This window comes from Dreissena polymorpha, chromosome 4 (genome assembly GCF_020536995.1).
Source record: "Dreissena polymorpha isolate Duluth1 chromosome 4, UMN_Dpol_1.0, whole genome shotgun sequence".
Classification (NCBI taxonomy): domain Eukaryota; kingdom Metazoa; phylum Mollusca; class Bivalvia; order Myida; family Dreissenidae; genus Dreissena; species Dreissena polymorpha.
In genome coordinates, this window is record NC_068358.1 from 128,386,765 (window position 1) to 128,674,756 (window position 287,992).

Sequence of the window (287,992 nt, forward strand, 5' to 3'; positions counted from 1 at the left end):
TTAAATAAAGTAAAGAAGTAGTCTTATTTAAGATATGATAGCGTAAGTGAGTCGTATATTTTAGTTTATACCTTTGTTGTTGGCTTTTGACATCTTGGAAAAAGGTTATTGTCACTTAAGTAACGAGCAAAGTATAACGACTGAGCCAAGTAACGACTGACTTAATCACAACAAACAGCTCTTTTTATAGGCTGTTGCTGAGGCTGGGCTTTGCTGGCAACCAATCAGAACCAGACTTTCATGAAAGTATTTAACTGCGTAAAAGGGTTTTACCATCATAAACAACATTTGCTAAAACAGCATTGAAAGTCATACAAGAAAGCATCACATCAATTAAAAGCTCAGAAAATATTATGCATCACTAAACAATGCTTTCACAATATTTCTCAAGCATATTGACAATATTTCGTCTTACACACAGTGAAAGCAATGCGAAAGCATTGCGCGAAAGTACTATAAATAGTTCCCTACCAGCATTAATATCTGAAAGGACTACTAGCTGTATAAGTAACATTGTAACAATAAAACAGTTAACAAGTCATAATACTATGCATAACCATCGAGAAAGCAAATTTCCTCGAAAAGATATAAATTATCCGAGTAGAATTAAATTACTACAGCATGACCTTCGTCATTGCAAATGGCTGACCTATTGGAACATTCAACCCGCGTTCAATTTCAAAGCTGGCGATTCAAATTACAAGTAATGGTGATTTAATTATGGAGAAAGCATTAACTGGATTTAACAAACCTTCTTATGTGTACATATTTCAGACATATATGATACTCGGATAACAGTAATACTGGGTATTACAGTACTGTATTAGACGATCGCCTTGATAACATAAAATTTCAACATTTATATACATGCTTCAATTTCATTCAAATCAGGTAGCTGTTTATCGAAAAAAACATAGCACCAAGTACATATACCAGAACGGTTACTCGCGCTTCTATCCAGGTATTCTGATCCATTCTGTACCCTGATCGTTTAAAGTTGGCTCGGAGGAAAATGCATATGTCAGCTGATCATCATAGAGAGGATTTATTAGGTTACAACTTGAAGGATTATTTCGAAAGTGACAGCATCCAAGACACATATTAGATTTGTTAATACATATCATTTACAACAAGACTATTGCCAAGCAATACATGTCCCCTACCGGCTCCACCATTGTCAGATTTTTTTTTAATTTGGTTGCCATAGCAACCAGAATTTTTGACGTAGGAACAAAATGAAATGACGTGCATAATGTCTATATTGCCATCTATCCATGTTTCAAGTTCCATGAAAAAATATTAAGAACTTTTAAAGTTATCGCAGGATCCAGAAAACCACCATTTTCAGCAGTATTTCTAGTCTAATTATTGTCATAGCAACCAGAATTTTTGACGTAGGAACAACATGAAATAACATGCATAATTTCCATGTTGCCATCTATCCATATTTCAAGTTTGATAAAAAATATTAAGAACTTTAAAAGTTATCGTAGGATTCAGATCCAAGTGTGACAGACGCACGGACTGAAGGACTGACGAGCACACAGAGCGCAAACCATAAGTCCCCTCCGGTAAAACAGGTAGGGGACAAAAATTAGGCATGGTGTAAAGTTAAACAGACTACTGATCTACATTAACTTTTCAGCCGGCATTATCAGGGTACATGAAGTTAGATAATATGACATATGTAATTGTACCTTAAGATAAATGAAAACAAACAATATATACATCTAGGGGCCAGTCCATTATATCCAACCATGCAACATCATCCGTTATATGACGTTGTAGCGATTGGCATGCCGATGTAAAACAGTATAACGCAGGAGGACTTCAAAATACTAAATGGGGTATTCTTTGAGGCTAACGCACATCTTTGCCAATACTCAAACAAAAAAACAGATTTTTTGGTTGAAATGGACCGTCGCCTTAAAAGAACGTAGTTTTCGTTTTTATAGAAAGCTTCGTTCCCTTTTCTAACAGAAAACTGGCTATATTTCTTGTATCTCCTACTTGTCAAATAGACAATACACTTTTCGTTCACAATTCAATAAAATAAACGTTTTATCATTTATACGAAATATCTGCACTTAAAATAACGAAGACACGAGCAATATTATCAACAGTGAAGTAGTTTAAAAATGGCGGCGAAAAAATTAATAAGGGTGTTATGCTGACGATACCACTTTGACCAGAAACGACAGAGTACCAGACATTCTCCTAGCAGAGTTGTCGTTCGTGCCTCAATATACATGTAATGAGCCGCAGTGCAAGAGAGTGGGTACCAGACAGAAGCCGAGTTGTTCTTAGGGCAAACAGGTGTAATTGTTCTTAGGGCGAACAAAGTGTATGCTGTCAATTAGAATAAAAATTATTCTTTGCACGGTGTAGATGCATATCGGTGGCCTTTCTGTCAAAATGCAGAAAGCGAAAGTAGGCATTTTGAAGTAAAATTTATGAAAATTACTACATAGCCTACGTTGAACGTAAGGATTTGATCATTAAGATGATATAATAACACTAGATATTTGACATATTAGGGAAAAGCTATGTTAAAAAGTCATCAAAGTGGCATGTATGTACGATTGTTCCACCAACCTCGTCTTCATTCCATCTTCGATAGAGTTTGTGATAAGTGTTTGGACCTGCGGAATACTGTGAACCTAGCTGTAGCTGGATATATGCTTCAACTCATGGACCACCTCTTTTTAGGCGCAAATGTGTTAACGGGTTTTTATTTTAGATTTTCTTACCTGTTTTGTGAATGTCGATCATCCATTTTCTTGTTTATGACAGAGAGGCAGCCAAGAATGAACAGAGAGGCTGCCTTTTGACAGAAATGCCACCGATATGCATCTTCACCGTGCTTTGGTTGCTTATGAAAATAAATTGATAAGTGTCTATGAAAAAATAACGGTTTCGTTCATTAGTGTCAATTCATAAATCAATTATGTTATGTTGTAACGTAATTTATAACGAAATTTGCAAACACGTTGTAGGCATATCCGCGACAGAATATTTTAGGGCAAAGAGTGGGAAAATCGTCCTCACCTTCACCTGCAATGACTGCCACAACCGCCCTACGACGCCTGACATCAGCCTAAACTTAAATAATGTCGCGCAGCCGATTATGCTTGAGGTACTCGTTACTTCTCCGATATAAGCATTATATATATATATATATATATATATATATATATATATATATATATATATATATATATATATATATATATATATATATATATATTAACTATATTCAGGTTTTTACTGTTTTTAACGCAATTATTTCACAAGCATACAAAAGTTTAAAAATTGTTTTCATTGGTATTATTAATCATTTTGCTACCTCGATGTTTTGATACAGAAAATGAAACGTAATATAAATTATTTTTATATTGATATAAAAAGTTATTTAATCATATCTTGTGTAGTTGTATATATAATATATACAATGTTATGAGAAAATAGAGAACATATGTATGTTGTAATCTTGTTCAGTTGAAGACAGATGCAGTGGCTGATGTTTTCGCGGCCTCCCGTAGATTGGTTGATGACCATATTAAAGTTTTCAACGCCATTGATTTCAACCTGCCCAAGCCGCAGACGTTTACAAGGATCCTCAACCATGCCCGAGAAAAGCATCGGCCAACAGGCCCAACATCCCTTGACTTTGAGGTGAATTTATGATATGAATTGCAAGTTCTCATTATACGTATAATATACAAACATTGTACTTATTTCTAATCTCTAATATAAAAAAATAAATGGTTATCACATGCATATTCTCATTATTATAACAACAGATGGACACAGACTTCATTGGTCATTGTTTTCTTCGCGGTGATACGGGGAAGGACCCCTTATATTCGCCAGCGACGATCAACTAAGCAAACTCAAGCAGTCCAATCGCTAGCTCGTCGACGGCACGTCCCACGTCGTCCGAAAGCCTTTTTATCAACTGCTATCCGTGCACGCATTCCTACTACACGAGGATTGTCTGAAGCAGGTGCATTTACTTTTCGTTCTGATGTCACGAAGAAGGAAGGTAGACTACCTCGCGGTATTTCGGCACATTTTGGGTTTGTGGTGGAAAGAACCACTAGTCCAAGGATTCGTCATGGACTTTGAGATTTACCTTTTTCAATCGTCATCTAGCGGTTGTATATTTTTTGTATTTTTTTCCATTTGCGTTATATAATGTTTTTCAATGTGTTCTTGTGCACAAGATACATGTCAACTCGTTATGCAAGTTTTACATGTACTATTTCAGCCCTATGGCAGGCGCTACGCGGATTCTCCCCCGCAGCCCAGATGAAAGGCTGCCTATTTCACTGGACCCAAGCTATGCCCCGGCGCATCAATGAAGTGGGCCTGAAGACTACGTATGAGAGACGGGAGGCCGTCCATGCACTGATGAGAAAGTTGATGGCCGTTCCTTTTCTGCCTGGAGTTCATATTCCGCGTGCATTCAGCACATACAAATAATGTTTCCAACATGAATACATGTTCTAGTATATATAATAATTGAACAGTCACCTGCAATTGTGGAAAGGTGTGTAAAAACCAACGCGGTCTACGCATCCACCAAGGAAAGTCCGGTTGCCAAAATGTGAGGTCACAACGACAGCGCTTAGCTGGTGCGGCTAGTGAGACGCAGGAGTACCCCAATCTGAATTCAACCCACAGTACTGGGGAACTCTCCGTCAATGAGATAGCACATGATGTATTCCGGGAACCAGAAGTGGAAGACGATCCGCTCCTTGAGCTACTTCAGACACAAGGGACCCAAGATGCAGACCAGGCGACTGTTCCGGATAGACCAATGCAAGATGCTGCCACTAGAACCAGGAAAAAAAGGATCATGTGGCCCAATGCGTCCGACAAGAAATCATGGAAACAACTCGACGAGAATCTCGACATCATCCTCGAAACAACCTTGCAAGGACCAGTGGATCAGAAACTCACCACCCTCACCACCGTTATCTACACGGTAGGGAAGGAGAGGTTTGGACTTGAAGAGGGAGTTGCACGAAAAGAACCTCCAAAACCCTACGGTCAGAGCTGATGTCACTACGGAAAGCCGAAAACAAAAGAAGGAAAGCCAGGAAAGGGAAAAGAAAAAAGCAGCATTTACAGCCAAGCGTTATAAGTTTGCAAGATCCTTACTCGACAAAGAACAGTCAGGGAAGTTAGAAGCACCACTTGAAGAGGTTGAAAGATATCCCCATTCTACACACCCTGACCCCAATAGAGAGGAACCGTTAAGGGACTGTGAACGAATAGACCCAGCTGAGGAACCAGAGAAGCCGTTAGATGTCTCGGAACAAACGCTAGAGGAAGTAAAGGATACCATCAGGAAAGCAAGAAGCGCTTCAGCGCCCGGACCCAACGTCATCCCGTATAAAGTATACAAGATGTGCCCATTACTTTTAAAGCAGTTGTGGAGGCTTCTTAGGGTTGTATGGAGGAAGGGGAGATTCCAGACGCATGGAAGGAAGCAGAGGGAGTATTTACTCCAAAGGAGAAGAACTCCAAAACAGTCAACCAGTTCCAATCGATCTCGTTGCTCGACGTCGAGGGAAAAATATTCTTCGCTTTTCTTGCAAGGCGTCTGACATCTTCTTGACTTGAAACAAGTACACTGACACTTCAGTTCAGCAAGGGGGAGTTCCTGGTTTCTCCGGCTGTGTGGAGGATACCAGCGCAATCACACAGCTCATCCGTGAGGCGAAGGAAGGCAGGAAGGACCTTACCATTGTCTGCCTTGACTTAGCCAACGCGTATGGATCCATTCCACACCAGCTGATCTACACAGCCCTCCAGCACTACCATGTAGATGGCCACGTACAGAAGATCATCACCAGCTACATGGATGGCATCCGGCTACGGTTTGCTGTAGGTGACCAGCTAACTAGATGGCAGAAGCTGGAAAAAGGAATCGTGACAGGATGCACTGTTTCCGTGAGACGAGAGGTCCAAAGACGGAATCGGGAAGCTATCTCCCATCTAACAGAGGTTTTATGGACTACCTCACATTGTCGACTACAACGCATGTCAAAGCTAGGTGGATGCTGACGGCCCTGACAGACGTCGCTTCATGGAGAAGAATTTAGTTCAATGTAGTCAAATCCAGAGCCCTCGTCATTAAGAAGGGACAGACAACAGAAAGATTCAAACTTCACGTACAGAATGAGGAGATCCCGTCCATAGTGAAAAGCCCAATAAAGTGCCTTGGGAAATGGTTTGACGCAAGTCTACGAGATCGAGACAATGCCAATAAGCTCAAGCAACAGGTAGAAGATGGCCTCAAGAAGATTGATCGCTGTGGACTACCAGGGAAGTTCAAAGCCTGGTTGTACCAGCATGCATTGCTCCCAAGACTCCAAGACTAATCTGGCCACTGATGCTGTACGAGGTTGCTATTACGACAGTCGAAGCCCTCGAGAGGACTACCAGCAGGCACCTCAGAAAGTGGCTCGGAGTACCGCCAAGTTACACAAAAATTGGACTCAACGGGAAGACCAACAAGCTGCAACTCCCATCATCTTCACTGGTAGAAGAGTTCAAAATCGCAAAGACAAGAGTTGTGCTGACTCTGAGGGATTTTCCGGATGAGTATATTCGGGGAGCAGGGATTTAAACCCGTACTAGCAAAAAGTGGTCAGCGACAGAGTCTGTGAGCCAGGCAGAGAGCAACCACAAGCACAAAGACATTGTCAGAGTGACTGCCGTTGGACGTCAGGTGATCGGCGCAACCAAGACCGTATTGTGGAGCAGATCAGACCAGAAGGAGAGACGAGCAATGATACAGTCAGAGGTCAGAAGAGAGGACGAGAGCGCAAGACAGGCTAGGGCAGTTGAGATGGGAGCGCAGGGAACATGAACCAAGTGGAACACCACAGACAGGAAGTTGACCTGGGGAGAAATCTGGAAATACGAGCCACTGAGATTTTCGTTCATCCTCAGGTCTGTCTATGACCTTCAACCATCTCCAACCAACCAATGCCGATGGGGACTCACAACGGATCCCAAATGCAGTCTGTGCGACAGAATCGGCACACTAGAACATGTGCTGTAATCCTGCTCTACAGCTCTGACACAGGGAAGATACCGATGAAGGCACGACTCAGTACTCAGAGAGCTGGCTGACTGGCTGGAAAGAGAGCGGAAGAATGAACGAGGGAACCACCCTTCTCATAAGCTCATATCCTTCGTGAAGACTGGTGAGACCAGTTAAACGCAAAGGACACACAGGTCGTCAATCTTAGATGGCACAACTGGCTGGAACATGGAGGTGGATTTGGGTAAGACACTTGTATTCCCGGACGTGGTCCAGGCGACCCTACGACCAGATGTCGTACTGTGGTCAGAGTCAGGGAAGAAGCTCATCTTCATCGAGCTGACAGTACCATGGGAGACAAGGTGTAAAGAGGCTTACGAAAGGAAGAAAGCAAAGTACTCAAAACTCTTAGATCTCTGTAAGCGACGAGGCTGGCTTACTTGGCTGTTCCAACCGACACACAGTGATTGATCATCACTGTGGGCTACCGCCACCAGAGTGTTCATGGAATAAAGGGCCGAAACACTCCATGACGGCGGAATCCATGCTGATGATGTTGGTTGAGAGCATTCCATTATCGACCCATTATAATGTTATATATACTTCAAGGACAATAAATAATCTTTTCATTTTCAAATAATTGCAGTAACACATGCTTTTATTAATCCATGTTGGCTGAACGAGCGACGTCGATGGAGATGGAAGCGGTGTTCGACTACATTAAGTCAACCAATCTCTTGCACGACGGTCACATTACATTCACCTCTGTGTTGGGCTCAGAACGGACTATTGTTATGAAAGCGTCTCATTCATGTCATGATCATTCCAAGCGTTCATCAGTGAGGTTACAGTATACTAAACAATCTCTTGAACGACGGTTACACGGCATTAACTGCATTAAAGAAAACCATCTCACACCATGATATCTTATATCAGTCTTAATTAATTATTATAAAATTGATATGTTTTTTTTATGTTAAGAAACAGACATACATAAATACGTCGAAGCAATGCCTAACGTCACTCAATAAAAAATATGTACAATTGTTTTCATTTGTGAAGTGCGTGGAATGAATACATCTGTGTAAATGGGCAATAAAATAGTTCCAAAGAGTTGCATTAAAACTCACAAGTTTTTGCACGATTTATCGTACATTTGAAAGTCATATTTCTTAATTAAATGCATGCGATCTTAAATATCCACTCAAATATAGATTGTATGCGTTTGTTCGGTTTTAGCTATTTGGTAGACAAAATGGCGTGCTGAGCCTTATGCAGAGTTGTATGTGAGAGCAAGGAACGACAACTCTGCGTGGAGATTGCAAGTCAACCTGGCTGGAGAGTACAGTCTAAGCACCGGAAGAGTGTTCCGTGTACCGGCAGACTGTCAGGACGAACAACGACACAGAAGGTTTCTGATGCATTCAGTTACGTGTATATTGTATGTTCACTAAATATTTTTTTGTAAGTAACTTTTGTAAGTTATTTTATTTTCATTGTGTTACTAAAGCGAATTACAAATTACATTGCATTGTCTTATTAGTGTTTTGTTTTGAAGGGTGGCACCGTCGGTTGAGTTTGAAGGCAGCCGACCACAAGTGCTCCGTCTATGTGTTGGTACCTCTCCTGCGGCGCGAGGCCGAGTAACTGCAGATGCAGGGCCAGCTGGTGCGAGAGGGAACCGGGCGGGTGCGACGCAACACCTATGTTAATCTTAACCAGCAGCTTGGCCAGCTCTGGGATGAATACGACCAGAGGGAATTGACCACCGAGAATTCCTCGGAAAGATCGGGAAGACGTATGCCTTCTGAATCGTCGCCTTTTGATGATTATGATGATAATGCTGATGATTATGATGTTACGTTGATGATAATTATGATGAATATTATTATGATGATGATGAATATGATGTAATAATGATGCTTATTATGATGATTAATGAATTTGATGTTATGCTGATGCTGATTATGCTGTTATTATGATGATGATGAATATTTTTATTATGATGATTATTTTGATGCTGAAGATTATTATGATGCTGCAGATTATGGTGTAATAATGCTGATAATTATAATGATGATGATTTAAATTCTGACGTTTATTATGATGATTATTATGATGATGATAACTATGATGATGATGATTATTATGATGATGATTATTATGATGATGTAATTGAATTATTAATAAAATGAACAACTTGTGTGCAGTAAATTATGTTTTATGAAATTATAGTTAATTAATGTTTTGTGTTGTTAAGACGTATTCCTTATTGTTATAACTTAAAAATTATCCAAATATATGTAATAGAAATAAATTTATAGTTTGTTTTATTTTCAAAGCCGTCTAAGACTCTTGTATCTATTCTTAAATAATTAACGCCTCATTTCGACGACGATATACCTGAAGCAAAAGACAATAGAATCTTTTTTCAAATGGATTAATCCTCAATAAAGATAATATATTACTGTAACAAACAATATTTCATAGTTTAAAAGAGTTTCGACCAACATGTTTTCAACGATTTATTCAAATAAAAATAGGGCCGAAAAAGCGTGGTACTTGGGCCGAATGAGCCTGAAATTGCGGCCGAATATTCCTAAAAAAAATGGGGTCGAAAGAGCTTGGGGCCGATAGCGCCGACAACCGATTCGTCTACGCAAAGGGAGGTAACGTTGTTCCAGGAAGGACTGTTCGAGGAAATTATCTAGATAGTTATAGTAGATACAATATACAGGAAAATCCCTGCGAGTTTTCAAGTGGAATTGACGACAAGCATGTACGAAATAGTATAAGAAATGATAATGTTAAGTTTCGTAATCGTGGAATTCCAAATTTTCATGGCTTTTTTCTGAGCTACAAGGTCCAGACGGTTTCACTTTAAGGACGTTTCGTACCACCAAAGACCTATATATAACACAGATTGGAAACTTCGCGCCTTATCGGGCTATCTCTCGGCGGGGTCACGTGGTCGAGAAACTGATAAGAACACTTGGGATCAGCAGACGATTTATTCCATGAATCAATCGGAGTAGTCCGGAGATAGCCGGTGTATCACGATTGCGATAAGATAGCGACGCGTCAGTAGCAACGGCTACGATTATCGAGAAAAGTTATGCGAAAATGTAGAAAGGCGGCTGTAACTTGGTAAATAATGATCCGATTTTCATAAAATTAAGTTTCCTAGAAACATGAGTAATTATGTTTTTATAAAATCTCGATTTTATTTACCTACAATAAGAATTCATAATGCTACGATCATTGAAGCAATTGCGCTAAGAACTTCCAAATCGCGGCGAGAATGCTGTTGAATAGTTTATTTGAAAGGCTTTTGCTGATAAAATATTCTTGTATAATTTGGTATTTCAGACAGTTAAAACCTTATAAAATATTATTATTTCAAAAAGGATAGATATATTTGGACACATAGATCTAGGTCTCTGATTAAAACAACATTACAGTATAATAAATGCTATGATCGTTCGATCCAAAAACGGTTTTAGTTCGACTTATTTCAATATTGATTGTGTAGATTTTTTTCAATTGTTTAATTCTCTTTTTTATTGAGATTTAATTCATGAGTTATAGGTTATTAAAGTTTTGTTTGTAATCCAGTTTTTTTCTTTTGGTAATTAAATTAAGCTTTCAGTATCGTGGGCTAGGATTTCGCGAAAAGAAAAAAAAAACAACATTTCACGCGCGTGTTAATCGTCGGATCAATTAGCGAACTGAAGATGCATTGTGTGTTTTTTTTTCTTTACTCTTGAGAATTAATTAAAGGAAGGGATTCTTACTTCAATTATCAGTTTGCGTTGTTGATTGATTTTAATTGTGTGATCAGTGGCCGCGGCCGGCGAATTCATTCTTTATATGTCATTGTGATGTCCAATTAAGGTAAGTCTTTGTTGTGAATGTGTTAGATTTTAATATACTTGTTTATAATAGTACGTTATAAACACAGTGAAATGCTGTATAAAACTGTTTAAAAAAAGGCTATTCTCGATTGTGTATCTTATAAGTTGGACATACTAGTACATATTTTGGATTTTACATTTTTAAATTCTGTATCATTTGTGTAATCATGTCGCGTAACAGAGACCCTGATTTTTTCGCTTGGAGTGATAGTGATTTAGACCTTGATGAGCTTTTTGAAGGGGACTATACTGACAATGACTCTGTTTGTACTGATAAACATAGTGTTAGTGTTGATAAGAAAGATATATATGTGTGTCCAATTTGTTCATGCGAATACAAGACTATATATTTCTTACTGTAAGAGGTTTTGCAATTACAAAACTAATAAATAAGAAAACTGAGAAAAGTGCAAAAAATGAAAAGAAAACATCCGCCAGCCTGAGAGATGCTTTAAAGTCACTGAATACCGGTAATTTGAAATAACCTGGGACTATAGGTCTGTACCAGAAGTTTAACATCAGGACTATCAGTATGGGAATATTGAAACTAATAACGTGTGCTCTGCTATTGCTTACGCTTTTAACAATGACAATTTGTGGTTTTTATAGTCATCTCACAGCATTGTACTTTCATCTAGTTCTTTTATTCATACCAAGATAAACATATTACCCAGAATAAAAATCTTATTTCTTCAATTTGAGGTGAATAATGACAAAGTTTTTCACAATGAACCAAAGCACGTTTGACAACATGTGTGTATAATAGGGTAAAAGAGCTTAAAATTGTACCATCTTTGTACAAGGCCAAAATCCTTTAAAATGAACATTATCCTCCAGTTTAATTAATTCATACCAAGATTAACATATCACCAAGCATAAAAATCTGACTTAATCTATTTGGGATGAAAAAATTTATCAAAAAGAACAAAAACACGTTTGACAGCTATCTTGTACAACAGAAGAAAAGAGCTTAAAATTGTACCAACATTGTATAAGGCCAAATCCTTTAAATTGAATATTTTCTTGTAGTTTGTTTAAATCTATACTTAGATAAACATATTGCCTAGCATAAAAATCTTACTTCAACGATATGGGATGAGAAATGGAAAAGTTTTCACAAAGAAACAAACCACTTTGGCGACAGGTGTGAAAAATTATTGAATGAAATAACAGTATAAAATTGTACAAAATGTACAAAGGCAAAATCCTTTAAAATGACTTATTTTCGTCTACTTTTTATTAATCATACCTAGAATTACATATCACCAAGCATAACAATCTGACTTAATCGATTTGGGATGAAAAATGAAAAAGTTTATCAATAAGAACAAAAACACGTTTGACAGCAATATTGTACAACAGAAGAAAAGAGCTTAAAATTGTACCAACATTGTATAAGGCCAAATCCTTTAAATTGAATATTTTCTTGTAGTTTGTTTAAATCTATACTTAGATTAACATCTTGCCTAGCATAAAAATCTTACTTCAAATATATGGGATGAGAAATAAAATAGAAAAGTGTTTCAACAAAATACAAACCACTTTATTGAATGAAATAACAGTATAAATAGTACAAATTGTACAAAGGCAAAATCCTTTAAAATACCTCATTTTCGTCTACTTTTTATAAATCATACATAGATTAACATCTCACCTAGCATAAAAATCTTACGTTATCAATACGTGATGCTTAATGAAGAAGTTTATAGAAAAATGCTTCGGGCCTTTCAATTTTTCAAAAATTATCGAAAATGAACGAATCCAGTGTTCTCTTTCAAATTCCGATAAATTAATAATTAATTAGAATAATAACTACCAAAACCTAAAAAATTATCAAGGCAGAAAATAAATACTTATTTCTAATCACACACAAAATATTCAATATGTCTTTTTTCGGAGACCGACTTTGCTCACTACGTAAAGTTCGTAACGTTGCGCTTTCAGGCATTCATTGCTCTGCAAACTGACAACCGAGCGCTAAAAACACTAATTAACACATTAATATTGTTAATAACAATATCAAAATAATATAAACTAACCAGATCATGCTCAGAATACCCTACGACATCAAATATTAACGACTAATTACGAAGAATAATTGTTTGCTTTATAAGAAAATGGCCGACAGCAGCTGGAACAGGGAATAATCTACAGGTACACCGGCATCTCCAAAATCAATGTCACGTGACCCGCGTCCGCCGATAGATATTATCGCATATCGCTATAGCGGAGACGAGAGATTCCAATCTGTGTTATCTAGGTCTTTGGTACCACTGCCAGTTCGTGCCACTGATATTTGTGTTGAAAAGGGGTAGCCGTTTTGTCTCACTGATAATATATAGGCGTAGAGGTGTGAATGATATTAGGCAATCTCCACGCAGAATTGTTGTTCCTTGCTCTCACATACAACTCTGCGAAATGCTCAGCTTGCCATTTTGTCTATAAAATAGGTAAAACCAAACAAACGTATTCAATGTATATTTGATTGGATATTTAAGATCGCATGCATTAAATTAAGAAATATGACTTTTAAATGTACGATAAATCGTGCAAAAACTTGCGAGTTTTGATGCAACTCTTTGGAACTAATTTATTGCCCATTTACACAGATGTATTCATTCCACGCACTTCACAAATGTAAACAATGGAACATATTTTTTTTTAGTGACGTTAGGAATTGCTTCGACGTGTGTATGTATGTTGGTTTCTTAACATAAAAAAAACATATCAATTTTATAATAATGAATTAAGACTGATATAAGTTATCATCATACATGCCATAATTTTTTAGGTCCAAAGCGGGACATTCCATAAAAATTGTCGGGACATTTGACCAAAAAGCGGGACACCTAAAACGATCTATCATTCCACCTTTACTGTAGTCAGTATAGTATAGTACTAACAAATACTCTTGATACTTTTATTCAAGACACAAAACATCTGATATGAAGAATGGAATCTAAAACATAACAATAACAGTTTTATAAAGTAATACAATAGCAAACAACGAGGATAATATTCATCTTTTATAGTACAAAATCTGGAACATTACGACAACAATACTCATTATATTAATTTCAATGGCAAACATTAACGCGAGGGAGGCTATCCAGTACACTGAAATTACGGGTTACAGTAAACTATCTACCGAACAGTTACATCAGTTACACACGGAATGCGCGGCCGTACACATTTCCGAGGTAGGTTTTTGGTGCAAACCGTCTTTGTGTTCATTTTAACTCTCAACAACGCCTCAACCGTTTTTACACCAACAAAAACAAAAGGACAAAAGAAGTCTATGGATGCTTTACTCGAATTATTTTTCTCTAATGTTAATAATCATATTTTGTTTTCTTCTTATATATACAGATTAAACTGAATTGTGAATTGTCAGGCGCTGTATTGGGGTAGTGTCAAACTGTCATGAATAACAACACGTTGTTTTTATTACAATAACACAAGACAAGATGGGTACCACTTTTACTGTTTGTTGCGATGTTTTTTAAGCATGTATCCATGCGCAGTTTGTTACTTGTCAATTGTAGCGGCTTAATTGGAGTAGGGTCAAACTGTCATGCATAGCACCTCGTTGTTTTTAGCTTAATTGGAGTAGGGTCAAACTGTCATGCATAGCACCTCGTTGTTTTTATTACAATTACACCCAATTACACTAGACAGGATGGGTATCACTTATTGGACTGTTTGTTGCGATTTTGGTATATTGCACATTCGGATTATCCCGCCATTTATGAACTAAACATTGAATGTTAAAGACTCATTAATGACGCAGCGTTAATTTTACAAAACAATTGTTTTGTAAACCGTTTCCAACAAATACAAAAATAAACACAATTTCAACATTTATTTCATTATAATACAACTATCGATAGCAATAAGCGACCACTATCTTGAAGACCACCATGGTGTGAATGCCTGATGAAATCAATAATTAGCCGATAAATCGCAGATAAGGTGTCATAAACAACACTGGTACACACGATAAGTAGAATCGGATAGTTAATTGGGGGCAATAAAGGGATAAGCGGGGGTAAGTGTTAGCGAAACAGAGCTTGAATAGCGAATTTTATTGGGAACCTATAGACCTTACATCGTTTTTTACGAATGTCGGGACAAATCGTCTCATATCGGGACGGCGGGACAAAGGGCCCAAAAGCGGGACTGTCCCGCCGAGATCGGGACGTATGGCATGTATGGTTATCATGGTATGAGATGGTTTTCTTTAATGCAGTGAATGCAATATACCTGTAACCGTCGTGCAAGAGATTGTTTAGTATTCTGTAACCTCAATGATGAACGCTTGGAAATGGAATGATCATGACATAAATGAGACACTTTCATAACAATAGTCCGTTTTGAGCCCAACACGTATGGGGCCGTACGACTTGCCACTGACTATTTTTTATGCTTTCTGTGTACATGTATGTATATATAATATACATAAATAATAATATAACATGAATGAACATCAATACAATTTATTCAATAAAGAACTAATAAAATGAAGTTGGTCTTTAACTTTTCCGAACAGCTTATGCTTTACTATCGACTCACAAACTATCAATTAGGTCGTTGAATTCACAAAACCAATAATGGCTTGCAAATATCCTTGTGTGTACTGTGCACAGAATGTTAGTGAAGAAGATAAAGCCATCTCATGTTATGTATGTGAACGATGGCAATATCTGTCGTGTGAGACTGGTGTCAGTCTCCGACAGTATCGAAAAATGATAAAGGGGATGTCGTCGTTATGTGAAAATCTTGCGAATGTAGCTGACTAGTGGAAGTTCCGCCAGAGGTACCGGAGATATTGGATATCCCTATAGATGTTATGCCAGAGGTACAGGAGATAGTGGAGATCCCTATGGATGTTATGCCAGAAGTACCGGAGATAGTGGAGATCCCTATGGATTTTACGCCAGAGGTGCCAGAAATTCCAGAGGCTACAAAAGACATTTCTATATTGTCAGAACTATCAATGGACTCTCGTTCAGATGTAGTAGAAGACAGTGTTCTCCGGAAGCACCGGCGGCCGGCGATTTCGCCGGTTACTAATTATCTAGGCGCCGGCTACTTTTCCCAAAAGTATACAATCGAAACGCCACAAAAACGCCTGTGTTTATACGAATTTTGACGCGATATTTTCGCTTTTGTGTTTAAACAAACTAGCTCGAAGTTAATATTCTAATGCGCATAATTTTCGCGCAGAGACAAGCACGGATTAACTATCGATAGTTCGTATCTTTAGGTAACAGTTTTTTGGCGCTTTATTGCACGCACGTTTATGACGGAGATTTACGAACACAGAGGTATGTTTAGCTAACTATGGTAAGTTTACGGCTGGCTAATTTAATTTCGACCGGTCATTTTCCAATTAACACGCTGTATTTTCAAGCGTTTGTTTGAAATAGTTGTTAAGAGGTAGACGTCAAGATTTACGAACACAGAGGTATTTTTAGCTAACTATGGTAAGTTTACGGCTGGCTAATTTAATTTTGACCGGTCATTTTCCAATCAACGCGCTGTATTTGAAGCGTTTGTTTGAAATAGTTGTTAAGAAGTAGACGTCACGATGCCTTCACCTAAAAAAAAGACTTACACAGTGCCAAGTAGACACAAGCCAAAGAACCCTCGCCGATTTTTGTAGGCGAATTCAAGGTAGAATGAACAATCCATAAATAGACCCATTATATACGATCAAAACTTATTAGTTCTTGTGAGAAATCATTTATAACTCAGCAGAAATCATTTATAACTCAGCACCTTGCATGTAACCGGTAGACTTTGTAGATGTTCTTCTGCATTTATTAACGGCTGCTACGTGAAGTTGCTTTGTTTATACCAGTACAAAATCTGTCATATTTATAAAGATGTTTCTATGAGATACGTGTGTCGGACACGTTTGATATATAACAAGTTTGTTTTTTCAAATTAATACTGTGTATTAGCAATGGATAATTTTACACGCCTTTGTATAAAGAATAGTTATGTATTTTAATATAAGCGTGCGCACCAAGCCCTTGAAATAGCGCATGACTCTGACTCTAACTCTGATTCAGATTGTTGAAATAAAAAAGTTGCAATTTAAATGCATTTTTTAAATTTTAGAGATTTCAAATAAATATTTCATTTTCTATGACAAATGCTTTATTACTATAATAAAAAAAAACACACTAAAGTGCTCCAGATCACCATTTCGCTCCTTTAATTCAATTTTTTTCCCATGCCCCCCTGGACGGAGGGGATACCCCTCCCGAACCTACCACGCTCGCCGCTTCGCGGCTTGTGAACACGGCATGCAGTGTGCGTTATCGCCGGCTACTCTGTTACTATCGCTGGCTACTCCGTTTTTTACGGAGAACACTGAGAAGATAGGACCTTCAATGTAACCCATCGGGAGATCAATCAGCTGAATGTCCCGCTCGACGTTTAAGTAAAGGAATGTCCCCTGAATACGGTAATACCAGAGGACGGACCCTCACCATGGCATATGCGGCAAAGAGCGACAATTTTCTCTTCTTGAGGAAACTGATGTCCTTGTTGTTTTAACATTGAACAGATGTAACAATCAAAGGTGCGAAAGTATTCCGTTATGATTCACGCCTATACGGTAAATTATTCACACCTATCCGCCTATATATTATCAGTGGGACGAAACGTCCAATGCCCTCCTACACAAATATAAGTGGCACGAACTGGTAGTGGCACGAAAAGTCCATCACCCGGTCCGGACCATGGGCGTTGCATATTTATGTATAGCTGTTTATGCTTAATCAAATTCCTTCAGGGTCCCTTTATAAAAGACATAAAAAAAATGTAAAATATTTCTTGCCATATACAATTTTTCTTGCCTTTTACGTTGTTAGAATTATGATTTAAAAAAACTTGAGTATGGTAAAATGATTATTTTGAAAATGATTATGGTACTGTGAGGTTCTAGTCCATATAAACTACTCCCAGAGCCTTTGATATTTTTTGCTCTGGCGGCTCTGGGAGTACATATGCACCCCTTCATAAACACAATTGCAGTTTTGTGCACAGATTTTGTACACATCTCAAAACAGACGTTGTTCGTAACCAATTAATGCCTCAGTCACAAATAATCCGGTCGCCGGCCAATGTGTCTGATCTCCAGGCATCGGGAAGACTGGACACGTTGGAGCGGTCTGCCGTCCGATGAGTGACAAAGTTAAAAATCTCAGCCGCAAATAGACACTAATCACCGTCCGATTAGCGGCCGACGTTTTTTCCCGCTCATCGGGCTGGCTCCGGCCGATGATCGCACGCACATCGGGTCATTTTTTAGGAATTGGCGGCGTCCGAATTAATTTTTTATATCACAGTTTGTTTTACCCGACATCGGGCCAGGAAAGGAATCGAGTTGAGATATAAAAAAAGATCGGACGTTCAACGAACGGTTATCGCCCGGCGTGCGCCCGACATAGGATTCATCGTACGTGTATCATAAAGAGCATCGTCCGGTGTCCGTCGGGCATTGTGCGGAGGCCCTCGGGCAATCAGACGGTCGCCGGCCGATTTATATGCCTCTGGGAAATACCTTAACTTTTACCGATACACGTTCAATAAATTCGATGTCGGGCGATCGCCGGGCGATACCCATGCGTTGATCGTCTGATCTTGTTTCGATCTCATCTCGATTCCTTCCCGGGCCCGACGTCGGGTAAAATTTTAAGTGAGACTTAAAATTAATCCGGACGCCGCCCGATGCTACAAATTGGCCCAGTTTCCGTGCGATCATCGGCCGGTCGCCAGCCCGATGAGCGGAAAAATACATCGGCCGCTGATCGGACGGTGATCGGTGTCTATTTGTGACTGAGGTAAAGAAAAGCAATGAATAAACTTCAAAAACACAAATACATTTACCTGAATGGCAGCCTACAGACTTGAGCCTTTGCATGCAACCTAAAAAACACAACCATGTTTCATCACACTATTCTTGCTGACATTTTTATTATGTCCCCCACTATAGTAGTGGGGGACATATTGTTTTTGCCCTGTCTGTTGGTCTGTTGGTTGGTCTGTTGGTTGGTCTGTTGGTTGGTTTGCGCCAACTTTAACATTTGCAATAACTTTTGCAATATTGAAGATAGCAACTTGATATTTGGCATGCATATGTATACATGGAGCTGCACATTTTGAGTGGTGAAAGGTCAAGGTCATCCTTCAAGGTCAAAGGTCAAATATATGGGTCAAAATCGCACATTTAATGTACACTTTTGCAATATTTCAATATTCAAGGTAGCAACTTGATATTTGGCATGCTCATGGAGCTGCACATTTTGAGTGCTGAAAGGTCAAGGTCATCCTTCAAGGTCAAAGGTCAAATATATGTGGTCAAAATCGCTCATTTAATGTACACTTTTGCAATATTTCAATATTCAAGATAGCAACTTCCTATTTGGTATGCATGTGTATCTGATGGAGCTGCACATTTTGAGTGGTGAAAGGTCAAGGTCATCCTTCAAGGTCAGAGGTCAAATATATGTGGCCAAAATCGCTCATTTGATGAGTACTTTTGCAATATTGAAGATAGCAACTTGATATTTGGCATGCATGTGTATCTCATAGAGCTGCACATTTTGAGTGGTGAAAGGTCAAGGTCATCCTTCAAGGTCAAATATATGGGTCAAAATTAACCGACTGCATCACTTTTTGTCTGCATCATTATGACAGTTTTACAATATTATGGATTACAAAATGATAACAAAGTAAATTAAAAGCCATGATTTCTTGTTTTAATGGTACCATTTGCATGAGTTTGTACTTTTGGTAGGTAAACATTGATAAGTTTTTGCAGAATCAGTGTTTCTTAGCATTTTCAGTGTTGATCAAATTGTGCACCTTTCATCAAAAGACAGCTCATTGGAACTCTCAGCAACCCCTTTGGTTAGAACGCTGAGAGTTGAATTATTGCAATTAGGTAGGTTCTTGTTGAGTCGTGGGTTCTTTTTGAGTGGTGGTTATAGAGATAGCATAATATCACGTGATATAATGTTCCAAAATGATCCAGTTGTTACGGAAAAAAGTTTTGACCAGGTCACCATCGTTTTGCTGATCAAAAATGCGACAAAAACAGGTCAATATTGTAATTCATCAGAACTCTTTATCAAATGTTTTCTCTTATAAATTATTCATTTAGTGTTCCTAAGTAAGACAACATCATTTATTTATTAGTTATAATTTTCCATACAACATCGTCTGTTGAAATTTTTTACAAGATATTAACCTCCTCTGCAATGTCAGTTTTGAGGCTATTTATAGTATGCAAATCTTTAAATTGTAATACCCAATCGGAATACACATTTCAACAAAAACCTAATTCAAGATGGTGGTTTGACACTAAATGGAATCGATTAGTTATTATGCCCCCCTTCGAAGAAGAGGGGGTATATTGTTTTGCACATGTCGGTCCGTCCGTCCGTATGTCCGTCCGTATGTCCGTCCGTATGTCCGTCCGTTCCCCAGATGGTTTCCTGATGATAACTCAAAAACGCTTAGGCCTAGGATCATGAAACTTCATAGGTACATTGATGATGACTGGCAGATGACCCCTAATGATTTTGAGGTCACTAGGTCAAAGGTCAAGGTCATGGTGACCGGAAATAGTAAAATGGTTTCCGGATGATAACTCAAGAACACTTATGCCTAGGATCATGAAACTTCATAGGTACATTGATCATGACTCGCAGATAACCCCTATTAATTTTCAGGTCACTAGTTCAAAGGTCACGGTCACGGTGACTCAACTTAGAAAAATGGTTTCCGGATGATAACTCAAGAACGCTTACGCCTAGGATCATGAAACTTCATAGGTACATTGATCATGACTCGCAGATGACCCCTATTGACTTTCAGGTCACTAGGTCAAAGGTCACGGTGACTTGACACAATAAAATGGTTTCCGGATGATAACTCAAAAAAGCTTACGCCTAGGATCATGGAACTTCATAGGTACATTGATCATGACTCGCAGATGACCCCTATTGATTTTGAGGTCACTAGCTCAAAGGTCAAGGTCACAGTGCCAAAAAAGTATTCACACGATGGCTACCACTACAACTGACAGCCCATATGGGGGGGGGGCATGCATGTTTTACAAACAGCTTTTCGAAAAAAAAGCAATATATATAAAGACCAAAGGTTAATAATTATGTTTATAATGATTCATAGTCATATACATGTATTTAAAAAAAAAATTGTGATTCAACAACTTCATGAAAATTAGCCACAACTCAAAAGCAAGCATTATGGCATACAGTAAATATATGTAAAGTACCAGGCCATTTTATTCTGTACCCCAATTTTATTCCTGCCCTAAATCCTATGTCAAATGCGTTACAGAATACAAAACAAAATTTTCTTTGAACAAAGCCTGCCTCAATTTTTTTTATGCCACCCTTCGAAGAAGAGGGGGTATATTGTTTCGCACATGTCTGTCGGTCCGTCCACCAAATGGTTTTTGGATGAGAACTCAAGAATGCTTAGGCCAAGGATCCTGAAACTTCATAGGTACATTGATCATGACTGGCAGATGACCCCTATTGATTTTCAGGTCATTAGGTCAAAGGTCAAGGTCACAGTGACTCGAAACAGTAAAATTGTTTCCGGATGATAACTCAAGAACGCTTAGGCCAAGGATTATGAAACTTCATAGGTACATTGATCATGACTGGCAGATGACCCCTATTGATTTTCAGGTCACTAGGTCTAAGGTCAAGGTCACAGTGACTTGAAACAGTAAAATGGTTTCCAGATGCTAACTCAAGAACGCTTTGGCCTATGATCATGAAACTTCATAGGTACATTGATCATGACTTGCAGATGATCCCTATTTATTTTCAGGTCACTAGGTCAAAGGTCAAGGTCACAGTTACTCAAAACAGTAAAATTGTTTCCGGATGATAACTCAAGAACGCTTATGCCTAACATCATGAAACTTTATATGTACATTGATCATGACTTGCAGATGACCCCTATTGATTTTCAGATCACTAGGTCCAAGGTCAAGGTCTCGGTGACTTGACACAGTAAAATGGTTTCCAGATGATAACTCAAGAACTCTTAGGCCTAGGATCATGAAACTTCAGTTACATTGATCATGACTGGCAGATGACCTCTATTGATTTTCAGGTCACTAGGTCAAAGGTCAAGGTCACAGTGACTCGAAACAGTAAAATGGTTTCCGGATAATAACTCAAGAACGCTTAGGCCTAGGATTATAAAACTTCATAGGTACATTTATCATGACTGGCAGATGACCCCTATTGATTTTCAGGTCACTAGGTCAAAGGTCAAGGTCACAGTGACTCGAAACAGTTTAAATGTTTCCGGATGATAACTCAAGAACGCTTAGGCCTAGGCTTATGAAACTTCATAGGTACATTTATCATGACTGGCAGATGACCCCTAATGATTTTCAGGTCACTAGGTCGGAGGTCAAGGTCACAGTGACTCGAAACAGTAAAATTGTTTCCGTAGGATAACTCTAGAACGCTTAGGCCTTGGATCATGAAACTTCATAGGTACATTGATCATGACTTGCAGATGATCCCTATTTATTTTCAGGTCACTAGGTAAGGTCAAGGTCACAGTGACTCAAAACAGTAAAATGGTTTCCGGATGATAACTCGAGAACGCTTAGGCCTAGGATCATGAAACTTCAGTTACATTGATCATGACTGGCAGATTTTCAGGTCACTAGGTTAAAGGTACAGGTCACAGTGACTCGAAACAGTAAAATGGTTTCCGGATGATAACTCAAGAACGCTTTGGCCTAGGACCATGAAACTTTATAGGTAAATTGAAAATGACTGGCAGATGACCCCTATTGATTTTGAGGTCACTAGTTCAAAGGTCAAGGTCACAGTGACTCGAAACAGTAAAATGGTTTCCAGATGGTATCTCAATAATGCTTAGACCTTGGACCATGGAACTTAATAGGTACATTGATCGTGACTGGCAGATGACCCGTTTTGATTTTCTGGTCACTAGGTCAAAGGTCAAGGTCACAGTGACCTGAAGCAGTAATATGGTTTCTAACGTATTCACACAATGGCTGCCACTACAACTGACAGCCCATTTGGGAGGCATGCGTGTTTCACAAACAGCCCTTGTTTAATATGAGTTTCGATAATATAGAGGTCATTTTACAAAATAGTGACTTAACTATGAACATAATAAATTAAAAATAATAGCAGACAACGAAAAATCTAGTGTTAGAATTCCCGTGTATGTTTAAGTATGTTTTTTGTAACTTGCCTTATAGTCCGCAATGAAATGTACCAAAATGTTGCAGACACATATAGGATACAGCAAATAATCCCAAAAGGCATGGGTGCAATCTCTTAATAGCTTTTTAACATGAAGAACAAAGTAAATAGTTGATTATGTTGAATGTAACCTACTGAATTGCAGAAAGGGCCCTTTTGTCATAAACCATAGAGACCTAAATAAATCAAGACTTGTATTTAACTGGTTTTATAAAATTGTTGTTTTAACTAGTTTTACTGTTGTTTGAATTGGAAATTAATTGCAAGATAATTATAATGTTTTAACACGGATTTTAATCAGAAATGGAAGAGTGGAGAAAAAACAGGATCCAAGCATCCCCCCCCCTCCCGGTTATAAGAGAGTGAGTTATAATGAAGTTACAGTGTAACAAGCAATTCACATCACTTACAGCATTCAAGTGGGTTATGAATATAGTAGAGTTTATATGGATGTTTTTGCAAATGACAACACATGGAAATAAGAGTGTTAAACTGACTTTTTTTAAATGTGGTTCAACGCAGGTTTGTTGTTTTGTTCCATAAGAGTTGTATTGGAGTTACAATAATGTAAATTTATTAAATTCAATCATGACCAGAGATTAAAATTGGACATTCAAGTAAGGACTAGTCTAATATTGGTTTTTAATAATGAAGCCAACAATTACATTAAGTATTATTTTATAATCATTATTTATTAAAATTGATTTTTTTGCTGAAATTTTGAAGATGTGTACAATATTCAATGGGACTCCCACGTTTTCCTTTTGGACTCCTTCTTTTTCCAAGTAAGGAGTCCTAGGAATCCTGTTTTAAAAATGAAGTGAGACCCCTAGCTGTACCCTGCGCTAGTGAGACCCCTAGCTGTACCCTGCGGTGAGACCCCTAGCTGTACCCTGCGCTAGTGAGACCCCTAGCTGTACCCTGCGGTGAGACCCCTAGCTGTACCCTGCGGTGAGACCCCTAGCTGTACCCTGCGGTGAGACCCCTAGCTGTACCCTGCGGTGAGACCCCTAGCTGTACCCTGCGGTGAGACCCCTAGCTGTACCCTGCGGTGAGACCCCTAGCTGTACCCTGCGCTAGTGAGACCCCTAGCTGTACCCTGCGGTGAGACCCCTAGCTGTACCCTGCGCTATTGAGACCCCTAGCTGTACCCTGCGGTGAGACCCCTAGCTGTACCCTGCGGTGAGACCCCTAGCTGTACCCTGCGCTAGTGAGACCCCTAGCTGTAACCTGCGGTGAGACCCCTAGCTGTACCATGCGCTTTAATTTGGGTCTTAGTTTTCTTGCCCAATCAAGCCCCAAACCATAACCATGGTGTCCAAGGGTCCTCATGTTTATAATTATATTTCAACAAACAACAACATGAGTGGGAGTTAGCAATAGGTTGCATTCAACACTAATCTGTAATCTGTATAATTGTTTCTTATCGCAAAAAAAGTAAACATTACGATTGTGATTTATGCGGAAACTCCCAACACCCACATATACAAGTGTTCATAAGTAGTTTGGAATGATGGGTTTACTTGAATTAAGTAGTTATCATAAAATGTATGAACAAGATCCCCTGACATGCTTTCAAGTTTTCCTGGAAGTCAGGTGTGTTTAAATAATGTCAATTTGGTTTAAAATTAATCTGTTTAAATGTTACAATATTGAACAATGGGTTATAATCTTAGCACAGTCGTGTTCATTGTATGTTTTAATGTAAACGTTGAAGCTTATTTATAAGAAAATACAATTATGTTTTCTTTATATAATTATTACCATGTTCTATTATTGGATGAAATCTTATATTGCTCTGCAATAAATTTTTTATGATTTATGAAGCCACTTATATAACTTTTGTAGCATCTATAACTTGGAATCAATTATTTTACAGTTATTCATTGATTATTTTGAAGATACCGTAAATACGCGAATATAATACGCTCTCGTTTATAATACGCACCCCCTAGTTTGGTCCAAATTTATCGGTAAAAATTGAAAATTTGAGTGAAATATGCACTAAAAAAATCAGTGTCCGAAATTGGCCATGGCGCTGTCATTTACGAAAAAAATGTGTCAATATTTTTGTGTGTGGTGAAAATAGCAAATTAATTTGGTGTTTCACAGTAATCACAGTAACCCCGGTATATTGATCGCAATGTGTTATCGGGCCGTTTTCATGACAGTTGCATAATAAATATCTCTGTCTACTTTTATGCCCCCGGTAGGGTGGCATATAGCAGTTGAACTGTCCGTTAGTCGGTATATCAGTCTGTCCGTCCGAAAACTTTTGTGGTCATAACTTTTAATGCCCCCGGTAGGGTGGCATATATTAGTTGAACTGTCCGTCAGTCAGTGTGTCCGTCCATCCGAAAACTTTCATGACCATAACTTTTTCAATATTGAACATACATGTAGCAAATTGATATTTGGCATGCATGTGCTGCACATTTTGAGTGGTGAAAGGTGAAGGTGAAGGTCATCCTTCAAGGTCAAATGTCAAATATATGGCGTCTGTCCGTCTGTCCGAAAACTTTAAATTGGCCATAACTTTTTCAATATTGAATTTAGCAACTTGATATTTGGCATGCATGTGTTTCTCATCAAGCTGCACAGTTTGAGTGATGAAAGGTGAAGGTCAAGGTTATCCTTCAAGGTCAAATGTCAAATATATGGCGTCTGTTCGTCCGTCCGACAACTTTAACATTGGCCATAACTTTTTCAATATTGAAGATAGCAACTTGATATTTGTCATGCATGTGTATCTCATGGAGCTGCACATTTTGAAAGGTGAAAGGTCAAGGTCATCCTTCAAGGTCAAAAGTCTAATATATGGCATCTATCCTTCCGTCCGAAAACTTTAACATTCGCCATAATTTTTTAATGCCCCTGGAGGGTGGCATATAGTTTTTGAACTGTCCGTCAGTCCGTCCGTCTATCCGTCGGTCAGTCCGTCTGTCCGTCAGTCAATCTGTCCGTCTTTCCGTCTGAAAACTTTAACATTGCCCATAACTTTTGCAATAGTGAAGATAGCAACTTGATATTTGGCATGCATGTGTATCTCATGGAGCTGCACATTTGAGTGGTGAAAGGTAAGGTCAAGGTCGTCCTTCAAGGTCTAAGGTCAAATATATGGCTTCAAAAGGGCGCAGAAGGGGGCATTGTGTTTCTGACAAACACATCTCTTGTTCAATATTTAACATAGCAACTTGATATTTGGCATTAAGCACAAGAAGATTAAGTGGAATTAATTATAAATGATAGTTTTACATTCTGGAAGATACATGTAGCAAACTTTTGAATATGTTTTTTAATGTTTGATGATTCTGTACAATATGGCATTCTTTTGTCAAACATATAAAGCAAGACTATACGATTTTTATATATGTTGAATGATAATATATTGATAAATACAGGGCCCTCAATCTATCAAATTTGCCGCCGAATTTCGGCGGCAGTCCCCCACCTGAAAAGTATACTTTTTTCCCCTTTTGGGGGGAAAAATTCCCCCTAAAAAAAAAAAATTTTTTTTTTTTTTTTTTTTTTAATAGAAAGATGTGTCTCATGATTATTATATCTCAATTCTTTTTCAATTAAATCTTTTCAAACATACTAAATTATGAAAAATGCAATGAATATAGTGCAAACATGTACAAATGAAATAATGAGAGAGTAAGTAAGAAATTCCCCAAAAAGGGAAACGCCGCGAAAATTCCCCCTCCTAAGGGCTGCTGACCCCTTCCCCCAAAGTAGTGTGAGGGCCCTGAAATACATGTTACAATAACACAAAATAGGCAAGACATTGAAGATGAATGACATAAAATGCAGCAAAGACAAATTAGCGACCCGAGCTGATGGTGACGAAGATATTTCGTACATATTTTCCTACAATAACCGAAGAATTCGTCTTTTTATTAGGATCGGAGTTAGTGTTCGTGTGTCAAATGAATAGACATCGCTGCAGAAATTTAAAAACAACCATTAAACTAAATTAAGATTCACATCGTACATGCATGATATACATTCTGGCGAATTCGACTGTACAGACATTTTTTATTTCAGAATTAAATATCTCGCTTATTTCGCATTTTTCGACACATGTTCGTCTGAAGTTTTATTTTAAATTATATTGAAATGTATGACCTTGTAAACACTCTAGAGGTCACATTATTTCCGATCATCATGAAACTTGGTCTGAAGATTTGTCCCAATGATATCTTGGAACATGGCTGCTAGGAGGGGGGAAGTTTTCTCATTATGCCCCCCCCCCCCCCCCCGCCCCGCCCCCCCTTCGAAGAAGAGGGGTTATATTGTTTTGCTCATGTCGGTCCGTCTCCACCAGATGGTTTCCGATGACCCGAAATAGTAAAATGGTTTCCCGATGAAAACTTAAGAACACTTAGGCCTAGGATCATGAAACTTCATAGGTACATTGCTCATGACTCGCAGATGACCCGTATTGATTTTCCGGTCACAAGGTCAAAGGTCAAGGTCACGGTGACCCGAAATAGTAATATGGTTTCCAGATGATAACTCAAGAAGCTAATGCCTAGGGTCATGAAACTTCATAGGTCCATTGATAATGATTTGAAGATGACCCCTATTGATTTTCAGGTCACTAGGTCTAAGGTCAAGGTCACGGTGACCTGAAATAGTAAAATGGTTTCTGGATGATAACTCAAGAACGCTTATGCCTAGGATCATGAAACTTCATAGGTACAATGATCATTACTCGCAGATGACCCCTATTGATTTTCAGGTCACTAGGTCAAAGGTCAAGGTCACGGTGACCTGAAATAGTAAAATGGTTTCTGGATGATAACTCAAGAAGGCTTATGCCAAGGTTCATGAAACTTCATAGGTTTATTGATCATGACTCGCAGATGACCCTTATTGATTATCAGGTCACTAGGTCAAAGGTCAAGGTCAAAGTGCCAAAAAACATATTCACACAATGGCTGTCAAGGTCACAGTGACTCAACTTAGAAAAATGGTTTCCAGATGATAACTAAAGAATGCTTACGCCTAGGATCATGAAACTTCATAGGTATATTGATCATGACTGGAAGATGACCCCTTGATTTTCAGGTCACTAGGTCAAAGGTCACGGTGACCTGAAATAGTAAAATGGTTTCTGGATGATAACTCAAGAATGCTTATGCCTAGGATCATGAAACTTCATAGGTACAATGATCATGACTCGCAGATGACCCCTATTGATTTTCAGGTCACTAGGTCAAAGGTCAAGGTCACGGTGACCTGAAATAGTAAAATGGTTTCCAGATGATAACTCAAGAAGGCTTATCCCTAGGTTCATGAAACTTCATAGGTATATTGATGATGACTCGCAGATGACCCCTATTGATTATCAGGTCACTAGGTCAAAGGTCAAGGTCACAGTGCCAAAAAACGTATTCACACAATGGCTGTCAAGGTTATGGTGACTCAACTTAGAAAAATGGTTTCCGGATGATAACTCAACAATGCTTACGCCTAGGATCATGAAACTTCATAGGTACATTGATCATGACTCGCAGATGAAATAATGATGAAACTTGACCAGGATATTTGTCTGGACAATATCTAGGTCAAGTTTGACATTTGGTAAAGATTGAATGAACCGACTCCTCTCAGGTGAGCGAACTAGGGCCATCTTGGCCCTCTTGTTTATATTATTTAGCATGTATAGTAATATACGGTGTAGCCATAACAATTGCTGTAAGCACAGTTGCCCCCCTTTGATGTAATGGTGTAATTCAAAATGGCTGACACGCAGCAAATAATAACGATGAAGTTGAAAACTTTCACAGGAAAAATTGTGTTCTGCTCTACATTCATATAAAATACACACACCCTACTTGAAGAAAAAATTCGGCAGGTAAAAAAGTGTTTTTATTATATTCCTTTATTTACCATAATTGTTGATGCTTAGAGAAAAACTAAGAAAAATCTGAAATTACTAGAAAATCATAATTTGCATATAATTTACATAAGATGTAACTAATAGATAATTTATTTAGATCTTATGTCTTTGAATAAATGTTCATCTCAGTAATTAAATGAAAATGTAGCATGTTTCGTGGTCTAATTTTTTAACCTCAAAGAAAGTTCTTATAAGATTAAAGTGAAAATGTTAAGGGTTAATTCAGATCACTATGGTTTTCAGGTAAGAAGCAAGGGAGTTAATGGTTGACAAGGGAAGGCATCCCTTGAAATCGACTGGGTTTATACCCTATTGATTTTACTGGCAACTCACAAACAGGGATGCTGTGGGTGATGTTGAGCTTACAACGTTGTGTATTGATTCCCTCCATCTCCATTGTTGTGTATGGTTGACATTCTCCATCAATATTGTTGTGTGTGGATCATACCTTTTCTGAGGTTGGTTGTTTTCAGATTCAGAATTATTTTTTGTTTCTGTCATAACATTGTGTGAACTATCAGTTTATATGGATCAAACAATGACAATGAATTAATTTACTGGTAATGTTGATAGATTTTGTGATTCATCAATAACCCATCCTTATACCCATGGTATGTTTAAGTCTCTGTGCTTTTTGCATAATTAATGGAGTTTGGTTGGTTTTGAATTTGGTAGATGTAATGAAATTAAAGCAGCAATTTACCAGACAACCATTCTGCACACATATAGACAATTGGTAGAAATACTTATTTATTCACTAGTCTTGTACTGTTGAAAAAGGACTACACTTGTCATGGTGTGAAAAAGATGTGTTCATTAATAGGATGTCAAATAATATTGTTTCCAATAAAAATGTGGTTTTGTCACAACACACTCATGTATTCCTCTGTGGTTTGTTTTGGAAACAAAAATAACTACACAATGACTTTGTGTTAAAACTTAGCATGTGTGATTTAATTACTTTGTGTCAAACATTTTTAGACTTCAGTCCTTCAGAACATATGACCATAAAGAATTGCTTTATAGTCATTGATACAAAAATCACCATTTCTTATATATCTCTGCATTTAAATGGCTTATTTGTTTGCAGACATTCAAAATAAATGTTTTTACATATGGTACTGGCCGTTCTAAATCTTAGGACGGTAGAATAAAAGTCAGTTAAATTTGGCATTACATGTTTGATATGAGACTGAGTGACAGGGTCCAGGTCTGTGGGGGCATTCAAGTCCATGTATTCTGAGAATCAATTTGTAGAATAGTTTGCAACCATATTAAAGTGTTAAAATTAGGCTTATATGGCAAACATGCTAATTTCGGTCACAACTTTTTTATTGTGGTGAATGTCACATTTTTATGCTGTTGATATAGTGTTAGATGACTAGACATGTCACCGTCTACATGATATTTTTTTAACATAGAATCATACACTTTCAGTAATCAACTGGCCCCATTTTCTCTTCTAAACTCTGGCATTTTAAATAATGCCGTTATGAATATTTGATTGCTCAAAATCTGCAGTCTCAAAGGCGGCACTTTACTGTATTGCAGCTATTAATGCTTATAAAATAAATGCCAATAATATGTTGCGTTTTAGGCATGGAATGTTTGTTATTCCCTGAATATCAAGTGCACAAATACTTCTTTATATGTTACTGGATCACTGTATCTATATGTGCATATTTGTTTTTAGTTTAAACGTATTTATTGCATCAAATATGCATGGGATTGGATTACAAGTTTTTGCAACATTATCTGGATCCTCTCCCAGATAATTATATAACATAATTTACTAAAATACATTATTAATAGTTCAACAACATAATCATATTTGTTTGTGACAGGGCTCAACATTAACGGTTGTCCTATTGCCCCTGGCAAGTAAAAGTTGGGTCCGGGCAAGTTATTTTCTTATCTAGTTGTCCGCCAGGGCAAGTGCAAAAAAGAACAAAGAGCATTTAATTTAGACTTCAATTGCTGTAATAATTTTGTTATATGTGCAAAAATAAAAAAGGTTTTGTGGTGTATCATTTTGATCTATATTCAAAAACGTGAGGTTTTACAGTTAATGTGATATTTCATTTTTGGGCAAGTGACTTTACGTTCAGGGCTAGTAGATATTCTATGTACTTGCCCGGCAGGGCAAGTTGGTTTTTAGGTTAATGTTGAGCCCTGTGTGATTGAAGCTAGACCAGCAAGTGCATGATGTATCCACAACCAAATAAAGTCTTATAGATCATAATGTTGTAGTTTGCTTGCTAATGTGTGGAGACTTTTAAGAATCTATGTAAATGATGCTCTAAAATTATACAAGGTTGCATGTATTTTAATAAAATGTAATCTTTATTAAAACTCAGTGGTATAAAATAAACCTAAACTCACAATATTACTGGAAAAATATTTATATGGAGTGACAAATGTACCTGAAAAGTAGAAATGAGTCTCAATGAAAATTTCAGCAATTGTATTAAATAATGTATATAATCTATGCTCAAATATATTGATAGATATTTTCAAGACATTCTTCATGTAACATTTTTGAGGGTGTAATATTATGATAATAATGTTCACATTCGCATCGCATATAGTTTTCATAAAACCCTTCACTGAGGTTTCCGTCACATGCACAAACGTGCGTCAGATTCCTGGAATGTGTTTATGCATGTGCAGGAGTGAGGAATAGTGATACATCCTTCTTACCATCAGGTTTTTGAATTCCATGTGTAGTTTGCCATTACTATCTTCTCATTGACTGAAACCATACATTTATATTGTTTTCAGCATACTGCTGTTTTTCAACCCTCTCAAGAGGAATATGGAATTTGTTCATATTTCTTTGAGCAATTTCATAGGAATTTTGAATTGTAATACTGAATATTCACTTATTTTATTTTCTATGAGATAAAATATTGGAATTCATAAAATCGGGCCTGTTTGTTTGATCATAAATTTCATAGATTTTTTTAAATGTCAGACATAAATAAGATTTGGACTTGAACTTCATTATATGGTAATAGTGAAACATTACCAGCTCAGACCTTGCTTTGAGTTTAAGGTGAGTGCCTTTAAGACTTTGCCTTTCATTTTCACTTAATTGTAACATTTTGTCAGAATATTTATGTTACCAATATCTAGGCCAAGTTTGAATCTTGGTAAGTGCAGGCCTAATTTTTCTGACCATTTTGGGGAAAAAGTATCTTGGTAAATTAAATAAGGGAAATATGCCACAAAATTTGGCAAAATTATTATCTCAAAATCAGTAGTAAATAATGGAGTTTAGAACTTGAGTAAAATAATTGCAAGTATCAGAAAAAAATGATTTTAATATAATTACTCTCCAAATTGTGATAAATACACAACTAAGGTATGCAACCCTCACTTTGCAATCCATCACATTTTTATTATGTTAATGTCCTTATGGAAATCTTATCTCAAGTATGCCATATATTTTTTGTTATAATTGTTTGATTTGATATGTAACAAAAAGTATTTTTCTTATGTGATCATGGCCATCATGTTATATTAGCCCTTGGGATGAAAAAATGTGTTTTAATTTAACCTACATTACACTGAAAATCCATCATCAAGCATTCATAATGGTATTTATAATTGAGAAGTGAAGTGCCTAGGGGTTAGTGCAAATTTAATAACTTTGATCAGAGATCTGTGTATATGTGCTACTCTAAAGTATACAGCTCTTCTCTGAGGCTGCTTCTCTTACATGTATCATTATTCTCCAAGAAAAAATGTTACATTGATCCAGAAGCATCACAAGCCATAAACAATTCATTTATATGAAGGCTGAGTTGTTTCAGGTAGTCAGTAGTTGTTTATAGTGGATCCATGAAAAAGTGCTGTAGGTTCATTTCAAGCATTCCAGATACATTGCTTAACTTTTAGGCATTAATCTTGTCCTGCGTATAATGTATAGTATAATGTATCGTTTGTCATCAACTTTTGTCTTGTAACCACTATTGAGGCCACATTTGTCAAATAATCTTGATGAAACTTGGTCAGAATGTTCATCTTTACAATACCTAACAAAGTGGGAATCTGGTTTACACTCATAAAAAACAACATCACAAGTCAAAAATTAGAAAACCTTGTTACCACTCAAGAAGCCACATTTATGACCACAATCTTAACCCTTTCAGTGCTGGAACCAAATTTTGAAGGCCTTTGCAAACAGTTTGGATCCAGATGAGAACGTGGCGTCTCATCAGGATCCAAACTGTTTGCTATTCTGATAGTATTCTTGGAAAAAAATCAAAGAAAATGCTAATTTTAGTCATTCAGCAGACGACGTTTTTGCAGAGGACAAATTTCCCAGCATGCAAAGGGTTAAAGAAACATGAGAATGATTATCTTGATAATATCTGGGAGAGGTTTGATTCAAGGTCATGTGTGTCCAACAAACTTTATGAATTAATCTTGTTGAAACTTTGTGAGAATGTTTATCTCATTATCAATGCCACATTTCTACCTGGGTCAGATGGGGTCAGTAACTAGATCACCAGGTCAATTTTCAACACTTTTTGTACCATAATCAGATGAGCTGCTTGAAGCCAATCTTATGTTTGCTTGTAAATGTTTGGATGTTGTGGAAAATTCAAAAGGAATATATTGTGACACACACAAAAAAGGGTATTTTGTATGTCGTTAAATCTATGTTAACATACCACATCTAGCGTTGAAATTTTGGCTATTGCCATAAGGGACGCTGATTTTTGATAGGTTAACTTGATTTTACGAAATATTTTACGACATTCATTGATTTTTTGTCTTTATGTGGCTTATAACAAATCTATATTATTTTATTTCAGACTCGCAAAGCATCATCCTGAGAGTGAATTAGAGAGGATAACGATTTGATTTTCATTGGAAACTTTATTTGGTAAGTTGCATATGTAAATAAGGAAAACAAAACAACATCTAAACATATTCATTATACTTATTTTTAATATCATATTTTGTAGAATACTTCTACTTAGCGAGATAAAAAGAACATACTATGAATAATGCAGTGACCCATCAGTTTGTTGCCCCGCATTGATCTTCTATCCATTATAGCCGCTATGATTTTGGCTGTGCCATGCTAAGTTTGTTTACTGTCTGGTTGTTGATAGGATGTTTGTTTAGACACTGATATAATGACTTTGACAGACTGGCAGCACAGTAATAAGCTGATGATGTTTTTTAGACAGCCTTTTGTGAAGTGTCTTGTGGATTAGCCTGGTCCGTCCAGAGAATTTACAAGAACCAGGGAAATTGTACTTGAAATTTCAATTAAAAAACATAAATGGAAAAGGAAATTTTAGTTGTTAAATGATCAGCTTGCAAATTATGACTTAAATTCAGATCGTTGTAGATGTGATTACTGTACTTATATTTGCGCCTAGTTCTGGAAAAACTGGTCTTAATGTGCTTTAAGTTTCATCCCAGATTACCCAGCTTTGCAGTCAGCATAGGTAAATCAGGGATGACAGTTTCTGCTTTTGAATGTTTTATTTTAAAGGATTTCTCTTCTACATGAAACTTAAATCCAGTGTAGGCAGAAAGCGTTGTCCCTGATTAGCTTGTGTGGACTGCACAGTCCCTGATTAGCTTGTGTGGACTGCACAGGCTAATTTAGGAAGTCCAGTTTTCCCAGAGCTTGGCTCTTTTTACCCTTACCACTTAGATACGTATTTGACGCCTTTTTTGTCCCTCAGAAAATAAAATTTAATTAAAGACCTTTCTTACTAGATTTAAATTTTAAAAGCCTTATTTTAAACCCTTGGATAATAATAAGCAGCAAACAGCATAAAACCTGAACAGACTCAAGTAACTACTAACTAGCTTTGGTTTTATGCTTTTTGCACATAGCCATTTTCACTTTGCTTCTTAGTGGGAAAGGGTTCAAGCTCCTTGATGAGCCAGTGAAAAATTCCGATTGCTGAGTTGTTTCTCATACCATCTGACAATCAGAAGGGCAAATCGTCTGCCTACATGGTAACTTTCTTCTGTAAATCATGTCATGACTTTATTTGTGTGTCATTTGTTATAAATACTGTGTCTGCAGACTGACAAGGACCATTAACATTGTAAATGATTAATTGACGGATGGTTGGTTGGGTCCAAATAGTGGGAATAATGCCCTCAAAAAATACTTTTGTTGTCACATTTTTCTTTTCTAGTAAACCTTTTGATATACATTTTGCTATTAATTATTTTATTAATGTATACACATAAACTGGCCTATTGTATATTCAGTATTTTTTCATAAACATTTGATATTATTGTATTCTTTTGTTAGGGTTACCTTATAAAGCTAATAAATATTTGTAACATTATGTGTTGTTTCAACTTCCATCTGAATAGGTCAATACAAGGCTCATTGTGATGGGACACAAGGCCAAAGTGTGATGGTGGAAGGTCACATGACCTTAATTGGTAATGTCAAACACTGAATGGTGTAATTAGCTAGGCCCTCGGCACAATAACTGTCTATTTACTTTTCATTTGAAAAATTGTGTGCCATTGACAAATTTCACGAGTTTGATGCAATCACTTTATTAAATTTAAGTATCATGTCCACATTTATTTTTGATATAAACATTGATCTAACCTGATGAACTCTCTTGTGGCTATTTCAAACAAAATATCTATTGTACAGCAAGTTTTGAAGTACAGAAATCCATCAAAGGAGTAAAGGTCAGTGGAATTAACTAAACAACTAAATACAAAATCGTATGACATGCTCAGCATGTAAGCACCATGTTACCAAACACCCATTTTGGTATGCAGAGATCACAATGTGACAACATTTATGCTACTTATTTAAAGAAAAAGATCAGCTCTGAAGTGCCATTTGCACACTTTAAGAGGCCAATTTGGGAGGTTTAGACAGATGTGAAACTAAGTGTTCAAGTGGGGTTAAGGGACCGCCCATTGTAAAGATTATACTAGTGACACTAAACAGGGGCTGATACTTTACAAATAATTGTCAAGTGGTATTAGGCATTGTCAGACACACCTTAATTTGTTTGATAGGTGAAGCCTGACTTGTGTCAAATGTTTGTTAACAGCTCTTCATAGTTCCAGCATTATTGTGTATAGTAGAATATATTTCTTAACTAATGTAGCAGAGCTGGTAAATGTGGCAAATGTTTATACTGCGTGTGGAACTGTAAAACATTTGAAGAGCATGTATGCACTTTTACTTGATTGATAACTACATTTATACAGATTGAATAACCAAAGATTTGTAAATAAAGGTATTACCATGAATGAAAACATTTCTCACAGCTTTTTATGACTGTTTTTTTAAATGTTTATTATTTTAAATAATCATTAAATAATTCAATGAAAAGCATAACATGGAAAAGGCAACAACATATACAATTCTTCATATATGCTTATTTTAATATCTATGATGCCTTATCTTTATTAAACAGTCCAATAAATATCATAGAATTAGGCTCCAATCTTAAACAAATAATGAGTACCGGTATATGTAATTCATCAATTAAATAATAGGCTAATTTTACATTGGCATAGTGGAAATGGTGACCGCCTAGCAATGGGAAGGTGATGGGTTAAATCTCCGCTGTGGGATCATTCTTTAGATTTCCCACATTGACACAGAGTACTGGACAGGTTCTATCCAGGAACCAGACTCAAGAGCATTTTAATAAGCCTTATGGTTTACCGTAATTACGCTATGTTTTCGGACACTTAAAAATAATTAATTTTTTTCGTGTCCGAAAACTTAGATACGCAAAATATTCACAAAATACAGGTGTCCGAAAACTTAGAGTCGAAAATTGAAGTGTCCGAAAATAGCTTCAATTGTATCAACGACTACCGGTAATAGCACGCGCTTGTAAAATACCATGCTGTAAAGTATAAATTACAGTTATACATGTTTGCTTTGCATTTTAAATAATTTTAAATGCTTAATTTATTTGACAGAAAGTTACTACAAGGTTGTACTTTGACCAACGAGTTCAAAGATAAGCATGTGATGTACCGATATACTCGCTAGTATGAACCTGTAATTAACCCAATAAAAAATTCAAACTATGAATTCTTTGCTTGTTCCTTTCCGACAGTTGTTATTTAACACCTTCCATTGTTCGTAAAACTTGCAAAAGGGTGCATCACACTTTGAAGCGTTTAGTATTTGTCACAGTTATTTTACTGAGAAGTGGTAGTACCATTGCGGTAGATAATTTAACTGTTAATTGGCGCTACCCCTGGCAATTGTCATAACGCTTATGCTATCGGGCGAAACCATTGTTTAATACCGGTTTACAAGGTTATTTACCCAATTACGCAAATGTAATGGTCCGTTGCATTCAGGCATGCACCTGCCATGTTTTATGATGTTAATCTGGTTGTAAAACCCCATGATCCAAGAATTATGAGATATCAAAAACAGGATAGAAATTGTGTAAAATAGCGCTGTGAAATATACTGTCCGAAAACTTAGAGACATTAATTATGGACGAAAACTCGTGTGTCCGAAAATTAAGTCACGAAAAATAATTATTTTTGCTAAAAAAAGGAGTGTCCGAAAACTTAGAGTGTCCGAAAACATAGAGTAATTACGGTAGATGCAGTCAAACTAAAATAAATTGTTTTAAGCTAAAACTATCGAGGCTTAACTTGTAAGGTAAAAGTTATGCACGCAATAATGTTTGTTAGATCACGATCAAATAAAAAAGAGCTGGTCCCTGGGAAAACCAGACTAAATGCATTTTTTAAGTGTCGTCTCAGGCAAATCAGGGATGGCACTAAAATTCTTCCTTGACTGATTTTTTGTTTTAAGAGACGACAAAAACTGCATAAAAGCAGAAAGTGTTGTTCCTTATAAGCCTGTGTAAACTTCTCAGGCTAATATGTGGCAATACTTTACACTCATGCATTTAGCTCCCCATTTCCAGAGCAAGACTGAAATTATTATTTCATGATTGTTGTTTATTGAGCAATAAACAACGATTTTGTTCTAATAAGCTATTTCAAACAGCTTTTTGGTTTAATTTCTTACCCATTAAAAATGTTTATAAAAATGTCAATTAAATATGATAAATCTTTAATTATATCCCAAATAAAAGTACATTTGACGATTTTTTAACCAGGTTTTCCAAAGGAAAAAACTGGTTATTAGATTGGCGATGTCGGCGGGCAGGCTGGCGGGCGGCACAAGCTTGTCCGGGCCATAACTTTGTCGTTCATTGTCAGATTTTAAAATCATATGGCACATTTGTTTACCATGATTAGATGGTGTGTCGCTCGAAAGAATTACGTCAATATCTTCAAGGTCAAGGTCACAATTTGAGTTTGAAGGTCAAAAATGGCCATAAATGAGCTTGTCCGGGCCATAACTTTGTCGTTCATTGTCAGATTTTAAAAGCATTTGGCAAATTTGTTCACCATTATTGGACGGTGTGTCGCGCAAAAGAATTGCGTCGATATCTCCAAGGTCAAGGTCACAATTTGAGTTTGAAGGTCAAAAATGGCCTTAAATGAGCTTGTCCGGGCCATTACTTTTTTATTCATTGTGATATTTTAAAATCATTTGGGACATTTGTTCACCATCATTAGACGGTGTGTCACGCGAAAGAATCACATCAATATCTCCAAGTTCAAGGTCACAATTTGCATTTGAAGGTCAAAATGGCAATTAATGAGCTTGTCTGAGCCATTACTTTGTCATTCATTGTGACATTTTAAAATCATTTGGCACATTTGTTCACCATTATTGGACGGTGTGTCGCGCGAAAGAATTACGTCAATATCTCTAAGGTCAAGGCTGCCACAACTAAATTGATTTTGAAACAACTATGTAACTATGAACAATCAGTAACAATGCACATTTTGATTTTGAGTTATCTCTCTTTATCAGACTTTTTTTTCTTATTGAAATCAAGGTCAATTTTTCACATTGGGGTTAACAATACACATTTTGAATTGTCTCCCTTTATCAGACTTTTTTCAACTGAAAACCTGGTTTTGTGACAATTTTGTCCCTTGTTTCATGTTTACATCTATATAAATGCACCTTTAAAACATGTTTGGGTGTTTTAAAAGAGTATTGATAGACCTTTGGGATTTTTATACGCCCGTATAAAATACGGGACGTATTATGTGAAACCCCTTGGCGGGCGGGCGGGCGGCGGGCGGGCGGCGGGCGGAAGGCATCACTTTGTCCGGACTCTAATTCAAATTGTATTCATCCGATCTTCACCAAACTTGGTCAGCAGTTGCATCTAGTTGATATCTAGGCCAAGTTCGAATATGGGTCATGCCGGGTCAAAAACTAGGTCATAGGGTCAATAAGTGCATTTTCAAAGGGGCCACTTTGTCCGGACTCTATTTCAAATTGTATTCATCCGATCTTCACCAAACTTGGTCAGCAGTTGCATCTAGTTGATATATAGGCCAAGTTTGAATATGGGTCATGCCGGGTCAAAAACTAGGTCATAGGGTCAATTAGTGCATTTTCAACGGCGCCACTTTGTCCGGACTCTAATTCAAATTGTATTCATCCGATCTTCACCAAACTTGGTCAGTAGTTGCATCTAGTTGATATCTAGGTCAAGTCCGAATATGGGTCATGCTGGGTCAAAAACTAGGTCAAAGGGTCAATTAGTGCATTTTACTTTGTCCGGACTCTAATTCAAATTGTATAAATCTTATCTTCACCAAACTTGGTCAGTAGTTGCATCTAGTTGATATCTAGGCCAAGTTCGAATATGGGTCATGCCAGGTAAAAAACTAGGTCATAGGGTCAATTAGTCCATTTTCAACAGCGCCACTTTGTCCGGACTCTTATTCAAATTGTATTCATCCGATCTTTACCAAACTTGGTCAGTAGTTGCATCTAGTTGATATCTAGGTCAAGTTCGAATATGGGTCATGTCGGGTCAAGAACTAGGTCATAGGGTCAATTAGTGCATTTTCAACGGCGCCACTTTGTCCGGACTCTAATTCAAATTGTATTCATCCGAAACTTTTAAACAACTTTTTATCCTGCGTCAAAGTGGTATGGGGGTATAAGTCACATTCAGTGACAAAGCTCTAGTTTTTTATGTCAGAGATCTAAGCATTGTAAGAACTTTATATATCTGATTAAGGTTTCTTCCTTGCAATAATAATTATGATGAATTCAATGTTTGACACAAAAACTGCATTGGTCTGTTTTCCTTTGAACAAAAAGCAATCACTTTCTTTTTATACGCCCGTTTTAAAAAAACAGGACTTACTTTAGTTTCACCTTGGCGGCGGGCAGTCTGGTTGACAGGCTGGTGGGTGGTTGGGTGGGCGGGCGGAGTTATCAAGTTGTCCAAAGCCTTAAAACGGGCGTATCTTGTGACAGTTAGGCACTCTTGTTTAAGAAATGTTGTTCGCTAATTATTCCGTGCCTTGAGGGAGTTTATGCAGCAACTTGTGCAGATTATAAGTTAAGAGGTGGGAGGGAGAGGGCATTAGTCATGTGGCTTTACTTGTGCAGCTATTTGAGGGGCTAGTTGTTAGCGATGTTAGCAAGTGGTAAACTTGTCAAGTAGAAGTATGCTGATCTGTTAGAAATGATTGTGGAATATAATAGTATTTAAACAAATCAACATGGATTTTTATCATACAAAGGTTTGATAAAATTCTTTGGTTCTATCGTGCCAAGTGCCAAAAACTACTGCTATTTAAATACAGGACAGGTTCTTTAAATTTGTATTTGATTGCTTAAATTTCTCTGCATTTCATGTCATTCTGTTGTTAAATGCACATCCATGTGATCTTTGACATACAATAAGGTCTGTGTTCCTTAAATAATTATAGAAAACAGAGAAACAAAAGACTTTCATCAGGAGTAAACATTTGTAATAAAGTAATGGAAATGACGTCACAATCACATGACGACAATTGCAACAACGTCAAAATGTTACATTCTATTTTGCGTTAAAATTAACTTGTAACCAAAATAACATATAACATTCTAACACTACACGCGACTTGTTTTCTATATACAAAGAAGGAAATCAAGTGTGGGTTATTCTGCAATAATATATGGGCGGAGCTTAATGTTTCGAAAATAGTTCTGAATAAATAAAGAAAATATTGCAGTTAAATGCACGTGCTAAAACCCGCTCTAAAAGAAATGTAATAAATGTAGCATGTATATAAATGTAATGAAACAACAAATTGTATTTTTTGGTGATAAGTGGCATAACCACGCCTACAAAGAGTGCTTTTTGTTAGGAAACGTAATTAAGACAACATATATAGCATGTAAGCTTTTCAGTAGCATTGATAAACGTGACGTCATTAAGTTTCTATGATTTTTGTTCTCAATGAAATAGAGGATATTTGTTCATGTCAGTGTCTAAGATCGTTTGTTATTTCACGACTGATCATAGAAAATATAATTTCACGAGTGACACAACCAAGAGTGAAAATATTATTTTTCTATGATCCAAGTGAAATAACAAACAATCTTACTCTGACATGAACAAATTTTCTGTTTCTTTTATGCCCCTTTTTCAAGAAAGTAAGTAACAGCTGTTTCCCCTTTGCTGAAAAGTTACCCTTTCTCGGAGTTTCTCCCGTGGCGTGCCTCAAAACATTTCAAAACACAAAATGACGTCATTAGTGTGACGAAATGACGTCATTATACCAGCGAAATTCTTCAGTTAAACTCTTTTACAATGTAAAAAGGAGAAAAAGCATAAAATAAATAAAGAATGTGTTGGATTCGGTGCAATGTCGATTTTAATTCACTCGTGATCGTAGAAAATAAATATAAAATTATTTATGATAATCTAAAAATAGAAAAAGGAGTTCCAAAAATTTGTTCTTTTCATCGGTGAAAATAACAATCTGTTCTTTTCACTGCTGTTATTTCACTGCAGAAATGTCATATTTTATCATTAGGTATAAAAGAAAGTGACATCATTTGCAAAATATTTATGAATGAAAATGACGTCATATGTTTGTACTATTCAATGACTTCACTAAATAGTGAACTTTGTACTAAGAAGGGCGAAGTATTGAAAAATATAGTTCACGTCCAAAAGCTTAAAATATAATTGAACCAAATCAATCAGAATCGTGTTAGAATCGAAATAATATTTTTCTTTCAGGGTTTGTTGTTGAATTACCCACAGTAAGGAGTATAGATGCGTGTTATCAAATTACCCGTGCTTCGCACTCGTGATTTAATTCCTACGCATCTATAAACCTTACTGTGGGTTATTTGACAACAACCATGATAGAAAAATATTATTTCTTAATCATTATAAAAAGCATATAGTTGATATATGTATATGTTATCTCATTAACTAGATTACTAAATTAGGATCAGGTATGATACAAAATTACTGGAAAAATGCAGTTTGAATGCGAATATGTTAAATGAACCAGTAAAAACTACCTTAAAAACTAGAAAATTAGAATAGAACTTTAAAATTCATACTTAGGTGAGCTATAGTTCTTAAGTAATGCATACAAGAACTTTCTTTTAAAAGGCATTTCCAGTTATTTTGTATTTTTTCAATAGGAACAAAAAGAAAAATCGTCAATGTTATGTCCAGCAGAATTGAAATATTCTGAGACATTCGTAAAACAGTCTTGACAATGTCAAAGTTATGGCTATTCATTTTTCTACTACATTTTTGATTAGTTTGACCAACATACTGTTTTAGATATTTTTTTCATGTTATTAAGAAAGTAATACTAGATGATGCACAATTTAAGTTATTCTTAATAGCAAATTGTTTACCAAATGTAGAGCTGGTAAAACCAATTGTTTCTGTAATATAATTATACCCCCATTACTGGTAATGGGGGCTATATAGGAGTCACTTTGTCGGTCTGTCTGTCGCTCTTTCTGTCTGTCGGTCTGTCCACAAAATTTCATTCGATCTTCACCAAACTTGGTCACAAGTTGTATCTAGATGATGTATAGGTCAAGTTTTAATATGGGTCATGACCTGTCAAAAACTAGGTCATGGGGTCACTTAGTGTGTTTTAAACTGAAAGTTTGTCCGGACCATAACTATGTCATTTATTGTTATGCCCCCATTCGAAGAAGAGGGGGTATATTGCTTTGCTCATGTTGGTCGGTCGGTCGGTCCGTCCACCGGGTGGTTTCCGGATGATAACTCAAGAACGCATACACCTAGGATCATGAAACTTCATAGGTAGATTGATCATGACTCGCAGATGACCCCTAATGATTTTGAGGTCACTAGGTCAAAGGTCAAGGTCACGGTGACCCAAAATAGTAAAATGGTTTCCGGATGATAACTCAAGAACGCATACGCCTAGGATCATGAAACTTTGTGGGTAGATTGATCATGACTTGCAGATGACCCCTATTGATTTTGAGGTCACTAGGTCAAAGGTAAAGGTCACAGTGACCCGAAATAGTAAAATGGTTTCCGGATGATAACTCAAGAATGCATACGCCTAGGATCATGAAACTTCATGGGTAGATTGATCATGACTCGCAGATGACCCCTATTGATTTTGAGGTCACTAGGTCAAAGGTCAAGGTCACGGTGACCCGAAATAGTAAAATGGTTTCCGGATGATAACTCAAGAATGCATACGCCTAGGATCATGAAACTTCATGGGTAGATTGATCAAGACTCGCAGATGACCCCTATTGATTTTGAGGTCACTAGGTCAAAGGTCAAGGTCACGTTGACCCGAAATAGTAGAATTGTTTTCGGATGATAACTCAAGAACGCATATGCCTAGGATCATGAAACTTCATAGGTAGATTGATCATGACTCGCAGATGACCCCTATTGATTTTGAGGTCACAAGGTCAAAGGTCAAGGACACGGTGACCCGAAATAGTAAAATGATTTTCGGATGATAACTCAAGAACGCTTTTGCCTAGGATCATGACACTTCATAGGTACATTGATCGTGACTCGCAGATGACCCCTATTGAATTTCAGGTCACTAGGTCAAAGGTCAAGGTCACAGTGACAAAAAACGTATTCACACAATGGCTGCCACTACAACGGACAGCCCATATGGGGGGCATGCATGTTTTACAAACAGCCCTTGTTAGATTTTAAAATAACTTGGTACATTTGTTCACCATCATGGGAGGTGTGTCGTGTGAAAGAAGTACGTCAATATCTCAAAGGTCAAGATCACACTTGGGAGTTCAAAGGTCAAATGCATGTCCAGGCCATAACTTTATCATTTATTGTGAGATTTAAAAATTATTTGGCAAATTTGTTCACCATCATTGGACAGTGTGTCGCACGAAAGAATTTCGTCGATATCTCCAAGGTCAAGGTCACACTCTTGAGTTCAAAGAAAGGTCAAATGCATGTCCGGGCCATAACTTTATCATTTATTGTGAGATTTTAACATCATTTGGCAAATTTGTTCTCCATTATTGGACGGTATGTCATGCGAAAGAATTACGTCGATATCTCCAAGGTCAAGGTCACACTTTGAGTTCAAAGATAAAAAATGGCCATAAATGAGCTTGTCCTGGCATTAACTATGTCATTCATTGTGAGATTTTAAAATCATTTGGCACATTTACTCACCATCATTGGGCAGTGTGTCGCACGAAAGAATTGCGTTGATATCTCCAAGGTCAAGGTCACACTTTAAGTTCAAAAGTCAAAAATGGCCATAAATGAGCTTGTCCGAGCCATAACTATGTTGTTCATTGTAAAATTTTAAAATAATTTGGCAAATTTGTTCACCATCATTGGCTGGTGTGTCGCGCGAAAGAGTTTCGTCGATATCCAGGGTTTTTTTTTGCCTGATTTTATAGCCGAAATTCGGCTATGTTCCCAATCCCAAAAAGTATACTTTTTTCCCAAAATGTGGCAAAAAATTCCCAATTGCCAAAAAAAAAAAAAATTTTTTTATTTTTTTTTTTTTTGAAAGAAGTCTTATGTGTATTTTATCTCAATTTTAATTCAATTACATCTAACAAAGTATTATATGATTTTTTTTTCTTTTAATTTGAATGAATTTATTTTCCCAATTTCATGAAAATGCCGATAAAATTCCCAATTCCAAAGCCATGGGCTATCTTCCCAAAAAGTGGAAAAAAAACCCTGATATCTCCAAGGTCAAGGTCAAACTTTGAGTTCAAAGGTCAAAAATGGCCATAAATGAGCTTGTCCGGGCCATAACTATGTCATTCATTGTGAGATTTTAAAAGCATTTGGCACATTTGTTCACTATTATTGGATGGTGTGTCGCGCGAAAGAATTACGTCGACATCTCCAAGGTCAAGGTCACTCTGTGAGTTCAAAGGTCAAAAATGGCCGTAAATGATCTTGTCCTGGCCATAACTATGTCATTCATTGTGAGATTTTCAAATTACTTGGTACATTTGTTCACAATCATAGGACAATTTGTCTTGCAAAAGAATTACATTGATATCTTCAAGGTAAAGGTCGCACTTGGAGTTCAAAAGTGAAAAAAGGCCATAAATGAGCTTGTCCGGGCCATAACTATGTCATTCATTGTGAGATTTTAAAATGACTCTGTACATGAATTTTTGTTCACAGTCATTGGACAGCGTGTCATGCTAAAGAATTAAAAAGAGTTCAAAATGGCCATAAATAATAATGGCATAATAATTCTTAAAAATCACCATTTGTGAAGACAGCATGCAAAATAGTCTGTGTCACTGCGGCATGTGGGGGTTTACGTCATGTCTGTGACAAAGCTCTAGTAACAATGTGTGAATGGTTTTCTGTTTCACTTCATAACTGAATGGATTTTTCTATTTTTATTAAGATTTGTATGTACTAAGATATCCTGTAAGTGTCTGGGTCTTTTGAAAGCCACTAATGGCTTATAATTGTCCCTTACCGGTGAAACCGGAGGGGACTTATGGTTTGCACTCCGTCTGTCTGTCTGTCAGTCTGTCAGTCAGTCAGTCAGTCAGTCAGTCAGTCAGTCAGTCCGTCACACTTTTCTGGATCCTGCGATAACTTAAAAAGTTCTTAATATTTTTTCATGAAACTTTAAACATGGATAGATGGCAATATGGAGATTATGCATGTCATTTCATTTTGTGCCTACGTAAAAAATTCTGGTTGCTATGGCAACAACAACAAAAAAATATAAAAAAGTTGTTTAATCACAATGATGGAGTTTCACCGGTAGGGGACCATATTGCTTGGCAATCTCTTGTTATACTTGTTTCACTGTGACTCTTATTAAGGGAAGACTTAAGCAGATGCCAGTAATTGTTAAGAATTTTCCCAATGTTGGGCAGTGAACGGTTGTTAGTACATACAAATGGGATATTTTTAATATTAGCTGACTCTTTAACACTAACTTCTTGTGCACTCTTGCATAGAAAGCATAGGCACTTTTTTGAGCGCTTTGTCTATTACCTCTTTTGGGTAATTACGTGCAAGAAAAATTTCCTTGAGATAAGCCTTTTCTTGTGTATAGGTACACTGTAACTCCAATATAGTGCTGTCCATTATAACACTGTGTCCAATAAAACGCCAGGGGTGCTTGGATCCCGTTTTTAGCTCACCTGAGCACAACGTGCTCATGGTGAGCTTTTGTGATCGCCTTTTGTCCGTTGTGCGTCGTGCAGCATCAACATTTGACTTGTTAACTCTCTAGAGGCCGCATTTATCGTCCAATATTCATGAAATTTGGTAAGAAGATTGGACTCAATGATATCTTGGATGAGTTCGAAAATGGTTACGTTTGCTTGAAAAACATGGCTGCCAAGGGGCGGGGCATTTTTCCTTATATGGTTATATATGGCTATAGTAAGATTTTGTTAACACTGTAGAGGCAACATTTATTGTCTGATCTTCATAAAACTTGGTCAGAAGATTTATCCCAATAATATCTTGGACGAGTTCGAAAATGATGCCGGTTGGTTGAAAAACATGGCCGCCAGGGGGCGGGGCATTTTTCCTTATATGGCTATAGTAAAACCTTGTTAACACTGTAGAGGTCACGTTAATTTTCCGATCTTCATGAAACTTGCTCAGAAGATTTGTCCCAATGATATCTAGGATGAGTTCAAAAATGATAACCTTTGCTTGAAAAATATGGCTGCCAAGGAGCGGGGCTTTTTTCCTTATATGGCTATAGTAAAATCTTGTTAATTCTCTAGAGGCCACATTTATTGTCTAATCTTTATGAAACTTGGTCAGAAGATTGATCCCATAAATATCTTGGACGAGTTCGAAAATGATGCAGGTTGGTTGAAAAACATGGCTGCCAGGGGACGGGGCATTTTTCCTTATATGGCTATAGTAAAACCTTGTTAACACTGTAGAGGCCACATTTATTGCCCAATCTTCATGAAATATGGTAAAAAGATTTGTCTTATTGATCTTTTGGATGAGTTTGAAAATGGTTACGTTTGATTGAAAAACATGGCTGCCAAGTGGCGGGGCATTTTTTCTTATATGGCTATATATGGCTATAGTAAAGTCTTGTTAACACTCTAGAGGCCACATTTATAGTCCGATCTTTATGAAACTCGGTCACAAGATTCATCTCAATAATATCCTGGAAGACTTCAAAAATTATGCCGGTTGGTTGAAAAACATGGCCACCACGGGGGCGGGGCATTTTTCCTTATATGGCTATAGTGAAACCTTGTTAACACTCTAGAGGTCACTTTTATTGTCCGATCATCATGAAACTTGGTCAGAAGATTTGTCCCAATGATATATTGGATGAGTTCAAAAATGGTTTTGGTTGCTTTAAAAACATGAATACCAGGGGGCGGGGCATTTTTCCTTATATGGCTATAGTAAAACCTTGTTAACACTCTAGAGGCCACATTTATTGTCCAGTCTTCATGAAATTTGGTCAGAAGATTGGTCTCAATGATATCTTGGATTAGTGTGAAAATAATTATGTTTGCTTGAAAAACATGGCTTCCAAGGGGCGGGGCAATTTTCCTTATATGGCTATTGTAAAATCTTGTTAAAGCTCTAGAGGCCACATTTACTGTCCGATCTTCATGAAACTTGGTCAGAAGATTCATCTTGATAATATCTTGGATGAGTTCAAAAATGATGCCGGTTGGTTGAAAAACATGGCTGCCAGGGGGCGGGGCATTTTTCCTTATATGGCTATAGTAAAACCTTGTTTACACTCTAGAGGCCACATTTATTTTCCGATCTTCATGAAACTTGGTCAGAAGATTTTTCCCAATAATATCTTGTTATCTCAGGTGAGCGACTTTGGGCCTTTCAGGCCCTCTTGTTTCTTTAACCTTCCATTTCTGATTCAAATCCATGTTATGCAACTTCATGTATTTTCAGAAAATTCAAAGTTGGCGGAGATCTCAGGTTGATTTCTTTATCCGCCCGTTTATCTGATTTTAATCGATTAGAGGTTAAACAACACTTCACAGCTAATTGGTGTTAATCTGTTGTATAGTGTCAATAAAGGTGTGAAAAACTCACGAGTCAGTGTTTCAATAATTACATGTATTCCCTATCAGAGCGGTTTATTGTATAAACTATGGCTGTGTTATCGTTTATTATATGCTCTACATGCTTGATAAATAAAAAGATCTTTGTTTAGCCGTTTACCACTTAGATACGTATTTTCACGCATTTGAAGTCCCCTTAGAAAGTTAAATTTAATTAAAGGCCTTTCTGACTAGACCCAAGGTATAAAGGTTTCAGTTCCAACCCTTTGATACTGATGAGCAGCAAACATCATATACCCTGAACAAACTGCGAGTTGTACACGCAGGCTGTTCTGGTTTTATGTTGTTTGCACATGGCCATTTTTACTTAGCTTTTAAGTGGGAAAGGGTTAAAATTTCATGTGTTATGCAGGGGTTTCACTGGCCCAAAAAAAGTTGTTGCCACTTTTTCGCGGCGTGAAAACTGTCGGTTATTCCAACCTTATTAATAAGAACAGTCATTTAAAGAAACCTTACTACATTAATGTCATTGACTATATTATCACTTTAAAAAGTATGTTATTACATAAAAAAACAATAAGTACCTTTGTAAGTCATACCTTCAAAAGTCTTAATAAGCTTTATTTGTATATAAATAATATTTTTTTAACTTGATAACAACACAGATAACCAAAATAATATAATAATGTTAACATCAATGCTTTAAACATTATGCTGCATAAATGTTTCAAAATTAATTATTTAAACATAGAAAAATGTACATCATTTGAAAGGGAAAAAGAAAAAGAAAACATCAGAAAATAAATCATCTCACTTCAAATTGTTTAAACAGTTATATTTGGTCATTTGGACATAATATACATCTGCTTCTGTTGTTAAAACGTTTTCTGTTAGTGGTGGATGATTTCCAGGTTCAATTAAATGAATGTTTTTCACGCCTTTTTCCTGACAGAATGGCCCAGATAATTGCCACCATCCATTCTAGTTGCCTGAAATAACATAAAAAAATATTTTTACAAACTATCAACAACAAACCAACACATACATGTCCCTATCTTTAAATGTCCGAATTTTAACATATCCGAAATATAGTACATCGAGTGAACGATATACTTTTTATTTCAGAAATTGTTGGTATCTTAATCAAATTATATCCTTCCCAGAACAGTAAAATAATGAAACTATTAAACAGAAATGCTCTCAAATACCTGTTGGAACAATTTTTTTATATTTTTTTTGAGAAATTAAATGCTTTAAATTGCCAGCCCCATGCCATGGTTTTGCTTAAAGAAGTAGCGGCCCTAATAATCATTATTGATCGTCGTGACAGTTTGTCCCCATGTTACTTAATTTATTGCTCAATATCATAAAGTTACCGTTAATCCGATAATAACCCCCATAAGACTTGACAATAGAGGTAAAAACACCGTTTGTAATACTTACACGCTTCAGTGATTTCAATATATACTCTGCACTGTAGGTCGCTTACATCGTCGTAAATCAATATTTACAAATGACAGACGCTGGCCGCTAATGCTCGGTCGCGTGCTTTCGATTCACAGTATACATTTTCAGATAGGATTTTACCGAATTTTTTTTAATTCGCCACTTAAAAAATTGGAGCCACTTTTAAAAATTTAGAACCATTTGGCGCCAATGGCGATCGACAACGAAACCCCTGGTTATGGCATCTAAGTAAAAGTCTAATACTGTATCTCGCCCCGCCCCGCAGGTGGAATAAATGTGGAGTTTCCTTTTGTTTGGTATTTGCAGTTGGTCTTCAGATGTTTATTCATCTATTATAGTGGTGTCTTCACAGCTTCCGAAATATTCCTTAAGGCTTAATTTTCTAGTTAATTCAAACACATCATGTTTAAGCTGAACTGTATCAATAGTTTTAGGTGTGGGACAGAACTTCATACCTTTCCCCAATAGTCTTTATTCTGTATTGTTGATAACTTTGTTGGAAAGATTTAAAACTGTGTTCTTACCCCTTTCCACTTCTTTTTATGCCCCCGGATCAAATCGGGGGTATATTGTTTTGGGCCTGTCTGTCATTGTATGTGTGTCCCAAACTTTAACAAAAACTTTAACCTTGGCCATAACTTTTGCAATATTCAAGATAGCACCTTTTTTTTTTTTTATTCAATATAAAACATACATATAATACAACAGTAATTATGTCAAACACATATTATACATGATATGCTAGGATATACTGTTTTGTTTTTTTTGCTTTGGTTGCATGTGGTGTATGCTGTTATTTTTAAATGTAATAATCAATCCTATAGATGAGTTGCGTAGAGTTAAGAAGAAGACAACTGGATTGGGTTATGAAAGTTTATGCGTTTCCATTTTTGTTCAAAAATATGAAGTTTACTATTATTGAGGGCTATTTCTTTTTCAATTTGGATCTTTAGTTTTAAATAGTTTATAAAACAGTTGAAAGTAGGTATTTGTTTTTTGTATTTGAAGCTAAATATAAAATATTTCATTAAAATGATAATGTGGTTCACAGTGTTGTTAATTTCTGGTATTTTAAAATTATTCACACCGAAACTGATATTTAAGAGAGACAGTTTTAATTTTAATTGTTGGTTCTCTAGAAATGTTGTTAACTGGTTCCATAGAATTTGAATATGTTTGCACTCCCAGAAAAGGTGTTCTATTGTTTCAATGTGCTCGCTGCATATATCACATAAATTTGTGTTGGATACGTTGCATTTAATAAGGTATTTATTTGTAGCTATTATTCTATGAACATATTTATATTGAAAATTTCTCAGTGTGCTATCAATAGTTGTTTTATATGGCATGATAAATATTTGTTTCCAATTAAATTCTTGTTCTCGAAGAAGGCTTTGCCATTTATTTTGAATCTTGGAGTTTTCTGCAGGGTGTTTAATTTGTAGTTTGTAAAATATTTTGTTTGTTTTGTTTTGTTTTGCAAGTATGTTTTCTGTGAATTTCCATTTACTTGTATTGGTACAGTACAGCCAAAGCGGAACAAACGTATTTCGCAATCCGCGGCGGCAAGGCGAAACGAGTCGATGCCGCGTCAGTCGTTGAAGCCGCGTCAGTATGCGGCGGCAAGTCGCATTTCGCCGCGAAACTTCGCATCTGTCCGCCGAGGCATGCCGCGGTCCGCGACATGATGCCGAGTCGATGCGATCATGAAATATTTTATTTTTTTTAATTATTAGTTACATGTAGTTAACAAATTTTGAAAGAACAATTATAATAATAATTAAAATCATAATAAATATATTGTGCTCGGATTGTATTAGCATATACATGTAAGCATAGTTAATGTGTCTGGCCAATTATTAAGTTTGTTTCCCGCCCGAAGCGTATGTATTTCACACATAAACAAGGTCACGTAATTATGTTTTCGCACATACAAGTGGTCAAGGCTCCAGCATATGGTGGATTTATAAATTAATTGCATGTTGATTCCGCTATTATATTTTAGCTGAGAAAATTAGCAGTTTGAAGCCACATCAATAATCAAGACGGTGACGACGTATTTGTAGTTTTGTTAATTATCAGCTTATTATAACTATTGTTTGAATATGCATATATAAACACGTTTTATTTTGTTCATATTATCGATTAATATCGCTACTAATTACCCGATAATCCCGTATATTCCAGTTTTAAAGCAAATGCTGGTAAATATTTACGATACACAAACATTCTCGATATTTCCTTAAGTATCAAATGCATTTGGGCATTTGTTACTATTTATAGAGATGATGAAATAACGTCTAATCGGGGCGTTTTTTTCTCCACTGAACACGCGATTTAATACGCCTGACGTGATGTTCATGTATTTAAACAACACAAAATACACCCAAACTTTCCAAACGACGTTCTACATGTCTGCATAATTTTCGCGCGCTTTTTATGAAACAAAGGATATTTTAGCACTTTTTATTTTTACGCTAGAATTTGCCAAAGGACGCGTTAGCATTAAAATTCGGAAGTGTGTTTCGGATTACAAATATAATAATGATAATCGAACGAAACATAAACAGTTGCGCGTAATTAATTCTACGCTACACATACATGTATGTACATGTAGGTGGATATCTTTTCACTCGATCCGCCGCGTACGTTTGCGGCGGATTTACTCCGCGAAAGTACGCGAGGTTAATACAGACTCGGCGTCGTTGCGCGGATCGATGCCGAGTGCCACGGCGATACGCCGCGTGAACACACGATTCGGCCGCCGCGGACTAATAATCTGGCCGTGGCGTAGCCGCGGATTATGTTTGTGCCGCTTTGGCTGTACTGTATTATCTAGATATCTTTTAACCCAGCTGCATTTGATTGCATTCAAGAATGAGTCGATGTCCGTTAATTGGATTCCTCCATTTTCTACAGATTGAATTAACTGAGTTCGCTTAATTTTATCAGGTTTACCGTCCCATATGAAATTAAATATTTCTGATTGTATATCTTTTATAATATCATTTGGTGGGTTTGGGAGAACTGTTAGTGTATAAATTAATTTAGGGAGTGCAAATGTTTTCAACACCGTGTTTTTTCCGATTAGTGTAAGTTTACGATGCTGCCATGATTTTAAACAATTTTTGTAATTTAGGCAGTATGTTTTTTAGAACTGTTTCATTTTCATTGTTTGTAAAGGTTATTTCTAACGTTGTTGCTTCATCTGATGTCCAGTGGAATTTCATTTCTTTTTTAAGTTGAATACTACTTTGTTTAATTTTACCTACTCGTAGCACAGTGCATTTACTTTTGTTAAGTTTAAGACCCGATGCCATTCCAAAAAGGGTAAGCGATTCTATAAGATTATTGAATGAGTCAATATTGTCATTTAAAAAATAAGTTGCGTCGTCAGCAAATAGGGACTGTTTAATTTCTTCGTCGGGTTCTAGCGATAAACATTTATATGTTTATTTGATTGGATATAGTGTGATAGATACTCGATGCATATAATAAATAGTGAGGATGAGAGTGGACATCCTTGTCGTACCCCTCGTTCGATGTTAAAACTGTTTGAGAAGAAGCCATTGTTAATGATTAAACTGTTAATATCGGTATAAAATAGTTTTACCCATTTAATTAGACTTTCACCGAAATTCATATTTTCTAAGCAAGAGAACATAAATGAATGGTCTAGTGAATCGAAAGCCTTTTCAAAGTCTGCAAAGAAAATGAGGACAGAATTGTTTGGTTGGTTGAAATAATTTATGCATTCTTGTATAAGACGTACATTTTCACCAATGTATCGTCCTTTAATAAAACCATATTGAGATCTTGAAATGACTGATGGTAATACTTTTTTTATTCTGTTTGATATACTTTTAGTTGCAATTTTATAATCATTGTTAAGTAGACTAATCGGGCGCCAGTTTGATAAGGATTCTAGGTTTTTTCCAGGTTTTGGAATGAGTGATATTATACCTTGTTTTTGTAGCGTAGTTAGGTTTTTGTTGTTAAATGAATAGTTAAGTGAATTAATTAAATGTGTTTTAATATCGTTCCAGAATATTTTATAAAATTCGACTGTGATGCCATCAGATCCTGGACTTTTGTTATTTTGCATTTCTTTAAGTGCTATAGCAACTTGATATTTGGCATGCATGTGTATCTCATGGAGCTGCACATTTTGAGTGGTGAAAGGTCAAGGTCATCCTTCAAGGTCAAAGGTCAAAAAACAAATTCAAAAACTTTAACCAAAACTTTAACCTTCTTTATAACTTTTGCAATATTCAAGATAGCAACTTGATATTTGGCATGCATGTGTATCTCATGGAGCTGCAAATATTTAGTGGTAAAAGATCAAGGTCAAAGGTCAAATTTATGGCTTCAAAGCAGCGCAATAGGGGGGGCATTGTGTTTTTGACAAACACATCTCTTGTTTAATTTTCTTTTGTTTGCGTCATTGGTGTCTATTTGTGATACCTATAAACCGTCTTTTCCTTTTAGTGCTTGCAAAGTTTTGATCAACTGGTTGATGGCCTGGTTTAAAATTGGTGGTTGTTGATTCGAGATGTTTGTCTGGTTTACTTTTTTGCCCCCACCTTCACGGCCTCGGCATAGCTCATCTCTTGGCAGCCTTTGGCATTCAAGTTTTTATGCTCCCGGTAGGGTGGCATATAGCAGTTGAACTGTTTGTCTGTCTGTCTGTCTGTCTGTCTGTCTGTCTGTCTGTCTGTCTGTCTGTCTGTCTGTCTGTCTGTCTGTCTGTCTGTCTGTCTGTCTGTCTGTCTGTCTGTCTGTCTGTCTGTCTGTCTGTCTGTCTGTCTGTCTGTCTGTCTGTCTGTCTGTCTGTCTGTCTGTCTGTCTGTCTGTCTGTCTGTCTGTCTGTCTGTCTGTCTGTCTGTCTGTCTGTCTTCCTGCCTGCCTGCCTGCCTGCCTGCCTGCCTGTTTGCCTGCCCGCCTGCCTGCCTGAAAACTTTAACATTGGCCATAACTTTTGCAATATTGAAGATAGCAACTTGACATGCATGTGTATCTCATGAAGCAGTACATTTAGAGTGGTGAAAGGTCAAGGTCATCCTTCAAGGTCAGAAGTCAAAAAATACAATCCAAGGAAAGCATTAAGCTTTGAAATGGAGATTATTTTCAAACCTGCCAAATGATATATTGAAAAAAAATTTCAAAGCGGCACATTAGTGGGCATTGTGTTTCTGACAAACACATCTCTTGTTTTGTTGATCTCTTTGCAAATTTGTTTTGGCATCGGTGAAAGACAAGATAAACTGTTGTAATGGATGTTTTTTTTTTTTTATAGACATAATCAAGTTAAATTTATGACGATGTTATTGTTGTGGGGAAAAACAGCAAAGGAAACAACTCTTTGAAGTAATTGTCCAATATCCTGCCCTTGTGTTTTTGTTTATGTGCATGATGTTGCCATTCTGTGCAAAAGGGCTGTATTTGTCTGGAGGTTTGTTATGTGTAAAATGCATATTGCACATACAATTTTGAATTGCGTTCTTTGCCCAGTCATGTGAAATTTCTTGAGCGTTATTATTATTTTTAGTTTTATTATTCTGTACATAATTGATTTTGAAGATGCATGTCCTGAATATTGTTTTTGACAAATATCAGTCAAATGATCCAGCATTTTGGAGGTATATCTTAGTTCAACGTTTTAAAATTATCATTTTGATCATTTAAATCCAGATCTTAGAAGTATTCTTGTACGCTTGTGAAGTATCCTTCATATTATATGCAACATAAAGTGTTCTGTACACTCGACTGAAAGCTGTCTGTTTTCACTTGATAGAAAAACAGGAACGAAAATCGATGGATTTTTCAGATGAATGCATATTAGTTATACATTAACAATTGATGATTAATACTCATGTGTACATTATATTGAAGATTAATAATTTAAGATAACTGCTTGAAAAGAGATATTTCCTAAGGAATTGATTGATTATTTTGAAATAGTGTTGTATAGTAGATGTGAGTTATGCAGTAGGAAAACCAGACTTAATGCATGTGCATAAAGTGTTGTCCTGTGAAGTCCGCTAAGATTAATAAGAGATTGCATTGTCCGCCTAAACTGGATTTTTGTTTAGAAGAGACTTTCTTTAAACTTTAAATTCTATAACAGCAAAAAGTGGTGTCCCTGATTAGCCAGGACTGCACAGCAGTGCTCACGCTGCTGCCAGACATTATCGCCAATGGCGATTATTTTATCCAACTGGCTATTATTTCTTAAAATTGTCTAGAAAAAATGGCGATTATTTTATCCTCCTACATCAAAAAACAAATTGCCTCTTAATGTTGTCCGGCGAATGCGAAACGCCTGCAAATCGGTCCATCAAGCAGGAAAATCGATAAACGAGATTACCTGTGTACACACACACTCGACCCTGTGTATTGTCATACACGCGTCAATAACTTTTGCGACATTGTGGCCTGGAGCGTTTTTCTCAATCAGTGTCCGACAGCAGTGATATATTTCGGAAAAAACGTTTTTAATCTCCCCTTGCTTTACCAATTATCGGTAACTGTTAGATCTTTGATAAATATTCGCCAATTATTATTTAATCGTCATGAAATCGCCGCTTATATTGTCGGCTGGTTTAGTTTTTCACGCCGTTTTTTCTGCAATTAGATTACGCTGAACATTGCTTGATGAAATAATTATTTAATCGCCATCAACTAATTATCCCCGTAATTACCGCTGTTGTCGTCTGCTTTAACATAATGATTTCAATTTTTAACCAGGTAACCTGGTTTTTCCAATTCAAAGGGACCCGGCATATTCCATGGCCAGCAAACACGTGTTTGGAATTACACTGAGGTGGTGTATTTTAACTCACGCGCTGTGACGTTAATTGATGGAATAAATCATTTACAATTGATATTGGCCTCTGCCTACAATATTGCGGCCGATGGCAAACGTCGTATAAAGAGATAAAGTAGTCGAACGATATGCACATTTTAGATTATGCATATTAATATTTTATATTATGCATATTTCATGTGCAAAACGCGTACAATTTTTCGGATTACCGTTTTCGGATTCTGTATTTTTTCGTCGATTATGATTTATTTTCGAAGTTCATAATAGCAAAAATAGAATGACGAATACACATGCGGTGATACGGAAGGTGTGGTTGATAATATTTCGAGTTGTATTCACCAAAAATTGCAATTGGAAAAACTATAAAAAATAGTATAGCCCAGGGCTCTGGGTGGGTTGGGGCCTCTGCCCTTAATTCTTATGTGTATGTAACTGGAGCTTAGATCTGGTTTGTTAAGTCACACCCACAACATTGAATGTATTCTTTATTGTAAAGCCATGATAATATTTTATAAGAAAATGACACACTGATATTATGCTTGTTTTTAAGTATATATTTAAATTATAACTTAAAACCAATAGATATACATTTCATAAAACATAGATAAAATGAGATTCATTGTTTTTCTTTTTTTTTTTTGCCTTCAGTACCGTTTTGCGGAAAAGTCCGCATATGTTTTGGCTATTATTTTTTTAAGGAAAAAAATTATGGCTATTATTTTCTGAAGGCCAGAGTGAGCACTGGCACAGGTTAATCTGGGATGACACTGTACACATGTGCATTAAGCCCAGTTTTTTACCTAGAGAGAGGCTGCTCATACAGAAAACTATTGTAAGAAGGTGCTCACAGCAGCATGTGTACTTGGATTCCCACAGTTTCACATGCACAGAGGGGTTTAACATAATCTGGTCAATCAGCTTGTTGATCATTACTGATAAAACTGTCAACTGAGATGCTTACAGTGGGTGTAACAAAAGGGTTTCTTGGGCGTTCACACTTTTGATCTCTCCTCATTGAGTCCCACTTTGGGACAACTTGGAATAATGCTTAATGCAGATAGCACATGCTAATCTGGGATGATACTGTAAGCACATGCATTAAGCCCGGTTTTCCTACAGAAGAGCTCGTTTATAAGCCCTGCCATCATGGTAGGCCTGTGTATTTCCTGTGTCACAATCTTTAATATTAATACAATCTCAAGAAATTTCAAGAAATATGATGGTATATAAAAGAAATCTGATAGATAAAGTAATAAATATTGTTTTATCAAAAATCAAATTCTGCATGCATATTTTGGCGTTTAAATAAAGTCTCCTGCTAAGACAGATTTAATGAATGTAGGTTTATTTTGAAAAGATGAAGATCTCATAGTTTTACAAGCAGGGCATGTGTAACTGAAATAATCTGCTGATGTAGCTGGAATCATACTCAACCAAAATAAACATTTGACACATAGTGAAATTTAATGATATTCTCAGGGCTTAACACTAACTTTTTTTCAACTAGCCCATTTGGGCTAGTAAATGCAGAGCCTACTAGCCCCATGGTTTTTTTTTCAGTTTTGGGGGAAATGGTTCGGGTCCCCTGAGGGGGGGGTGCGGGGGGAATTCATGCGTGAAAGGGGAAAAGGGAGAAATTTCAATGCTTAGCAAGTAACAGTACAAAATCAAGTTTTAACACTATAATTCACCATACATAGAGAGAAAAACATTATTCCAAAATATATAGGGCAAAACAACATGTTTTTTTAATCCAGATATCGTACATACTTTTACTCTATATATATATTTAAATGTTCCTTGAGGTTTTCATTATTCCCATTTAACGTAAGTGGTAACGGGATCTTCATTTACGTACGATAATTTATTTAGTTCTTAATAATTAATTATTCTGTCCATTGCGGTCTTAGTGAATGTTATTTCTATCGTATTTCATTTTCAGTTAGCATTAAATGCTACCATTCTTCGACCTATGCGAATTAGCGTTAAGCGCTAATATTCTTTGATCCATAATAGATGTAAATAATTAAAGAAGTCGATTATATAAACAGCCCATTTTATTCTCTGTAATATATCCAAAAACATTGTGTTAATTTATTAAAACAAGATAAATATTCACATGCATAAATATCATTTATAATATATACGTACATATGCAACGATATTGATTCTTATTATATATTAATAAATCACACAGAATATTATTCAATTTCACTAACAGTTTTCAAGCGTTAACATTGTTTTATCAAATCCTAAAATAAAGAAATTATTTATTTATGAGAAAACAGTACTATTTGTTTTACTAATATGATACTTATAAAATAGCAATTATCATAAATACACAATATATATTTATTTGGATATTATGCAGTCAAACAACTTTCCTAAATACTCTACATTGAATGTAGCTGAAACAAATTAAAGTAGTAAACAATAATTTAAGTATGAATATATTTATTTGCAGCAAACAATAATTTAGGTTTGAAAATAAATAAGTAGCAACAGCTCACCTGTAATATATCCAAAAACATTGTGCTCAAGTCGCGCAAAGCGTTTTCTTAAATATTCTTACGGTGGCTACTTTCTGAAATTTGATCAGACTTTTCCAAATACGTTTCTCACCTGGTCTCACGTGGTACGCTGATTCACCTACTTTTTAACCAGGTTTTCCGAAGGAAAAAACTGGTTATTAGATTGGCGAATGCGGGCGGGCTGGCTGGCTGGCTGGCTGGCTGGCGGGCGGGCGGAACAAGCTTGTCCGGGCCATAACTATGTCGTTCATTGTCAGATTTTAAAATCATTTGGCACATTTGTTCACCATCATTGGACGGTGTGTCGCGCGAAATAATTACGTCGATATCTCCAAGGTCAAGGTCACACTTTGAGTTCAAAGGTAAAAAATGGCCATAAATGAGCTTGTCCTGGCCATAACTATGTCATTCATTGTGAGATTTTAAAATCATTTGGCACATTTGTTCACCATCATGGGACGGTGTGTCGCACGAAAGAATCACGTCAATATCTCCAATGTCAAGGTCGCCACGACTAAAAATAGATTTTTTTTAAAAACAAACTTACAAAGGGGGTTTATTTTGTTTGTTCATTTCAAAAGTTCAGTTTGAGTTTTCTCCCTTTATCAGATTTTTTTTTCACAATGAAAACCTGGTTTTGTGACAATTTTGTCCCTTGTTTATATTTGTTCGGGTCAAAGCTGTTAACCCTTAGTCATGGAACTTTCTGGAAGTTTCCACTGCTTACGTTTGCGTTCTTGATTTGGTTAACAATTAAGATTGGAATGTGCTACTCTTTCTCTTAGCTAAGCTGTTTTCTTATAGTACATCAAGGTAGTTTTTATACGCCCGTCTATGACGGGACGTATTATGGTATACCCCGCGTCTGTCCGTCCGTCCGTCCGTCTGTCCGTCCGTCCGTCTGTCCGTCCGTCTGTTAATGTCGTACGCTACGTCAAATATCCTTTGACAGATTTTCTTCAAATTTTAACACAATCTTAATATTGATAAACCCTGATCCCCTTTCGTTTTTGACGGAATTCTGAATTGTCGTTCCAGAGTTATGGGACTTTGTTCGTCAAAATTTCGTGATTTCATTGAATGTCCTACTGTAGCTCAAATATCCTTCGATGGATTTTTTTCAAATTTCAACACAATCTTAATATTGATAAACCCTGATCCCCTTTCGTTTTTGACGGAATTCTGAATTGTCGTTCCAGAGTTATGGGACTTTGTTCGTCAAAATTTCGTGATTTCATTGAATGTCCTACCGTAGCCGTCCGTCCGTCCGTCTGTTAATGTCGTACGCTACGTCAAATATCCTTTGACAGATTTTCTTCAAATTTTAACACAATCTTAATATTGATAAACCCTGATCCCCTTTCGTTTTGACGGAATTCTGAATTGTCGTTCCAGAGTTATGGGACTTTGTTCGTCAAAATTTCGTGATTTCATTGAATGTCCTACTGTAGCTCAAATATCCTTCGATGGATTTTTTTTTTTTTTTTTTTAGTATCCCTGAAAAATTGAACAAGGTGAGCTTTTTTCTATTCCGATTGTACACTACCACTTACCCATCTACATTTCTCTTTTATTATTGGTCAAAATATCTATAACAGGTTTACTTCAACTCCATATCCTCTAAAGAAATGCATACATATACTCAAAAAAAGATATGGTATGAATGTCAAGGAGACGGCGCTCCATGCTCATGTACTTATAAAATAAACCATGTATTCAAATACAAATAAACTGAAGTAAAAAAATGATTCAAAGGGTTATTTATTACCTTACTACTTCATTGGCGAACGACGGGCGTATCATGCGCTCATGGCGCAGCTCCTCAGTTCAATATGATAGAGTTTGTAGCTCACCTGGCACAAAAAGTGTACCGATACGGTTTTGTAAAAACTGGGCTTAATGAGTTTCTTAATTCTTTAAGTATTTCTAACAATATATTAAAGTTATTCTAAAAAATATGCAATAGTTATTTTAAACAATATGCAATAGTTATTTTAAACAATATGCACTAGTTATTTTAAACAATATGCAATAGTTATTTTAAACAATATGCACTAGTTATTTTAAACAATATGCAATAGTAATTATAAAATTTTGTTAATTGAAATTAATTAAAACTTTATTAATCATGATTAATTCAAATTATTAAATAAGTTAAAATGAAAATTTAAATATTACAAATATTTCATAAGAATGTGATTTTAATTGGATTACACAATATCCAATATACACATTCTTACGTTTCAATCTCGTATGCTATTGTGTGTAAATGCTCTTGCAACAATTGGCCATTGATAATACTATAGCATATAATACACCGATCAAGTTTGTATGCCTTTTCAACAATGTTGAAGTTCGTACAGGCAATATAATTCTACCAAAATCATCCTCAATCTGTCCCTTGTGTAAACCATTTCTGAGAACACCTTAAATGCGTGATTTAAAAGAGTTCTGTGTTTCACCTACCATAAAGTTAAAACAGATTTTTTGTCAATTTTTAGCTCCACTGGCCAGAGGCCAGCCCTTATGTCATGGTCCTGTGTCCGTCGTGCGTGCGTCCGTGCGTTTATTTTTTCTTTAAACATTTTCTTCTCCTAAAGTACTGGTCCAATTCTGATGAAATTTCTCAGGAATGTTCCTTGGATGAAACTCTTTCAAATTTGTTCAAATTATGCCCCTGGGGTTAAATTTGACCCCGTTCTTGGGGTCACAAAATTGAAAATTTCCTTATATAAGGCCTATTTTGTGAAAACTTTCAAAATCTTTTCGTCCGTAACCATTGGGCCTAGGGTTATCAAATAGGGTATGTAGAGACATCTAATAGTCCTCTACCAGATTTCTTCAAATTATGCCCCTGGGGTTAAATTTGACCCTGCCCCGGGTGTCACAAAATTGAACAAATGCTTATATAAAGCCTATTTTAAAACTTTAAAAATCTTTTTTTCCATAACCGTAGGGCCTAGGGCTACCAAATTCGGTATGTAGTGACATCTAATAGTTTTCTACTTAGTTTGTTCAAATTATGCCCCTGGGGTCAAATTTGACCCTGCCCCGGGGGTCACAAAAATGAACACATGCTTAATATATCTGCGGCCCGCGAAATCTCCCCTTCATTTTACACTGGTAGATTCTGCCTAAGCATTTTTAAAACGAGGGATATAATTGGCTGTCGTTTCCCAATCTTCCAATTAAAATCGGTTTCATAAAATGTGTTTGGTATTTCGTATGCAAATGGCGCTGTTGAGAAGCGAAAATTATGATTATTGAAATGACAAATATCAATTGAATTAACAACTGACATCATATAGTTTGATAGGCATAATGAAATGTGTTTGTCAACGAAAAAGACTACATTTTAGATACAAGAAACACATATTTTGTTTAAAAATGTGCACAGTGAATTTGTGTCACGGAAACCAGTGTTTCTGTTTGCAAATAGGGAGTTCAGTCTTCTTGCGAAGTAAAACAATTTAGAAGAGGATCTTTCCAACATGGAAATAGACAAACATGATTTGATTTATATGAAAGTGGATCTGTGTATAATCAGATTCATATGCATATTCTGCTTTATTATGTTTGTCAAGCTGTTCAGTTAATTGAAATAGCATTGAACTAAAGATGTAAAATGCAAGATATTGAAAGGTAAACAAATTTTATATATTAGGCCTAAATTAAAATTGAGTTTGTTTGCCCTTTACCGACCGACCCACTTTTTACCCCCCCGACCCAAAAAAATTTATTGCGATTTCTGAAAACGTATTTTTTTTATTTTCGTTTTTTTCGACGATGATAAAAGAGCCGAAAGCAATATTTATTCATGCGCGTATTTATATCCCTGGCTATTATTATCGCCCCTGACCGATCTAGGTCGCTCCGATGGTTGGAATTTCATACGCCCCAGAATAGACAGTAATGCAAGCGTCTATAACCAGCATCGCGATCGGCGGTGTTCCGTGAAAATGGCCGAACGACATCATACTTAACCATTGGTTCGCGAAAGTAGTCGGACATATACGACTTTACGTTCGTTGTACACATGTTGTTAACGTGATCCAAGATGGCGGACAATTAAAAGAAATAACGATGCTCAGCGAGAACAAATAACTATCGAATTTACGACGGACATCATATAATTAGTATCGATTAATGAAAAGAGCGTGTCATTCTACGATGGAGCATAGGTTTTAGATACAAATAAAACTCTCTTTTTTTTGCAAATTTATGAACTGAATGTCACAGAACAAGTGATGAAGTGTTTGAAAATTGGAATGCAGTCTACTCGCAAAGAAAAATACATCTAACAGTTACAGGATTTTTTTTGTCGAAAATGCAAAATAAAAGACAAACATGATTTGATTTATATGCAAGTGGATCTGTGTTTAATCAGATTCATGTGCATATTCTGCTTTATTATGTTTGCCACACTGAACAGTTTACTGTAATGGTGTCCAGTCATTACACCCCCTGGACGTTACACCCCTGGTCTTTACACCCTCTAAGCCTGGACATTACACCCACCAAGATATTGATTAGATTAGAAAGGTGTAATCAACTTATGAACCACTAATTGGATTTGTCATGTAAGATGACACTGATGAGATTAATGGTTGCTCAAATTATTTAATTGAGCAGCCATCATTTAAAACATTAATTTTTATTTCACCAGAATGACTGTAACAATATGCATCTAAATAATAAATACTTTTTTTCAAGAATATACAGACAGAAAAAACTTGAAGAAATAAAAATAAAGATAAATAAAATAAATAATTATGGAAACGGCCTCAAATACATAAGGACTAAGGCAATATCTTTATCTCAGTGTATCACATCTGTTACTTAAGTTTTATTTCTATTGTAGTAACCATAGTATTTCACTTATCTATAGATATATCTATTTGATTAGCAGTGCATAAGATGCATGCAGTGTTATGTCTCTGATGGTATCCGGAGAAGTGCCCCCCCCGGAGAACTGCCCCCCGGAGAACTGCCCCCTTATTTTAAAGGTGGCGGAGAGGTGCCCCCCCATCAAATCGGTAGGGGCGGAGAACTGCCCCCCTGTCAGAATTTAGTAGGCGGATATCTGCCCCCCCATCAAATCTGTAGGGGCGGAGAACTGCCCCCCGGTGTCATATTAGTTATTAGTTACGTAGTGAAAACAATACTTACGGGTAATTTTACGTTATCGCCGTACACATTTTATCCGGTAACAATTTAATTTCAGTACAAGTATATTACCATTTATCGAACTGAATAACACAAATTGTCTAGAGGTATGTGATAATACTGTTTAAGGCCCTTGGTACGCATCTGCACCACTCACTATACATGAATGCCTTGTAAAAGTCGTCTTTTAATAAGAGCGCGAAACAGAGTCGAGATCCACACAGGAAACGCGTGCGTGTTAATACTGGCAATGTGTTGCAACTAAATATAGACGTGCAACTCGGTACTTATGGAGGAAAAGTTACATCGGAATTAATTTACATTATAAAGATAGTATTGACCCATGGAAAAAAAGTTAAATGACATAAAAAAGTAAATTGATAGGCAAGGCAAAGGCAATAATTTAGCTGACTTGAAGAAAAAAATGAAGTGAAGTTGAATTTATAAGCAATTTATTTATGTTGTTTAGTTAATTCATGTCTTCTAGCACCTTATCCGTCGGTAGCATCGCCAGACCGTCGAGTCGTCCGCAGTTTGCATTTTGAGCAGATCATGTCGACATGCCAAACAAACAAAATCGGTAACAGTTGCTTTAATTAGCAGCTAATAAGGCAGGCAGAGAACTTGTTACCGTTAACGATAAGTACCGCGATCTTTTAATCTTTTAATTGGTAGACCGGACCGACCTTAATTGTTAAGAACTTGTTAGCTTTAAATAAAGCCGCATACGGGTTTATTATATTGAACCGTCCAAATCCGTAATTGGCGAAAACAAACAAATAAATTATTGTTTTCAGCTGGCATAAGGATGGATTAAATTGCATGCTAATTGTTTGTTTTTATTACGGGGAAAATATCAAATAATTCAGCCGCGAAAACTTTTTATTAGCAAAAAGTTATTTGTTTTTCTTTGTTCACATTGACGAAAATCACGTGATTATAAAGTTGGCGACGTGACGACGTCCATGCCGAGGTAGGTATTTTATGCCGTTTTAAAACTTTTATTACTTGTACAACTTTATATTACTTTTGAAATTTCACTCAATTTCCATACATAATATCAAACATAATAGCAAGAAAGTTACTGGCGTTATTGTCATTATAATACTCGCTTTATATATCACCGCTATTTCTTTAATTAGGGGGCACTTCTCCGGGTCATCAATTCTGACAGGGGGGCAGTTCTCCGCCCCTTATTAATCAGCAGGGGGGCAGTTCTCCGCCCTATACAAAAACAGTGAGGGGGCAGTTCTCCGCCCAGTGAAAAATCTTTGGGGGGCAGTTCTCCAGGGGGGCACTTCTCCTAGAGCCGTCTCTGATATTGACAATGAAGCAAATCTGCCCTTAGGCTATTTCATATCACTCAAACAAAAGGAGGTAACTTGCTATTAATTTAAAGCAAGTATTAATAAAGTAAAAATATCCTATATATGTTGGTTTCAGTGAGTTTGTTAGATATTGAAATAGAAGTAACATATTGTCACTGTATGATATATAAAATTTTACTGCAGACTTCAAAGTTCATTAATTACAATATCATTAAACTTTAAAGTCAGAATTGATAATGAAAGATCATTGAAGAAATACTTTTTTATAATGAAACACAAGTAACAGGAATCTGTCACTTACTGTAGCAATCAAAACATGTTTTCACAGTTTATGGGAGGGCCCTAATTGGCACTAGTCTGTGTATCTTTTATGGCCCCTAATAAACAGTTAGAGGGTCTTTGTATGGCCCTAATGTGGCCCAAATAGGTCCAATCTTTATCTAAGTGGCCCAGTGTAACTGTTAGTTTTACAAACTGTGTTTCATAAATGATGACACAAAACTGTGTCAATGATTTAAAACACTAAATTGGGGCATGAGTCTTAATGCAACATAAGATCAACTTAATTATTTGAATGATAACAAAAATATATATTACATGTATAATCCCCCATGTCTCTACCCATTTCCCTTTTCCTGCATAAATACCATTCTGTTACATATCATATCATATTTTTAGAAAAATTATATTTTTGTTAATAAAATGTAAATCATAAGACCATTAAATTGAATTTCATTTATGTAAAAATAAGAAAGTATTATTAGTATTCCAAACTTTCCACATGATGTAGTTGGTTAATATGTAACAAATAGTTTCTAATTATTAATAATTAATGGTATGTTTTTATAGAGACTAATAATTATATAAGTTATATAAACAGATAAAACACAGATACCAAGTTATACCCAGTATTGTCCATAAGACCATTAAATTGAATTTCATTTATGTAAAAATAAGAAAGTATTATTAGGATTCCAAACTTTCCACATGATGTAGTTGATTAAAATGTAACGAATAGTTTCTAATTATTAATAACTAATGGATATGTTTTTATAGAGACTAATAAATATATACGTTATATAAACAGATAAAACACAGATACCAAGTTATACCCAGTATTGTCCATAAGACCATTAAATTGAATTTCATTTATGTAAAAATAAGAAAGTATTATTAGGATTCCAAACTTTCCACATGATGTAGTTGATTAAAATGTAACAAATAGTTTCTAATTATTAATAATTAATGGATATGTTTTTATAGAGACTAATAACTATTATATAAGTTATATAAACAGATAAAACACAGATACCAAGTTATACCCAGTATTGTCCATAAGACCATTAAATTGAATTTCATTTATGTAAAAATAAGAAAGTATTATTAGGATTCCAAACTTTCCACATGATGTAGTTGTTTAATATGTAACAAATAGTTTCTAATTATTAATAATTAATGGATATGTTTTTATAGAGACTAATAATTATATAAGTTATATAATTGTGTAGGTTAAAGTTTATAAATGAGTATTTACAAAAATAAATTGGTCAAGAATGGCGCAGCTAATAAGCTTAAACCAAGTTGGTGTTTTAAATTATTTATCAGTTACAAGACCATTTGATAACAACGGAAAATGCCCTAAGGTCAAAAATCGCATGATGTCATGGAGCTCAAATTATATAGATCTACAATGTTTATAATAGGAAGAAGAAAATCTAATATGCTGCCATAATCCACAGTTATCACATGAAACAGCAAAATCAGAACTATTAACACGCTTTTTTTTACAATTTGAATCAATACACCAAAATATTTGTTTTGGGGGCATTTCGACAGAGAAACAATGTATACCTATAGTATGATATTCTCTAAAATTGTTCTGGTATATATGGGGACAATGAGTAAAAACAATTTGCATTGAGTATTTGTCTTATTAACTTTGTTACCTTTGATGTTTTGATATTCTTTTGCCACGACATAAAGATGCAATATTCTTTAGAATTCATAAAATCAAACAACATCTTCAAATGAATTTTAATAATAATGGTGTGAACAAACTCCTTTAATTTTAGGTGTTATTATTACACTTTGATAATTAACAAATTATTTGAAAAGATCAAAGAACAATGTTTTTCACACCAAAAAATTGTTATTTCCTTATTAACACTGCACATCAATAAGACAGACAAACAAACAATAAGATACACTTGGACAGACCCCCATTAGACACACATTAAAGCAGAAACATCATTAATCAAGTGAAGTGTGCCCCATGGTAGGTGTGATCACACCTTAGTAACCTAATCAATTATGTTTACATCTTGGTGGGTGTAATGTCCAGGCTTAGAGGGTGTAATGACTAGGGGTGTAACGTCCAGGGGGTGTAACGACTGGAAATCACTGTAATGGCATGTTAGTGAAATGGATATGTAAAGGTAAACTTATTTAATTTATTAATGTCTCTTAGCTAAATACATCGACAACACTCAAGTATATATGTTTAAAGCGTTAGTATATCCACAAACTGAAACTAACACCCTTAATTTATTTCCCCAAATCAAGTTTTCATGCTTATGTTAGTTGCAATAATACAACTCCCAGCTATTGACCCTCTGAGCTGTACGTATGTACTCAAAAAAGCTCAGAGCATTCAAGAAGAAATAATGCTTTATAATAATGTTCAGTTTGCCCTTTTATGAATTTACTTTTCCATGCTGAGACTATGCACTAACCGGTCAAACACTTAAAATTGAGGCCTGTAAAAACTTCAACAGGCCTGTGAATTGTTTCTCCTGGTAGGCAAGTCTGGCCTGTAAAATGTGATGGTCTTTCGCCACGTCTGAATTTTTCCATTAAAGGCTTTAAGCTGTCTTTCTACACTCCTTCAATGCTTGTTGCATGCTAATTAAGCCCAATTTAAGGGAAAGGTTTAAGTTAAAAATAAAAGCTGTCTGGCTGTTAAATAATTACAAATGCATTTGAGCAATTAAAATCATATAATGAACAAATATTTGATGTAATAACACACAAGCATGCATTTGATATTAATATATGCAAGAAACAGCAAACAAGATAATGTTAAGCTACATAGGGCTTCGTACACTGCAACAGTTCTTTAATAAAAGTGTTTTAAATATTCATAGACTATTAGTGTATTAAAAATATAATTTCTCAAATAAAATAAAATAATTTTCCTACCTACCTACCCACCTGTAAAATTTAGGGTCGGTAAAGGGCAAACCAACAATATTTTAATTGTGGCCTTAATTTAACTCAGTTTAAAGGGATCTTTTCACGCTTTGGTAAATTGACAAAATTGAAAAAAGTTGTTTCAGATTCGCAAATTTTCGTTTTTGTTATGATATTTGCGAGGAAACAGTAATACTGAACATTTACCATGGTCTAATATAGCCATTATATGCATCTTTTGACGATTTTGAAACCTAAAAATTATAAAGCGTTGCAACGCGAAACGATTGAATAATTTGGAGAGTTCTGTTTTTGTCGTTAAATTTTGTGAAACTACGAAGATTGCTTATATAAGGTATAAAATACGTCACATTGTGTACTCGGCGGAATAGCTCAGTAGGCTAAAGCGTTTTTACTTCAGGACTCTGGCAGGACTCCAGGGGTCACTGGTTCGAAACCTGGTCCGGGCAATGTTCTTTTCCTTTTTTAAATTTTATTCTTGATTTTTTACTGGAGCTTTTACGATCCAATTTTTACATTTATCGACATAAAGCATTTAATGAATAAGTTAAAAAAATGCCAAAATCTGTGAAAAGGCCCCTTTAATACATCATTAACACAAGAAGAACACTCAAGTGTGTTTGTTTATATTGAGTCCATTAACCTTGATTGTATTTAACATTTTATACAAAAATTTGTATTGTTTTGTTTGTTTTCACCAAATGGTTAGTATTGTTCTTTTATGATAACATTCTCAAAATTCTTGTTTTATTATAGGCCCTATTTATCAACAAAAAAATTTGAATGACATAATTTTATGATTTATAAACAGATAGCAAAAAATATTTGTTCAAGATAAACTTAACAACAAATTGTTACATTGAAATTAAGTGATTTTAATATTCAGTAGCAAAAAAGTAAGGAGAATCCAACTTAAAAAAGATGTATCAATTGAAAGTTTATTCTACCAATGCTGTCAACAATCCCCTTGTTTATAACATGGCTGCCGCTAAGTCTATTACTAGCAACCTATCAGAGAATAGGTCAGGTACCTTATTTCAATATATGGCAATCCTAGTATTTTTCAAAAACAAACACGACAGGTAACCAATGTCAGATGGAAAAAGTAAAGGAAAGTTAGGACAAGCTCATTGTGTGTCATGATATCTCTTTAAACCTCATGCCATATGCAAGTAGTGTTGCCATGATCGCAACATCTTGATGAATTATAATTCAATTTTTTGTCTCATAAACATTTACTTTGTTTAACAAACAACCTCTACAAAGTTATCATTCCTTCTGCCTTTCGACACCTCATGAACCTGAAAAACTCGTAACTTTATGTTTCCTCAGGCAAATATCTTCTTTGTACAATAAACAATTTCTTCACCATGTTAACAATCCTGCTACACTCACTAATGCCTCAAGAATGAAGTTAAGTTCAGGTGATCTATGTCATTAGGTATTTTGCATTTGTCATGAACTATATAAGTAACAGAAACTTTGAAACCTACAAACACTTTGGAATTTTGGAAAAAGATTCATGATTGAATGAAGGAACTTTCATTAATCTTGTAGAACATGCGTAGATTTGACCTTCAGCATCTTAAAATATGTGAAATAGAAAGAAGGACAATATCTTTTGAAGAGATAAATGTACCTACGTTATAAGCAAAGGACCTGTGCGACAATACCCAGACTTTTGTGTCTGTTTAGTTAACACCGTAGTAACGTTTTCCATACATAAAAAATGCTCACCCTTTCAATTTTAAGCGCCCAGTGGGACGAGGGATAGAAAGAGAAAGTCACATGCTTGAGTACATTTCAATCCATGCGCATTGCACGCTTTTTTCACATAAAAGAACAGTGGAGCGATACAGGGCCACCATGGCCCTCTTGTTTCCGATAGCTTTTGCTGTTGTGCGACATGGTGGAATACGTACTGTTTGCGGTAGATGTCGTAAAGTGAAAGTCGTGATAGTGAACTACGTACGGTTTGTGGTGAAGGAGTAAAGGCAAAAAGAAAGTAAACAAGCGGATGCGGCAGTTCAGGAAAATTGTAGTAAATAAATTCGTAACGAAAGACATATTTAAATGAGGTATTGATTAAAATTGAATAACACTTCCAAGAGGGAAATTTTTCAAATATTTGGGGGAAAAATATATACTCTAGAGATGGGGGAAGGGGGCCGAATAACGCAGAATATTTCATCCAAAAAAAACATTGAGCCCTGACCAATCTTTCATGTGCCCTGACCCAAGTATTATCTTTTAGAAAGGTAGTTGGCGTAAATGCCGACTTTGAAATAAAGTTTGCAATTTACGTTTCTTAATAATTAAATTGAAAACAAAAGTTTAACTATTGTGGGTTTTCTCACTTGTAAGATGCATATTCACCGCATGAAATTTGTGTTATCATTGTCAAACCACATATCAGTGTTAGTAGATAAAAATTATACTACGGGAGTGCACAACATTATGTGTCCTTTCATGCCTTATTATGAGTATATTTCTTCAATGTCAAAATATATGGTATGTTAATATTTGATTTACACACAGTTTTCATTCTACACATTAAAGTCTCACTTTCACAGGCATGTTATGCGAAAATGGGTCTTATGCATTTTGGCCAGCGTATCTTGAACCCAACATGTGCATTTACGCAGTCTGGTCAGAGGCGATGTTGTTCGCTTTAAAGTCACTCAATGTGTTATGGTCTCATTATGTATCTTTTGACCATGAAAAATGAGTTGTGTCTTAAATTATGCAATAGCGAACAACTTCAGTGCCTTCAGCGCTTTGATTCCCCTATGTTAAATGCACATTTGGTGAGTAGGTGTTGCTATCATGACTGAATTTTATCTGCCTAAAATATTGTAAAACCATATCTAATAAAATATGAAGCTGTGTGTGTGTTTTGTGATTTTGATAAAGGATTGATGCTGTGCTTATATGTTTTGCTATCATGTAAGTGTTATTGCTTCAGTGGTTGAAAATAGATTCTGTAACGGAATTTGTCTGTACTAGATAGTATTTTCCAAAGTATATGGCTGCTATCATTACTGTTATGCTGATGTTGCATAGGGATAAATGTTAACAGGTTGTTTGGATGGATTTGCTGTATCAGGCTTGGCGAAATTGCCGGTCCGCCGGTCCTGACCGGCAGATTTTCATTTGGTCCGGCAGGATTAACAAGAATGCCGGTCCTGGCGACCGGCAAAATGTGAAATGACTACAAACAAATCTTTTTTTTTCAAAGTTGAAAATTCGAAGAGCAAACCCCTTACTACATCATGAAAATGAAATCGCTCATTGTTTTGATGTTTGCAAAAGGTTTGTTACGTACAATTAGCAAATCCAATTGGTTACACAACACCTACTTCAAACTCAGTCGAAAAATCGGCAACTGCCTTCTAACAAAAAAGATCTTGATAGCTTTGACATATTTTTCGAGTAGATAAGGACATTTAAATATCATAAAATATATAAATTCTTTATGAAGCATGGCTTTTAAAAAGGTTGTTTATTAAGTATAAACAATGTTCTAGTGATAACACAACCATTTGCGAACGCCATTTTTCAGAAGTGTAAAGAGAACAGTGCATTATGAGGCAGAGCTTTCATTGGACGAGCGAATTTAAATTTAGATTGAATGCAATACGTTACATGTACAAAGAACTGTTATATTGCATCATACACAGTGTCATGTAAAAATCGTGCTTCCCGGGGACTTTCTGATACCAGGCAAAAATGAAAATGAATCTCTGTTAACAATTACACTGCGTTAGCATGTAAATGAATCATCTTGATTATTTAATTAATTTCTCGTACACGTTCTGAAAAAGTAATGCCTTTATACTAAAATGATAATTAAATGTCAGGAAACTTGTTTTATACTGTGCGCAGTATATTTAACAGCCGGTCTGCTTCAAACTGCAATTTCATCAAAGTACATGCAATAATGTTTTAATCGTTTTGAATAATTATAATTTGATAATTATTCGGCTTGCACTTACGTTATTGAAATTAGCGCACCGAACCACTGATAGGGAATACATTGTGCATGTAATAAACACTGACACGCGAATTTTTCGCACCTTTATTGACATTACACAACATATTAACACCAATTAGCTGCCGGTGTCGTTTAACCTCTAAGCGATTAAAATCGGTTTAAGGGACGGTTGAATAAAACGATCAAGATGTGATCGCTGCCATCTTTGAATTTTCTAGTTGTTTTTTTTCGATCCGGCTCAATTTTGTCCGGACCGGCACATTTTCTGAAATGCCTGTCCGGATGACCGGCAGCTTTTTTCCACTTTCGCCAAGCCTGCTGTATAGGCTTTATTTTGGCCAGGAACAGTTCAAGATCATTAACTATATGATCTTTTTCTTGCCAAAATGGGCCTTAGGACATTATCTAACAGCCAAGCTCCAGATATACCCTGATGAGTAGTCTTGATGACTGCCAATAAGACCACTAAACTATGGGTGACTTCAAAACAGCAGGCAGTGGTTTTTGCACCATTTTTTGGAACGGGGCTTGGTTGCTTTGGATTGGGAAAATTCAGGGCGTTCTGAATAAAAATAAGTAATTAGTGTTGTTGTTGTTGTTTTGCTAAAAAATGCTTCAAAATTTAGATTTTTTTTTCGGTATTATATTTACTAAAGTTCAACGATTAACACAATGTTGTGATAAAAAATTATTATCTGGAAACCTTCAACTGGGAATTTTAAGGTCCTATTTGGAAAAAATATATACTGTTTCCATCGGGAATGGGACTGAATACCGGACCGAGTTTTGAAGGAAAAAAGCACTGGCAGGGTAGCTCTTGACCAGTACAGGCTGGTCTGAAAATACAAAGGTTGCAAATGGCATAAAACCTATTTTTGCATGAGCAGCTAATATGATTTCTGGTCCCATTTATTGACACTCAGTTACATATTTTGACTGGAGCCTAAAAGACAAATGTTAACTCAGAATATTTATTTTGATGTGCTTAAAATGTTTTAGAAAACTTATAGAAAGTCGTACAAATGTAAATGAAAGTTTTTTCATTTGGTCTATGTACTAAATGCCATTTTCAGTGTTGGAAAGTGGTAATCTTGCCGCAAAGTCCAAATTTTAAATTTGACATTTCCTTGTTTTAATCCTTTCTCATAAAGCAGCATTAACTGATTAAGATTGACTTACTTGATAAGAATTATGTCAAAGTGTTTTGCATATGCATATTTTGAAGTTTGGCATATCCTTACTTTAATCTATTCTTATGAAGCAGCATGATTACTTGTTCTTTATGAAAAGCAGCATTAATTGATATAGATTCACTTACCTGATAAGAATTATTGTAAAAATTGTTTTGTCTCTTAAGTTAAACATTTTTTACAGACTTTATAAGGACTTTATAATGCAATGCATACAACATGGTTTCACATTATCATTGCAGTGGACTTGATGTTACAAGGAGCAGCTAGAAATTGTGATTTGCTTTGCCAGCACAGACAAATATAGGTAAGTTTACAAATGAGACTCACTCTTGGATAACAGGGTTTAATGCATATGCATAAGAATTCATACCAGATCAGGGCCAAGCTTACATGGTCAAGCATCAACCTCACTATGGGCAACATTTTTTAAAGCTTGATGAAACTTGGTTAGTTTGTTTATCTTGACAATATCTAGCTTATAATCTGGATTGGCTTGACAATATCTAGCTTATAATCTGGATTGGCTTGACAATATCTAGCTTATAATCTGGATTGGGTGCGTCTTTAAACTAGCTTACCTGGTCATATCTTAAAAATAGCTTGTTACAACTTTAGAGGCAACATTTATTACTCATTCTTGAATGCATGTTTATCTTGCAAATATGAAAGCCATGTTAAAATCTAGGTCAAGTTGGGTCAAACACTTGTTGAACAAGTCAAGTCTCAAGGCCTAAATTAAAATTGAGTTTGTTTGCCCTTTACCGACCGACCCACTTTGTACCCCCCGACCCAAAAAAATTTATTGCGATTTCTGAAAACATATTTTTTTTATTTTCGTTTTTTTCGACGATGATAAAAGAGCCGAAAGCAATATTTATTCATGCGCCTATTTATATCCCTGTCTATTATTATCGCCCCTGACCGATCTAGGTCGCTCCGATGGTTGGAATTTCATACGCCCCAGAATAGACAGTAATGCAAGCGTCTATAACCAGCATCGCGATCGGCGGTGTTCCGTGAAAATGGCCGAACGACATCATACTTAACCATTGGTTCGCGAAAGTAGTCGGACATATACGACTTTACGTTCGTTGTACACATGTTGTTAACGTGATCCAAGATGGCGGACAATTAAAAGAAATAACGATGCTCAGCGAGAACAAATAACTATCGAATTTACGACGGACATCATATAATTAGTATCGATTAATGAAAAGAGCGTGTCATTCTACGATGGAGCATAGGTTTTAGATACAAATAAAACTCTCTTTTTTTTGCAAATGTATGAACTAATTGTCACAGAACAAGTGATGAAGTGTTTGAAAATTGGAATGCAGTCTACTCGCAAAGAAAAATACATCTAACAGTTACAGGATTTTTTTTGTCGAAAATGCAAAATAAAAGACAAACATGATTTGATTTATATGCAAGTGGATCTGTGTTTAATCAGATTCATGTGCATATTCTGCTTTATTATGTTTGCCACACTGAACAGTTTACTGTAATGGCATCTATGTTAGCGTTTCCGATCGCCAAAATCGCCAAAGGCGATTGAATCTTTCAGCTGGCGATTAAAGTTTAAAATATGAATGAAAATGGCGATTGCAAAAAACCCTGATATTTCTCTATAAGTATATAATATTCCCTACTTTTAAAGAGAACTCGGTACCGATTTCCACATGTAATCGCAATAAAAGCTCCAGGTGGTAATAGATAGTCCACTGATAAGAGATAACCGGATGCCCTTATCGTATATTCAAGCCACATAACACAGTCATGTATGCTGACAGATGCATCACGGGAAATTTTCGGGTAACTTTCCAGACGTCAAACTGTGATATTTAACGTCCAATCGGTTACGAGAATGTTTATGGAGGCGGAGTTATATAGCGATTATTATTTTTGATTGACGTCGGTCACAGAGTAAACGTTTATCGCAGCTTTATTAACAATGAATCACAATTGTAGCATTAATACGTGATATAAAACCGGTAAAGAAAGCAGTACATTAAAGGCGGTTTCGGGCATCATCATCACACCTATTTACCGTACTGTAAACAATCATTAATTATGAGAAGTTAATTGCAATTGGTGAGCAGTGTAAATTTACTTACGGCGAGTAAGTTGTGAAAAACAAAACCCGTTAATGATTTGATGCGGTAACAAATTAAATCCAGTGCATGTATATTTTATCATGTCTATTTGTAGAACTGATTTACACCGTTTTTCTACAGCGACGTGATAATAACTATTCACTATGCATTAATTCCGGTATGCCATGTAGAACCCGTGTTATAAGAAAGAGCGCGAAATTATTGCTGTCGTCTGCATTGCCAAGTTCTACGCATGCAAAGCATGCTTTTTTAAAAACAGACGATGTGTAACTAAATATAGCCTAGCCGCTCAGTACATGCAGTATTTAAGACTTACACATTTACCGGTTCGTTTGAATAAATTATATATTGCAACTATGGAAAAATATGTCAATTCAAGAATACATTGCAGTAAATGTATTTTTCAAGAATCAAGAAGCACCAGACTACGGCAAAAATTATTGGGAGAAGGGGGGGGGGGGGGGCGAATAGGAGTTACGCAAGACCCACCCAATCAAAGACCGGGGCATATCTCAAAGTTCTAACATTGTATACCTTTTATGCCAGTGCATGAAAATAAATATAAATGAAAATTTTTAAAAAAAATGAAATTATTTGATTTCACGGAACAAATAATTTATTTAAATGTGACTTCATTTAAAATTTAATACAGTCATTATTGATACCTATAGATCCATGATAATGATTATGTCATTCATTGAGCAATTAAGGTTATAATGTGGGTCGTCATCGTAGTGCTGAAATTTGGCTACTAATTGTTTTTCCTTAGCGCCAACCTAGGGCATGTTAGTGAAATGGATATGTAAAGGTAAACTTATTTAATTTATTAATGTCTCTTAGCTAAATACATCGACAACACTCAAGTATTTATGTTTAAAGCGTTAGTATATCCACAAACTGAAACTAACACCCTTAATTTATTTCCCAAAATCAAGTTTTCATGCTTATGTTAGTTGCAATAATACAACTCCCAGCTATTGACCCTCTGAGCTGTACGTATGTACTCATAAAAGCTCAGAGCATTCAAGAAGAAATAATGCTTTATAATAATGTTCAGTTTGCCCTTTTATGAATTTACTTTTCCATGCTGAGACTATGCACTAACCGGTCAAACACTTAAAATTGAGGCCTGTAAAAACTTCAACAGGCCTGTGAATTGTTTCTCCTGGTAGGCAAGTCTGGCCTGTAAAATGTGATGGTCTTTCGCCACGTCTGAATTTTTCCATTAAAGGCTTTGGGCTGTCTTTCTACACTCCTTCAATGCTTGTTGCATGCTAATTAAGCCCAATTTAAGGGAAAGGTTTAAGTTAAAAATCAGGGTTTTTTTCCCACTTTTTGGGAAGATAGCCCATGGCTTTGGAATTGGGAATTTTATCGGCATTTTCATGAAATTGGAAAAATGAATTAATTAGCCTTTTTTTCCACACGAAAAGTCCACTGATTATGGAAATGCTAAATTTGATTTAACTCTTTATAATCATTCAAATTAAAAGAAAATCATATAATACTTTGTAGATGTAATTGAATTAAAATTGAGATAAAATACAGATAAGACTTCTTTCTAAAAAAAAAAAAAAAAAAAAAAAAAAATTTTGAGGAATTTTTTGCCACATTTTGGGAAAAAAGTATACTTTTTGGGATTGGGAACATAGCCGAATTTTGGCTATAAAATCGGGCCAAAAAAAACCCTGAAAATAAAAGCTGTCTGGCTGTTAAATAATTACAAATGCATTTGAGCAATTAAAATCATATAATGAACAAATATTTGATGTAATAACACACAAGCATGCATTTGATATTAATATATGCAAGAAACAGCAAACAAGATAATGTTAAGCTACATAGGGCTTCGTACACTGCAACAGTTCTTTAATAAAAGTGTTTTAAATATTCATAGACTATTAGTGTATTAAAAATATAATTTCTCAAATAAAATAAAATAATTTTCCTACCTACCTACCCACCTGTAAAATTTAGGGTCGGTAAAGGGCAAACCAACAATATTTTAATTGTGGCCTGAACATTTGGTTTCTGTGAACACTCATTTGAGCATTTTAGGGCCATTTTGGCCCTCTTGTTTTATTCATTGTTCATGTACCACTTTGTTCATGAAATGGATTTCTCGAATAACATGTGACATTGATGTACCACCACTAACCTAACCCCAACACAAGTGAAATATCTAACAGTCAGGGCATGTAATGTGGGCGTCAGCATTTCTTGGATGGATATCAAAAACTGTGTTTGACATTTAACTGCCATTGTGTTTAATGTCAAAAAAAGCTTGCCTGCACACAATCAACCTTTTTTGCATGGTTTTGGAAAGGTTTCGGTAATTAATTGCTTGTTACATAAGCAATCAATTCTTGTTACTTAGGGAACAATCGCAACAATACAGCATTTTGATTAAAACTCAGACTCTGCTGGTTATCTTTCCATAACTATATGATCAATTAGGCTTTTAAAGTGCACCTACACAGCTCATAGCAGTTTTTTGTGGGAGGATTTGTTTATCGTCTCCTACCGGTTTCAAGGGAGGGAACTTATGGTTTGCACTCCGTCTGTCCTTCACACTTTTCTGGATCCTGCGATAACTTAAAAAGTTCTTCATATTTTTTCATGAAACTTGAAACATGGATAGATGGCAATATGGACATTATGCATGTCATTTCATTTTGTTCCTACATCAAAAATTCTGGTTGCTATGGCAACAAATAGACTAGAAATACTGCTGAAAATGGTGGTTTTCTGGATCCTGCAATAACTTGTAAGAGTTCTTAATTTTTTTTCAGGAAACTTGCAACATGGATAGAAGGCAATATGGACATTATGCACATCATTTTATTTTGTTCCTAGGTAAAAAATTGTGGTTCCTATGGCAACCAAAAAAAATTAAACAATTCTGAAAATTGTGGAATTTCTGTCAATGGTGGAGCCGGTAGGGGACCATATTGCTTGACAATAGCCTTGGTTTGGATGTAAGCTGGAGCATGATTTACATGGGCTTTAGGAGCATTTTAATGATAATATGACCCTCCTTCTGAAAAAACTTGGCTCAATGCATGTGCCTAATGTGTCATCCCAGATGAGCCTGTGCAGCTGTGCAGGCTTATAACAGATGACACTGTCCGCTTTCATGCAATTTTTGGTGTAAAGGAAGTCTATTCTAAACGTTAAGCCATTCAAGGCAGAAAGTGTTGTCCCTGATTACTCTCATTAAGGTTGTGAGAATAACTGTTCTGCAATGAATGCCTACACAAATAAATAATTTAATTTGTTAAAGTGTTTATGAAAAATGTGATGCCACAAATTGTATAGGAGACACTGACTTCCATGATTATTTCAGTTTTCTATGGTGAACGCTGTTGACCTCTTTGTAGACCTTCTTTATTTAGCTTTCATCTAAATTTCGGTAAGTCTGATCTTCAAGCATTTGTGGGTCAAATGCCATAATCACCAATATATCCAAGGGTATAAGTCTGTTCTTATTTATTTCAACCTACATAACCACATTTTGCTGTTGAGAGGCTGGTACTATGGCTTTGATAATGTTACTTGTAAAACATCATCAAGTTCAGAAGTCAGCATTATCTGTCATCAACTCAGTGTTTTTTGGAGGCTTCAGTAAGCTTACATTAACAGTTTACTTTGCTTTGGCTGCAGCACAGATTGCTGTTATTGTAACTGAAACCATTGCCAAGGGCGGAGTAATAACATTTATATCATGTAAAACTATTAAGTCTGTCTTTCCCTGTCAGTTGACCTGTGAATTTTACTGCTGGAAAGTGGACACCAACATCATTAGTGTTGTAATTCTTGCCATTCTAACAATTAACCTGACACATGAACTGTGTCTAACAATGGTCATTGGACGCTTTATTGACAATACAATGGTCATATGATGCTTTATTTACTCTATATACTATAAATGTAATGTGTTGTAAACTAAGTTAAGTTTAGGGTAAGAATTTCAGTTTGCTAATAGGGAAATGTCAATATTTCATGAATTATTTTGGCTTCGCTAGTTATTATAAAATTTGATGGTAATTTGCGTAGGCGTTAACCCTCAGTGTCAGAGGTTGCCTAAAGGCTGTACCACAATTCCATATAATTATGTTGTGTGTAGGATTATGTTCTTTATAAGTGTTGAGATAAAGAAAATTATAGAACTTTTTAATATGAATTGTAAAATTTCTTACTGTTGACCATTATCACCTAGTAAATAGCCAGCTGCAATAGCAATTTTATTTATCTTCATGTGAATATTGTTGTGAGTAGTGTTATAATTCACAAACATTTACATCAGTATTATTGCAAAAACATCAACATAGAAAATTAATCTTCATGGTTGTACTGTAAGTAATCCTGAAAAACATCATCTTGAGGTTTAAGTGAAATAGGATGTTGTGAGGATTGTGTGCTATATTTATCTGTGTTTTCTTTTTTGTAAATACGTAGGTATATACATTACAAATAGTAAATGCTTATAAAACATATAAAGTGTGTGTGTATCTATTTGTTTCCTTTTATTTCAGACAGAATTGTAATACATTGCGTACCGTCACACATGCAATACGGAACAAGGATGTTAAAAAGAGACTGTGATTATTACTATTACAAATAATAAGTGAAGTGGGAAAGCAGGAATAAACTGCATACAAAACAAATATAAAATAGTTAGAAAAATAGAAATTTGAAAGTGGATACTTGTGCATCATCCCACAATAATAATTGGGCAATAGGCAATAATAATTATTATATGTGTCAAATATGTGTCAAAAGATAAATTTAGTGAATACAAGACAGTTGTTTAGATGACAATCACTTGATGTTAAGCAGTGTATCAACAAACTAGTGAAGAAAATCTAATCCCAGCTATTTTAATGATAAACACATTAAGACTTTGCAAGATGACAATATTGAATCCTTCTGTAAGTGGATGCTGTCTGTTAGCAGTCAGTGTGTTGACAGTACTTGCGGGTCCAGTAACATACCTAGACCAGGAAGGTTAGTATTATGTCATATTATAATACTTATATATTTAGTGGCATGCCTAGGCTTATGCACTTACGCATACAGCTGATATATAATATTGAAAATTTTAAACCACCAAAAAACGATATTCGAACTATTCCCTTACCCAGTTTGGCATACTATTGCCATCATATTGAGACACAACGGAAGTTGTTAAGACGAAATGACCTAGACATTATGAAAACTGACTATATGACCTGCCTCATGCAAAAATGTCTCTTATACCCTAAAAGGCTAGTGTAGCCTCAGCCTTGCCTGCACAATCATTCAATCAAATGAATTTGAGTAATGTTTTGGGGAAACCAGGCTTAATGCATGTGCATAAAGTGTTTCCCCAGATAAGCCTGTGTGGACACTTTTAGTTTTCAATTTATCCCTTGGCAGTCTCTAGGAAAAACAACAAAATGCATCAGCTGTGTCTTTCCAGCAACCAATATGATAATTACAATTGTGATAACAGAAAAAAACAACTGAACAGGTGGTGAAAGAAATACTATCCAAAAGATGGCTTGTTAACTATCAGTGTTTTTCCCAGACCAATTAATTAATTTGTTCACCAGATAAAACAAGATTATTTGGCTGCATCAGCTCTTTTGATTGGCCAATCTTTTCCAATATAGTTTGACATTGACACATGTTGCAAGTTAATTAACACAGTCTTTTTGAGGCCTTTGATCTTCGGTTATTTTAAGGTGTTACATTACAAATGTTAATGATTGCTAACAAACCATGGTCTATTTCAGTCTGTGCAATCAGTACCATTCTAAAATAAGTTAAAATAACCCATATTCATTACAAAGGTCAGGCCAGCCCAGTTTGAAATTAACTGGATACATTTGTAATTGAAATTAGTTTGATTTAAATTTGAATGTATCCCTAGCGGTATTATGAGTACCCTGGTGTATAATTATGGATGGGAATGAAAAGGGACCTTATTTAGGGGTCTGCTCAAATCCCTCTAATGAATGGTTCAATTCATAAACTTTATAAATGCAAGCTCAGGGACCCATTTAGAATTGTCACAGTTTAAATTCCTATGAAATAGACATTTTCTTCAAGACTTTCATTTCTACCTGTTGATTTCCTCTTAGGTCAGTAGTTGACTTTCAGTCTACAGTTTTGTATGACAGTCTATTATGCAAAGTTCTGCTGTGACAAATAAGGCAATTAAGTTTAATTGTGATATTGTGACAGCTGTTGATAATGAGTAGGATTGCACATGAGTTGATCAGTTGCACATTACCAGAATAGAATTATTGCAAGGTTTTGCTCACTCCCAATCAGCTTTAAAATATTAACATTTTTATTTTTATGCCCCCCTTCGAAGAAGAGGGGGTATATTGCTTTGCTCATGTCGGTCGGTCGATCTGTCGGTCGGTCCGTCCACCAGGTGGTTGTCAGACAATAACTCAAGAATGCTTGGGCCTAGGATCATGAAACTTTATAGGTACATTGATCAAAACTCGCAGATGACCCCTATTGATTTTGAGGTCACTAGGTCGGGGGTCAAGGTCACAGTGACCCGATATAGTAAAATGGTTTCCGGATGATTACTCAAGAATGCTTAGGCCTAGGATCATGAAACTTGATAGGTAGATTGATCATGACTCGCAGATGACCCCTATTGATTTTCAGGTCACTAGGTCAAAGGTCAAGGTCACGATGACCCGAAATAGTAAAATGGTTTCCGGATGATAACTGAAGAACGCTTATTCCTAGGATCATGAAACTTGATAGGTAGATTGATCATGACTCGCAGATGACCCCTATTGATTTTCAGGTCACTAGGTCAAAGGTTAAGGTCACGGTGACCCGAAATAGTAAAATGGTGTCCAGATGATAACTCAAGAATGCTTATGGCTAGGATCATGAAACTTCATAGGTACATTGATCATGACTGGCAGATGACCCCTATTGATTTTCAGGTCACTAGGTCAAAGGTCAAGATCACAGTGACAAAAAACATATTCACACAATGGCTCTCACTACAACAGAGAGCCCATATGGGGGGCATGCATGTTTTACAAACAGCCTTTGTTTAACCAGGTTTTCCGAAGGAAAAAACAGGTTATTAGATTGGCAAATGTCGGTGGGCAGGCTGGTGGACGGGCGGAACAAGCTTGTCCGGGCCATAACTTTGTTGTTCATTGTGAGATATTAAAATGATTCGGCACATTTGTTCACCATCATAAGACGGTGTGTCGCGCAAAAGAAATACGTCGTTGTCTCCAAGGTCAAGGTCACACTTTGAGTTCAAAGGTCAAAAATGGTCATAAATGAGCTTGTCCGGGCCATTTTTATGTCATTCATTGAGAAATTTTAAAATCGTTTGGCACATTTGTTCACCATAATTGGAAGATGTGTCGCGCGAAAGAATTACGTCGATATCTGCCAGGTCAAGGTCGCCACAACTAAAAATAGATTGATTTTTAAACAATGGGGGTAACTTTGAACAATCAGTAACTAGAAATGGCGCGGCAGAGGCAGACGCGTATCCCCAGGCCGCATGTTTGACCCAGGGGCGCCCCATGGTTGGTAATGGGTCCATGCATAGTTAAGATTGACCGTATGTCATAAGAAAAGTTCAGTATCAATTAGAAGTGAATCAGTGTAGAAAGAAATTACAGTCCACTCTTGTTACCTCGACATCGAATATCTCGATATTCTCGATATGTCGAAGTAAGCTCAATGTCCCATTTTTTTTCCTTCTTTATCTTTATAAATAAACATCGCTTATCTCGATTTTCGTTATGTCGAATAATTCGATGTCGATATAAAATTTGGTCCCGAGTCCCGATTACACATGTATTTACTGTGGTTTATCTTGAAGTGGGAATAACTTTTCCAGTGTCGGCAAAAGGTGAGAAACTTTTTCTTTGATACTTCACCGTCCCGCTTCGCCCAGCTGCTCCCGATACTGTGCGGTAGGAAATTGATCCGTTAATTGCATCAATTATCATACGTTGTAATGTCGTTAGCCATCAACACTTGATTAAGGCCTGTCACTTTAAGTGTCACTTTAACATCAATTAACTGCAATTAATTCACAGCCTGTCGAAAGGCCGAAAGACTAATTGTTTTTACAAACAACATTCCAAAATGCATTGAGTTATATTTTTGCTTATATACACCGTCGTTTACTCAACAGTTTAGAAAAATTTCATGCAATTCTGTAATACTTAAAACGTCATTTTTTAGCATTTAAATAGCAAAATTTATCGTGCCTCATAAAATGCGTATATATCAGGAAGAGAGTATTATGCCACACGGTGACGGCTTTAGTTAGATCACTTAGCAGGTATTAAGATGTTAAAAACAAGGTAAATTTTCGTCTCATTTTTTCTTTGATTTTGATTTTATTTTTTCCTAATCGGTTATCTCGAACTCTCGTTATGTCGATATTTTTTCTTGGTCCTGCCGACTTCGAGATAACGAGAGTGGACTGTATAGTAAAAGACAATTTTGGGTGGGTGTGGCCTATTATGGGCGGGCGCCCCAGGGTTGGTAATGGGGCCATACATAGTTGAGATTGACTGTATTGTCATAGGAGAAGTTCAGTATCAATTAGAAGTGAATCGGTGTAGAAATGAAGAAATTATAGTAAAAGACAATTTTGGGTGGGTGTGGCCTATTAGGGCGGGGCGCCCCAGGGTTGGTAATGGGGCCTTACATAGTTGAGATTGACTGTTTTGTCATAAGAGATGTTCAGTATCAATTTGAAGTAAATCGGTGTAGAAATGAAGAAATGAAGAAATTATAGTAAAAGGCAATTTTGGGTGGGCCTGGCCTATGTGGGCGGGGCGCCCCAGGGTTGGTAATGATGCCATGCATACAGGACCCTCAATCTGTCAAATCCACGGCTGAAAATCGGCCGCATTCCCCCCCTGAAAAGTATACTTTTTTCCCCTTTTTGGTGGAAATATTCCCCCTAAAAAAAATTAAATTTTTTTTTTTTTTTTTAGATAGATGTCTCATGATTATTATAGCTCAATTCTATTTTAATTAAATCTTGATAAACATACTAAATTATGAAATAAGCAATGAATATAGTGCAAACAATGACAAATGTAATAATTAGATAGTAAGTAAAAAATCCCCTCAAAAAGGGAAACGCCGAGAAAATTCCCCCTGCTATGGGTAGCGACCCGCTTCCCCTAAAATGGATTGAGGGTCCTGGCATAGTTGAGATTGACCGTATTGTCATAAAAGAGGTTCAGTATCAATTTGAAGTGAATCGGTGTAGAAATGAACGTTTTATAGTAAAAGGCAATTTTTGGTGGGCATGGCCTATGTGGGCGGGGCGCCCCAGGGTTGTTAATGGGGCCATGCATAGTGGAGATTAACTGTATTGTCATAAGAGAGGTTCAGTATGAATTTGAAGTGAATCGGTGTAGAAATGAAGAAATTATAGTAAAAGGAAATTTTGGGTGGGCGTGGCCTATGTGGGCGGGGTGCCCTAGGGTTGGTTATGGGGCCATGCATAGCTGAGATTGACCGTATTGTCATAAGAGAGGTTCAGTATCAATTTGAAGTGAATCAGTGTAGAAATGAAGAAATTATAGTAAATGGCAATTTTGGGTGGGCATGGCCTATGTGGACGGGATGCCCTAGGGTTGGTAATGGGGCCATGCATAGCTGAGATTGACCGTATTGTCACAAGAGAGGTTCAGTATCAATTTGAAGTGAATCGGTGTAGAGATGAAGAACTTTTACCTTCATTAAAGTTTGGTCATAACTTTTGGAATATTGAAGATAGCAACTTGATATTTGGCATGCATGTGTATCTCATGAAGCTGCACATTTTAAGTGGTTTAAGGTCAAGGTCAATGTCATTCTTCAAGGTCAAAAGTCAAAATATACAATCCAAGGGAAGTAATAAGCTTTAAAAGGGAGATAATTTCTTAACCTGCCAAATGATATATTGAAATTTTATTTCAAAGCGGCGTAATAGGGGGCATTGTGTTTTTTACAAACACATCTCTTGTTTCAAATTCAAATCAAGGTTGCCACGAGTAAAAATAGATTGAATCTTACACAATGGGGGGGGGGTAACAATGCACATTTTGAATTGTCTCCCTTATCAGACTTTTTTTTTCAAATCGAAAACCTGGATTTGTGACAATTTTGTCCGTTGTAATTTATGTAAATTGAAATGATGATTGGACACAAAAGGACAGACAATCAGGACAAAAACAGTACTATAATTAATATGTTTATATTAATAGATGTAAATGTGCCTAGTTATCCCCCGCCAGAGGCGAAGGGATATTGTTTTGGCGTTGTCCGTCCATCCGTCTGTCCGTCCAGCCGGCCGGCTGTCCTTGCGTCCGTCCGGCACTTTTGTGTCCCGAGCCATATCTTGGAAGTGCTTTGGCGGATTTCATTGAAACTTGGTATGAGTATATATATGCATAAGAGGATGATGCACGCCAAATGGCATTGTACACCATCTGTTAAAAACAGAGTTATGGCCCTTTGTATCTTGAAAAAATGCTTTTTACTATAGGCACTTTTGTGTCCGGAGCCATATCTTGGAAGTGCTTTAGCGGATTTCATTGAAACTTGGTATGAGTATATATATGCATAAGAGGATGATGCACGCCAAATGGCATTGTACACCATCTGTTAAAAACAGAGTTATGGCCCTTTCAGAGGCGAAGGGATATTGTTTTGGCGTTGTCCGTCCGTCCGTCCGGCCGGCTGTCCTTCCGTCCGTCCGGCACTTTTGTGTCCCGAGCCATATCTTGGAAGTGCTTTGGCGGATATCATTGAAACTTGGTATGAGTATATATATGCATAAGAGGATGATGCACGCCAAATGGCATTGTACACCATCTGTTAAAAACAGAGTTATGGCCCTTTGTATCTTGATAAAATGCTTTTTACTATAGGCACTTTTGTGTCCGGAGCCATATCTTGGAAGTGCTTTGGCGGATTTCATTGAAACTTGGTATGAGTATATATATGCATAAGAGGATGATGCACGCCAAATGGCATTGTACACCATCTGTTAAAAACAGAGTTATGGCCCTTTGTATCTTGAAAAAATGCTTTTTACTATAGGCACTTTTGTGTCCGGAGCCATATCTTGGAAGTGCTTTGGCGGATTTCATTGAAACTTGGTATGAGTATATATATGCATAAGAGGATGATGCACGCCAAATGGCATTGTATACCATCTGTTAAAAACAGAGTTATGGCCCTTTGTATCTTGAAAAAATGCTTTTTACTATAGGCATTTTTGTGTCCGGAGCCATATCTTGGAAGTGCTTTTGCGGATTTCATTGAAACTTGGTATGAGTATATATATGGATAATAGGAAGATGCACGCCAAATGGCATTGTACTCCATCTGGTAATAACAGAGTTATGGCCCTTTGTATCTTCAAAATAATGCTATTTTAGTGTCAAATATAACACTTTTGTGTCCAGTATATAGGCGGGGGATATCAATTCAACAAATTTGCTTGTTTGTCTAAGGTTTACAATAAATGGAATGTGTGGTGACATAGAGGAAATAGTTTCATGTAGTGATCAGAAGGTCTCAATGTGGGTCAGTTTTCTCATGATCATCAACTCTGCTACTAAAACACCAAGTACTTCTGAACAAAAGACTCAGGATCCCTTTAATAGGTTCAAAGAGTTTGATGAAATTAAGCAAAAATAAATGGGGTTTAACTAATTTGAAAAGTTGTATGTAAATAATTCAATAAAATAGCAGCACTTGCACAACCTTAACACACTGATTTTGCCTTTAGTGTATACATCAGGGGTGGCGAAATCAAATGTCCGAGTTGCCCGAGTCGTATATTTGCTTGTCTGGGCAACTGATTTTTTTCAATTAAGTTGTCCGTGGACAACAAGTTTGTTAAAAGTCGGGTCCAGGTATACAAAAAAATACATTGTATTAAAGCTGTAATTAAGTTTTACAAAACCGGATGTTGACATGCGATTACATTGTCAGTGCTATTTGCGGAGCAATCAAGCTAAAATACGGGCACTCTCCTGCGCAGTGATCTCCCTTATTCTATAAGAGACCAGGAGCATGCCGCATTTTAAACATTCGGCCCAACCGTTAGACAGTGTACAGACTGGTTTCTTTATTTTCACAATCAGACGGAAATAAAAAGTATCAAAGTAAGATAATCAAAACACGGTCTACCTTGTTATTTAAGACGACTTTAATGGTAAAAATGGAACATTTAGTTTTTTTAAATCTTCAACAACGGAGCAGAAACCCGAAGCTTTGAGCAGTCCACCTCCCCAAAAAACTAAGAAAGATTATGATAAAAAATATTATCTAAGTATACGCACCAGAACTTTTCAAGAAACTTGGCTCACAGATTTTCAATAGTTACCAGTTGATGATAATCATATTGCTACCAGTAGCGGCGCAGAGCCTCAGTCTGATGAGGTTGACATATTGGATTAGTTTAATTTGTTAAGATTACGATGTACTTATGTTCAACACATGTTTTAACACTAGCTTTTCAAGATTAAAAGTTTTAGAAAGTCTTTATATTGTTTATTATATACTGCTATAATGAATGTACTATTGAAATACAACAATAAACAAAACTAGCAAATCATACTCATTTTGGTATATTCCACATTGTTTTACATTTATCAATAAATGCGTTTATAATTTATATAAACATTAACGGACAAGTGTAGTTCAGCAACGGACAAGTTAAATTTCCTAAATGGTTGTCCGTGGACTAGTATAGTTTTTTGAGATTTCGCCACCCCTGTACATATTCATCATCCTGTCATAACTAAAGAGTGAGACAGTTTGTCAAAGGAACTCTTGGCAGCCCACATCTGTTAATCATGTTAATCAGTTGTGCATAAATGAGCAGGTAAGCACCCGCTGAAAGCTGAAAGGCCCTATAGAACATGAACAAACAAGACTCCAGATATGCCCATCTGGCTATCCCTTTCTCCATTAGAAGGGAAGTGAAAATGGCTATGTGCAAACAATATAAAACATGAACAGCTTGCGAGTAACTTGCAGTCTGTTCAGGTTTTATGCTGTTTGCTGCTCATCATTATCTAAGGGTAGGAAATGAAGCCTTTCAATCTTAAATATATTAAGAAAGGACTTCAATTTAATTTGATTTTCTAAAGGACTTCAAATGCATTCAAGTGGATCATAAGGGTAAAGGGCTCTACAGCAATCCTACAAATGTCTGCTGTATAATTCACCTGGTTACATTACGTTCTTATGAGCTGCTGCTTGCATGTTAACAGATTTGGAATTGAAAAGTAGTTAATTGCCGATGGACATTTTCCATTCCTTAGCCAGGGATCAAATGTCCAATTATGCAAATGGATCTAAGATTGTAAGGATACATGTACAAACTTTTCCTGTCACATGGTTCATTACTGTTTCACGGCAAATGCTTATTTAATGATACTGTAAATCATATCAAACCTTATGGCTCTTTTCACTGGTATAAAAGGACACTGAAATGAAGAACCATTTACCACCTTCACTGACAGGTATATATACCCTATCCTTTTGAGGTCAACTGGTTAATGGGTGTGAACAATGGTCCAGGATTTTATATCCTGTTTGAAGTATGTAGTAAAAAGGAGAGGTGTTAATTTTACTTCTTCATAAATTCCTTATTTTAATGCCACCCAAAATTAAATGGCAAAAAGGTCACAAGTGCTCTGATGGAAAGATTATTTTTATTATGTGACTGAAACATTTTACCTAACCTTTGTTTACTGATTTTTGAACTTGTTGTCCCCTACTGGTTTCACCGGAGGGGAATTATGGTTTGCGCTCTGTGAGTGTCTGTAAGTCTGTCAGTCTGTTTGTCACACTTTTCTGGATCCTGTGATAACTTTAAAAGTTCTTCATATTTTTTCATGAAACTTTAAACATGGACTTTCAGTTAAATACAAATAGCAGGATTTTTGGGAATTTCGTGTCGTGAAAAATCCCATTTTGGGAAAAAAAATAATCGCAAAACTGGCTCAATTGTGTAAAATAATCGCATGTAAATAGTGTTTCTTTTATTTCAAAGAGGCCATTAACTGGTAAATTACGACTATTTTGATAACATATTATTAAAATTTTACAAAATATTATGAACATTTGTGATAAGTGCAGGTTTTTTTAATCTGATTTTGGGGAAAGGGCCTGGCCATTTTTTAGGGGGGGAAAATTGCGCGAAACGCCATTTATTAGGGAAAATAAGGAAAGTTTTAAATAATCAATTTAACATATTTTACTTTTTTAAAACAAATTCAAGGCAACAGATAATTTAAATATGCAATATGTTTATATTTTCTACACTGGATCAGGTAAACTTGTATATTTAAATGTTTAAAAAAAAAAAAAATCAATTGGGATTTTTTTTTCAATTGGGAAAAAAACAACTAGATTTGCATTGGGAATGGGGCTGATATTCGGACCCATGGCATAGGGCAGTGATGACGTTGCCGCACTCCAACGCTGATTTGGAGCATTGTTTCAGTGTTTTAAAGAAAATACAACGGGATGACAGAGAGAACTTAGCCATGACAACAATCAAAGTTCTTTTGAGTTTAAAGTTTAATGAAAAAACAGCGTGCTTCAACACCAAGATTGTTAGCGAAATGTGTGTTGCCGCGAAACACATTTGCAACTGATGTAGCATCCGGATTCCATTCTATACATACATGGTGACGTCATTACACGTGCTATTGTCAGTAAAACCGGTGTGTACTCAATGGTCCGGATTTGATTGTACGATCTACTGTTTTTTTTAGCCCACCTAGCTGATTGCTCAGGTGAGCTTTTGTGACCGGTCTTTGTCCATCGTATGTCAGTCCGTTTGTCTGTCCGTAAACATTTGCTCGTAAACACTCTAGAGGCCACATTTCTTGTCGCATCTTCATGGAACTTGGTCAGAAGCATTGTCTCAATGAAATCTCGGCCAAGTTCGAAACTGGGTTGTGCCTGGTCAAAAACTAGGTCACTAGGTCCAAAAAAAGAAAAACCTTATAAACACTGTAGAAGTCACATTTCATGCCCAATCTTCATGTTACTTTGTCAAAATGTTTGTCTTAATGATATCTTAGATGAGTTCAAAAGTGGTTCCGATCTGTTGAAAAACATGGCTGCCAGTGGACGGGGCAGTTTTCCTTATTTGGCTATAGAGAAACCTTGTAAACCCTCTAGAAGTCACAATTTTTGCCCAATCATCATGAAAGTTGGTCAAAACATTGGTTTAATTGCTGTCTCGGACATGTTCGAAAATGGTCGAGATCAGTGGAAAAAACATGGACGCCAGTGGGCGGGGCATTTTTCTCTATATGTATATATAAGTGGCAGTTTTCCCTATTTGGCTATAGAGAAACCTTGTGAACACTCTAGAAGTCACAATTTTTGCCCAATCATCATGAAAGTTGGTCAAAACATTGGTTTTATTGATATCCCGGACGAGATTGAAAATGGTCAGGATCGGTGAAAAAACATGGCCGCCAGTGGGTGGGGCATTTTTCTCTATATGTATATAGTGAAAACATGTTAACACAGTAGGAGTCACATTTTTGGCCCAATTTTCATGAAATTTGCTCAGAACATTTGTTTCCTTGATACGAGAGTTGAGTTCAAAGTTGGTTCCGGTCAGTTGAATAACATGGCTGCTGGGAGGGGGACAGTTTTCTCATAATGCCCCCCCCCCCCCTTTCGAAGAAGAGGGGGTATATTGTTTTACTCATGTTGATCCGTCCGTCCACCAGATGGTTTGCGGATGATAACTCAAGAGCGCTTATGTCAAGGATTATGAAACTTCATAGGTACATTGATCATGACTCGCAGATGACCCCTATTGATTTTCAGGTCACTAGGTCAAAGGTCAAGGTCACGATGACCCGAAATAGTAAAATGGTTTCCAGATTATAACTCAAGAATGCTTATGCCTAGGATCATGAAACATCATAGATACATTGATCGTGACTCTCAGATGACCCCTATTGATTTTCAGGTCAATAGGTCAAAGGTCAAGGTCACAGTGACCCAATGCAGTAAAATGGTTTCCGGATGATAACTCAAGAATGCTTATGCTAGGATCATGAAACTTCATAGATACATTGATCATGACTCGCAGATAACCCCTATTGATTTTCAGGTCACTAGGTCAAAGGTCAAGGTCACGATGACCCAAAATACTAAAATGGTTTCCGGATGATAACTCAAGAACGCTTAGGCCTAGGATCATGAAACTTCATAGATACATTGATCATGACTCGCAGATGACCTCTATTGATTGTCAGGTCACTAGGTCAAAGGTCAAGGTCACAGTAACCCAAAGCAGTAAAATGGTTTCCAGATGATAACTCAAGAACGCTTATGCCGAGGATCATGAAACTTCATAGATACATTTATCATGACTCGCAGATTACCCCTATTGATTTTCAGGTAACTAGGTCAAAGGTCAAGGTCACAATGACCCGAAATAGTAAAATGGTTTCCGGATGATAACTCAAGAACGCTTAGGCCTAGGATAATGAAACTTCATAGGTACATTGATCATGAATCGCAGATGACCCCTATTGATTTTCAGGTCAAAGGTCAAGGTCACGGTGACCCGAAATGTAAAATAGTTTCCAGATGCTAACTCAAGAACGCTTATGCCTAGGATCATGAATCTTCATAGGTACATTAATCATGTCTCAAAGATGACCCCTATTGATTTTCAGGTCACTAGGTCAAAGGTCAAGGTTACAGTGACCTGAAATAGTAAAATGGTTTCTGGATGATAACTCAAGAACGCTTATGCCTAGGATCATGAAACTTCATGGGTACAATAATCATGACTCGCAGATGACCCCTATTGATTTTCAGGTCACTAGGTCAAAGGTCATGGTCACAGTGACCTGAAATAGTAAAATGGTTTCTGGATGATAACTCAAGAACACTTATGCCTAGGATCATGAAACTTCATAGGTGCAATGATCATGACTTGCAGATGACCCCTATTGATTTTTAGGTCACTAGGTCAAAGGTCAAGGTCACGGTGACCTGAAATAGTAGAATGGTTTCTGGATGATGACTCAAGAATGCTTATGCCTAGGTTCATGAAACTTCATAGGTATATTGATCATGATTTGCAGATGACTCCTAAAGATTATCAGGTCACTAGGTCAAAGGTCAAGGTCACAGTGCCAAAAAACGTATTTACACAATGGCAGTCAAGGTCACGGTGACTCAACTTAGAAAAATGGTTTCTGGATGATAACTCAAGAATGCTTACGCCTAGGATCATGAAACTTCATAGGTACATTGATTATGACTCACAGATGAAATAACGATGAAACTTGACCAGGATGTTTGTCTGGACAATATCATGGTCAAGTTTGACATTTGGTAAAGATTGAATGAACCGACTCCTTTCAGGTGAGCGAACTAGGGCCATCTTGGCCTTCTTGTTTATTTATTGTGATTGTGTTAATAAATGACTTCCGTGTACGTATGTATGTATTTTTATATGAATGTATTTATTCGTCCCCTACTGGTTTCACCAGAGGGGACTTATGGTTTGCGCTCCGTCTGTCAGTCTGTCAGTCAGTCCGTCCGTCCGTCACACTTTTCTGGATCCTGCGATAACTTTAAAAGTTCTTAATATTTTTTCATGAAACTTGGAACATGGATAGATGGCAATATGGACATTATGCACGTCATTTCATTTTGTTCCTATGTCAAAAATTCTGGTTGCTTTGGCAACAAATAAAAAAATATTCTGACAATGGTGGAATTTCTGATAATGGTGGAGCCGGTAGGGGACTTTTATTGCTTGGCAATAGTCTTGTTATTAATATTATAAATGAATAAAGAAGTATCAGTGTATTTCGGATAGGCTTTCGAACTAAGAAATTTACGATGTGAAAACAAATGCGAACCAAAAATGCATAAATGTCTATAAAAAGATTATATATCGCTATATGTATACATGTCCTGGAAAATCAGTTAAAGTCCCGGAAAATTTTGCTCAATGTCCCGGAAATGGTCTGAAAATTTATGGCATGTATGTTTATAGCAAGCCTTTTAGTTTCGTATCAGCAGCTTTAGAAATGTGAAGTTTGTGTTTGTTGTTTTAGTGATCATTGTGACACATATTTATTACTGTACTTCCTTCAACACATTTTACACTTGCAGTGAATACTATTCTTAAATAAAGATATTGTTATTTTTCAGTTTCTTCCTTAAACATATGCAATGAATACTTACATGTATCATACAACAAAGAAATTGGAAAAAATCTGCTTTTGTCTGCTGAGTTCAAGGGCTTTACTGGAATGCAGATTGATATTACTTTTTTGCTTTCATTTTATCTCAAGGCAGAATCCAGGAAAAGAAAAAACAGGCATCATCTTTATTAACCAGGTTTTCCGAAGGAAAAAACTGGTTATTAGTTTGGCGAATGCGGGCGGGCTGGCTGGCGGGCGGGCGGAACAAGCTTGTCCGGGCCATAACTATGTCGTTCATTGTCAGATTTTAAAATCATTTGGCACATTTGTTTACCATCATTGGACAGTGTGTCGCGCGAAATAATTACGTCGATATCTCCAAGGTCAAGGTCACACTTTGAGTTCAAAGGTCAAAAATGGCCATAAATTAGCTTGTCCTGGCCATAACTATGTCATTCATTGTGAGATTTTAAAATCATTTGGCACATTTGTTCACCATCATGGAACGGTGTGTCGCACGAAAGAATCACGTCAATATCTCCAATGTCAAGGTCGCCACAACTATAAATAGATTTTTTTTAAAAAACAAACTTACAAAGGGGGTTAATTTTGTTTGTTCATTTCAAAAGTTCAGTTTGAGTTTTCTCCCTTTATCAGATTTTTTTTTCACAATTTTGTCCCTAATGTTTTATTTGTAAGCCACCAATGTGATAATTAAAATTGTGATGAGAGAAAATAAGCTGAATAGGTGGTGAATGAAATTCTGTTAATAGTCAGTGTTATGCTAAATTTAAGAATGTTTGTGTTGCAATTTAATAATTTCTTCACTTGATACAATCAAGAACATGTTGGCTGTATCAGCTCTGGTAGGTCAATCTTTTCCAACATTGTTTGCCATTAGACATACGGTGCAAGTTAAGTTACTTTATAAATGCAAGCTCATAGACTTGGCATTCAAAATTGTCATAGTTTGATTTTCTATAGAAATGACATTTTCTTCAAGAGTTTTATTTCTGCCTGTTGATTTCCTCTTCGGTCTGTAGTTTGGTTATCGGAAGTTGACTTTCAGTCTGCAGTTTTGTTTGACAGTCTGAATATGCAAAATTCTGCTGTAAAAATTTAGGCAATTAAGTGCAATTGTGATATTGTGACAGCTGTTGATAATGAGTAGGATTGCTAATGAGTTGATCAGTTGCAAATTGCCTGAAGATAATTATTGCAATATTTGCTCACTCGTAACAAGCTTAAAATATGCAATTTATGATTTTAATTAATTATGCCCCCCTTTAAAGAAGAGGGGGGTATATTGTTTTGCTGGATGTCGGTCGGTCTTTCGGTAGACAATATCGTTTCCGATCAAAACTCAACTAATCGACTTGATACTTCACATGTGAATTGGCTTTGGACAGTAGATGGCACCTATTGAAATTGGGGTCACTAGGTCAAAGGTCAAGGTTACTGTCATAAGTGTTAAATCGTTTCCGATCAATAACACGTCAACAAATTGACTGATTGGCTTAATACATGCATTGGCCTTGGACAGTAGATGACCCTATTGAAATTGGGGTCACTCGGTCAAAGGTCATGGTCACTGTCACAATAAGTGGGAAAATAGTTTCTGATCAATAATACTTCTCATGAGCATCGGCCATGGACAGTAGATGACCCCTATTAAAATTGGGGTCAAAGGTCTAGGTCACTGTCACAATAAGTGTGAGAATTGTTTCCGATCAATAACTTGTCAACAAATTGAACAATTGACTTGATACTTCACATGTGCATTGGCCTTGGACAGTAGATGACCGGTATTGAAATTGGGGTCACTAGTTCAAAGCCCTGTGTGGGGGGCATTTGTCTCCTTCCGCGAAACTCTTGTTTAAATTGATTTGAAAATTGAACCCAAAAGGACAGGCAAACAGGACATAATTATAATATGTTTATATTAATAGATGTAAAAGTGCATAGCCCTTCTAAGGGTCCAGAGTTTAAATAGTTCCGCGTAGTGATGAGAAGGTCACAGATTAACATCCCATCACTGTTCTCAAGACCTGCTATGAGACAACAAGTACTGGTTCTACACAGAAATAAGACTCAATAGTGCAGGGTTCGCCAAAATTTGAAAAATCTGTCAGTCATTTGGACTGACAGACTTGAAATTTTTGTCAGTCCGAATCAGTTTCTGTCAGTCCCACTGTCCGACTAAACCATAACAGCAAAACACAACAAAAGTGAGTGCCTTTTAGGTGTTAATTGGTTTTGATCAAATTAAAATACAATAAAAACATGTCCAAAGTCGATATAATGAAACAATTATTATATTAATAATAAACCACATATAAACCAAAGGCATGTCAAACTGTTTTTAGCCCACACAGCTCTACAAATCCGTGTTCTTGAAAAGTTAGGGTGACATCCAATCAAGTTTGACTTAATTGCACACACCCATTCACACTACTTTGGATGACTTCAATTTCTGTTTATTAGCCAATTTCCCAAGTTCTAAAACAACACCTATTGTTAAAATATTTTCCCTTAAATGAGGTGGTTGATTTCAAGGTTCAATTAAATTAATGTCCTTCACACCTATTACTTGATAGAAAGGCCCATGATAATTACCACCATCCATTCTTGTTGTCTGAAATAACACAAAACATAATGCTACAATCTATCAATAACAAATCAACACATGTCCGAATTTTAAATTATACAAAATATAGTACATTGGGTGGAAGAACTTCGTTTGATTTCAGAAATTGCTGGTATGTCAATTAAAATATATCCTTCCCAGAACAATATAATAATGAAACTATTTAACAGAAATGCTCACAAATGCATGTTGAAACAAGTTTTCATGCAATTTTTGTTGTGGAGAAATTAAATGCAACAAACAAAATGGCGGACGCACCCGGTTGCTTTTTAAACAAAGACCGTTGATTTTGAACTCGCATGTGATAGTCAATTCTAATCCAACTTTAAACATCAAAACATCAAAATGAAGGTAACAAAAAAAGGATTTTGACAGAAGTTGAAAAAAACGCATTAACCTTCTATTAATCCAATAGCACATTATACACTTTGAGTGATCTTTTTGAAACCATTTTTCATCCGATTGTGTCGGTCAGTTGGACCGATTATCTAAAATCACTTGTCAGTCCTGAGAAAAATTTGCCCGTCAGGACTGGCGGACCGACGGTTTTGGCGAACCCTGATAGTGTTTCAATAGACTGCCTGGGCTTTTGATGCAATAAAGCAAAAAATAAATGGGTTTAATGAGCAAATGTGAAAAGCTTTTATTTAAATGCTTCACTAAAATAGTAACACTTGCGGAATAACTTTAACACACTGATTTCGCCTTTAGTGTAAATATTCATCATCTTGTTATCATAACTACAGACAGTTTGTCAAAAGAACTCTTGGCAACCCATCTCTCATAGTCATGTTAATCATAGAAACTAGCAGACAAGTGACCACTGAAAGCTAGAATGCCCTCACAGCATATTCTCAAAGACTGATGTGCCCATCTGACTTTCAAGAAATGGTAAGGACATGTATCATGCGCATGTTACTGTATATTAGCTAGTAATTTATCTGGTAACCCTTTGTCCTCAATTGTCTACTGTGTGTATTTCATCAGATTTAAAATATGATTAGCAATCAAACATTGACATTTTCAATTCTCCAGCCAGGGTTTATATGACCAATAATGCAAATGGTGCTAATATACATTGGATACAAACTTGTCCTGTCATATTGGGGGATAAATGTTTATTTAATTACACTGTTAATCATATCAATCTTTTTGGCTTGTTTCACTTGTATAATGGAAGGCTGAAATGGAGAACCATTTACAACTGTCGCTGACAGGTATCTACCTACCCTTTTTAGGTCAACTGGTTAATGAGTGTGAAAAATGGTCCAGAATTTTATATCACATTTTATGGGTTAACCCTGTTTGATGTAGTCTAAAAAGGAGAGGTGTTAATTTTACCTCTTCATAAATTCCTTTTATTTTTATGTCATCCAAAATTAAATAGCAAAAAGATCAGATGAAAGTTGTGCTCTTATGTAATGTTAATTTTATTATGTGACTTAACATTGAGACCTTCGTTACTTTTGAGATGTGAAGATGGCAAGAGAAGAACCATTTTGCTGTAGGTTAAGTGTTCTGAATCATGATCCAGCCTTTTATTTGAGTCTCAATCTGGGAAAATGGGACTTAAATACGTATGTTAAGTGACACAGCAGGATCCTGGTTGTGACAGCCCATGCTCATTGCTTTTTTAGCTCACCTGATTGCTCAGGTGAGCTTTTGTGACTGGTCTTTGTCCGTCTTCCGTCCGTCCGTGGTCCACATTTGGTTTGTTAACACTCTAGAGGCCACATTTCATGTTCGATCCTCATGAAACTTGGTCAGAAGATTTGTCCCAATGATATCTCAATCAAATTCGAAACTGGGTCATGCTGGGTCAAAAACTAGGTCACTAGGTCAAAAAAAGAAAAACCTTGTAAACACTGTAGAAGTCACATTTCATGCCCAATCTTCATGTAACCTTGTCAAAATGTTTGCCTTACTGATATGTTTATCGAGTTCAAAAGTGGTTCCGGTCCGTTGAAAAACATGGCCGCCAGTGGGCGGGGCAGTTTTCCTTATTTGGCTATAGAGAAACCTTGTAAACACTCTAAAAGTCACAATTATTGCCCAATCACCATGAAAGTTGGTCAAAACATTGGTTTTATTGATATATCGGACAAGTTCGAAAATGGTCCAGATCGGTGAAAAAAACATGGCCGCCAGTGGGCGGGGCATTTTTCTCTATATGTATACTAGGTTGGCGCTAGGGAAAAAAAATTAGTAGCCAAATTTCAGCACTACGATAAAGACCCACATTATAACCTTATTTGCTCAATGAACGAAATAATCATTATCATAAATCTATAGGTATCAACAATGACTGTATTAAATTATTATTGAAGTCACATTTAAATAAATTATTTGTTACCTGAAATCAAATAATTTTATGTTGTTTTTTTTATTTTTCATTTATATTTATTTTCATGCACTGGCATAAACAGTATACAATGTTAGAACTTTCAGATATGCACCGGTCTTTGATTGGGTGGGTCTTGCGTAACTCTTATTCGCCACCCCTCTTTTCCCAATAATTTTTGCCGTAGTCTGGTGCTTCTTGATTTTTGAAAAACACATTTACTGCAATGTATTCTTGAATTGACATATTTTTCCATAGTTGCAATATATAATTTATTGAAACGTACCGGTAAATTTGTAAGTCTTAAATACTGCATGTACTGAGTGGCTAGGCTATATTTAGTTACACATCGTCTGATTTTTAAAAAGCATGCTTTGCATGCGTAGAACTTGGCATTGCAGACGGCAGCAATAATTTCGCGCTCTTTCTTATAACACGGGTTTTACATGGCATACCGGTATTAATGCATGGTGAATAGTTCTTATCACGTGGCTATAGAAAAACGGTGTAAATCAGTTCTACAAATAGACATGATAAAATATACATGCACTGGATTTAATTTGTTACCGCATCAAATTATTAACGGGTTTTGTTTTTCACAACTTACTCGCCGTAAGTAATTTTACACTGCTCACCAATTGCAATTATTTTCTCATAATTAATGATTGTTTACAGTACGGTAAATAGGTGTGATGATGATGCCCGAAACCGCCTTTAATGTACTGCTTTATTTACCGGTTTTATATCACGTATTAATGCTACTACTGTGATTCATTGTTAATGAACCTGCGATAAACACTTACTCTGTGACCGACGTCAATCAAAAATAATAATCGCTATATAACTCCGCCTCCATAAACATTCTCGTAACCGATTGGACGTTAAATGTCACAGTTTGGCGACTGGAAAGTTACCCGAAAATTTCCCGTGATGCATCTGTCAGCATACATGACTGTGTTATGTGGCTTGAATATACGATACGGGCATCCGGTTATCTCTTATCAATGGACTATCTGTTACCACCAGGAGCTTTTATGGCGATTACATGTGGAAATCGGTACAGAGTTCTCTTTAAAAGTAGGGAATATTATATACTTATAGAGAAATATCAGGGTTTTTTTGCAATCGCCATTTTCATTCACATTTTAAACTTTAATCGCCAGCTGAAAGATTCAATCGCCTATGGCGATTTTGGCGATCGGAAACGCTAACATAGTGTATATAGTGAAAACATGTGAACACTCTAGAAGTCACATTTTTGGCCCCTTTATATTCATGAAATTTGTTCAGGACATTTGTTTCCTTGATATGAGAGTTGAGTTCGAAAATGGTTCCGGTCAGTTGAATAACATGGCTGCCGGGGGGGGGGGGGCAGTTTTCTTATATTAATATAGTAAAAAAAGCTTGTGAACACTCTACAACTGGTACAAAGATTGGTTTTATATATATCACATAATTAATGCCATAATTATTGCCCTTAGATTGTCCAAATTTTCATAATATTATACAAAATCCTTGTAAACTCTCTAGAGGTCACAATTTTGTTTCAGATTTTATGAATCTTGGTCATAATATTTATTTTTGTAAGCAAAGTTTGATGTTTGGTAAGGGGGGGTCAACTCAAAATATAGGTCACCAGGTCAAATCTTATAAAAACAAAAACACTCCATATGCCAGAGTTTTGGTTCAATTATGATAAAACTTGACCAGGTTGTTTGTCTGGAAATATCTAGGTCAAGTTTGACGTTTTGTAAAGATTGAATGAACAGACTCCTCTCAGGTGAGCAAACTAGGGCCATCTTGGCCCTCTTGTTTAATGCAATATTTGCAGCTCAGACACCGCCTTTGTTCTTGGGACTCAGCATAAATTATCTGTGCAAACATGTTTGTGTGGTGGTTTATCAACATGGTGTTACTCAATATAGTGATGCACTTTTAAGGTTGAATCATAGTGACAACTAGAAATGGCGCGGCAGAGGCCGACGCGTATCCCCACGCCGCAGGTTAGACCCAGGGGCGCCCCATGGCTGGTAATGGGTCCATGCATAGTTGAGATTGACCATATTGTCATAAGAGAAGTTCAGTATCAATTAGAAGTGAATCAGTGTAGAAATGAAGAAATTATAGTAAAAGACAATTTTGGGTGGGTGTGGCCTATGTGGACGGGGTGCCCTAGGGTTGGTAATGGGGCCATGCATAGCTGAGATTGACCGTATTGTCATAAGAGAGGTTCAGTATCAATTTGAAGTGAATCGGTGTAGAAATGAAGAAATTATAGTAAAAGGCAATTTTGGGTGGGCGTGGCCTATGTGGGTGTGGCCTATTATGGGTGGGGCGCCCCAGGGTTGGTAATGGGGCCATACATAGTTGAGATTGACCGTATTGTCATAAGAGAGGTTCAGTATCAATTTGAAGTGAATCGGTGTAGAAATGAAGAAATTATAGTAAAAGGCAATTTTGGGTGGGCGTGGCCTATGTGGACGGGGAGCCCTAGGGTTGGTAATGGTGCCATGCATAGCTGAGATTGACCGTATTGTCATAAGAGAGGTTCAGTATCAATTTGAAGTGAATCGATGTAGAAATGAAGAAATAATAGGAAAAGGCAATTTTGGGTGGGCGTGGCCTATGTGTCCGGGGCACCCCAGGGTTGGTGATGGGGTCATGCATAGTTGAGATTGACCTTAGTGTCATAAGAGAGGCTCAGTATCGATTTGAAGTAAATCGGTGAAGTTAATGTAAATTAACATAAAATATGAGTGAAAATCTCTGACCCGGCCCCGCCCCAACCCCCATAACTTTTGACCCAGGGGTCAGATCATAATTCCGTCACTGTCACCGTCGCACATATGCTCATAGCTACCATGTATGTAAGTTTCAAGGTTCTAGTGCTAATAATGTAGGAGGAGCAGGTGGCCAGGACGGACGGACAGACGCACATCCATACAATATCCCCACGTTTTTCGGAGATAATTATATTAATCACATGGCCTTTTGAATTTTCACTGATATCATCCTATTTTGTATGTTTTGTTTAAATTTGAAATATGCCAATTACTTTACTGATAAATCAATCTCAACAAGGAAACAAAATTTAAAAAACATTAACACAATTATGCTTTCATGTATTTTATCTTATAATGTTAAACAGTGTTATTTAAAGATTGTCAGATCGCCAGCTGCAGTATTAAGACAATCTCAGACAAAGATCAAATCTGATTAAATATTTCAATTTAATTCATGTAACCTAGTATGCTTGAAGCTGGTGGTTTCACCCGAGATAAAATCTTTTTAAATGAAATAAGTAGAGCAATTAAGTTGTAAGGTTTTTATTGCAATTACATGTTGAAACTTAATTGACCATGTGCATTCTTGTAAGTTACAGTTGATTGAATGATAAGATATTCATTTAGTTGAATTTTCAATCCCCCTCCCCCCAGTCACTGCACTATCTAAGGTGCAAACTACTTTTTATCCCCGCCAAAAAAAAAAGACGGAGGGGATATAGTAATTGGTCCTGTCCGGTCCGTCCAGCTGAAACTTTGTCCGGAGCATAACTTCAAATCTAGTCAATGAATTTACTTTAAACTTAGAATAAAAACAGATGGCAACTAGGAGAAGTGCAGTGACCAAGAACCATAAATCTATCTACCTTAGGTTTTGAATTATCTCCCCTTTTATATAACTTTAAAGTAAATTTTTGTCCAGAGCATAACTCTAAATATACTGAAGGGATTTACTTGAAACTTGAAATATAAACAGATGGCAACTAGGAGATGTGCAGTGACCAAGAACCACTACTCTATCTACCTTAGTTTTTGAATTATCTCTCCTTTTATATAATTTTTAGGGTAAATTTTTGTCCGGAGCATAACTCTAAATCTACTGAAGGGATTAACTTGAAACTTGAAATATAAACAGATGGCAACTAGGAGAAGTGCAGTGACCAAGAACCACAACTCTATCTACCTTAGTTTTTGAATTATCTCCCCTTTTATATAATTTTTAAGTAAATTTTTGTCTGGAGCATAACTCTAAATCTACTGAAGGGATTTACTTGAAACTTGAAATATAAACTGATGGCAAGTAGGAAAAGTGCAGTGACTAAGAACCATAACTCTATCTACCTTAGTTTTTTAATTATCTCCCCTTTTATATAACTTTAAAGTAAATTTTGTCCGGAGCATAACTCCAAATCTATTGAATGGATTTACTTTAAACTTAGAATATAAACAGATGGCAACTAGGAGAAGTGCAGTGACCAAGAGCCTTAACTCTATCTACCTTAGTTTTTGAATTATTTCCCCTTTTATATAACTTTAAGGTAAATTTTTGTCTGGAGAATAACTCTAAATCAACTGAAGGGATTTACTTGAAACTTGAAACTTAAACAGATGGCAAGAAGGAGATGTGCAGTGACTAAGAACCATAACTCTATCTACCTTAGTGTTTGAATTATATCCCTTTATTTAATTTCAAAGTAAATTTTTGTCCAGAGCATAATGAATTATCTCCCTTTATTTGTTTTTACAAATATTATTCTACTCTCTAAAACAAATGTTGTCATACAAGCAAACACATTTTGGCGGGGTTTGGCACTACTGTGACAAGCTGTTGTTACCATTTTACATGTGCTTGTATCTCATGAATACAAGAAAAACTCAACAAAAGATTACAGGTCACTTATTTGAATTACAATATTAACCTCTTGGATTTAGGTAATTTTCATTTGTACCTCACTGGAGATCCGATTACCAACTATTATTTATAATAATTGAGTATTGTAATACTAAATAGTAAATATTAGAATGTTACCAAATACCAACTGTTATTTATAATAATTAGCTTTTAAATTCACTATTCAAATATCACTAAATTCCAACTTTTATTGATAATAATTAGCTATTATGAAATTATTAACAATTCAAATATCACATAAAACTGATCAGGTTTGTAAACAAATTGCAGTATAATCTCTTGTGTTATAAATAACTTGAATGACACACAAATCTTTATCCTTAATATTGTATTTCAGGTTTAACTTGGAGCTTTAGAAGAATTAATGACATGAATTGAATAAATTTTAATATAAAAAATTGCTTGTTTGGCAAGTTTATCTTTGTAAATGATAAAAGTAGAGCTATTTGTTTACTTTTGTTTACAAATTACATGCTAAAACTTATTGGTATATTCTTGTAGTTGAATGTTAATCCCTCCTCAGTTCTTAGGTAAAAAAGTTTATACTTACATATAGTACTGTGTTACATACACTGGTGAATACAGATGAGTTTGTTTAGCTAAGGCTTAGAAAATTAGATACACCAGCCATGGAGCCTTGGTAAGTGGTTCAAGTTTTTGACCCAAGCAAATAAACTTATCTGTATTTGACACTTACCAGGCTTATCCATTCCCACCATCGTTTTTCAAAAGTAATAGCCTCCCTATGTTAAAAACATGCAAAAGAAAATTGCTGAAGTATCCAGAAAAGCTCAGTAAAGATGAATGAAGTATGTTAATGAAAAAGTTACATAATTTTTAGCTCAGCTGATTTCGGAGAAACCCCAAGGTATTGTCATAGCCAGCTCGTCGTCGTTCATACAACAGTTGTTAGTTTAACTAACAACTGTTGTATGAACGACGACGAGAGAATAGTTATGACTATTCCCTATCCACCCGTATCACACTGTCTCATGCACTTTCACCTTGACCTTGTTTGGATCTTGAGTAAGTCAAATTGTCTATGTTTGAGCCTCGCTCTGGGAAAACTTGGTTTAACGCAAGTGCGTTAAGTGTCATCCCAAACTAGCCTGTGCAGTTGCAAAGGCTAATCAGGGACAACACTTTCCGCTTGTATTGTATCTTTAGTTTGAAGACAGTCTCTTAGGGAAAATCCAGTTGTTTGCGAAAAGTGTAGTTCCTGATTAGCCTGTGCAGACTGCACAGGCTAATGTGGGACAACACTTTACGAACATTAAACCCCGTTTTCCAAACGCAGGGCTTGTATCTTAATTTTGCTGTTAGTCTAACACTATAACACATAAAGAGAGTGCTGACACGCTCCTAGTTGAAGCCACAAATGTGACTGCTTTGGCTCAGTGGACTTTTTTTAACTTAAGCATATAGCTTTTCTTTCTTTTTACTACCTTATTAAGTCATGGAGTACTGTGTGTATAAGAGTAACCCAATTTAGTGCAAACATTAAACAATGGAACAGCGCCACTAATTAGTTAATTTGTTTTAAGGAGACCTATTGTAATTGTTTGATCCACAAGTGGTATAAGAAGTGGCTATTGTTAAATTTTGGGGAATATGGGTACTTACAAAAAATATGTAATGCAGTTGTTAAGGATGAAAAAAAAGTTGTTAAGTATGGCATATGGGATAGGAGTTGAATTTGTTACTTATATAGTCATCCAGGATGAAGTTGTGCATGTTTGTATAGATATATGATTGAAGTTTATAATAAATGCATATATAGATATCCTGATGCCAAATATGGCTCACAACCGGAATTTGTGAATTATTGGTTTTGAAACAAGGAAATGAAATCATTATATTTAATCTGATTTGAGCTGCATTCTGGGATAGCAGGGTTTGATATATCTGCTGTACGCGTCGTCCTAGATAATGGATGACACTTTCGCCTTTTATGGAATTTTTCGTTTAAATGAAGTCTCTTCATAGCAAAAAATTCAGATTAGGCAGAAAGTGTGGTCCCTATTTAGCTTGTGTTTGTCAGTTTATACATGTATGTTAGTGCTTTCTTCTGTTCACTTCTCCATCTGCACTGTTTGTAAGAGAATCTTCACAGGAATGAACCTTGGGTGACCCTCTCTCATTGTTGTTCCAAACGTTCCGGTCCATTAAATTTGAAGGTTATTTGCGTGAAGAACCAAGTCACCACGGGGTGCAAGTTTTCTTATATGGCACCATTCTGTCTGAATCCTTTTGAAAACTCATTTTTATCTCAATTTCATGAAATATGCTCAGACCATTTGTTCTAAAGATACCTCGGCCAATTTTTACAATGGTTTTCAAAATATCACTTAAGTTGTTATTAATAGTTCAGTTCCCAGAAATATCACATGCATGACCTAGGGCCTTTGACCTTTTTGTTTGTGTAACTATTGATGGACATTCAAAATGTTTCTGAAGGATATTGTTAAATTATGAGAGGTACTTAATTTCTTATGCTTATGCTTGTTTTAAATAGTTCATGGTCGTCTTAACTGTTAGTTAACTGTTAAACTGATAGTTTATAACTGATAATTTATAACTAATGTGACAACAATGTAAAAGCATTTAAGAATAACTCTTCAGATTTGAGCTTATTTGAAACAACATTTGTCTCCCTTTAAACTGTTTAGGGCCTGTTGAAGTGTTTTTCTGTTTGTGAAAATAATTAGGTGCATTGAAAAAATTCATTTGTTGGCAAATTATATAAAACAAATTATTAAAAAAATATTTGATTTTGTTTTTGGAATGTAAGTGTAAAACAGTGTAAAATATGAAATCCACTGCTGGGATCTAACACAACAATTTGAAAAAAAAACAATAATAAGTGTACACGCCGCACAATTCCATTCAAATATGAGTTTGCAGATATCTTGTGCTGATTTTTAATATAAATGTACAACATACATGATATGAGACCATTATTGACAGTAATTGAAGCTGCAATATTTGAAAATGTTTAAGCGCAACGGTCTTGAAAATTATTTGATTTATGATTTTGAGGTATGAGTTATGCTCTGAGAAAACGGGATTGAATGCTTGTGCGTTAAGTGTCATCACAGATTAGCCTGTGCAGTCAGTTCAGGTTTTTTTGGGACAATACTTTCCGCCTTAACTATACATGCCATAAATTTTCAGACCGATTCCGGGACATTGTGCTAAATTTTCCGGGACATTTGCCGATTTTCCGGGACATGTATACAAAAAGCGTTATATGAAGTCATACATGTATTTTTGGTACGCATTTTTTCGCGATATCCAATTAGTTAATTTACTTATGTAACTTACCTGGAATAAACAAATTTAACATCCATTTAAGATCAATGCACAAAAAAACGTTATTTAAACAAGAAGAATAAGTTATAATTAACATCGTAAATTGCTTAAACAATTGACAAATTAAACATTTCTACATCCGTTACTAGATACAAGCCACGTGTTTTGCGTGTTTGAAAAGAGCACATGTATATAAACATGAAATAGTTCAGTGCTGATTTAATTTTCAGTCACTGTCAGGGTTTTTTTGGGGTTGTGGGGGAAGGGGCCTTTAGCCCTTATGTGGGGGAAATTTTACGCGGGATTTTCCACTTTGAGGAAAAATTGTGCGCGTGGAATTTTTGCGGCGTTTTCCTTTTTGGGGGATTTGTTTACTTACTCTCTCATTATTACAATACATTTGTAAATGTTTGCACTATATTCATTGTTTTTTTCATATTTTTTTACGTTTGGCAAGATTAAATTGTAATTGAATTGAGATATTATAATCACGAGACACATCTTCCTATTAAAAAAAAAAAATTAATTTTTTTTTTTTTTTTTAGGGGGAATTTTTGGTTCTGAAAGGGGAAAAAACCAGCCTTGTTTGGTGGGGGAAGACGCCGAATATCGGGTAAAAAAACCCTGACTGTATACACTTAAAACGTTGACTGCGTGTAACACGGGTGATGAATTCAGACGTTGTCATGTGTGGCGCGCGCGGTGTAAGCTGTGACGTCAAACTGTTACAACTTACATTGTATGCGCTGAGCGTAAAGGCGTGTTGTTTGTCGCAATATGAGTGTGAATGAATCTGACACCGCGAAAATCCGGGTGAAACTGGATTTATTAATGAATGTGCATCGCGTAATCCGTTTAAACTTCACAGCCATCAAATTTGAGCAAGCCAATTCACAACGAATTAACCCATTTTGTTTGACTGTGATTACGAGACAATCGACAAGATAATAGGACCCCCCGTTAATTGATCGATTTTGACACGTAGCGTTTTTGCCTAATCGGACAGGCATTGCTTTGGAGATGACGCAATATCAGTGGCAAGTACAGATTTGCATGCTAAGATAAGGAACATACAGGTTTTACTGAATACCGGGACATTTGACAAATTTCCAGGACTGCGGGACAGGGTATGCATTTCTGGGACTGTCCCGGACGATCCGGGACATATGGCATGTATGCCTTAACTAAAGATTTTTGCTGAGAAGAAACTTCATTTTTAGATACAAGAAAAGCTGAAAGTGTCATCTTGGATTAGCTTGTGGGGACAAGCACAGGCTAATCTGGGACAACACTTATGACACAAGCATTTTGCCTTGTTAATCTGGGACAACACTTATGACACAAGCATTTTGCCTTGTTAATCTGGGACAACACTTATGACACAAGCATTTTGCCTTGTTAATCTGGGACAACTCTTATGACACAAGCATTTTGCCTTGTTAATCTGGGACAGCACTTATGACACAAGCAATTTGCTTTGTTAATCTGGGACAACACTTATGACACAAGCATTTTGCCTTGTTTATCTGGGACAACTTTTATGACACAAGCATTTTGCCTTGTTAATCTGGGACAACACTTATGACACAAGCATTTTGCCTTGTTAATCTGGGACAACACTCATGACACAAGCATTTTGCCTTGTTAATCTGGGACAACACTTATGACACAAGCATTTTGCCTTGTTAATCTTGGACAACACTTATGACACAAGCATTTTGCCTTGTTAATCTGGGACAACACTTATGACACAAGCATTTTGCCTTGTTAATCTTGGACAACACTTATGACACAAGCATTTTGCCTTGTTAATCTTGGACAACACTTATGACACAAGCATTTTGCTTTGTTAATCTGGGACAACACTTATGACACAAGCATTTTGCCTTGTTAATCTGGGACAACACTTATGACACAAGCATTTTGCCTTGTTTATCTGGGACAACTTTTATGACACAAGCATTTTGCCTTGTTAATCTGGGACAACACTTATGACACAAGCATTTTGCCTTGTTAATCTTGGACAACACTTATGACACAAGCATTTTGCCTTGTTAATCTGGGACAACACTTATGACACAAGCATTTTGCCTTGTTTTCCAGAGAATGGCTCATATGTAATAATACTTCTTGTATTTCAGATCTGAGCGATAGCCATTTGGCACATTTCACATGCTGTAATGATAGTTGCCACGACAAAACAAATTTTGTGAATTACAACCGATACCTTGTAGTGGCGCCAGATGTCCTCTATGTTGGAGCAATGTAAGTATGTTGGTAGTGGTAGGTGGGTGGGTGGTTGTGGTGGTGGTTGTGTAGAAAGTGTAGTAACTAGTTGTGGTTTAAGTGTGAATGGTGGTATTGGTGGACGTTGTTGTGGGTAGTAGAAGTTCTTCAGGCAGCATGATCTAAGGAACGCACACCTGGACACCCGGAGTGAATATCAGGATTGTCATAATGAAAATCGTGACTTCCGGTACGTTCGTCGACACGTCAATCATGAAAACAGTCGACACTGCACGAACTGTGGACGTCAAAATCATGTTACACGTGACTGCAGACTACCCAAAAGACAATAGGTTACTGATGACAGACGTACTACATCGTTATATAGCACAAATAAATTTGACATTCTTTCGTCGGTATGTAACCAATGTGACTCGCACAAATGTAAGTGTAGTTTAATTATTGCTAATGATGATACAAATCAACATAAACCACATTGCTTAAGATTGAATAATGTTAAATGTAGCACAATAAATAACTTAGACACTGATATATCATCCCTGGATAGTAACGTTCTTATGGAATCTCACATACTTTAAAATGTAACATAAATAATGATTATTATATTCCATTTACATATAAAGGTTTGCATATTATGCATTTGAATATCCAACATTTATTGCCTAAATTGGATGAAATTCGTGTTTACTTACACGAAAATAGTTCTTTAGATATAGTAGGCTTTTGTGAAACATTTTTAAATGATAAAACGGAGATTAATACAATATCCATTTCCGGTTACAGCATTGTAAGACGTGATAGGGCTATTTCTGCTGGAGGCAGTATAATAGTTTATATAAAAGATAGCATCTCTTTTGTACGTAGACATGATTTAGAAAGTGATGATATTGAATCTATTTGGCTACAAATCAACATTGTAAAGTACAAACCATATCTAATTAACTTTGTTTATCGCCCACCAAATAGCCCTCAATCTTGGATTGACTCATTTGAATTACAGATAAATAAGGCAGACATGGAAGATTGTAATATGTATTCAACCGGGGATTTTAATTTTCACTGTTTAAGCCAAAACATATTTAACAATAAGAAATGGGAAAAACTTATCACTGATTTTAATTTAAAACAACACGTGTCTTTTCCAACAAGGGTTACGGAACGTTCATCATCAATATTAGACCATTTGTATTCAAAATATGACAACATTTCTGAGGTAATCATACCAAAAATAGGCATAAGTGACCATTACTCAGTAGTTTTTAGATGGTCGCTTTAGCGACCGTCTAATGTGCATGATGTAAAATTCAGGTCGATACGGCCTGGGTATGATTAGCCCAATTCCCGCTTACACTACGCTCGAAGAAAGAGTTGTATAATTTATGCAAGAGGTTTGAGTTCTCCAATGATGTTTATTCACAAATGGAAACATTATATTAATATCGTGTTAAATGCAATAGTTTCGAATGGTGTTTTATAGAAAAGAATTAAAAAAAACAATGATCGTATTGCACGTGTCGCGGAGGAGATTGTTTATGAATGATTAAAATAGTCCACTTTCTGCTGCGTCTGCGTGACGTAGTATTTTCGCTCATCTCATTCATAAATCTGAGGCTGGCGATAAACAAAGGGGAGTCCGGGTGAGTCCGCACTAGTATAAGGTTACGCTTGTTTATATTCACAGGTCTCAATTAATAACACGTTGACCACGAGTTCAACAATTATTACCGGGATACGATAGACAACATAAAAATGATTCATTATCGCTGAAACTGTTAAAAATCATTTAAATATAACAAGAATATTCTCTTAAAAATGTAGTCTCGCTGTTTTGAAATAAGGTTTGGAATTTTGGTTTCTAAATAACTTAATTAAAAACAAAAGTTTAATTATAGTGTTTTTAACTTTTAGTCGCATATTTACCGCATTATAATGTGTGTTATAATAGGCAAACCATACATTAGTAAAATTCAATCTGCCTTCGCACATAGAAGGAATGGGTCAATTAGGTGCTGCGTTTCCTTTGCTTACTTCAGTTAGAGGTCAATTCTTTACGTAAAAGCAATCACAAGGCCCCGGCTTCAGAGGAATTGCGGAGCGTTCTTACATAATTAAAGTCGTAGTCGCATGGTATTTGCGTTTAGCGTCCTATTTGGTCACGTGGTTCTTTTTCGCGGGTGTTTTGGCATTCATGATATGAGGCTATTATTAGATGCGCCTGTCGATAAACAAAGGAAAGTTTACGGGCGATAACAACGCAATAGGTTACGCTCTCACATACAACTCAATGACGTAGTACAGGTCGTAAATTGAGAGATTTGGGAAAAAGTTGACGCTTATTTATATTCTCAATTTATAAAACGTTGAACATAAGTTCAACAAAAACTTCAGCGATACGATAGACTAAAAAAAAACATAATCGCTAAACCCGAATATAACAAATAATTTATAATAATAATACGAATGACCTGTTTCATAACCTCGTTGAAGCTACTACATCGGGTATTTCTGGAAAGCGTTCTTGGTTCTCAACACATAGCGGCGATCTTTTGTATTTACGGGTGCTAGCAACGCAATAGTAGAAGCTTAGTAGAAGGTTTAGCTTGTTTATATTCACAGTTCTCAATACATTGACAGTTGGATATGAGTTCATCAATTACTCAGGCATACTATAGGCAACCTCGAAAATGCTTTATAATCGTTAAACCGAAAACAACTAAATATATTATATTAAATATATTTATAACAATACATGTCTTTTAAAAATGTAGTCGGCGTATACGCCGACTTTAAAATAAAGTTAGCAATTTACTTTTCTAAATAATTGAATACAATTAAACAAAAGTTAAACTATTGTGTTGTGTTTTTCACTTGTAAGCTGCATATTCACCGCATGAAATGTGTGTTAGCATTGTCAAACCACACATTAGTGTGAGTAAATAAAAAATATACTACGGGAGAGCACTTCATATGTGTCCTCATATGCCTTGTTATGAGTATCTTTCTTCATTATCGAAATATATCGTATGTTTATATTTGATTTAAACGCAGTTTTCTTTCGTCACATTTAAATCACACGTCAATAGCGCCGTCATGCGAAAATGGGTCTTATGCGTTTCGGCAAGCGTTTGTTAAACCCAACATGTGCTCTTGCGCAGTCAGGCCATAGGCGACGCTGTTCGCTTTAAAATCACTCAATATGTTATGTTTCTCCTTACCAGAAGGAGGGATAGCTGAGTGGGCTATTTATATGAAGGGCGCATATGGAATAAGACCCATTTTCGCATGACGAGGGTCATTACAAATCTCATTGCGAATTGAAAATCCCACATTTAAAAACAATGCTTTTTGATACAAAATTGAATTCAAAATGGCAAACTTGTTAATAATGGCAGCCTATCGACGCATTAAGGAATGATTTCCAGACGTGCTGACCAAGTACGGCAAACATTGTGGTATGATAATTAAACGATTTTCTCTTATCGTGACACTATACTATTTCGCTAATGATTGTTTTCTCATCTTGGAGGCGAAATTGAAATTCTGCGAGATGGATTGTAACGCTTAATTGTAACAGGGCCACAATTTGTGTCGTTTGAGCATACAGAGAGTAGTCCGGAATTTCTTACACTGAACAGTGCTACATCCTTTGAATTGAGCACATACGCAGTGATGTAGCAAAAATTCAGAGGTTGTATCTTGAATCAGCTTATTAAATATTCGAAAATCTTCATGCGTGTCTGTTGGCGTTATGTTAAAGTCACTAAGATGAAAACTGAAACAGCTTCGCCTAAAAGCGCATTAGTGCTCTATACCTATGTTTATGTTAGCGTTGTTGACAACGTGTGAACTGCTCGGGTTACAAGTAAAGCATAAACAGCAATGTTTATATACTTTTACTCCTCCATATACAAGATACGAAGATTATTGTATATTTTGAATTTGTATATGGTGTCAAAAATCAAAAGTTAAGTTCTCATTACCATTTTCATCATACTTTCTTTGCTTTCAGAACTTCCAAAAAAGCATGCTGTTTTTTTTTGTCTTAGTTATTTCTATGAAATAATAAGGATGATAAAAAGTGCACACAAAACTCGACCCGTGCGCTATGACACACACTTTTTTAAGTTGAATGGCGTGTGTTCATTTCAAACTTGCGATTGATTTTGAAAAATGAATTGCGTGTTAAATTATGCAATAGCGAACATCTTCAGTGCCTTCAGCGCTTTGATTACATTAAGCGTCAAAGGTAAAATTGTTAAAACAGATGATCATAAAATTATTAAGTACAGATGTTTTAACAAATTTAATGAAATCAATTTTCAAAATGACTTAGCAAATGTTAATTTTGATATGGTTGAAACAATAGAGGATGCTAATGAGGCATTTGAAGTATTTTATAACATATTAAACTCAGTCCTTAATAAGAATGCCCCTATCAAATATAAAAAAGTGAAGAGATTACAACAACCTGGTTGGTACAACAAAAACGTAAAACAAGCAAGGTCTTTAAGGGATAAATATAAACGTGAATCTAATTGGCCACAATATAAGTTGTGGCGTAATAAATGTAACAGTGCAATCTAAATGGCTAAAAAAGAATATTTTTCGAATGCGGTACAAAACAAAACAAGTGCGAAATCGCTCTGGAAAACTATTAAATTAGCATCAAATGAACACACAGAATCCTCTATTTTGCCAAATGTAATAAGGAAGGATGATCGGATAATATCTGGTAAAACAAATGTAGCTAATGCACTTAATGATCACTTTGTTGACATCTCGAAACTTATTAAAAAGACTAAATTTGCTGAACACGATTTCCACTCACTAAAAACATATCTAGATGCTAAGCTAGAGTCTAAGCATTTCTCTGTTCAGTTTATTACCACATCAGAAGTTAGTACTTAAATTAATCAACTTCATTCAAACAAATCTGCTGGGGCTGATGGTATAGGACCCAGCATTATTAAACTTTGCAAAGATTTCATTATACAACCAATCACTGCTCTTATAAATAACTGTATATCACATGGAACTTTTCCCGACATGCTTAAAATTGCAAACGTAATACCTTTATATAAGGGTGGATCGGTAGAAGATCCCAATAATTATAGACCAATATCACTTTTACCTACTATATCTAAAATATTTGAAAAGCATATAGCTAAACAATTGCATATATATCTAGAATCTACAAGTCTATTAACCCTTTCCTTGACAGCCATTTAGCCAATATAAGCCTCTCCAGTTACCACAAGACCTAGCTGCCTGCTGACCAGTGGCTGATAGCCATCTTATCAATATCAGTACCCCATCTTTACAGGCATTATTGGAAAAACGCTGTTTTATGACCCTCATTGCTTTTAAACGTGATATTCTCATAAAAATTGAAATATTATTGAAAAATACACAATATGAAAGTTTAAGCTAATAAAATTTCCTTTCCTGTGGTGTAAACTGTATGTTTATACCTTAATTTATTGGTCAGTTATAGTCATGCAAAGTTGACCGTTGTGTGTTTTACTGCATTTAAATGCAAATCTCTTTCCAGCTCATATAGAAACTTTGCGAAGTTGGTGTGTTGAATCAAATACAAATAATTATATTTTGGAATATTAATTTTTTTTCTTACTTTCCAAACTACAATTCTTCTTTCTTGAAGATTTTTTTATTTTATAAATTCTGCAAGCCTTAAAATTCATGTAAATTCTTATAAATAACTATAGAAAAACACAGAGTTTCTCAAACAACTTCATGCATTTAAAATAAATTGTATTAAATTCGTACGATACTTGGTATTTCTATTACATTAATTCACCTAATGATTTATAAACATTTATAGATACCGGTAACAATTTAATTGGATGTTGCATAATGTGCCATGAATTTTCATATAATTAATTTGCATTTTGCATTTTATTACCGATCGAAATCCGGCAATGTCGGCGTCTTCAATAAGTCTTCAATTTGAGTATTTATTTGCAAAATTCCAAGTTTATTATCAAATACTCCAGTTTATCTGATCGCCGACATATAACTTTATAACCCAGAAGTCGCCAACAAACCCGTGTATTTGTGTACCAAATTACAAAACGCCGAGGTAACATGGCACGCGCGCCAATGTCATCTGAAGACTACTGCTGCGTCCGGTAAACATGTTTATTCAAAGTGTCTAGAACCCGTGTTTCTTATCCCTAAATGTTAGATTAGCATGTGCGCTATTAATTATTATTGGTCAGTTCAAAGGCATATTGAAGACCGCCGACTGCGTCTTTGTTTTATTGCCCAATCAAGCACCGATAATCCAATATCCTGTGTATTACGAAACACAAACTTTAGATAAGCACGTGTCGTTTGTAAAAACATTTTAGTGTACATGCCATTTAACATATCGATGTTATAGTCGTATATGATCTCGGAAACAAACATTTACGATATAATGGAATCAAACAACAATAAGAATGAAATCGATTTACACCCAAATGATATTATATCCCTATGGGACGTGTTTATTTTTGCGACATTTTTAACGAGTTATTAATACGTTTTCAGAAAATGTCCAAATTAAATATGGTTCGAGAATAGCAGTTATTTTAGGACATTAAGAAATGCCTGAAGCGCGCACATCCCGGAACGTGATTTACGCATGTCAAATGGTAAACCCTCGTCTTGATTGGTCGCCAATTGCATCATAGCTTTAAATAGCAACATTACCGGATGTTTACTCGACAGTTTAGAAAAATGATGAACGCAGGTGTATATGCATTTCTGTTACACTTAAAACGTCATTTTAAGCATTTAAATAGCAAATTAAATCGTGACGCGTAAAAACGCGTATATATCAGGTAATAGATAGGGTAGTAGAAATGCGTAGATAACAGGGAATCGATACAGGCGTAGATAAGCGTATTTGACAGGGAATCGATAGGGTCGTAGAAACGCGTACCTGTCAAGGAAAGGGTTAAACAAAACCCAGTCGGGTTTTCGCAAATATCATTCTTGTCAAACAGCATTGATTAATATAGTTGATTCATGGCTTAAACAAATTGATAATGGAAATCTGGTAGGTACAATTTTCTTGGATTTTAAAAAAGCATTTGATCTTGTGGACCATAGGGTTCTTTTACACAAATTAAAACTTTATCATTTTAATGATAGGTCATGCGACCTATTTTCTTCATATCTCCGCAATCGATTTCAGTTTATCAAAGCAGAAAACACTACCTCTACTTGTAAAAGCATCATTGCTGGTGTTCCCCAAGGATCTTTTTTAGGACCTCTTCTATTTCTTATTAACGTTAATGATCTTTCGCTAGATCTTACATGTGATTCTGCAATGTATGCTGATGATACAACATTGCACACTGTGGGAACAAATATTCAAACACTTCAAAATAAGCTACAAACAAATCTTTCAATTGTAAATGATTGGTGCCAAACTAATAACATGATTATTAATCCACTAAAAACTACTTGTATGGTATTAGGGTCAAAACGGAAAGCTCAAAACATGACAGATCTAAAACTTAAAATTTCAGATACGGTGATCAAAACAGTAAATTGTCAAAACTTCTTGGCCTTTATATTGACAATACTCTATCTTGGAAACTACACATTAACAGCGTTTGTTCAAAATTGTCATCACGAATGTTTCTTTTGCAAAAAATAAAACCATATTTAACCCTTGAAATGCGTAAGCTCTTCTATAATGGTTATATCTCACCTATATCCGACTACGCATGCGTTACCTGGAGTTCAGCGGCCAAAACGGAAATTAATAGAATAGTCAAAATACAAAAGCGTTGTGGTGCACATATTTTAAATAAAAAGTACAACACTAATTCAAAAACACTATTTAAAGATCTAAAATGGTTGACTTTCGAACAGCGTAACCACTATTTCATGTCAGTTATTGTATTTAAAGCATTTCACAATCAAACCCCAACATACATACGTGACCTTTTGACACCTTCACAAAATATTCACTATAACTTGCGATCTTGCGAAAAGGGGGATTTAATGCTAGTGCGAATACCCAAAACAAACTATTTCAAACAATCGTTTGAATTTTCTAGCAAAACAATTTGGAATTCGTTACCCCAATCTATACGTCAAACAAACAATGTAATTACATTTAAGAAAAAATTAAAAGCTTATCTTTCTTCCACACTTTATGAAATAAACTGAACATGCTTCATGTTGTTTTAGTAAATAACATTAGTTTAATGTTTAAATACTGTTCTTGCATAAATGGTTATTGTAGTTTTATGTCTGTCATTTGTTTTTAATTATAATATATATCATTATATGTGTATGCATATATGATTCTTTATGTTTTGTTCTTATTGCTCAAGATGAAATATGATGTATTTGTTGTAAATTGTATCTTGTTAGAAGACCTTGTTGAAAATAAGAAATGTATTATATAAATTGCATATTATGGAATTTCATCTGATGTATTTCTTAACAAGTCTATCTTCTTTAAATAAAGATTTTATTATTATTATTATTATTATAGTTGTAGGTGTAGATGTAATAGTCTAATTATACCCCCACAAACGAAGTTTAGGGAGGTAAATAGGAGTGAACTCAGGCTTTTTCCGCCCTATGCCACGGGTCCGAAATTCGGACCCATTCCCAATGCAAATCTGGTTGTTTTTTTCCCAATTGAATTTTTTTTTCCCAATTCCAAAAAAAAAAAAAAAAAAAAATTTTTTTTTTTTTTTTTATAACCTTAAAATATATCAGTTTGCTTCATCCGGTGTAGAAAATAGAAATATTGCATAATTAAATTATCTGCTGCCTTGAATTTTTTTTTTTAACTGTAATATATGTAATAATGTTAATTATTATTTAAGACTTTCCTTATTTTCCTCAAAATCCGGCGCTTCGCGCTATTTTTTTCACCTCAAAAAAGGCCAGGCCTTTGCCGCAAATTCAGATTAAAAAACCTGCACTTATCACACATGTTCATAATATTTTGTAAAATTTTAATAATAAGTTATCAAAATAGTCGTTTTTTACCAGTTAACGGCTTCTTTGAAATATAAGAAACACTATTTACATGCAATAATTTTTCCCAATTGAGCCAATTTTGCGATTATTTTTTTTCCCAAAATGGGGGTTTTCACGACGCGAAATTCCCAAAATTCCAGTGTGGCGTTTTCCCAATATGGAGCGGAAAAAGCCTGGAACTTGTCGGTCGGTCGGTCTGTCTGTCCTTCCATATTAAGTGTCCGCTCTCTAATTCAAGTAGTTTTAAACTAGGTCACGGGGTCACTTAGTGCGTTTTAAACATTCAGCATGTTGTCCGCTCTTTAATTCAAGTAGTTTTCATCCGATCTTCACCAAACTTGGTCAGAAGTTGTATCTACATGATGTCTAGGCCAAGTTCGAACATGGGCCTTGCCGGGTCAAAAACTAGGTCACGGAGTCACTTGGTGCGTTTTAAACATTCAGCATGTTGTCCGCTTTCCTATTCAAGTAGTTTTCATCCGATCTTAACCACACTTGGTCAGAAGTTGTATCTACAGGGGTGTGATTTTTCCGCGGATGCGCGGATTTCCGCGGATCGGGTTGTCCCGGATGTCACTTCTGAGATTTGCGTAAATTCGTTTTTAAAAAATGTGGGGGAGAGGGGGCTACCACCGATTCCGCGGACGTATTTCATAAGCGGCCCGAAATATCCGCGGCCCGCGAAATCTCTCCGCATTTTACACTGGTAGATTCTGCCTAAGCATTTTTAAAACGAGCCATATAATTGGCTGTCGTTTCCCAATCTTCCAATTAAAATCGTTTTCTTAAAATGCGCTCTGTTTATGTTTGCAAATGGCGCCGTTGTGAAGGTCATAATACACTAAATAGTTTCCCTATATAATTCAATGTAAAAGCGACAACTTTGAGCGAAAATAAATGCAACATTTTGCACATAGAGACCCCCATAACCATACCTTTTCTTAAAGGCCATTCTAAGCGGAATCGATTTATGCAATAAAAAAGATATGTCATGTACAATGCAAGAAAGAACTTGACACAAATCAAAATCGACTGTTTTTGCAACTTTTTTTTTCGGCCGTTTCTTAGTGGAATGTAACCTTTTCTAGTGCAATGGTTTACTATAGTCTTCACGTGTATCATATTTCAGGGATTCAGTAGTGAACACCTATTCATGCCCTACCATTATCTCCGCAAGATAACACCCGAATAATGGTAAAAAGTGTAAAACATGCCTTCCTGTCAACTATGATATTTTTTTAGAGAGTACAGCCCTACATGAAGCGATCATTAAGTGTATTGTAACCTATAAGACAACGTTTACTGTTAACATCGCTAAAAATAAGCACTTCTCGATACTTATAAACCTATTTTCTATGTGCATGCCAATTTTCAGACCGATCTTTCACGTAGAAATGCTTGAAAATGCATTTGATTATAACGCCTGATAAGCCACGTGGCTTTCGCGTTCGGAGCTTTGATTTTTAACGGGCGTTCAGGCGTAAAATGCTTACCCTAAATAATGACAATCGGTCAAAATACTGGAATATTGTTACAACCTATGTAGAAAAAGAAGTAAACAACTATTAAAACGTGTTCATGAGCTCTTTCAGCACAAATTGATGCGATTTGAGATGCTCAAGACGAGTTTTTGTATGTTTTTTTTTCTTATTTTCCTCTGAAAACGTATTTTCTTCTTAAAAACTCACGATGCTCCTTAAATTCGTGAAACAAACGCATTTATTCCGTGAAATTTGCCAAAACGCGTCATATCCCACTAAAAAAATGATGATTTTCTGTAAATACAGCTCCTTTGTGACTAGGCCTGGTTTTGCGTTTAGGTCATAATACACTAAATAGTTTCCCTATATAATTCAATGTAAAAGCGACAACTTTGAGCGAAAATAAATGCAACATTTTGCACATAGAGACCCCCATAACCATACCTTTTCTTAAAGGCCATTCTAAGCGAAATCGATTTATGCAATAAAAAAGATATGTCATGTACAATGCAAGAAAGAACTTGACACAAATCAAAATCGACTGTTTTTGCAACTTTTTTTTTCGGCCGTTTCTAAGTGGAATGTAACCTTTTCTAGTGCAATGGTTTACTATAGTCTTCACGTGTATCATATTTCAGGGATGCAGTAGTGAACACCTATTCATGCCCTACCATTATCTCCGCAAGATAACACCCGAATAATGGTAAAAAGTGTAAAACATGCCTTCCTGTCAACTATGATATTTTTTTAGAGAGTACAGCCCTACCTGAAGCGATCATTTAGTGTATTGTAACCTGTAAGAAAATTAAGATTATTGAAATAACAAATAGCAATCGAATAAATGACTGACATCACCTAGTCTGATAGGAATAATGAAATGTGTTTGTCAAAAAAAGACTACGTTTTAGATACAAGCAACACATATTTTGTTAAGAAATGTGCCCACTGAATTTGTGTCACGGAAACCAGTGTTTGCAAATTGGAGTGTAGTCTACTCGCGAAGTAAAACAATTTAGAGAGTACCGTTCGAACATGGAAATAGACAAACATGATTTGAATTTTATATGCCTGTGGGTCTGTGTATAATCAGATTCATATGCATATTCTACTTTATTATGTCACGCTGTTCAGTTAACTGAAATAGCTTTGAACTGAGTGAAGATGTGAAATGCAAGATATTGAAAGGTAAACAAATTAAATATATTAATTTAACTCAGTTAATACATCATTAACACCAGAAGAACACTCAAATGTGTTTGTTTATATTTAGTCTATTAACTGTCATTCAATACATTGAAAAACTGCTGCTATTGATCACAATAAATACTTACTTAACTGTTTACTTTGCATCCTCAGTATGATTAATGTGAAGTTTAACAGGTTTTTATAAAGAAATATTGTTATGAAGTTCAAAAAGTTGTTTATTTTAATGTCTGTTTTTATGGTTGTCATTGCGTTATGCGCGCCATTCGCGTAGTCAAAATCAGTCAACAGAATTTTCCTCCCCTCTGACTTTGCCTCAATCACACCCCTGTATCTAGATGATCTTAAGGCCAAGTTCGAACATGGGCCTTGCAGGTTCAAAAACTAGGTCACTGGGTCACTTAGTGCGTTTTTTAACATTCAGCATGGTGTCCTCTCTCTTATTCAAGTAGTTTTCATCCGATCTTCACCAAACTTGGTCAGAAGTTTTATTTAGATGATCTGAAGGCCAAGTACGAACATTGGCCATGCCAGATCAAAAACTAGGTCACAGGGTCACTTAGTACGATTTACACATTGAGCATGGTGTCCGCTCTCTATTTCAAGTAGTTTATATCCAATCTTCACCACACTTGGTCAGAAGTTGTAACTAGATGATGTGTAGGTCAAGTTTGAACATGGGCCATGCTGGGTCAAAAACTAGGTCACGGGTCACTTAGTGTGTTTTAAACCTCACCATGTTGTCCGCTCTCTAATTCAAGAAGTTTTTATCCAATCTTCAGCAAAATTGGTCAGAAGTTGTATCTTGATAATGTCTAGGGCATGTTTGATTATGGGTCATGCCGGATCAAAAACAAGGGCACGGGGTCACTTAGTGCGTTTTAAACATTACAATGTTGTCGGCTCTCTAATTCAAGTAGTTTTCATCCAATCTTCACCAAACTTGGTCAGAAGTTGTATCTAGATGATGTGTATGTCAAGTTTGAATATGGGTCATGCCAAGTCAAAAACTAGGTCACGGGTTATCTTAGTGTGTTTCAATCCTCACCATGTTGTCCGCTCTCTAATTCAAGTAGTTTTCATTCAATCCTCATCAAACTTGGTCACAAGTTTCATCTTAATGATCTCTAGGACAAGTTTGAACATGGGCCATTATGGGCCTAAAACTAGGTCACGGGGTCACTTAGTGCGTTTTTTAACATTCAGCATGGTGTCCGCTCTCTAATTCAAGTAGTTTACATCTGATCTTCACCAAACTTTAATGGAGATGATCTTAAGGCCAAGTTAGAACATGGGCCTTTCTGGGTCAAAAACTAGGTCAAGGGGTCACTAAGTGCGTTTTAAAAATTGAACATGGTGTCCGCTGTTTTGTGTGAAGACGACATGCCAAATGTTATGTGTCAATGCGGCATGTGTGTGTATAAGTCACGCCTGTGACAAAGCTCTAGTTAGCAGAAGTGATGATGGTGGTGGTAGTACAGGTAGTATATTACTTGTAGTGGGGTAGCAGCTAGTACTGTGGTGGTAGAGGTAGAAGTGGTGGCTGTCCTGTAAGCAGTTTAGGTTTTGTGAGTTTTAAATCTTAACAATTATTGTCTTATCAGAAACAATTTTTTTGCAAATTTTTACGGTAAAAGATTTATTACAAGTCACCTTTCAAATGGAATTATAACATTCAAATACTGTTAAATAGACCAGTCCATAATAGCTGTGTATGTCTGCTTAAGACCAATTTGTAACATCCAATATTTAAAAAAATCGTTAATTTCAAGGCTGCAAACTGAGTTAAGTGAGCATTATTTACTGAAACACGAACGGCTCTTCAAATCTGAGTGGAGTGGGTTGGGAACATTCCTCTGTCATAATATGAGCCACAGCATGCAAAAATGGATCCTTCATCATTTACACACCCATATAACTCCTGACGAGACTGTGGATCTTACACCATTTGCACATTCATATAACTTCTGACGAGACCGTGTATCTTACACCATTTGCACACCCATATAACTCCTGACGAGACTGTGGATCTTACACCATTTGCACACCCATATAACTCCTGACGAGACTGTGGATCTTACACCATTTGCACACCCATATAACTCCTGACGAGACTGTGGATCTTACACCATTTGCACACCCATATAACTCCTGACGAGACTGTGGATTTCCATTATAGAGTAACCAAAGCCTTCATGGTCTGATTCGCAGAGAGTTAGCTCCTGACCAGACTGTGTGGATGCCCAATTTGCAGGCTGGTCTTGAGTTATGCTGGCTGGTTATGTCCTAAGACCCATTTTTGCATGACACAGCTCATATTCTGATTCTTCTGATACATACGGAATATTACGCTAGTCAATTGTTCCAAGAGTTTGTATCACTCGAGTGGCTTGTGTCATGACGTATCACACAAGAGGCGGAGCCTCGACTGTGATGCGAAATAGCACAAGCCAAGAGAGTGATATAAACACTTGGAACAATTGACTAGCGCAATATTCCTTTTATTATATACAACAACTAAAGAAAACAGTTAACAAATGTATTTTTTAATTTAACAAAACTGACAAAACAATGACTTAAACGGTACGCCATAGTTTATTTAAGACGCGTATGAATACAGTTTATGTAAATTAACGTGTAAACATTCGAAATGGGAAAACACAGGTTTCCGACACGCTTACCTTAATGCCATTGTTAATCCAATTTTTATTACAATTAAGTTGACAACTTTAATCCGATGTTTATAACAAAAACGTTTAAACGATATGCACTTCCACTTCTATCTTCCATGCCTTTATCGAAACTTAGTTTAAACCACACTATTTTATTGTATTCCTATCGAAATATACATTTATGCATGATAAACACACACACCAAAATACGTTTTTAACACATAGTTTACTGTTAAAAAAAAACCACATCCGACATGTCCTTACAGAGTGCAGATAAAACTATTGTGTTTTGTCACAGAAATGACGTCACACGATGTACTACGTAATATATTTCGTAATATAAAATATTTCTATTTTCGGTGCGTGTAATGTGACGTCATTAAATGGGTTGAAGTAGTCCGGCTAGTATGGTAATACGGAATTGGAAACAGCGAGTAGCGTAATACGGGATTTTTTATTTCAACGATTGATACAACCTGTTTTTTTGTTAAAAGCATTAAACAGGTATATAATAAATTGTATAATGATGCACTTCGGAATAGTTAGTCTCACCTTTGTGATTGTATAAAAATCAGTGTGTTTATAACTGCCTGCTGCCAGTTTGGTATTTTATTTTTTTATTTTTTTCAGGAACTACTTGTATCAGTTGAATAAAAATGATTTGACCTGTACAGTAAGTAGTGATTATCCCTTTATTGTTTTCTCCTTTAATTACAAAATGTATGTCAAAATTCTTCTAAGAAGGCTTTATACAGTATTAAACTATCGTGTGTTAACTTTTTGTAAACATATGTAAAGTATAATGAGACATTTTTATAGAAAGAAACTAATGAAATTCATTTGAAATTTAAAGTAACATAAATACTCAAAATCAACGAATATTTCGTAAAAAAGGGTTTTTGTAGCAATAGCCAACATTTCAACACTAGATGTTGTACAGTTACATAGAGTTAACAAGATACAAAACGCTGGTGTGTTTTTTGTCACAATATACACTTCAACACCGTTATTTTGAACACCGATAATCCGAAGACACCGTTATTTCGAAGTATTTTTCGGGTCCCGATTGTCGTTCTTCTTTGTTCAATGTAAAATTTCATTGTTAATCCGAACTTCGTTAAACCGAAGAAATCATTAATTCGAAATGATTATGTCGGTCCCAACACTATATTTCGCACCTTATTATCAATCTCTAATCCGAAGTCAAAACTGCAAAACACTGAGCGTAATTTCACACCTTTGTCGTCTGCGCGTTGTGCGTCAAAGCCGATAATTACACCTTTGTCGTCTGCGCGTTGTGCGTCAAAGCCGATAATTACACCTTTGTTGTCTGCGCGTAGCATGTTAATTTTATACTGTCGTCAAAAGCCGTCGACGAGGCCGACAACACATGAATGAACATGATATCAAATCAACGTGTGACCACATGCATCAACGACGTAAGGCAGTTCTGCGAGCAAAACACGGGCGTAAGCCAGTTTGTCAATTTCCTTGACAAATAGGAGAAATATGTTACACGTCCAGTTTAGTGCTGCTATCGCCGGTGTTCAGAAAGACATCGCGTTTTATTTAAAAAAAAAGTGAATTCATCTCCGAAAATGTATTCATATGTATTTACATGTATGATGCGCTATGCATTATATTTTATATGTTCTGTAATTAGAGAAAAATTAAAAGAAGAAAAAGAATCGTTTTATTCCTCCGTTTGTTACAAGTAGAAATCTATTGCTATCTGACTAGTTTGCGTTTTTAAGTAAAACAATTATTAAAAGTACAGTGTGACCGAACCATGCGAATTCCACAATGTTGTATTTTTTCAGGATCAAAGAAGTCGTCTGTCAAATGTTTATTTCGAATAATCGTTAATCCGAAGGTTTTTTAACGGTCCCGACGACTTCGAAATAACGGTGTTGAAGTGTAGTGCATTTTAACTACCTGCAAGAATATATATTCAAAAGACACACAATCACTTACATGGTACATAAACATGTGTTGAATATATTGTCCCAAAAAAAGAGAAAAAAAAAGCATTTTGTATTTTGTTAAATCTATATGTTACCGGACCACATCTAGCATTGATATTTTGGCTATTGCTATGAGAACATAGATTTTTTATGTGTTAACTTTATTTTCCAAAATATCGCACGAAATATTCGTTGAATTTTAGTGTTTGTGGGCTTTTAATTTTTCTTCTTAAGTACAGTTCCTATAAGTGAAAGTTACCGATTAAGAAATAGTGAACTTTATCATGGATTATATAATTGTTTGTCCTTTTAAGGTCACTATAAATTGACTGTCAGTGTGTATTCTTGTTACAGATTTTAGTTTCTGTTTCTTTTTGTTTTTCAAGAAAAATCGGTCATTACCAGCAGACGAAGAAACTAAAAGACGGTGCAGACTGCAGGGCAAAACAGATGTTAGATTTGTTGTGATTAAATAAAACCGGTTAAGGGCCATGTTAACAATTGTATTAGATTTTTATCCCTTAATTTTAACATTTCTTGGAAGTTTATCATTCTATTCAAAGACTTTTTGGAATTACATAAAACTTATTTTACGAAAATCTGAACTAAATATTTACAACAATCGTATTAAAATACTTCTTCTTTGTGCACTAATAGGCATTTATATCTGTTTACTGATTGCCAATTCACTAAGGAAGATGTACATGCATTAAGTAATACTTCATTATTGGAAAAAACAAACCAACAATTTCCATGGTTACCATGACAAACGCTAAAGCATTATGAGACATTTACATTGCTGTTTGGTATGTAGTGTGTGCTAGTAAATGTCTGGTAAATGTCAATGATACCTCTACAAATGGCAGAACACATAATAGCCTTGTTCAAGGAAAACTGGGCTAAATGCATGTCCATTCAGCACAGACTAACTAGGGACAACACCTTATGCCTAAACTGGATTCTCGTTTAGGAGAAATTTCCTTTAAATGAAAAATTTATTAAAGCCAAAAGTGTTGTCCCAGAATAGCCTGTGCAGGCTAGCCAATTGATTCGTCACACATGTAAATCATATTAATGTTTATAATACACATTTATAATGTTTTGAAAGTGTTCATAGAATTGTTTCTTGTTTTTTAGGTGCCTGACTGCCAGAACCACATTCGAGTCATCATGGAGAATAATAATCGTAGCCAGCTATTTGTGTGTGGGACCGGGGCCTACTTTCCCACCAAATATTCCCTCAATGTAAGCTTGTTAAGTCCCTGAAATGTATGTTAGAAGTTATTTTTAACCAGGTTTTCCTAAGGAAAAAAACTGGTTATTAGATGTCAGGGGCGGGTGGAACAAGCTTGTCCGGGCCATACCTTTGTCGTTCATTGTGAGATTTTAAAATCATTTGGCACATTTGCTCACCATCATTGAATGGTGTGTTGCGCAAAAGCATTACGTCAATATCTCCAAGGTCAAGGTCACACTTTGAGTTCAAAGGTAAAAAATGGCCTTAAATGAGCTTTTCCAGGCCATTATATGTCGTTCATTGTGAGATTTTAAAATCATTTGGCACATTAGTTCACCATAATTGGACGGTGTGTCCCGCGAAAGAATTAAGTTGATATCTCTAAGGTCAAGGTCGCCATGACTGAAAATAGATTGATTTTGAAACAAGGGGGTAACTATGAACATGTAACAATGTACATCTTGAGTTGTCTCCCTTTATCACACTTTTTCCAAATTGAAATCACGGTTGCCACAAGTAAAAATATATTGAATTTGAAACAAGGGGGGTTACAATGCACATTTTGAATTTTCTCCCTTTATCAGACTTTTTTTTAAATTTAAAACCTGGTTTTGTGACAATTTTGTCCCTTGTTAATATCCTAGTTTGTTGTTGTATAATTCTCAGTCATAAGTATAGATGCCTAACAATTAAATCACAGGAAGCAGAACCGATGTAATTTGATATGGTGCATCTATACTCCTGACCGAGCTTATTTTACAACTAATTATGTTAAAAATATTATTTTGATTCAAACACAATTATGAATGTTGTGAAAGTTAAGAATGAGGGCTATATTTAACTTATTGTTCCACTAAGTTCATCCGTGAGTTGTACTGACATCATCAAACAACATCTTAACAAGTTGACACAATTTCATAGATTAACATTGAGCGAATTCAGATTCATGGATAAACATTTAAAGAAAAAGATATGCTATCCCTTTAATAGATACTACTGTGAATGCCTACACACTTATTTATAATATATAGTTAAACCGGCTTTAAGTTTTGTGTAAAAGTATTACATAGTAAAATAAAATGTTACAGTTTCAATGTTATACAGGAACAGTAAGATTGCAGTGGTTATAATTAAGCATTTTTAAGCTCATGCATTTTTACTGTACAGATGCCCAGAATTTTTCTGAAGAAGTTTTTAAACATTAGTGAAAAGTCTTACTCATACTTATTGCAGAATAGCCTACATTTGATTTCCTTGTTTGTCTTAAGAAAACAAGTGTTGTATTGTGTTTAAGTGTTTGTCTATTGATATCTATTGTGTGTTGTGTTTGATATTACCTTGTATACTCCTTTTAAACTGTTTTCACTGTTGAAGCAAGGTATTCAGTGCTGGTGGTTTTTGGTTAAATGTGGGGCCAAAATTCGGCCTTATTCTAAATATCAAAAGTATATATTTTTCCTAAACAACTGCTTACATTTCCTAATTGAAGATTACCAAATGTTTTTTTATTTAAAAAAAATGCATCATTAAGTTCATTGCCTTTTTCAGGTCTATAAGTTGAACCTTAGTCAAATCACTTTTATTCACCATTTAAAAGGATTTGTAAGCAAAAAAACAACACCAAATTCCCAATTTTAGTCAAAACAACGTTATTTTTCCAAATCTGAAGGGCTCGGGCCCCATGCCCTAAGTTCCCAAAGTATTATAGAAGGTAAAGCCTGTAACTTTTAGAATTCTTCAATTTTGAGTGTGCATAAAAAGGTAAGTTAATTCTTCAATAAATTGAATACAGTTTCTCAGTTGATTTATCATCATTATAAGCCTTATACTGTTGCTTACAGTAATGAATGTCAATTATTTTTGTTCATTTTTTGTGACATCTACAACAGAGGATCACCATGCAGTTCATGCAAAATCAAGTAAATTTATACAGTCCACTCTTGTTATCTTGAAGTCGGCGGGAACAAGAAAATATCGAAATAACGAGAGTTCGAGATATCCGATTAGGCGTTTTCAAAGAAAAATGAGACAAAAATTTACCTTGTTTTTAACATTTAAATACCAGCAATGTGGTCTAACTAAAGCTGTCACAGTGTGGCATAATACTCTCTACTACCCTATCTATTACCTGATATATACGCGTTTTTTATGAGGCACAATTAAATTTGCTATTTAAATGCTTTAAATGACGTTTTAAGTGTTACTGAATTGCATGAACGCGGTTATCATTTTCTACACTGTCGAGTAAACATCCGGTAATGTTGCTGTTTAAAGTTATGATGTAATTGACGTCCAATCAAGACGAGGGTTTTTCATCTGAACATGCGTAAATCACGTTTCGGAATACTGAAATGTACATGTACATTTTGTAGTTTGAAATGCAAATTTCAATCGATTATTAGTACAAGATAAAATAAACCCACACGTTCTAAAGTGACAGGCCATACTCAACATTTAATGGCTAACGACATTACACACATGTGGTCATTGATGCAATTAACGGATCAATTATCTACCGCACAGTATCGGGAGCAGCCGGGCGAAGCGGGACGGTGAAGTATCAAAGAAAAAAATTCTCACCTTTGCTGACATTGGGACAGTTATTAGCACTTCCAGATAAACCACAGTAAATACATGTCAAATCGGGACTCTGGACAAATTTTTATATCGAGATATCAAATTATTCGACATAATGAAAATCGAGATATGTGATGTGTATTAATAAAGATAAAGAAGGAAAAGAAGTAGGGACATTAAGCTTACTTCGACATATCGAGAAAATCGATATATCCGATGTCGAGATAACGAGAGTAGACTTTAGTGCATTTTGATTTTCTTCTTTTTGATCAAATCTTGACATAAGGCAAGCATGTCAATTACACCTGCATACAAGCATGGGTAATGATATATACCTCTGAAATGCAGTCAATCATGTATGGTTGTACTTTGTATTTAAAAAGGTAAATTATAGTCTTCATGCCTTGAAGAAGAAGATTATGTTTCAGGACCATTTTGATAATAACAAGGATTGTAAGCAAATAGCTGGTATTGTTCCATTTTTCTAACAATAAAATAATTACATAATATTTTCATAAACTTTATTAGTGCTCATAATGGTTTTGAAGAAATAATTCTGTACAAGTTATTCACCAATGTATATAACTCATAGTTTGTTGACCATCCATAAAAGGTGGAGGAAAGTTCACTGGTTTTATGATGTATGTCTAGCATGTCTGTCTACATTGGTTGTACGGTCTTTTTTTCTAGTCTCTATGTCATGGGTGTATGAATTTACTAGTTCAATCTTCATGATCTATGTCAGAACTTTTGTTCAAATAATATCAGGGGCTGCACAGAACAGTTCAGTTCATTTGTATCTCAGGTGAGCGACTTTAGGCCTTTCAGGCTCTCTGGTTTACATCACATTTCATGACCTGTTTGAAAGAATGTCTGAATATATGGTTTTATATTTGTCTGATTACATCAATTATTAGTGATTATGCACCTCAGTATGGAAAAGCATTCTTATAGTCGGATGTTTTTTAACCGAGTTGCTATGCAAGCAAGCTCACAAAATTAATGTAACAATTCCTTGGTTGCCTGTAGCTGTTTAACCAGCTTTTCACCTTATATGACCTTTACATAATGCCAGTAGACCTGAATGAATACACTCCATTCATTCCATTGGCTGAATAGAGCATAATGCATCGGAAAATTAGCAACATCATCTTCTTAGTGTAGGGAAATGCGGACCAAACTGCATGTTCATGTATATACATTGTTACAGATTTTCACCCAGTTACAATGACGCATAACGTGTGAAAAAAAAAGAGCACAAAAATGCTTTAACCTTTGTTTAAGCTCACCTGAGCACAACATGATCAACTTTTGTCCGTTTTCTGTCGTCAACAGTGGCCTTGTTAACTAGAGGCCACATTTATTTTCAATCTTCATAAAACTTTGTCAGAAGATTTGTCCCAATGATTTGGACGTTTTCAAAAATGGTTCTGATTGGTTGAAAAACATTACTGCCAGGGGGCGGGACATTTTTCCTTATATGGCTATAGTAAAACCTTGTTTACACTCTAGAGGCCATATTCATTGTCCGATCATCATAACACTTGGTCAGAAGATTTATCCCAATGATATCTTGGACAAGATTGAAAATGGTTCCTGTGGGTTGAAAAACATGGCCACCAGCGGGTGGGGCATTCTCCTTGTATGACTATATATGGAAATAGTAAAAAATTGTTTACACTCTAGAGGCCACATTTATTGTCTGATCTTCATGAAACTTGGTCAGGTGATTTGTCCCAATGATATCTTGGGACGGGTTTGAGTTGGTTGAAAAACATGGTCACCAAGTGGCTGGTCAATATTCTATAGTCAAAACTTGATAACTCTCTAAAAGTCACATTTATCTTCATTATCCTCGGTCAGAACATTTTGTTAAAATGATATTTTGGATGAGTTTGAAAATGGTTCAGGTCTGTTGACAAACATGGCCACCAGGGGTCGGGGCTTTTTTCCTAAAAGGCTATAGTGAAACCTTGTTAACACTCTTTAAGTCACATTAATTGTTCACTTTTCCATGAAATTCGGTCATATCATTTTTTTTAATGACATCTTGGATGAGTTTGAAAATGGTTCAGTTCTGTTGACAAACATGGCCACCGGGGTGGCAGGGCATTTTTCCAAAAATGGCTAAAGTAAAACCTTGTTAATACTTTTTAAGTCACATGTTTTGTTCACTTTTCATGAAACTTGGTCAGAACATGTGTTCTTATGATATCTTGGGCTGCACAGAACAGGTCAGTTCCTATGTACTTCATGTGAGCAAATTTGGGCCTTTTAGGCCGTCTTGTTTCTTGTCTTGTTGGATTGTCTTTCTGTCTGTTTGGTTTTCTGTCTTTCTGTGTGTATTTTTCTGTCTTAACTTGTGCTTGAGGTTGTTTTTTTATAAATAAGAGTTTTAAGACAAAATTCGATATTTTTTTCAACTTGATAAAGTTTTTCCTTTATGTTACTTAAATTGTATACCATGATTATTACAATTTGCTTAACTTTTAGACATGTAGGGACAGGGGTTTCTATTGTTACAATCTCTATTTATGTTCTGTTTAAATTGTTATGTTTGCATTGTTTTTCAGGCAAATTTAACAGACACGGAAAGTAGTGGTAGAGGAAATGGCATCTGCCCATTTGATCCAAATGATAATGCAACATCCTTGTACACAAGTATGTAAACATATAAGCCTCTTTCTGAGAAAACTGCGCCCCAATGCAAGTGCGTTAAGTGTCCTTACAGGCTAATCAGAGAGGACACTTTCTGCTTAAATGCAATTTTTCTTTTATAGGAAGTCTTTTCTAAACAAAAATCCAGTTTTTGCAGAAAGTGTTGTCCTTGATTAGCCTCTGCAGGCTGCACAGGCTTATATTTGATGACACCTTACACACTGCACAGGCTTATATTTGATGACACCTTACACACTGCACAGGCTTATATTTGATGACACCTTGCACACTGCACAGGCTTATATTTGATGACACCTTACACACTGCACAGGCTTATATTTGATGACACCTTACACACTGCACAGGCTTATATTTGATGACACCTTACACACTGCACAGGCTTATATTTGATGACACCTTACACAGTTTAAGCTTATTTTTCAAAGAACAAAGCGCATATTTCAACAAATTGGGGCTTAGAACACCTGTGTAAAGTATTGTCCCTGATTGTCTGGTGTAGTCTGCAAGGGAAATTTGGCTTCCATTGTACTTCTGGTTCAATTAGTGAAGATCTGAAATTTTTCGCTCGACTATTATATATGAAATATATATAGTGGAGCTATCCTACTCACCCTGGCGTCAGTGTTGCTGTTCCCGTATCCATTCCCGTACGGTGGAAATGTTAAAGTTTGCGTACTACCCCAAATATTTTCAATGTCCCTTGACGTATTGCTTTCATATTTTGCATTATTGTTTACCATCATGACCCCAACCTATAAACAAGAGCAGACAACTGTATCAAGCATTTTGACAGAATTATTGCCCCTTTTATACTTAGAGTATGCATGTTATTGATAAATCTATGTTAAAGTTTGCGTACTACCCCAAATATTTCCAATGTCCTTTGACATATTGCTTTCATATTTTGCATACTTGTTAACCAACATCACCCCCAAACTATAAACAAGAGCAGACAACTCTAGCAAGCATTTTGTCTTAATTATTGCCCCTTTTATACTTAGAATATGCATATTATTGATAAATCTATGTTAAAGTTTGCGTACTACCCCAAATATTTCCTATTTTCCTAGACATATTGCTTTCATATTTTGCATACATGTTTACCAACATGACCCCAACCTATAAACAAGAGCAGACAACTGTATCAAGCATTTTGACAGAATTATGGCCCCTTTTATACTTAGATAATTGAACATTTTGCTTTAATTGCCATAACTTCTTTATTTATGATCAGATTTTATTAATACTCTGACAAAACAGCACTTTCCTGAATACCACAATGGATTCCACCCAAACAATACCCCACACCCCAACCCCCAGAATCCCTGCCCCCCCCCAAAATAAAGATCATCTAATAAATGACCCCACCCCACATTATACCCCCCTCTCACCCCCCCCCCCTACCCCCCCCCCAAAAAAAAATTTTTTTTTTTCTTTTTTTATGTCCCCCACTTAACTATATTGTTTTTGCCCTGTCTGTTGGTCTGTTGGTTGGTCTGTTGGTTTGCGCCAACTTTAACATTTGCAGTAACTTTTGCAATATTAAAGATAGCAACTCGATATTTGGCATGCATATGTATCTCATGGAGCTGCACATTTTGAGTGGTGAAAAGTCAAGGTCAAGGTCATCCTTCAAGGTCAAAGGTCAAATATATGGGTCAAAATCGCTCATTTAATGTACACTTTTGCAGTATTTCAATATTCAAGAAAGCAACTTGATATTTGGCATGCATGTGTATCTCATGGAGCTGCACATTTTGAGGGGTGAAAGGTCAAGGTCATCCTTCAAGGTCAGAGGTCAAATATATGTGACCAAAATCGCTCATTTTAAGAGTACTTTTGCAATATTGAAGATAGCAACTTGATATTTGGCATGCATGTGTATCTCATGGATCTGCACATTTTGATTGGTGAAAGGTCAAGGTCATCCTTCAAGGTCAAATATATGGGTCAAAATTGCTCATGTAATGTTACTTCTGCAATATTGAAGCTAGCAATTTTATATTTGACATGCATGTGTATCTCATGGAGCTGCACATTTTGAGTGGTAAAGGGTCAAGGTCATCCTTCAAGGTCAAACGACATATACGGGGACATAGTTTTTCACAAACACATCTTGTTTATTTTTGAAAGATTGTCTAATAAATTATTGAATATGAACAATTTCCCCATCATGGCTTACGTTATACTGTCAAACAATCGAATAGTCGAGCGCGCTGTCCTCTGACAGCTCTTGTTATAATTGTTTTAAATAATAAAAGTTCATAAAATTATATCTTGTTTCATGAACAAGATGGAATTTATAGGTTTACAATTTGAAGGTATTGTTAAATGAATAGATTCGAAAAAAATGCTTATGAGCAATTAGTGTAGAACATGCAAATCCTTTGCTTCTGACTTCATATGATATATATGTTTATGACATGTTCATAATGTTTAGTGGGTACAATTTCTTTTTAACATGTTCATTGTTTAGTCTTTAAAAGGACTTGTTCGTTGATTCTTCTTATTTCAATCTCACCTGAGCACTTTGTTCACTCTTGATGAAACTTTGTCAGAAAGTTTTCTTTATCAATATCTTGACCAAGTTCAAATCTGGGTCTTGTGTGTCCAAAACGTAGGCAACTAGGTCAAATCTTATAAAAAAAGAAGTTCACTTTAGAAGCTGCATTCATTAATGACTCAAATCTGTATTAATCTTGGTCAGAACGTTTTTCAGTTTTTTTTCTGGACTGTATCTCCGAGTTCAAATGTGGCTACCAAGTAGATTATTTTCCAATTCTTGTGCCATCCCTGTTGTTCATATTGGTAATTTTGCAATTTTTTATGCTCCCCCAAAAATTGTGGAGGGAAGATAAAGTCGCCGCTTCGTCTGTCTGTCCGTCCGTGTGTCCGTCCGTGCACAATTTTTGTTCGGGCTATTTCTCAGCAACTAATGACCGGAATTCAATGAAACTTTATGGGATGCTTCACAACCAAGAGGAGATGTGCATATAATCAGTGGGTTCTGGTGGGCTGATTTTTCACAGAGTTATGGCCCTTTGAAATTTTCCATTAACTGTACATATAGTGCAATTCTAGTCCGGGCTATTTCTCAGCAACTAATGACCGGAACTCAATGAAACTTAATGGGAAGCTTCACTACCCAGAGGAGATGTGCATATTATCAACGGGTTCTGGTCGGATGATTTTTCACAGAGTTATGGCCCTTTGAAATTTTCCATTAACTACATATAGTGCAATTCTTGTCCGGGCTATTTCTCAGCAACTAATGACCGGAATTCAATGAAACTTTATGGGAACCTTCACTACCAAGAGGAGATGTGCATATTATGAGCAGGTTCTGGTCGGATGTTTTTTTACAGAGTTATGGCCCTTTGAAATTTTATATAAAAAAATTATTGTCCCCCCAACTACTGTGCCCTCAAGACGTTTCCTTTTATCTGAATATATAGTGCAATATTGTGACAAAAATTATCTTTGGGGAGCATCACCCGTCTCCGACGGTTTTTTGTTTTAACATAGTATTGAACACAATAATAATGAAGTAACAAATAAATTTCAATAAATTTCACTTACCTTCATGAGAAATAACTCTTATTTAAAATGCTATGATTTTTATTACATGGGCTGTTAAACTAATTTGGCATACATTGAAACATCCGTCTTAAACATATTTATCATCATGTTTACAGATACAGGAAACCTGGGAAATGGGTCTGCAATGTACTTCGGCACCTACTCCGACTTCCTGAAGAATAATCCGGTGTTCTTTCGACCAAAATTTGTCGGGACAGACGGCATTGAGCACACCGACAAGAGTACCGACCAAGATGACTCCAAGTGGCTCAATCGTAAGTGTATAATGCTGTTGTCATGTTGATTTTTGGGGCTTGATTTCATGTATTTGATACCCCTCAAGTATACAACGCTTGGAGTGTTGGTTAGGCCTAATGGTAGTGCAAGCGGTATCCTCAAAATTGAACTGAAATCTTATCTTTAAAAAAAATGCCTCACTGTGTGGAAATGGGGCTTAATGCATGTGCGTAAATTGTCATCCTAGATTAGTCTGTGCAGTCTGCACAGGCTAATCAAGGACTTCTCTTTCTGCTTTATGGTATTTTTTCTTTTAAAGAAGTATCGTCGGAACGAAAAACCAGTTTAGGCAAGATTAGGCTGTGCTGACTGCAATTGCATTAAGCCCTGTTTTTCCAGAGCGAGGACAAAGTACAATACAATTCCTCTTAAAATAACATTTCTGTAGTGCTAACAATACTTAAAATAATGAAGATTTAGATGGCTTATCCACTGTTCATGTTAAAAGTAGCAGCACTTTTCTATAGCTGTTGCACAACTTCAACTAAAATGATTATTGTCCCCTACCGGTTTCACCGCAGGGGACTTATGGTTTGCGCTTTGTGTGTCAGTCTGTCTGTCTGTCCGTCACACTTTTCTGGATCCTTCGATAACTTTAAAAGTTCTTAATATTTTTTCATGAAACTTGCAACATGGATAGATGGCAATATGGATAATATGCACGTTTATTTTGTTCCTACGTCAAAAATTGTGGTTGCTATGGCAACCAAAAAAAATTCTGAAAAAGGTGGAATTTCTGACAACAGTGGAGCCGGTAGGAGACCATATTGCTTCACAATAGCCTTGTTTTAACTATATAATTTTCAGAACTTTTTTATCTGTAGTAAAGCAATTTTATGTTGTTTACCTTTGCAGTATTGTATGGCTCGTACATCTATCGTTCTGTGTCAAATAATTTATTGAAGGTTACATGGTATATAAATACATATAATATCGGGGCTTGTCAGGCCTGTCAGGTTTTTGTATTTTGCATGCAAAATGTAAGATTATATCCAAACAATTACATTATGTTATGCTATATGTTGTGATGTGTGGGGTGCCCATTTCAAATGGATTCATTACAATTTCATTGACAAGGGTGATAATGTTGGTTTAGAAAGAATATCAATAGACAATATTTGTTTTAAATTTTCAAGACCAAAAGTCACCATAGGACCTTTACCAAAGTTTATTGTTCATTGGTATGATATCTCACCCAAGCTTAACAGAAGTTGAATTGCAATTGAAACTGCATAGTTATGGTCCTTAAATTGCCTGACATGGGTTTTAAGCAATGTTTGTGTCAGTCAGTCTGTTTTCTTACATGTGAACTGGACTGTTAGAGTTAACTGAACTGTCAAATATTTATGACTTGTCAGGTGTTAACTTAAATGTCAATCATGAACTGAACTGTCAAGTGTTCACTGAACTGTCAGGTGTTAACTGACTTGTCAGGTGTTAACTGAAGTATCGATTCTAAAATGAACTGTCAAGTGTTTAATGACTTGTCAGGTGTTAACTTAAATGTCAAGTGTTTACTGAACCACAGGCGTCGGAGCTGGGGCGGTGGCCGCCGCCCAAATATTTTTGGCAAAAATGAAATTTCGGCAAAGACCTTTTTAATTTTTAGCTTGACTATTATATATGAAATATATATAGTGGAGCCATCCTACTCACCCTGGCGATGCCGTTCCGTGCCGTGCCGTTAGTGTGCAAATGTTAAAGTTTTCGTACATACCCCAATTATTTTCATTGTCCCTTGACATATTGCTTTCATATTTTGCATACTTGTTTACCAACATGACCCCAACCCATAAACAAGAGCAGACAACTCTTTCAAGCATTTTGTCATAATTATGGCCCTTTTTCCACTTAGAATATGCAGCAAATGTTTAAGTTTTCGTACTACCCCCATTTATTAGCTCACCTGATTGCTCAGGTGAGCTTTTGTGACCGGTCTTTGTCTGTCGTATGTCCGTCCATCCGTCCGTAAACATTTGCTCGTAAACACTCTTGAGGCCACATTTCTTGTCCTATCTTCATGAAACTTGGTCAGAAGCTTTGTCCCAATGAAATCTCGGCCGAGTTCGAAACTGGGTTGTGCTGGGTCAAAAACTAAGTCACTAGGTCAAAAAAAGAAAAACCTTGTAAACACTGTAGAAGTCACATTTCATGCCCAATCTTCATGTAACTTTGTCAAAATGTTTGTCTTAAAGATATCTTGGTTGAGTTCAAAAGTGGTTCCGATCCGTTAAAAAACATGGCCGCCATGGGGCAGTTTCCCATATTTGGCTAAAGAGAAACCTTGTAAACACTCTAGAAGTCACAATTTTTGCCCAATCATCATGAAAGTTGGTCAAAACATTGGTTTTATTGATATCTCGGACGAGTTTGAGAATGGTCGGGATTGGTGAAAAAACATGGCCGCGTGAAAATATGTGAACACAGTAGAAGTCACATTTTTGGCCCAATTTTCATGAAATTTGCTCAGAACATTTGTTTCCTTGATACCAGAGTTGAGTTCAAAAATGGTTCGGGTCAGTTGAATTACATTGCTGCTGGGAGGGGGACAGTTTTCTCATTATCCCCCCCCCCCCTTTCGAAGAAGAGGGGGTATATTGTTTTGCTGATGTCGGTCCATCCGTCCACCAGATGGTTTCCGGATGATAACTCAAGGGGGGCGCTTATGCCAAGGATCATGAAACTTCATAGGTACATTGATCATGACTCGCAGATGACTCCTATTGATTTTTAGGTCACTAGGTCAAAGGTCAAGGTCACGATGACCCGAAATAGAAAAAATGGTTTCAGGATGATAACTCAAGAACACTTATGCCTAGGATCATGAAACTTCATGTGTACATTGATTATGACTCGCAGATGACCCCTATTGATTTTCAGGTCACTAGGTCAAAGGTCAAGGTCACCGTGACCCAAAGCAGTAAAATGGTTTCCGGATGATAACTCAAGAACGCTTATGCCTAGGATCATGAAACTTCATAGCTACATTGATCATGACTCGCAGATAACATCTATTGATTTTCAGGTCACTAGGTCAAAGGTCAAGGTCACGATGACCCAAAATAGTAAAATGGTTTCCAGATGATAACTCAAGAAAGCTTAGGCCTAGGATCATGAAACTTCATAGGTACATTGATCATAACTCGCAGATAACCCCTATTGATTTTCAGGTCTCTAGGTCAAAGGTCAAGGTCAAAATGACCCAAAGTAGTAAAATAGTTTCCGGATGATAACTCAAGAACGCTTATGCCTAGGATCATGAAACTTCATAGGTACATTGATCATTACTTGTAGATGACTCCTATTGATTTTCAGGTCACTAGGTCAAAGGTCAAGGTCACAGTGACCCGAAATACTAAAATGGTTTCAAGATGATAACTCAAGAACGCTTATGCCTAGGATGATGAAACTTCATAGGTGCATTGATCATGACTCGAAGATGACCCCTATTGATTTTAAGGTCACTAGGTCAAAGGTCAAGGTCACAGTGACCTGAAATAGTAAAATGGTTTCTGGATGATAACTCAAGAACGCTTATGCCTAGGATCATGAAACTTCATAGGTACAATGATCATGACTCGCAGATGACCCCTATTGATTTTCAGGTCACTAGGTCAAAGGTCACAGTGACCTTAAATAGTAAAATGGTTTCTGGATGATAACTCAAGAATGCTTATGCCTAGGTTAGGTATATTGATCATGACTCGCAGATGACTCCTATTGATTATCAGGTCACTTGGTCAAAGGTCAAGGTCACAGTGCCAAATAACGAATTCACACATTGGCTGTCAAGGTCACGGTGACTCAACTTGGAAAAATGGTTTCTGGATGATAACTCAAGAATGCTTATGCCTAGGATCATGAAACTTCATAGGTATATTGCTCATGACTCGCAGATGAAATCATGATGAAACTTGACCAGGATATTTGTCTGGACAATATCTAGGTCAAGTTTGACATTTGGTAAAGATTGAATGAACCGACTCCTCTCAAGTGAGCAAATTAGGGCTATCTTGGCCCTCTTGTTTTCATTGTCCCTTGACATATTGCTTTCATATTTTGCATACTTGTTAACCAACATGAGCCCCAAACTATAAACAAGAGCAGACAACTCTATCAAGCATTTTGTCTTAATTATTGCCCCTTTTATACTTAGAATATGCATATAATTGATAAATCTATGTTAAAGTTTGCATATTACCCCAAATATTTCCTATATCCTTTGACATATTGCTTTTATATGTTGCATACTTGTTTACCAACATGACCCCAACCTATAAACAAGAGCAGACAACTCTATCAAGCATTTTTTTATTATTATGGCCCCTTTTCCACTTAGATAATTGAACATTTTGCTTAAATTGCCATAACTTCTTTATTTATGATTCAGGGTTCGCACAGGGCTTGAAAAGTGCTTGAAAACGAGTCCTAGGCTTGAAAAGCCCTTGAACTAAGGTTGGCCTTGAAAAAGTGCTTGAAAAGTGCTTATTTCATGTAAAAAAGCCTTGAAAATGTTTATTTCTGTTCAAAATTACTTTTATCATTGCCATGAATTTTAATCGTTCTTAAGGAAAATATTACGAAAATTTATCATAAATTCCTTTGCGCAAAAAGTTGAGTACGAAATATAAGTTTCGTACACTATTGGGTACGAAACGTTAAGTGTACACGTCACAGATTATGTGTACTAGGTCAGAGGTTCTCCGTTGTAATTTAATTTCGCGAGTAAAAATGCAGCGACGGGGTAGTGTCGTTTCAAAGCAGAGTGCATGGTTAACTGAATATTCCTGGCGCTACTTTCTGGTCATAAACACTGATGAAATGCAGAAAAATGCTTAAATAATTACCACTTATACGAAACGTCAACATTCTTTAAATATGAATATTCATGGCGCTATTTTCTGGTCATAAAAAAGTTGTCAAAATGACGTTAATCGTTATGTTTTGCGCGAAACTTATGAATATTCCTGGGTACATAAAACAAATGACATTCGAAAAGCACAATGTTTGGTCTATATGAAGACCATTGGTGTCGGGGGAATGGGGGAAAGCGCTTTGAAAAGCCACTATAAAGAGGAAACCCACAAAGAAAACATGAAATTGAGAAGCAAACAGGGTTCCTGCAATGTGTTTTTTGGTGAAACAGGAAGGTACTATTGTTAAAATTGTTGAATCTAAAACAGTCATAAACAACAACAGCCCTGTGAAATACAAAATGTAATAGTAACTGACTTATGTTTAAATAAAATGAACTAGTCTGTTTGATGTGAGCATAGAAAGAGACAATGTGTTTGTTTATAATAACTTTAAAAAGTAAATACATATGTGAGACTCATTGAGTTAAGGATGGATAACGTGTATTTGTATGTAATGACTATAACTAACATGTCTGAGTTATTGTGAAATAAGTTTAATGTGTTCAAGCATATAAATGATAAATACTGTGTTAATGAACTTAATCGGCCTTGAAAATGAAAATTTGGCCTTAAAAAGTCCTTGAAAAGTGCTTGAATTTAGGTTTGAGATTTCTGTTTGAACCATGTGATTACATTTTTTTTTTACTTTGACAAAACAACACTTACCTGAATACCACAATGGATTCCACCCAAGCAATACCCCACGCCCCTATCCAGAATCCCTTCATTCCCCCCAATCTTTAACCCCCCCCCCCCCCCTCACTTTTTTTTTAAACATCATCTAATAAATTATTGAATATGAACTATTTCCCCATGATGGCTTACATTATAATGTCAAGCACTCGAATAGTCCAGCGCGTTGTCCTCTGGCAGCTCTTGCTATGTCCCCCACCACTATAGTGGGGGATATATTGTTTTTGCCTTGTCTGTTGGTTTTTGTGTGTGTTTGTTTGTTTGCGCCAACTTTAACATTTGCAATAACTTTTGCAATATTGAAGATAGCAACTTGATATTTGGCATGCATGTTTATCTCATGGAGCTGCACATTTTGAGTGGTGAAATGTCAATGTCAAGGTCATCCTTCAAGGTCAAAGGTCAAATATATAGCTTCAAAGTGGCGCAAAAGGGGACATAGTGTTTCTGACAAACACATATTTTGTTAACCAGGTTTTCCGAAGGAAAAAACTGGTTATTAGATTGGCGAATGCGGGCGGGCTGGCTGGCTGGCTGGCGGAACAAGCTTGTCCGGGCCATAACTATGTCGTTCATTGTCAGATTTTAAAATCATTTGGCACATTTGTTCACCATCATTGGACGGTGTGTCGCGCGAAATAATTACGTCGATATCTCCAAGGTCAAGGTCACACTTTGAGTTCAAAGGTCAAAAATGGCCATAAATGAGCTTGTCCTGGCCATAACTATGTCATTCATTATGAGATTTTAAAATCATTTGGCACATTTGTTCACCATCATGGGACGGTGTGTCACACGAAAGAATCACGTCAATATCTCCAATGTCAAGGTCGCCACGACTAAAAATAGATTTAAAAAAAAAAAACTTACAAAGGGGGTTAATTTTGTTTGTTCATTTCAAAAGTTCAGTTTGAGTTTTCTCCCTTTATCAGATTTTTTTTTCACAATGAAAACCTGGTTTTGTGACAATTTTGTCCCTTGTTTTTCTTTTCTTTTTTCATTTCAATACCCGTATATTTTAAAATATCTTTACCACGAAGCAAAGTCATCACGCTTTCGCAGTTATGACACTTGTATTGTTGATTGTCATCACCCGCGATAATGTATGTGTCAATTATGTTGTTAATTGATTGGTCTCTTTTATAATGATAATCCCTTTATTCTTGAGTAATTAAACCTGGGAATCTTTGACTGTCGGTATGATCTAAGCCTTTGCTTCTTTTTATTAAGTATAAAGGAAAGTGTGACATGAAACAAATGTGCCCATTTTCAATAGTCCTTAACTATCACAAATTAAAGATACCTCAAGATACCTGAATTAATTGTAATAGCTCAAAGTGAATTGATAATGCTAAAAAACTTATTTAATGTTTTTACCACTTTTTTGTGTCATTTCAATATGTCTACTCAAAACCAACCAACGAATTTCATATTTCCAAAACAAAATTTCGGGAAAAAATCACGAAGAACATTCTTTCAACCCACATTTTCCCTATTGTTGTGTCGTCTGCTACAAAGTACAAACTGCGACAAATAGAGATCACTTCTCCATCGTCTGTCTGTTTGTCACAACTTTTGTCAATCAAAATATGCCTGCAATAGACGTGTATAAGGTCAGGTATCAGGCATCAAAACAAACCAGAATGCACCATTTGATGCTAAAATTTGAAAAAAAAATCCGGGGATACCCACACCCACCTCCTCCGCCGCCCCAATGTCAATTTGCTTCCGACGCCCCTGTAAACTGTCAAGTGTTAACTGAACTGTCAAGTGTTTACTGAACTGTCAGGTGTAATTGTCTTGTCAAATGTAAACTGAACTGTCAAGTGTTAACTGAACTGTCAAGTGTTAACTTAACTGTCAAGTGTTTACTGAACTGTTGAGTCTTAACTGAACTGTGAAGTGTTAACTGATCCTTTAAGTGTTTATTGAACTGTCAAGTGTTTACTGAACTGTCAAGTATTAAATTAAATGTTAAGTTTAAATTTTGCTCTTGACCTTATTAATGGATTGATAGAAATATTTCCCTCGTATGCACACATAATGTTTATTGCCAAAGTCAATCTTATTCGACCCTTTGACACACTGGTAATTTTTAGTTGATTAGGTTAACTTAAGCATGGCCATCAAGGTAATATAGATTTATTGAGGCTTAACTTGTTTGCCTTTGATATCCTGGTATTGTCTTTTTGATTGAAGTTAAACTGCTTTGTCTTCAACATCCAGCTATTGTTTTTTGTTTGACATTAAACTGATAGCCTTTGACATCCAGCTATTATTTATTGTTTAAGTTTAAATGATTTGCATTTGAAACCCAGCTATAATTGTTGATTTTTTGAGGTTCGCTTTGCCATTTACACCCAGCTACTGTTGATTGTTTTAGGTTAAAGTGAAAACTTTGCCTTTGACTTAATATTGGGGAATGCAATCTTATTTATGTAATAAACAAGACCAGATATTGTGTAAATGTATTGTACGATTTCCTTATATCGAGCATAGCCTAATTTAGATCACTTTGTTTACATTAAGAACGCAGCTCTCATGATTATGTCACACATGCACTACTAGTATTTTGTTTTATTAACAATACAACCCTTGAAAATAAATACAGACATAACTAAAATAGGAAAAAATAATTATAATTGCATTTCAAAATCTTACTTCAACTGAAATAATCAAATTTTATCCCAGCTCCATTTAACTTTTTCAGTCCTCTTCATTAATTTCCACATAAATTGCAAAGTGAGGCCGACGACTGCGCTAGTGTAAACACAACACTTTTATCTATCTGATTTATTTTAAAGAAAAATCATTTTCATTTGAAATTTCATTCGAACAAATGTGCGAATGTCTGTGTTTTTGCAATTCTTGAGCCTTTTACATATCAATGTTGACTGATAAAATAGAAACTTGTTAAATTTTGAATAAAAGTTAAAAAAAAGTTAAATTACTGTTTCAGTTTGTAAAAATATGTTTATTGACCTAATGCCTATTGAAATCGTGTACTCTCACTTTTCGGCTGTGATGTCTCGTTACCAGGTATACAACATGCATTGTGAATGCTATTTGTGGGTACGACTATTGGATTTGCGTGGTTAAACACACTGTAAATAAACAATTTTTGCATGGATATAACAGGAATTAAATAAATCTTTAAAGGTAAATTGTTTTTTGCGGCATTGTTTGCATTAATTCAGGCATTCTTGTTTCCTTAACCATACATAGTAATCAGAGGATATTTGACTGTTCATGTCTCACGTAATGTGACTTCTATGAACTCAGAAACCTGTAAACTCATCCATTTAAGTGAATGGTTGAAAATGTGCAAGTTATTAATCTGTTTTGGGTTTCAGATTTGCAATTGCTCTATCCAGTGGTTTAGATTACTTAGTCTTAATCTGAGCTTTCTCATTTTATCTCGTATTCCATCAATAGATCATTTAAAACGCTAATTTTGTTGAACAAACATACAATATAATTATGTTCATAGTTCAACTTTTTTATTGATATGTGTTTAAAAGCTAATATACCCTCAAAATCAAGAAATATTTCGTACAATATTTAGAAAAATAGAGTTAACTTATAAAAAGTCAATGTTTCTTAAAGCAATAGCCAAATTTCAACTCTAGACAATTGTGGTCTGGCAACGTAGATTTAAAAAAGATACAATATGCTCTTTTTTGTTGGACAATATATATTACACATGTTGATGTACTAAGTTAGTGTTTGTGTGTCGTATGTTTAGATATTGTTGCGGGAAATTTAAATGAAATATATTATGCAACAAAAAAATAAAAAAGGAGTATTTTGTATCTTGTCAAATCTATGTTTCTATTCCTTATACATATCTTGCGTTGAAATTTTGGCTATTGCTATAAGGAACACTGATTTTTATGCCCCCGGATGGAATGATGGGGGTATATTGTTTTTGGCCTGTCTGTCTGTCATTGGATGTGTCTGTCTGTCTGTCATTGGATGCGTATGTCTGTCTGTCATTGGATGTGTCTGTCTGTCTGTCATTGGATTTGTCTGTCAGTCTGTCATTGGATTTGTCTGTCAGTCTGTCATTGGATGTGTCTGTCTGTCTGTCATTATGTGTGTCTGTCCAATGACTTAACCTTGGTCATAACTTTGGTAATATTAAAGCGGGTATATACGATTTTTATATGTGCTGAATTGTAAAATATTGATACAAATATGTTATAATAACACACACTATGCAAGAAAAATGATACATTTAAGACGAATTTCATAAATTACAGCAAATACAAATTAGCGCCCCGAGCCGATTGTGACGAAGATAATTCGTAATTATTTTCCTACAATAACCGACGCATTCGTCTTTTTTGTAAGTGTTCATGTGTCGTATGAATCGATACGCTGCAGAAATTTGAAATGAACCGTTAAACTAAATTTAGATTCACATCGTACATGCATGATATATATGCTGGCGAATTCGGCTGTACAGCCTTTTTCGATGAATTAAATATCTGGCTTATTTAGCATTTTTCGACACATGTTCTTCTTAACTTTTATTTTAGTTTATATTGAAATATGTGTATAATAAGTTTTTTACACATTTTATATTTATTACTAAATATTTGACAAGATCGTATATACCCGCTTTAAAGATAGCAACTTGATATTTGGCATGCATGTGTATCTCATGGAGCTGCACATTTTGAGTGGTGAAAGGTCAAGGTCATCCTTTAAGGTCAGAGGTCAAATATATGGCTTCAAAGTGGCGCATTAGAGGGCATTGTGTTTCTGACAAACACATTCTTGATTATGGGTTAACTTTATTTTACGAAATGTTTCGTAAATTGTATTATTATTGTGTTATTTTAATGATTCTGCTATGATAATAAATCATACTAGTTTATTATAAAAGAAATACTGAAATTTGCTTTTTAGCTAATAAAGGATGTAAGGAAGTTTGAATTCATTACCTTGCATGCTAGGTCACTGTGACCGTATCTGTGTGGCATGGGTACTTCTCATGTTACTCACTATAGTTTTATTTGTTTTTATGTCCCGCACTATAGTAGTGGGGGACATATTGTTTTTGCCCTGTCTGTTGGTCTGTTTGCGCCAACTTTAACATTTTGCAATAACTTTTGCTATATTGAAGATAGCAACTTCATATTTGGCATGCATGTGTATCTTATGAAGCTGCACATTTTGAGTGGTGAAAGGTCAAGGTCAAGGTCATCCTTCAAGGTCAGAGGTCAAATATATGTGGCCAAAATCGCTCATTTTATGAATACTTTTGCAATATTGAAGATAGCAACTTGATATTTGGCATGCATGTGTATCTTATGGAGCTGCACATTTTGAGTGTTGAAAGGTCAAGGTCAAGGTCATCCTTTAAGGTCAGAGGTCAAATATATGTGGCCCAAATCGCTTATTTTATGAATACTTTTGCAATATTGAAGATGGCAACTTGATATTTGGCATGTATGTGTATCTTATGGAGCTGCACATTTTGAGTGTTGAAAGGTCAAGGTCATCCTTCAAGGTCAGAGGTCAAATATATGTGGCCCTAATCGCTCATTTTTATGAATACTTTTGCAATATTGAAGATAGCAACTTGATATTTGGCATGCATGTGTATCTCATGGAGCTGCACATTTTGAGTGGTGAAAGGTCAAGGTCATCCTTCAAGGTCAGAGGTCAAATATATGTGGCCCAAATCGCTTATTTTATGAATACTTTTGCAATATTGAAGATAGCAACTTGATATTTGGCATGCATGTGTATCTCATGGAGCTGCTCATTTTGAGTGGTGAAAGGTCAAGGTCATCCTTCACATGGTCAAGGTCATCCTTCACAAGGTCAAGGTCATATATAGGGGGACATTGTGTTTCACAAACACATCTTGTTTTGTTTTAAAGAATGCTTTTGTTGTGAATGCCTTGTTCTGGCATGCTTATTCATATATTTCATTTATAACACATTCATTTTCAAACCAAACTATAATTTTTATTATTGTGGTTGTTTTGTTGTTTGTTTTGTGGAGTATTAGTTCATGGTATTGTGGAGTTTACATATTTTCACAAAAATCACACAGGTGTGGAAAACCTTGTATTAAAGCTTTGCATTGTTTTTGTTTTTACTTAAAACTGATGCCTTTTTACAGACTTAAAGGATAAAATGTAATTGAAAAACATTTATATTCTTTGGAATGAACCTTTCTTGTTGTTTTTATGGACAAATAAATCAGAGGTTTTCTGATTTTGGAAAAACAAGAGGACTACATGTCACTTATTTTCTGATGTGTCTGTGTGAAATCTGTGGATCGGTTAATATATGTAATTAATGAAAATTAATGTCCGATGAAGAATAATCATTTTACAGTACTTAAGCTGTTTCTCTGGTAGGACTTTGTAAATAGTAATGAGCAGTAAGCAGGATGAGATCTATGAAAATACTTGATCCTGTAATGGAATAGCCTTAATGGTTGTTTGTCATGTTAAAAGTTAACTAGAAATGGTGCGGCAGCGGCCAATGTGTATCCCCACGCCACATGTTTGACCCAGGGGGCGTCCAAGGGTTGGTAATAGGGCCATGCATAGTTGAGATTGACTGTATTGTCATAAGAGATGTTTAGTATCAATTTGAAGTAAATCGGTGTAGAAATGAAGAAGTTAATGTAAAATAACATTAAAAAAATAGAGATCTCTGACGCGGCCCCACCCCAACCACCATAACTTTTGACCCAGGGGTCAGATCAAAATTTCAAATAGTGCAGGGTCGCACATATGCTCATAGCTATTGTGTGTAAGTTTCAAGGTTCTGGTGCTAATAGTGTAGGAGGAGATAGTGGCCAGGACGGACAGACGGCAGAGATAACCACAATATCTATAAGCTTTTCAAAAAGCTTTGGGATAATTATTTTCTGAAATGTTCTGATAGGCATGCCTTGTAAGCTTGACTTCTCGTTGTAGAGATCAATATACTCAATATAAAATCCTTAATTTTTAGAAATTTGTAGTTTATTGTAGTTACCTATCCTGATGAACATAGCATAGTATTATTATAATAGTAAGTTTCAAATAAAGTTGTTCAATAACAAATTTAAAAGGAAAAACATAATTGTTAATTATAAAATATTTAATGATTTTAATAAGAAAAAGATGAATAATTAGAAACAAATGTAATTAATATTTAAAAGAGTAACGTTGAAATTAACAAATCAGAAACTAAACAAAACTAATTTATAAATCAGTATACAATCCATATTTTAAATAATAAATATTGTTGTGTTTTATGTAATTATTGTTCTTTACTTTTTCTTGTCAATTACTTCTATGGCTTTTATTTTTCTTGTCAATTTCTTCTATGGCTTTTATAGGTCATGTGCCTTTTACATAAATTTCACTTTACATTTTATTTGTTCACAAATTTACTTGTTAATAACTGTACTAATGTAACATGTTGACCTTACTAAATGATCAGCCAATTAGATATCACTTTATTGCTTCCATCACTTTATTGCTTCCACATGGATTGACAATGATTATCCTGGTAACAGAACGAGTGTTATATGTAGGATTACTAGCTGGCAGGTTGATTGCATTATTATTTAAGCTTTTATGATGTGTATGCTCCAAGTATAAAGCATTGCACTTGTCCCTCCATATGTATGTAAGTATGACCCATAGCTTGAGTTTAAAACACTTCTTTTCTACTTGGAGGATCTTGCTAAGACTTTAACATTTTAGGTCACCAGGTCAAATCTTACCAAAATCTTGTTACCACTCAAGAGGCCATATTTATTACTCATTCTTTATGAAACTTGGTCAGAATGTTGATTATAACAAAGTCTGGATTGGAATCTGGGTCCAGGGCATTCAAAAACTAAGTCACCATGTCAAATCTGAGTAAAAAACAACATGTTATCACTCTAGAGGCCACAATTTCGACTCCATTTTGATGAAACTTGTTAAGTATGTTTTTCATTAAATTTTCCAGACACTGAGTTCCTATCCTAGTGACGTGCAAATAAAAATCTAGGTCACCATGTCAAATCTCAAGAAAACCTTGTAACAATTAGTCACAGTAATGACTCAAAAACTTTTCTGAATTATTATCTTGACTATGTCCTGGCAACTTAAGAGAGGTCATCTTTGAGAATGTTTATCTCGATGGTTTCGAGGCCGTGTTTGAAGCATGGTCATTGGATTTATTTACGAGGTCACCAGGTCATATTTTATGGAAAAAAATTGTAACCATTGTGGAAGCCAAACTTATGACTCAGTCTTGCTGAAACTTGATCACAATGTTTATCTTGACAATTTCTAGGCCAAGTTTGAATCTGCGTCACGTGTGTCCTTGCCAGGTTTGATTTTAAAATAGCAATATCAAGACCCTAGAATCCACATTAATGACTCAATATTGATGAAACTTGGCCATACATTTTTATTAAAATGATATTGAGGCCATGGTTGAGTCTTGGTTAGGTGATGTCAAAGACTGTTTCATAAGGTTAAGTCTTTGACAATTGGTGTACATCAAAGCCATATCAGCACTTCAGGTCCATCATTAACCAGGTTTTCCGAAGGAAAAAACTGGTTATTAGATTGGCGAATGCGGGCGGGCTGGCTGGCTGGCTGGCTGGCTGGCGGGCTGGCGGGCGGGAGGAACAAGCTTGTCCGGGCCATAACTATGTCGTTCATTGTCAGATTTTAAAATCATTTGGCACATTTGTTCACCATCATTGGACGGTGTGTCGTGCGAAATAATTACGTCAATATCTCCAAGGTCAAGGTCACACTTTGAGTTCAAAGGTCAAAAATGGCCATAAATGAGCTTGTCCTGGCCATAACTATGTCATTCATTGTGAGATTTTAAAATCATTTGGCACATTTGTTCACCATTATGGGACGGTGTGTCGCACAAAAGAATCCCGTCAATATCTCCAATGTCAAGGTCGCCATGACTAAAAATAGATTTTTTTTAAAACAAACTTACAAAGGGGGTTAATTTTGTTTGTTCATTTCAAAAGTTCAGTTTGAGTTTTCTCCCTTTATCAAATTTTTTTTTCACAATGAAAACCTGGTTTTGTGACAATTTTGTCCCTTGTTTCATTCATGGTTTGTACACTTTTTGTAATGCTGGGTGTGTTTGGTGGTACCACAGATTGCTTTCCATGTTGTTGATTGACATTTTTTCAGTTTATATATATATGAATATTAATGTATCTGTGTAAGGAAGGGAAGTTCTGCTTGCAGAAAGCAAGCATTTTATATTCGGTTACTGTATTATTTGAGACAGTTTTTGTTATGCAATATTTATATATTGGTTAAAGTGTTTAACTGATTCAAATTTTTTATTACTTTCCTTTTTAAGTTGAATTTTTACTCAGTTATTATATAGTGTGTCAAAATTCATTTTGTGTGTTTTTGTTATCAACATTAAGGTCCTTATGCACCTCGACTTTCAGGTATAATGTTGTTACCTTAACTTTGCCATTTTTCAGTCCCCCAGTTCGCAGGCACATTCGATGAAGGGAACCAAGTTTTCACATTTTTCAGAGAAATTGCTCTGGAGTTCCCGGATCCGTTAGTGAAAAAAACATATGCAAGAGTAGCCAAAGTGTGCAAGGTACGTAGCGTATTGTTGCACTTCTGATATCATACATGCTGAAAATAAAATCTTAATCATTCACAAACTTACCAAATAAAAGATAATTTTGTGAACATCTGAGGTCAAAGCGCTGAAGGTGAGCTAATGTGATCACCCTATGTGCAGAAGTGTGCGTTGTTAACTTTTAGCTCGTCATCGCTATCAAGGTCCATATTTTTCATCCACTATTCAGGAAAACTTGGTCAGAATGTTTAACTGGGCTATATCTAGGCAGAGGCCAATGTGGGTCACAGGCTTCTCAAAATTTGGTCACATGGTACAATCTTAGAAAAACCATGTTGCTATTAAAAAGGCCACATTTATTACTCAATTTTGATGATACTTGGTAAGAATGTTCATGTAGACAAGATCTAGGCCAAGTTCGAATCTGGGTCACGTGTCTCCAATATTGGAGTCTACATTTATGACTTAATCTTTATGAAACTTTGTTAGAATGTTTATTCTGACTAAATCCATTCCAAGTTTAAATCTTGGTCATGTGAATCTAAAAACTATGTTGTGAGGTCAAATCTAAAAATGATCTTGTGCCACATTTACCACACTGTCTTGATTTAACTTGTTTAGAATGTTTATTTTTACAATATGAAGGCCATGTTAGAAACTGGGTCAAGTGTGGTAAAGAACTAGATCACCTGTTCAAGTCTTCAGCAATTAGTGTTAATGAACTCCGAGTGCTTAATGGACATATGGTTCTCTTGTATGCAAATGTAAATATAAAGAGAATTAAAGATGACTTTGTAATCCATAGCTCACTCTTTAAACTTAAAAAAACACACAATAATCTCTCTAACAAGCATCATACATATTTCCTGTGCAAGCTCAATAAAATATTATGTGGATTGATTTTAATCACGCACTTTGAAAAAACAAATTATTTTCTATGCTCCCCGAAATAAAATTTCGGCCGAGCATATAGTTGCCAGTTTGTCCTTCCTGCCTTACTTCCTTACTTCCGTCACACTTGTGTGACAGTTTCTCATAGCACCTTCAATACTTAACTGATCTCTTTCATATTTGGCATGTAGGTACCATGCATAGATCTCTACCTTTTGATGAGGTTTGAGGTCACTGGGGTCAAGGTCACTGAGGCTAATAATAGATTCTTCTGTCACACTTTTGTTACACTTTCTCATAGCACCTTCAATACTTAACGGATCTCTTTTATATTTGGCATGTAGGTTACTTGCATGGACCTCTACCTTTTAATGAGGTTTGAGGTCACTGGGGTCAAGGTCACTGAGGCTAATAATAGATTCTTCTGTCACACTTTTGTTACACTTTCTCATAGCACCTTCAATACTTAACCGATCTCTTTCATATTTGGCGTGTAGGTACCTTGCATGGACCTCTACCTTTTGATGAGGTTTGAGGTCACTGGGGTCAAGGTCAAGGTCACTGAGGCTAATAATAGATTTTTCCATCACTCTTTTGTTACAGTTTCTCATTGCACCTTCATTACTTAACAGATCTCTTTCATATTTGGCATGTAGGTTCCTTGCATGGACCTCTACCTTTTGATGAGGTTTGAGGTCACTGGGGTCAAGGTCATAGTGGCTAATAATAGATTTATTTAGGTGGTTATTAACACATAGATTGACAAAGCTCATCATAGGGGAGCATCCATCAGTTTCACTGATATTATTGTTTTCGAAACATGCTAATTCATTGTTGCTTAGTGATGTGACTTTATTTGGCGGTGACAAAGTCACTTCAACTATGTTATATGATGTGTTGGGAAAGTCAACAAAAATGTAACTTTTAAAAATGCTTCAAATGTGATCTAAAACATGTGAATACTCATAACTGTTGCATTTCATTGGAAACAAAGTTAAACATGTGAAACCATACATGTTTGAAAGTTATTAATATTTTCTCATTTAATAATTTAACATTACATTTTATGTAGAGGACAAAGGATATTGAAAATGTTTGTAATATAGCATTTCAGGTATATTTGCTTTAATAAGGTGTGTTTATATGAGGGACGCTCTTAGAAAACAGGGCTAAATGCATGTAAGTCAAGCCCGTCCAAGATTAGCCTGTGCAGATCTTGAAGATAGCTGACGAAGCAGTTTTGGGGTGTAAGTCACATATACAAAGTTCTAGATAGTATTAAATAGTACCTTACCAAAGGGTACTATAGGTTTGCCTTCCTTTGGTCTGTTCAAAACTTTGAGTGCAATATTCTAAGTGTTTTTTTAACAGGGTTCCAAAGTATGCATGTACCAAAGCTGTGGCCATGTATTAACCAGATCCATTGTTTTTTTTGCCATTGCAGCAAGACCTTGGAGGTGGCTATATGAACAAGAAAAAATGGCTGTCATACCAGAAGGCAAGGCTTAATTGCTCGCTGCCAGGCCGTGACCCATACTACTTTGATGATCTCTGTAAGTATTGAGCCATACTACTTTGATGATCTCTGTAAGAATTGACCCATGCTACTTTGATGATCTATGTCAGGGGTTTCACTGGCCCAAAAAAAGTTGTCACCACTTTTTCGCGGCGCCAAAACTGTCGCTTATTCCAACCTTATTAATAAGAACAATCATTTAAAGAAACCTTACTACATTAATGTCATTGACTAAATGATCACTTTAAAAAGTATATTACATAAAAAACAAGTACCTTCATAAGTCATACCTTCTTAAGTCTTAATAAGCTTTATTTGTATATGAATAACATTTTTTTCAACTTGATAAACAACACAGATAACCAAAATAATATAATAATTTTAACATCAATGTATTAAACAGTATGCTGCATAAATGTTTCAAAATTTATCATTTTAACATCGAATCACACCAATGTACATCATTTGAAAGGGAAAAAGAAATATAAAACATCAGAAAATCTATTGTCACTGCAAATTTTTAAACAGTTATATTTGGTCATTTGGACATGATATACCTCAGCTTCTGTTGTTAAAACATTTTCTGTTAATGGTGGATGATTTCCAGGTTCAATAAAATGAATGTTTTTTTTTACACCTATTTCCTGACAGAAAGGCCCAGATAATTGCCACCATTCATTCTAGTTGCCTGAAATAACATAAAACATATTTTTACAAACTATCAACAAAAAACCAAGACATAAATGTCCCTATCTTTAAATGTCCGAATTTTAACACATCCGAAATATAGTACATCATGCGAATGATAAACGTTTTATTTCGGAAATTGTTGGTATCTTAATCAAATTATATCCTTCCCAGAACATTATAATAATGAAACTATTAAACAGAAATGCTCACAAATACCTGTTGAAACAAGTTTTTATTTGTTTTTGTTGAGAAATTAAATGCTTTTGCCAGCCCCCTGCCCATGGTTTTGATTAAAGAAATAGCGTCCCTAAAAATCATTATAATTATTGATCGTCGTGACAGTTTGTCCCCGTGTTACTTAATTTATTTCTCAATATCATAATGGAGCTGTTAATCCGATAATAACCCCCATAAAACTTGACAATAGCAGTAAAAACACCGTTTGTAACACTTACACGCTTCAGTGATTGCAGTCTGCACTGTAGGTCGCTTACATGTACATCGTCGTTAATCAATATTTACAACTGACATATGCTGGACGCTAATGCTTGTCACGTGCTTTCGATTCGCAGTACATTTTCGGATACTAGGATTTTACCGAATTTTTTTTTATTCGCCACTTTTAAAAAATTGGAGCCACTTTTAAAAATTTAGCGCCATTGGCACCAATGGCGATCAACAGCGAAACCAAAGCATTGACCCATAGTACTTTGATGATCTCTGTAAGCATTGACCCATACTACTTTGATGATCTCTAATAGCATTGACCCATACTACTTTGATGATCTCTGTAAGAATTGACCCATAGTACTTTGATGATCTCTGTCAGCATTGATCCATACTACTTGGATGATCTCTGTAAGCATTGACCCATACTACTTTGATGGTCTCTGTAAGCATTGACCCATACTACTTTGATGATCTCTGTAAGCATTGACCCATACTACTTTGATGATCTCTGTAAGCATTGACCCATACTACTTTGGTGATCTCTGTAAGCATTGACCCATACTTCTTTGATGATCTCTGTAAGCATAGACCCATACCACTTTGATGATCTCTGTAAGAATTGACCCATAGTACTTTGATGATCTTTGTAAGCATTGATCCATACTACTTTGATGATTTCTGTAAGAATTGACCCATACTACTTTGATGATCTCTGTAAGCATAGACCCATACTACTTTTATGATCTATGTAAGCATTGACCCATACTACTTTGATGATCTCTGTAAGTATTTACCCATACTACTTTGATGATCCCTGTAAGTATTGATCCGTACTACTTTGATGATCTCTGTAAGCATTGACCCATAGTACTTTGATGATCTCTGTAAGCATTGACCCATATTACTTTGATGATCTCTGTAAACATTGACCCATACTACTTTGATGATCTCTGTAAGCATTGACCCATACTACTTTGATGATCTCTGTAAGAATTGACCCATAGTACTTGGATGATCTCTGTAAGCATTGATCCCTACTACTTGGTTGATTTCTATAAGCATTGACCCATACTACTTTGATGATCTCTGTTAGCATTGACCCATACCACTTTGATGATCTCTGTAAGAATTGACCCATAGTACTTTGATGATCTTTGTAAGCATTGATCCATACTACTTTGATGATTTCTGTAAGAATTGAAACATACTACTTTGATGATCTCTGTAAGCATAGACCCATACTACTTTGATGATCTCTGTAAGCATTGACCCATACTAATTTGATGATCTCTGTAAGTATTTACCCATACTACTTTGATGATCCCTGTAAGTATTGATCCATACTACTTTGATGATCTCTGTAAGCATGGACCCATACTACTTTGATGATCTCTGTAAGCATTGACCCATATTACTTTGATGCTCTCTGTAAACATTGACCCATACTACTTTGATGATCTCTGTAAGCATTGACCCATACTACTTTGATGATCTCTGTAAGCATTGACCCATAGTACTTTGATGATCTCTGTAAGCATTAATCCCTACTACTTGGTTGATTTCTATAAGCATTGACCCATACTACTTTGATGATCTCTGTAAGCATTGACCCATGCTACTTTGATGATATCTGTAAGCATTGACCCATACTTCTTTGATGATCTCTATGTGAATTGACCCATACTGCTTTGATGATTTCTGTAAGAATTGACCCATACTACTTTGATGATCTCTGTAAGCATTGATCCATACTACTTTGATGATTTCTGTAAGAACTGACCCATACTACTTTGATGATCTCTGTAAGAATTGACGCATAGTACTTTGATGGTCTCTGTAAGCATTGACCCATACTACTTTGATGGTCTCTGTAAGAATTGACCTGTAAAGAATTGAATTTTACTACTTTGATGATTTCTGTAAGAATTTACCTGTAAAGAATTGAATTTTACTACTTTGATGATCTCTGTATGAATTTACCTGTAAAGAATTGACATGTACTACATTGATGGTCTCTGTAAGAATTGACCTGTTAAGAATGGAATTTTACTACTTTGATGATCTCTGTTGGAATTTACCTGTAAAGAAATGGCATGTTCTACTTTGATGGTCTCTGTAAGAATTGACCTGTAAAGAATGGAATTTTACTACTTTAGTGATCTCTGTAGGAATTTACCTGTAAAGAATTGAATTTTACTACTTTGATGATCTCTGTAAGAATTGACCAGTAAAGTATTGACCTTTACTACTTTGATGGTCTCTGTAAGAATTTACCTACCTGTAAAGAATTGAATTTTATTACTTTGATGATCTCTGTAAGAATTTACCTGTACATAATTGGCCTGTACTACTTTGATGGTCTCTGTAAGAATTGACCTGTAAAGAATTGAATTTAACTACTTTGATGATCTCTGTAAGAATTTACCTGTAGAATTGGCCTGTACTACTTTGATGGTCTCTGTAAGAATTGACCTGTAAAGAATTGAATTTTACAACTTTAATGGTCTCTATAAGAATTGACCTGTAAAGAATTGGCCTTTACTACTTTGATGATCTCTTTAAGAATTTACTTTTAAGGAATTGGCCTGTACTACTGTTTCATACTACTTTGATGATCTCTGTTAGAATAAACATACCGTAATTACTCTATGTTTTCGGACACTAAGTTTTCGGACACCCCTTTTTTAGCAAAAATAAATATTTTTCGTGACTCTTAATTTTCAGACACACGAGTTTTCGTCCATAATTAATGTCTTTAAGTTTTCGGACAGTATATTTCACAGTGCTTTTTTACACAATTTCTATCCTGTTTTTGATATCTAATGACACTTCGATCATGGGGTTTTACAACCAGATTAACATCATAAAACATGGAAGGTGCATACCTGAGGGCAACGGACCTTTACATTTGCGTAATTGGGTTAATAACCTTGTAAACTGGTATTAAACAATGGTTTCGCCCGATAGCATAAGCGTTATGACAATTGCCAGGGGTAGCGCTAATTAACAGTTTAATTATCTACCGCAATGGTACTACCACTTCTCAGTAAAATAACTGTGACAAATACTAAACGCTTCAAAGTGTGATGCACCCTATTGCAAGTTTTACAAACAATGGAAGGTGTTAGACAACAACTGTCGGAAAGGAACAAACGAAGAATTCATAGTTTGATTTTTTTTGGCGTTAATTACAGGTTCATACTAGGGAGTATTGGTATATCACATGCTTATCTTTGAACTCATTGGTCAAAGTACAACCTTGTAGTAACTTTCTGTCAAATAAATTAAGCATTTAAAATTATTTAAAATGCAGTGCAAACATAAGTAACTGTAATTTATACTTTACAGCATGGTATTTTACAAACGTGTGCTAGTACCGGTCGTCATTGATACAATTGAGGCTATTTTCGGACACTTCAATTTTCAACTCTAAGTTTTCGGACACCTGTATTTTGTGAATATTTTTCGTAGCTAAGTTTTCGGACACGAAAAAAATTAATTATTTTTAAGTGTCCAAAAACATAGAGTAATTACGGTATTATAAGATGATCTCTGCAAGAATATCTCAAGGCAATACAAAATTCATTAAGTAATCATGACTCAATTTAAAACACTAGTAAAACAAGAAGAAGCATATCTCTTACCATCAAATAATTGTGTTTTTTTTTTTGCAGATGATATCTACAAAAGTGGAGACCAGTACTTTGGGCTGTTTTTCAAGCATGGGTATGTACGACAGAGGACGTAAAATTACAACATATTTGTTCAACTTTGTACATGAAACGAACATTTAATGCTGACAAGAAACACTTTTTGACATCCTTAAAATCAGTTTTTGCTGTGTCATTTGTTGCTTTGGGGTTTACTTCTGTGGCAAAGGCTGCATTATGTGAGAACTGGCTGTGTTTTTAACCTCAGGTTCGTTAAAAAGTACTAAAAGGACATGTTCTTCATGAAGGCTGAAATGTGACACAAAAGTTACATCAATTACATAACACCAAGAACAATACAGTTTTCACCCCTCCTTAGCACAACTCATGGTGGGCTTTTGTGGTGATCTTTATTCTGTTGTTTGTCGTGCATTATCTCACGGAGTGTATATCGACAGGAGATGAATCGAGTATTTGACCCTTACTTTAGTAAATTCAATCTTATGCAAAAACTATTCATCCGATTTTATTGGTTTATACGTTATCTTGTTGCTTATTAATTCCTCTTTCAAAAAAATATAACTTTTAGTATATTCCTGTTGTTATTAATGGATTTATAGCGAGTTAAACACAAGAAATACAAATTTTATGTTTTACCACCGCGCGTTTTAACGTGTCGTGGCTATCGATCTTTTACGATTAGCGTACAGCGAAGCGCCGAGGTTATACATTTTGATGTACCCACTCACGTCTTTTGTTAAATTATAGTTTCATTTCTCGGCCGATTTTGACAAATTATATATCATTAGAAAGCTTACGTTACGCAGTAAACAGATATATCAATATATATTAAGTTTTTCTTCTGATTTCGACAGCCCGGCGAGTTATAACTTTAACTTTTGCAAATATCATACCGTTTTGGAGTTTTAGAATCTAGATTTACGGTTGACATGTTCGTACTTAATACCAATTTGTAGCGTTTATATTTGGAGTTCAGTTTTAAAAATTACATCTTGCTTAGGAGAAAAGAATTCTGTATACGATAGAAAAAAATTTTGTTTAAAAACCAAAGTAATTAAGGAATGAAGGCGGGAAAATGTAGCGCGCGTTCCTAACGCACTGAACTGATGCTACGGTCTTGGCGATTATGCTTTTGTTTAGAAATCGGCCATTGAATTTCTTTTGCCATCTTATTATATTTTTTATGGAATATATTGTAGTATTTTGTTCACGAAACATATCAATAAAGCTTATTATAAATGAATCTTAATAAATTAACGATTTCAGCTCTTGTTTATAACACAGAAAGGTTGTAAAATTTATGATGAAACAGCGTATATAGCGGACCCTCTCGATATTATTCGGCTTTGCATGCATACTTGAAATAAAATGGGTGTCAAAAACATTCATCGTTTGCTGTTTATTATCAACAAGGTAATTATGTATAATTATTTGAAATGTTATTTACCTTAAATTATCAATTTATTAAAGATTCTTGAAAATCACGGTCCGTGTTACGCGGGTCATTTCGTATTTTGACATCAGGGCATCATGTCCAACTATTGAAAATCAGATTTTTTCACCGGGACGATGACGGCTTGGATTTAGACAGGCAGACAGATAGTTTATTCAGACTTAAACAACAGTACATCGTCTTCAACTCAAATATATAAATTATTTTTAGACGAATTGTTAGGTGATTACACATATAGCAGTGATGATTCTGAGAATGTTGCCATGTTTCTTATCCGTGTATTCTAGAGTCCATGGTTTGAGCATTTTTATCGCGGTGTTCAAAAAAAGATATCTCAATAATCTTGTTTATTGATAGATCTGTGGTTTTATTGCCCCTGTGTTCAGCACAAACCAATTATCTCGTTATGATCAGATACTGTGCCGACCAATACTAAATAACACTATGGTGTCATACGCCACAGCAGGGACCTATACTTGTATATTGGTCCCTAACCACAGGTGGCAATGTCTGGTCAGATTACACTTTTTATGATACCTCCATGTCTTCTCGTGGTATTAGTGGTCATTTCTTGGAGTAATGTAACGCCCAATACTCAATTTTGCGTTTATGAGATATGTAGCGTATTGAAAACATTTATAGTCATCTGCCCATACAGATTGCCATAAACTAAATACTGTATAGATGTCAGCCAGCTAAATCACAATAATTATAAGTGCTTAATACCTATACATGTACATTTTAAACATTTAAAAAATCTAATACTTAACATTTGACGTATTTAGCGGGTACCGGTAAAAAAACTCCGTCATTTCGTAGTCCTATAAAGAGTGTATGAATAATCTTTCCGAAAAATACAAATAATACAGTGTTTTAATTTAGAATTCTATATATTTATAACTCTGTTAACTTATAAAGATATTTCAATATACATGCATAGACAGTTGACCGTGATTTTCAAGAATCTTTAAATAATTTTAATTAATTTATAATTTATGGTTAATAACCTTTCATATAATTTTACATAATTACCTTTTTGATAATAAACAACAAACGATGAATGTTTTGACACCCATTATATTTGAAGTATGCAAAGCCGAAAAATATCAAGAGGGTCCGCTATACATTTGTATACGCTGTTTCATCATAAAATTAACACCCTTTCTGTGTTATAATCAAGAGCTGAAATCGTAAATTTATTAAGCTTCATTAATACTTAGCTTTATGGATATGTCTCTAGAACAAAATATTTCAATATATTTCATAAAAAATATAATAATCATGGCAAAGGAAATTCAATGGCCGGTATCTAAACAAAAGCATAATCGCCAAGACCGTAGCATCAGTTCAGAGCGTTAGGAACGCGCGCTACATTTTCCCGCCTTCATTCCTTAATTACTTTAGTTTTTAAACAATTTTTTTTTCTATCGTATACAGAATTCTATTCTCCTAAGCAAGATGTTATTTTTAAAACTGAACTCCAAATATAAACGCTACAAATCGGTATAAAGTACGAACATGTCAACCGTAAATCTAGATTCTAAAACTCCAAAACGGTATGTTATTTGCAAAAGTTAAAGTTATAACTCGCCGGGCTGCCGAAATCAGAAGAAAAACTCAATATATAATGATATATCTGAAAACTACGTTACGTTAGCTTTCTAATGATATATAATTTGTCAAAATCGGCCTAGAAATGAAACTATAATTTAACAAAATACGTGAGTGAGTACATCAAATTTATAACCTCGGCGCTTCGATAAAAGATCGATAGTTACGACACGGTCACGTGACTTAGACACGACAAGATATTTGGCGCAACGGTCCCGTTTCTTATCCGTGTAATCTAGAATCCGTGATTATCTGTTGTACGTTGTCAAGATTGACTTTGGTAACACTATAGAGTCCACATTTATTGCCCAAACTTCATAAAATTTGGTCAGAACATTTTGCCTTTGCTGCGTTTGAAACTGTGTCGTGTCGTCCGAGTTGAAAAACAATTCACAAGATCAAATTAGAAAAAAGCTTCTGAACACTCTAGAAGTCATATCTTTTGTCTAATCGTCATGAAACTGGCTCAGAACATTTGTTTAATGATAACTTGGCTGAATTTGAAAATAGCTTCAGACTGTTGATAACATGGCCACTAGGGCCTTATATTGCGGAATTGGATCCTTGTCTAAACACTAGAATTCAATTTTTTTGTCAAAACATCCTGATACTTGACCAGAACGTAAGCAAAAGTCCATTTCATCCAGGGCATTGAAAATTATGTTCCCAAGGGGGTGATACAGATTTTATTATTTGGCCATACCTTGTTAACACTCTAGAAGTCACATTTTTATGTCCCCCTTCGAAGAAGAGGGGGGTATATTGTTTTGCACATGCCGGTCCGTCAGTCAGCCGGTCCGTCCACCAGATGGTTTCCGGATATTAATTCGAGAACGATTAGGCCTAGGATCATGAAACGTCATAGGTACATTGATCATGACTGGCAGATGACCCCTATTGATTTTCAGGTCACTAGGTCAAAGGTCAAGGTCACAGAGACTCGAAACAGTAAAATGGTTTCCGGATGATAACTCAAGAATGCTTACGCCTAGGATCATGAAACTTCATAGAAACATTGATCATGACTGGCAGATGACCCCTATTGATTTTCAGGTCACTAGGTCAAAGGTCAAGGTCACAGTGACTCGAAACAGTAAAATGGTTTCAGGATGATAACTCAAGAATGCTTACACCTAGGATCATGAAACTTCATAGGTACATTGATAATGACTGGCAGATGACCCCTATTGATTTTCCGGTCACTAGGTTAAAGGTCTAGGTCACAGTGACTTGAAATAGTTTAATGGTTTCCGGATCATAACTCAAGAATGCTTAGGCCTAGGATCATGAAACTTCATAGGTACATTGATCATGACTGGCAGATGACCCCTATTAATTTTCAGTTCACTAGGTCAAAGGTCAAGGTCACAGTGACTCGAAAACAGTAAAATGGTTTCATGATAACTCAAGAATAATTAGGCCTAGGATCATGAAACTTCATAGGTACATTGATCATGACTCGCAGATGACCCCTATTGATTTTCAGGTCACTAGGTCAAAGGTCAAGGTCACAGTGACAAAAATGTATTCAAACAATGGCTGCCACTACAACTGACGGCCCATATGGGGGGCATGCATGTTTTACAAACAGCCCTTGTAAATATAATGTTCATGAAACTTGCTTGAATCATTTGTTTTAATGATGTCTTGGCATATTTATTTAGGCATTAATATATCAATAGCCTTGGGCTTATACAGATTCCATTGAGCCCTTTTACTGGCATGAATCATTACTCAGTGTCTCTGTTAAGATCACAAGAACAGTCCCTGAGTGGAGATCGAATATGGTACCTCCCAGTCACAAGGGCACACCAGTGCACAGTATCATGTACATTTTTAATTTTTGGACTCATTTCAGAAGATAAGATTTGAGATTCCACTCTGATGCATATTGAGAACATCTGTCAGCACAATGACAATCTGAAATCTCAACAATAAATAAAGCTTATATTCCTCCTCAAACTCAGAGTTGAGTGAGACTGAAACCTAACAAAACCCTCCTGTTTATGCTAAATTGGACATGATGATTGAAATCATTTTTAAAATTTAAAAAACACTTGAAGTTGAGTCAGAACAGTGACTAAGTATGTTCATGATACTATTGATTCCCATAACCATGTAATCATTCGGACTGTTCGTCCCCCATTATTGCAGATATGACTTTTGTATGTTCACTTCACAGGGCTGACCTCAACTCCTCAGCCGTCTGTGTGTTCAGCAAGGCACGGATAGAAGAGTCCTTCAATGGCAAGTTCAAGTACAAGGATGGTGATATGTGGAAGACAGTTCCTGACAACCTCAATCCTAACCCAAGACTTGATAATGTTAGTACTCATAATGTTCATAAATAAATATTTGTACCTTTGGATAAAGTTGATTTGTTTACAGTAAAATTTCCATTATCATTGCATCAAATTCCTATATTTCTCAGCCCTTGATGTATTTCAAGTTCACGTTATTAAGTTATTAAACTATATTAATAATGTAGGTTAAATTTTTTAGCGAGGCTGTTTTCGGAGAAAACCTGAGCTATTGTCATAGCCAGCTCGTCATCCGCCGTCCAACATCCGCCCTAGGCGTTTTGCTAAAACCTTAACATTGGCCATAACTTTTTAAATATTGAAGATAGCACCTTGATATTTTGCATGCATGTGTATCTCATGGAGCTGCACATTTTGAGTGGTAAAATTTCAAGGTGAGCATCATCCTTCAAGGTCAAGGGTCGAAAAAACAAAGTCAAGGGAAGTAATTAGCTTAAAATGGACATAGTTATCTGACCTGCCCACATATATTTTTATGCCCCCGGTAGGGTGGCATATAGCAGTTGAACTGTCCGTCAGTCAGTTTGTCAGTGTGTCAGTATGTCTGTATGTGTGTATGTGAGTCTGTCCGTCCGTCCGAAAAAAAACTTTAACATTGGCCATAACTTTTTCACTATTGAAGATAGCAACTTGATATTTGGCATGCATGTGTATCTCATTGAGCTAAACATTTTGAGTGGTGAATGGTGAAGGTCAAGGTCATTCTTTAAGGTCAAATGTCAAATATATGGTGTCAGGCCGTCCGAAAACTTTAACATTGGCCATAACTTTTTTATGCCCCCAGAACATAGGTTCTGGGGGCATATTAAAATCGCACCGTCCGTCAGTCAGTCAGTTAGTCCGTCCGGATTAGTTTCCGCTCAATAAGTCGAGCAATTGTCATCCGATCTTCACAAAACTTCATGAAAATGTGTAAGGCAATAACATCTGGGTTAAGTTTGATAAGCTGCCAAATTGACCCAGACACTCATGAGTTACGGCCCTTGAATCATCGTAAATTTGTTTTTTTTCTCGTTTCCGCTCAATAACTCGGGAAATTGTCATCAGATCTTCACCAAACTGCATGAAAATGTGTAAGGCAATAACATCTATGTCAAGTTCGATCATGAGCCAAAGACCCAGACACGACTGAGTTACGGCCCTTGAATCATCGTAAATTTGTTTTTTTTTCTCATTTCCGCTCAATAACTCGAGCAAAGTTCATAGGATCTTCACCAAACTTCATGAAAATGTGTAAGGCAATAATATCTAGGCCAATTTCCATAATCGGCCAAATTGACCCAGACACTCTTGAGTTACGGCCCTTGAATCATCGTAAAATTGGGTTTTTTCTTGATTCCGCTCAATAACTCGAGCAATTTGTCATCAGATCTTCATCAAACTTCATGAAAATGTGTAAGGCAAAACGTCTAGGTCAAGTTTGATAATCAGCCAAATTGACCCAGACACTCTTTAGTTACGGCCCTTGAATCATCGTAAAATTGTTTTTTTTTAGCTCACCTGATTGCTCAGGTGAGCTTTTGTGACCGGTCTTTGTCCGTCGTATGTCTGTCCGTCCGTCCGTAAACTTTTGCTCGTAAACACTCTAGAGGCCACATTTCTTGTCCCATCTTCATGAAACTTGGTCAGAAGCTTTGTCCCAATGAAATCTCGGCCAAGTTCGAAACTGGGTTCTGCCTGATCAAAAACTAGGTCACTAGGTCAAAAAAAAGAAAAACCTTGTAAACACTGTAGAAGTCACATTTCATGCCCAATCTTCATGTTACTTTGTCAAAATGTTTGTCTTAATGATATCTTGGTTGAGTTCAAAAGTGGTTCCGATCCGTTGAAAAACATGGCCGCCAGTGGGCGGGGCAGTTTTCCTTCTTTGGCTATAGAGAAACCTTGTAAACACTCTTGAAGTCACAATTTTTGCCCAATCATCATGAAAGTTGGTCAAAACATTGGTTCAATTGATGTCTCGGACGAGTTAAAAAATGGTCGAGATCGGTGAAAAAACATGGCCGCCAGTGGGTGTGGCATTTTTCTCTATATGTATATCGTGGCAGTTTTCCCTATTTGGCTATAGAGAAACCTTGTAAACACTCTAGAAGTCACAATTTTTGCCCAATCATCATGAAAATTGGTCAAAACATTGGTTCAATTGATGTCTCGGACGAGTTCGAAAATGGTCGAGATCGGTGAAAAAACATGGCCGCCAGTGGGCGGGGCATTTTTCTCTATATGTATATCGTGGCAGTTTTCCCTATTTGGCTATAGAGAAACCTTGTAAACACTCTAGAAGTCACAATTTTTGCCCAATCATCATGAAAGTTGGTCAAAACATTGCTTTTATTGATATCTCGGACGAGTTTGAAAATGGTCGGAAGCGGTGAAAAAACATGGCGCAAGTGGGCGGGGCATTTTTCTCTATATATAGTGAAAACATGTGAACACTCTAGAAGTCACATTTTTGGCCCAATTTTCATGAAATTTGCTAAATCATTTGTTTCCTTGATACGAGAGTTGAGTTTAAAAATGGTTCCGGTCAGTTGAATTACATGGCTGCTGGGAGGGGGGCAGTTTTCTCATTATGCCCCCCCCCCCTTTCGAAGAAGAGGGGGTATATTGTTTTGCTCATGTTGGTCCGTCTGTCCACCAGATGGTTTCCGGATGATTACTCAAGAGCGGTCATGCCAAGGATCATGAAACTTCATAGGTACATTGATCATGACTCGCAGATGACCCCTATTGATTTTCAGGTCACTAGGTCAAAGGTCAAGGTCACAGTGACCCAATGCAGTAAAATGGTTTCCGGATGATAACTCAAGAACGCTTATGCCTAGGATTATGAAACTTCATAGATACAGTGATCATGACTCGCAGATAACCCCTATTGATTTTCAGGTCACTAGGTCAAAGGTCAAGGTCACAATGACCCGAAATAGTAAAATGGTTTCCGGATGATAACTCAAGAACGCTTAGGCCTAGGATCATGAAACTTCATAGGTACATTGATCATGACTCGCAGATGACCCCTATTGATTTTCAGGTCACTAGGTCAAAGGTCACGGTGACCCGAAATAGTTAAGTGGTTTCATGATAACTCAAGAATAATGAGGCCTAGGATCATGAAACTTCATAGGTACATTGATCATGACTCGCAAATGACCCCTATTGATTTTCAGGTCACTAGGTCAAAGGTCAAGGTCACGTTGACCTGAAATAGTAAAATGGTTTTAAGATGATAACTCAGGAACGCTTATGCCGAGGATCATGAAACTTCATAGGTACATTGATCATGACTCGCAGATGACCCCTATTGATTTTCAGGTCACTAGGTCAAAGGTCAAGGTCATGATGACCCGAAATAGTAAAATGGTTTCCAGATGATAACTCAAGAACGCTTATGCCGAGGATCATGAAATTTCATAGGTACATTGATCATGACTCGCAGATGACCCCTATTGATTTTCAGGTCACTAGGTCAAAGGTCACGGTGACCCGAAATAGTTAAGTGGTTTCATGATAACTCAAGAATAATTAGGCCTAGGATCATGAAACTTCATAGGTACATTGATCATGACTGGCAGATGACGCCTATTGATTTTTAGGTCACTAGGTTAATGGTCAAGGTCACATTGACCTTAAATAGTAAAATGGTTTCTTGATGATAACTCAAGAACCCTTATGCCTAGGATCATGAAACTTCATTGGTACAATGATCATGACTCGCAGATGACCCCTATTGATTTTCAGGTCACTATGTAAAAGGTCAAGGTCATGGTGACCTGAAATAGTAAAATGGTTTCTGGATGATTACTCAAGAACGCTTATGCCTAGGATCATGAAACTTCATAGGTACAATGATCATGACTCGCAGATGACCCCTATTGATTTTCAGGTCACTGGGTCAAAGGTCAAAGTCATGGTGACCCGAAATAGTAAAATTGTTTCTGGATGATAACTCAAGAACCCTTATGCCTAGGTTTATGAAACTTCATAGGTATATTGATCATGACTTGCAGATGACTTCTATTGATTATCAGGTCACTAGGTCAAAGGTCAAGGTCACAGTTTCAAAAAACGTATTCACACAATGGCTGTCAAGGTCACGGTGACTCAACTCAATAAAATGGTTTCCGGATGATAACTCAAGAATGCTTACGCCTAGGATCATGAAACTTCATAGGTACATTGATCATGACTCGCAGATGAAATAATGATGACACTTGACCAGGATGTTTGTCTGGACAATATCTAGGTCAAGTTTGACATTTGGTAAAGATTGAATGAACCGACTCCTCTCAGGTGAGCGAACAAGGCCCATCTTGTCCCTCTTGTCTCGTTTCCGCTGCATTACTCATGTAAATTTCATAGGATCTTCACCAAACTTCATGAAAATGTGTAAGGATATAATATCTAGGTCAAGTTCGATAATCAGCCAAATTGACCCACACAATTCTGAGTTATGGCTCATGAATCATCGAAAAATTGCGTTTTTTCTCGTTTCCGCTCAATAGCTCGAGCAAATGTCATAGGATCTTTGCCACACTTCATGAAAATGTGTAAGTTCGTGACATTTAGGTCAAGTTCGATAATCAGCCAAATTGACCAAGACACTCCTGAGTTACGGCCCTTGAATGATCGAAAAATTTAGTTTTTTTTTCTCGTTTCCGCTTGATAACTCAAGCAATTGTCATCGGATCTTCACCAAACTTCACAAAATGTGTAAGACAATAAAATCTAGGTTAAGTTTGATAATCAGCCAAATTTACCCAGGCACTTCTTAGTTACGGCCTTTGAATCATAAAAAAAATACATTTCCGCTCGAAAAATGCTCAAAACTTCTATGTTGCTTCAGATGTAACCTGCATAATTGGTATGCATGTGTATATGGACAAGGCTTTTCCATACGCACACATATTTTGACTCCTTTGACCTTGAACTTTGGGTCCGCGTTTAGGTTTCGAAATCTGCGTTTAGCTTTCGAACAAGCGTTTTTCAGGGGCATATGTCTTTCGATGGAGACAGCTCTTTTCAATATTGAAGATAGCAACTTGATATTTGGTATGCATGTGTATCTCATGAAGCTGCACATTTTGAGTGGTGGAAGGTCAAGGTCATCCTTCAAGGTCAAGGTCATCCTTCAAGGTCAAAGGTCAACAGAAAAAAAATCAAAGCGGCGTTCTCATGAAACTGCACATTTTGAGTGGTGGAAGGTCAAGGTCATCCTTCAAGGTCAACGTCATCCTTCAAGGTTAAGGTCATCCTTCAAGGTCAAAGGTCAAAAAATAAAAATAAAGCGGATTTTTTTCATGAAGCTGCACATTTTGAATGGTGGAAGTTCAAGGTCAAGGTCATCCTTTAAGGTCAAGGTCATCCTTCAAGGTCAAAGGTAAAAAAATTAATTTAAAGCGGCGTTATCATGAAGCTGCACATTTTGAGTGGTGGAAGGTCAAGGTCATCCTTCAAGGTCAAGGTCATCCTTCAAGGTCAAAGGTCAAAAAGTTTTGAGTGGTGAATCTACATTCACGGTAGTGGCTTTTAATTATTTGCTACTAAAAATAGAGATTTGTCACAGACAATTATTTTCAGGGAAGTAATTTATATAATTATAAATCTCATATTATATATTTCCTTACCAAGAATTGAAGTTCTTTTTACAGTTACTGTACAGATTTCTTATTTTGATTATTTATAACCCAAATGATTGATTTGTCAAGGTTGTTTTTTTTTAATGATATAATTATAATTTCTTTGATATTCATTACATACCTATGGACTTATGTCCATAGATACATGATCAACTCTGGCTATGATCTCTTTTAAACCACAGGCCTTGGTTGTGAGTGATGTCTGACATGGTCATAATTGACTGTGAGACACTCCCCCCTTCCCCCCCCCCCCCCCTGGTTGGATTGGACAAAATTTAAGGGAAGTAATAATCTTTAAAGGGAGATGATTTCTATACCTGCCAAATGATAAATAGAAATTTTTTCAATGTGGCGCAGTAGGGGGCATTGTGTTTCTGACAAACACATCTCTTGTTGGGTCACTAGGTCAAAGGTCAAGGTCACTGTGACCTAAAAAAAAAATTCTGACAAGCTTTCGCAGCCGAGCGTGGCACCCGTTATGCGATGCTCTCGTTTCATCATTTCTTCCTAAACTCTGTAAATCCTAAAATCCAATCTAATTCCACTTTCCACTTTCAGTTTACAGTGCATAACAGAAAGAAATACAGGCATATTTGAAAACTACCTTTTTAGAACTTTCAATTAACAGAAATGTATATTCAATAACTGAGCGTTTTCCCACTTTCAGTGTACAGCGCACGACACTAATCCGGGCATATTTGAAAACCGTGTTTCGGAATATCAGCTAATGGACAAGAACGTAGATATGGAATACGAGGGACCAATATTCTATAAGCGTGGTGTACAGTTCATGAAGATCGTTGTCGGGCCAGAGTTCAATAAAAGTAGAAACATCTATTTGGCTTCAGGTAATAGAGCCACACAAGTTTTGAAAATGTTTAATGTATTTATATCCCCTAGCATACGGTGATTGGCCTGTAGGTTTATATGCCTGGCTGTATGTCCATATGTCCATTTGCCCTTACATGGTTAACCAAAATATTGAATAACTTTTATTATGCTGCCTACAAAGCTTTTATACTTGACTGAATGTTGTCTTTCAACACACCCACACCACCTGACATCATTTTGACCTACTTTTGTACTTAAACTTATTGAGAAGATCTAAAGTCTTGCTCTAACATCCATAATGCCTCCAACAAATCTTTGATACTTGCATGGATGATGTCTTTAATAATAATTCATAATTTTATAAATCATTTGTGCAACATCTTAGGGTATCATGATTGTGTTTTAATTGCAAGATCTAACAAACATAATTAAGTCATGCAATTAAGCCCTAATGATTAAAGATGATGGAGTTGTTTTTTTTTGTTAATATCTGAGATAGACCACACCCCCATTTTCTACACCTGTCACTTCATGTAATTGTGTAATTGCTTTGTTAATCGGCCATGAACACTGTGAATTGTAATTTCCCTTGATTCATAACAGAAACATATCTTTTGTTATTTCCGTTGTGAAAGTCAATCAGCTGTAATCAGACTGTTTCCAAAGAAGGTATCATTAATCTTGCTTAAACTTAGAAAGTGGCATAACTGTTTAACCACAATTTACTGTCTCTGATATGATATATGTTTAATGGTTTAATTTACAGATAAGGGAAGTGTGCACGACATTTTTATGAAGACGTTTACCAGCGGCAAGCCAAAATGTACAGAAAATGCAGTGTACAGGCCTTTGAAGAAAGATGCTCCTATTTGGGACATGAAACTTGAGGTTTTCAAACTTGATCATGTTACTTATTAGCCTGGCTCTTGGAAAATGGGGCTTAATGAATGTGTGTAAAGTGTGGTCCCAGATTAGCCGGTGCATTTCACACAGTCTAATCAGGGATGACACTCTCTGCCTATACTGGACTTTTGCTAAGATGATCCTTCCTTTAAAGAAAAAGAATTATAAACGTTTTACAAGTAATACGTGGATCATGAAAGTTTTTTATTTGCTGAACTTATCTTAATTTGTATATTGATCCAGTTTAGTAACTTTCAACCTTAACTTTTAACCAATATTTGTCAAATATAGCAGTAATTTAAAAAAATTGAATTTACTATATAATAATTTCAAAGATCACATTTAAAAATTACCCTAGTGTAAGAACTTTACAATAAGTATGGTACATGTATAAGATGAATGAATTATCTGAATAAAGCCCTTTATATAAGAATTCAGAAAGATTAGAGATGAAAATGAGCACAAACCTTTCAGGCCTTCATGAGTAAATGTTTCATCGGAGCTGTTTTAACCCTCTCCCACTTAGAATCAAAGTGAAACTGGCTATGTGCAAACAGCATAAAACAAGAACAGCCTTCGAATTACTCGCAGTCTGTTCAGGTTTTATGCTGTTTGCTGCTCATCAGTATCTAAGGTTTTGAGATGAAGCCTTATACACTTGAATATAGTAAAAAAAGGTTTTAAATAAAATATAACTTTTTAAGGGACTACACATGTGTGAAAATACATATCTAAGTGGTAAAGGGTTAAAATAGCTAAAAATACAAATTTACCAAAAAGCGAAGGTTACAGTGATCTCTATCCTCTTTTTTTTCTTCTCTCAAGAGTTCAACCCTGTACCTGGGCACCGATCATGAAGTGGTGAAATTCGACTTGACAAAAACCTGCACAAAGATGGTTCATTGTGACGCCTGCGTCTATAACACACTGTGTGCATACTGCAACAATACTTGCGATGTCAGGTAGGGAGCTTCACATTTTACAGTATTCAGTGTTTGAAATTGTAGGCAATATTAAGTCATACTAGCTCAAGCTTCAAGGTCACGCTTCAAGGTCAAATAATTGTGCCATTGAATGTCCACCAGGTATCTCCTATACCTATTGAAGGATTTTCATGGTTCAAAAGATTTGGTCAATGAGATTCTGTGCAGAATGCATGGGTTCAATGTCAATGTCACAATATTACAGTTTTGAATTTAAATGTAAATGATGTAATTGGGAATTGGTAAATAAATGAAAAGCTTGTTTTGTTGCATATTCAAATTTCTAGTTTTTAACCAGGTTTTCCGAAGGAAAAAACTAGTTATTAGATTGGCGAATGTCGGCAGGCTGGCGGGCGGGAGGAACAAGCTTGTCCGGGCCATTACTGTGTTGTTCATTGTGACTTTTTGAAATCAATTGGCACATTTGTTCACCATCATTGGACGGTGTCTCACCCGAAAGAATTACGTTGATATCTCTAAGGTCAAGGTCACACTTTGAGTTCAAAGGTCGAAAATGGCCATAAATGAGCTTGTCCAGGCCATAACTATGTCGTTCATTGTGAGATTTTAAATTCAATTGGCACATTTGTTCACCATCATTTGACGGTGTGTCGCGCGAAAGAAATACGTCGATATCTCCAAGGTCAAGGTCACACTTTGAGTTCTAAGGTCAAAAATGGCCATTTAAATGAGCTTGTCCGGGCTATAACTATGTCGTTCATTTTGAGATTTTAAAATCATTTGGCACATTTGTTCAACATAATTGGACGGTGTGTCGCGCGAAAAAATTACGTTGATATCTCCAAGGTCAAGGTCACACTTTGAGTTGAAAACCTGGTTTTGTGACAATTTTGTCCCTTGTTTCATGTTTGTTTCATGTTTAATTTTCATATAACTAATAATTAATTAATTACAGATATTCGCCATTTAACTTGTCTCACGGTCAATATGCAGGTGACTGACAGAAAATGAACATTTATCAAAGCAGATGAATATCTGGGTGGGTTGTTTTAGGACCACCGTAGACCACCATCTATACCATTTAAAGTATTTTCATGAAACTTGGCCCAAATGTTTTGTTCATTCTGACCATGGGTAGAAGACATAAGACAGTCACTTGAACTCCAAGTCAAGCAACTCTTAGAGGTTGAATGTTTTAGAATGTATTTCCCTGTCTATTCTTTATCTCCTGTGCTCTTTAAAGGATTTGCCTGAAACTTGCATCAATAGTAATATACTAAGCCAGAAAGGCAGTGAGCATAAGCCATGTGGCAGTCACGCCACTACAACATCAGGGTCACATGTTTTAATGTTAAAAGGAATACTGAGGCGAAAAGCTGTTGATCAGACTGACTTGTAAATATGACTTCATTTTTAACTACACGTATTACAGATTATTTTATTGATTAATTTCTGTATGTGTTGGATGTTTCAGCTCATGTACAGGCACTGGTAACCCTAGAGCAGACCACAATGATGTGCATCAAACTGACAGCTTAGTGAAAATTCTTTTGGATAAAAAAATTATAAATGGTAAATTATTTTTTGCAAAAGTTATGTGATGGAATAAGGTATTAAAATTACATAATTTCAGGTGTGATCTGAAAAATAACAACAGGTTGTGGTCAAATCTTTAATCCACTCTTTTACATTTCCTTTTCTTATTTGCTACATACTAAATCGTGTTACTTTAACTTTTTCATAACAGTTTTGTTTTTAAACTATTTGTACTATAACTCTAATTCCATGCAATTGATTACCAGTAGCTCCGATTTAAGCAATCAATAAAATGTGTTACAAACACTGTCATTTAAAATATAACACCTGTAAGAACTGAACAGTAAAAGAACAACTTCATTAATTAACCCCAATCTCTTAGAATTGATAATTGTTAATTACCCATAACAACCATCTTGATGAAACAAACAAGATTTTGTGATGCTTAATGGGGTAAATAAAGCAATAATTGATTTCTCAAGAGTAATCATTAAAGAATGTGATAAAATAAGAAGTTTCATTGGATTTGGAATTAAAAGGTTGTGTTGAGAAATGTAGGATGTTATGTAGCGGATCCGTGGTCTAGTGGTAACACACTGGCTTCACAATCCAGAGATCGCTGGTTCGATCCCCCGCTGCACCTAACATACTAACTCGTCTTTCGCATGAGACGTTAAACCGAGGTGCAGTGTACTAGGTGCTATACACCGGGCACTTAAAGACCCAGGGTCACCTCTGGAACGGGGTGTCTTCTGTATCTTGCACTATTCCCCGTAACCAACTAACACGTCTTTCTGGGGGCGATGGCCATATGGGAGACAATCCCGGTGCACTCGATAAAAAATAATGAAGAAGAAATGTAGGATGTTCACTACCTCAAATGGAGATTGTGTTACAGCATGTAACAATTAACAATATTAACACATTTCATTCAATTTGGATTACATACATTGTGTATATCACACAAAAGATTGTTGTTTGTGCTTATCAGAAATTGACATGAATATGTTTTCCCCCATCAATTATAATTTCGGCATCATAGTTATGCCCAATTTAAACATATATATGTGAGCTTTAGGCTTATTGAACATTTCTTAAGTCTGCTTCCTTGGAAAAACCAGTACTTTGTGTCTAAAGAAAATCTTGAGAACGCTCCCAAAATATGGATAAACCGGGGACCTCCTAATTTTTTGGCAGACGCCATATCCACTTCTTTATTGCCACCTTAATAATTATGCTTGTACATGTCCCAGAAAATAGAAAAATCAAACCTCAATATTATTTTTCTAAATCCAAAAAACGATGCAAAAATATGTAATGTGGGTAAATAACATTTAACATACCATTTACATTTGTGTATGTAACTGAACTAACCACCAGTTAATTTACTGCATTGTAGGGATTAATGACAGTACAGATCCCATTACTCAGCCAGCTTTCGCGGGAGCCTACAGCACACTTCAGATCAAGTCACAAAATGTCCGCTTCACAGCTGTCACTTGGTTTAAAAAAGCAAGCGCAGCAAATGGAAGGAAAAAGAGAAGCGTGGCAGATGCGTACACTGTTGTTGAAGACCCAACTAGAACTGCCACATCTGAATCTGGCGATTTAATTATTCGCAATTTGAAAATACAAGATAGTGGTATATATATTGCAAGGAGCGCAGATGATGGGCGAATACTGGAAAAGATACTATTGAACGTTCAAAATTCAACAGGTAAGTAATATTGATGTGTGTGTGTTTTTTATAGAGAATTTTGTTGATGTAAAACTGTACACGTGAGCTATTGTATATAAGTGAAAGCAAACCAGGGAAAGACCATTTTAATGAATCTGTTAATTCCAATTTATAATTTTCAATTTAAGTTGTAGATTAATTTGATTTCCATGACTTATCAGATAGAACTTGTTATTCATTATACCATATCTGACATAAAATACATTTCTATCTTCAGGTAATGAAAACATGGTGGAAGTTTGGAAACAGGCCTTCAATGATTGGTCATCATCCTTCAGAAAGTGGCAGGACTGTTCTTCAAGTTATTTTGTAAGTTGAACATGTAGAATTCATATAAGCCTCGAATCTAGGAAACCTTGGGATGCATGTGTTTTTAAGAGTCTTCCCAGATTAGCCTGTGCACATGACACACTTTCATGACACCAAGTGTTCCCAGGGCCTTGCTCATATTTTAAATTCATGTGCTGTTGTATTCATGAAATGACTTGTGTGTAAAGAGTTTAGATCTCTTAATGTATTATTTTTTAAATACCAAGACAAAAAACACACATTGTAAAATGAAGAATATCTTCTGTGGAATAATGATAATTGATGTTATAGCGTGTTGAACATGTGTTTTGACAAAAGGAGTATAGCTAGTTCAATGATTCAGTAACTGACAGCGCTAGCAGTGAATATTGTTTCTCATATTTCAACAGTAGTTATTAGCGAGGCTGTTTTCGAAGAAAATCCGAGCTATTGTCATAGCCAGCTCGTCGTGTCGTTGTTGTGTCGTCCAACTTTGAAACTTAATAGGTAGATGCACCTTGATGAGTTCTACACCTCACACCCATTTTTGGGTCACTAGGTCAAAGGTCAAGGTCACTGTGACCTCTAAAAAAAAAATTATGACAAGCTTTCGCAGCCAAGCGTGGCAACCGTTATGCGGGGCTCTTGTTTTATAATGGGTATCATTAAATATGGAAACAGGTATAATTAATATTTTCATGAGCACTCACCAGTTACTATATGATCAAATAGTCACTGCAAATTACAATGTACATGATGTTGAACAATTCCTGCTCCAAAGCAAAGTGAAAACAGCCAACAGCCTGCAAAAAACTAGCAATATGTTCAGTTTTATGTTGTTTGCTGCTCATCAGTATCTTAGGGTAGGAAATGAAGCCTTTAAAACTTAATCTAGCAAGAAAGGTCTCAAATTTAATTAGATTTCTAAGGAACCACAAATGCGTCATTTTCGTATCCGAGTGCTTACGGGTTAACATCTTTCGAGATAGAACAGCAGAGTGTGTTCAGAATTATTGTAAAAACAGTTGTTCTTTTTCAGGAAACCTGTGAAGCCACACGGTCACCCTGATGTGTGTTGTTTACCCTCTGATGTCAGATGTGGGAATTAAATGAAACTTTTTGGGAAGCTTCACTACCAACAGGATATGTGCATATTATGAGCCGGTTATGGTCGGATGATTTTTCACAGAGTTATGACCCTTTGAAATTTTCCATTAACTGTACATATAGTGCAATTCTTGTCCAGGCTTTTTCTCAGCAACTAATGAACGGAATTCAATTAAACTTTATGGGAAGCTTAACTACCTTGAGGAGATGCGCATGTTATTTGTGGGTTCTGGTTAGATGATTTATTTAGAGAGTTATGGCCCTTTTAAATTTTTAAGTTGCTAAACCATCCATCGTATTATTTTGTCCAAATTTATGCCCCTCAAGACGTTTCCTTTTATCTGAATATATAGCGCAATATTGTGACAAAAAAAAACTTTGGGGAGCATCACCCGTCTCCGACGGTTTCTTGTGTAAATAAACTTCCATAAAACGGAATACCAGTTAATGTTTGTGACTGTGTTGTCTGTATTTGTAACAAGTTTGCAATTATTTATTAAATTCATCCTTAATGTTTTAGTAATTTGTTTAGTTACTAGTATCTGATTTTTAGCTTGGCTGTTTTCGGAGAAAACCCGAGTTATTGTCATAGCCAGCTCACCATCCACCGTAGGCGTCGTGCTAAAACCTTAACATATGCTCTAAAGTCAAAGTGCTTCCCCTCAACTTTGAAACTTCATGTGTAGATGCACCAGGATGAGTTCGACACGCCACACCCATTTTTGGGTCACTAGGTCAAAGGACAAGGTCACTGTGACCTCTTAAAAAAAAATTCTGACAAGCTTTCGCAGCCGAGTGTGGCACCCGTTATGCAGTGCTCTTGTTAGTGTTAAAATTCTTGCCCTGCTATTTGATATTACGTGTATTGTTTTTCCTGTTGATTTTACAGTAATAAAAATTTCATAATAAATGTATTAGTCACTTTCAATTTCACTTAGAAAATTATTCACACTGATCATTTATTTAAGGGCACGTTAGCTTAGTTGGTAGAGCACTGGACTAAAAATCTGAAAATCATCTTTATAACACAAAAAAATATGAACATAAGAATTGTACACTTCATTATAAAATGAGGCATTTGTGGAAGATTTTATGGAAAAAAAAACAATTAACCGCAGTGTTCCACAGTGGGTCAATATATTTAGATCGCAGCTGCTGCAGAGAACAAGGCACAGCTGTTGGGGGTACTTGAACCCCAGTGGCCGGAGGAACCTGGACTTCAGCAGTTGGAGAGACCTTGACCGAATATGGTGGTGGGACCAGTAGTCCAGTACAGCAGCCATTTGGGAACACGACCGCAACCGCTAGGGTGACCTGGATGGCAGCCAGTGCCTAGACCTGATCTTGGCGGGTGGAGGGACCTGGAAAGCAGCAGGAGAGACTGGAAAAGCAGGGGCTGGAGTGACATCTACCACTGATGTTGCTTGTGTCCTTCTCTTCTTGAGGATCTTGAATGCGTATTGATCTGCAAAAGATAAACATGATATCACACACTATCAAAAGGGCGAGGCATTCTTCATACTTGTTAAATTGTAAGGTTTTTGTTTCACTTAACTGTGAAATATTGCTGTAATGGTAATCTTGTTGCGTAATAATTAAAAATTTAAATCAATGTAAGTTTGTTTGCTTGTTGTTTTTGTTTGTTTATTTTTGCAATTTTAATCCTGTGATCACATGTGACTAAACTCTTATCATCAAAGAAATAGCGTTTTGTAGGCAATACGGTTTGAAAATGAACTAAGATGCGTGGTCTCATTTGGCTGTCTGGACTGGCTGGAAGTGTGATGCCTTTTAAATGCAATAACCTGTATAGTTTTACCTCTCAACAAATCCAGCTGTTCTTAGTCAAGCACAGCCCACTCTCCTGCTCCACTCTAGTTGGCCAACTCTTGAAGGGTAAAAACCGGGTGTTTAAGTCCATACATCAGTCGGGTGCTGACCATCAGTCAGTATCCCACTGTTTCTTCCTTTTTTAGCAGGTGATAATGCACATTCTTTCCTTGGGGCAAGAGTTTTACCTTTAAAATCAAAATATAAAAGTTCTAATTAAATATGAGGGAAAGAAATCCATTCAGTAATGACCAGACTTAGCTATAAACAAAATTTAAGATGACAATAACCATAAAACACAGCCATAATAATTCACTGTACACAACATTTACACTTTTTAATTTGTATATTTATCTATTTTTGTTTCAATTGGTGTTATTTCTCCTTATAATTACAATGCATTTACTTATCCATATACCAGAGACAATACATAAATATGATAATGATCATAATTAATTCAATGAACTTAATTAAAAAAGGGATGCAGAAATGAAAATACAAACCTGTTACAACTGTTCTTCAGTATCCAGCCACTTTGAACCTCCTTTGATTTACTACATTGTAGTAAATACACATTGTTTTCATCACACAATACTTCATGCTGACAGTATTTCAAGACATTTGACACTACAAGTACAATTTAAAATCTTAATTTGCTAAATTATGTCTTAAAATGTAGCTCATTATCAGTTGCTGACACCTGCTTGTTTAAACAAATTTACTTCCTGTGCCCTAAACCAATCAAAAGTGGCTTGTTTTCAAAACAAAAACTATCAACCAATCAAAAGTATGCAGATGATATGCACCCGTTTGTTAGGCATTGCTGCATCACTGATAAGAGATTAGTGTTTATGATGCATATTTGATTTAATTGGGGGGGGGGGGGAGCTGATCTCTTATCTGCTGTGTCAGCTTGAGATATAATTTCTACTGATAAGGCAAATTTCAACACAAAAATATTTATGGAATAATACACATCACTGATAACAATTCTTCTCTTTGTGACCTTAAATTGAATATCATTACTGAGAAATGACAATCTGTTCATTGTTTATGAAATCACAAATTACAATACATGCACAAAACCCTTAGCATATTATATTTAATTGTGAATATTTCAATTTAACATACTGAATTGTGTTAGAAAATTATAATTCTATTATAAATATTATTTTAATTGCCTTTAAAAAAAATGTGTCAAGTAGTCAATGTGGTAGATATTAATTTTCTTTGGCTTAAATATCAATATAAGAAAGTTGAGAAAATATGAAGCCAGAAGCCCACATAATATTTTTGACACGTTCAATATTTTTAATTAGTGACCCACAGCCTGATTTAGTTGAACTTGTGCTTTTTAAAGCTGTTAAACATTGTTGTTAAAATATTTATTATGAAAAGTATTATTTTCTTGATGTTTTCAAATAATCAATAACCATTTGATAATGTCATACATAACACTTGTATTTGTGTTGTTTTTGTAAATACTACTAATATATAATGTTGATGTGAATAAAGTTGTTGAAACGTATGAACTGGATGTTGTGTTAGTAAATCTTAAAGTTTCTCTAATAAAACTGGATGTTGTGTTAGTTAATCTTAAAGTTTCTTTAATAATGACACTTTTGTTTTCATTCACTATACATTCTTTCTTTTTGTTCCGACTTGTAATTAACTTTCACTGATTGAACTGAAGTATGGACAAAAATCTAATTTAAAAGAATGATGTTCCATTCATAAGCTTCAGAGGTTGTAAGTGTGCTGAAAATTTTGATTTATTCCCTTAAGATAGAAAAAAATACTTGTTTTCTTGGTTAAATTTTAAGATAAACAAAATATTTCTTTTAAAAGATAAGTACATTTGTTTCTCAAGTATAAAATCAGATCCAGAAAAGATACACTTATTAATACACTTAAATACACTTAAATTGAAAAGACGCACCGTCTTGGAAAAGATATAGTTAAAAATACACTTCCATTGAAAAGACGCACTCAATCATGAAAAAGTACAGAAAAAATACACATGGCAATTCAAAAGATTATGAAAAAACGCGCTCTTATTTCGAAAATTCACTTTAATGCACTTAAGTGTACTTTTAAAACGAAAGACGCAGAAAAAATACACTTTTTTGGAGAAAGCGCAGAATAAATGACCTTATTAAAGTGTATTTTGTTAAAAAGCGTATTTTTTTTTTCGAGAAGGGTGTTCATGCAATCCTTATTATGGCCATTATCCCTTGTATTCTGATTTAAATAGGGCAGTTTACAGTTATGGGTATATATATATGTGCAGTTAGAATCGATACACCAGCTTATACAGGGAAGTGTGACTTGTTATACAAAAAGGCATATGATGATTTAAATACTGTTGTAAACCATAAACAACTAAACAAATAAAAGAAAAGGCATATATACAAGAGTGAAATTTAAAAATTGTCATAATTGTCCATAAAATCTGTCCAGCTTTCCATGTTGTACTGATTGTTGTTACTTGAAGAATAGTAAGAGGCTTAACATGAATTGATAGTCATTGATGATAATAATTAGTAAAACCATTGCTTCTTTTTTATCTCCACTGGCCAGAGGCCAGCGGAGCTTATGTCATGGCCCTGTATCCGTCGTGTGTGCGTCAGTGCGTTAACTTATTCTTTAAACATCTCCTTAACTACAAGTCCAATTATGATAAAACTTCTCACAAATGTTGCTGGGGTGAACCTCTTTCAAATTTGTTCAAATTATGCCCCTGGGGTCAATAAATTGAACATGTGCTTATATAAAGCCTATAATTTTGTGCAAACTTTAAAAATCGTTTTGTCCATAACCATTGGGCATAGTGCTACCATATTTGGAATGTAGTGACATTTAATAGTTCTCAACTTTGTTTGTTCAAATTATCATTATGCCCCTGGGGTCAAATTTGACCCTGCCCCGGGGGTCACAAAAATGAACATATGCTTATATAAAGCCTATTTTGTGCAAACTTAAAAAATCTTCTTGTCCATAACCGTACGGCCTAGGGCTACCAAATTTGGTATGTATTGACATCTAATAGTTCTCTACTTAGTTTGTTCAAATTATGCCCCTGGGATCAAATTTGACCCAGCCCCAGGGTCAATAAAATGAACATATGCTTAAATAAGGCCTATTTTGTCACAAAAATGAACATATATGCTTATATATACACTGTAACCTATTTTGTGCAAACTTTAAAAATCTTCATGTCCATAACCGTAGGGCCTAGGGCCACGAAATTCGGTATGCAGTGACATCTAATAGTTCTAAAACTTAGTTTGTTCAAATTATGCCCCTGGGGTCAAATTTTACCCTGCCCCGGTGGTCACAAAAATGAACATATGCTTAAATAAGGCCTATTTTGTGCAAATTTTAAAAATCGTCTTGTTCATAATTATGGAGCCTAAGGCTACTAAATTTGGTATGGAGTGACATATAATAGTTCTCTACTTAGTTTGTTCAAATTATGCCCCTGGGGTCAAATTTGACCCTTCCCCGGGGGTTAATAAATTGAACATATGCTTGTATAAAGCCTATTTTGTGCAAACTTTAAAAATCTTCCTGTCCATAACCATTGGGCCTAGGGCTACCAAATTTGGTATGTAGTGACATCTTATAGTTCTCTACCAAGTTTGTTCAAATTATGCCCCTGGGGCCAAATTTATCCCCAGAAGGCTCCCATTAAAAAGTTGTTCACGAAAATTTCATTCGTCAAAAAACATGGCCACAGGAAGTCGTTGAACTTTGCATGTTTATGCGTTTTTGCTATTTATTCATTATGGGATGAATAAACTATTTTCTTTTCAAACTAAAGGTTTATCAAAATGCACTTGGAATAACTTTTTAATTATAAGAGATAAATGCTTACCGTACATGTCGAGCGTGAAAGGTAGACCAACATATTAACTATCCATAAATGTTAACCCTTTACCAAACGACACATTTTGGACTGCCCCAAATTGAAAGAGATTGCAGACGAGAAATAATATTGTAAAGGACTATTTTTAAATTGACTGGGTGGGGTAGAAATCATTGTAATAAAAGGAGAAATTGCTCATCATGAGCAATTTCTCCTTTTTGAAACCGGAAGTCCTGTTTTCAAAACGAGTTATGGTCTATTGGAAGGTCGAGAATGGCAATTGGTACTTAATCATCCCATATCTACATGTACAAAGAAATTAAATTTGTAAGCTGTTTTTGCCGTTAATATGATAACCCATCAGTTCAAAAGCATGATCGAAAATATTTTTGCATATGCGCGGACCAGACTAAGACGCTGTTTACATAATTAGTTCCAAGGTCACAACAACAACAACAATATAAAGACGTGAAACTCCAGCTGCTGGAGCATTATTGAATTTTCATTAAAAACAATTAGTTGGTCCTTTATTTAAGGCAAGTGACCGATTGCCCAAACAGTACAAAACAGCACAATACAGCACAATACAAACCAACATAAACACAAAATATGAATAAAGCTGGGGTCACCGCCTTGGAACGGTCAATGCAAAGCATTGGGGGTTTAAACCTGGTTATAGAGCGCTCAACCTCACACTTGGCCCAGCAATATTCATAATACATTTAAGTGTAAATAAAATTTAACGTCATAGCATTGTAACTCAAATTAAACAATAATAAAAGGGAATTAAAACGCATTCAATTTAATTACTATTTAATTACTCAATTGCATTGAAGATACAAGAGTAACAGAATTACAACTTTTTGACGAACGATCAAATAAAACTATTAACAATTGTCAACTACATTCCTTCTTTATAGAAAAGATTTGAGAATGTAGAATCATAGAGTTAATATCTCAGATAATCATCGCGCAAATACAGGAAGAAGCAGCAATAATGGGTGTAAAAATTCCATATTACATAGCTTGGTTGTTTATGTGACTGCTAAACAAATTAAAAATAATTAAATCAAACAAGAAACGCCTATCAGAGAGAAAATATAAATAAAATGGAACATTATAAACCCAATGACCTATGCATGTAGATTACAACTGGGAAAGTCGGTCGTATGACGTCACAAAAATCCATAATGACATAATGACGTGAACAAATTTCAAGGGCAGTACTAAATAAAAATATTAATGGGGCTGTGCTACTAATAAAACAAGTTTACGTGATTTAATATTAAGAAGCAAATGAATACAAATGGTAATTCCATTAAAGCGACATTATTGGAATCAAACAGTATATAGGTGTTTTGACAACTGAAGACAGAAATGATTTGATGTACGATTTGAGTCCAAATGTAGTTTACATGCAGATTTGTTCATACGACACAATGACACAATTTTATTCAACAGTGAAAAATGCCTATAATGTAGTATTCATGCAGATTTGTTCATACGACACAATGACACAATTTTATTCAACAGTGAAAAATGCCTATAATATCACTAATGATTCCAAATTTTAAGGGAAGAAAGATATAGTGAATCGAAAACCATCAAACACGTGTTTTTAAGTACATAAGCATCGTATCCTTTTGATAAAAACAAGTTAATTAAATTGAAAAGTTTAATATTAACATTTTTTTAAACATGTTTTAATTTGCGGACACGCTTCAAAACATCTCCATAAAATGATGGATGGGAGATTCCATTATTTAAATGCCATTTTAAAGAAACATTATATTTTGAAATTAAATCACCATACTTAGAGTAAAATCTAGCAAATTTATTTCTTAGGTTATGATACAAAAAGCCTTGTTTTAGCAATTTTTTAGTTAATATTAGATTACGATCATTAAAATCTTTAATACACGAACATGCTCTGGCATATCGTACCAACTGCGAAATGTAAATACCATAGGAAGGTCCTTTAGGGATGTTGCCATCTAGAAACGGAAAATTCACAATTTCAAAGTTAAAATCGTCCCGTTTGTCGTATAAACTAGTTTTGATCAAATTATTATTAATAGTTAAATGTAAGTCTAAATACGCAGCGTCTGTATTGGATATACACGATCTATTTAAGACTAGTTCTTTTGGGTGGATTTTGTGAATATATTGTTCAAATAATGGATTATCTAAATTAAGTATGTCATCAATGTACCTACTAGTAAGGTTAAAACAATTAATCAAATCTACTTGTTTAGTTTTAGATAATTCTAACATAAATTCGCTTTCATAACAATATAAAAAAGGTCAGCTATAAGTGGCGCACAATTAGTACCCATAGGAACGCCAATAATTTGTTTAAATATTTTACCATTAAATTCAACAAACAAGTTATCCAAAAGAAAAGTAAGTGCTGCACAAAAGTCAAGACCAGTCCAAATGATGTAATTATCTAATATCTGATTAGTAAAAAAAGCTGTTTTAGTGTTTAAAGCTAGATACAAACATTTCTCTCTAGCAAAAGTTTTTTCAATCAAAGAAACAAGTTTGGATTTTATTAAAGCGTGAGGAAGCGTTGTATAAAGTGTCGAAAAATCATAAGTACTTACCTGTGACACCTTATATTTTTTATTTTCAATTTTATCAATAACTTCTAAGGTGTTTTTTATTGACCAAAATAGGTTAATATTACTATTTTCATAAACTTTATTACAAAATTTAGCTATATGATATCTAATAGCACTCAATGCAGATGTAAGGTACACTGATAATTGTTTGGTGGTACAAGACACTGAATTAGCGATAAAACGACTTTTATATGGCGTCTTATGTAATTTAGGTATCCAGTAAAGTGATGGCAATTTCTTGTCAGTAATATTGACTATTACATTTAACTTTATGCATTGGGCAATATGGTCGGTAATAATTTCATTAGGTTGCTTATTGTACTCACAATATGATGTAGTTTGTGAAAGTTCTTGTGAAATAGTTTGAACATAAAACACTCGTCATATTATGATAACATTATTAGCAGCCTTATCAGCAGGAACTAAGACGAATGTAGATTTTAAGTCTTCAAGCAATTTACAGAGATTTTGTTTATTAAATTTAGGTGAATGTGGTAGGGCCAAAGGATGTGTATCATAAAAACATATTTTATTCATGGCCATACTAAATATTTTTGTTTTCCAATCATTGAGTGCAGTAATTTCAGCATTTTCCTTCCTGCACCATTTAGTGCAATAATCATGTAAGGATGTTACGATATTCTTAATGCAGTCATCAAAATCAACAGGAATAGGCAGTCTGTACTTAGGGCCTCTGCGTAGCAAATTTCTAAGGTTTTTATTTTGAATGAAATTAAGGTCCCCAGTAATAACATGTCCAACAGGACCATATATATATTTAGAACTAGTACAGTCACATAATGTAGGGCAATTTCTTATTACATTTATATCTGTGGAAATAGAATTATAATTAAAAACGATACTTCTTACAGGTTTACTATATTTGTAGCAAATAAGTGGTGATTCAGTATTGCGGAAATAAGGGGGAATCAACCGACGTACATTTTTATCATTGAATATTTTAGGAAGGTCAATTAAATCAAGACCTTTGTTACAAAACTCAATTTTGATACGATTTCTAGTTTTGTTAAGTACATTTTCAATAAAAGGTTTAAGATAGTAGTCAGTGAAAGATTCAATAATATAAGCACATTCATATAGAGGGTCAGATTTAAGTAAAATAAGTTTACATTCCTTATCAATATGCGCCAACGAAGAAACAGAAAGAGAGCAAAGTGCACTTAGTAATTTATGTTTACCCCCATTTTGTAATACTGTGTAGCAATCATTTAAAGAAAGCAGACGTTTAAATTTACGCCTTAAGTTACCATTTTTCCTAATGCCATGTGAACGTTTATTTCTTAGACGTTTACTAAACAGAGAAAATGAATTAATCGATTTATTTTTAGAAATTGTTCCAACATTTAGAATATTATCATTTAATCCAAGTGGGTAAGCTGATTGCAAACGTTTAATTCATTCAAATTCTGACATGCACCTTGCTTTTAATTGGCACTGACTTGAAGTACTATTATTAAAAATAAGTTGCTCCACAGGTTGAATTGAAATATTTGTTACGCTATGACCTGTTTTATTAAAGTGCTGGTAAATGAAGTTATAAAATTTATTGTTATTTTTAATTTTTAAAAAATGTTCCCTAAAACGTGTTTTAAGTGATCTACCCGTCTGCCCAACGTATTGCGCACCACAACAGGGTACATTTCAAGTAATAACATAAACCACATGCATAGAATTTCATGAGACATCGGATTTAATATTAACTGAAAATTTGCGGTTATTAACCGATGAAAGAATAAAAGAGGACATATTTAAAAACTTGCAACATAAACACTTCCTGGAGTTGCACTTATTTATTGTAGGATACCGATTACACGGAGCTAAATTACGCTGCGAACTAGAACCCAGCCGCATTGTACCTCCAATGAAAGATGTTCGAAGTAAACTTAATTTGACTGTAGGTTTAGAAAAAAGTAATTGTCTATAATTTAACGGCAAATGAATACTACGTGTAATCGGAATTCTCAATGGTGAGAGAACAACTTTCGGGTTTTTTGTAATCAATCTGTCCATAGGTTATTTATTTGGCGAAACCACCAATCTTATAATCACATTAATACACATTGCCAAGTGAACATACATAAAAGAGTAAGAGGCAGCTTGTCAGATAATGGTCTGTAAAAATTCAGTATAACCTGCAGAACTCTCAATTGATGAACATACACGTTTACTTTATAAGTACAGAGAATGTATAAGAATCTAAGTATAAGAAAGGTCTTAAACAAGGTTTCTTAAAAAATAATAAAAACACAATACCGCTACCAGCCTCTGAAGGCTGAAAATATAACAACATCGAAGATATGTACGGGGATACACGCTACTGCATCCACGCAGCACACTCAAACTGTTGTGCAATGCAATATAAAGCAGTGAAACTCCAGCAAGCCTACATGCATGTATGGTAAAGTCTTTTTTATGTCCGTTTGTAGACATTATCTTTACTTTTTGAAGCATTGGAGATGTTTATCAATAAAAAAATCTATCAATACATGTAAGCATATGCACAACTATTTTTTTTTTAAATCAATGTTTATACAGACCATCGGAAATTGGGTCACGAAGCTGTGGGAAAAAATGTCAATTTTGTTGTTTTCTTCTGATTTTCTTGTAAACATGAGATAAAACCCTGTAATTTAGTGACATTTTAGATCAGATGGTGACTGCTTACAAAGGAATTGAAGTATGAACATGTGTTATGCATGTTTTTCTTATAAACTGAAAAAAGTCGGGTTTTATTTAAATATGTCGAAAAGGACTATATATCCGGATAAAAATATTTCGGATGACAGGTTAATTTCATGTCTTTTTTGTAGTGTTTAAACCAGTTTAAATATATCTTATTGATTTTACTTTTTTTTATCTTATTAATGGAAATCTGGTAGGTACAATTTTCTTGGATTTAAAAAAAGCATTTGATCTTGTGGACCATAGGGTTCTTTTATACAAATTAAAACTTTATCATTTTAATGATAGGTCATGCGACCTATTTTCTTCATATCTCCGCAATCGATTTCAGTATATCAAAGCAGAAAGCACTACCTCTACTTGTAAAAGCATCATTGCTGGTGTTCCCCAAGGATCTATTTTAGGACCTCTTCTATTTCTTATTTACGTCAATGATCTTTCGCTAGATCTTACATGTGATTCTGCAATGTATGCTGATGATACAACATTGCACACTGTGGGAACAAATATTCAAACACTTCAAAATAATCTACAAACAAATCTTTCAATTGTAAATGATTGGTACCAAACTAACAACATGATTCTTAATCCACTAAAAACTACTTGTATGGTATTAGGGTCGAAACGGAAAGCTTAAAACTTAACAAATCTAAAACTTAAAATTTCAGATACGGTGATCAAAACAGTAAATTGTCAAAAACTTCTTGGCCTTTATATTGACAATACTCTATCTTGGAAACTACACATTAACAGCGTTTGTTCAAAATGTCATCACCAATGTTTCTTTTGCAAAAATTAAAACCATATTTAACCCTTGAAATGCGTAAGCTCATCTATAATGGTTATATTTCACCTATATCCGACTACGCATGCGTTACTTGGAGTTCAGCGGCAAAAACGGAAATAAATAGAATAATCAAAATACAAAAGCGTTGTGGTGCACATATTTTAAATAAAAAGTACAACACTAATTCAAAAACACTATTTAAACATCTAAAATGGTTGACTTTCGAACAGCGTTATCACTATTTCACGTCAGTTATTGTATTTAAAGCATTTCACAATCAAACCCCAACATACATACGTGACCTTTTGACACCTTCACAAAATAATCACTATAACTTGTGATCTTGCGAAAAGGGGGATTTAAAGCTAGTGCGAATACCCAAAACAAACCATTTCAAACAATCGTTTGAATTTTCTAGCAAAAAATTGGAATTCGTTACCCCAATCTATACGTCAAACAAACAATTTTTAATTACATTTAAGGTTCATGTAGAGGCTTCAATTTGAAGAATGTGGGACCCCTAGCATTGAACTCAAATTTGACTAAAGGAAGAGTGCCACATTGAAAATGTATACATATATTCTTTAAAGGATGTTTTTCCTTCAAACTGCTACCAATTCTGTACATCAACGTATCATAACATCCACAAAATCAATCAAAATACAAAGCGATTTTAACACTAAAATATACATTATTTTCAAAAATCTGAATCATGTTTATTCCACGTATTTCGGCGGAAAATTATATAACTGGTGATTAATATCGACATTGACGAGGGCAAGTTACGCTTAAATAGTAAAAAAAGTTAACATATCTAGAAATATCAAAACTCGAACACACGTCATTTCATCACCATGGGGGCAGCCATTTTTTAATTAATAAAATAGAAATAAACATGCTTAAAACTCACTCATCGCCTTATTGACATTCCAAACGGTTGACGATGACAAATGCATTGGATTGTACTCTTTCCGTTTATGTTTGCAAACTGCACGATCAGACCTCATAAACACTTAAAAGAATAACTATGTAAGAAGCATTTCACCAATGTTTACAATCGTTGTCGAATCACATTACTTATATAATTGCGCATAAAATAGTACGCTTACAGACTGACAGAAAGATCGATACGTAACTCCGTTCAATTCATCACGGTATACTATTAGAATGATCATATATAATAATACATCGCTTTAACAATCTAAAAGTAGAAATTATTCTTTTAAACGGAGTTTTTAATAACGAAAGTGAAAACAACGGAAGTTGGATGGATATTCTGTGAGATTCACTTCGGCTCCAGAAAAACAATACAAATAAACTAAAAAAGACGTGTGGGGGACAATTTTCAGCTGGAAAATATTTGAAATAGGGTAAGTGATGATATCTCTGCGTGGTCATTTCTGTTTTTTAGTGCGATCTCTTGCTGATTAATGTTAATAGTTGTTTTATTAGTTGCCATCCAACTGTCAAAATAAGATATGTGTTTTCTCAGGTATGTGTATACACATACCCGGTTTTCTCACCACTGCACGTGGTTTCGACCGATTTGTTTTGCACGTTTTCTACGGAGCACAGCGATGGCCACGCTTTCAAAATGGGTAGAAGGAATCGAAATATAAAATCAATCGGTTTGCCAATTTGTTTATATTCCTTTACAATTTTATATGTCGTCTGCAATCTATTTCAATTTCAGATGGTTTAAAATTTGCAATTTGGTTGTGAGGTAAATAAAAAAATTGTTAAGCCTTTGAAATAGAATTGTGACTCTTATTATCCACCATACCTGGATTTTTCAAAAGTACTTACGTTTTAGTTATTTTTAGAACTTTGTTTAGGAAATTTATCCAAAAAAGGCAGTTGAATAAAAACTCATTTGTTGTTTTATGACAATAATTTTCTGTGAAATGTTGCTAACTTGACCTTGTATATGTATATAGCTTTGTATTTATTCAACTTAAGGTAGTGCATATCCTTCCTAACTTTAGATTGAGATTTTGTAAATTAGTGTAAAAATGTATTGGTTTTAAACCAAAATATGAATAAAGCACACAAATATTGAATGTCAAAAATGTGTTTATGTTATTCTATCCGTCTTAAGCTTTAAAATGATATATAGTTTGACCATATTGTACCACATTGAATGAAGAAAAACCAAAGCGAAGTTTTAATGAATTTTATCCCCCTCATGAACCTTAAGAAAAAATTAAAAGCTTATCTTTCTTCCACACTTTATGAAATGAATTGAACATGCTTCATGTTGTTTTAGTAAATAACATTAGTTTAATGTTTGAATACTGTTCTAGCATAAATGGTTATTGTAGTTTTATTTCTGTCATTTGTTTTTAATTATAATATATATCATCATAAGTGTGCATGCATATATGATTCTTTATGTTTTGTTCTTATTGCTCAAGATGAAATATGATGTATTTGTTGTAAATTGTATATTGTTAGAAGACCTTGTTGAAAATAAGAAATGAATTATATAAGTTGCATATTATGTAATTTCATCTGATGTATTTCTTAACAATATAAAGAAGTGAAACTCCAGCTGCTGGAGCAGTATTGAATTTCCATTAAAACAATTAGTTGGTCCTTTATTTAAGGCAAGTGACCGATTGCCCAAACAGTACAAAACAGCACAATACAGCACAATACAAACCAACATAAACACAAAATATGAATAAAGCTGGAGTCACCGCCTTGGAACGGTCAATGCAAAGCATTGGGGGTTTAAACCTGGTTATAGAGCGCTCAACCTCACACTTGGCCCAGCAATATTCATAATACATTTAAGTGTAAATAAAATTTAACGTCATAGCATTGTTACTCAAATTAAACAATAATAAAAGGGAATTAAAACGCATTCAATTTTATTACTATTTAATAACTCAATTGCATTGAAGATACAAGAGTAACATAATTACTTGGTTGTTTATGTGACTGCTAAACAAATTAAAAATAATTAAATCAAACAAGAAACGCCTATCAGAGAGAAAATATAAATAAAATGGAACGTTATAAACCCAATGACCTATGCATGTAGATTACAACTGGGAAAGTCGGTCGTATGACGTCATAAAGTCTATCTTCTTTAAATAAAGATTTTATTATTATTATATTATTATTATAAAAACACAGCTTCCATGAACCTAATTATTTCAAGAAAAGTCAATATATGATACTTCATGGTAAACTCAAACTTTGTATCCAAGAGAACTGAAAAAAGTCGGGTTTTAATTAAATATGTTGAAAGTGACCATATATCCGGATAAAAATATTTCGGATGACATGTTAATTTCATGTCTTTTTTGTAGTGTTTAAACCAGTATAATAATATCTTATTGATTTTAAAAACACAAATTCCATGAACATAATTATTTCAAGAAAAGTCAATATATGATACTGCATGGTAAACTCAAACTTTGTAATCAAGAGAAGGTGTTGGAATTAATGAAGTGCAATGTTCTTAACTATCGTATATGCTGCTTTTTAATTACTAATGATTCGTTGTTCCATTATGACCATTTCTTTTGGAGAGATAAATGTACCTACTTTATAAGCAAAGGACCTGTGCGACAATTCCCGGGCTTTTTTATCCCCGCCAAAGGCGGAGGGATATTGTTTCGGCGTTGTTCGTCCGTTTGGCACTTTTGTGTCCGGAGCTATATCTTGGAAGTGTGTTTGCCGATTTCATAGAAACTTGGTATGAGTATATTTATTATCCCCCGCCAGAGGCGGAGGGATATTGTTTTGGCGTTGTCCGTCCGTCCGTCCGGCTGTCCGTCCGTCCGTCCGGCACTTTTGTGTCCGGAGCCATATCTTGGAAGTTCTTTGGCGGATTTCATTTAAACTTGGTATGAGTATATATATGCATAAGAGGATGATGCACGCAAAATGGCATTGTACACCATCTGTTAAAAACAGACTTATGGCCCTTTGTATCTTGAAAAAATGCTTTTTAGTGTCCGGAGCCATATCTTGGAAGTTCTTTGGCGGATTTCATTTAAACTTGGTATGAGTATATATATGCATAAGAGGATGATGCACGCCAAATGGCATTGAACACCATCTGTTAAAAACAGACTTATGGCCCTTTGTATCTTGAAAAAATGCTTTTTAGTGTCCGGAGCCATATCTTGGAAGTTCTTTGGCGGATTTCATTGAAACTTGGTATGAGTATATATATGCATAAGAGGATGATGCACGCCAAATGGCATTGTACACCATCTGTTAAAAACAGACTTATGGCCCTTTGTATCTTGAAAAAATGCTTTTTACTATAGGCACTTTTGTGTCCGGAGCCATATCTTGGAAGTGCTTTGGCGGATTTCATTTAAACTTGGTATGAGTATATATATGCATAAGAGGATGATGCACGCCAAATGGCATTGTACACCATCTGTTAAAAACAGACTTATGGCCCTTTGTATCTTGAAAAAATGCTTTTTACTATAGGCATTTTTGTGTCCGGAGCCATATCTTGGAAGCGCTGTCCTCCGTCCGTCCATCTATCATTATGTTCATCCGTCCAATTTGCACCCATCCTCAAACAAAGCATATGTTGCGGGGGATACCTTGGGCCGTTCAGGCCCTCTTGTGGATAAGACGATGATGCACGCCAAATGGCATTGTACACCAAAGCTCTAGTTTGGCGGGGGATATCAATTCAACGAATTTGCGTGTTAGTCTGTTTAGTTAACACCGTAGCAACGTTTTCCATATATAAAAATGCTCACCCTTCCATTTTTAAGCGCCCAGTGGGACGAGGGATAGAAAGAGAAAATAACATGTTTGAGTACATTTCAACCCATGCGCATTGCACGCTTTTTTCACATAAAAAAACAGTGGAGCGATACAGGGCCATCATGGCCCTCTTGTTTAAATTTATGCATCAGTATTAATGTTTCGTTTATTTTCCTTCCAGTAATTACATGTATCTCTGTTTATGTGATATTATATATACCGTAGCGTTATTTATTCACATTTCATAATGTGTGGTAAAATGTTTTGAATAATGTTCATAATGTTTGCATATTGTCCTTCTATTGTTCAAAGGGGAGACGGGATGATTATGCTTTGTCTGATAAATGTGGAATTTATTGTACTTGTAATTGAATTTTAATATTTTCCACATATATTGGTGATGCAAATACAACTACAGTTTTTGTATACTGCAAAGCAAACAACTCCCTGAACTCCTGAATAGCCTCATTCACAATTTGAAAGACACAGGATACACACAGCATTATATATAATAACCATTTCTGTACTGATTTATACAATCTTGCCTACAGCAATCGTTTTTTGTGTGTGTTTTCTTCAGTGTTAAATGCATGTCTGTATATGTTGTTGCTTCTATGAAAATAAGTTTTGAAGATGTTTGCCTTTGAATTTCTTACTGTACTATAATATCATTAAAAAAAATGAGAAATTTACTCCTATTATGTCCTATATGTTTTCATTGACAGCCAAACAAATTAAACTTATTGTGTTTGTAGGTTCTGCTTCTTAAATACTTAAATACAGTGAGTATGTGTTGTTCTTTTTGCATTTTAACCATTTTGATCTAGGTCACCATTACCGGTACTTTAAATAGAAAACTGTTACCAGAATAATCGAGTTTTGACAGAAGTATTGCTTGACATTCTGTGTAATCAAATACTTGTATATTCACCTACTATTTGGTTTAAGATAACTAACTTCAAATGATAACAGCTTTATAAGTTTACAAATGATACATAACTTTCGCTTTTGACTTTGGTTTGTGATATTGTAAAATTTAACAACAGCTGAAATGATATCATAAAGAATTTTTTTTTTTTGGTATATATTTTCATGAGTAGCTGTACATATTTTGTAAATCATGCCACTCCTATGTTAAACCAAAGACCTATAGAATACACAGATTGGAAACATCTTCTCCGCTACAGCTATATTCAATCAAATATGGTGACGGGCGTGTATTTTATAGGTCTTTGGTTAAACATGCCTTGTGATCATTGTTTATCATACCACCGCATTGATATCTGCCTGATATAACGTTGCCTGATATATTTTTTCATATCATGGTCAACAGGAAGTTCTTATATCAGTCAATGTTTGGAGTAACGTGGGACAGAGACGTAGATAACAATATATAGCTTCAAAGCGCGCAAAAGGGGACATTGTGTTTCTGACAAACAAATATCTTGTTTATTGTTGTTGTTTTTTGCATTTTATAATTATACAAATGGAAAATGCTGTAACCATGTCAAACAAGCATGACACGAATCAAGCATGCCAAAGACATCGGTCACTTGCCATAGTGAGTGGGTGAGAGGAATTTTACACCCAAGATAATGCAAAGTGGCTTGAAACAAAAATGGAGACTTTCGTAGTTAAGGACAATAACTCACTGCTGTATGTATTGTGTGATTGCCTTTTGTTCGTTTTTCATGAGTAAACATGAATTCCTAAATATTGAAGGGAGTAACATATGACTTCATATGTATTGATAGAGGACATTTAGAGTAAGGGCTCTCGGTACACAGACTGAAACCTTTTCTAAATTATCTTTCGAATTATTGCCTTTTGTTCCTCTTTGAGAAAAAATAATACTTAGTGGGAATCAGAGTGACAACCCTTTTTGTGGTATGATGGTTTTTTTTCATTATTTTGAAATCTATAGAATATATATTGTGTGATAATGCACATAGGTTGCCCAGCAAAGACTTCCCACATTTCAAGTTCTGTTGTGTGTAAATGTGGTGAAAAGAATTGATGTGTTTACATTCTATTAATTTGTTACCATTTTGTAAATAAACTTCCATAAAACCGATAACCAGTTAAGGGCAAAACGGAAAAATCAACAAAATTATGATCGATACTTTGTTTAGTTTCACAAAGCTAACATAAATATTTGTAGCTGTGACTGTGTTGTCTGTATTTGTAACAAATGTTTGCAATTATTTATGAAATTATTCCTTAATGTTTTAGTAATTTGTTTACTAGTTACTAGTATATGATTTTTTGTGTTTAAATTCTTGCCCTGCTATTTGATATTATATGAATTGTTTTTCCTGTTGATTTTACAGTAATAGAAATGTCATAATAAATGTATTAGTCACTTTCGCTTTCACAAAGCGAATTGTTAACACTGATCATTTATTTAAGGGCAGGTTAGCTTAGTTGGTAGAGCACTGGACTAATAATCTGAGGATCACATGTATGGATCCCTGGTGGAAATATTTAACATATGTTGGGACTTGTCATGCAATCCTTATTATGGCCATTATCCCTTGTATTCTGGTTCAAATAGGGCAGTTTACAGTTATGGGTATATATATGTGCAGTTAGAACTGGTACACCAGCTAATACAGGAAAGTGTGAGCTGTTAAACAAAAAGGCATAAAATGTTGTAAACGGTAAAAAACTAAACAAATAAAAGCATATATACAACAGTGAAATCTAAAAATTTTCATAATTGTCCATAAAATCTTTCCAGCTTTCCATGATGGCCTCCAGACCTTCTGCAAATTTGTGTTGTACTGATTGTTGTAGCAGTTACTTGTAGAATAGTAAGAGGCTTAAAATAAATTGATAGTCATTGATGATATTATTTATCTTTCATATACAGTTAACAGCTCTCGGTGTTTGTGTGTCTATCTCTTTGAGCGCTTGTGTCGGGGCTGCTTAGTGGATGACATAATTTGTGCAACCCTACCATCTCTTATAGCTCAGAATGCCGAGCGGAAATACATGTGTTTTATAATACTATTGTTATGCTCCGTAATGTGTAATTTTGCGTTGATGAGATGTACAAAAACTATTAAACCTTATTGTGTTATTAAATGTATCGAATAATTTTCATAATTTGTGCATATTGTCATTCAATTTTTCAAACGGGAGGCGGGATGATTATGCTTTGTCTGATAAATGGAATATATTGTCATTTTAATTGAATTTTAATATTTTCCACATTTATTGGTGATGCAAATCTTGTAGATAAGGTACCACTATTCAGTGCTTTGACACAACGACAACTCCATGAACTCCAGTAGTGCGTTCAGTTACAGCGAACGTTCGCTATAATTCGCGAACGGTCGCGAACGTTCGCTATTGAACGCTCGGTTCGCCGCGAACGTTCGCGAACTGAAGCGAACCCTCTCGGGAAGTAGTTCGCTAGCGAAACCAAGATGGCGGACAAATAAATATGTTGTATTTGTTCAGTGTAACTTCGATATTTTTTACTTTTTTTGTAGTACATAACGTGAATTGAACAATAAACAAAGTGTATAGGAGGTTTTGGGGATTCCGATAATGACGTCACGTTTGCGCATCCTCAAATTTTGGCCGCCAACACTGCGGCCATTCTGCTATTGTTTGCGTTTGATGATCCGCATCGTGATAAGATTTCAATCATATTCGCGACCCATTTTAAGAACAACAAAATACTCAGAAATTGAAATTCTTCCATATTAAATAGAATCCAATGAATGAACACAAATAAGGACGAAAACAAACAACAAATTGATTGATATTATGTTATCAACATAAAGAAACTTTTTGAACCTATATGTCCGTAAAGACTTACCTTGTTACAGATTAACTAAATCCTCTTGATACATGCAAATGTTTTTATTTAATTGTTCACACCAATTTTGACACTCCTTATTTCAGCATGTTTAACCACCCATTGTTTAATTGCCCCTTTGCTCATCACAAACCGATTATCTCGATATGATCGGATACTGTCCAGACAATAAGTAAGAAAACAGGGTGACTCAGTATGGGGTCATTAACCACATGTGTCTGGTCATTAAACACAATTTATGATACCTCCGTGTCATCTCTGGGCATATTAAGCCAAAAACTTAACAGTCGCTTTAATAAAACATTTGAAAATATTTAAAAAAAATAGACGTACATTTGTTCGAAATGGATTAACAGGAACTATTAAGTATATATATAAGCCAGTTTTAACATTACACTTAAGTGTTTTATAATGACAATACATTTAAAATAGTGTAGAAATTTACTGCTACACAATTATCGTATTTAACGGGTACCTGCAAATGTAAACCGATATAATAACGTGTAAAGATCGTGCGTTTTTGCAGTGTTCGAAACATCATCGTGAAAACAAGCAATCGCGTTTGATCATTATATCAATATAAAATATTTGGGTAAAATAAATGTATAGATTTATGGTATAATAAAATGCCAGATTTGTATCGCTCATAATAACTACAAAAGAGTTTTCAATATACATGTGCATTCAAAGACAGTTCAATTCGCAAAATATGCAGGTGTTGTTTTTTTCCATGTGAATGCTAAAATTTATTAATATTTTCATTAAATGTTAACGAAACGAAAATTCATTAAATGTAAAAGAAAATTACAACTACATTTGAAGATTGTAATGAATTGCGCTATTTTAGGCCTTTGTTTTATAACTGATTCAATGCACCTCTTACACTAAATTTCGATCGCTAATGAAAAATAACACTATCGCATCCACACCACTTATAATTATAATCAAATTATTATAGGTTTTATTTTTTTGGAAATATCTGTTAGTTAAGTACTTTCTGTGTTATTAGCGATTTCCGCCATCAAAATCGCAACAAATTTCAGGGAGCCGCCATCTTGAAACGTTCGCGCCGAACTTATCGTTCTATAAGACCGAATCGGAAACGAACGATCATTGGCGAACGTTCGCTGTAACTGAACGCACTACTGATTAGCCTCATTCACAATTTGAACGAGAGCGCCGATGGCGCTGAAAGCATAGTTGCAAGATACAGGGAAGTTGCTGCGGAAGTAAATGTTTAGGTCAAAATATACTCAATAGTTTCCTTATATGTTTCGATGTAAAAGCGATAACTTTGAGCGAAAATAAATACAACATTTTGCACATAGAGACCCCCATAACCATACCTTTTCTTGACGGGCATTCTTAGCTGAATCGATTTAAGCAATAAAAAAGATATGTCACGATCAAACCAAAAAATAAATTCGACTCAAATCAAAATCGACTGTTTTTGCGCCTTTTTTCGGCCGTTTTCTAATGGATTGTAACCTTTTGCAGTGCCATTTTTTACTTTAATCTCCAACTTTATCCTATTTCAGGGATTTAGTAGTGAACACCTATGCTTACCCTATCAATATCTCCAAACGATAAAACCAGAACAACCGTCTGAAGTGCTTAACATGCCTTCAAGGAAAATATGATTTGTTTAGAAAGTACAGCCCTTCATGACTCGATTATTTAGTATATTGTAACCTTAACGATTGCTGACATCACGAGTCGCCCCCTTGTTACCAAAATGTTCTATTTTTTGAAACGGGAATTCCAAATAGTGACGAATGTGAATGGTTACAAAATGCAGAGACGTAGATAACAGAGATAAGCAGGACGCCAAATATCGGTAAACTCTCGCCCGTCGCGGGTTTCGGCGAGATAAGCGCTCAACTGTTTGTCGGTTGCCACGGTAGTTAACACGCTTATCAACATTTCTGAAACACGCTTTCGCGTTTCAGTTTTTGCGATTTGAAACAAATAAACTGTTATGTATTATTAATATGAGAATGTATGCGGTACTATCACACAATTGTAATGTGTCAATTAAAATAAATCACATGCCGCATTGTTGTATTTAGCGATTTTATTCGCCTCCAGTTTGAAAAAAACACACACCATGATAACCGGTATTTAATGATGGCCTTTGAAATACGATAAATTCAAATAAAGAAGCGATTATAATCTTACGACAAACAACTAATAATTGGTTGTTTAAATTAGATTTTTGTTTTTCATTTTAATTGCAGTGTTTAAATTTGATAAATCCGACTGCCATTTACGTGTAGTATAATTTGAATAAAGCTCTGAACAAATTCGTCTTCTTATGGAGAGAATCTATTCTTGGTCTGCTCTAATCGACTGTTTGTGTTCATGGTTCTCTTTAATGACCGCTAAATTCAACGCACGATTTTACCAATTATAACATTGTCGCCTAGAGTACATGTATAGAAATCTTCAGACCCGTATTCTGTGCCATTCTCCGTAATTAAGCATATCGATCCAGTTATGAAGTTACTTTTCTGTGTCTTTTCACAATGTCTGAAACGGATATTGTGTCATGGGATGACGAGGATTTAAATCTGGATTTACTTCTAGGTATACCGATTATGATGAATATTGTGATAGTGAATTATGATGAATATTATGATAGTTAATTTGTTCAGGACTTTACTCAGTCAGTTGTGTATGAGTGCCTAGAATGCAAAGTTAATGAAAAGAACATATGGATTCCGTTTGTTGTAAAAAAACATCATCTAAACTTGAAAAGTATGTCCTCTTATGTACATTATGATTAAGTAAAAGGCATGTGTCCCGGCTTCTACAAAGGAGCCTATGCAACCATTTATGTGATAAAGTCTCTTCATAAACCTCTGAAGTAACAATTTTAGTCGTCGCAATAAAAGAATGCATGAACATAGTTTTTACAGTTTAATATTTCATCAAAACTTCATATTTCATGAACAAATATCAATACACCTTGCATAACAAACATTAAGCAATTTATCAAACATAACACATATTAAGCAAGTTGTTGATATAACAAATAACATATTGGAAGAAAACAGCTAATATTCTGCAGTTATGCAGGCAACAAACATGTAAGCTAATGCATAAGAGCCATTATCGTTTGAGGCAGGATATTAATATTGCTGAAGAAAAACCATAATCACATAATAATTTTTCATCATGGCGATTGGACTATAAATGTGACTTAGAGTGTTGACATGTTTTTACCATAGCCATATAAGGAAAAATGCCTCGCCCCCTGGCCATGTTTTTAAAACAACCGGAACCATTTTCGAACTTGTCAGAGAAATCATTGGGACACATTGTTTGACCAAGTTTCATGAAGACCGGAAAATAAATGTGGCCTCTTGAGTGTTAACAAGTTTTTTTACAGCTATATATAGACATATAAGAAAAATGCCCCACCCCCTGGTGCCAATGTTTTTCAACCAACCAGAACCATTTTTGAACTTGCCCAAGATATCATAGGGACACATCTTCTGACCAAGTTTCATGATGACGGACCATAAACCAGAACCATTTTTTAACTTGTCCAAGATATCATTGGGACAAATGTTCTGACCGAATTTCATGAAGATTGGACAATTTATGTGGCCTCTAAAGTGTTAACAAGGCAACTGTTGATGCCCCACAACACACTGCGCATGACAGACAAAATGTGATCACAAAAGCTCACCAATGGCACACTGTGCTTAGGTGAGCTAATTGGCAAAAATATAATCACTAGAAATGTGTTCCCACAAATGGTCCTGAGCAACTTCCTAACAATAAACATACATACACAATAGTGTGTCCTGCTTCATTTACACATACTTTCATACTTAATATGTTTTGCCATTGCTTTGATCTGAATGTAAACAGAGCATTTCCAGGTCTCTTGCGTGTATATGGACAATATATGGCTTTGGATCACTTCCTTAAGTATGTAACACTCAACCCTGATAGGTACAGTGATCTCAACTTGACAGACTCCAACAGCAGCTGAGCCTGGTTCGGTTGTTGACGATGACAAACCACGCTTAGTTGCTTTGTCTTTATACAATGTGATGTTGAGAGAAGTATCGTCCTCAGTTCTCAGTTATGGATTCATCCTCATTGAGCAGGAGATGATCAACAAGTGCTGTTCGGGATGATTCATCAAGTAAATGTCGAGATCGCTTTTGCACCCCATCACTCAGTCGCTCCCTCCTGGGCCTGGCCAAACTGAAAATACCAATGAGCATGGCAGATGAGCACCAAATCATATGATATTTATTATATGCTATTCTAAATTTAGATTAAAAATATAAATGCCTCATAAAATTTATAAAGAAGGCATATAAACATGCATTTTATAATGTTTCCTGATGAATTCATGAATACATTCATTATCATATTTCAGCAAATGAACATAGAAAAACAATAAACAACCAATCAACTATTTACACCACACGATACCTGGTAATAAGTCAAAAGTTTGTCTTATTACCTGGTATTGTGTGGTATTAAATATTACCTGAGCTAACCCACCTTATTAAATTACTTTACTATATTATAAATTGATCAACAAGAACCATTAGGATTAATAATAAATTCTTAAATTAATAATTACATGACTAAAGTTATAAATTAAATCATATATTAAATGATTAATTAATTTAAACCTTACTCAACTTATAAAACAGAAGCACTTTTTAATTAAGCACATTCATCAACGGTTTGAACTACACAAAATAAACAAACTATTATTTATACGAATTTACACAAAGTAATATTGCGAATGAGTATGATGTCTAATTATACATGATTATTATAAAAAGTTGATTAAATTTGGGAGGGCTAATGATATGATCCATAGAACATGCTGTCACCATATCTGGCACCATACTGTCTCTGCCATAATAAATTTGAGATCTATCTACTGATAATGCATATTTCACCCATATAGCCATAAACTAGATGACTGAATTGGGAGTTCTGTATGGAATATTACATAACATTAGTAACTAGGGTCAATTTGACATCTGCCTTGGAAGGTTTTTATGGATATTTGGGAAAGCTAAGAAAGGAATAAAAAAATCCCTAAATTTAATCAAGATAATTTAATTACAGAGATATGCTAAGTTTTATTGTTTTTGAAATCAATAATAATGAGGCATTTAACCATATTCATATTATAATTAAATTTCTTTATTGTAAATTAACATCCTAAGGTTGAAATTGAGCTTTAATTCTATTCAATACTGTCAACTGTCATCAGAATGCTTGAAATCAAAATTTTCCCATAATCTTTCTCCTCGAATTGCCAGCATGAGTCCATTTCTTTGTAACAAATTTATTTTTTATTCATTTTTGTATAATTTCAATCATATTGGGATATAATTATTTTAAAATAAAAAGCAATTTTAACACAGTCTTTAAACTTTGTTGCAGAAAATCAAAAAGGCTGAATGAAAATGTCTGATAAACTGAGTCAATTAAAAATTGCACAATTCCATTATTTAAAGGAATATCACAATGAAAATATGGGCAGGCATAAAACTAAATCTGCACTGTAAAATAATTTAGTTAATGTTACAAGCCATAGTATATGTTTTAAGTTTTAGTGATTACAACTATGAAGGAGTTGAATGGAAACTTTTTATGGATTAAAACATTCACCTGCAAAATAGGGTATATAAAATATGGTGTAACTTTCTTAAGCAAAGAAATATCACTATGAAACTGAGGAGCTAAATAAAGTTCAATCAGCACTGTAGAAAAATATCAGTTATTATATGAAGCAATGCACCCCTTTTTAGCTTTGGTCACTCAAAATATAAAGTTTTTTTGTGGAAAATCGAAACGGCTGTATGCAAATATCTGAAAACAGGATAAATTACCACATGCAGAATTTCATTATTTAAAGAAATGTCAAAATGAAAATTTGGGCAGACATAAAACTCAATTGACCTTTCGACAGCGAGAGTGAAGCCACGCCCACCGATTTCAAGGGGGGTCACTCCGCCGAAGTCCGTCATAAAAATGGCTACGCGAATCGGCCGCATAAGTGAACCAAAAAGGCCTCATGGTATACCAGAAAGGCCATACAATAGTTTTTATTATCATTGAATAGTGGTGCTGATTATAATTATCATATCTATTAAATAGTCAAAACTTTTTTATTAGTCTACTTAAAAGCCGTTAAATTTATCATCAAAGTCGGCAAAATTATCGCCAATTATCGCATACAGTATGAATTGTTCGTTAGTCACAATATTTTTCCTTGAGTAATAGATGTTTCTTTTTTTTTTAAATAAAAGCCGTTAATTTTTGCAACCGATGGCAACATCGCAAATGTAGCACAGGTAAGTAAATTTATTATAATAGAAGACGAAGAACGTTTTTATTGAAATCCGATATAACACATATCTACAATGCGTTTGGTCAAAATGACCCATGCGCATTGTTATAATCGTATAACAAAGTCAAAGTCGTCAAAAAAGTAACATACACAATATATTATTATATATTATTATTTCCTCGAAAACTATCTTCTGCAATGTTTAAAATATAAAAAGTTGAAAGAATTTTCATGTACAAAAAAACTCGCTAATCAGACCGGGTTTTCAAAGGGTCATTCACAGTTTGCGGCATCTGTTTTGATAACGGATTAGTAGAAAGCCCACATATGGTGTAAAATGACACTTATTGGCCCCTATTGATAATTACTTGCGCATTTGAAAATAGTTTCTTAACTTACATTAAATTTGGAAGACTTAAACCGAAAGAAATAAAAAATGTTTTATTCTATGTGATATTATTAAAAATAATAACTGATTGTCTTTATTATTACGATTTTATTAGCATTCAAAAAATCTAGCAAAGTTTATAATGTCTTATTTATTTGCCGACTGCATTAGAATGTCAAATTTATTTAACGTTGGCCACCTTTGAAAAATGGTTTTAAATGTTCCTTTCTAATTTGTCTATATAGAGGATAAACAAGTACAAAGTTATACTCTTTTTTTATAACGTGTCCGTTGCAAAACTTACATTTTCTATTTTCGCGTAGTATCTTATTATAACGACTGTGTTTTGCTTTCGGGCGATCGCTTAATATGTTGAGATTAAGCTGTTCGTGTGGACGACCACAAAGACGAATCCAACGTTTGAATTTTTCAAGATTAGTACCCGGTTGAGGGAACGGAAAAAACGTACTTCCATCTTTTAACCGTTCTGGATACCTTGTGTCTGAATAACAAGTGCCATAACAGCACCTTTCAACCATTTTCTTTGTTTAAAACACAGAATTACGTATAAGCTTATGTGTCGGACAACGGCGAGTTTGACGGACAAAATGGCGGATAGTAACGGGCCTAATCTATGCTGTAATCTGATTGGTTAATAAGCCTGTCAATCAATCGGATGTCGAAAGGTCAATTGGCATGCCAAAAAAAAGAGATACCATATTTGATGCGATCCATAGTTTATATTTAAAGGGATCTTTTCACGCTTTGGTAAATTGACAAAATTGAAAAAAGTTGTTTCAGATTCGTAAGTTTTCGTTTTAGTTATGATATTTGTGAGGAAACAGTAATACTGAACATTAACCATGCTCTAATATAGCCATTATATGCATCTTATGACGATTTTAAAACCTAAAAATTATAAAGCGTTGCAACGCGAAACGATTGAATAATTTGGAGAGTTCTGTTTTTGTCGTTAAATTTTGTGAAACTACTAAGATTGCTTATATAAGGTATAAAATACGTCCTGAATGTGTACTCGGCGGAATAGCTCAGTAGGCTAGAGCGTTTTTACTTCAGGACTCTGGCAGGCCTCCAGAGGTCACTGGTTCGAAACCTGCTTCGGGCAATGTTCTTTTCCTTTTTTTAATTTTTTTCTTGATTTTTTACTGGAGCTTTTATGATCCAATGTTTACATTGATCAATATAAAGCATTTAATGAATAAGTTAAAAAAATGCCAAAATCTGTGAAAAGGCCCCTTTAACGTTTTAGTCGCTGCAACTATGAAATGTTTGAATTGAAACAATTTTTGGCTTAAAGAAGTCACGTGCAAAGTGGGGTAAATAAAATATGTTGTAATTTTCTTATGCAAAATAATATCACACTGAAAATGTGGGACTATATAATATACAATTAGCACTCTTTAAAAATATAAGTTATGATATATTGCAATGGACCCTTTTTTAAGCTTTGGTCACTCAAAATATGCAAGGTTTTTGCGGAAAATCAAAATGACTGAATGCAAATACCTGAAAAACAGGACAAATTAAAACTTGGATAATTTCATTATTAAAAGGAATATCAAAATGAAAATAAGAGCAGGCTTAAAACTCAGTCTGCAATTGAAAATGATACCATTGATGATATGATCCATAGAACACGTTCTCAGTTTTAGTCGTTAAAACTATGAAGAGTTTTGATTTAAACAAGTATTGGCTTAAAGCAAGCACCGACAAAATGGGGAAAATTTAATTTGGTGTCAATTTCTTATTCAAAGGCATATCACAATGAAAATATGTGACTAAATAAATTACAATTAGCACTTTAAAAAAAATATAAGTTATGATATGATGCAATTACCCTTTTTTTAGCTTTGGTCACTGGAAATATGCATGTTTTTTTTTATGAAAAACCAAAATGGCTGAAAGCAAGTATGTGAAAAATAGGTTAAAATTAAAACTTGCACAACTTCATTATTTAATGGAATTGACCTTATCGCGATGACGTCACAAAAGGGGCAGTCCCTTAGCGACGGTGAAAACAATGCCCTAGATACGGTCGATTTACTACGCTGATTGAGCACCTCTGCTGATATTTCGTCAATTGCATTCCTATTTGGAAGTCGATAGGTAATTAAATGTCCTGTAATTGGTGTTTAAAATGTCTTTTGACTATTATGAAGGGTTAGATTGCACTTAGAAAGCCCGATATGATCAGAAAATAAAACTAATTGGACTTAATGAATGTCCGTACAAATTGCAAGCTGGATGTTGGAAAAATGACCCGACCAAGTGGGCGACGATCGAGTACGGCGACATTCATGATTAACTTTCTCACTGAGACACCGGGTAAATTCGTTTATTCTGTAATAATGGGAGTATCCTTGTAGATGTTGATGTAATGAGTATTGTCCTTCTTTTCAGGGTTCATTCATCTTCGAACATTATAATTATATTTCTACTATGTCAATTTATCATGCTAATGTGAAGCTGTAAAATACGTAGGGACATCTGGTACATGACTTACTGAAAGCCTTAGTTGTGTTCATTGTAATGAGTACGAGTGACAAATATTAAAATTAACACACATATATCTGTATAAATATTTGTTTTTCAAACATTATTAACCCCCGTTGCTGTCAAACGTAATTTCTTTTTTATGATGTCGATCGTTTATTGTCGTAACATTAAATCTTAATACGGAATGACGTCTTTTTAATTAACTGATACACGCTAAATACATTACTTTTTATGTACGTAAATTTTATAATTATTAAATACTTTAATAAATTAATCGGGCTTGTATCTTTACGGTGTAAATTTCAAATTGGACATGATTTTATATTTGACCATATGTCACATATCTTATTTAAGCAACTGTTAAGTACATCGGCGTTAATTATTCATCCAAATGACTGCTCAATACTACCAGAAAGAGGAGACATGGTGGCATCTATCGTGTTAAATGACACTGTCTGGACCACCCAGTGTGGTTTATGACACCTTCTTGTCAGTTAAGTTTGGACAATATTTGATCAATACGAGATAATCGGATTATGCAAAACAAAGGGGCAATTAAACACCAGAATACAAAAGCTTACACGATTTTAAGACTGATGCAAACAATCAAATGAAAAATATTGCATTTAATTTAATTAAATGTTTATTTAAGGTGTCAACGTGTTTTATAAAGCAACTGTATATTCAATTATTTCGGCATTAAAAATTTGGCTTAAATGACTGCTCAGTATCATAAGAGATGACATAGAGGTATCATAAATTGTGTTTAATGACCACATGTGGTTTATGCAGAGCCCCAAGTATAGGTCCCCAGCTGGCTTTATGACACCGTGTTTTCTTTGTCTGGACAGTATCCGATCATAACGAGACATTTGAGTCCAAATGTAGTTTACATGCAGATTTGTTCATACGACACAATGACACAATTTTATTCAACAGTGAAAAATGCCTATAATGTAGTATTCATGCAGATTTGTTCATACGACACAATGACACAATTTTATTCAACAATGAAAAATGCCTATAATATCACTAATGATTCCAAATTTTAAGGGAAGAAAGATATAGTGAATCGAAAACCATCAAACACGTGTTTTTAAGTACATAAGTATCGTATCCTTTTGATAAAAACAAGTTAATTAAATTGAAAAGTTTAATATTAACATTTGGTTTAACATATTTTAATTTGCGGACACGCTTCAAAACATCTCCGTAAAATGATGGATGGGAGATTCCATTATTTAAATGCCATTTTAAAGAAACATTATATTTTGAAATTAAATCACCATACTTAGAGTAAAATCTAGCAAATTTATTTCTTAGGTTATGATACAAAAAGCCTTGTTTTAGCAATTTTTAGTTAATATTAGATTACGATCATTAAAATCTTTAATACACGAACATGCTCTGGCATAACGTACCAACTGCGAAATGTAAATACCATAGGAAGGTCCTTTAGGGATGTTGCCATCTAGAAACGGAAAATTCACAATTTCAAAGTTAAAATCGTCCCGTTTGTCGTATAAACTAGTTTTGATCAAATTATTATTAATAGTTAAATGTAAGTCTAAATACGCAGCGTCTGTATTGGATATACACGATCTATTTAAGACTAGTTCTTTTGGGTAGATTTTGTGAATATATTGTTCAAATAATGGATTATCTAAATTAAGTATGTCATCAATGTACCTACTAGTAAGGTTAAAACAATTAATCAAATCTACTTGCTTAGTTTTAGATAATTCTAACATAAATTCGCTTTCATAACAATATAAAAAAAGGTCAGCTATAAGTGGCGCACAATTAGTACCCATAGGAACGCCAATAATTTGTTTAAATATTTTACCATTAAATTCAACAAACAAGTTATTCAAAAGAAAAGTAAGTGCCGCACAAAAGTTAAGACCAGTCCAAATGATGTAATTATCTAATATCTGATTAGTAAAAAAAGCTGTTTTAGTGTTTAAAGCTAGATACAAACAATTATGACAATAGATAAGGGGGTGTATGTAACTGCTCTTAAAAGACTGTATTCAAGTAAAGGACTTCATTCGTTGGATTTGTCATTCGAAGAGGTACGTCAACTTTCCATCAAGGTACCAGGCAAAAAAGAGTTCAGGAACCCCACACTTTGGATGCCACCATATTCAGCTGTGCAATCCCTTATCAGACTTATATACTGTCAGCTTGAATATATGTTGACTGCATGGACTCACAATGCAGAATTACCAGACTTCCTTGGAAAGGGGTGCCTAACAAAGGACGCTTTCACGGGTAATATCAGTTGTGACTTTGGAAAAGAAAGTTACATCGACAAAATAGATGATCTTCTTCAGATAGATGAAGATCTTCTATCACAAAAAAGGAAGAGGTAAGAAGAAGGCGAAGTCCAAAAGAAATCTAGACAACTGTACGCCACAGAAGGAAGTCTGCGTAAAGCGCAAGTCACAGAGACCTACCCCAAGGTATGCATGTCGTATTTTTACAGTTTAGCAATGGCATTATATAGTATAATAGCTTATGTAATCTTAAAGCAAATTTACATAATTAACAGATCTTAATTAAGTTCTACCTTAAGTCATGATAGCAGTTTGTGTGACAGTATTCTTTCTTTTTAAATAAAAGGTTTATTTATTCTGTACCATTTTTAACAAATTCTATTTTACTTTTGCCTACATAAAATTAGTGTGCATGTATTCAATTTAGAACATTATATTAAATCAAAGCATGTATTTTAGGAAAATGAAGAGATCGCAATGTGTGAAGGCACTACAGCTCCAACCTGAAACAGAATCATAAAGGAACCCCAAAAAGTCTGGAAGCCAGAAAGGGAAAGGGACTTCATACGTCCCATCCCGATATCCATGACGTCAGAGGGGGAAAGGGACATCACACGTCCCATTCCAAGAACCAGGACACCTGAGAGGGAAAGGGACACCATATGTCCCATCCCAACAGTAAGGAAAGTCAGCATACATGAACCAAGAGAGTCTGAACAAATTAGATCCTACGCAGATGTTTGCAGATCCATAAGTGTCAGGGAACGTCATTCGGAAACGTCTGTTACAACGTACTTGGATTTTAATAGGAGCTATCAATAGTAGAGACATTATGCAAAACGGAGTGACGAGTTTGACAATATGTGACCACTTTTAGTATACATTTAAAAAGACAATAATATAATTATGAATGTTACTCTGTCGGATGAAATGATTGCTAATTTCGTTTTTCAAGACACGTGTAGACACACCGCGAACTTTCAGTGTAAATAAATGTTTTTCTGTTTGATGAACTGAAATTTTAAGAAGATGTGAATCGTGTTTAGTATTAAGAAACATCTGGATATTACAAAGTGTGATATACTGTACTTTGAAGGATACGTAAGTGTTGTATAGTATGAAGAAAGTACAGATATTACAAAACTGTGATAAACTGTACTTTAAAGGATACATAAATGGTGTATAGTGTTAAGAAAGCATGGATATTACAAAATGTAATAAACAGTATTTTTCATTAAAGGGTACATAAATGGAGAAAAAAAGCATGGATATACCAAAAATGTGATATACTGTACTTTGAAGGATACATGAATGGCGTAAAGTATTACGAAAGCATGGATATTACAAAAATGTGATAAACTGTACGTTGAAGGATACATGGATGGTGTAAATATTATAAAGTTTAATAAGAAACAATTGATACTACAAATATTTGATACACTGTTCTTTGATGGATACATCGGAGGCAGAATGTTTCATTAGTATTAAGAAACTAAAAATATTATGAAAATGTGTTTTTAACAGACTGGGTTCAATCACTAAATATATCCCGATCGGGCTATAGTAGTATTTCTTTTAAATGTACATTTTTGTTAGTTTAGTTTTCAATAATGATTTCACTCAACAACTATTTTACCATAAAGCTAACACCATCTGATCAGTTTGAAAATAAAAGGGCACTTTAAAGGGGAGAAAAAGAATCTGCCCCATGTCGGATTCGAATCCATGTGGCATCAGGTATTGACTGACAATGAACGTTAAGCTAACTTACGCGTTAGAACACGTTTCTATCAATATTTCACAAAAATAAAATAATGGTTATAATAGTCTTATTGTTACAAGATCTGGATTGATAATCTAGAGGTAAATGTATTGATCGAAATTGGGCAAAATCTTGAACTAAATGTATTTAAAAGTACGACACAAGTAGTGTATAAGCTGCAAGCAGATCAAGAAAATAATTTTTATAAAAAAAGTTTGCGTATTCCGTCAGGTTCTGATTTTGAAATTATTGTAGTGAATAAACAATAATTTAACAGTGAATCATAAAATTAGACACCAATGGAATGTGCAAACTTCATTTTTTCCAATTAAGATAAATATTTCTTTACCCATTCAACTTTTGAGATAAATTAAAATAAATGATTGCACCCCAGCCTGTTTAAACTATTACTCTTATATTAAAAAAGGTGTATTTTCTCAAACGGTCATTGCTATGAATATAAGACCGGTTATATTTACCATTTTTATACTTTTTCTTTACATGTATCATTTAACAGAAGCGAATAGTAACATTATATACTGTGAACTCATTACAATACAATATTGAGTAAGGAGATTATTCATATCTATGTCTATTAATATCTATGTTTTCAGAAAAATAAATTTATATTTATGTTTTCAGTAAAAATATAAATATAAACTGGCTCCTTTTAAAGTCTCGTTATCAATTAATTAATACTGTTATTGTTCAGTCAGATTCAAATGTTATGCTTTATTCATAAATACATTTGCATACAATTATCATAATCTACAACTGCAAATATATGTATTCAGTTAATGATTATTAATTCATATGTAGCTAAATTGTATTTTACAAAATAAAAAGAATTATGACCTGATTACTTTCTTAAATATATATAGTGAATAATTCAACAATTTGTGCAAGAAGATTATCCTTTAATGTGTAATTTGTTTTGTTCTCATCTGATTATTTGCAAATTGATAATATCATCATCTCAGAAAATTAAAACACTGGAGCACATTTCATCTTTCTTATCAATTGTAATCATCCCACAGTTCTGGCTGGTGGCAAGCAGATATCAAATTACCCTGCTCCCCAGTGTTTAATTGTCAAGCAATTAATTATGGATTTCACCCTTCATGATAAGGTGTTTGGTGAAAATTCTGCCTTACCCTTGTCCTATAACTGGAGATAATCGGTTTTTGATGAAGAAAGGGGCATTCAAATGCCTAACATGCGGAAACAAAGTGTTGAAATTGGTGTGAATTAAATAAAAACAATAACATTTATCATGAGAATTTATTTAATACGTAACAAGGTAATAAGGTAACAAATATAGAGATTCAAATCAGCTATACTATATGATGAATATATTTAAAATTTATTGGTTGTTTGTTTTCATCCTTATTTGTGTTCGTTCATTAAATTAAATTTATTATGAAAGAATTTCTATTTCTGGGTATTTTTATTATAAAAAATAGTCGCGAAGATGTGCTTTAACTTAAGAAAATTGCGAGCAGTGTTAAATATTTCAATGCAAATAAAATGGCGACAGCGCTTTTGTTTTCACCGTCGTCAAGGGGCATGTAACTCTAACTGACGCAAGTGCCCGGATGTTGCGATAAGGTCAATATCACGCTGAAAATATGGGCAGACATAAAACCCAATCAGTACTTTAAAATGAAACCATATATGATGTGATCCGTAGTTTATATTCGAGGTTTTATTCGCTAAAACTATGAGGAGTTTAAATAGAAAATCAAATTCATCGGCAAAATGGGGTAAATAAAATCTGGTGTAATTGTATTATCTAATAGAATATCAATATAAAAAGGTGTGAATTCATTAAACCGAATCAGTACTTTAATACAAAAATCAAATTTAATAATATCCAGGTCATATTTTCTTAGTTAAATGTGTCACAAGTTTACTGCAATTGGAGCAAAACGTGTGTTTACCGAGAATAGCGTAAAAATGCAGTAATATTTGTAACGATTCTTACCGTAACCTCCAATGATGTCCCCTGTTTACTGAACTGGTCTGGTGAAAACATTATCCAGCAATTTAAAAATAACATATTCAGTCAATGTCAACAAAGAACTCGCTCTTAATTCGCTCTTTAGTTTGTAGCTTTTACCCGCTTCGCAAACAAAATGGCGTCATCTATATTTTTCTTCAAGTCTCGCGAAATCCTGTAACGGGTGAGAACTCGGCACGCTTTATTATATAAATTGGGCGACTTTCCAGTCTCTGTTATCTACGTCTCTGCAAAATGACATAACTATGAAAATAAATACGTAGAATTACATTATTTCACGCATACCATTATACAACCATTCGTTTTCTTTTCCGACTTGATACATTTACAGCTTTCCATTTAATATTTTACAGACACAACATTCGTCCAGAATTCGCGCGAATCCATTAAATCCGATGCCACATTTAAACCGTTAGCTCTACTCGTAACGTTAATTTCTGGCTCAAAGTAAATCATTTTAACTTCAATTAACACATCTCTATTGCTTTCAAACTCTACTTCATCAAATCCATAGAAAGGCAGGTCAGAATCCATGTCATAAATCAGAAAACATTCATCGTACTCCGCCATTTTTTACACATTTTCAAAGAATAAAAGTGCTTTATGCCCCACTTCCTGCTGAGAATATGTTTTAATTTCTATTTATAATTAACCGATGAAATTTTACATATCCTTAAACCAGGGCCTTATGAATTCAGTTATGTAAACATTTGACCTCTCACAGAACAGTAAACAAAGGAAATAGAAATTAGGTGTGAGGTCACTATCAACAAGAACAGAATTGTTTTACGAACGAAATTTGTTATAGTTTCTTAGAAGGTTTATTCACGTAAAACGGTCTTAGAAAAATTCACTTAAAACGGTGTAAGCAATATTCTTGGACGAAAACGTTAGAAAAACGTTTCCAAAAAAAAAATTGTAAGAATTACCATATACTAAATTAAATAGATATATCGTCTGATTTTTTATCAGGTAAGGCTTCATAATGGTCAACCGATCGATGTGGGTTTTCGAAATGTCGTATATACCTTAAGCATAGGTGCGTTGCACCTATGCTTAAAACACAGGATACACACAGCATTATATATATAATATTTTTTCATAACAATGATCCAGCAAATAATAATTCTTCACAGATCGATCACCATGTCTGTAATGATTTGTACAATCTTGCTTATGTAATCTTAAAGCAAATTTACATAATTAACAGATCTTAATTAAGTTCTACCTTAAGTCATGATAGCAGTTTGTGTGACAGTATTCTTTCTTTTTAAATAAAAGGTTTATTTATTCTGTACCATTTTTAACAAATTCTATTTTACTTTTGCCTACATAAAATTAGTGTACATGTATTCAATTTAGAACATTATATTAAATCAAAGCATGTATTTTAGGAAAATGAAGAGATCGCAATGTGTGAAGGCACTACAGCTCCAACCTGAAACAGAATCATAAAGGAACCCCAAAAAGTCTGGAAGCCAGAAAGGGAAAGGGACTTCATACGTCCCATCCCGATATCCATGACGTCAGAGAGGGAAAGGGACATCACACGTCCCATTCCAAGAACCAGGACACCTGAGAGGGAAAGGGACACCATATGTCCCATCCCAACAGTAAGGAAAGTCAGCATACATGAACCAAGAGAGTCTGAACAAATTAGATCCTACGCAGATGTTTGCAGATCCATAAGTGTCAGGGAACGTCATTCGGAAACGTCTGTTACAACGTACTTGGATTTTAATAGGAGCTATCAATAGTAGAGACATTATGCAAAACGGAGTGACGAGTTTGACAATATGTGACCACTTTTAGTATACATTTAAAAAGACAATAATATAATTATGAATGTTACTCTGTCGGATGAAATGATTGCTAATTTCGTTTTTCAAGACACGTGTAGACACACCGCGAACTTTCAGTGTAAATAAATGTTTTTCTGTTTGATGAACTGAAATTTTAAGAAGATGTGAATCGTGTTTAGTATTAAGAAACATCTGGATATTACAAAGTGTGATATACTGTACTTTGAAGGATACGTAAGTGTTGTATAGTATGAAGAAAGTACAGATATTACAAAACTGTGATAAACTGTACTTTAAAGGATACATAAATGGTGTATAGTGTTAAGAAAGCATGGATATTACAAAATGTAATAAACAGTATTTTTCATTAAAGGGTACATAAATGGAGAAAAAAAGCATGGATATACCAAAAATGTGATATACTGTACTTTGAAGGATACATGAATGGCGTAAAGTATTACGAAAGCATGGATATTACAAAAATGTGATAAACTGTACGTTGAAGGATACATGGATGGTGTAAATATTATAAAGTTTAATAAGAAACAATGGATACTACAAATATTTAATACACTGTTCTTTGATGGATACATCGGAGGCAGAATGTTTCATTAGTATTAAGAAACTAAAAATATTATGAAAATGTGTTTTTAACAGACTGGGTTCAATCACTAAATATATCCCGATCGGGCTATAGTAGTATTTCTTTTAAATGTACATTTTTGTTAGTTTAGTTTTCAATAATGATTTCACTCAACAACTATTTTACCATAAAGCTAACACCATCTGATCAGTTTGAAAATAAAAGGGCACTTTAAAGGGGAGAAAAAGAATCTGCCCCATGTCGGATTCGAATCCATGTGGCATCAGGTATTGACTGACAATGAACGTTAAGCTAACTTACGCGTTAGAACACGTTTCTATCAATATTTCACAAAAATAAAATAATGGCTATAATAGTCTTATTGTTACAAGATCTGGATTGATAATCTAGAGGTAAATGTATTGATCGAAATTGGGTAAAATCTTGAACTAAATGTATTTAAAAGTACGACACAAGTAGTGTATAAGCTGCAAGCAGATCAAGAAAATAATTTTTATAAAAAAAGTTTGCGTATTCCGTCAGGTTCTGATTTTGAAATTATTGTAGTGAATAAACAATAATTTAACAGTGAATCATAAAATTAGACACCAATGGAATGTGCAAACTTCATTTTTTCCAATTAAGATAAATATTTCTTTACCCATTCAACTTTTGAGATAAATTAAAATAAATGATTGCACCCCAGCCTGTTTAAACTATTACTCTTATATTAAAAAAGGTGTATTTTCTCAAACGGTCATTGCTATGAATATAAGACCGGTTATATTTACCATTTTTATACTTTTTCTTTACATGTATCATTTAACAGAAGCGAATAGTAACATTATATACTGTGAACTCATTACAATACAATATTGAGTAAGGAGATTATTCATATCTATGTCTATTCATATCTATGTTTTCAGAAAAATAAATTTATATTTATGTTTTCAGTAAAAATATAAATATAAACTGGCTCCTTTTAAAGTCTCGTTATCAATTAATTAATACTGTTATTGTTCAGTCAGATTCAAATGTTATGCTTTATTCATAAATACATTTGCATACAATTATCATAATCTACAACTGCAAATATATGTATTCAGTTAATGATTATTAATTCATATGTAGCTAAATTGTATTTTACAAAATAAAAAGAATTATGACCTGATTACTTTCTTAAATATATATAGTGAATAATTCAACAATTTGTGCAAGAAGATTATCCTTTAATGTGTAATTTGTTTTGTTCTCATCTGATTATTTGCAAATTGATAATATCATCATCTCAGAAAATTAAAACACTGGAGCACATTTCATCTTTCTTATCAATTGTAATCATCCCACAGTTCTGGCTGGTGGCAAGCAGATATCAAATTACCCTGCTCCCCAGTGTTTAATTGTCAAGCAATTAATTATGGATTTCACCCTTCATGATAAGGTGTTTGGTGAAAATTCTGCCTTACCCTTGTCCTATAACTGGAGATAATCGGTTTTTGATGAAGAAAGGGGCATTCAAATGCCTAACATGCGGAAACAAAGTGTTGAAATTGGTGTGAATTAAATAAAAACAATAACATTTATCATGAGAATTTATTTAATACGTAACAAGGTAATAAGGTAACAAATATAGAGATTCAAATCAGCTATACTATATGATGAATATATTTAAAATTTATTGGTTGTTTGTTTTCATCCTTATTTGTGTTCGTTCATTAAATTAAATTTATTATGAAAGAATTTCTATTTCTGGGTATTTTTATTATAAAAAATAGTCGCGAAGATGTGCTTTAACTTAAGAAAATTGCGAGCAGTGTTAAATATTTCAATGCAAATAAAATGGCGACAGCGCTTTTGTTTTCACCGTCGTCAAGGGGCATGTAACTCTAACTGACGCAAGTGCCCGGATGTTGCGATAAGGTCAATATCACGCTGAAAATATGGGCAGACATAAAACCCAATCAGTACTTTAAAATGAAACCATATATGATGTGATCCGTAGTTTATATTCGAGGTTTTATTCGCTAAAACTATGAGGAGTTTAAATAGAAAATCAAATTCATCGGCAAAATGGGGTAAATAAAATCTGGTGTAATTGTATTATCTAATAGAATATCAATATAAAAAGGTGTGAATTCATTAAACCGAATCAGTACTTTAATACAAAAATCAAATTAAATAATATCCAGGTCATATTTTCTTAGTTAAATGTGTCACAAGTTTACTGCAATTGGAGCAAAACGTGTGTTTACCGAGAATAGCGTAAAAATGCAGTAATATTTGTAACGATTCTTACCGTAACCTCCAATGATGTCCCCTGTTTACTGAACTGGTCTGGTGAAAACATTATCCAGCAATTTAAAAATAACATATTCAGTCAATGTCAACAAAGAACTCGCTCTTAATTCGCTCTTTAGTTTGTAGCTTTTACCCGCTTCGCAAACAAAATGGCGTCATCTATATTTTTCTTCAAGTCTCGCGAAATCCTGTAACGGGTGAGAACTCGGCACGCTTTATTATATAAATTGGGCGACTTTCCAGTCTCTGTTATCTACGTCTCTGCAAAATGACATAACTATGAAAATAAATACGTAGAATTACATTATTTCACGCATACCATTATACAACCATTCGTTTTCTTTTCCGACTTGATACATTTACAGCTTTCCATTTAATATTTTACAGACACAACATTCGTCCAGAATTCGCGCGAATCCATTAAATCCGATGCCACATTTAAACCGTTAGCTCTACTCGTAACGTTAATTTCTGGCTCAAAGTAAATCATTTTAACTTCAATTAACACATCTCTATTGCTTTCAAACTCTACTTCATCAAATCCATAGAAAGGCAGGTCAGAATCCATGTCATAAATCAGAAAACATTCATCGTACTCCGCCATTTTTTACACATTTTCAAAGAATAAAAGTGCTTTATGCCCCACTTCCTGCTGAGAATATGTTTTAATTTCTATTTATAATTAACCGATGAAATTTTACATATCCTTAAACCAGGGCCTTATGAATTCAGTTATGTAAACATTTGACCTCTCACAGAACAGTAAACAAAGGAAATAGAAATTAGGTGTGAGGTCACTATCAACAAGAACAGAATTGTTTTACGAACGAAATTTGTTATAGTTTCTTAGAAGGTTTATTCACGTAAAACGGTCTTAGAAAAATTCACTTAAAACGGTGTAAGCAATATTCTTGGACGAAAACGTTAGAAAAACGTTTCCAAAAAAAAAATTGTAAGAATTACCATATACTAAATTAAATAGATATATCGTCTGATTTTTTATCAGGTAAGGCTTCATAATGGTCAACCGATCGATGTGGGTTTTCGAAATGTCGTATATACCTTAAGCATAGGTGCGTTGCACCTATGCTTAAAACACAGGATACACACAGCATTATATATATAATAATTTTTCATAACAATGATCCAGCAAATAATAATTCTTCACAGATCGATCACCATGTCTGTAATGATTTGTACAATCTTGCTTATGTAATCTTAAAGCAAATTTACATAATTAACAGATCTTAATTAAGTTCTACCTTAAGTCATGATAGCAGTTTGTGTGACAGTATTCTTTCTTTTTAAATAAAAGGTTTATTTATTCTGTACCATTTTTAACAAATTCTATTTTACTTTTGCCTACATAAAATTAGTGTACATGTATTCAATTTAGAACATTATATTAAATCAAAGCATGTATTTTAGGAAAATGAAGAGATCGCAATGTGTGAAGGCACTACAGCTCCAACCTGAAACAGAATCATAAAGGAACCCAAAAAAGTCTGGAAGCCAGAAAGGGAAAGGGACTTCATACGTCCCATCCCGATATCCATGACGTCAGAGAGGGAAAGGGACATCACACGTCCCATTCCAAGAACCAGGACACCTGAGAGGGAAAGGGACACCATATGTCCCATCCCAACAGTAAGGAAAGTCAGCATACATGAACCAAGAGAGTCTGAACAAATTAGATCCTACGCAGATGTTTGCAGATCCATAAGTGTCAGGGAACGTCATTCGGAAACGTCTGTTACAACGTACTTGGATTTTAATAGGAGCTATCAATAGTAGAGACATTATGCAAAACGGAGTGACGAGTTTGACAATATGTGACCACTTTTAGTATACATTTAAAAAGACAATAATATAATTATGAATGTTACTCTGTCGGATGAAATGATTGCTAATTTCGTTTTTCAAGACACGTGTAGACACACCGCGAACTTTCAGTGTAAATAAATGTTTTTCTGTTTGATGAACTGAAATTTTAAGAAGATGTGAATCGTGTTTAGTATTAAGAAACATCTGGATATTACAAAGTGTGATATACTGTACTTTGAAGGATACGTAAGTGTTGTATAGTATGAAGAAAGTACAGATATTACAAAACTGTGATAAACTGTACTTTAAAGGATACATAAATGGTGTATAGTGTTAAGAAAGCATGGATATTACAAAATGTAATAAACAGTATTTTTCATTAAAGGGTACATAAATGGAGAAAAAAAGCATGGATATACCAAAAATGTGATATACTGTACTTTGAAGGATACATGAATGGCGTAAAGTATTACGAAAGCATGGATATTACAAAAATGTGATAAACTGTACGTTGAAGGATACATGGATGGTGTAAATATTATAAAGTTTAATAAGAAACAATGGATACTACAAATATTTGATACACTGTTCTTTGATGGATACATCGGAGGCAGAATGTTTCATTAGTATTAAGAAACTAAAAATATTATGAAAATGTGTTTTTAACAGACTGGGTTCAATCACTAAATATATCCCGATCGGGCTATAGTAGTATTTCTTTTAAATGTACATTTTTGTTAGTTTAGTTTTCAATAATGATTTCACTCAACAACTATTTTACCATAAAGCTAACACCATCTGATCAGTTTGAAAATAAAAGGGCACTTTAAAGGGGAGAAAAAGAATCTGCCCCATGTCGGATTCGAATCCATGTGGCATCAGGTATTGACTGACAATGAACGTTAAGCTAACTTACGCGTTAGAACACGTTTCTATCAATATTTCACAAAAATAAAATAATGGCTATAATAGTCTTATTGTTACAAGATCTGGATTGATAATCTAGAGGTAAATGTATTGATCGAAATTGGGCAAAATCTTGAACTAAATGTATTTAAAAGTACGACACAAGTAGTGTATAAGCTGCAAGCAGATCAAGAAAATAATTTTTATAAAAAAAGTTTGCGTATTCCGTCAGGTTCTGATTTTGAAATTATTGTAGTGAATAAACAATAATTTAACAGTGAATCATAAAATTAGACACCAATGGAATGTGCAAACTTCATTTTTTCCAATTAAGATAAACATTTCTTTACCCATTCAACTTTTGAGATAAATTAAAATAAATGATTGCACCCCAGCCTGTTTAAACTATTACTCTTATATTAAAAAAGGTGTATTTTCTCAAACGGTCATTGCTATGAATATAAGACCGGTTATATTTACCATTTTTATACTTTTTCTTTACATGTATCATTTAACAGAAGCGAATAGTAACATTATATACTGTGAACTCATTACAATACAATATTGAGTAAGGAGATTATTCATATCTATGTCTATTCATATCTATGTTTTCAGAAAAATAAATTTATATTTATGTTTTCAGTAAAAATATAAATATAAACTGGCTCCTTTTAAAGTCTCGTTATCAATTAATTAATACTGTTATTGTTCAGTCAGATTCAAATGTTATGCTTTATTCATAAATACATTTGCATACAATTATCATAATCTACAACTGCAAATATATGTATTCAGTTAATGATTATTAATTCATATGTAGCTAAATTGTATTTTACAAAATAAAAAGAATTATGACCTGATTACTTTCTTAAATATATATAGTGAATAATTCAACAATTTGTGCAAGAAGATTATCCTTTAATGTGTAATTTGTTTCATTCTCATCTGATTATTTGCAAATTGATAATATCATCATCTCAGAAAATTAAAACACTGGAGCACATTTCATCTTTCTTATCAATTGTAATCATCCCACAGTTCTGGCTGGTGGCAAGCAGATATCAAATTACCCTGCTCCCCAGTGTTTAATTGTCAAGCAATTAATTATGGATTTCACCCTTCATGATAAGGTGTTTGGTGAAAATTCTGCCTTACCCTTGTCCTATAACTGGAGATAATCGGTTTGTGATGAAGAAAGGGGCATTCAAATGCCTAACATGCGGAAACAAAGTGTTGAAATTGGTGTGAATTAAATAAAAACAATAACATTTATCATGAGAATTTATTTAATACGTAACAAGGTAATAAGGTAACAAATATAGAGATTCAAATCAGCTATACTATATGATGCATATATTTAAAATTTATTGGTTGTTTGTTTTCATCCTTATTTGTGTTCGTTCATTAAATTAAATTTATTATGAAAGAATTTCTATTTCTGGGTATTTTTATTATAAAAAATAGTCGCGAAGATGTGCTTTAACTTAAGAAAATTGCGAGCAGTGTTAAATATTTAAATGCAAATAAAATGGCGACAGCGCTTTTGTTTTCACCGTCGTCAAGGGGCATGTAACTCTAACTGACGCAAGTGCCCGGATGTTGCGATAAGGTCAATATTACGCTGAAAATATGGGCAGACATAAAACCCAATCAGTACTTTAAAATGAAACCATATATGATGTGATCCGTAGTTTATATTCGAGGTTTTATTCGCTAAAACTATGAGGAGTTTAAATAGAAAATCAAATTCATCGGCAAAATGGGGGTAAATAAAATCTGGTGTAATTGTATTATCTAATAGAATATCAATATAAAAAGGTGTGAATTCATTAAACCGAATCAGTACTTTAATACAAAAATCAAATTTAATAATATCCAGGTCATATTTTCTTAGTTAAATGTGTCACAAGTTTACTGCAATTGGAGCAAAACGTGTGTTTACCGAGAATAGCGTAAAAATGCAGTAATATTTGTAACGATTCTTACCGTAACCTCCAATGATGTCCCCTGTTTACTGAACTGGTCTGGTGAAAACATTATCCAGCAATTTAAAAATAACATATTCAGTCAATGTCAACAAAGAACTCGCTCTTAATTCGCTCTTTAGTTTGTAGCTTTTACCCGCTTCGCAAACAAAATGGCGTCATCTATATTTTTCTTCAAGTCTCGCGAAATCCTGTAACGGGTGAGAACTCGGCACGCTTTATTATATAAATTGGGCGACTTTCCAGTCTCTGTTATCTACGTCTCTGCAAAATGACATAACTATGAAAATAAATACGTAGAATTACATTATTTCACGCATACCATTATACAACCATTCGTTTTCTTTTCCGACTTGATACATTTACAGCTTTCCATTTAATATTTTACAGACACAACATTCGTCCAGAATTCGCGCGAATCCATTAAATCCGATGCCACATTTAAACCTTTAGCTCTACTCGTAACGTTAATTTCTGGCTCAAAGTAAATCATTTTAACTTCAATTAACACATCTCTATTACTTTCAAACTCTACTTCATCAAATCCATAGAAAGGCAGGTCAGAATCCATGTCATAAATCAGAAAACATTCATCGTACTCCGCCATTTTTTACACATTTTCAAAGAATAAAAGTGCTTTATGCCCCACTTCCTGCTGAGAATATGTTTTAATTTCTATTTATAATTAACCGATGAAATGTTACATATTCTTAAACCAGGGCCTTATGAATTCAGTTATGTAAACATTTGACCTCTCACAGAACAGTAAACAAAGGAAATAGAAATTAGGTGTGAGGTCACTATCAACAAGAACAGAATTGTTTTACGAACGAAATTTGTTATAGTTTCTTAGAAGGTTTATTCACGTAAAACGGTCTTAGAAAAATTCACTTAAAACGGTGTAAGCAATATTCTTGGACGAAAACGTTAGAAAAACGTTTCCCAAAAAAAAATTGTAAGAATTACCATATACTAAATTAAATAGATATATCGTCTGATTTTTTATCAGGTAAGGCTTCATAATGGTCAACCGATCGATGTGGGTTTTCGAAATGTCGTATATACCTTAAGCATAGGTGCGTTGCACCTATGCTTAAAACACAGGATACACACAGCATTATATATATAATAATTTTTCATAACAATGATCCAGCAAATAATAATTCTTCACAGATCGATCACCATGTCTGTAATGATTTGTACAATCTTGCTTGTTTTTTTACAACCATGATTGTTTATATTGTTTGGTGTGTGTGTGTGTGTGTGTGTGTGTGTGTGTGTGTGTGTGTGTGTGTGTGTGTGTGTGTGTGTGTGTGTGTGTGTGTGTGTGTGTGTGTGTGTGTGTGTGTGTGTGTGTGTGTGTGTGTGTGTGTGTGTGTGTGTGTGTGTGTGTGTGTGTGTGTGTGTGTGTGTGTGTGTGTGTGTGTGTGTGTGTGTGTGTGTGTGTGTGTGTGTGTGTGTGTGTGTGTGTGTGTGTGTGTGCGTGTGTGTGTGTGTATGTGTATGTGTGTGTGCGTGCGTGCGCGCGTGCGTGCGTGTGTGCGTGTTTGCGTGTGTGTGTGTGTGCGCGTGTTTGTGTGCGTGTGTGTGTGTGTGCGTGTGTGTGTGTGTGTGTGTGCGTGCGTGCGTGCGTGCGTGCGTGCGTGCGTGCGTGCGTGCGTGCGTGCGTGCGTGCGTGCGTGCGTGCGTGCGTGCGTGCGTGCGTGCGTGCGTGCGTGCGTGCGTGCGTGCGTGCGTGCGTGCGTGCGTGCGTGCGTGCGTGCGTGCGTGCGTGCGTGTGTGTGTGTGTGTGTGTGTGTGTGTGTGTGTGTGTGTGTGTGTGTGTGTGTGTGTGTGGTGTGTGTGTGTGTGTGTGTGTGTGTGTGTGTGTGTGTGTGTGTGTGTGTGTGTGTGTGTGTGTGTGTGTGCGTGTGTGTGTGTGTGTTGTATTCCGAGTTAAATACATGTCTGTATATGTTAAATATATGTTGTTGCTTCTTGAAAATAACTTTTGAAGGTTTTTGCCTTTGAATTTTTTATGCCCCCCTTCGAAGAAGAGGGGGTATATTGTTTTGCTCATGTCGGTCCGTCGGTGTGTCCGTCGGTCTGTCGGTCCGTCCACCAGATGGTTTCCGGATGATAACTCAAGAACGCTTAGGCCTAGGATCATGAAACTTCATAGGTACATTGATCATGAATGGCAGAAGACCCCTATTGATTTTCAGGTCACTAGGTCAAAGTTCAAGGTCACAGTGACTCGAAATAGTAAAATGGTTTCCGGATGATAACTCAAGAATGCTTATGCCTAGGATCATGAAACTTCATAGGTACATTGATCATGACTGGCAGATGACCCCTATTGATTTTCAGGTTACTAGGTCAAAGGTCAAGGTCATAGTGACTCGAAACAGTAAAATGGTTTCCGGATTATAACTCAAGAATGCTTACACCTAGGATCATGAAATTTTATAGCAACAGTAATCATGACTAGCAAATGACCCCTATTGATTTTCAGGTCACTAGGTTAAAGGTCAAGGTCACAGTGACTCGAAACGGTTAAAATTGTTTCCGGATGATAACTCAAGAATGCTTACGCCTAGGATCATGAAACTTCATATGAACATTGATCATGACTGGCAGATGACCCCTATTGATTTTCAGGTCACTAGGTCAAAGGTCAAGGTCAGAGTGACTCGAAACAGTAAAATAGTTTCCGGATGATAACTCAAGAATGCTTACGTCTAGGATCATGAAACTAAATAGTTACATTGATCATGACTGGCAGATGACCCGTATCAATTTTCAGGTCACTAGGTCAAAGATCAAGGTCACAGTGACTCGAAATAGTTAAATGGTTTCCGGATGATAACTCAAGAATAATTAGGTCTAGGATCATGAAACTTCATATGTACATTGATCATGACTAGCAGATGACCCCTATTGATTTTCAGGTCACTAGGTCAAAGGTCAAGGTCACAGTGACAAAACACGTATTCACACAATGGATTCCACTACAACTGACAGCCCATATGGGGGGCATGCATGTTTTACAAACAGCCCTTGTTTTACATATACTTGTGTATTTATTGTTCTTTTTGCATTTATCCATTTAGATCTATGTCACCATTACTTTAAATAGAAATCTGTTTTTTACCAGACTAATTGAGTTTTTACAGAAGTATTGCTTGACATTCTGTGCAATCAAATACTTGTTGTATATTCCCCTACTATTTGGTTTTAGATAACTAACTTCAAATAACAGATTTATAAGTTTACAAATAATACGTAAATTTCGCTTTTGACTTTGGTTTGTGATGTTGTAAAATTTAACAACAGCTGAAATGATATGATTAAGAATTTTTTTGTTTGTATATTTGTTCATGATTACATATTTTGTAAATCATGCCACTCCATCTATGATAAACCAATGACCTATAGAATACACAGATTGGAAACTTCTTCTCCGCTATAGCTATATTCAATCCAATATCGCGGCGGGCATGTATTTTATAGGTCTTTGGTTAAAAATGCCCTTGTGACTATTGTATAACTATGTTGTTTGAATCCTTGTTATCGGAGGAAAAATACAATATATATATACATGTGTGACTTCACCATTTGTTCTTTCCATATTTTGTTTATTGCTGAGAATTCTGTGAAATAAAACTGCTCTTGTTGCTATTATCTACATTTGTGATGAACAACCATTCCAAAATTGGTATAATGTGAATATTGCTGTCAAAATAATATCTGACATAAGAAGACTGATGCTATAGGTGTTGTTTGTCCAACAAGCCTCATTGCTAAGATTGCATCAAAAGGCGGCGCCTATGGCTGTACGATTCTATGACATGTTATGCTCCCGCAGAGTTCCTGTACTGCTCGGCTGCTCCAAACGTCACTGCTGAATTACATTCAACGCAATTTGGCCCTTTTGTATCGGGTGTATTTAAAGATGATATTTTGTATTTGAGCAAGTGGTGGATATGCCAAATCTAGTTCAACAAAATCTCAAATTTGTATCATTTAAAGTAAAAACGACACCAACGACGAATGGTCGTTTGGCAGGTGAACAAAGATGTGCATAGTGTCGATTTTGTCTTGAGACTATGGACACTTGACAATGCTTTGAAGTCAGTTTGTCTTGCAGTGGTGCAGTTTCATGGAAATGTATATGTGAGGTAATAAATATAACAGCAGTCTAACTGTATAATATATAATATAATATAGTCTGCGATAATTTACAGTCAAACATGCTTAATTAAAAGGCAAAATTATTCAAGGAAAACACCAGAGCTAACAAAGCCAAATATCCGCATACAGTATGATCGCAAGTTCATGTTAGATTATTTGAGAAAATACCTTAAAAGTTGTATAAAGTCTCACTGTAAACACTGCCTGCTCAGTTCCTAAGGGTATTAGATGAGCGCCTTGGGACCATAGGCACTCTTGCTATATCGATCGCAGTTGATGCAATGACCTAAATTATTATTACATACGCCAAATTACATAGATCAAGACCTGATTAGATAACATATCGACAATTATAAGCTCGGTGGTATGAATGCCGTGTACGCAAAATTGGCATCTTACACACGCCACGGCTTGTTATTTTAAACAATCCATATTTGTTCCTGTTCAGTTAAATGAATATAATTTTAGATTGTATACTATTCGATAGAATGGATTTTTTTCTGAATCTATGTTGATGTTATAGTACTCGTATAGGAATGTATGTTACTTTGTGATTGAAAGATGAACTTCAAACATGTTTAACATGTGGGTCAGACCGTTCAAAATATCTACCGAACTCGATCTAAGTCTTATTAATCTGCATATCTTTTTTAAGAATTGTATCTTGTAGGTGTTGATATATAATGAAGATAATAAACTCAAGTTTTTAAATACAATCTTTTTACACTCAGTTGAGCTAGTTGAGCTCGATTGGTCATTGTCGGCTCGGGTACTACTTAGATGTACCCCGGGTACTCTTAAGTATACTTTCATGTACCCAGGGTACGGTAAATATGCTTAATCGTACCCGGTCGATTTTTAGACTGTACCCGAGTTATATTCCCGCCCAAAATCCGATGTCGTAAAACGCGCTACCGATAACCTTAAACAAACTTCTCTTTAAAAAAAAAACTGCATCAACATGTTTTTTGAGTATGAGTTTCGATAATATAGAGGCCATTTTACAGAAAATTGACATAAATGTGAATATAATAAATTTCAAAAATATATAGCCGACAACGACCGATTTAGCGGTAAATTTCCGGGTATGTTTGAGTGTATTTACCGTACCCTGGGTACTTGAGTACCGGGGTACATGTAAGCACGGACTCAATATACGCTCCGTGATGTAAGTAATAACCGAGCCGACAATAACCAATAAACACACGTGCATTTGAAAGCGCCTAGGTATAAAAATAATTGTTGAAAAGTACAACGACGAAAAATGTTTTTATAACGAAAGAAAATCTTTGTAAGAACATTATTTGCTATCTTATTTGGAATTGCTTACACGGGATATCTTTTTTTGACGTCTTACGTTCTTTTACTGTCACAGTGTCAAGTTTCAAATTCATCAAGTTCATGCGTGAAAGAAAATACAAACCGACTTTCGTTTCTTGATGTCATACACTGTTTGCCGATGATTAATAATACGAACATGATTTAACACTTAAAGAACAATTAATTTCGTAATCCTTCACAGCATGTTGAATTTACAGTCCTCACAAGCTGCGGGGCAATCAGACCGACGGACAAGAGGGAACCAGTGACCTAAAAAGCAGCCTCTCCCACCATATTGACGTTAGTTTGGGAATAAAAACAACGTTGAGTACATTTTAAATTTAATTTGGAATCAACGTCTTGCTTTTCGAATCATGCGATACGTTTACTGACAGACACATTATTTCCTGGTTGAAAATGTGTCATGTAACGCCTCCGTTAACTTACAAAGACAGACAGACAGACAGACAAAAAACAATCATTAATTACGTCTTTGGATACGTGGTCCATCCATTGGGTATCTTCAATGGTATCTTATTTATGGGAATTTATAATTTACCTTGACATATGCCATAAAGTTGAATCATTTTTAAGTTTTATTATAACAGTATTATCAACGGCAAATAATATGTTACCTCCGCCGTAGTTTCGCTAGATCACAGACGCATAATTACCATAATATACGCGCGAAATATCGATGTTCATCGAAATGTATCGCATGAGCCTTTGTAATAACTACTCAAACAATGAATAATAACATTATTACTTAGAACGAACTACAGTATGATTTTTTACTTCACGAAAAAGTTATGAAATTTAGCACATCAGCAATTTTCTATGTTGAACCGAGTCATCTCAATGCTAAACAAAATCTCTGGATGGCAAAATCTTTATCATAACGTGTCATAGTTTCAAATTTCAATATTGCATTGTGGCGTGCTGTAATCCCAAAGTCATCTGCTTTAAAATAGGCCTCGCGTTATCTTTGTTTTGTATACGAACAAATTGATTATGCCTTATTATTGAGGGTTTAAATGTCTTTAACTGTGCCTGTATAAAATGATCGCTGTGTATTTAACCTAGTATTTTCTCTAATTTGTTTCTGGAGGTCATTCGATCGGATTTTAATTAAATTGTTTGAACGCATGGATTTCCAAAAACTGTCGGACATCAGTTAAACACGACCTTCTTGTGTGAGGATATACAGATAAGTCTCAACGAAAGCGGAATAGAATAGTTCTGTGTCAGAATTATTGAATACGCGTGCTTAAAAAAATAGTGTACAAATGTAGTTGACAAAAACTACATAATTATAAAGAAGTGAACCTCAAGCTTCCATTTTGTCAATTATTAAGATGCTAGCAACTCAATCTTTTTAATAGTTGTCATCGTACCAAAATACTGTTTGATCAAACGTTATAGAAAAGATATATGACCGATCTATGCTTAAACGGATATACACGTGAATTTGTATTGTAATTTACAAAACGTAAGCATATTTCGGTAAAATTATTGTACAAAAACGCCATAGCAAAATAAAAGTGACGTTTGATGTTATACTCTGTAATAATCTTCAGTGAACGCGTAATAGCGAAATACAAAACAACAAAAAACACAATACATTATCTGGAATTATAAATTAAATACGCGGACCAGGGCGGGTAAAGTCGATGCTACAATTGTTCACCAATTACTGAGCGGAAGTCGATATGGACGATATTCACCGGGAACTGCTGCTGAAGAGGCAGCGGTACCTGCGCGATAACGTGATCATGGAGGAAGGGCTGTTGTCGAAACTGAGAGAGAGTGGCGTGTTCAACACGTCCATGATCCAGGTCATTCAGGTGGGTAATCGCGTCGGCTGCGTGTGAAATGTTAATTGTGACAATGTTGATTAAATAATAAAAAAAGACTGGCGAACATTAATGTTGAACACGTTCAATTAGATATCATAAACTAACAAATGCTTCATGTCATACTTCAAGAATTAGCGCACACTGCACATGAATTTTGTTTGGAATAATAAAAATATATGGTTTCTTGTCAAATTTTTTTAATGAGGTGGCGCTGGAAAAGGTACTGTTGCATTTGACAATTACCAATGTCATGCTGAAACATAACAATACATTTTTAAAGGAGCTCAAACTAAGGAGCGTATTATTTTACTTGCAGAGCGAGATCGACAACGACAGGCAGATGGCGCGCCTGCTGGATATGTTGACCAAGCGCGGACCGGAAGCGTACGACAAGTTCATGGACTGCCTGAGCGAGGACTACCCCTGGGTGGTGCAGAACTTCCGAGAGAAGGAGGCCGAGCTCATGGAGCAGGATAGAGGTGAGGCCGTTTGCTGCGGGGTTCATACCCGAGTATACTGATCTAGCGGCCATCTGCTACGGGGTTCAAGCCCTAGTTTACTGATATAGCAGCCGTGTGCTACGGGGTTCACATCCAAATTTTCTTATCTAGGGGCCATCAGCTACTGGGTTCACGCCCGAGTTTACTTATCTAGTGGTCGTCTGCTACGGGGTTCACGCCCGAGTTTACTGATCTAGCGGCCGTCTGTTTCGGGGTTCACACCCGTGTTTACTGATCTAGCGGCCGTCTGCTTCGGGGTTCACGCCCCGAGTTTACTTTTATAGCGGCCGTCGGCTGCAGTGTTCACGTCTGCGTTTACTGATCTAGGGGCCGTTTGCTGCAGTGTTCACAGCCGAGTTTATAGATCTAGGGACCATCTGCTGCACCATTCATGTCTGCGTTTACTGATCTAGGAGCCGTCTGCTGCAGTGTTTACGCCCGAGTTTACTGATCTAGCGGCCGTCTGATGCAAGGTGCACGCCGACTTTACTAATTAAATGACCGTCTGCTGCAGCGTTAAATTACTGATTACGATGCCGTCTGCTGCAGGATGCACGCGCGTGTAAACTGATTTAGAAAGTTCAGTAACTGACGGCTTTGTTTAAGAAATAACAACGCCACACGTTCATATGGGACGCACAACACATGCGTCAATATATGTCATGTGAATATTTTATCGTAACTTATTATTGATTGTTAATTATTTCTGCTATTTAAATAAACTTATTATGTGATGCTGATTGTGGTTGTGATGTTTATTGCGGTGCATGAGGAGAAGGAGGAGGAGTAGTAAGAGGAGTTACAACATCGTAGCTATATTATAGGGGTCCTTAAGGCGAATAAGATCCTAACGGGTACAAACTAGCGCAAAAAGCATTATGTTACATTATTGTGATATCTTTCAGCGGAATCCGACGTGAACCGGGACATCCGGCAGACAGTGAAGGAGTACGTGAAGGAGCTCGCGCGCACGACTCGCATGAACAACGCACAGCGGAAGAACGTCGAGGACTTCCTGTGCCGCCAGATCACCATAGATACCAACCTGAACAGTGGCAGCATGCCGGGTCGCAAGCTGTACGCCATACACAGGCGCCTTATGCAAGGCAAGGGTGCCGCGGGGTTGTTACTGAAAAATGAATGCCTTTTAAGTTAAAATTAGACGCTTTTACACATTCACGCAATACAAGTATTCAATTTAAAAAAGATGGAACAAAAGGTTCTGCTGGGATTAATCGATATCCAACATTTCATTAAATAAGACTGCAGCGAATTTATTAATTAAGTTTATGAACAATCAAATAAATGTAAGCCTAAATATAAATAAATATCCACTATACCTAACTAAAAAATATTCAGTGATGCGCTAGTAACAAGAAAAGTACAACATATTTGAAACACACGTGGTTAGCGTGTGGCTATGATATATATTAGTGAAAACATCATTTTTGAATGATAAATAAACATATTATAACGAAAAATAAACTTTTCTGAAAAAAAAATCACCATCAAATATTATATATTCGATAGTGATTTTTGTTCTCATAAAAGTTGATTTTTCGTTATAATATGATTATTTATTATTCAAAATGATGTTTTCACTAATTAATATCATAGCCTCACGCTAACCACCTGTGATTTGAAACATAATACATGATAGTATATTTTTCTGTCCATTTGTATCGAACATTTTAAATGTTATTTTATTCGATTCATGCGATTATAAATTTTCTCTCCAATAATATAAGGCTTGTTCACAATCAGTTCAAAACACAATATAATCATTTAGGGATCCCGTTGTCGTCTCTCGACGAAAGCGACCAGGGTGACCTTGAAAACATACTTCCGGACAACGTCACCATCGACAAGATCGAAAAAGAGGTCAGTCTACTCGTTGATCGGGTACAAGAACTAGAGACAATTATAGAAAGCTGCTATGAAAAGCTTGGCGAAACCAGTAAAGACAAGTTTCTACCTGATTTGGTATTCTGTCAGCATAAGCTCCTATTGGAGCGAGACATTAAAATCGAAGAGCTGAAACAAAAGGTGCAATCGCAGCAGAAGACGATGCGTCTAGCGCGCGAAAAGGAAAGACGCGCCCGGGAAGAAAGCGAGAAGAATAAGGAGGGCAAAGACGAGGTGGAGAAATCGCTCGACACGCTAAAGGTAAACCGGCAAAAAGCTCAATATTGTTTAATCCGCCTTTCATATTTGTTCTAGATTTTTATGGACTTCAGAATCGGATACTTTCTTATCTATTAAATTCAAATTTTACCTCAAAACAAATGGATTTATAGGCTAACTTGTTCCGAGAAATGACGTGTAAAATATACATGAAATTAATTCGATTATTACAATGATCTTATCATACATGTTGGTGCTCAGCTTTAATTCGTCTTAAGAAATTAAATGGTAACCCTTAAGTCGTTTGATAAGACGAGCTTTGGTTTTTTATCGACATAAACTATATTTGCGATGTAATAACTATCTTTGTCAGAATCTATGCAAGCATCGCTCTGCGAAAACGGGGTTAAATGCATGTGCGTAAATACTGCATTCCAGATTAGCCTGTGCAGTATTCACAGGCTAATCATGGACGACAATTTTCGCCTGAACTTGATTTTTTCTAAGTAGAGATCTCCAATAAACGATACATTTAATCGAAGCGGAAAGTGTCGTCCCTTATTAGCCTGAGCGGACAGCACATGCATTGAGACACGTTTTATCATGTTTATACGCAGATAAAGATCCAGAAGATGCAAGAGGAACGGCAACGGATGGGGATGCGAATGGCGTTCGACGTCGCGTTCGGCTCCACCATCCACCCCAACGTCCCTTCCGGTGTAGCGTCACAGGACCGACCGCGGAAACACAGGTACGGCCTTCTGGCGCCGAATAACAATGTGTAAAATTTATCCTTTTTAGCTGATCTATTTAAAAAAAAAGAGCTATTGTCATCACATGAGCGTCGGCGTCTGCGTCCGGTTTAGTTTTGTGTTTAGATCCACTTTTCTCATAAAGTATCAAAGCTTTGCATTAAAACATGGCACACTTACTTACTACGATGAGGGGACTGGGCAGGCAAAGTAAGATGACTCTGGCTGGCATTTTGACAGAAGTATGTGCCCTTTTTATACTTAGAAAATTGAAAATTTTGTTAAGTTTTGTGTTTAGGTCCACTTTATTTCTAAAGTATAAAAGCTATTGCTTTCATACTTGCAACACTTACTAACTATCATAAGGGGACTGTGCAGGCAAAGTAATGTAACTCTGACTGGCATTTTCACAGAATAATGGCCCCTTTTATACTTAGAAAATTGAAAATTTGGTTAAGTTTTGTGTTTTGGTCCACTTTACTCCTAAAGTATCATAGCTATTGCTTTCACACTTGGAACACTCGCTTACTTTCATAAGGGGACTGTACACAACAAGTTGAATAACTCTGGTGTCATTTTGATGGAATTATGGCCCTTTTTTTACTTAGAAACTTGGAATATTTTGTTAAATTTTGTGTTTAGATCCACTTTACTTCTGTTGTATCAAGGCTATTGCTTTCAAACTTTAAATACTTTCTTACTATCATGAGGGTACTGTACCTGGCAAGTTGAATTTCACCATTGCCTTTAAATGACCTTGACTCTCAAGGTCAAAGCATTAAATTTTGCTAAAATTGCCATAACTTCTTTATTTATGATCAGATTTGATTCATACTTTAACACTTATCTGACATACCACAATAGACTCCACCCAAACCATCCCCACGCCCCGTCCCAGACCCCCCCCCCCCCCATTTTTTCCATGTTTGTCTTATTTTTGAAAGATCATCTAATAAATGACCACACCCCACACTATTACCCCCTCTCAACCCCCCCCCCAAAAAAAAAAAAGAAACATGGTTAAAACAAGAGGGCCTGAAAGGCCCAAAGTCGCTCACATGAGATAACAAGATATTATTGGGACAAATCTTCTGACCAAGTTTCATGAAGATCGGAAAATAAATGTGGCCTCTACAGTGTTAATAAGGTTTTTGCTATAGCCATATAAGGAAAAATGCCCCGCCCCTAGCAGCCATGTTTTTTAACCAACCGGCATCATTTTTGAACTCGTCCGAGATATTATAGGGATGAATCTTCTGACCAAGTTTCATGAAGATCGGACAGTAATGTGGCCTCTAGAGTGTTAACAAGATTTTACTATAGCCATATAAGAAAAAATGCCCCGCCACTTGGAAGCCATGTTTTTCAAGCAAACATAATTATTTTCGAACTCATTCAAGATATCATTGAGACCAATCTTCTGACCAAATTTCATGAAAATTCAAAGATAAATGTGGGCCTCTAGAGTGTTGACAAGGTTTTACAATAGCCATACATAGCCATATAAGGAAAAATGCCCCGCTCCTGGTGGCCATGTTTTTAAAGCAACCAAAACCATTTTCAAACTCATCCAAGATATCATTGGGACAAATCTTCTGACCAAGTTAGCATGATGATCGGAAATAAATGTGACCTCTAGAGTGTTATCAAGGTTTTTCTATAGCCATATAAAGAAAAATGCCCCGCCCCCGTGATGGCCATGGTTTTCAACCAACCGGCATCATTTTTGAACTCGTCCAAGATATTATTGGGATGAATCTTCTGACCGAGTTTCATGAAGATCGGAATATAAATGTGGTCCCCTAGAGTGTTAACAAGATTTTACTATAAATATATATAGCCATATAAGAAAAAATGCCCCGCCTCCTTGGCAGCATGTTTTTCAAGCAAACGTAACCATTTTCGAACTCATCCAACATATCAATAAGACAAATCTTCTGACCATATTTCGTGAAGATTGGATAATAAATGTGGCCTCTAGAGTATTAACAAGGTTTTACTATAGCCATATAAGGAAAAATGCCCCCGCCCCCTGGCTGCCATGTTTTTCAACCAACCTGGCATCATTTTCAAACTCGTCCAAGATATTATTGGGATGAATTTTCTGACCAAGTTTCATGAAGATTGGACAATAAATGTGGCCTCTAGAGTGTTAACAAGATTTTACTATAGCCATATAAGGAAAAATGCCCCGCCCCATTTTCGAACTCATACAAGATATCATTGAGACCAATCTTCTGACCGAATTTCATGAAGATTGGACAATAAATGTGGCCTCTAGAGAGTTAACAAGGCAAATGTCGACGCCGCACAACGGACAACGCACGACGGACAAAAGGCGATCACAAAAGCTCACCACGTTATTTATTTTTATTATTTTATTTTTGAAAGGCTGTCCAACCATCCCCCCCAAGAATTCCCCCGCCCCCCCCCCCCCAATTTTTTTTTAAATTTCTTTTTTGAAAGATAATGTAATAAATGACCACACCACCTCGCTATACACCCTCTCTATCCCCACCCTCCCTCCGTTTTGATTGAAGTATTGAGATAGGTCCCTTCACCTTTAAAAATAAAAATAGATGAGCGGTCTGCACCCGCTAGGAGGTGCTCTTGTTTTAAACAAAGTATGGTCTTTATAGTATACAGTTCAATGGTGGAAAGTTATAATTCAATAGTATTGTATTCTTCCATCTTATAACCTCAAATTAAATTAATCGGAAATGATAGTGAAGTAAAACTCTGTAAAACTCTGTAAGAACTCTTTGACGTTCATGGTAAAACATATTAATGGACTATATCAAACACGCACACAATTCTCACAGACTTTGTTAGATAGACACACATTTTAAATAAATAATGCACTCGTATATTCATTAATTTCAGAGAAATTAAATGAAAACGAAAATTATATGATAAAGTTAGTGAATACAATGTACAATTATTTCTTTATGAGGCACTTTTTAGTGTACGATCATGTTCTGACCAAAATTAGTTTTTAACATAAACATATTATTATTTATTAAAGCGTGCAATTCTACATATTTTAGTCTCCCTCTGGTAAAACAGGACTTACTGCATGGGCATAAATTGTCGTCTCAGATCTGCCTGTGAAGTACTGCACAGGCTTATCTGGGACGATACGTTACGCATATGCATTAAGACCCGTTTCCCCAGATACAGGCTCAATTCGTCGTTTTACGCAATACCCTGAAGAAGGTTCATTTTCCAGACGATCGTCAGTTGATAAACAGACAGAGGGCGACGACATGCAGAAAGATGGTGAAGACAACACCAGCTAATGATGTAGAGACGGCGCTTTTTGTACCATCAGCAAAACAATGAGAACGGTTCTAGTTCTATAAAGTGCTGTAACAAAATAGACATTGTGTTATGCATGCCAATTAAATAACTATGATATCGCAGATACTGATCTTTGTGGACAAGGTAACCTTATGTAAAGGTTTACATGTATGCCTAAATTACTGTTTAATTGTTGTTGTATTAAATTGCTAAACTTAAATGACACTGACTTGCCGTTTGCTGACCTCGTTTATGGTCATATCTGAAAGCTCTGTGAGTGTATATTTATTTTTTAAACATTTACAAATAAAACTATTGGCACTGAATACTTACAATTGTTACACGAAGAAATGAAGATCAAAAACAACAACGTCTAATGGGCACCATCTTGGTTTTCGCCACCTTGGTTCCATACCTGCAGTATGCCAACTATCCACCTTCCCCATATTTGAACCTAGGTCATTCCCCTCAAAGAATGGAGTAAGAAACTGCATAGAAAAAGCATGCACACCTGTTCCCCAAGGGTCAGCAATTTGCAACATATATGTTCAATCAACAAAGCCTTTCCTTGTTTAGTGAATTGAAAATGACAGGGTAGGTTCACTGTATATGGTAAGGATAACATCAAACATTGGCGAATAATACATGTAAAAAAACATGTATTGCGAATGTATTATAAATACACATTGGCAATTTCCCTTGACTTACCGCTGTTCAGAGGTTGCACTGTATTATGATTAATGATTATATTATTTTATACCTGATACAAAGTATAGGAGGATATACTAGAATCACCATGTCTGCCTGCATGTCTGTCTGTCCGTTTGTCATATCGTACCTATGCTGTCCGTCTCTCCGACCGTACACAGTAAGTTTGACTATTCTGGAATCACCTGCCTGTCGTTCTTTCTGATGATAGTGATGGCTATGATGATGATCATTGTTATTTGCTGTTATTAATAATATTATTATGATTATTGTACTATTGAAACAAAGTAAAGGGGTTACCAGCCTCTCTGTCTATAAAAACAGAGTCCGTCTGTCTGTCTGTCCGACTCTCCTTCCTTTTGTCCGTCCGTCTGTTTGTCTGTCTGCCTGCCTCCCAGCCTGTCTCTGTCTGTCTGTCTATTTGCACGTATCCACTTTTGGGGGGAAAATAAGACGTGTGTTTGATTTCAATACTTGATCTTAACATCTAAGACAAAGTCCAAATGCAATTATTTCTGAATTTGGGAAATAAAACTACAAAATACGTAGAACCATGTCGGTGTTAAGACAATGGCTTCTTCAAAAATAAAGCAAAAGTAAACGAATAATATCAATATTGTTTTGAAGGACTTTAAGCTTACGACAAACAAATAAACACATAGTCCATCAACTCACATGGAGAGTCTTTGTGCGAACCCTGACATTTATATCCGAGGGTTATACGGTAATGCGTGATCAGCATGACAGTGCTCAGTTTGTGCTTCGTAATCTTGCACTCCAATATCCAGCACTCCTGCAGCATGAAATGCATGCGGAAATATTGAATGCGGAAATATTGAATAAGTCATGAGAAATGTCACACAATGCATGTGGAAAATCATAAAATACTTGTTTGATATATTATGTAATGCACGTGTGTAGCACATAATGCGCGAGGAACATCAATAAATGCACTTTTACTTTTTAATATCACGTAAATCACTTCATCTGTATCACGAAATACACGCAAAATGCACGAGCTTTAATTAAGGGGTGTTGCTGCAGTTTTGCTGATTTTTTTTCCATCAAATAGATTTTGTACAAAATTTATATTTAAGATATATATACAAATACTATATGAAAAATTAAATAAAAACATAGGGTCACCGGCCTTGTTTTGATTTTATTCACCATTATATAATTATATACATTATTATAATGTACTTTTTCAATAAAACTGAAAAATCTCTAATTGCGTAAAATTGATTAATAACGTATTAAAATGGCAACATGTAAATATTATATAAGCTAAGATACATCATATACCATTTAATTAACCCACACACTACCAATAAAATGGAGTACACAAGTAAAATTTTAAGAAATTTATTTTTTATAATTTTTATGTCACCCCAAAAAACGTCATTTTTTACTATTGTAACCACATAAATATTTTTTTTTTAATCTGTCAAAAAGAATTCTGCGAAACTGCTCAAATATGTTCATCTACGTATTGTCATCATAAAACACAAATACAAAAAGGGGGTCACTGCACTTTTAACAGAGATTTTTTGTTTTAACTATCCCTACCGTCTGCGTCAAATTTCATAAAATTCAGCAATTAGGCAAAACCCAAGTACCGGTACATAGATTGTAGAAATATACATAACCATTAGAAATTGTTTACAATCTTAACTGAGTTCACAACAGCTTACCAAAATACATTAATAAAAAACAATATTTAATCACAAAAATAATACCTTACCGTATCAAACTCGACCTTAATCATTAATAACTTACATGTACTTGTTCACAGATTGCGGCATGTTTTGAAGTTTGTGATTTAATGCTTTAAATTGATAAATGTAAACAACAGGACTAAAGGGCTCCAGTATAAAACAAGAATGAAATTAAAGAAAGAAAAAAAAAGTTAACCCCACCTGGGATCGAACCACTGACAATTGTATTATGAACCAACTCGGTCATTTCTGATGATACTGATAACAAAAATATTGAGTTGTGATAATAGCATCATCGGTATATTGACATTATTTATATATTAAACAAGATCTTTTCCCAGATAACAAGGTATCGAACAATATTGTAGATAACGATCCGCATAATATAAAGAGATCCGTATACTCGTTTCTCAAAAAGTAATGAACAGAAAAACGCCGATTCGGAATACACAACTATAACAGTTATCTTTTTTGCCGGCCTCCATGAGCCTCCTTACATAGTCAAATTATTCGGAGAGTTTGGTGAGGAGCTGCTGATTCGTCCGGCGCTTTTCCTGGACCGCCGGGTGTGGGAAAACTGTCAACACAGACCAAGTGTCACGAGGGTAATAAACGCATGTTCGCAATCATATTGTGTCGACACACGATCACACAATACCAAAAACTTCAGAAGACATGAACGTCAAAGCCATCATCCAAAGAAAGGTGAAGATCAAATCCATAAAAACAACACTATAAAGACGTTTCATACCAAAACACACACTATTGACGGAATGAACTATAGTAGCAATACAACATGTCTGCTTTGTTTATCATAAGAGATAAAACTAAAATGATCGATAGCATAAATCAAGTATCGCGCAAAACAGCAGAAAAAATAAACAAATAAGAACTAACATTGTTGTAAGCGTAAACCGCTCTTTAATAGGCAAAGCAGACATGTTTCATTGCTATTAGGGGATATCATAATAGTAACACTAATGAAATCACACCTTTTTCTACAGAGAAACTATTTTACTTTAGGTACAATTTCGGGCGTTTTAATTGCACAGTTATTAAGCTTACAGCTTATGTTTGTGCCTCTTTACAACGAACTCAGCTCTTATACAATTGTGAGTACATTGGCTGTAACTGAAGCGCGAATAAATAATATGGAGGCCTTATTGGACGAGGCTTTTAGTTAAGTACCCATGGGATAACTGTAACCCTCGCCAGCAATTGCAAAATTGAGTGGGAAGCTCATTTCAATGCTGAGCGTTGTCGGCTAAAAAGCGAGATTGACGTCGAGGTCTTTATATCAATTCCTAGCAAGTAGGGCTAGTTACGATGCACGCGTTGCTATAGATGAAATGATGTTTGGAAAAGATAACGTCAGAGATTTGAATATTTGCGATTTATGTAAGACCGGAAAGTACACTAGCTCAGGTGCTTATGAGCCCTTTATTATGTCATGTAACGTCAGTGGAGCTGGCTTTAGGGGTGACATCGCTGGTATTCTAGGAAGCCCTATTTCGAACTTATTGCGAAACACATCATTTTCGTTGCAAAGGTAAGAACATGACAATGTACATTTCTGGGATGAACTTTCCGACAATATATGTATGAGTAAAGTTTGCACCTTTTTATAAAAAAATATTTGCGAACGTATCAATCCGATGAGATATATGTCCATCTATATCAAGACTTTCGTTTGAAATGTTTTCCTTAAAGTACTATTAACTTCCTGAATCTGTTTCTAACTGACCCCGTTTCAACCCTCCTCTTTTTGCTGCTTAGGGCATTCCCTAGCAAAATGACCACTCTTCCCACATACGAAGCAAACACGTTGTATTCAACCCTAGCTTAGCAGTTAAGTACACTGTATGTTGAATTGGCGTTTGCACAGCGCGCATATCACGTTTACTCTCCCGTATGCTTTAATCAAATTAAATGTTTGCCCGCAATAGTTGCATCAAACTTTTAACCGAAAATGGTCTACGTTCATTGTCACAGAGACGCTTTCAACAGCATCATCTAAGTTTTCTATTAATCCATCTACGATATGGTACAAAGTGGTGTCATATCCATGATTGAATGGAGGAATTAAAGAAACACACACACACACACATACTTTGCAGAAGAAAAATCTTCTATGCAATATTTGACCTCAAAATGGTATTAAAGTCAGTCTTATGGTTATTGTGTGAAACCCATCTCCAAATCTCGCAACTGAACTAATGTCGTATTTCGGAATCCCTCAATTCATTAGACGTTTTAGCCTAGAAATAAGATAAATAACATACAAGAGAAAAGTATGATATTGTCTAAAAAAGCAGTCATCTTAAACTTAATCAGATATGCCTTTAAGACATGTTTCTTGGCCTTTTGGGATATGCATCGCATGGTATAATGTAAAATATAGTTAACATTACAAAGGAAAAACAAGTGAGTAAATGCATCTGCATTGAGGCATTCCATATCTATTACGTTGGGTGCAAATAATCACAGCCTTACAAACTATGTTTGAGCAGCATACAATATTTTAATGTTTTGCAAATATTACTATTACATAATAATAATATTAAAGTTTACTTCTTCTGTTATAAAACTTCGCATTATATGATATCAATTGTATACGTGTTTATGCGTAGCCTGGTTGTGAAACAATTTAAAAATTGCATTATTTTAAGCATAGTAAACTATTACAAATGTTGTTTATATTTTTATTTTTCATTTATATTCAGTAGTGTGAATCAAAGTGACATTAACATATGTGATTTATAAAACTCACAAGTATACATTTTGCAACAGTAGCACATCAAATTTATTATGCACTATTTAAAGATAATTCATTCAACAATATTATATTCGAAATAACTAGATCAGTTTTGGGTAATATTTTTTATGTTTCCTGTATTCATTTATAATGTGTGCGAGTGTAAACCGCTGATTTGAATAACTACTCTTATCACGGTATTGCGCAACTGAACTATCGTCTTGATTTGAGTAACTTCTCTGATCACGGTATTGCGCAACTGAACTTCCGTCTTGATTTGAGGAACTTCTCTGATCACGGTACTGCGTCACTGAACTACCGGCTTGATTTGGGTAACTTCTCTTATCACGGTATTGCGCCACTAAACTACCAACTTGACTTGAATAACTTCTCTTATCACAGTATTGCGCCACTGAACTACCGTCCTGATTTGAATAATTACTCTGATCACGATACTGCGTAACTGAACTACCGGCTTGATTTGAATGACTGCTCTGATCTTCATTCTGCGCTACTGAACTACCATCATGATTTAAGTAACTTTTCCTATCAAGGTATTGCGCCACTGAACTACCGTCCTGATATGATTAACTTCTCCTATCACGGTATTGCGCCAATGATCTACCGTCTTGATTTGAGTAACTTCTCTTATCACGGTATTGCGCCACTGAACTACCGTCTTGATTTGAATAACTTCTCTTATCACGGTAATGCGCCACTGGACTACCGTCCTGATTTGAATAATTACTCTGATCACAGTACTGCGCCACTGGACTACCGTCTTGATTTGAGTAACTTCTCAAATCACGGTATTGCGCCAATGATCTACCGTCCTGATTTGAATAATTACTCTGATCACGGTATTGCGCCACTGAACTACCATCCTGATTTGAGTAACTTCTCCTATCACGGTATTGCGCCACTGAACTACCGACTTGATTTGAATAACTTCTCTTATCACGGCAATGCGCAACTGGACTACCGTCCTGATTTGAATAATTACTCTGATCACGGTACTGCGCCACTGGACTACCGTATTGATTTGAATAATTACTCTGATCACGATACTGCGCCACTGAACTACCGGCTTGGTTTGAATAACTGCTCTGATCTTCATTCTGCGCTACTGAACTACCGTCCTGATTTGAGTAACTTCTCCCACCACGGTATTGCGCCACTGAACTACCATCCTGATTTGAGTAACTTCTCCTATCACGGTATTGCGCCACTGAACTACCGACTTGATTTGAATAACTTCTCTTTTCACGGTAATGCGCCACTGGACTACCGTCCTGATTTGAATAATTACTCTGATCACGGTACTGCGCGACTGGACTACCGTATTGGTTTGAATAATTACTCTGATCACGATACTGCGCCACTGAACTACCGGCTTGGTTTGAATAACTGCTCTGATCTTCATTCTGCGCTACTGAACTACCGTCCTGATTTGAGTAACTTCTCCCACCACGGTATTGCGCCAATGATCTACCGTCTTGATTTGAGTAACTTCTCTTATCACGGTTTTGCGCAAATGAAATGTCGGCTTGACTTGAGGAACTTCTCTGATCACGGTACTGCGCCACTGGACTACCGTCTTGATTTGAGTAACTTCTCAAATCACGGTATTGCGCCAATGATCTACCGTCCTGATTTGAATAATTACTCTGATCACGGTATTGCGCCACTAAACTACCATCCTGATTTGAGTAACTTCTCCTATCACGGTATTGCGCCACTGAACTACCGACTTGATTTGAATAACTTCTCTTATCACGGCAATGCGCAACTGGACTACCGTCCTGATTTGAATAATTACTCTGATCACGATGCTGCGCCACTGAACCACCGGCTTGGTTTGAATAACTGCTCTGATCTTCATTCTGCGCTACTGAACTACCGTCCTGATTTGAGTAACTTCTTCCACCACGGTATTGCGCCACTGAACTACCATCCTGATTTGAGTAACTTCTCCTTTCACGGTATTGCGCCACTGAACTACCGACTTGATTTGAATAACTTCTCTTATCACGGTAATGCGCTACTGGACTACCGTCCTGATTTGAATAATTACTCTGATCACGGTACTGCGCCACTGGACTACCGTATTGGTTTGAATAATGACTCTGATCACGATACTGCGCCACTGAACTACCGGCTTGGTTTGAATAACTGCTCTGATCTTCATTCTGCGCTACTGAACTACCGTCCTGATTTGAGTAACTTCTCCCACCACGGTATTGCGCCAATGATCTACCGTCTTGATTTGAGTAACTTCTCTTATCACGGTTTTGCGCAACTGAACTGTCGGCTTGACTTGAGGAACTTCTCTGATCACGGTACTGCGCCACTGGACTACCGTCTTGATTTGAGTAACTTCTCAAATCACGGTATTGCGCCAATGATCTACCGTCCTGATTTGAATAATTACTCTGATCACGGTATTGCGCCACTGAACTACCATCCTGATTTGAGTTACTTCTCCTATCACGGTATTGCGCCACTGAACTACCGACTTGATTTGAATAACTTCTCTTATCACGGCAATGCGCAACTGGACTACCGTCCTGATTTGAATAATTTCTCTGATCACGGTACTGCGCCCCTGGACTACCGTATTGATTTGAATAATTACTCTGATCACGATACTGCGCCACTGAACTACCGGCTTGGTTTGAATAACTGCTCTGATCTTCATTCTGCGCTACTGAACTACCGTCCTGATTTGAGTAACATTTCCCACCACGGTATTGCGCCACTGAACTACCATCCTGATTTGAGTAACTTCTCCTATCACGGTATTGCGCCACTGAACTACCGACTTGATTTGAATAACTTCTCTTATCACGGTAATGCGCCACTGGACTACCGTCCTGATTTGAATAATTACTCTGATCACGGTACTGCGCCACTGGACTACCGTATTGGTTTGAATAATTACTCTGATCACGATACTGCGCCACTGAACTACCGGCTTGGTTTGAATAACTGCTCTGATCTTCATTCTGCGCTACTGAACTACCGTCCTGATTTGAGTAACTTCTCCCACCACGGTATTGCGCCAATGATCTACCGTCTTGATTTGAGTAACTTCTCTTATCACGGTTTTGCGCAACTGAACTGTCGGCTTGACTTGAGGAACTTCTCTGATCACGGTACTGCGCCACTGGACTACCGTCTTGATTTGAGTAACTTCTCAAATCACGGTATTGCACCGATGATCTACCGTCCTGATTTGAATAATTACTCTGATCACGGTATTGCGCCACTGAACTACCATCCTGATTTGAGTAACTTCTCCTATCACGGTATTGCGCCACTGAACTACCGACTTGATTTGAATAACTTCTCTTATCACGGCAATGCGCAACTGGACTACCGTCCTGATTTGAATAATTACTCTGATCACGATACTGCGCCACTGAACCACCGGCTTGGTTTGAATAACTGCTCTGATCTTCATTCTGCGCTACTGAACTACCGTCCTGATTTGAGTAACTTCTTCCACCACGGTATTGCGCCACTGAACTACCATCCTGATTTGAGTAACTTCTCCTTTCACGGTATTGCGCCACTGAACTACCGACTTGATTTGAATAACTTCTCTTATCACGGTAATGCGCTACTGGACTACCGTCCTGATTTGAATAATTACTCTGATCACGGTACTGCGCCACTGGACTACCGTATTGGTTTGAATAATGACTCTGATCACGATACTGCGCCACTGAACTACCGGCTTGGTTTGAATAACTGCTCTGATCTTCATTCTGCGCTACTGAACTACCGTCCTGATTTGAGTAACTTCTCCCACCACGGTATTGCGCCAATGATCTACCGTCTTGATTTGAGTAACTTCTCTTATCACGGTTTTGCGCAACTGAACTGTCGGCTTGACTTGAGGAACTTCTCTGATCACGGTACTGCGCCACTGGACTACCGTCTTGATTTGAGTAACTTCTCAAATCACGGTATTGCGCCAATGATCTACCGTCCTGATTTGAATAATTACTCTGATCACGGTATTGCGCCACTGAACTACCATCCTGATTTGAGTTACTTCTCCTATCACGGTATTGCGCCACTGAACTACCGACTTGATTTGAATAACTTCTCTTATCACGGCAATGCGCAACTGGACTACCGTCCTGGTTTGAATAATTACTCTGATCACGGTACTGCGCCCCTGGACTACCGTATTGATTTGAATAATTACTCTGATCACGATACTGCGCCACTGAACTACCGGCTTGGTTTGAATAACTGCTCTGATCTTCATTCTGCGCTACTGAACTACCGTCCTGATTTGAGTAACATTTCCCACCACGGTATTGCGCCACTGAACTACCATCCTGATTTGAGTAACTTCTCCTATCACGGTATTGCGCCACTGAACTACCGACTTGATTTGAATAACTTCTCTTATCACGGTAATGCGCCACTGGACTACCGTCCTGATTTGAATAATTACTCTGATCACGGTACTGCGCCACTGGACTACCGTATTGGTTTGAATAATTACTCTGATCACGATACTGCGCCACTGAACTACCGGCTTGGTTTGAATAACTGCTCTGATCTTCATTCTGCGCTACTGAACTACCGTCCTGATTTGAGTAACTTCTCCCACCACGGTATTGCGCCAATGATCTACCGTCTTGATTTGAGTAACTTCTCTTATCACGGTTTTGCGCAACTGAACTGTCGGCTTGACTTGAGGAACTTCTCTGATTACGGTACTGCGCCACTGAACTACCGGCTTGATTTGAGTAACTTCTCGTATCACGGTATTGCGCCACTGAACTACCGTCCTGATTTGAGTTAATTCTCTTATCACGGTTTTGCGCCGCTGAACTACCGTCATGATTAGAGAAAATTCTCTGATCACGGTATTGCGCAACTGAACTACCGTCTTGATTTGAGTAACTTCTCTGATCACGGTATTGCGCCACTGGACTACCGGCTTGATTTGAATAACTGCTCTGATCATGGTACTGCGCCATTGAACCACCGACTTGATTTGAGATACTTACCTGATCACGGTATTGCGCAACTGAACCACCGTCTTTATTTGAGTACCTTCTCTGATCATGGTACTGCGCCACTGAACTACCGGCTTGGTTTGAATAACTGCTCTGATCTTCATTCTGCGCTACTGATCTACCGTCCTGATTTGAGTAACATCTCTCACCACGGTATAGCGCCACTGAACTACCATCATGATTTGAGTAACTTCTCCTATCAAGGTATTGCGCCACTGAACTACCGTCCTGATTTGAGTAACTTCTTCCACCACGGTATTGCGCCAATGATCTACCGTCTTGATTTGAGTAACTTCTCTTATCACGGTATTGCACAACTGAACTACCGGTACCGTCTTGATTTGAGTAACTTCTCTTATCACGGTTTTGCGCAACTGAACTGTCGGCTTGACTTGAGGAACTTCTCTGATCACGGTACTGCGCCACGGAACTACCGGCTCGATTTGAGTAACTTCTGTTATCACGGTATTGCGCCACTGAACTACCGTCCTGATTTGAGTTTATTCTCTTAGCACGGTTTTGCGCCTCTGAACTACCGTCTTGATTTGAGTAACTTCTCTGATCACGGTACTGCGCCACTGAACTACCATCCTGATTTGAGTAACTTCTCCTATCAAGGTATTGCGCCACTGAACTACCGACTTGATTTGAATAACTTCCCTTATCACGGTAATGCGCCACTGAACTAACGTCCTGATTTGAATAACTTCTCTGATCACGGTACTGGGCCATTGAACTACCATCTTGATTTGAGTAACTTCTCTTATCACGGTATTGCGCAACTGAAATACTGTCTTGATTTGAGTAACTTCTCTGATCACGGAATCGCGCAACTGAACTTCCGTCTTGATTTGTGGAACTTCTCTGATCACGGTACTGCGCCACCGAACTACCGGCTTGATTTGAGTAACTTCTCTTATCACGGTATTGCGCAACTGAACTATCGTCTTGATTTGAGTAACTTCTCTGATCACGGTATCGCGCAACTGAACTTCCGTCTTGATTTGAGGAACTTCTCTGATCATGGTATTGCAATAATGATTAGCGGGTATCTCGATGACTATGATCATCACATGCATTTTGTATTTCAGACAAACTAGCATATTCGCATGAGATATAATTTTTCGGAGTTATTTTGACCGGGGCTTTGTAGGTCGCTTGAAAACCAGGGTTGGTTCGCAAACTATCCGAAGTCGAACGTATCGTTAGTTGAGTTGTATGTTTAAAGCTGGTTTGAACAGGCATCGCAACGTTGGTTTTTGGTGCAGTGGTCATATGTGTTGGAATAGACGTATATCCAAAATCATTTGAAGGAAAATCTTTGATGTTTTACTGTTATACCACATTGCAGTTTGGGTGTATATGATTTATATACTGATTTGACCTGGTCGGAGAAACAAGTAGGACTTTCACTTGAATCTTTCACTCTGTATCCCGATCGATACGTAGAGGCTTTGTTGGATTGAATCGCTGGCTTATATGGTGTTGGTGTGTTGTGCCAATACCCTCCTGCAGGTCCTCGAACGCGAACGGACGTTCCCCCGTTATTTGATGTCAGCTTTGACGAGGGTATATATGAAGAAATGCGCACCGGTATTGTGTCGCATATTCCGAGCCGTTCCAGCTCACGAAAAACCCATAAGCGTCGATTGTCTGCGGTAACCCATTTTCCATCGCGGTTCACCACCGTTATTGTTGGAATTGAAGAAACTTGACATCTTAAAATTGAAAAATATTATCGAATTAGTTTAGTTTTTATAATTCACCTGATGAAATAATTTGGAAATGTACACTATAAAATACACGATATATGATAGGACATCTTTATCTCTCAGGCTAAAATCCGAAGCCGTTAATAGGGCTGAGAAAACAGACCATTGTTCGATTAGCAGTGTAAATCGTTCCGAGCGACATTAGGAAACGCCTCGTTCTTTTTTAAGATATGGCGAGGGAATGGTTGGTGAATTGTGTGCGTTGAATTAGTATTCATGTGCATCTTTTAATACCTACTTGTGTTTTTCTTTTATTTTGGGTAAACCTACATATTTCAAATAGACGCCATGTTTTCCAATTATTTTGAATTTAAGTTTTGATCTTAGAGAGGAATCTTATAAATGGTAGTGCATTCTTTTTTAAAACAATATTTTGGACCGAATTTCCGAAAAAGATAAATTGAAATAACTGACATAAATTTATGCATTTGTTACGGTAAAAAAATATTACATATGACATGATAATACATGACAGAAGTATACTTCTTAATATCATATTTCACTTCTAGCATCATGACAACATTAAACAAGTATCCCAATAAAGAGTCGCGGATTCAAGTTTTATCTAACCTTCCTTCACAGACATCATCCAAGGTTTCTCCAATTGTAGTTCTATTGTGTGATGACCGCTTATCAAAAAAAATATTGATAGAATCTTGCGAAAAAAATATGTTCGATGGTTTAAGATCCATTCTATTGATTACATAAATGTTGTAATTTTTAACCACATTTATATTGTATAAACTGTATTGCTATTCATAACAATTATTTTCTCCATTATTCTATGCTTTGCCCTTGCTAATATATGTACGTCTATTATTGAATCAATTCTTTCAGAATCAGACTTTAACAAATAGTTGCTTATATTTTACCAGTCTGGGATGGGCTATAAGTTATTCATGTCTCAAACAATAAAATCGTGACTGTGCAATCTATAAAATATACGAATGCCATTCAAATAGTACGAGTACATATGCTATTTTCAATAAATGATGTTAAACAAATTAAATCTGGTACGAATGTGGTCGGGTACAAGTCTTCAAGAACAGTTTCATTCATTTAACATTTGTATTTACTGGTTAAACTTAATTTTTACACTTACAATGTAAATGATATAAAACAACTAAACACAAATACACAGGTTTAAGTTAATAACTTAAATTATATAAAACAAATTTCACAACAAATACACTTCTCACGTTTGCCTCAACAAACTTGTTCAAGTTGTTGTCGTTGTATAGTTGTAATGTATCAGTTACCTCCCTTGTTGTAATTTAACAGCCAATTCAGAAATATACAACATAACATATACGCGCAAAATCTTCCAGATTGATATTAGTTTCTTGGAAAATATACTGCTTTCTTCTAAATAAACTTATAAAATAAAAATAATTAATAAACTAACAAAGAAATATTTTTAAATGTAAATTTACCGAAAAACTACTGCATAGAATTTAACGTAATCGCGCAATTTTTCGTCAAATTATTGATGCTTAATAATTGAAGTGCTGAATCAATATACTTTTTATTTGGTGAAAGTCAGTTTTCAACAAGTAAATGAAGCGTATTTCAGCAACCCACAATATGTCAGTTTTAAACTTTCAAGAATATACAAAAACAAGTTATATCCCTTTAGTAACGGTGGATGCTGGTCATAATACACCAAATAGTTTCCCTATGTAATTCAATGTAAAAGCGACAACTTTGAGCGAAAATAAATGCAACATTTTGCACATAGAGACCCCCATAACCATACCTTTTCTTAAAGGCCATTCTAAGCGGAATCGATTTATGCAATAAAAAAGATATGTCATGTACAATGCAAGAAAGAACTTGACACAAATCAAAATCGACTGTTTTTGCAACTTTTTTTTCCGGCCGTTTCTTAGTGGAATGTAACCTTTTCTAGTGCAATGGTTTACTATAGTCTTCAAGTGTATCATATTTCAGGGATTCAGTAGTGAACACCTATTCATGCCCTACCATTATCTCCGCAAGATAACACCTGAATAATGGTAAAAAGTGTAAAACATGCCTTCCTGTCAACTATGATATTTTTTTAGAGAGTACAGCCCTACATGAAGCGATCATTTAGTGTATTGTAACCTGCTTACCAAAGTTCAAATAGTCCTCGCCAGTAATTGTACGGGGACGAGATTTCTATGCATTGTAAAATTCGCAGCTCTCTGCTTCGCCACATTTTTCCAACTATCGTCTGCATTAGCCACCATGTTTTTCCAAATTAGTGTAATGTTTGTTGTTGACAAAGAGATCGACAACAACAGCATAAAATCGTTTCGACTAGTGCAGGAAGCGTCAACCTCGTACAGTAATATGCACTTCTTGAATGTATTAATGATCATCTACGTTTAATTTTGCGAATTCTTTTAACTACATGATTGTCCGGTGAATACTGCCCGCCATTTTGCGAGTATTTTACGTCATGTTACTGAACATATTTCTGACTGATAATGTCAAGTTTAAGAATTATTAAGAAACGTAAACATATTCATTTTTCTTTAGTATTGAAGGGTCAACTTTACCATTGGTGATACCTAAATGACGTATTGAATAAGAAAGTTACAGAGTCCTTGCCTCAGGTAAATTTATAGATACGTATGGAAATATAACCCTAAATACTTGGGACGTTTGTGAATACGGGCCCTGGTTGACACTTAAGATATTTAAGCTCTAGTTGACAATAACAATAGCAAAGCTCTTGTTGATAATGAAGATTGCAACGCTCTTGTTGACAGTTAATTAAAGGGACGAGTCCACACTTGCTCACGAGTTTTCCCAATTTTGAAAAAAGTCAAAAAATGAATTTACAAACAAACCTGATTTATTTAATAGATTTTAATAATTATTCTTAAAGGTGAAAGCGATAAATAAAAAGTGCCTTTCGTAAGGTTCGATACCGGCACCTTTAGAAGCACAACTAAGAACGCTACCACAACACCGTGCAGGCTTTCCAAAAAAGGGGTAGTATTAACGCTTTGTTGATAAAACGCACTTTTGATGAGTTTCCGATGAAAGCATACCAAACAATTGATATTTTTCCTATTTTGAATAATGATTACACATAAACCACCAGATATTGTTAATGGTGTATGTCCTAGTCAGAAGTCGTATTTCGCTTATTTGAATATTCATTTTTTGCATATGTGAACTTTGTTTTTAAATTGTCATATTGGTAAACCATGAACATGGCCCATAAAACACAACTATAGATCACAATGAAGATAGATTAAAACTTACGATGTAAAAAATAAATAAATCTAATTGTCACTGAAGATAGCAAAGCTCTTTTTAAAAATAAAGATAGGAAAGCTCTAATTCACACTAATAAAAATCTTTCTCTCTGGTTGAAAATAAAGTTATAAAAGTTCTAGTTGAAATTTTCATATTAATTTAACAAATTTGCGCGTTTTGTCCTAACATGGGAGGCGCTGTTACGAAATGGCACAGGTAAAAGTTTGTCCACCTCGATGTGATCGGCCTTAAATGAAAAAAGACCGGTTAATACGTTGTGCAATCGTTAATTGTTCAAATGCAGTATTTGTACCGCTACGGCGCAGTAATCTTCTGCGCAGCCTTATGTCACACTTGTTGCGGTTAGATTTCCAACTAAATTTTGTATGGTCATTTTGCCAGCACTATTTTAGCTCACCTGAACACGAAGTGCTCAGAATAAGATTCTGTGGTCCGTCTATATTTCCGTCTCCCGTTGTCAAATGTTACCATTCTAGAGGTCACCGTCTAAAGTCAGTCTTGATTTGAGTTAATTAGAATTTTGTCTTTCATTACAATATCTAGGCTAAGTTCGAGTTTTGGTCGAGAGGGGTTAAAGCCATGGTTATATTAAAGAATAGTAATCGGAATCGGAATAATTTTTCCAGTAAAATTACAATTTTCCTGTAAAATTATAAATTGTGTATTGCAGCAATCTAATTAATTAATTAATTTTGTCATTTATAAGAGATGTGTGTTTTTGTAAGCGTATTTTAATTAATTTATCCATATTACTGGTTTAACAATTTGACCAATAATCGCTTTCGTAAATGACTCAAATGACTGTATTTATAACCGAAAAAATAAGTAAATATCCATTAGCTATTTAAGTGTCATTAAACAACAAACAATCGGTGACCGTTTTGATTCAGAATAAGTCACACCAATGCCACTAATGTTTAGTCAGGGACGTCAATACATATAAATTCATCAATACCGGCACTTATGGGAGTAAACAGCTTAAATAGATGGAGCGAAAATCCATTAGGCATGAATGACAACGAAAATTAACGCATTTCCGTTACGCATCGACCGTTTTAAGTGGCCACTCAAAAATACTTGAAAAATTTAATTTATGTCTAGCAGATGAAGCTTTACTAAATGTTATGAAAAACTGTTGCAAGTTGACATTAATCTTCGCTAACAATATGTTTGACATAAGTACATTAAATAGAGGATATTTGTTCATGTCAGTGTAAGATCGTTTGTCATTTCACGGGTGATCATAGAAAATATATTTAAACGAGTGGCGCACACTGACATGAACAAATTTTCTGTTTCTTGTATGCCCCTTTTTAAAGAAAATAATTAACAGCTGTTTCCCTTTCTCATAAAAGTTACCCTTTCTCCCGTGGCGCGCCTCAATACATTTCAATACATGAAATGACGTCATTATACCAGCGAAAATTTCCGGTTAAACTCTTTTCAGGCCCGTACGCAGGCCTGGGGCCTGGCCCCCCCTCCCCAGCTGGCTGTCAAGTTAGGATTTTTTTTTAAATAATGGGCCAACTCCAATTTTTCTCTCATGAAAGGGCCCACAATACACTTTCACTCAATTCGAAAGAGGAGATGTGTTTTATTGTCCTGATAAACTGAGATTAACGCTATTTTACTCGTTATTGGAGATAAGCCCCTAGGCAATGTTTTCTTATCACCTTGTACACACATCCCTGATCAGTCAATTGCCCCTTGTGATCCTTAATGCTTCATCTATCGATGGTTAATGTAAAACGTCTTTTGATTGGCCAAGGACAGAGAAGTAGAGAATGGAAGCAAATGATACAGGAGGTCGAAGGTCTGAAAATTGCTGATGTTAATAATTTGTGAAAAACAAGTAATTTTGGAAGCAATTAGAGAGGTGATATGGATAATTGGCATTTATATGAACTGGAAAGTTTCTTTGTTTAAGTCCAAGGCTCATAATTTTGCAAAAAAAAAACAAATGGACCGGAACGAAAGTCATTATTCATCCGTGAGTCATGTAGGTAGACTCACACATCAAAAATAAGGTCAATATGTTAAAGCGTTTCGAAAAAAAGTTTGGAAAATGAAATGCTATATGATATATGCCACCCTACCGGGGGCATAATTTTCAGCTCAATTTCAGAAAGAGTTCGATAAAAAACACGTCAGGAAAACGGTTTTTATAAAGAAAAAATTAAGTTCAAGGCCCATAACTTCGCCAAATATCAATGGTCCAGAACAAATTGCACACTTTATCTGATGGTCATGAAGGTAGACTCACATACCAAAAATCAGCTCAATATCTTAAATAGTTCCGTCAAAAACTTACGCAAACGTTTAATATAGAAAAACATTCAAGGTACAATCTAATGTCGCAGTTGTAGACGATTTTGATGGTTTATCTGTGTTGATGATGGTGAAAGTAAAACTGTGTAATAGATTATAAATATTTTATGTAGAATTTACTTTGAAACTTTAGAGGAGGTTCGAATTCAAAGAGAAAATATTTAAATATTTCACAATAATGTTAAAGCTTTAGACTTCAGAAAGGTGCTGATTTACTTGTTATATTCCATAAAGTTATATTACAGAATAAGTTTTTTAAGCATTAAAATTCACCATGAATAGAGCCAAATTAAAAAAAAAATATGGCCGTGAGACCCCTCCCGCACCCTCCCCGGTTAGGCCCCCAGTTAAAAATTCCTGCGTACGGCCCTGTACAATATAAATAAACGGTGAAAAAAAAGCATAAAATAAAAAGAAAATTTGTTGGATTCGATGGAATATCGTTTTTAATGCACTCGTGATCATAAAAATATATATATATACATCCTTGAAGTAAATCTTGATATGATAATCTAAAAATAGAAAAAGTAGTTCCGAAAGTTTGTTATTTTCACCGGTGAAAATAACAATTTGTTTATTTTCACTGCTGTTATTTCACTGCAGAAAGGTCATGTTTTATCATTAGGTATAAAAGAAAGTACTATCATTGACGTCGCGTTTTTTTTGACGTGCACGAAGTAACATTAGTTAACAAATAAATGCATTAATGGTAACGCTTTTGACCATGTCAATACTATGGGACCACTTCCCCTCACCCAATTTCGTGCATATTGACTCAAATATAGTATTTCACAAATTGCAAAGCTCGACCTTCCCGACTTCCATTGAACAACAATTTCATTCCGCTATATGGTACGGAGCTAAGAGAGAAAGGACGCTATTTTACATGACCAGCCTATTTTTTTTATCAGAAAAGCAAATGTAAATTGAATCAATTTATTGTTTGCTCTCCGAATGTAGAATGAACTATTTAAAATATTTACAATTATGTTGCAACACCATTTTGATGCAGTTTAACGAAGATTCTCTTATTTAAATATAGCGTTGATACATTGTGTCTGAGAGCTTTTATACAAAGTGGGTTTTGTAATCCTCGATATTCAGCCATGGAAAATGAAGATACTGTTTGTTTAAACAAATCCTACTTAATTCCCTTTTTATGAATAAACTACCCTGATTGAAAGGTAAATTGTCACCCGTTACAAGTATTTATTCCTTTGGGATAATTAACAAAGGGATATCCTTAAGGGACCATTAATAATTGTAAAATACATATTGTTTAATACGATGAAATGAAGAATTTTGTTTTAATTATGTCAATATAACACATTTACCTCAAGCATCAATGGTCGTGTTGAGACACATTATGCCTAACATTAAACTTTCATTACACAACTAAATATATACATGTGGACACATTTTTTCTTTATTTATGTATACAATCACAAGCACTGCTTATTGTAGAATAATTGAAAATATTACGTATTAAGTCTTTGGTGCGTGTAACGATTAGGTACATTTAACCAAAAACAAATAATCGACTCGAGCTAACTTACATTTGATTTTAAGAATATTTACAATAGATCCGTATATCTGCATGCCCTGTATGAACTGTTGTTTCTTTTAATGATGATGAGTGTCAATGTCATAGAAATGCATACATGTTTATTGAACCAGAAGAAATATGACCCTCGTCATGCGAAATATGTAATTATGCCACATGCGGCCGGCGGAACTCCATACTAGGTCGCGCAGTCTGGTCAGGAGCTACCCTGTAGTTTTGATGATACCTCCGAACCTTGCGTGAATTTATAGCGAACAAGGCAGCTCCTGATCAGGGCCTGTATTCACCAACCGATTCTTAGAAATAAGAATAAAGAATAGACTTAGAACAAGAAAAATATGCTCAGTGTTTGAGTCTTAACAGTCTACCACTGGTGATTTTGCCATAAACAAAGCATTCTTCATGAAGAATGATGTAGATAGAGGTGACAAGTTCGACTCAGAAATAAAGCAGCTCTTGAATATCAAATTTATAGCATACTAGTATTTTTTATTATTCTTAGACTGAAGTCTAAGAATTGGTTGGTGAATATGGGCCAAGATTGCGTGGAGTTTGTCGCATAAGGCCTAATGCCCAGTGTTGTATGACGCGGGTCAATTATTTTGCCCCACAGTACTTAGCTCGACGATATTGCTTTTCTACATGAATTTAACTCACCATTTTAAAGTAAAATATTTCTTCTTAGATTTTAATGTTTCTACTAACAATGCATTTCCAAAATTTAACTACAAAATAAAGATCTACCCAAAACTAGCAACTGTGCACAATATAAAGATAGTCGTTATATTCATTTAAATATTGCTGCACTTAACACAAAATACTCCGTAGTGTCCTCCTTTTCGGTTAACCAAGTCGTTGTCTTTGAAGATTCCCTCAAGTCCCGGTGTGTTTGAATGATACGGTCCCCTCACAGTGTGTAAAGTACAGTAAAGTATGTAAGAAACACGCCTGCAATCTGAAAAGGGAAAAAAGTTCCATATAACACGCTTTATTAACGGACATTTAAAATCAATAATCAAAATATGTGCAATCAAATGGAACGACTCTAATTTATAACTAACAAAAATTATTGAAAGAGCGTGATTCAACAATCTTTAATGTAAAGCTTGTTTTTATTCAAGAGGCATAAACCCATACCAGGAATGTCATCAAATGAAATACATATATATAATATAATTTTAAATAGGTGACAAATTGAGTGAAGAATTCGCGCATCCGAAGTGAACTTGATTTTAAGACGTAACTCAACAAGCTAAAAGGTGTCAGTTTGACAGGATATTATTAACATATCTTTCGTCAACTTTTAACTTACCAAGTCCTAATAGATGAGGGTCCCTTTCAATTAGAGGCCTAGATCGTATCCCGACTGGTGCATGCTTTTATTGCAACACACACTCTGTCAAAGTGGGGTTATTTATTTTATCAAGCAGTTGATTATTGTAAATAAAATGGATGTCGTTTTAGGAGGTAAGCGAAGTGACTGAAGACATTCTTCAGTCATTTCGTAATTTCCTCGAGAAAAAAGGCATTCCGTGATGCCTCTCAGTAAATCAGTGTTTCCTAAATCGTTAAGAATTTAGAATTCCTATGCCAATTGAATTACTGTAACATGTATTCATATCGAATAACTATTTTAACTACAGTAACTGACCGTGAGAATGAACTCCATGGTGATGGTGAGAAGGCCACACGTGGTGAAACCGATTTGAGTTCCCGTCAGCTTTGACAGGAACAGGTTCACCTGAGAAATAGAAATAAAAGATCACTCGAAATACCCTAATGAGTTTCATCTGAGAACGAGGATTAATATCGTGCGAAATATATAACGAAATATCAAATAGGACGGTCGATGTCAAATATTGGCAGACTTTCTTAAATCAGATATTTTTAATATTTTGAGCAAATATTATGAGTGAAATTTTCGTATTATTTAAACATAGCGCTTTTTAAGTATATAAAACAAAAACTGGTGAAATGCCTTGCATGATGTAGTGAGTGAGAAAAACATAATCACACATGTATACAAAGTGATAACACATATACAACAATTTATGTGAGCCTTGCTATGGGGAAAAAGGGTAAACATGTGTGTACGTTAAGTGTCGATACTCTCGCCTAAACTGGATTTTCGCTAAGAAAATACTTCCTTTAAACAAAAAATACAAAATAGCGGAGTTGCGTCCCAGAATAGCCTGTGCGGACTACACTTAACGCACATCCATTACGCCCCGCTTCCTTCATATAAATACCTCAACGAGTTTTTCCATCGTGATGTCATGGACTTTCATGTCATATAAGTGCTTCAGTGGTCCGTGGGCCTGTCATTAGGAGCATTTTTTTAAATATAAATTATGTGTTTTCAAATCTTATTGTACTAAATAGGCATAAGAAAAATCGAAAATCTCATTTAATCAAAGCAGGTCCAGTCAGCTATAGTTGTATATTGCACTAGATTTTATAAGCTTCTGAAGTCCAGTTTTATTTATTTCGACAGAAATGTCAAAGCTTACATGAAATTGATATCAGTTGACGCTATAAACAGAAATATCAACATGTTTCTACCGCATAATACTTACCGCGTCATGCAGAAAGGCGGCACATGTTGCAGCGAAACCAATTTCTGCAAGGGCTGTAAGTAACCAGAACACGCACATTATCAGAAAAAATGTGTCCATAGTAGTTTTCATGATATGGTAGAGTATAAACACTCCGAGTCCCGTCCCGAACCCAATGTTAGCGGCGTAAAACCAGCCCATATCTTTGTCAAGTTCGGCCACCAGTTTAGAGAGCTTCAAATGAAGCAAACGCAGTCTCTGAAAATTTGGTGGAAATTTTGTTTCATTTTTGCAAATGTCCTGCTCGAGTTTTTCTGTTAGGTTTTTGAAAAGTGAAGTCAGAGTCGTGTTAAGCGCGAAGATGTAAGTCTGTGGGAACATGTACACGGCAGAGCACATTAGCATTAATAAAATTAATGCAACTTTGATCAAAATGGTGTTCGGTAATGGAAATAAGTGTAATGATGCAAGTTCAGGGTACATTTCGACCTGTACTTCAACAAAAGCCACATTAATGACTGTAATACCAGATGCTACGATCACTGCCCATTTTGTTCTTGCGTTTATCGTACTAACTGGACATCGTAGTTTCAGTGCCAAACATTCGGGAAAAATGTCCTCCTCCCACGTTTTAAAACATTTTTCTTGATTTCCATAACTTCGATGTGTCATTTTTAAACAGGCAACGAAACGCGCAACGAGGTTCAGATTGAAGATAAAGCACATGACAGCAAAAAGTTTGTATTCGTACGACACATAGTAAAGTGTTACACCGTACTTAACGCAAACCACCAACATTATCAGTAAACACACGAATCTGAATGTCGCCGAAATAACGGTCTTGAAGTTGTTCTTGTGGCCATGATCAATATGGACAATATCACCAAAGTTATAGCAACCACACAGAGCCAAGCCAACCAGAACTGGCCGAATAAGCTTCTGAAGCGTGAATATTTGTCTGTGATCATCGCCCCGCGCTTCTGAAACCTCGGGCTTGGCATTCATGTTGTCGATATACGTATTTGTTATGCCTGTTGAGCAATTTATTGAATTATATCCAATAACTATACATCAAGCATTATGTAGTAGTCTTTAATAAATATTTAAAATGTTACTGCAAATACAGTTTTCAATCGAAAGCCATCCACACAACTTTGACATATCTTTGCACTTTCTCCAGTGTCAATACAAATGTTTTTTTGTATCAACGATTCTTCAAAGATACATAACCTTCGTCTTTGTTTTACTAATAATTTTACTATTACTTGGTTATTACAAAAACGACGTATCACTTGATAATTTTATTACACAATTGCTGACATATCGGCTTAGAAGAGAATACTTCCAACTGTCTCTTTATTACAAATCTAAAATGTGGGTAGTGATAACTACAGCACTCCCCTACAGTTTCCCCATGCAGGGTAAAAAATCCAATACACCATAAAATTACACCCTGTTCTATAGAGACTCGTTTTTTTCATTAATATGTCACTGATTGATAAAAAAAATCGGTTTATATGATGTTTGCGAAGGAGTGTTTTGCGCATGATGGTCATCTTAAGCTGTCAATAGGGAATCACAAATCCTGAATTTCTGGTATACGTACTTTATATTTGTATTACGGGGTTAAGTACAGTTAGGTCGCCATTAGCGGAACTGTAACTATTTTGCTATATAACATTCACAATGAAATAAATTGTAAAAAAGTATTTTTCGCTTTTTCACATGCAATAACATTTTAATAATTTAGCGGATAACTTAGTTTTGTTCAGTATTTATGGATGTTTACTATGTTGATTATGTAATTGTCTGTGAAATAAAATAAATAAAATAAATTGTGTTCAAAAACTTAATCAACTTCCTTTATTAATTTCAATCACATACTCTATTTTCACACATGTGCAGTGTAACAAAATGTTAAACGCGGCCCCTGAATGTTTCTACAACCATGAGGTCACGTTATTCTCTATTCGTTTCGCTATTATTTGTTACCAAAGTTTAAGCTGATTTCCCAGTATGCTTCATGTTATGCATAAATAACTTCCAGATATAAAACACACTGATGGTAATTAATTAATTACTTCTTTATTGTTCAACTGTCTGCTTTTGTCATATGCGATACAGTATACCTACTTTGACGATGTAAAACAATGTTAAGACAACTGATGAATATTCATACATAGTAAGTTGGTTCCCTTTCCTAGTTCCTAAATTCTTATTCGAATGAATTACCTAGGATTAATAACTAAAGATTCTTATTCCTTATTCAAACTTAACATATTTGATACAAACTTTTAAAGAAAATAATGCATACAACTCTTTAGTGAATTTAAATACAACAATTAGAATACATTTACTTAATGAATATGATGCATATTCAGGTTTCTTATTCTCGCTTCAATGGGGTGTGTATTTTTAAGCAACTTCGAATACATAATTAATATAGGAACTAGTTTTTTTACTTAAAAGATAAGTTTAAATGATACAACGTGTGCCACACATAAATTCAATTAATTGTATCTAAGGGTTGTAGTCCGAGAGCCCACGGGTGTTTATTGCAAGTTTTGAGGCCAAGATTTTTTTTTGTATATTCGAAAAGGGTATTTTATATCCTTCCAGAAAACCCATTTCTTAAGTGTCACAGCCGTATATATCTATGATTTTTTTGGTAAAATCACTCAAAATCGAAAGTTTTTCTGCTGATTTCTGGAATAATTATATAAATACACATTTTCAGTCATGCGAATTAACCCAGGGTTTCCGATTTGGGGTTTTAAAATAGGTATCAGAGACCTTTTCAATAATTTAGTGAAAAAAATATAATTTTCCATGTTTTTTGTTTTTTTAAAGTTAAAAACCACAAAAATTCTCATATTTTTAGCCGAATTTGCCCATTTTTCAATTTTTAATTCTGCAAATTCTTTTTACAAAGTTAACAATTTCCAACATATTTGTCTAATTAGTGTTTTAAAAACACACATATGGCCTCCTTGTTTAATTCCAACAACGACTTTTTTTGATTACCATCTATTAGTGATTTTGGGGGGAAATGAATAAAATCACTCACAAAACTGCTGATTTCTGGAATAATTTGATTTAATTAGATTTATAAGACATGTGATCATTATAACAATCAAATATTGTTCGCATATTTATTTTACAGGTCTATATAGATATATTTATATGTTTAACATCACTTTTATGAAAAGATCCGATACATTTATGGTGCTTATAGGTTAAAAACCACTAAATTCTTAACATTTGTAGCCGTTTTTGCCCATTTTCCAAGCTAAAGTTCTTCGGTCTTTGTTACCATGTAAACAATTTTCAATATGTCTGTCTCATTTGAGTTCTAAAAATGCACACAGTGTCTCCCTATTTTAGTGCATAATTTTTTTTTAATGTCTTTTTAAAGTCATTGGGGGTGTGGAGTGGGGGACGACCTAAGTCACACGCAAAACTGCAGGTTTCTGCACCAAAATGTCATTAATTAGACATGTGATCATTATAAATGGTAAAATGTTGTTCATTCATGTACATATGTATATAAAATCACACAAAATAAAATATTGAATCAAATGCTTACATTATGCCAAGATTGTGTGCACAGTTTGCTTATAGGTTAAAAACCGCTTAATGTTGAGAAAAATGAAATTTACACAATTTTGCCTTTTGTGATATGATTAAATTAATCTAATTACAATAAAAATAAACTGCAATCATTTCTATGTCCAAACATTGGTAACATAGTATATATATTCTTTAAAATCCTGTAAATAGACCAATACTGACCTGTTTAATGTTTGAACCACTTTTACAAAAGTTGATTCCCTTTGATTTAAACACGCCATGATCAGTCTGCAGAGGTCAAAATAAAATTATGAAAAACAGAAGGACTTGCCTAGATTTACAAGTATAAGTTCAGGTAAGTAATGTTTTTTTATCTATTAATGTACTATTTCAAACTTCATACACTATAGGCTTAATTTTATATAGTATAACCGTTTGTTTGAAATATGTTTAAACATCGAACAGTTCCTGTGTATGACATGTTGATGACTTTTCCAGTTCATATTGACCATCTGTGCATGTTAACTCAGCATACCTTGGTAAAACAGTACTATAAGTACTTCAACAAAAGGCTTAGAATAGCATTTTACAAAAAAAAAGAGAAAGTGTACAGAAGGGTCATTTTCATTTTTTTTAGAAAGTGTAATAGTATACGGATATGCACATTTTCGGATAAATTCTACTTTAAATGGTGCTCCCAAAGTTACGGGCATCATGCTGAACGTTAGTCATACTATGAGGCTGTCTGTGGAATTGTGTGTCATTAAATAATCTTTCACATCATCACGGTATAACAAATCCCAGTGACAGACTGCCTTTTTTAGCGAAACTATAATGTACGCCAAGATAATCATTTATAATTCTGAATTTAAATACGCATTTGGTCTACAGAGTTATTTTTTCTTTCCAGAAATGTTTGAATGATATAAAGGGAACAGTAACAAAGTTTATCAGCATCAAGCAAACTATGCAGGTTGGTTGAATGAAGTTTCTAGTTCTTATTAAAAAAGGTTAAAAAACACCAAATTTCTAAATTCTTTTACCTGCCTTTGCCCTATAAAAGTTATTTTTTCAAAGTCTTATTACTATGTTAAAAATGTTTTCAATTTACTCTGTTTTTATTTTTCTTCATTACTATTCAAATATGTTATTGTTTAATTATCCATCCATAAATTGATTGTACTACAACAATAACAACAACAGTACATGTATTGTATATTTCAGGTCTTGCTGTCAAGGTCGTCAAACTGGTTGTGCATTGAGAACTCAAACCCTCACATGGGAGTACCAGTTTTTGGGGTAAGGATGGTACATGTTTGAAAATCACTCAAAAGGCCTGGAAATATGAAAATAACATTTCCTGAATGTAGAACTGTAGAAAATAATGTTGTCACACAAGTAATGTTTCAATGAAATGAGTTCAGTAATTCAATCTGACTGATAAGAATACTTTGCTGAATGATGATATTTGCATTTCTACCAGCCAATAATACCATCTTGATCTTATTAACATAGACCAAACCCATCCTGGAATACGACCAAAACTAGAGAAAGGGGCTTTCACGATTCGACGGACATCAAAGATGTTTTCACGTTCTCCAGTAGATCTTGTACTAGAGCAGTCGATAAATGCAGATGCCGCCTCGAGATTAACTGGGATTTCGTCATTCAGTACTAAAGAAGGTGCTCGTCGACGTTGGATGCTTACACAGACATCTAGAAGGACTATTGTAAATAGTCTTCTCACAAAATCAGGAATGATATCGTACGATAGTCCTGCACAAGAACTGAAACAGTCACGTATTGAACGCGACAATAACGACTTGCAAAAGCTGGTGTCTGGAATCGAGACCAGAATGAATCCATTAAGCAGTGATTACAGAAATGATGAACTTATTTGCATCTCCACTGGCAAGATTGTTTCCAAAGATATTGCAGATGATTTATTGACGATGGAGAAACAGGGAAGTGCCTGGATGGAACAATTTGCAAGTGGAGGCTTTCTCGACTCCTCACGATTTGAAAAGCCTATTCCAAGAAGGAAGGTTAAGAATTTCGCAGATTGTGCTATTAAAATGACTGTTACAAGAAAGGATAACACCATAAGGCAACTGACTTGTTCAAGAGATCTGTTTGGTCGATTGCTATACTTGGCCACAACAATTGAAATAGATCTGAAGAAAATCTTCTCGTTTCCACTAACGCCAGTGCCACTTTCCCTAGCACATGTTGATGGGAGTGTAACGAAAACAGATAAATCGAAATTAATGAAGATTCTAGAAGACAGAATAACAAGTGAACCACCCCAAAGAATTGACGCAACTATCATTGACGGCATGTTCTTGATTCAGACAATGACCGCTTTGCCGAGTACATTTGCCGAGATAGCAAAGGTGATAATTTCTCGATTGTCCGGCTTATCTTCCCGTGTGGACTTTGTGTGTGATACGTACAGACATCCATCCATTAAAGACATTGAAAGGACATCGCGTAGCGCAGTTGTTGGTGGATTCATTGTGTCTGGTCGAGATCAAAGAAGACCAAAGGAATTTCATAAAGCATTGCGATCAGAGTCATTCAAGACCTCTTTTTTGGTTTTCCTGTCAGAAGAGTGGGCGAGAAATGAATATGCACCATTTTTGAAGGACTGTTGTCTCTATTTTGGGCATGTTACAGGTTCACGTCAGACCAGGAAACAGTTAGTCGCATTGAAATAGGCGATTTGGCCTGTAAACACGAAGAAGCAGACACGCGTATTATCTGGCACCTTCATCACATTGCGCAACATACCGAAGACTCACAAAATGTAGTCATACGCTGTAGTGACACCGATGTTTTGGTTATCCTTTTGAACTATGCAGGAAAGTATTCATTGAATGTATGGATGGATGTTGGACTCAGTAGCAGTAACAACAGGAGATATATAGAAGTCAACAAGCTCGGATCCGTCCTTGGGCAAAGTATTTGTGATGCCTTACCTGCAGTGCATGCTTTTACAGGCTGCGATTACACTGCAGCATTTGTCCGCAAGGGAAAGGTTAGGCCATTCTCTCTTGTCGAGAAGTCTACATTATTCCAGAAAGCATTTGCTGCCCTTGGAGAAAGTCAGGAAGTTACACCAGAAACAGAGAGTACTATTGAGTCATTTGTTTGTGCGATGTATGGGAAGCCAGGATTATGTGATGTTGAAAGTGTCAGATACTCCATCTTCCGAACAAAGTTTGCACCAACTGATGAAGCACAACCACTCGGTAAAATTAAAGGTGCAGATGCAACTCTTCTACCTCCTTCAAAACCTGTTTTACACCAAAAGCTACTACAGACAAATTTGGTGTCGTATATTTGGCGGCATGCTCACAAGGCAGTCCTTCTGGAATTGGATCCAACAGAAAATGGATGGTTGGAAGATGATGGATACTTTAAGTTGAAGTGGTTTTCTGGACCACAATTACCTACAGACATTGAACGTGTGCTTTCGGAGAGCGTTGATGAGCCAGATGACACTGATGAAGTTGAGTTGGAGATTGATGATATCGATGGTGATGACGAAGATTGTTCAAATACTGATTAATACAACTATGAAATATTAGCATGAATAATCATGTTTTGGCATTTGCTTAAATGTACTAGCTAAACTGGATGACTTTACTTACACATAGATGAATATGGAAATGGTTGCTTTTAGTCATGTGAAAGATTTATGATGTACACATACTTAGTACATAACAAGGCCGGATGACAATTATAATGTTCGTCATTATTTACTTTGTAAATACATTTTAGTTAAATAAATATATTTATTGAAAGTATACGTAGTTATACTATTGTTTTATGTTGATAAGAATTGTGCGTGATAAATGCTAGTAGATGTGTGTACATAAAAACAGTACATGTATAAAATATGATAATTTATCATGTATACAAAGTATGTTTAATGTCTAGATGAAATTAAATAATTGTTTGATTTTCGTGACAAATGTTGTTAAAAAAAATAAAAAAATAAAATAAAGTATACGTAGTTAAACTATTGTTTCATGTTGATAAGAATTGTTCGTGATAAATTCTAGTAGATGTGTGAACATGAAAAACAGTACATGTATGAAATATAATAATTTATTATGTACATAAAGTATGGTTAATGTCTTAGATGAAATTAAATAATTGTTTGATTTTCATGCCAAATGTTGTTACATGTAACAGTTGTGTGACATAGAATGTTAGTAAATGTTTTGTTTATAATGATACTGTAAATGTATAACATATAGTACAGATTTTTGCGTTCCGTAACAAAGTATTGTAATAAATCAAGAAAGTCGTTAAAAGGACCAAGTGGTCCTTTTTCAACCTATAAACACTAATATCAATACATTAGATTATGTTTAACTGAAAATACTGAATATGTTAAAGGGCATATTTAAGCAATGTTAGATCATTTAAAATGTCAGCAGATAAATTTCGAAATTTGCAGTGGGTATGAAAACCGCTGAAATAAATCAGGTGAATTGACTCAAAAAGAAAGAATATATTAAAAATTTAGTGGTTTTTAACCTACAAGTACACTGTACTCATTGGAATGTTTTGTTTTGAGCTATGTTATACGCATATGTACAAAGACGAAGAGTGCTTATTATTATCGTGATCACATGTCTTTTAAATCTAACTATATCAAATTATTCCAAAAATAAGCAGTTTTGTGTTTGATTTCGTTTATTGTTCCTGAAATCTCACTAAAATTCTTCATTAACAAATGTTCATGTTTGAATTAAATCAGGAGAACCTTTTGTGTGTTTTTAATACAGTATTTAGACTAATATGTTGAACATTATTTCAGTAGAGTAAAAATTCGATGAACTAAAACCTGAAAAATGGACTAAAACAGCTAAACTAGTTAAAATTTAGTGGTTTTTAACCTACATAAACTGTAAAAAAAATAGTGGTTTTAACCTAAAATCACTCTGCGATTATTGCATGGTTTGTTTAGAGTGCAATTGTATATATGCGAACAATATTTGATTGTTATAATGATCACATGTTTTATAAATCTAATTAAATCGAATTATTCCAGAAATCAGCAGTTATGTGAATGATATTTTTCATTTCCCCCCAAAATCACTAATAGATGCTGATCAAAAAAAGTCGTTGTTGGAATGAAACAAGGAGGCCATATGTGTGTTTTTAAAACACTAATTAGACAAATATGTTGGAAATTGTTAACTTTGTAAAAAGAATTTGCAGAATTAAAAATTGAAAAATGGGCAAATTCGGCTAAAAAAATGAGAATTTTTGTGGTTTTTAACTTTTAAAAATAAAATACCTGGAAAATTATATTTTTTTCACTGAATTATCGAAAAGGTCTCTGATACCTATTTTAAACCCCCAAAACGGAAACCCTGGGTTTATTCGCATGACTGAAAATGTGTATTTATTTAATTATTCCAGAAATCAGCAGAAAAACTTTCGATTTTGAGTGATTTTACCAAAAAAATCATAGATATATACGGCTGTGACACTTAAGAAATGGGTTTTCTGGAAGGATATAAAATACCATTTTCAAATATACAAAAAAAATCTTGGCCTCAAAACTTGCAATAAACACCCGTGGGCTCTCGGACTATTGGTTTTAACATTGTTTACTGAAGTACATTTTATTTTATGATAATCAAGTTCCTTATTCCTAATAGAAATCGGATTAGGAACTGTCATTCGCTTACGTAAAAATAATCAAATTGAACCAAAGTTTACCACATATAAAAGAGAATAATCAAATATATATGTTAGATGTTACACATATTTACTGCAGAACGTTTCTACGTTGTTTAATGACACCCAGTTCCTTATTCGGGGTAATACGGAATAACGAACTTGTTGTCGAATGTACAGTGGCCTGTGTCAACGAAAAAGCGCGTATTCGAACTAAAAAATTCTTTAAAAACTTTAAAAAAAAATGAAAAAAAACCACATGCTTTTACGGCTAGAATGGTTGTAGGTGTTTAAATATTAATATGAAATTAAATATTACGACAGCTTGATGAAACTTTCCAGTCTTCGAGAGGTAAATGGACCGCTGCTCCCGGCACATTCCTTTCCAGTCTACTAGAGGTACATGGACAGCTGCTTCCTGCGCATTCCTTTCCAGTCTCCTAGAGGTACATGGACCGCTGCTTCCGGCGCATTCCTTTCCAGTCTACTAGAGGTACATGGACCGCTGCTACCTGCGCATTAATTTCCATTCTACTAGAGGCATATGAACCCCTGCTTCCTGCGCATTCCTTTCCAGTCTTCTAGAGGTACATGGACCGCTGCTTTCGGTGTGTTCTTGCTTTGAAATTGCTTGGTATTGTTTAACTCCCTTGTAACTGTTTACGTATAAGAACGGAATGAGATATCTAAAACAAGTCTAGTATTTAACTTTCGGATAGTCTTCGCTAAAGGTAAGGGTCAGAAAAATACCTTAAAGAACTGTAGAAGAGATATACATAAACAAGAAATATCTTTAGAAAAGTATTGTTATGTTATTTTTTTTACTGAATTATTATAGTCGCTTATCCAACACATGAAAGGTTTGTTATAAAGTGAACGTATATGAAACTACACAATAGGGTTTGTAGATGTTAATTACCATTATTAAACATCATTATACATTAATATAATAATTTAATTTTAGAAATTATTTAAAGATGCTTAATTATGAAGAATATAATGTTATAATAAAATAATAGAAGTCCATTGAACATTTTTATGTAAAAATAATTTAATGTGGGAAATTATAAATACATCTTTTATCAGAATGTAAAATACATATTTTCTTAATTTCTTTTAAAAATTAGTTTATTTAAAATTTCGGAAAAATGTTAGGTTAGAGTACATGTATATCGCATGACCGACAATGAAACATTACTGTGTCCTTCCCTGGGAGGTTGAAATGTCAATTTATGTCGTCGCCATTAAATTAATTTCGTTGCATTATCTCTTAATTAGACCGCAGGCAGACATATTGATTGAGTAGGCAAGTCAGATATGTTTAATTGCGACGCAGTATATGTGTCACATTTCCCGTTCATGTCTGTCACTTTCCGGCTATATAAGATGCGTGAAATCACGCACAGGTCAGTTGTTAGGAGAATTTGGCTTGATAATAATTTAGACAATTATATATATTGAACATATTATTTCAGTTTGTAAAAAAAGTTAAAACTTTGATTAAGAAAAAAAACCTATTCAGAGACTTTTCTTATTTTATAAAAAGTTATACAGTGCACATAAATAGTGCATAAACATATAATTACGATACATTGTGATCACATCATATGTGTTCTCAATTGAACAATTATGAATTGATTTTTTCGTCATCGAAAAATGTTCATATTTGATTAAGATACAGTTTTCTTTTCACACATTCAAAAAACACTGTTACAACCGCGCCATTCGAAAATTGGTCTTATGGCATATGTGGCCACCGTAACTAAAGCCCAGCCTACGCACTTGCGCAGTCGTGTCATTCATAAAAAAGCCCGCAAGGTGGCGTGGTATCTCGCAAGGTGGCGTGGTATCTCATTAGTATCCTCCTAACTAGTATGCATATCCTGATAAGACCGCGCGAATGCGAAGGCTTGATGGAGCTACGCCTGCAGCATATTGCATAAGATCCATGTTCGCATGGCGCGGGCCTTTTAAAATTGTATTGCGTCATTTAAATGAAACATAAATCCACAATACTTTCCGATTGAAAATTGAAGGAAGTCACACTGTGTTATTTATATCAAACTGGAAAATGTCGGTAGTCTATTCTGGCTTGCAGGAAAGATTTTCAGACAGACTGACCGCTATCGGCACACACTAGATAATACAACGATTTCCCTTCTATCATGGACACTATACTATTTCGGTGGTTTTGTCCCATACTACACGACGAATGCCATTTATTGATAGGTTTTCTGTATTTTCCTCCTAAAATTCGTGCTATTTGATAAATTGAAAGCAATACTGTGTTATCAACATAATGCGTTTATCGATAGTACATACCGTCTTCCCCTGACGATTTACTGACCAAGCACTGACCATGAAATTCTTGGCGAATTCGGGATGAAACATACCGGTAAGTGTAACTGGGCCAAAATGTGTCCCTGCGTTTTTTATGTACAAAAGAGGGTAGTCCGCATTTTCCTATACTGAACAGTATTACATCGTATACTACAAAGACGCGGCGATGTTGCTTATGTCCCGGGGGATTATGCTCAAATCTGCAAATGGAATGAATGGAGTGCATTCATTCCGGTCTGCTAGCGTAATGTAAAGGTCATCTAAGATGAAAAGCTGAGTTTAACAGTTAAGCCGAAAAATGTGTACTCCTTTAATAACGAATATAAAGCTGTGCTATGCTAGAAGTATTTTATACACATTTAAGTATCCGAAAGTATGGTCTCCAAATCAGACACTGGTAATAAGTAAATGCGGGTTTCTAATTCATTATTCAAATAGAATAAGGGACTGGCATTTTCTTACTTAATTAACAATTTAAATGGAGACAAGAGACCAATAAATCAAGGAAAATCATTGTTATAGATTTATTGACTCACATGGACGGATTTTATGGAATCGACACGGCCAGCCCAACCGACTACCAATAGAGATAGACCAGCCACTTATAATTGCGGAAAGGTGTGTAAGAACCAACGCGGTCTACGCATTCACCAAGGGACGTCTGGTTGTAAACGTGTGAGGTCACAGGTACAGCGCATAGCCAGTTTGGCCAGTAAGACGCAGTACTTCAGTCTGGATTCAACCCACAGTACTGAGGAACTATCCGTTCAGGAGACCCCACAGGATGCCTTCCGGAATCCCGAGGATGAGGACCCCCTGTTAGAGCTCTTACAGACTCAACGCAGCCCTGAAGCAAGCCAGGCGATTGATCCGGATAGACCACAGCAAGGCACTAGAACCAGGACACCAAGGATTAAGTGGCCCTAGGCTTCAGACAAGACATCATGGACCCGACGGAACGAGGACCTAGATAATATGCTTGAAGCAACCATGCAGGGACTAGTAGACCGGAAGCTGATCACCCTCACAACCTTGATATATTCAGTGGGCAAGGAGAGGTTAGGACTAGAAGAGGAGAGAGTGCGAAAGGAACCTCCAAGACTAAACAGGCGGCAAGTCCTCATCCAGAACTTGAGACGTGAACTCAAGCAGCTGAGACGAAGGTACTGTTCTATCTAGTTCACTCACAGAGAGGATAGGACTGACACAGCTTAGAGATACAGTCCGGACGCAGCTGACATCATTACGGGAAGCCGAAAACAGCAGAAGAAAGACGGGCAAAGAAGATGGCAGCTTTCACAGCCAGCCCATACAAATTCGCAAGATCCCTTCTCGACAAAGAAAGGTCAGGAAAGTTGGAAACTGCACTAGAGGAAGTAGCGAACTACCTCCATGTGACCCAAACTGACCCCAATCGAGAGGACGTGCTAAGGGACTGTGACAGAATAGATCCAGCGAAGAAACCCGAAAAACAGCTGAATGCGACGGAACCAACGCTAGGCGAGATGAAAGAAGCTGTGGAAAAGGCCAGAGGTGCTTCAGCGCCAGGACCCAATGCCATCCCGTACAGAGTGTACAAGATGTGCCCACTACTTCTCAAACGTCTATGGAGGCTCCTCAAAGTAGTCTGGATGAAGGGGGTGTACCAGAGGCTTGGAAGGAGGCCGAGGGAATATTTACACCAAAGGAAAGCATGTCCAAGACGGTCGACCAGTTCCGAACGATCTCGTTGCTCAACGTCGAGGGGAAAATATTCTCCGCCATCCTTGCAAAAAGACTTACATCTTTCCTGACAGGCAACGCATACATCAACACTTTGGTCAAGAAGGGAGTAGTGCCCGGTTTCTCCGGCTGCATAGAGCACACCAGTGCTATCACACAACTAATAAGTGAGGCAAAGAAAGGGAGGACAGATCTCACTGTAGTTTAGCTCGACTTGCCCAACGCATACGGGTCCATTCCACACCTACTCATCTATACAGACCTCCGACATTAACATGTTGACGGCCACATACAGAAAATAATCACCACTTACCTGGATGGAATAGGCTCCAGTTTACTGTTGGTTACCAGCTAAACAGATGGCAGAAGTTGGAGAAAGGAATCTTTACCGGCTGCACAGTTTTTGTGGTACTCTTCATCATGGGGATGAGCCTGCTGATAAATGCTGCCCAACGAGAGACACGTGCACCTAAGACAGAGTCAGGAATCTATCTCCCATCTAGCCGAGGCTTCATGGATGACCTCACATTGACGACAACGACACACGTCCAAGCTAGATGGATGTTGACAGCCCTGACGGATGTCGCTTCGTGGGGATGAATGAAGTTCAAAGCAGCAAAATCCAGATCTCTCGTCATAAAAAAAGGACAGAAAACAGAGAGGTTCAAACTCGTACAGAACGAAGAGATTCCTTCCATAGTGACGAGTCCAGTAAAATGCCTGGACAAGTGGTTTGATGCAAGCCTACAAGATCGCGACAATGTCGAGAAGTTAGAGCGACAGGTAGAGGAGGGTCTCAAGAAGATAGACCGCTGCGGACTACCTGGCAAGTTCAAAGCCTGGCTCTACCAGCACGCACTGCTCCCAAGACTAATCTGGCCGTTGTTGCTTTATGAGGTACCCAGCACAACAGTGGAAGCCCAGTAGAAGAACAACTAGTCGACACATCAGGAAGTGGCTAGGAACTCCACCCAGCTCTGAGATTCAGTCTGAGGTCAGGAGAGCGGAAGAAAATGCCAGACAAGCAAGGTCTGTGGAAATGGGAGCGCAAGGAGCATGGACCACGTGAAATACCACAGACAGGAATTTGACCTGGGGAGACATCTGGAAGTATGAGCCTTTTCTGTCTGTCTATGACCTTCTATCATACTAAGCGAACTTGTGCCGATGGGGACTCACAGCAGATTCAAAGTGCAGCCTGTGTGACAGTTTAGGCACCATAGAGCATGTTCTGTCATCTTGTACTACCACACTGACACAGGGAAGATATAGATGGAGGCACGACTTGGTCCTCAGACAGTTGCTTGATTGGCTAGAAAAGGAACGGAAGAAGGAACGTGGTAATAACCGCCGCCATGGGTTCTTGATGGCACGAGGGACTTGAAGATGGAAGTTGACCTCGGTAGAAGGCTTGTTTTCCCAAATGTGGTTCAGACGACCCTACGACCAGATATTGTACTGTGGTCAGAGCTCATTACCATAGAGCTGACAGTACCATGGGAGGCAAGATGTGAAGAGGCCTACGAGCGAAGAAGGCAAAGAACACATAACTCATGGACCTGTGCAAGCAACAAGGCTGGCGTTCTTGGCTATTTCCCGTGGAAGTTGGCGTTAGATGGTTCTGTTCCCAGTCCGTGCACAGGCTGATGACAACAGTAGGAACTACTGGCAGGGAGAAACAATTGGCTATCCAGAGACTGAGCCAAGCAGCTGAACGTGCATCAAGCTGGCTGTGACTGAGGCGAGAGGATAAGAGCTGTAGGCAATCAACCAACACGCGGTGACTGATCACTGTGGGCCCACCGCTATCAGAATGTTCATGGAATTAAAAGGGCCGGAACATTCTAATACGGCGGCATCCATGCTGATGATATTGGTTGAGGAGCAGTCTATAACCAAGCACTGATAGGTTAGACTGTATTTAAACTAATTACTATAGGTTTGGTATCTCAAAAATTTATTGCAGTACTTGTCTATTTAGTTTTTTCATGGATTCCATTCTCCTTGTCCGCGACTGAACAGGGAAAAAGAAGCCAGTTGCACCAACTTCTAAAAATATTGGACAAATCACCACCGACACCAGAGCCATTTCGTCGGTCCCCACGACATTAAATTGTGTGCTAATACTGAAGGTCGCCGGATGTAGCGTTGTAATCCAAGAGCAAGAAAACGCGTTTTCAGAGAAAATACATTGTAAATAACACTCAATTACAGATGGTCAATGCATTTGTTTAAAATTCAAATCCGTATTATAAATGCATTTTGATTTCATTTTTCAGTGGTCTTATAAATAATTAATAAACATGTTAATTTCCGAGCTAAATTTACCATGATTTACTTGATTTTTCGTCTTCTTCCTGTTTGCAGCGTTTATTTTAAAATACAGAAGTTACCGTAAAGATTGCACCAGAAGCAGATGCCATGGTGCATTTACTAGAATGGAAAATTTTATCGTATTGCCTAAATAATTTTTTTCAATTTAAAAATCTGAGATCAAACGCGTTTTTGCATCGTTCTTCCTTATAGAATTCTGAAAACGCGTTTCTCGTTCACGCAGACCAATCGTATATCCGGCGATCTTCAACCTTGGCATACCATCAGGGGCCGTAATGACCTGCAAAATGTCCATCGTTTCGATGGTGATCAGTCTTACGCCATAGTAAGCTCAACAGGTTCATTTTCCTTACTCAACCGCGAGAAAAGAAATGGAATGTAAATTTATAGTACTAAAAGAAATGTATTGCACTAAATATATTTTATATCCAAATCTCATGTCCAATGAGTGCCATCGATATGTACAACTCTTTTGTTCATTTGAATATCCTTTTTAAGTAAGAACAATCCAGCACCGGGTACAATGTAAATAAGGAATAATGAACTGGATTAACAGTAGTTGTTTTGTTTTGTTATCTTAAGAATTGTATGTATTATTGTTATTATAAAACTTATATCATATATGTAAAGAACTTTTCCTTATTCGTTATTTGGAAAAGATTAAGCAACTATAACAACATTAACAACTTACTTCACATTGGTAAGAATGACAATATGGTGTTAGATTTACAATAAAATCAATCTTTCAACCCACATTTTATTTTATAATAAGAAAACTTATTCATAAACATATTAAAGAAATTTTCCGATTCGACCACCAATAATCAAATATACATGTATTTACAAAAAAAATACCTGTCGAACTAATTGATTGTGTCCACAAAAACTGTATGTAATTGTAGTAGTAATAGTGTTTGTGTGGTAGTATTTCATAGGATGTCTGCCTGTCTGTGCGTCTGCCTGGGTGTCTGCATGGATTTCATGTTACACATTAAATCGGACAATTGTAGATAATAAATAATGCATCACCATAGTATTCATTATGACTGTACCTTGTTAGTCCGTTTGATAGTCTGTCCATAGTCGTTATTTATCATCTATCCATGGTGCGAACTCCATTTATATTTCTGAGTGCTGACATCTCGAACACTAGCATTTGCATTTATTTAGCCTTTCTAAGAGTCTACGATTCGCATCCGTACAAGGCAGTAGGGATCTTGGTTTTCTTGTTGATGTTCATATTCTTCCAGAAGCTGTCATACTCATTTGGCTCAAGGCTATGGCTGGTCTCACTTTGGTGTCTTTGGCGCTGTCACATATCGTGGACAAGGTCGATCCGAAATACTTGGAGCTGTCTGTATTTTAAAGTTTCTGTCCTCTGAGCATTATTCCCTCTTTTACTCTCCCCTTCACATTTTGCACAGATTTTTGATTCAGTAGCATACATTCGGTCTTGGTGCCGCTTATCTATGGTCCGCATCTTGAGCTACCACAATCCACTCTATCAAGGAGGAGCTGTCGTGAAGGCAAAGTAATCAGCTGTCCTCACTCTTACTTGAAAAGCGTCGATGAACTGTCTCCCGTGAACTACCGTAATTACTCTATGTTTTCGGACACTCTAAGTTTTCGGACACCCCCTTTTTAAGCAAAAATAATTATTTTAAGTTAATAAGTTTTCGGACAGTATATTTTACAGAGCTATTTTGCCAAATTTCGGTCCTGTTTTCGATATCTAATTACACTTTGATCATGGGGTTTTACAACCAGATTAACATCATACAACATGGCAGGTGCATGCCTGAGGGCAACGGACCATTACATATGTGTTATTGGGTGAATAACTGCATGCCATCCTTCATAAGACTTTTTTATCAGAGTGACTGCCGGTCGACGCTGTCTCATAGTCAAAAACACTTGAACAGCAATAAACACATATAAACGCCAATAACTCCACATCCGAATGCGTCATACTTGTATGGCTATTCACACATGTGGCGTTTAATGTTATTTTATACAGCTGTCTTGATTCAAATGAATTTAATTTGATAAACAACGCGTTACTCCATTCCCTTTAGTTTAGCTTCCTTGTAGGCTATCAGCGTTTTTAACATTTTAAGAATTAATCCTAGCGGGGATAGTTTTAATTGAAGAAACTTTGTCCTTCGGTCGTTTTATCGGTCGGTTGACCACATTTAATGTTTTTCTAAAGCGAACAACCTCCACATACATGAAGATGTTAAATTAAATATGAAAATATTGTAGCATTATGAATTTAGATGTGGAACACTTTCAATTTATAATTACTCGTCGCCGGGATCTTCGCTGGAAGAGTCGCCTATATTGTCGCCGAAAAAGTCGAAACCGTGTGCGGCTGAGTGGTATAATCTAAAGTAGCGTACGCCGGAGAGGTTGCATACTTCGGTGATGCCAGTGACGTTGCTGGGAACGATGAAGCACTTTTCTGCGGCGTCGGTTAGGAACCCCACGCAGTTCTCATCCTGGGAGCATTTGCTGGCGCAACGAACGGCACTTCCGATGGGAGTCACAAGGATAGCTGGAAAACAAGTTGCATTTACAGCCAACTCAACTTGCTTGAAAATATGGCGCTGAAATGTGGCGTTTGCTGCATCCGATAACAGCAACACAAGCATCACATATTTCTGCATGAATTTACGAGGCATTGTCACAGCGGTATCTGTTAAAACACGTCTGAACGTTTAACTAGTGATTTTAGAGTGACCATATACGTCATATGAATGAATAAATCACTTATCTGTTGCTAAGTGGATGTACCATTGACCTCGTTAAACACACATACAAAAGATCGTTTTGTTAATGGGTCAGTATAATATTTTAGAGTAAACGGAAGAACCATAAAAGTACTGCTTGTAAAATCAGTTGTCTATTGAACTTTCTGTTGATTTAAATAAAATAAATGAAGTTTAGAATTTGATACATGAAAGGTATTACACAATTTAAATTTATTGAAGTTTGTACAGTATGGGCTCTCCAGGAAAAGAATGAATGAAATTAGTGTTCACGCCTTTTGTTTGCAAAACTATACTTATTGGAAAACTTGTAATAGGTTGTGTTATGATAAAAAATGGGTAGCTATTTGTAGGATTAAATCATAATTGATTTAATAACCTCGGGTTTGACGTAAAAATTTAAAAAGTTGAAGCATAATAAGACTCCGACTGATTTCTAGGCAAATTTTATACGGACTGACCCATGTTCGATAATGTCTTCTATTCATCACAGGGTAGCAAACAATAAATAGCTTTTAATTCCAATATACAATGTACTTAAGATCCACTCTATACATGTAGACGACTAGACACTGCATAACTTGTTTGACATATCGAGGGCTGCCCGCAAGACTGTCTTAACTGTCTTTTTTGAAATTTTACAGGAGAAGCAAAAAACATCACATTTTCTCCATTCTTATTGTTAACAACAAAATACTTCACATTTTATTACAGAATGAAGAAACAAACATATTTCATATAATCAAAAACATATATCTTAAAAAATAAAATAACTTTGTAGAATTATTTGACTTACTACACTCTTGCGCTGAAATTGGACATGTTTGGGATTTTGAATTCCCTGCAATACTGTAGTAAGTCAAGTTACTACAGTATTGCAGGAAATATTAATGGTAAGCAATACTTTTTTTTCTCTGCAATACAAAAGTAAGGGTTCTAGAAATAACATTAACATTCTTAAAAAGGGAACTTTTTTATTTTTTTACTTTTCCAACACATGTTACTCTAAAAATATGCATATTTGCATATATTTGGCATTTGGTGTGATAAATTTAACAAAGTTGAATGGTATTGTCAATATTTTTATACAAATTCCCTGATTCAAGAGTACATAAACATGGAAAATACTGCAAATTGATTATCATTAACCTTATTATCTTAATAGATAGGCAAAAACATTTCATATCTTAAATATATCATGATTTGCTTCATTTTGTATTATAAAATCTAAGTTTCCAGTAATTTCAATAATTCAGTGCACACATTAGATAGAATTTAAACTGATAAAATAACAATAGTAACTGACAGCAGGCAAATCTTTTGTATAATAATTTTTCATTTTTTGTTAATGTTAGAAAATATAACATTTATAACTCCATTTTAAAATTATATACTTATTAACTGATGTAGTTCTCAGAGATTCTGTAAGAACTAAAACCTATATTTTTTTACTATGTCAGACATACCTGATCAAGTTAAACAATAATTAAGAAATAACAATAAAACTAATTTCTGAACAATGTTTAAAGTATTATTCAAATTAGAATAATAATGTCTAATGTATGTAGCATTTATATAACAAGACATTGTTCTTGTCAATAAGCAACTTAACAGCAAGTATAGTTGACAGGTTTGTAGATAAAAATCAACAGAACTTATGCAAATTCATGATTGTATTCTAGTTTATTGTTATCCATTAGAACACACTGGTGAATAATTGTTAGTATTATTCATACATTAACGTAAGTATCATTCTGTATAATATTTCCATGCTAAAATATGACAGATTTTAGTTACTGGTGGGGTTACAATAGATAATTATCAAATACACCTTTAGACAACCATAAGGCCAACCAGGAGACGGCTGCAGTAGGCCCCATGACGGCCGCTGAACAGGACGTCAGCAAAATGGACACGAGTGGTGGTCATCCTGACCACCGGCCACGTGGTTCCGGTTGATAGCACCGCAGTAACCAACAGTGAGGTGTCTATTTATCGGAATCCCACTGGTAACAGCCAGTAGGAGTTGTCAAGCTATGATAGCACCGCAGTAACCAACCGTGAGGTGTCTAGTTATTGGAATCCCCCTGGCAACAGCCAGCAGGAGTTGTCCAGCTATGGAAGCACCAAGGCAACCAACCGAGAGGTGTCTGGTTATTAGAATCCCCCTGGTTACAGCCAGCAGGACTTGTCCAGCTATGGTAGTACCGTGGTTACCAACCGTGAGGTGTCTATTTATCGGAATCCCACTGGTAACAGCTACTGTAAAACCATTAAATTTCGTGTGGTACTAATTTTCGTGGATTTCGTTGTTCCGCTGAACCACGAATTCAAGTACCAACGATTATTTTTACATTTTTATCCGAAATCGGTCCTTTCGGAATGTCATTGCCGACATTCTCTACTGTTTTCGGTTATCTGAGATATTTGATTGCGATATGCTAGGTAATACAATACGTTGTTTTCTTGATAAGTGTTTGGGTAATAATACTTTCTAAATCAAACACGGAATTTAAACTGTACATCAACGATTCTTCTCTTTTACGTGACGTCGTCAAATTAACAGTTAGCAGATTTATCACATATGTCAATTAGTGCCAATTAAAGTTAAAAGAGACATAACGGTTTTCACACCTGTATTTTGGGGACCTTATTACTCAATTATTACTACTAGGGGACCGATTTCGCTCTTATCGACAATTATCGGCAACACGTTCATGCTTCAGTGCACATTAATCACAAGCATTGGTGTCAGCACACATTAGCACATTATTCTACGTTATTACTCTGGTTGTTTAATTTGATTTTAATTTAAGTTATTATGACTGTCAATCTTCCCCGAGAATTTGAAATCCACGAAATTACGTGTCAACGAATTTGTTGTTTTTTATTAAACCACGAAATTTCATACCGACGAACTTCTATACGTTTACAGTAACAGGAGTTGTCCAGCTATGATAGCACCGCGGTAACTAACCGTGAGATGTCTAGTTATCAGAATCCCACTTGTTACAGCCAGCAGGAGTTGTCCAGCTATGATAGCACCACAGTAAACAGCCGTTAGGTGTCTAGTTATCGGAATCCCACTGGTAACAGCCAGCAGGAGTTGTCCAGCTTTGATAGCACCGCAGTAAACAGCTGTGAGGTGTCTAGTTATCGGAATCCCACTGGTAACAGCCAGCAGGAGTTGACCAGCTATGATAGCAGTTTGTAAAGCCTTTGTTCCCCAAGCGTCGGTTGTTGCAGCCGGACCATGTGGTGGTAACAGGCATGCCGATACTGTTTGATGTTGCTGATGTCGCATCAAGCGTCCTCATCCCGCTCAAGTCGCTAGGTTTGCCCTTGGAAAGGCTCGGTAGAGAGCTACCATCTAGTCCATGTAGTCCTGTTTCTGTTTCATTAGAGGCCCCTTCCACGGCCCATTTGTCAGGTACCCACCAGAGCGCGGTTGACGGTCACGAAGTGCAGGCGATATCCAGTGAAACTCCAATGGAGGCGACGCACCCCCACCCTGTCCCTAACAATCTTCCTGTTCTGAGTAACACCCTTACCAAGTGGGACCGGGATGTCCTGACAAGGCTGCCAAAATCTCGGGCTATATGATGTGAAGAGCAATTGGTTTGTATTTAAAGTAGCGATAGCATGGAATACCTATATCGGTATTCGAATACTCGCACATCCATTCAATAGAATATTCGAAAATTTGCATTAAACAGTTGGAATGTATTACCTTCTGTTTTCTGCAATGTATAACAGGGACGTATTCAAATTGTTTGCATTAGTCCCTGATTATAACCATTTGCCGATTACTTAGAAGGTTGTTGCTTTTGTTATCTTTGCTATAGAGTAATCTTATTGTTGTGAACTGAATATATGACCGACACTCAAATGGGATACAAATAAAAGCATGAAAACAAGTCATAGAATTGTAATCATTTACATTTGAATTTTCCATAAATTTAATAATGGCGATAACATGTCTGTGTGTATAAAAAGTATCATTTCAAAGGGTAATGCAAAATTCATCGCAAATAATTTTAGCGATGACTGCATATTTTTTTGTTCAAACACACATTTAAATCATTTGTCAACTTTGACTACTTAAAACATTTAATGACTGTTCAAACTGTGATCACATCATTTTTACTATTGTTCGCTAGTCATTTTAAGGCCCTAATTGGCAGCAAATTGACAAACAAGTTGACGCCCTTTCTTTGGGTGTGTATATTGCGACTGCACAATTGATGCTGATAATAGCACGTTATGAGCTTGACACGACAAGCGTCTTATCAAACATGTAAATCCCTTTTGATTTCGGTTGGCAATTAGTTGTAATTGTTGTTGTAATTAGTAAGCAACTTGCGGGTAATTAATTAAAAAGCACAAAATCGATTGAAATAGTAAACTTGCGAATACTCGAATGCCAACTCTGTCATTGGAATACTGACGATTCAATCGAATATTCTATTCGATTATTAAAATAGTTTTGCCATCCCTAATTTAAAGCAAAACTTGAGCGGTACGCCAAGATTAATGGCTGGTTGGAAGCGATAGGCTGACTGTCTGGGCTGGTGCCTCACAGGTTACAAAGGCGGTTGACTTTTAGGCATTGCTCAATGAACGGAGAGGGACGGTACCGTACGATGAGCTTATTCAGCGGCTGCAGGAGCGCTTTGGCGCCAGGGAGCTACCTGTCACTGTGGAAGGGTTCCATGTTGCCCATTAGGAAGTAGGCGAGTCCCTAGACGATCGGTCAGATCGGGCGCTAACGCTGTCAACCACTTTGTGTCGTGATATGCCCTACACATACGCCGCTGAGCAGGCAGTGGCGAAGTTTTTTCAGGGTTTGCTTGACAAGGAGGTCGACAAGCATGCAGTTACCCACATCGATGGTGGATGCAATGCACCATAGGATGAAAATATATAGCCATGTTCAGTCCGCTTGCGCAGCGGCTCCAATGGATCCCCAAGAGGATGAGCAAGAAGAATCGAGGTGGGTTCACAAGGTGAAAAAGGCACCCACTCCAGATGTGGTCAGTGGTATGGAGGTCGACAAATTAACCCAGGTGGTTGAGCAGCTGCTGGATGCTGTGGAGCTATTGTCCAACTCTTTTGGAAGTTTGGGTGTTGATCCTTGTGACGGTCTTTGAACGTGGACTGGTCCTGGTCCTAATGCTAACAAAATTGGAGCCGGAAACAGGCGAAACAATGGTTACCATATTGGGAACCAATGTTCAAATTTCCTTAGGGATCGAAGCGAGATGAAATGGCTCCAATTGGGGAGAGTAATGGCGGGACATATCGTGTCTTACGTGTGGTGGTTTGGGACATTCCCAGCGTACTTGTGTAACCAATTTATATTTTTATATGTGCAAAAGAACCAATGCTTTTATACCTTCACAATTAATAATTTTAGATTAAGTGATGCTTAAATCTCATATATAATCTAGTATTATAAAAAAGTATTAAATTAAAGAAAAAAACGTAATAATAATATAATAGTCTTAACTTTGGCATGGTTTTAAAAAGGTGCATCAAAAATCTGATCTTGTAAGTATAATATGAAATGTATGAGTTTGAAAATAAATCAAGATGTTGTACAAAACCTTTTAAACCATTTTTCAAGATAAACTGATGATGTCATCAACATTATGACATCACATTGAGTTGACTTGAGACTGTATTGCAAGAACAAATACCATGAAGATCAATAAAATGTCTGTGCAATAATGCAGTAAGTTGACTTACTACTGTATTGCAGGAATTTTTATTTTCAGAATGAGATAAGACTATATTGCATTATAGACATATACACTATTTGCTTTCAGAATAAAGCAAAACTTTTTCTTGTAGTGATGTAAAACATGCTAACAGGTATAAAAATGCAAAAAAGTCAATTTTGTAAAAATATGCAGTTAAGACAGTCTTGCAGGCAGCCCTCGATATTACATTAATCAGGACCAACTATGAATTATTTAAGACAATATAATTTTTTTAATAACTGCCCCCCCCCCCCATATAATTGCAGCAAAATCTTCCCGTAATCTTGACCTGTCGTCCATTTATTTTGTAAATTATAAGGGGTCATCATTCGTTAAGCCCAACTATAATTATTATTATTATTATTATTATTATTATTATTATTATTATTATTATTATTATTATTATTATTATACCGGATTTATATAGCGCCCTTTTCATGCAAGAGTGCACGTTCAAAGGCGCTTTACATAAGAAAAATTGACGTATCGCAGATACGAATACATTTTGCAACACTGTTTAAAAAGAAATCGTTCAAAACTACTAAATTATACTACAGTATAAAACTACTCTATTGTACTATAAGTACTACGTAAAAACATGCACAGTAACCCTAGATTAGAAAGATCAACAAGACACTATAAAACTACCCTATATGTATAGCTATAAGACAATTAATGAAACAATAAAATCTAAAACTTAAACAATAAGTACTACGTAAAACAACAAAAAAACATGCACCGTTACCATAGATTTGAAAGATCGGCAAGACAAACCAGAGACAAAACAGAGACAGAGACAAGGGTAACGTCAGCATACTATTACCACGAGTCCACAAACCCCCAAAGGAATAATTATGGTTCCTTTAAAAGGGTAAATTCAAGTTCATGCTGATTGAGACAAGGGTAACGTCAGGATACCATTATCACGAGTCCACAAACCCTCAAAGGAATAATAATGCTTCCTTTAAAAGGGTTAATTCAAGTTCATGATGATTGAGAGTTCATATAATGAATTGAATAAACCACTGCTTATATAGCAAAAGATTGGAGGAAGAGGTGAGTTTTCAGTGCCTTTTTTAATGAATTCAGTGTTAAAGAACCTCGAATGTTTGATGGAAGTGAGTTCCAGAGTGTGGGAGCAGCGTACATGAAACTTCGCTCCCCGTATGATACGGATTTAATCTTCGCTGGAATCACTAATGAAGTCGCTTCGTTCTTTGATCTTAAGTTTCGCCTTGGTTCGGAGACTTCAATTAGGTTTTTCAGATATACAGGCGATTGTCCATTTAAGGCTATGAACACATTGGTCATTATTTTGAAGTGGATTCTTTTTTCTACTGGGAGCCAGTGTAATTCTTTTAGGATCGGTGTGACTATAGCGGGATGTTCTTGTTATAACACGCGCCGCAGTGTTTTGAACATTTTGTAGTTTCTTGATAGCTGATGTTTGTGTTCCATACAGCAGTGCATTGCAAAAGTCTAGCCGAGACGTGACAAGTGAATTGACCAAGGATTTTGTGGCATTTGGTCTAAAATTTTGCCTGATGTGACCTATTTGTCAATCTGATCGAAACATGATCAACTTATAGCATTAATATGGTGTTCCATGTTCATTCTTGAATCAAACCAAGCACCGAGATTTCGAGCGTATTGCGATGGTTTAATTGTCGAGTCCCCTATTTTAATAGTTAACCCATCTACGTACTTGGCGTTGTTTTGACTTGAAAATACTATGACATCGGTTTTGTCGGTGTTAAGTTTGAGCATATTTGTATTCATCCACGAGATGATATCGTGGAGGCACTTTTCAACTCGATTTAGTGTTTCGTCTTGGGCTGCTTCATCGGTGGGTTCAAAGGAAACGCAGAGCTGCGAGTCATCGGCGTAGAAGTGATGCCCGAGTCCATGTTTTTTGCCAAATTCCCCAACAGGTTAAGTATAAATGGTATAACATTTTGGGCCTAACACAGATTCCTGGGGTACGCTGAAGGTCAGCAGCACTGGTTCTGATACCTTGCCGTCAATGCTCACTGTTTGGAAGCGGTCAGATAGGTAGGAAGCTACCCACTGTAGTGATTTTTCAGCAAAGCCAAACTGTTGTTCGAGGCGGTTTAAAAGGGTTATGTGGTTTATATAATCTTTAGCATCTCTAGGTAGTAATTAACACATGTGACCTTGATCTTGACCTGTTGACCTTAACATCAATAGCCATTTTGTATCCATGTAGGCCACCAGCATGGCAATTAAGGTGATTTTATGTCGAAGGGTTCTATTGATGTAGTGCGGAAACCCATCTTTTATTAAAGCCAATGACACTTGACGACCACAAACGTAAAAGGCGTCTTCTTTCCACACAAGTAAACACAAAAGCAGTTTGCCTGATAGTAGGTCAAAGCGGTCTCGAGCGGTCTGTTGTACTTAAACATTTCATTGAACACGTCTCTTTTACGTTCACATTTGACCTGTCGACCTCAAAATCAGTCATTCTTTAAATACAGGTAATGAGTGCAGCATTTTAGATGACCGTTAATGAAGGATTCTAGATAACTCGCATAAACTATGTTTTTTTTTATACAATCTCAACTGATGTTAAAGGGGCCATCAACCAGATTGACAAAAAAAAAATAAAAGTTCTAAAATACAGTATTTTTTTTACAATTATTAGTTTATATTGATTAAAATATAACGACTGGAATATTACATTACTGAAAAAAGTTCATATTTTCAGTATATTCGGTAATAAAATTTCGCGATGTGAAATCGAAAGTACATCGCGAAAATAGGTGACATAACGATATGCACACTATAAATTACGCAAGTATATTGATCATTTCATATATAAAATATATAATTCACTACGCATGCATATCTTGCGTTCCTGGGTTTACCACGGGGCGATAATGATCAGTCTACGTGCGTTATTTATAGTTAACTGGTAGTTACCTGGTACACATACCCAGTAAAATTTTATTACCGAATATAACAATCATAACTTTTGCAAGACCGTACGTCATAGCATTTTCACAATATAATGTAAAGAAATCCTGTAACAATCTTTTGACGTTAACCTTAAGCATAGTGACCATAAGATCAATTTGCAATTTTCCTTACACAAAAGAAAACTTTGTGCCAGATTACACGATCTTATGTTAAAGATTTAAAAAATGTTTTAAGCGAAAACGAATAAACTGGTACAGGCCCTGTGACCTGGAACTTTAACCTGTTCACCACACAATAGAAAGGCGTCCTTCTTTTGTCCCATATGACCTTTATTCTGATTGCATGGTTGACTGTGAAAACATTCTCTAGAAACTGCGTGTGAACGACTTGTTTTACCGACCTACATATCGACTTGCAGAAACTCCGATCTACCGATTTACGGACAGGTGCAAAGCAATTTACCCCAGTTCTTCGAATTTTAATTACAAGCGATGATGTGTGTACGAGTGCTAATTTTGCAGACACGACATTCATACAATCTCAATGTTCTATGTAGACGTTAGCTGACCTATACTTAATCGAAATCATGACGTGTCTGTGCGAGATGTCTGCATGAGCATCGTCATAACTCAGGGATGTTTCGTTAATATCATGCATCGTATTCTCGTAAACATGCATCGTGATTTTGACACGTCGCATCGTAATGTCGTGCTTTCTTGAAAATGCGAACCTTCTTGAAAAAAACACATTACTTTAAATGGGCTCTTTATTGTGATCAGTTTAGCATTTCCAATGGTATAAAACTCCGCTTTATGTCACCATACTTTGTAAAGCTAAGTGCTTAGCTACACACTGTCCAATGCCATACCAACATGTATTTTTCGCGTGCGCGTTGGCTTGCCTGCTATTAGGTTCCCATTCATTCGTTCGTGCGTTCGTCTGTGATTGCTTAAGATGTATATTGTTTATGCGTCAGTAATGCCATACCTAAATGTTAAATGTATATTTTACTAATGTTTACTGGGCCATACATTTTACGCCAATGAAGCTTTTGGTCTTTATGTAAATATAATAATAACACGTAAGATTTAATTGTGCGTAACTATGCATAGCTAATTTCATATAAAGATGTCACGCATTTTGGCGTTTAACGATTTGCAAATGCTGGACTTGATGCACGCCCCAGCCAATTCTCGAACGAGTGCTTGTCTATTAGTAATTTAACGTGAATCCCATTGAGCCAATTCTCTCAAAATCGCTGTGTTACAAACCGTTTCGCAATAAACCCGATAATTCGATAAAACAACACAGAATATGTATAGAAAGTTATTTCAACCAAATTTGTACTTAACTGAAGATAAACTAGAAATGCAATACTTGTATTGAAAAAAAGGGGTTGAAGTGTCTAATTGCATGGTGAATGTTTTGTAAATAATTGTTGCGCAATTAACCCCGTCTTGCTATGCAATCACCACGCATGGTCTTAACCCATGTATGCCTAGTGGACTCTCCCATCCTTCTAAATTGGATCATTTTATTTCCAAAATTACGGATGTCTAGTATACTTATTTCTATATTTAGAATATTTCTTACAGAAATTCCTACAAGCAAACAGCGTAGACCCGGATGAGACGCCGCATCATGCGTCTAAGCTGTTTGAAAAGTCCTTTTTTCAGGACGCTAGGCATAAATGGGTAAATGATTTGAATTAATCTGAAACTCTGAAAAGGAAATTTCAAGTGCCGTATTTACGGAGGTTCTGAAAAAAGAAATGTAAGTTTCGACCAAGCAATAAAGGACATTAAAAGTGATCAATTTCATGAGTTAGTAAAATAGAACAATACAGAATGTGAATAGAACTTGATTTCAACAAATTTTGGACTTCGGTGAAGGAAACCCAGAAATGCAATAATTTCATTGCAAAACGGTTTGCAGTGTCTTATTGCAATATGACAATTTTAAAACAACACATTGCGCAATAAACTCACTATAAAGTACTAATTTTATTCACCTATGTGTAATACTTTGTATTTTTATCTTTGAGTAATTGTACTCAACATGGTTGTAGATATGTATAGTTGGTTTTAAGATTGTATAGTAACTGATGCTCTCTATTTCCTAGCAATATAAACTGGAAAACTATGATGTATTAATAGCTGACTTGTGTCTTAACACTTTCTTCTTTAACACCAAATTCTTAAATTATCCAGTGTTGCCTTGTTTTAGTACCATTTAAACGTCAAGTAGCCTTATTTAGGCCAACATCGTCTTTTTGTCAGGCATCAGTATGTTTTCCAGTTTTCCTATTATTTGTACAATGATTAGCAATGGTTAGTGGGTTTGATTGTTCAGACAATATATGTTGATATGTATATATATCAAAGTCTCTTTTTAAAGGGGCCTTTTCACAGATTTTGGCATTTTTTAACTTATTCATTAAATGCTTTATATCGATAAATGTAAACATTGGATCGTAAAAGCTCCAGTAAAAAATCAAGAATAAAATTTAAAAAAGGAAAAGAACATTGCCCGGTCAAGGTTTCGAACCAGTGACACCTTGAGTCCTGCCAGAGTCCTGAAGTAAAAACGCTTTAACCTACTGAGCTATTCCGCCGAATACACATACTTGATGTATTTTATACCTTATATAAGCAATC

The 287,992-nt window shown here is 35.6% G+C and overlaps 3 protein-coding genes and 3 long non-coding RNA genes across 10 annotated transcripts; 4 read left to right on the forward strand and 2 right to left on the reverse strand.

Annotated features, from left to right (window-relative positions):
* Window positions 1-9,700: 9,700 nt before the first annotated feature.
* Window positions 9,701-178,980, forward strand: LOC127876424 (semaphorin-2A-like). Of its 4 annotated transcripts, none has more exons than XM_052421699.1 (22): window positions 9,701-9,839; window positions 34,014-34,084; window positions 74,544-74,608; window positions 80,954-81,425; window positions 109,773-109,896; window positions 124,880-124,922; window positions 126,600-126,665; window positions 127,351-127,458; window positions 129,340-129,369; window positions 132,601-132,688; window positions 136,402-136,560; window positions 151,673-151,797; window positions 154,118-154,226; window positions 159,004-159,055; window positions 164,247-164,388; window positions 170,689-170,869; window positions 171,619-171,740; window positions 172,581-172,717; window positions 174,174-174,271; window positions 175,635-175,952; window positions 176,191-176,282; window positions 177,301-178,980. In XM_052421699.1, the coding sequence occupies exons 4-22, from the start codon at window positions 81,302-81,304 to the stop codon at window positions 177,328-177,330; spliced, it is 2,148 nt and encodes a 715-aa protein (XP_052277659.1). In that variant the 5' UTR covers window positions 9,701-9,839; window positions 34,014-34,084; window positions 74,544-74,608; window positions 80,954-81,301; the 3' UTR covers window positions 177,331-178,980. The 4 variants fall into 4 exon arrangements, with proteins under 4 accessions (XP_052277659.1, XP_052277662.1, XP_052277661.1 ...); XM_052421701.1 differs by lacking the exon at window positions 9,701-9,839 and adding an exon at window positions 23,787-23,804; XM_052421700.1 differs by lacking the exon at window positions 9,701-9,839 and adding an exon at window positions 29,593-29,648.
* On the reverse strand, window positions 59,562-173,613 carry LOC127876433 (uncharacterized). The gene is made up of 2 exons (XR_008047854.1): window positions 173,573-173,613; window positions 59,562-60,044 (listed from the first exon to the last, which is right to left on the reverse strand). It is a non-coding gene; the product is annotated as an uncharacterized LOC127876433 (long non-coding RNA).
* A 21,681-nt stretch (window positions 178,981-200,661) lies between the features above and the next one.
* LOC127876432 (uncharacterized) lies at window positions 200,662-204,029 on the reverse strand. Its single transcript, XR_008047853.1, has 2 exons — window positions 203,705-204,029; window positions 200,662-201,976 (listed from the first exon to the last, which is right to left on the reverse strand). It is a non-coding gene; the product is annotated as an uncharacterized LOC127876432 (long non-coding RNA).
* A 2,465-nt stretch (window positions 204,030-206,494) lies between these two features.
* On the forward strand, window positions 206,495-214,703 carry LOC127876431 (uncharacterized). 2 transcript variants are annotated; one of them, XR_008047852.1, is made up of 3 exons: window positions 206,495-206,829; window positions 209,097-209,465; window positions 214,456-214,703. It is a non-coding gene; the product is annotated as an uncharacterized LOC127876431 (long non-coding RNA). The 2 variants fall into 2 exon arrangements; XR_008047851.1 differs by lacking the exon at window positions 214,456-214,703 and adding an exon at window positions 209,739-209,972 and having other exon boundaries at window positions 206,496-206,829.
* Window positions 214,704-229,421: 14,718 nt separating this feature from the next.
* LOC127876430 (DNA ligase 1-like) lies at window positions 229,422-236,810 on the forward strand. The gene is made up of 6 exons (XM_052421712.1): window positions 229,422-229,796; window positions 230,125-230,287; window positions 231,214-231,414; window positions 232,098-232,474; window positions 233,050-233,183; window positions 236,414-236,810. The coding sequence occupies exons 1-6, from the start codon at window positions 229,662-229,664 to the stop codon at window positions 236,481-236,483; spliced, it is 1,080 nt and encodes a 359-aa protein (XP_052277672.1). The 5' UTR covers window positions 229,422-229,661; the 3' UTR covers window positions 236,484-236,810.
* A 25,869-nt stretch (window positions 236,811-262,679) lies between these two features.
* LOC127876429 (uncharacterized) lies at window positions 262,680-264,486 on the forward strand. The gene is made up of 3 exons (XM_052421711.1): window positions 262,680-262,742; window positions 262,994-263,068; window positions 263,285-264,486. Exon 3 carries the CDS (start codon window positions 263,353-263,355, stop codon window positions 264,484-264,486), a length of 1,134 nt encoding a protein of 377 aa, XP_052277671.1. The 5' UTR covers window positions 262,680-262,742; window positions 262,994-263,068; window positions 263,285-263,352.
* The last annotated feature ends 23,506 nt before the right edge of the window (window positions 264,487-287,992 follow it).

Coding starts and splice junctions, on each gene's coding strand:
- LOC127876429 (XM_052421711.1), top strand. CDS start 263,353: ATGTTTTCACGTTCTCCAGTAGATCTTGTACTAGAGCAGTCGATAAAT.
- LOC127876430 (XM_052421712.1), top strand. CDS start 229,662: ATGGACGATATTCACCGGGAACTGCTGCTGAAGAGGCAGCGGTACCTG. Junction 231,415..232,097: donor ACACAGGCGCCTTATGCAAG/GCAAGGGTGCCG, acceptor ATAATCATTTAG/GGATCCCGTTGTCGTCTCTC. Junction 233,184..236,413: donor GACCGACCGCGGAAACACAG/GTACGGCCTTCT, acceptor TTCATTTTCCAG/ACGATCGTCAGTTGATAAAC.
- LOC127876424 (XM_052421699.1), top strand. CDS start 81,302: ATGATAAACACATTAAGACTTTGCAAGATGACAATATTGAATCCTTCT. Junction 81,426..109,772: donor AACATACCTAGACCAGGAAG/GTTAGTATTATG, acceptor CTTGTATTTCAG/ATCTGAGCGATAGCCATTTG. Junction 109,897..124,879: donor GTCCTCTATGTTGGAGCAAT/GTAAGTATGTTG, acceptor TATTTTTTTCAG/GAACTACTTGTATCAGTTGA.